Source organism: Chiroxiphia lanceolata, chromosome 20, assembly GCF_009829145.1.
Source record: "Chiroxiphia lanceolata isolate bChiLan1 chromosome 20, bChiLan1.pri, whole genome shotgun sequence".
Classification (NCBI taxonomy): Eukaryota; Metazoa; Chordata; class Aves; order Passeriformes; family Pipridae; genus Chiroxiphia; species Chiroxiphia lanceolata.
The window spans coordinates 10,531,448-10,817,253 of NC_045656.1; the positions used below are offsets into that span (position 1 = coordinate 10,531,448).

General features: G+C 48.8%; 2 protein-coding genes and 1 long non-coding RNA gene across 18 annotated transcripts; all 3 read right to left on the reverse strand.

Moving 5' to 3' along the window:
* Positions 1-18,221: 18,221 nt before the first annotated feature.
* Positions 18,222-242,905, reverse strand: MSI2 (musashi RNA binding protein 2). 16 transcript variants are annotated; one of them, XR_004360398.1, is made up of 16 exons: positions 242,777-242,904; positions 242,575-242,615; positions 242,367-242,448; positions 241,929-242,013; positions 237,804-237,845; positions 164,550-164,642; positions 107,893-107,941; positions 73,365-73,447; positions 66,092-66,206; positions 59,763-59,837; positions 45,322-45,384; positions 43,973-43,999; positions 41,525-41,616; positions 27,366-27,520; positions 25,481-25,558; positions 18,222-23,179 (listed from the first exon to the last, which is right to left on the reverse strand). XR_004360398.1 is itself a non-coding variant. In XM_032707181.1 (15 exons), exons 1-14 carry the CDS (start codon positions 242,836-242,838, stop codon positions 25,517-25,519), a joined length of 1,014 nt encoding a protein of 337 aa, XP_032563072.1. In that variant the 5' UTR covers positions 242,839-242,904; the 3' UTR covers positions 18,222-23,179; positions 25,481-25,516. The 16 variants fall into 16 exon arrangements, 11 of the variants coding, with proteins under 11 accessions (XP_032563072.1, XP_032563069.1, XP_032563071.1 ...); XR_004360397.1 differs by having other exon boundaries at positions 41,525-41,625; XR_004360400.1 differs by having other exon boundaries at positions 27,366-27,574; positions 41,525-41,625.
* LOC116796526 lies at positions 141,029-142,581 on the reverse strand. The gene is made up of 3 exons (XR_004360401.1): positions 142,466-142,581; positions 141,479-141,601; positions 141,029-141,109 (listed from the first exon to the last, which is right to left on the reverse strand). It is a non-coding gene; the product is annotated as an uncharacterized LOC116796526 (long non-coding RNA).
* Positions 242,906-260,451: 17,546 nt separating the features above from the next.
* On the reverse strand, positions 260,452-273,348 carry AKAP1 (A-kinase anchoring protein 1). Its single transcript, XM_032707770.1, is given in 20 exon segments — positions 260,452-261,608; positions 261,761-261,826; positions 262,099-262,172; positions 263,133-263,188; positions 263,190-263,198; positions 263,843-263,993; positions 264,684-264,861; positions 264,947-264,976; positions 264,978-265,030; positions 265,033-265,053; positions 265,056-265,076; positions 265,646-265,772; positions 266,282-266,414; positions 267,972-268,021; positions 268,023-268,108; positions 268,111-268,137; positions 268,140-268,445; positions 268,569-268,672; positions 268,674-269,734; positions 272,812-273,348. Coding segments are annotated over 19 exon segments (2,589 nt in total). The 5' UTR covers positions 269,711-269,734; positions 272,812-273,348; the 3' UTR covers positions 260,452-261,548.
* Positions 273,349-285,806: the final 12,458 nt, after the last annotated feature.

Below are 285,806 nucleotides of genomic sequence, written 5' to 3' on the forward strand. Positions count from 1 at the left end.
ATCAATAAAAGAGAAAAATATAAAGATATGGGAATAAAAGATCACTTAACAGGGAGTCCATCCTGCCTCCTGTGCACCGAGCATCAACTCAGCAAAACACTTTAAGTGTGTGATTAAATATAAACTCACTCTTCAGCCCCTCGCTGTTCAGTGAAGCAGTTTAGCAAGCACTGAAGTATTTGCTGAGCAGGGCTTTGCCATCTCTCTGTTTTTCCTTGGGCAGAGGAATTAAACACACGTTGGTGTCACCTATTAATAAGGCAGCAAGTAGCCACAGCAGTGCCCGTGCAGCGCAACCGAGCTCATCATTTTTCTGTATAGGAGCAATTAAGCTGCACCAGGAGGCCTGTGTCTTTATATCATCACCTAATGACAGCGCAAAAGTATTCCAGGGAAGGAGAGTGGGGAAAAATCACATCCATATTTAATTGGCAAAGTTATCACCTTCGCTTCAGAGCCCGAACTTGCAGCCCTTCTGGCCAATTTCCAAGTCAGATCTATTTCCCCAGACTGGAAAGCGAGGAAAGTGTCCTTATATTATACTTCTGCAACAAAATACCGCTTGAAAGCTCGTGAACATGCTCCCAACTGCAGTAAATAACCAATAGTCCCTGTTCTTTGCAGCAAATGAAGATGTCTTTGAGCTGTTACACTCTTTTCAGGTTTTTTTAAGGAAATTATTTGTCTTATTATTATTCTCCAGCCCCACACTTGCCTGTCAGATTAAATTTTTTATTGCACTAAACCACAGAGCCATCTGGAGCCCCTCACATCCTGCTCTCAGTACCGGAGCGTGGCAGCGTGGCCCTTCTCTCTGCAGCGTTTTGATTCCTCCCAAGGTCTTTCTTTTTTTATTTTTTTCAATATATTAAATTCCTCAGTCTGTTGTTTCCATCCCCGTGTCCCCTTGGCTGTTCCTCGGGGCTCAGCACCTCAGCCCCCTGTCCCTCGTCCCCGTGTCTCTCGGAGCGGCGGCACAGCGAGGAGCAATCGGGGCTGTCGGCTCTCATTAGGAGGGCGAGGAGATGTGCTGCTGTTCCAGGGGACTGGCTCTCTTCAGCCAAATACCTCATTCTCCAGCTTCTTCATTTCACTTTGCCAGCCCCGAGGTCTCCTGTCGGTTTGCAGAGCTTTGCTCAGGCCCCGGGGTTGAACTGAAACCGTTTATCACTTTCTCCCCTTCCCTCCTCCCTCCTGGGTGACGGAGCCCGTGGGATCCTCAGGTGTCAGGATGTGCCTCAGGACTCCTCGGCTGCCCTTAAATGTCAGCAGTGTCTGATGGCTCCTTCTCAGGGTTGTCCCTGTGGCTGCTCTGGGGCTCTGGCACTTGCCAGCAGAGAGACCCAAAGCCATGGTCTGGTTCTCGTTAGCTGGCACTGGGAGTGACCACAGAAAAACCTCACCAGGGAAGAGTGGCCTTGACCACCTACCCCTTCTGGGCTTGACCTTCCAGCCCTTCTTGGCTTTGCAGTACCCTGTGGCAGAGGGTATCGCCTCAACATGTTCTGAAGAGACAGAGAAAGAGGAAAAGAGAGAAAAAGGAGAGAAGAAATATCGATAACTTCCATCTCCTCAAGCCCAGTAACTAGCTTTTGACACTTCTCCGCCACTCCAGCTTCACAAAGCCCCAGCTCTCTGAAGATTAATTGATGTAGGCCACTCAACCTATTTTCAAATCCCTTTCAGTTACCATTTAAAACCTTCTGATTTATTTTTTTTGATAAAGTCACTGAGGCTTTTTATGGATTCTCAAATGATTGTCCAGCTTGACAAATTGGATTCTTAAAGCTGGTTCTTTCAAGAAAAGGATGTGGTTTGACAAGACAAGAAACAGCTCATCTTTGAGACAGGGGGATAAATAAAAAAAAAGGAAAAAGATCCCATTCTCCCAGTCAGGTGTTGCTCAATGGGTGTCTTGCTCGTCACTGATAATCTTATCTGGCTGTGATGGGAAGGGACCCACACAAAGGGGCCCGACCGGGCTGGAGGGCTGATATGCCGCTGATTAATCATTCTGTCCAGCGGATGCAGAGCCTCAGGAAAGGTGATTAATGCCATTTGATACGAACTCTGACCCCTCCCCTCCCCGAAACCGCGCTGGGGGCACCTCCTGCCGCTGGGATGGATTGGGATGGATTGACTCCTGCCCCCCGGGGCAGCGGGCAGGGGGTGGCAGCTGGGTTGTCACCCTGGCCTCGTGCTGAGGTTTGTGAGCTCGTGTCGCTCCCCAGGGCTGCAGTTGGTGTTTCTGATGGAGTTTCTATTGTCTGTGCTCAAGCCCTGCTGGGTGCCCAGGTATTGTGTCACCCCAGGCTCTGCAGAGTAAAACCATGTTTGTGTCTAGTGCGGGGATGGGGCAGAGCAGCTGTGGAGGTGAGAAATGTGTTCCTCATCTTTATGAACCCAAACAGGGTTCATAATCCCAAACATCCCCACTGTAAGATGCTGGATGGGGCTTGGTGGAAGGTCTGGTGGAAGGTGTCTCTGCCCACAGCAGGGGGTTGGAACAATATGATCTCTAAGGTCCCTCCCAACCCCACCCCTTCTGTGGTTCTGTGTCCTCCATAACTGCCAACAGCAAATGCAAATGTCCTCTTGGGTGTGACTGAATAAAACCTGGGTGTGCAGACGTACCCAAGGCAGTTGCAGGTCCAAGAGCAGCTGGAGCAAGGAGCAGCCCAGGCTGTGCTGAGGAGATGCTCAGCTCTGGCCATGCAGAGCCATCGTGCAGGCAGGTCCTGCAGGACCTCCGTGGGCTCTGGTGGCAGGTGAGGGGGTGGCACACTGCTGCCATTCCTGCTCAGGCTGCAGGGAGAGGGAGAGGTGAGGACAAGGGACCTCCTCAGGGCTGCAGTCCCACCAGGAGCCAGAGCACAAGGTCTTCCCAGGCAAGACAAGATGCAATCTCTCTGTTTCAGTAATGCTTTTCATTTTTTAATTGACTACTTTCACTTTGAATATTTCCCACCTGGCAGTTCCTCTGAATAATGGAAATGCATCATAACTCCTACCCGCTCCCTGCATTGAATGACTCTGGGTGATACTTTATATCTTATTATGATTATTTATTATGATGTCCACTTTGGTTCTGTAGCAGAGGGAGATCATTAACCTCTCCTGCAGTAAAGAGAACTCTCTGTGTTGTTTTCAAAGCCATTAAAGCTTTGAAAACTCCTCTTTTTTTATTTTTTTTTAAACTAAGAAACCTACAGGGCTGCATAATAAACTGCTGACACAGGTTGGTGGATGCGGGAGGAGTGCGGACCCTCCCGCTGGGCCCCACGGAATTGCAGGTGGAGTTTGGAGTAAGGAAGGAGTTATTTGCTTGTTAGAAAACACACGTGGGGTGCTGGGAACCCGGAGGCAGGTTTTGATGGTGCTGAGAGAGGAGGAATTGGTCTCAGGAGGGGTGGGAGATGCCACCTGATGTCTCCAAGGACACGTGTCCAAGGGGAGGTGGAGGCTGCGTGGCCACCCCTTTGGGCTGGTCCATGCACACAAAAGCAAATTCCCTTGCTCCTCCAAGAACACCCATAAAATCCCCCGTGATCTGTTGACATCTCAGGGTGCTGCTGTTACCTGTGCTGGTTTTGGGTGCTTCTTCCCCTGTGAGAGTGAGGAGCCTCCTGTACGGATTGCTGCTCTCAGAGGCTGCATATGGTCTCGTAATGTCTGTTTATGGTCACTTAATGTCTATTTATGGCCCCCTAAGGCCATACCCAGATGCTGCTTCTGGTTGCTGGACCTGTGTGTGGTGGGGATGGGGGGAACCACTCTGTTTTCCATGGCTGGCTGAGGTTTCAGCTTGGCTGTGGCTGATTGCTGGACACACAGCTCAGCTCACTGGGAGGTTTAATCTGTTATATGGGAATTTATCTCCAAATATGGGGAGAGATAAAAGCAGATGCTGTCTCTCCCACCTGGACAGGCAGCATTTCTCTCCTGGAGATGTGTATCCGCTCTGGAGACTGTGCTTTGCTCAGGACCAAGAGCTGATCCTGATTAAAATCCTGTCTGCAGCAGGAGGGATGCTCACGTCCTACAAAGTCACCTTGTCTCCCCATCCGTGCTGTGTTCCCTCACACTCAGCAGATCCCAAAACAAGATGTTCCCCATCTCCACGTAACCACAGGCTACTCTAACGTGATGGCTGATGGTAATAAAGCCTCTGTGGATGTCCCTGTTTTTGGAAGCACGTCGTGCAGCCCATATGGCTGGGGAACACAGAGCCTGCAGACATGATGGGATGCTAATGAATCAGTAGCTTTATCTGGCCTGTCCACGCCTCTCAGAACCAAGAAGGTGCTGTTCATTAAGTTCTTGTTGAGGTGCCATCCTAAAGAGAAAAGCACCTCTCCATAAAAAACCCAAATATCTGCAATTCCTTGCTGTTCACTTCCCGGATTTCCAGCTGAAATTGGCTCTGTTTGAAAGCTCAGAGATGATGTTCCTAATGGCTCTAAGTACATTGCTCATGTCAGGGCCACACAAACTTGCCTCTGTAGCTGTGATGCGCCTCGGGGGAGGTGAGTGTTTGCTTTTCTGCTAAGCAAACAGCATGACCTGATGGAATATTGAGAATTAGGTGCTGTTTTCACCTGCCCCAGGAAGCTGTGGCTCCATGTACCTGCTTGCAGCACCTCCATCCCCATCTCCCAGGAGCTCTCTCCCATCTCAAATGCTGCCTGAGAATGCATCTCATCACATGTGGAAGTGTTTTCATGCTATTTAAAAGGTTGAGGTGTTAAGGCCCAAAAGAAGTTGAAGGACGTGCCTGCCTGGGAATGGAGCCCCAATCTCTGGACACCCAGCTGGGACTGTGGGCACTGGAGCAGAGCATCCATCACCCCAAGGTTAAGTGGGAAGGGACCACTGAGCAGCCTGAGCAGATGAATAATAATTATGTAATATTAATATTATCCAGAGAGCATCTGTAACTGCTCCAGTGGATCCTGTGGTGTAACCTTGCTGCCTGGCCAGAAATCCCTGCTGGCTCCTGACTCGTCACAGGAGCTTTCAGCATCCCGTGTCAGCCAGGTGAGCTGGATGGAGGCCTCTGGACCTGTGAAACCCAGATTGCTGTAAGGGTGATGTGTGGAACTGCTGTGTAGCCTGCATCCCACCATGGGCATCCGTGGCTGCAGGAGTGTGTTTGTGGCTGATGCACCACGTCGGTCAGGGTGAGCAGAGATGCCATGTGGGCAGTGTGGAGGCTGAGTGACCCCTCGTTTCCCAGGAGCCTCCATCCCCGGGTTCTGGGGCAGGCTGGGGTGGTGAGTGCCACTGCAGGGGCTCACCCAGGGAAGGAACAGGAGTTGGAGATCAGAAAGGAAACTAGGCCAGAAAACGCAGCAGATAGTTTGCAAAAGGATGATCCAAGCAGCTTTGATATGGATATGTTCCCTCGCAAAGACACAGAGCTGGAGAAGCTCTTTATCAGTGTCAGGCGATGACAAACGACGGCGGGGGAAAGTCACGGGGCTGCGGCGCCTCGTGCAGCTGCAGCACCTTGGGAAGGATCCCGGCACCGCTCCGGCCCCAATTAATCACGGCAGAAAGGATTGTCTTCTCCTGCGTGCTTTTTATAGCACGGCAAATGAGGGAGGGAAGGCGAGGAGGAGGAAAAACTGCATGTGGGCACATTTTGGGGAAGATCATACCCTGTCTCTGGCTTGTACACAAAGACATCCCTGCTTGGCTGGTGGATTTGTTGGGAAAAGCAGGACCTGCCCTTGGGTCAGGTAGGGAGTGTGGCGAGGAAGGAGAGGGAAGGCAACAGCAGTCAAACACGCGTTGGCAGCTGGGATTGTCCCTGCATGTGCTGCTGAAGCCAAGGGTGGCACAAACCATCAGGGCAGGTTAAACAAGAAATTAAAAAAGGGGGGAAAAAAAATCAAACCAGAGTTTCTCACCGTTACCTCCAGTCCTTCTTTTTTTCGTCGAGTTCCCTTGAAGCCTTGTCTATATAAATGTTGAATTATATGGTTCCTTTGACTCTTTACTAGAAATTGCTCTGAATTACTTTTTTTTATATAATCTGTTCCATTTCCAGCTCTCTGCTGTATCTCGCAGAGGAATATCTGGAGCTGTCGACTGGCTCATTCTCCTGCTGCCAGGCGGCTCTGTGGCGACGTCTAATAAAGTTGCCCCCTGTTCCACTGTAGGGCAGCAATCTGTAATGAAAATTTTATGTGAGTGGTTGGGAAATGGAGTTGAAATCTGGGTTTCAAGTATGATTTTCAAAATACTCCAGTCAGATATACACACAAGTGATGTTTGGGGATCTGGAAATAAAAGGGATCGTTTTCCAAAAATTGTGGTTTTGTTAAAATCCCTCTTGATGGGATCAGTGGGAATGTTGCCAGCTCAGAACTCCCCCTTGGAGCCCCTCTGTGATGGTGTGAATTTGGGAACCAGAACACCTGCCCTGATGCTGTAACATGAATTTCTGGGCCATGTGCTCATTGATCCCATGGAGGGGGTGGAATATGTTTGGAACTGGTGTATCTAGAAGGGAAGCAACAGCTCTTGCCTCCTTCCCCCTCCCCTGTACGTATTTAAGTATTACTTACGGTTCTTTCAGCACTGTCCATCAGTGCCATTGCTGGGGATGCTTCCTCCCCTCTCTCTGTGTGTTTTTATGTGCTGGTCATCCAGGGAGGTTCCTCAGCACAGGGATTGTGTCTGTTGTCCCTGGTGGGATGGGGCAGCACCAAGACATGGCATCCTTCCCCGTGGGGATGGCACTCCCTGGTGTGGGGTGATTGCTGTGAGGGTCTCTGTGGCCTGGGGTGGGATCCAGGCAAACTTTCTGTCTCAGCCGCCGCTGTTTGAATTTGGCACATCTATGCTAAACACGCAGCGTCAGCCCTCTCTGGGGCTGATCAATATTTAATGTGGAATTTACAAAGATTGACTTGAGGATGCGTTTAAAATTGGAGCTTTAGCCGTGGGTGGCAATTTCCGAGTCGCAGCAGTGGAGTTTGATTATTTAGAGAGATGGCATTTTGCACATTTAAAACAATCCTGAGGACCGCGGGGCTGCCGCAGCCCCTCTTCCCCTAAACTGTTGACTTTTCAATTGTTTTGTTTGTTGATGTTCAATATTAATCACCCTGGCTGCTCGCTCGGCGCCGGGCTGGGCTGAGGGGCCCAGGCAGTTGGTGCTGGCAATGATGGGGTGCAGCTCCCTTTTGGGGTTTGGTGTTTTACTGGGGTCCAGGAGCCAAAGGTGTTTTGGGAAGGGAGTCCTGTGGTGTGTCTGGGGCATGCTGCCTGTTGCCAGTGTGTGTTGGACGTGCCCAGGTGCTCCAGGCTGGGGGGTCAACACCCTGTGTGTGACCCCACACCACGGGCAGTGACACACACCTGTTTAGGGACATTAATACTGGAACTGGAAGTATTCGAGGCCAGGCTGGATGGAGCTCTGAGAAACCTGGTCTAGAGAAAGGTGCCTCTGCCCCTGGTGGGGAAGTTGGAACCAGGTGATGTTTAATGTCCCCTCCAACCCAAACCATTTTTGAGTCTATGATATTTAAACTGGGTGAGCTTCCACAGCCACCCCAGGCTGGGGTGCTCTGCAGAAATCCTGGGTTGTGCCCTTTGCCTGCTTGGGGACACTGCCATTCCAGCCCTCAGGAGCTGGGCTGGGGTCTCCCTTCCCACTCCCAAACTCTGGCTGTCACTACTCATCTCCCAGCACACGGGACGGGGGTGGGATGTTCTGCACACACACAACTCACACCGATTGAATTGCTGGTTTATCCTGGTTTGCTCGTGCTGTTGCCTGTGCTAATGAGAGCTGACAGGTTTGGAATAGCTGGTCTGTGTTTGTTTGGGTGCTGAATGCAGCAATCACGAGAGGCTGGGCCATGGGATGGAGTGTGGGGACTTGTCAGTTTATGGGTTGGAGCTGTAAATGATGGATCCACTGAAAACAATTGTCCAGGGGCACAGGTGCAGCCAGAGCAACCCTGTGCTTGGCTGTGTAAAACCAATTCAGGCTTTCTTTTGAGGCAACCACAGAACTGACCCCAAATTTAGCCCATCTCTACAGTCCTTGTGAGGAGAAGGAAACTCTTGTAATTGCTCGTATGACAGGGAGAAAATATTTTTCTTCCTTCCCCCTATCTAGTTTTTCTACTAAGACTTTGCTCAATTTTGTGTAATTAAAAAGCTTGAAAGCAGCTTGTTTCATATATGGAAACAGAGCATAACATATGGTAGCGATAGAGCTGTTCATAAATGTGATTGTTTTCGTATTATAGAAAAAAGAAGTGGAATTGCATTGCTAAATCCATCAGTGAGGTGTTGGTGAGGTGAGTGGGGGGCACCCATGGGTGCAACCTCAGCACACAGCCTGACTCTGTCATGGCATCAGATGTTTTATTAAAAACTTTAATGTTGGTGATTTTCTGCTCAGTCACAGAGCCCCCCTTCCTGCCTGCACACCCCAGGCCCTGAATGCCACGGGCAGCAGTGGGGTTGCTGGGACCCAGTGGGGTCTGTGTGGGTGGGATGCTGGCTCTAATTTGCTGTGGCAGGTCCAAGCTTTCACACCAAATAGCACGTGCAAAAAAAAACCCAACAAAAACCAAGGGCTCATTTCCCTTCTCCTCCCCCTTCAAATTGAAGCACAAATATGACAAGTGTTATGATGAAGGCTGAGCGCGCCCCGAACATCTCTCCCCTTGCAGATTACTATGTAAATCAGCCACTTAATATCTCTGCTTCCCTTCTGTGTGCCAGGCTGGGGACGTGCTGGGTGACAACCCCAGCCTGTGGTGGGTCACACACCACTGGGCTGGGGGGTGGGGGACGCGTGTGCTGTGGCAGAGCAGCTCCCATGGTGAGTGTGAGGCCTGGCTGATGCAAATCTGGACAAACAAGTCATTTACCGGCCTTTTTAATAGTAACCTGGGGTGTTTTCCAGCACCTGCTGTTTGAAAATCCAAGTCTGGAGGGCTGGGAGATGAAGGCAGTGTCACTGGGGACTCTGGGGGCAGGAGCTGTGATGTCTCTGTGGGCTTAGACCACCCCTAAGTGCTGCAAAGCCTGTAACAAGCACTCAGAACACATTGCTGCTGCCCTGGAAGAGGAGGGGCTTTCCCCACTGCCCTCACTCTGTAAAACTTGGTTTTCCTTGTTAAGAGGGAGGGTGATGGCTCTGGGTGGCCAGGGGGGTGGAAAGAGGCTGGGCTCATCCTTGCCCAGCTGGCTCCTGAGCTCTCCATGTACGAATACTTCCCATTCCTAGATGTAGGGATGGAGAAGGAGGAAGGGTTTGATGGATGAGCAGAACGAAACACCGGGTTATTACACGTGTGATCTTGTTTCCTCTGGGGCTGGGACTGGAGCACAGGCTGTTGGGGCTGGGGGTGCAGCACCAGGGGTTCAGCTTTGGGGTGTTCCCAGCAGCCACTCGGCACCGTCCCATTGCACCAACGGGTGTCCAGCCCCTCCAGCAGGCTCCCACCTCAGGATTCCTCAAGTTATCTAATGTCACACCTCTAATGACTGCATTGCATGAGCCCAGCGGGCTCAGCTGGCCTGGGAGGCACAGGGGTGGCTCTGGGGCTGACAGTGCCTCTGTCAGTGTCCTGCCACAGCCACCTCGTGTCCCACCCGCACCCCTGTGCCGGGGACGGAGCCGTTAACGCGCCGTGATAACCCCCCTCAGGACCCCCATCAGCCAAAGGCCCTTTGCTTCTGTTGGGTTTTAATCTCCCTTCTTTTGCTGCTTGCTCTGTGAGGAGATTGAAGCAGCAGCGGGATGAGCTGCGTCGGGGTCGTTACTGCGGAGCCGCGATGATGGAAATGGTTTCGGAGCAAAGACATTATTAATGAGGATGATAAGCGGGGAAGGGACACCACGCTCGTGTACCTGAGCTCGCCCGGGTTGTACTTGGCCAGCACATCCATCTACTGGTTGTATCCATCCATTTTTCCAAAGGCCTCCACGGGTGATGTCAGCCTGCCTGGCAGTTCTGTGCCATTTAAAGGAATCAAAACAAATTAACTCCAAAAAGTTCACGTCTGAAATGGCTGCTGCTTCCCAGCTCCTGGCTGTGAGCGAGGGGGGGACACACCCCTGGATGGCTGCTGACCCCAGGGATCCTTACAGAATTATTCCTGGTTGATTAGCTGTGCTGGGATGGAGCTGAGCTCTCACTGTCATCCCGGGGCACAGCCCTGTGCCCACCGTGGGGGCCAGGAATGTGGGCACCAGAGCTGCTTGTCCAAGAGAAATGCAAATATGGACAATCAGCCTCTGCAGCAGCAGAGTGGGATGTGATGAAACACAATCAGCTAATAACCCTTCACAGCACTGGGAGAATTGTAGAGGAACGTGCTTTTAAATGACATTTTTTTTTCCTCACCAGAACTATTCCTCTGTGGTTTTTCCTGAAAAAAAGAGCTAATTCTGTTTTGTGTCTGGCACAAAGGGCCACTGGGTTCACAACCCAGAGCCGGGGAACCTTGGCAGAACTCTGCCATTGCATCCTCCTGCACTCTTTTGGCTCCTGAAAAGGCACCTCCTTCCTTGCAGGTGGCCCCCTGAGCCTCCAGCTGCTGGAGAGGGGTCCCGTGGGGCTCTCAGCTGGAACCCCAGGGATGCTGCCCCATGGAATGTTGCACTGAGCTACAGCTGCTGGCACGGGAATAAACACTGCAGGAGCAAAATGGCTCAACAGACAGAGCTGATGAGCACGAGGAAGAGGAGGCTGTGAGACCCGGATAGTAATCAAGGCTAATTTGTTGATTTGCCATCCGGAGTCATTTCTTACATTATTTTTTCCCCCTACACAATTTGTTCAGGGAGGGGGGGGATGTGAGCTCTCCATCCTCCGCCGAGCTCCGAGCGAGCTCCGTCTGCCTGATTAGGGGCTGTCGGGATGATTGATGTGTTCTTGCTGGGGAAGGTGAGTCCCTGCGCGGTGACAGCTGCGTTTGACAGCCCGGCAGGGACGGGTCCTTACCAGCACCCTCCTCTTCCCACACCTCCGTGTTCCCAGCTGGACAGTGCTGAGCTCTGGCTCCGATGTCCTGCCAAGGTCAAAGCCTCAGAAACGTCAGCATCCTGCCCGGCACGGCCCCTTCGATCCCCTGGATAAGGGTGGGGGAAAGGGGCATCTCCTGGGTAGGCAGTGCCCCTGCCCACGGCCCGTGGGCTTGTGTGGAGGTGCCGGATGCTTTGCTGCCTTGCAAGGGCTGGTGAGCCGTGACACTGCTGGGAGAAAATACCAAATACCGGGAAAAAATCTTACTTAAGTCTTTGCAAAGCCACAGATAATGCACTGTGAGAGTGAACAACCAGGATGAAAAATAATTGCACTCCTATTTTTCTCCAGCTTTTCTTATCAACGACTTTATCACCTTTGGTTTTATTTTACACCTTATTTAGACTTTACTGTAATCCCAGCTATTTCACCATTGACACCTCCTTAATACCTTGTCTAACACCTCTGACACCTCCTGGCTGATGCCCAGCCCCTGCTCCAGCGCAGAGCAGGAACAGAAAAGAGCTGAAATGGAGAGAGGGAAAAATTATTTACTGCCCAGGCTCTGTGAATAATAACCTCTGAGGAGGAGGTGGGGGCCAGCCCTCCCCGTGCTGCTGAACTTTGATACCTGCCACATCCGTCTCCATCTGCCCATTCCCAGCTACGGAACAACGGTGCCACCAGTGTTCCACGGGAAGGAGAAGTGAGGGGATTTATTGTTCCAGGGAAACTGCAACCCAGAAAGGCTCAACTTAGTGAACTGAAGCGAATTAATTCCTCTCACTTGGGCACCTTGTGCAAAGTTCAGCCCTATTTGAAATATTCCATTTCCATGGGTCCTGCTGCTGCTGGTGGGTCTGGTGCCAACCTTAGTGCCTTAGACTTCAGGTCTCTCCACGGTGGTGGGGCTGTGACCAGGGCTTTGTCTCTGACTGCCAGCCCTGGGAGTGCTTTTTAGGGACTAATTCTTCCTTGGCAGCTGGGGAAAGTACCCGTGGGTTTGCAGGGAAACTTCCTTTGCAATATTGAGGGAGTTTCTAAAGAGCTCTTGGCTATTCCTGGTTTTCTAGTGGAGAGGAGGCTAAATGGGATGCTGGGGCACCTGGTGGTCTTTCAGTATCATAGAACCATGGAATGGTTTGGGTTGGAAGGGACCTTAAAGACCATTTTGTTGCATTCCCTGCCATGGGTAGGGACACCTCCCACTATCCCACGTTGCTCCAAGTCCTGTCCAACCTGGCCTTGGACACTTCCAGGGATGGGGCAGCCACAGCTGCTCTGGGCAACCTGTGCCAGGGCCTCCCCACCCTCACAGGGAAGAATTTCTTCCTTATATCTGGCCCAGTGGTATCCAACGAGGCTGACTTTTCCTGACCTGACAAAAATCCCACTGAACCCCAGTGCAGGGGATAACACAGCACTACGCTGCATTGTTCCTTTCCTCTTCTCTCTGAGCCTAAAGACCATGGCTACATTACCTAGATTTAACTACCCATTACACAAACTATATCTCTAAAGCAAGGGATATGGCAGCTTTATTATAAGTTTATTACATGCTAATTCAAGCAAATAAATTTGCTCCAGCTGTGGAGCAAAGGAGATTAATAACCTCGAAGATCACTTCGCTGCTTTGATGAGTTTCTTGAACAGAGTGGAGTATATTTAGGAAGAGCAACTAGATTAGTCAAAAAACCCCTTTAATTATTAGTGACACTGTGCAAACTGCTTCCTACGAGTGGAATACCAACTACTTAACTCCCTGACCTTATTATTCAAATAAACACTCCTTATTATAGCGACATGACTTGCTCATCAACACATCAGATCAGCTGCCTGGGTGGGGGTCTGGGGGTCCCTGCTGTGTCGGCAGCCGCCAGCTGGGGCTGTGTGAGGGGTATAACGACCCAAAAGGGTTTGAAGAGCTTCACCTGCCACACAACGAGCAGGGAATGGCTTTGCTGGAATGCTCTCGGCACTCGTCCCTTCCCCTGCTCAGGGTGTTGGTACTGGGTTTTATTCCGAAGTTAATTTAGATTTTTCTGTGAGTGTTTAAGTGTGGAAGCTCTGAGCTGCCTCGGTGTTGCTGATGTTTTAACGTGTGGATTGTAGAACAGCCCTGGGGAGGGGACTGTGGGGTTGTTCTTGTCGTTGGTCCTCTCCAAGTGATTGTTGCCCACCTGTTTGATGGAATCCAGGGAAATTTGCACTTGCTGGTTTGTCTTCATTGTCTCAGGGATGCTGGTGGGATATCGGAGCAGGGTGAGGGGTTTTCTTCCCGTTTTCATAGGTAAAAAGCAGGAGAAGAGGGGCTTCCAAAGATGATTACAGATATCATGAAAACATATATGGGTGTTTGCCAAAAAGTAGATGATTGTCAGAGAGACTTCCCAGCAGAGTTTTACCCTGAAAGTTTTTCTGGGCAGCACTGAGCTCCCTGAGATGCTGCAGGATCCCGGGGATGGTGGTTTGGGAGGGCAGCAGAAAGCAGGTGCTGGCACAGTGCTGCAGCACCCACAGAGCTGTGGGGAGCTCGTGCCTGTGCTGGGAACAACCCCCCGCCTGTCTGGGGGGCAATAGTGCCGTTTTACTCTTTGCCACTTGGCAGCGAGAGAAGGGTATTTGTGACCCTGTGCCAGGGTCGGGATACGGGAGGGATCAAAAGGCACCTTCTGCCTTCTCCCAAGGGGAAACATCCCCGGCACCTCATCCCGCGCCCTTAAACCGCAGCGGCTGCCCTTGAGCCTGACGGATGGAGGCGGCGGCTCCGGCGGAGCAGAGAGGACACAGAGCAGTGATCCGCATCACCAGTTGCTTCCCTTCATTGTCTCTGGTCCCGTTTTAGCCGCCGGCCCAGCCGGACGCGGTGGATGCTCAGGGGACTGGGAGCCCGGAGGTGTCGCAGCGTGGGGAGGGGACCCAGGATTCGTCCGCCGTCTGTGGGGACAGTGTGGGTCCAACCACCCTCGGGAAAGCAGCAAATCCAGAATATTCTCCTGCCCTTGTGCTTCCCGCTCTCCCGTCTCTCCGCTGCAGAAGGCAGCCCCTCTGCCTTCAAACAGTTTCTATTCTATGTAGAGCAAGCAAAAATGATGTGTTAAATACAGCCCGGGCTGAAGCTCTGAATCAAATCAATTCCTTTTTGATTCTCCAGGCTTTTGAATCCCCAGCCCTGCCGGAGGATTGTTAGCACAAGAATGGGGCTGAAGGAGCAATCCTTTTGCAGCGCTATTGACTCAATTATTTTGCCTCTTGATTTTCTATGAGGGGCCGCGCCGATATTCTGATTGCTAATGGCAGAGCATTGTTCCGCACCTCGGGCTGGAATACCGACGGCCGGGGCTGGAGCACCGCCATCCCCCCGCGCTACGGGTGGTATCGGGACCTCCTTTTATTTTGATGGATGCAAACCGCAGCGCTCGGGGGATGTGCAGGGCGCGGCGTTTCACCGCGGGGACCCTCCGCTGGGCTCCGGGATGTTCCGCTGCAGCGAAGGGCTCCGGGATGTGCCGGTGACCTTCCCCTGTCCGCCCCGGCATCAGCCGCGCTCCTGGGATGCTCCCCCGCGCGCGGATCGATGGGGCCAGCGCGGCACAAAGCGGCGAGGTTGCATTTACACAGGGTCACGACTATCAATATTGACAGCTCGGCCGCGCGTCCTTTGGACCGGCGTGTGCTGCCAGCCGCGTTAGCGATGCCCCAGAGGCCGCCTGTGCCCCGAGCCCTGCGCGGGGGGTGGCGAGGGGATACCGGCAGCTCCAGCCCCGTGCCCAGGTGATGGTGCTGTGCCCGCTGCTCAGGACGTGATGCTGAGCCCGGTATCCGAGTGCTGTGCTGAGCCTGGCACTGGGTGCTGCACCCCTCCGGGTGTTCACCTCCCTTCAGCATCTCAGCTCAGGCGTCCTTTGCTGTGTTACCCAGCCACTGCTGCGGCAAAGCAGGACAGGGATGGGACCTGGCCTCGAATCCACCTCAAGCCAGGAAGGTTTGGAGCCCACAGCCCAGCCCGGCTCACTCTTTCAAGATAAAAGAGAGGAATTCCCCACCCATCTAAAGGTGGTGAAGGACTGATAGGAAGCACTTTGAATCTTTGGATGAAAGGGGCTGGGAGGAACAAAATGCTCCCTTGCTTTGAAGATGCAAAGCCCTGTATAATTCCTGAGCAGTTTTATTAGTGGCTCAAACACGTCGCAGGCTTAGAAAAGGCAAAAGTAGGAACTTTCACCTGCTTTTTATTCCTGCTGATGTTTATGTCACATCAGTGCCCACAAGGTGCTCCGTAGGATGTGCCCGTCATCACCAAGTGATGGACACACTGGAAGTGCTGATTCTGTACCTGCTCCCGTCTCTCCATGACTGGAGCCAGCCAGGGTCACCCGGTTAATGCACGTTTCAGTCTTCATTGCCTTTTTAACTAGTTTTTAATCAGTAATTATTAGTGAGTGGGAGCGGTGCACGGGCTCCTCTCTCCCGCTCCCACAGCGAGTGCCACTCAATATGTCACAGCAATTAGCACCCAGTGGCAGCAGCAGACTGTGGGCTGGACGCTGCCACCATCACTGGGACCTCAGCTGGTCCCCAGGCTGCCAGGAAATGCAGCAGAGAATGGGAACGTGCCTGAGCATCGCCAGCCCTGACCCCATCAGGGTCGAGTTGTTAATGTTGGAAAGGTCAAGCTGGGTGTGGAGACTTGGGGACCTGGGCTGGCTGCCAACCTGGGATACAGGGGCTTGGAGGAGTGGGTTTTTCCACTCATACCAGAAAGAGACTGATTTCACAAGGGTATGCAGTGATAGGTAAGGGGAGCACGGCTTTAAGCTGAAGGAGGGCAGATTTAGGTTGGATACTAGGGAGAAATTCTTCCCTGGGACCGTGATGAGGCCCCTGCACGGGTTGCCCAGAGCAACTGTGGCTCCCCCATCCCTGGAAGTGCTGGACATGGCTTGGAGCAACCTGGTCTAGTGGCAGGTGTCCTTGCCCACGGCAGGGGGGTGGAACGAGATGGTCTTTAAGGTTCCAACCAAATCATTCCACGGTTCTATGATGTCCTTTGTTTGCCCCTCAGAGCAGAACTGACGGAGTGGCGGCTGCGCGGGAGCCAGCGCCGGCCTGTGGGAGCCTGCTCCAGCCTGCTCCGTGCTAATTCCAGCCGTTGCCGTGGAGGTAAATAGCAGGAATCAGCCTTTGCCTGATGCACAAACGGAGTCAAGTAGCGGTGCCCTTTGCAAAGCGCTAATGAATTACAAGTGTCTCTCCACACACGGGCGCTGCCACCGCCTCGTGACCAGCTGAAAACCGCAGCCCCGGGCCCTCGACATGTGGAGCTGCTGGAATTGCTCATGCCTGATGGTATTTAAAATAATTAAATGCAGAATGGTATAAAGGGGTGGGTTTTTTTGGGGTGGGTTTCATTATCATCAGGGTTTCAGTGCTCTCAGGCTGGGTGGCACCCCGGCTCATGCTGCCGCAGGGACCAGTACCCAGCGGAACAAATGAGCTTTAAACCCCTCTATTTTATTATTCTTTATTAATAATGAGGCGGCCCTTGTAAATAGCCATGAAAGGGAGTGCTTAAGCTCATAATTAATAAGTGCTGGCTTGATTTCTGCTGCTGAACTGCAGCCTCCAGATGCAAGGCTCTGCTGAAGAGCAGAGGGTGCTCAAATTCTCAGTGCAGGTTAATAAACCTGGGAAATACCCCCTGGGACAGCCTGGACAGCCAGGACAGCCATCTCCAGTGTGGGGTATCACAGAGCTGAGCCCAGTGGGGAGGGCTGGGGGATCTTGGGGCAGGGGTGTAGGATGGGGAAGTGGGGGTACAGGATGGGGAGGGATGGAGCACAGGGATGCAGGAGCTTTCCTGCCCCGTGGGTACCACAGCAGGGACTCCCAAAGCCCAAAGCCTGGTGCCCAAAGCCCCCCACATGGGTGACACTGCACAACCCCAAGGGCCCCGTCTGCCTCCTGCAGCTCATCGGTTCAACTCGGCCATAAATGTTTATGACAGTAGGGAGAGAAAGTAAATCACATTTATCTGCCTTGTTTTCTTTATCGGGGCACTAATTTGACAGGGAAGGGAAATTTTTGCTTATTTTACAACTCTGATTTGGGCTGCAATTTGATTTCAGTAGCTGGGAGGCGAATGCAAAATCTTATTTTTATTCTGGAGCCGGTATAAAAATTTACATTTTGACACCGACCCTCACTCCCATTTCAGTGCTGCTACAGTGGGCCCGCGGGCTTCGCACAAAACACATCACCCACATATAATACACTCATAATTCACTAATGTTTGCTGAATGACAGGGTTAAGTGGCTGCTATTCCCTGCCTCCCACCACACTAATGTACTCCAGACCCGTGCTCCTTTTCTTCTGGATTGCAGTCAAATCGTTTCCTGCAGCCCTCGCAGTGGAAGCTCCTTCCAACCCCAAATAAACACGACTTCCGAAATTATTTTCATTTGTTTTTCTAATCTAATTTTCCCCTCGGTGCTCCACTAATCATCAATCCCATTAAGGGCTTGATGTGTTGACTGCTTTCCAGAGAGCCTGTCCTGCATCCTGCCGTGCTCTGACCTTCACTGGCACCGTCCCTGCTGAGCCCCCCGGCACGGCCGGACCCCGAGGTGATCCCTGGGGTGGGGGCTGCTGGGGTGGGAAGGTTTGTGGGTGCTGGTGGGGCTCCAGTGTCCCCTCCACCCCTGCCCAATTCCATGTCCCGACCTCCCCCGGGAAGGGACCTGCAGGAACTTGTGTCATCCCAGGTGGAATAATGTGAATGTTTAAGACCTAAAGGAGGACGGGAGGGGGGAGTTGGCTCCGCTCCATTCTGAGTGCCAAAGGGAAACAGCCTCTGGTGGAGTATCTGAGCTGAGAGAGGGGGTGAAGCCAGACAGTGTGTGCCACTCTAATGAGGAAAATACGCAGTAAGGATGTGTGGGAATTTATCCAACTGGATTGGGAACACATGGCCACCCGCTGCCCCTCCTGGAAATGGGATTAGTGCTGATCATGCCAGAAAAGTGCCTGGTGGGGCACAGGATGAGGGACCAGACTTGGGGCACTGTGTAGGGGGAAATGGATTTTGCTGGTTGTGCTGGGCCAGCCCTGCCAGTGGGAACAGGAGGGGCAACGGGGTGATGGGGTTTTGGGGGTGTGAGGCTGATCTCCCCTCCCAGGAATAAATACTCCTCCCCCGCCAATGAAAGGGACTCCACGGATCTGTTCAAAACAGTTTATTGTATTTTTTCGTCAGACAAACACATTGATTTCTGGACCACAGTAGAGGATGGAAACCTTTCACAAACTTATTTATTTGAAAATACAAATATAAAATTATACTTTCCACATCTGTGATGTGAGAGACCCCCATCCACATAGTATTTTACAACAGGGCTTCAGAAAGCCATACACAGAGACCTGAAAGATGCTTGATATATATAGATACATATATATATGTATATATATAAAAAAAAAGTCACTACCAAAGTTCTCATCAGTTCATACTAAAGTATAAAAGGAAGGGCTAGGCCTGCCACTGTGCCATAGTTTATTTAGGTACATTTATGACCACCTGAAATGCTCACTTGCATCCTAGTACTGATGGAGTTCAGACCTCGTACAACAGAGAATGACGGGGGGGTTTTGCTACCTACGACGCGACAGACGAGCCCACGGGTGGTGTGACGGGGACGGCCCCGCGCCGGGGCCCGCCCTGCTCGGACACGGAGCTCTCGACACAACACAGTCGGACTTTGTTTGGGGGAACCGAGAACCGACCACGAGGATTTTACTTTCTCGAACTAAAACTCCTTTTTTTTTTTTTTTTTTTTTCCCTCCGTGTGGTTGTTGTTGTGGTGGTTTTTTTTTTTTTTTTTTTTTTGGTAATTTTTATTACAGTATTAAAGTATTGCTTAGCTTACAGAATCTCCTCACGTAGTGTTCGCACGCGGCAACGGGTTTGACTGGATTCTGTACGTAGGAAACTCTACAGTGTCTGTGCGCAGACCGGGATCTGCCGGTGTGTCTTCGATGCATCCTGTCTCTTCGCCTTAACTCTAACCTCAGCTTTTCCTCTCTTTTGAACTATTTCGCTTAAAAAAACAAACCAAACCACTAAAAAAAAGAATTCAGAAGATTCCACCCAAGAGACATCGCCATAGCATAAAAGACAGCTATGAGTTAGTGTTGGTTTTCGTTTTTGTAAACAGTTTCATATGCAATATCATACAGAACCATGGCTGGCCTTCAGTAAAAATGTAGTAAACTATATTGCTTTATTATTGATTATGTTGCATTGAGTGAATGGTAGAAACGAAACAAGAAGGGACTGTGGCTGGAGTCGCTAGCCCTCATTCACACTACGGATGAAAGCAGCATCCCAGGCTGCCGAGCAGGGAAGAAAAGAAATCCCAACACCTTTCAGGTCGTTATCACCCACAATTACCTAATGGTTTAACTAAGCCTAGCAAGATGTGTGACATTCACCAGCAGATGCTGCTGTACAATGGAAAAAAATTAACTTACAGCAAAGAGAGCCATGCTACCTTAAAGTCCAAGCTACAAATTCAACTCAAAATGAACATTTAGGAAGTATAAGAAAAATTAAAAACCCCAAAGGACAGATCAGGCTTAGTTTTAATAAAGCTGATCCCAAAGGACTTGGATTACTTAACGGGGGAGGGTCCCCGAGGTTTTGTGGCTCCTGCAAAATGTCCCTGGTGTTGGGGACATGGCCCGTCCCACGGCACAGCCGGGCAGGGATGGACCCGCTGGCACTTTGGGTGCCCAGGTCCCCCAGTGGGGTGGAAATCTCTCTTTTTGGTCATTCTGGGGGCAGCGAGTCTGTGTGAGAGATTTGGAAAGCAAAGGGCAATATCCCTCGGAATGAGGGATGCCCAGAGAGGTTGTGGACTCCCCATCCCTGGAGGTGTCCAAGGCCAGGTTGGACGGGGCTTGGAGCAACCTGGTCCAGTGGAAGGTGTCCCTGCCCACAGCAGGGGGTGGAACTGGATGGTCTTTAAGGTCCCTTCAGCCCAAACCAGTTCATGATTCCATGATCCTTCACTCGCTGGGCTTGAATAAAACAAAGGTGGAGCTGAACCTTTGTGCTGAAAAAAATTACAAAAAACCCCCAAACCAATGAAGAAAAAGAAAAGAAAAAAAAAAATCCTTCAAAATGGATTTCTAGATGAGTGGGGGACTAACGTGAACCTTAGTCTAGGTAGCCACATCAAAAACATCTCGGATTCCACGACATTTGTGCTATGGGCCACTGGGACTTCTCAAAAGGTATATAAACATCTAAAACATATTCACACAGATTAGCAATTTCTTCTGAGCATTCTTAAAAAAATATGTTTTTTTTTTTTTTTTTTCTCTTAGTAAAATCGTTTTAATATACCGTGCCTCCCTCTTTTAAAAAATAAATTAAAAAAATCCAGTTTTGCATATCTAGCATTAGCATTTAAGGTAGTATGGCACATCCCCTATCCAAAGTCAAGGGTGGGGATCTACAAATGCCTTAGGAGTTTGCCAGCATTTTTAACATTGTGAGACCTTTGGTTAGTTGAAACCGCATCAGATCAGCAAAAGAAAAATAATAAACAAGAGGAAAAAAAAAAAACCAGAAAGAAAAAAGAAAAAAAAAAAGGAAAACCTTCCCAAAATTATTAGCTTTTTTTTTTTCTTAAATAAGAGAAAGTTCTATCCTTACTGGTCCTAAATCTGAATAACTACATCTAAATTTTTAACCTTAATTACGATACACCTACCAATATGTACTAGAAGAGGAAGAGAGAAAGAGGGGGGGAAGAATTCACTACACTAGCATCAGGACAGCACTCTTACAAGATAAGCCATTTTATACACTATTAACATACAACAATGATCAACAAAGAATATTCTATGAGGTGACAGGGAATGGAGAGGAAAACCAACTGGTAGTACAGTACATCATCAACATTGACAAAATAGCAATAAAAAATTCCCTGACGGCACATTGAATCACAGGGAATTTGGTTCTTCCGTGTTCTCTTTTTTTTTTTTTAACGTTTTTATTTTTTAAAGAATCGTTTTATTTCTTTTATTACTTGATCAAGTCTCAATATTTAAAAAGCGTCCAGCATTTTGCTTAAACCTGGTTGTTCTGAAATAAGAAAAAAACCTAAAATATTACATAAAAAGCATGATTTTTATTTTAAAAACAAGAAAAACAAGGTTTTCTCCTTTCGGTTAGCAGTATGGTGCCTTGTTTTTGTTAAAGATGCCTTGCTCTACCTTGTCTATTGAATGTCTACATTAGTCTACTTGTTAGTAAAATTTACAAAAATAGGAGTGCAGCAGCTCTTTTTAACAAATGTCGCATTCAGTGTCTTATACTGGCTGTACCTAAAGTACCAAATTTATAAACGTAACAATTTAAAAAAATATTAATAAAACTTGTCAATATTACGTTAAAAAAAGAAGAAATATATCCACACTACAGTATGTTCTTAATGCCACCTACCATGTTGTACTTCTAGTTTGCTGTTGCAGGCCTATTTACCAATATTAAAAAAATTAAATTAAAAAATATCCTTCATAAGTTTCCTCCCCCAACAGAGGACCATATATATAACAGCCAAATATTAAACATGTGCAAATAGGAAACTGTCAGTTTTTCCCCTACCAGTCACAGTGCAATGATGTTTTATACTTTATTTCTTTTAAATTCTGTTTACAACTACAATAAATTAAAATCTTCCGTTGCTTCTAGGGTGAAACTTGTAGCACTGAGGTATTCCCAAAAAAAAAAAAAAATAGAAATCAAAACCAACCGAAGTTGCCTTCCTAATTTGTTGATACAGAAAGTGATGGATAATAAAGGAAACCATGTGAGCTGGACACCGCTCTGCCCGCAGCGGGGACGACCCCGGGCTGTGCAGGGTGCCCAGAGCGGCTGAAATGACTGGACAGCAAGTTTGATCTAGTTTAAAACAATGACTGAAAAATAATTAAAAAAAAAACAAACAACAAACCAACAAACAAAACAAAGGTGTGCTTTGAACCGTAAATACGTTAAGTAGGAAAAATCGTAGCTTCTTGATCAGTCTTGGGAAAAAGCAGGTTTTAAATTAAAATAAAAAATACCACTAGACTGTTCCTTTGTAAGCTGTGCACGTCTGAGAGCGAAGCTGCTGGTTTGAACTGGGAGAGCTGGGAGGGTCCCACAGCATCACGACCCACCCCGGGCCAGCTCCTGCAGTCGCTCCAAAAGGCTACAACGTCCTTGTCTTTTTTTCTTCCATTTTCATAGAGAAACTGCCTTAGGCTGACTCCATCACAAAAATAGGTTTTGTATTTCTCTTTCTTAATAGTTTCTATGTAGTTAATGGAATTGTATTTACAGCATTTTATTATTTTTTCTTTTTTTTTTTTTTTTTCAGAATTCACAATTTTCAAAAAACCTTATATCACCTCTTTCAACAGAAAAAAGCACTTATAGAAAAAAAGGACGCGCAAAAAGTTTGTCGCCCTCGCCTTATTGCCGAAAATAGAGAGAATTAGAGTTAACGAAGACGCCACAAAGGAAAAGAAGGGCTAGAGAACCTGTTGCTCACCCCCCCTCGTGCCCCACCGGCCCCCCCCGTGCCGTGCCCACCGCCGGCTCCGCTCCCCCCGCGGCGGCGGCAGAGCCGGGACCGGCGGCTGAGACTCCTGTCACCATCTCAGCATCCTTTAAGCAACAACAACTGCGTAAAACAGGGAGGAAGGGGGGGGAGGTGGGAAAGAAAAACCAAAGAAACCCCTTAATATAACAGTTACACTATGGTTAGGCTTCGCTAGATACACAAAGAATTCCAACTACGTGGCTACGAGACTATGTCAAACGCTACGAAAAAATGTGGGTTTGGAGAGGTTTAAAAAGGGGGGGGGGGAACCCATCGAGAAAATAAAACGAACAAGAAATGGGTTTTATATACATACTTTTAAAAGCTGTTGTTTTTATAGTACAGCAGATTCATGAGATGATGAGAGAGATTTTAAACAACTCAAGTCCTTCGAGTGCCACCTCCAGTTTGTGTTGGCGGTGAAGATGATGATGATAATGATGTAGTGCTCAAAGTCTGATGAGATCACCCAACCGTGGGCCCCTTCAGAAACTTCGCCCCGTCTTGCCCGGACATCCAGAGAGACTCTGCGAGGGGAGAAGGTGGACATGGACATGGGGAGAGGGACAGTTAATTGAGGTCAATTAGGATTTTTAACAAAAAAGAACCCCAAAGTGTTTGCAAACGCTTTGCAAAGCCACAGCCTGCTCTGATCCATGCTGAGAGTGGATGCAGAGTGACAGGCTGGAATGCCAAGGTGTTCCCTGGACAGCCCTCCCAAGAGAGGGTATTATCTCATGTATTCCCTGCTCTCACTTTCCAGTTCCATCCCAGCTAAACGTGGACTGGGGACAGGCTGGGCTTAGCTGAGGGGTGGGCTGGTTTAGGGACAGTAAAAATGTGACTTGATACATGGGAAGGACAAAACCTTTTCCTCAGGCATCTGTTACGCCAGGAATTTACACAGCTTTGGTAAAATGAGTTCTCTCTAAAGTACTTGGAAGGTGACAACTCCTACTCGGGCACACTGCAGCAGCCAGGATTTATTTTATAACAGAGGCTTCAGCTTCCAATACTCCGTCCCTGCTGGTGCTTAACGCTGAGATATATAATGTATAAAAGAGATATAAATATTAGGGACTGGTTCTGCAGGCAGCTGCTAGCAGGACTGGCTGTGGGGAGGACACTCCCTGGTCACAGATTTGGGATGACCTCCAAAACCCATTCCCAAACAGCCGTGCTCAGGGTAAGGTCCCACTAGAACCCCACAGGGATGTGGGAACTGATCCCTGCCCTGAGGACCTGCAGCTCAGCCAAATTCACTCCCTATGGCTGATTCCTGCCCTGAGAACCCACAGCTCAGCCAAATTCAGCCCCTACAGCCCCATCTTGCTCCAGGGATGTGGGGACAGCCGGGGCAGGCGAGGGCCCGGCTGCTGCGGGAAGTGCCACAGCCACCAGGATCTCAAACTCAGTGTTCCTTGAGGAATTAATAATAAGGCTCATTTCCTCCTCTCAAAATCCATTTTAATTAGTAATGAGCAACATTAAAAGCACTTTGTTTTTAAGTCGCTAATGGTTTGAGCCTTAACACTGGGCAGTAACTGATGGCCACGGGGATGTGCCGTGGTGAGAGCCGAGTGATTGCAGCCCATCAATCTGGTGACGGCGCCGTCACCGCGCGTTATTACCCTGAGTTATGATGTTCTGCCCAGGCTCCAGTCGGCCTCGGGTACCACCTCGCTCTTCCAAGGGCTGACGGCCCAGAAAACGTGAAGGACTCTGACAAATCGATCGGCGAACAGACACCGATACGTGCAAGTAAGAGCTGGGATTAAGCAGGACTGCTTATGGTACTTTCTCCTTTCCCATAAACAGTACTCCTTGCTGGAGCAAATCAATGTCAGGTAATCTTGGGGATGTGTGTGTGGAGATGGAGAGTAAAGAGAAACCCCTTTTATCCACTAGTGTTTAGGTATGAATCTGTTTTTATGTAATTTAAAGCTTCCAACCATTCTCCAGTTCCCAGCCCCTTGACTAACTGTAATTCTGATTTTGTAGACTGATTTTTGAACGTAAAAAACGTGACAGTGATCAGGTAGTGCTGGGTAAGAGGCAGGGAAATAAAACCTGTAGTATCCATTCCATCTGCCTGCCAGGGCTCAGCACTCTGCAGGTAAACCTGTGCCATTTAACTGGGATAACTTCTGTTTCCAACTGCATTTTCTAATCTATTCCATTCCGGGTGTTAAGAGTATTTGTTTGCAAAGACGAATATGCCAAAGGCCAAATAATAATAAAAAATAAAAATTAAACATTTAATTAACTCGAGCTTAGTTCAAAGGGTAGGAAACTGGCAGCGATCCAGGGCCGCGGTGCTCAGGTAATGTCTTTAATTTAATTTGCTCAGGTTTAATTTTTTTTTAATCTTGATAATTGCTCTATGGTTACGACTTACAATGTTATCTTTTAGCTGTAATATTTGGTACAGCACTTAATTATGAATGATGGTTTCTCCATAGTAAAGCAGTGGGGCTCAGCTATTTTTAGACCAGTGCACTGGGAGCAGATCTCTGATCCCACTGGGATTGCTGGCTGCTGGCCCTGGGGTGATTCCCCACAGCTTTCTGGGTTTTCTGCAGGACTTCCTGCTTCTCAAATTATTGCACAAAGCATGATGAATATGAAAAAGTAACTTTTGGGGGGGGTAGCTCTGGATCTGTCTACCAGTTTCCAACCTGTGAGGTTGATTTGAGTAACACAAATCACAGAAAGGAATGATTAAAGGCCAAGGAAAGACGAAATGAAGATAAAAAATTGTTCACTTAAAGTAAATATAGGGGAGATGGTAGTTCAGCACAAAGTACAAATGGGATATACTGTAATACCTCCAAGTGAGATGGCAACCAACCATGTGTAACGTTTCAATGGTATCCATTTGTAAAAGCCGTTGCAATCAAAGGTCCCTAAAATTGTACAATTGTTAAGTTCATCAGTGCTCTATACATGGGAACAGCTGATTATTAATTTTGCCAAGAAATTATCAAAGGACTTGAAAGACTGTGTTGCCAGCATGAATAGGGATTTCCAAGAGCTGTTCTGGTCACCAGGTGTGCTCAACTCTATGGTTACCTTTCCAAGACCATCATCTTCTCATTCCCCCAGGTGCAAAAATAAGCTTTGGGGTCTTCCCTTCTTTATTTTTAAACCAGGGTTAGTAAATGGAGAGTGTTAAATAAATACGTATGTAAAAAAAGCTATGGGATTCTTTGCAGTTATTGGGGGAATTAAGAGGCTGCCAATCTGCAAGTTAATTATAAAATGGTTTGGGGGAGTTAGTGCAGACAAATCCAGATACCCAGCCTTGGACCTCACATCCTATCACTTGAAAAACTGGGATATTGTTGAGGCCAAAGTGCCCAAGTTTTCAAGCACAAACAGGTCTTTCTCTTTAGGTGAAAAATGGAAACAGGGGGTGTTTTAAGTGGTGAGAGGTGGCAGTTTAAACTGATGTAGCTCCTAGCAGAGCAGCAATATTCCATGTTTGGTACTAGAACTGATCCACAGGGATTGTCAAGTCCCCAGTGTGACCATGGGAGGGGCAGGATGGGAACGGAGCACAAGGGCACAAAGGGAGGCAGAGGGTTTGTTGGTCTTTTTTGGGTACCGGTTGCTTATGCAAAGGAAGTAACACAACTCCAGGAAGTTTGTCTGCACTACACTCCCACTCCCCCCCATCCAATTCCATCAGGGACTTGAGTTCTCCACCCAGTTTGAGGGAACCTCAGGGGAGCCTCTGTACTTCCTCGTTGTACAAGAGGAAAAAACAAACAAAAATCCTCATAATTATACTCCAAAAATGGCAAGAGCCTCCGATGCAGACGGAGTCTGGGCGAGTGCCAGCGGCGGCGGAGGCAGCCCCATTCATGCTCACACACAGTGCCACAGCCACGTGCAGCCTGGTTAAGCCAATCTGTGCCCTCATTAGTGCGATCGCAGACCCAACGCGGCGTTAGGAGGCACCTCCCGGTGACCCGACGGCGGAGCAGAAGCCACTTGCTCATAACCTGCAGATCTGAGGGACTGTGAGTGATGCCATGACTGGCTGGAAGTGATTCCAGAGCTCAGCAAACAGGTGAAGGGCAGCAGGACACGGCCGCTCCCTCACCAGGGTGGCTGTGGCCAACCAGGGGGTCCCACCAGCTGAATTAATGAGCTGATTTAGGTGGGAGCAAGGGACTGCTGCTCTATCTGCCAGGACGGGTGGCTGGGCTGATATAAAGCCCATATGGATAAGCAGGAATTTAAATCCCGTAATTATTAAATATTCCCCCTTTGAGACGTGTCAGGTCTGGCTGTGGAAGGCTCCAGACAAGTGTTTACATCAAGGGAGGTTCAGGTTGGATATCAGGAATAATTTCTTCACCAAAAGAGTGGTTAAGCACTGGAATGGGCTGCCCAGGGCAGTGGAGGAGTCCCCATCCCTGGAAGTGTGGCAATTTGTGACACAGCCTGGTTGACAAGGGGGCGATCGGTTGGAACTGATGACCTTGGAGGTCTTTTCCAACCTCGATGATTCTGTGACTGATGATTCCGAAGATTCCAGACTGGTAACCGGAGCGGTGGCTGGGCACAGCTCTCACAGGTTACGGCAGCAAGGCACTGCACTCACCGTCAGGTCACCACCACCAAACCCCAAGAGAACCCCCTCCCAACACCGTTTCCAGCACCCCCGGCCCGGGCAGCGCGTCCCCGCCGGCGCGCGGTACTTACGGCGATCCCGTGTCCGAAGCCGGAGCCCGGCTGCGGGCTGGCGGCGCTTATGTAGTTACCCACGCCGGAGTCCTGGCTGGCCGTGCCGTAGAGATCCGCGACGGGCCCGGGGCTGTTGGCCCCGGGGAAGCCTCCGGGTCGCGCTGGGTTGGAGCCTGCCGGGGAAGCGGGTGCGCCAAAATTCGGTTGAGCACTGTAGCTATTCAAGACTGGTGTGCAGAGAATAAAGCTGGGTATGAGGCCAGACGCCGGGCATGCACCGGTATTACAAAGCCAAACACCAGAATAAACAGCCTAGGCCCAATTCTAACACTTAACCAAGGCCATGCGAGAGGAGAGCAAGTACTGGAGAAGAGTCAGCCCGGACTACTACGAAGCTTAGAGCTCCAAAAATATATATATGGATATATATAAAAAAAAAAAAAGAACAATCATTCAACACACTACTGCAACCAGAGACTGGAGGTGCTCATTTTCACCAAATTATCACAAAATATAATAGGTATTTTTCAACATCTGACTTGATGCTCATGCAGTAGTAACAAGTTCTCTAGGTCTGGGCACGCCGAGACAGCATTCACATCCCATGCAAACTACAAAGGAACTAGTTTGAGACTACACATTGTGGTAATATTGATATTAAAATGTTGACAGCAAATAACTTCAATCACATCTAGGAAAATTGGTTTTTTTGGATCCATTCGATACTTTTGGAAAAAACCCGCCCTTTTAGATCAGTAAGCTGTAGAAATAATTCAGTAGTTGATTTTTTTTTTTTCTTTAAATGGTATGGAATGGAACAGTTTGGATTTTTTTCTTTTAAATATGACCAAGGAGAGTGTTGTTTTATTTAATTTTTTTCCTTTTGATTTGGAGAGCGAAGACCTACCTTCGTCTCCAAAACCATGCTTGGGACATCAACCAAAATTAAACAAATAAATAAAGATCAAAAGCAAAAAATAATTCCAGAGGGTGGATGACAACTCACCTCCTAATGTGGAAGTAAAAGAAAATTTTATTTTTTTCCTCCCTTTATTTATTTTTTTTTGAGAAAGAAAAACAATGTAAATAAGAATGACACTAAAGAAGAGATTTAGGTATTAAAGCATGTTAGATGATCAGGCTTCTGGCATTTCTCACGGCTGCTCTTGGATGTAGAATTTATGAACAAGAAGTTTCGATGCGAAAGAAAAGTCAGCGGACGGGGAGGAGCTGGATGGAGATGGCTGCGGGAAGCTGGAGCTACACCTGGGTGGTACCTGCAAGGTCCCTCAGGAGCACACAGAGCACGGTCCCCCCACACCCACTGGGGCCTCACGGTGTCCCCACCGTGGGCAGCCCCGAGACATGAACGGCCAACGGGGCCCAAACCACGGGGTGCCCCCACCAGGCACCCAACCCATCACCTCCATCACCAGCCTTCCAGGCTGAACCAAGACTTCTTCAGCCTTTTCCTCTGGCTGCAACTTCCCACGATCTTCATTAAGCACTACAGCGGGTCATAAAGCCTGGCAGCCTGCACTGCCCCTCGCCTGCAGGTTTTCCTGGGCATGGAAGCCAACCAAGGAGCAAGCCCTGTGCTCTGGCTTTGGCAGCACCACACATGGGCTGTGGTGGGCTCAGCCTGACCTGCTGTGGAGCCACCACCTGTCCTGCCCTGGCCCCTTCCCTTGCAAGGGGTCCCCAGTTTTCAAAAGGATGAATTAACTGGTCAAAAAAAAGGTCACCCTGCAGTTGGTGGCTCTGTGGTGACAGGAAAGTCAATTTTACAGAATAAATGATTCACTGCAGCTCTGAACTGGTAACAGGGGAGGGTAAGTAGGACATCTAAGCTAGCAAGTTAAAAGAAATAAGGCATCAGAGAGTAAACAGATTTTGGACTTTGCTGGCAAACAAAGTGCCTTTTTTATTATTAAAGATTAAATGTCAAGATAACATTTGGCCTTCTCACTCGTGAAGAAAAATATCCAGCTGAGATGTTCCAAAGCCCTTTATTACTAGAAGCCAGCACTTTTCCCTTTTTTCCTCCTTCTTGTTCAATAAAATGGATGTGAATTTTCCTGCCAAGTCACACAGAAAACCCAGTTGGCCAGTGTGAGTGACAGCAGGAGCACAACACTGGGACACGGCACAGAGAGGGGGATCCTGTTAGGAAAATACTCCTGTAAACCCCGTGGCAGCACCAGGGAAGGCCATCACCACCACCCTGGGGCATGGGCAGGGACAGACAGACATCACTGTGGCATCCAGAGGGACAGGGTTGTGCCACTAACCGGTGCACAGTGACAAGGGTACACTTGTGTGTCCTGAAACCTTGAGAACAGCAAATGGAGACTGAGGAGTCAGAGAGATGCTCTGTCCGTCCACATCCCACCCCAGGCACTCTCATTTGCATCTCTAGGATTGGAAATATGACTTTCATACCTGCAGGAAGACCTGGTACTGGTTTATTCAAAGTCCTGACTGCAGGTAGGTAATGTAAGAAAAAGGTAATTTTCCACCTACTGACCATGGGTTGAATGCTCCACACTGCTCACAGGAGTGCCCATGGAAAACAGGCATGGCAAAGGCTGTGCAGAGGCTGCCATGCCCTGGCACCGCTCCATGTGATGCCTGAAAAACTCTACAGAAAGGGCTGGAAGCTTTTCCAGAGCCAACACTTCACTCCAGATCCAATAAATGAAACAGAAAGCTCCCATAATTAGCAGGAGGTTCAGCACGCCTCAGAAAGCCACATTCTAATGATTTGCTCAGCCGTGCTTGGTTGCCAAGTATTTGTCTTCTTCCAAGAGCTCAGGTGAGCTCACATGGAGCAAGAGGCACCTTTACCATGGCTCAGAAACAACAGCAAAGGGGACCTTGAACAACTTCCCCAGCACACAAATCCTGATGCTTTCTTGTAAGAAAATACCTGGAAACAAGTTTGTTTTACACAAACCGGGAACAATCTGAGACTCAAAGGAAGAAGAAAAAATGTCTGAAATCCTCCAGACTCCAGACACTGCTTCAGCAAGAAAAGTTAAGACTTTTTGGAGACGTGTCATTATGACAAAGTTGTGAGGAGGCAGGAGCTGTGCAAGTGCCATGGCTGTCGTGGGCTGTGGAATCACAGAGCACTAACACCAACTCCCTGCAGGTTGGAAGGAATTGGAGACTTTCCCCCGGCCACTGACAACTCACAGCAAGAACAGGATTCAGGGCAGACATCTGGAAGTTCACTACTGAAGAACTGTCAGGGGACTGTGCTGCCCCAGGAGGGGAGGGAACCACTGACCATATCCTGATACCAGTCAATGTGGGCCTGACCTGCTGCCCGGTCCCAGCAGAGGCACTGCCTGAGCTGACCATGAATCTCCAGACTTTGGTTTGCTGGGAGTACCCACCAGGCTGACTCAGCATTGCCTGGGGGCTGGCAGGGGCATCTCCTCCCCTCGCAAGGACTGCCAGCACTCAGGAAATCCTGGCAAAGGACCCATTTCCAACACGCCCCAAAAGGTTCTGGTCCCATTTCCCAACCAATTGCACAGGAAGCCATCCTGCACCGGGCGACTGCACAGCTCTGAGGCTGTGGTTAAGTGCCTCCAGCTCAAAAGCTTCCTCTATGCATAATTTGCAATCCCAAGTGTCCCCTGGAAGCCCTGTGATAGATCAAGGTCAGCAGAGATGTGGAAAAGATTAGATGTGCCTGTAAGTCACAGCCAACCACCTTTTATCTTCAGCCCCAGTGATCCTCCATCCTCTGGGCTACAGAAGCTCCTTCCTACACTGATGGAGATCAAGGGCCAGCAGTCAGGAGCTGTGGCAGTGATGGGAACAGGGCAGTATAATGTCTTGCTCGCTTCACTTTGAATTTGCTGTGGTTTTCTTATAGAAAAGGCTCTGAGCCAGTGAATTTTGATCAGCAGGTGAACGTTTGCCTGCAGGCCAGAGGGACAGGCTTTGGGGAGCCTCGGGCTTATTCTGCCCAGTGTCATGGTGCCTCGGGGAGTGCTGAAAACCAGAGAGGGAAAAAGCAAGATGGGGCACAAAACATTATAAAAAATGTAGGTTCATAAATCAGCCCCAGAACAGGCGTTTTTTTAATGCGAAGTGTCGGCGCTGGTGGAGTTGGGAGCTGCTGTGCAGGGCTGGCACAGCAAGTGCTGCACCTCTTCAGGCAGCAAGGCTGCTTTATTACAGATTCCTCCTGGCGTCCTTCAGCAGAGCTGTCTTTATCCCCATCTAACATGTGTCTAAGATGATTTTCAGTGTTCAGGCAACAAGTGATTTATGTCAAGGAGCCAAGAGCTGGAACCCCAAACAGCCTGGCAGCCCAGGCTGAGGCAGGGGCAGGAGGCTCAAGGCTGGGTGCAGGGACGTGCATCCAGTGCCTGCTCCTGCAAACAGCCATGTTAACACAGACCCTGCTCACACGTTAATCCGTGTTCAACAAGAAAGGTCATCACTGAAAGATAAACTCTCTCTCGATGAACTCTTGAGAAATTGCAAAGTCAGGGTTCCTGCTGACATTTGCCTTACAAGGGCCGTGTTACACTAACGAGGATCCCAACGCCGTGGGGGCAGGGAGGGCAGCTGGGTAAAGCACAACAAGCTGGATGCTGGAATCTCACCCAAATAAACTCCGTTCAGCACCAATGATGAAGGGAAAGAGGGAGGGGAAAGGAGAAGAAACGTGAGGATTTTGACATTACTGTCCTACAAGGGGAACCCACATGGTACCAGGCTGACAGTCAGGCCTTTGGGGGCTAGTAAATGAGACCTGATGACAAATAAACAGTTTTAAGCACCACTAAAATAAGCTGTAGTTCAAAGGAAACAAACCAGGGGAGATATGGACAGAGCAGTAAGACAGACACTGCCTGGGGATCACTGTCCCCTGCACACAGTCCACCCGGAGCCTTTGGTGACACTTTCCTCTCCTACAGCACCAAAACCCAAAGATTCAAACACCATTATGGCGGGGGGGCAATAACAAATATGAGTATTTCAAAAGTTAGAAAAAAAAAAAAAAAGGTGAGGAAGGGTGCAGAATGTGGCTGGAGAAATGTGTGGCTGCCTTCCCTGCCACGGTGCACAGGCAAGGAAATCCTCACGTGTGAAAGAAACCACCACGATTTACTGGATTTCCTCTCTGAGCAGAGGCAGGATATTCAGGATGAGATATAGCACCCTGTTACCACAGTCAGAAATATGTTTTGCACTTGAGAAAGGACCTGAGAGCAGAACAGAGCCAGCTGGAACCGCCCCAGCTTCTCCCCATCCACAGGCACCCACATCCCTGCCTTCACCCTGCAGAGACATGGGGTCCGTGGGCCACACTGGGACCCCAAGCCTGCATGGGTGAGTTGGTCAGCACTAAACCAACACTCCCAGACACCTGTCTAAGGACTCCTGTTGGCTGCTGGCATCTCCTGGAGAGGGGGTTCCTTGTCCCTGGGCAGCCATGCACAGGGTCGAGTGGCTCTGCAGGTAGTGGTGGGCTTGGCAGTGTGGGGTTAAAGTTGGACTCGGTGATCTTAGAGGACTTTTCCAACCTAAATGATTGTATGATTCTATGATTCTCATCAGAAATCCATTTTTCATCTCATGTCAAGCATATTCTACACCCAGTGCTGGTCATCCCCAGCTCTTTCTCTCCTCCAAGACCATCCTCATTCCTGCCTTGTCCCACCATCTCCAGGGTGGATTCCTGTACAAACAGGCTTCTTCACAACTTGTTGATCCAGCTCTCTAATTTCTGGATGACTCTCTCATCTACCATAAACAGCCACGCACAATTTGGCAGGCATTTCTACCATCAATGTTTATGATAATAACTAAACGTGCTTGAAAGCAGCAGGAAATTTTCAATATAACTATCATTAAGACAAAATGCTTTAAATCAAAGCCATTACCCACCACCAAGACTCAAAGCTCACAAGATTAGGTTGTTTTTCTATCTTTATGAAAAATTCATAGAACATGCTGCAAACATCATCTTCCAGCTTGGAGGAGTAAATGATATAATAACATCGAAGGCTGCCGTCAGGGATGGGAGCAGGCAGGGGATGGGGGGCAGGGGACTGAGCAGCCCAGCTGGGACAGGGACTGCCTCACACTCTGGTGGCATTTAATTTCAAAGCCAGGTTGGAGTAACCTGATGTAGTGGAAAGCATCTCTGCCCATGGCAAGGGTCTTGGACTAGATGGTCTTTAAGGTCCCTTCCAATCTAACCCCTTCTAGGATTCTACAATTTTATGAATTTGAGTCACTTGGGTCCATCTACTGCTGGATTTTAAGAGAAGACTGTCACAGAAGGAATATCACCTGTTCCCAGGCATTCCAGCCTGCTGTGCTGCCTTTGAAACCATCCAAGCACGACCACAGCAGAGGACATTAGAGCAAACCCACGGCAAGTGGCACAGGGATGATCACACCTTCCTCGGGGATCCCATGTGTCCTGGAGCGTGAGCACTAATGGCCACACTGTCACATGCATGGCCAACAGACCAGCACTCCCAGCGTGATGCTGATACTTTAAATAACCAGCAGAACTTCAGCACTGCATGCAAATCTTACATCATTAGTGCTTAGAGCCTTATAAATATAATTAGCAGCACTGCACCCGTGTTACAGATCGCTTGGCCAAAGCTAATTCTTTGTGCAGTCAGGGCTGAAGTTAATGGGAGCTTGTACCTTGCTTTTCAGAGCTGCTAACAACCAGCATGTGATTTACTGGGGACTGGATGTACAAATTAATGCCAGTCTGAAATAAGATGTTGGTGCTCCTGGTTCTTGGTGGCCTATTCAGGCTGCAAGAGTGCACTGGCACAGCCCTGAGAATTTAATGCTCACATTCAAGCTCTTTTTTTCCTACACCAATCCCCTCACATACAGCTCCAAACCCCTTCACTTGTGGCCAGGTTGAGCCATTGGAAACATTGCTTTCTTGTGTCTGAGCTTTTACAGAGCACTGGTTTCTGTCGGAGGCAGCACGTGGCACACCTCAAACTCAGATCAATGCTCCAACTCACAGATGTCTCAGAAATAATGAGCTGGAAACACACAGATATTCTGGAGAATAACAAGGTACAAACAGCTCCTAACTTGCTGAAAGAGAAAGAGGGAGACAAACCAGAAAAACAAATAACCCCAGTGTCACGATGAGAGGTGCCATGTATTACATCTCTCATGGAGACCTGCGAGGCACATCCCTCTGCTCCTGCTTTTCCCAAGCAGACTTGAAAAGCAAACTCCTCTCTGTAAGAACCCTGTGGCAGACACGGCTCCTCTGCAAGTGTGAAGAGCTACAGATATTTTACTTATGACAGTTGGCTCAGTCCTGACTCTGGAAAATCAAACGCGAGCGCTGTGCCTTCCCTGTCACCCCGACACGCTCTGTAATGGGGAGCAGCCACACTGCCCCAGGTTATCCCTCCCCTGCAGCTACACTGGCCCTGCAGGGAAAAAGGGAAATAAAACAACTGTGGGGCTCATCAGCAAAATAAGTGGTGATGAGGCCGAGAGACACCAAGATCTGCCCTAACAAGGTACTATTTGTACGTTATTTTCTAGCTGCAGTCACACTTTCAAAGGTTGTTCTGCCTCTGCAGCCCCTTTGGAAACGGCTTCACACATCAAAACATGGCAGGGTAACGACAGCAAGCAGTGGGTGGTGAGCTCGCTCCTGCTCGGCAATTACCGCTGGAAGTCAGCGGGAACCGGGAGGGAGGGCTGAGTGCTGCCCACCCATCCCTCCAGCTGGGCACAGGGGGTGATAATGGCACCTGGGATCCTGTGGCAACTGCTCCTGCTGCAACCCCAGTGTCCTCCTGCCGCGGGACAGCTCCTCCAGCCCCAGCACCGGTGCCAGGCAGAGGCATGGACACACAAACCAAGCACTGAACTGCCTCAGATGAGCAGAAAGTAAGATCTGGGTGCCTTCCACAGGATTGGGCAAGCTAAAAATTCACCTGGTGCAGGTGTTTTACAAATCCACTGCTGCGCCTCCTGTGCATGGGAGACCCTGCTTCTACTAAATACTGCACTTAACCCACCCGAGGCACCAGCCAACATCTGGTGGCTGCTGATGTGCATCAATTTACAGAAGAAAAGACACAAAATTCAACTCATTCAAGCCCAGCTGTTCTAATTCCTGCAGTTATGCAGCAGGACCAATAGCTGTGCTTTGCAGCTCGGCTGTAATTTTCTGCCAACAATCAATATTTATTGCCCAATCCCATTTTCCATCCCGCGCGTTAGCGGAGTCACTCGTGCCGGGCCAAGTGCAACACGGAGGCCACACAAAGCTTCGCTTGTAGGAGCTGCAATCAGGGAGCCAGCTCTTGTCACAGCCTTACAAAAGGATTTCCTCTCAAGCGGCTCATCTTTAATCATTATAAAAGCACAGAAGTTTAATCCATTTTTGATGTAAGCGCTAATAGCTTTGTGTCCTTGAAGTTCAAAGTGGTCTTCGTGCATGTCGCTAATTAGCCGAGCAAGCAGCCATTCAGCTTCCTCTCATGTTTCTAATTAGATCCTTAACAACAAACAAATGTCGACCTTACAAAGGCTCTGCTACGATTCCCTCCATTAGTTAAACAGTTTGGGAGGGATGTGGCTCTGTGTGTCCACAGCCCCCCCAGCACAGCACTCGGGGTTCTGGGTTGGGATACTTGACCACTGGAGAGGTTCTGCCTTCCTCATGGCATTTTCCAGGGGTGCTGAGCACCTCAGGGATGCAGGGAGGGGGTGACCACCCCACAGCCCCCAAGGTCCCTGCTCTGCTCTGCTGCCTCTCCCTGCCTGCACTGAATGCTCATTGGCTGCGTTGGGACACACAAATAAACCACAGGGGCAAATAAACACTGTCAAGTCACATTTCTAACTGGTTTCTCTACCAATTTAACTGGTTTTACAGTTAATTTAAAATCTAATGTGCTTAATGTTAACATACTTGGAAGGGTTGGAAGGGACTTTAAAGATCATACAGTTCCAACCCCCTGCCATGGGCAGGGACACTTTCCACTAGCCCAGGCTGCTCCAAGCCCTGCCCAACCTGTCCTTGGACACTTCCAGGGATGGGTCAGCCACAGCTTCTCTGGGCAACCACGCTCACAGTAAAGAACTTCCTAATATCCAGTCTAAACCTACTCTCTTCCTCTTTACTTCACATCAAATGCCTGCGAGTGTTTCCTTCCACTCTTTTTTGCTTTGTTTGTAACTGTGCCGTACTGGAGTTGTTACAGTGGCACCACACTCATCTTTGCCTGTGCTTGGGTTTTTGGGTTTCTTGCTCCAGCCCTGGTATTTATCCAAGGGGATGAATGAAGAGCTGTCTGCATCAGGAACCGCTGCCGGCGCGTTCCCCTCACACCCCTGGTGCGCTGCAGGCGCTCGCTGTGTCACGGGCTCTGACCCAAACGCTGTACCTGCTGTCCCTGCCTGCACATTAAGCTTTAACACTTATTATCACCCATCCAACCGGCAAATAAGAGCTAAAGCTTGGATGCTGGGATAACACAGACCCCTCTCTAACCATTTTCCATTTCAGATGAAGGAAGAGTTGAGCCAGGCCATGCCAGCGCCTTCGCCGCCCGCCAAGGAGCAGGAAAGCTGCTGTTACTTTTACCATGGGCAACCACATCTGCATTAATTGTTTACCACAGCCCGGACAGGTCTTTTATTAATATTAATGAGTAAGAAGGAACAAAAGGCTCCTTTATTTTTAGCCTACTCTAATTGCGTAGTAATTACTCATCTACAAAACAAATGAGCCGAACTCCATTGCCATAGCAACAGCAACTCCGGCCTCCCACTGTACCACATTAACTGGCTATCACTCCTGTAATTCGAAATTGAAGCCTTTTCTACAATAACAGACAATACAGGAGGAAAATTAAACCAAAACCGGGTCTTTGTTTTGCTGCATAATTTAAGTCATGGTAGCAGGAGGGCATTGCCTGGGGGGCACCTTCCTGCTGCTGCTGGACCCTGATGGGCTGGGGGGATGCTTGGGAGCATAGAGGGGTAATCCAGGTAACAGGAGAGGAATCCAGCCTGCAAACCCCCAGTCCTGTGCAACCACCCTCTCCCTCTGGGAGAGTCTGCAATGGCACCTGGAGCAGACCTGTCCGGACAGATGGGTGCCACAGCATGTGCAGAAGGTAATAACACCCCCCTAAAGGACAACCTGAGCTCACCAATGAGGAAACACTGCAAGAAAGTGCTGCCCACCACAAGGTGCCTGAGGGAGAACTGGCAGCACCAGCTCTGCTGTCGGCAGCTGACACCCCAATCCTCAGCACGGCACAGACACCTCAGAGTCCTCCTGACACAGAGCTCTGGGCTCTTCTAACTACCAGGAAATAACCATAAAAGCCCCAGCTGTGTGAGTTTATTATTTTTAAATAGCTCAGGTTTATATACCTGCAGATCCACTTTGCATTCTCTGGCAACTCCTAACCCACTGCGCTGCTCAAGCTCACACGGAGCCAGATGCACACTAACATCTGCTGTGAGGAAAAACTCCTCTGCCCCTTTGGCAGTTTTCTATTTCAGAAAGGAGAGAGGGGAAAAAAAAATCACTGTAATTATGTATTTACTTTTAAAGCATTTGGGGAGAGAATGAGCATGAAAATAGTGACAGTAGTACGTCAGGACAATGTGTGCTGCCTCCCAGTTGTTCCACTAACAGGTAACAGCCTGCAACTGCTGCCAGAGGGGCAAGTTACCCTCAGCTCTGGCAGTATTTTACCTGTTTAGGGATTAAAATGCATGAGACATGATCCTGTGCTCGAGAATCTCATTTCACTGGAGCACTCGTGCTGAAACTCTGCAGCGACTGAAACACTTCAAACTCTGGAGCGACTCGGCTGCGTCTTGCGTGGAACAAAGTCTAATTACAACAGCCCAGAGCTCTGTCCCTCCACTTCCACTGGGAGAAAGGGTATTAAACACAGCTAATTGGCTTTGGCAGGGCTTTGGAGGCTACCAAAGCCCTGTCACCAGTGAGCAGGACTCTGCACTGGCAATCAGCCTGCCCATGGCACAAGGCAGTGGCCACGTCGTCACCACCTGACGTGTGTCAAGAGCAGCAGCTGGGACAGTGGGATCAAAGAATCAAGGAATGGTTTGGGTTGGAAGGGATCTTAAAAATCACACAGTTCCAACCCCCTGCCATGGGCAGGGACACCTTCCACTAGCCCAGGTTGCTCCAAACCTCGTCCAACCTGGCCTTGGACATTTCCAGGGATGGGGCAGCCACAGCTTCTCTGGGTAACTGTGCCAGGGCCTCCCCACCCTCACAGGGAGGAATTTCTTCCTAATTGAAACAGCTCTGGATGAGCTCTCAGCGGACCTTTTTGCCGTTGAAAATAATTCTCTCAATGGAAAGGACTGTTAAAAGTTACCCACTAAATTCATTACAGATTAACTTCAAATGCACTTCAGAGGTGGTCACTAATTGCACTGGAGATGATTCATCAAGTGCACGAGATTTTCTATTACAAAATTATTGATTAAAGCTGATGTATTTTAACCTCAACAGACTTCAGCCCGATGCCCTGTCAAACACCCATTGCTGCAGCCAAGGCCGAGCAGCAGCAGCAGCACCAAATTGTTTTAGATCTACTCAATTTTCTGTTTAGATCCACTGAGCAGGAAGCTCAGTCCCTTGTGGATCAAAAAAGATCCAGAAGTGGCATCCTACAGTAAAACAAGACACGGGGTTTCTGCCTGAGCCTGCACTCTAGAGAGGACCTGTGGGATTCCCACCCTGGACCAGCACAGCACTTCTGAACCAAACAGAAATGACTCCCCCTTCATTACTATTATTCTTTTAATTTGGGGTAGTAGTCAGAAAAGTAACTGTAGTGCTCCCAGTATTGTCAGTAATGAGGCTAAAACCACTTACAGGAATTTGGCTCCTCCTGAGTGCATTCAGCACCCGGGGCTGCTCTGGCACAGCCTGGCTGCTGGAATTCCTGTTTAAGCCAGGATTTTGTCCTTGTGCCCACTCCTCCCTGAAGGCCCTGAGGTGTGGGGCCCCTGCCTGGCCACCTGCCATGCTCCCCAGCACACACTGTCTCTGCCAGGGAGATAAGCAAAGGATAAAATCCAATGCAGGCATTAATTTCTCGATGCATCACCCGCCGGGCTCTGTCACATAATTACTGGCGGTTCCAGCAGAGTGAGAAATTCCAGCCCTTGCTGCTCCCAAGTGGTCCACTTGTTAGGTTCTGGCTTTTGAGATTACATAGCTTGGATTAAACTTTATGTACTTTTATAGAGGAGAATAAAAAAGGGAGAGCAGTTCCATCAGAGCTGCCAATGCACAAGGGAGTCCTCCCAACGGGCCGTATAAATCCCAAATTGGTTGATCGCTGGATCTTTGAAATGCTCCCCCGATATCTCTGTGAGCTGGTGGCAGCTCCTCTCCCCTGCACACACAGACCAAGCACTGCCCCCCTTCTTATGGCCGTAATTTGCTAAACTATGAGTAGATTAAATTTTAGAGCACCTTCCTTAAGTGCCAGACAAGGCTTCCTCAGCCCCATGCAATTTGTTGCTCTGCTGACTTTCAGCCAGACTCTTCATCATGTGCAGGGCACATTAAACAGTGGGTCCCCCCATTTCCCTGGAAGACTGAGATCCAAAGGGGACATTATCCCTCTCCCTTGACACACAAGTGTTGAGCTCCCTGGCAGTGCCAGGGGCGGCTCAGCTTGCCCTGCACCACGTCAGCCCCATCCCAGGGCTCTTCTATTCGAGGTAAGGAGTGGATACAAATCCTTAATTACATTTGCAAAGCCCACTCTGGGTATTTTATTTCCCTGGAAGGCCCTGGCTGCTGTAAGTGCACTAATGACCGCATGGCTCTGCTCAGCAGCAGAGCAGGAGATGCTCCCACCCACCACAACTGCTTCTGGGGACAGCTGGGGTGCAGGGAGGAGAAAAGGGGTGACCATCCTGTACAGGAGCTTTCCTACTCCCAGCAGGATGTTTTCTGACAAACAACAAACTAAACAAGTAAACCAAGGCCTAATTTGGGATCTCAATCACCATCTGCTAAATTTACTGACTGCATCATTGTCTCTGAATTTTCAAAGTTTAGCACAGAAACCCTGGGCAGGAGAAGCGAAGCCACTGCTGGCTCTTGGCAGAGAGGATGAACTTGCCTCGAACTCCTCATGCTGATATTTATGAAATGTTAAATCTTCATTTAAAAACGTTCCCTTAAGCTGGGTGACATGGCAATGAGTACGACCCATCACTAGCTCAGAGTCTCTGTTGCATAATAAGATTTAAGGTTTATGACCTACAGACAATCGCTTGGTGGCTCAGGACAGGCTGCAGGGAGCCGCCTCACACACACACGGAATTATTTGGATTCCCAAATGGAGTGATTTGCGTGTGGCACATCTGGTCTACGACTGCCAACGAATGAGTCTATGGGCTAATATGGACGAGTAACAGGCTGATGGAGAAACCATGATTGTAAAATGATTTAAAAAATATCTTAAGTTCTTTTGGATTCAAAATAAAAATAAGAGAATACAGTTATAGCCAGTGTTTTAATTCCTGGGGGGGGGGTTAATTTGAAAAAAAAAAGTAACGGCAATTTTACTATCAGCATAACAGCATGTGCGGGTTCTTGTACGGAGGGTGTAGGTTGCCTACAGCCGGCTTCAATTTATACTTCCAGATAATGGGATTTAACAAATAGGGCACTATGGATCCAAGCCTTTAGCAGCTCTCTGCTGTATTATCCCTATGCTTTCAATCAGACCAAGGCTCTGCTTTTATCTGCCACGCTCGTTCGCGTTGATGGTGCCTATAATATCAACTCGACAATGCATGTTCTACAACTACATCTACTGCTACCAGTACGACTACTACAGTGCATGCATTTAGTTCAGTCCCACAGATACATACACTCTAAGAACAGGCAAGGGGAGATGTGAAATGTTTTACGGGACGACAGGTGTTTTGTTTTTTAAGTAAGGGAAATTAATAAAAACATCAAAAGAAAGAAAGTGTACAAAAAAATAGAGACATTTCTCAAGAGTTGATATGAGTCGTTTCTTGAACCGTTTCGTCCGAACAAGCAAAAAACATGCAACCAGCTGCTACTAACAAGAAGCTGGACACTGAGAGAGGATTAATAGGTGTGGACAAACCTTCCCGCTGAGAGCGCTCAGAAGAGTGTTTGAGAGGAGGTGTGCACGTCCGAGTGTAAGAGAGGCCGGAAAGTTTGCCTCAGAGACACCCTCTCTCACAGCAGCCCCAACCAAGCAAGAGAGAAAACAACAAAACATAACTGCTCACACTCACCATCAAGGTCAGTAGCTCACGTTACGAGATTTGTTATTGCTGGCAAGTATAAAGTCCAGTAAGGGGTTGTTGGGGCGCAGGGCTCAAAGGCAGCGCTGGCAAGCCAGGACTGGGGCCCAAAATCCAGATGTGCCAGGGGTTGGGGTAGGGGATCAGCTCCTGGTGCCGTGGCACCACTGTCCCACTGCGCCGTGTGCCACTGGCCAGCTCGGCGGGCAAAGTGTGCCCAGGGGAGCTGGCACTGCTCACCTGGGACAGGGCTGGATCACAGGCGGCCTTATGGGTTTTGTCTCCAGCCCTCAGGGAGGAACAGCTGGTGGCAACGGGTTGGGAACTGGAAAAATCTCAGACTTGTTAATGAACCAAAGAGGAAGGAACAAAAAAAACCTCTCCTGCCAAATTTTCCTTGTCTCGCTCTCCTGCCAGATGAACCCCTCCCATGTCAAATGCAAGAGAAAAATGTGCCCCCCCATGACTGTATTTTAAAAAAAGCGTTTACACGACAAAAATGTTTTACACGTAAAATATGTCAGGTGGATTCAAAAGAAATGTGACACTGATAGTGAAGTTGTCTAGGAGGAGTTTGCAGCATTCAGACTTTTAACTTTGCTTGTTTTCCATGGCTCAGGTCCCAATTCATTAAAAAAATACAAGAATGGGTGAGGTTGTCAAAACCAGCAGAGGGACTGGGCAGCACAGTCCCACCTGGAGCAAATGGATGTGGCCAGACCCGTGTCTGCTCGAGGGACCTTGGCTATTGTCTCATCACTGGGACATTGACTGGGGATGTGATTTATGGAGAGCAGCATTGCTGTGCTCACCCTACTGGCACACGAGCAGCTACGTGGGATGTGAATCTATGGGTGGCACTGAGCACAAGGAGAGGGACACATCCCTTTCTGCTGGTCGTAGGACAGAACTGCTGTGACAGATAAAAGAACTTGTTTATCTAGCCAGGTCAGCTGGTGACACGGGAAAAGGAAGGAGCAAAGGCAGGGAAGACCAGGCAGCACAGAACCAGGGCCGGGCGCTGCCCCGTGCAGGTGCCTGCCCCCGGCAGGCTCCTTCTGTTGGCTGAGCAAACATGCAGGTGACCCAAGAGATGGAGCATCAACTTGGGGAGAAATCAAGGTGGTCAGTGCTCAGGGGCTTGGAGTGAGAGGGTTGCAGCTTCCCTGGGAGACCAAGATGTGCAGCTGAAGGTGGATGCTCTCTGTGGGCACTCAGTCTCTGTGCTGGCAGTGATGCCAGGAAGGTGGGGAAGAGCCGGCAGGACAGGGCCGGAGAGCAGAGAAGGTCAATTTTGGGTGAGCTGGTGAGGCTGGAGCACTGCCGAAGGAGCAGCAGTGATGGGGACACTGATGACATGGACTGTCATCAATGCTTTCCAGGAACCTCCTGGTCTGTTTGCTCTGTGACAGGGGCGGCTCCAGCAGCCCTGGGCAGAGCCCTCCCCAGCAAGGCAGGGGTGGTGGGATGCACCTGCCTGGGTGCTTTCCAGCTCTTTCCTATTTCCTGGCAGAAAGGGCCAGTTAGGGCCAGCTGTGCAGTGCTCTGTGCTTTGGATCAGGCACACGTGAAGGAGTACTGTGAGAATTTGTGAAGGAAAAAGAAAAACCCGACTGAAAAGGAAAGAAGAAAAAAACCCCAACCATTTTTCTTGTAATGAATCGGGCCCATACACTGCAGCGCAAGATCGATCGGACTCCACTGCTCCTGGATACAATTCACTACCATTGCTGATGGAGTGGAGAACCCAGGATGTCCCTTCCGAAACCGGCTTTGGATGGAGATGACTCTAAGGAAAACCCCACCGTTCCCAGAGCACAGTTTGGTGCAGATGTGAGTGGCCGTGGGGCCAGTGACGAACCCATCTTCCTCCTTGAGACCTTGGGGCTGGGGAGGGACAGGGGCTCTTTGGATTCAGTTTTGGGGTTTTGCCAGTTTTGTGCACACAGGCAATTTTGAGGCTTGAAAAGACATTTCCAAACACCATACTGCTCTTTAAACTTGCCAGAAAGGGTGTTGTTAATTTAGGGTTAGATTTAGTTTCGTATTGCAAGTTCAAATCAAAAACCAAAAGAACTGAAAAAACAAAACAGAAAACCCAACAAAAGAGAAACCAAAAAACACTCAAATTAAAGACAAATGATTTTCAGGCACAGAATTGATCAATGCTCAGTTCAGTTGTAATGGGCACCAAAAGCACTCCGATTAAAAAAAATAATCATAATAATCAGGGAAGCAACGTTAATCGAGCCAAACCCTCTGTGCCTTGCTAAGGGGCAACTCACCAGGTCTGTTTGCACATAAAACAAAACCTGAAGGGCAAAACATGAGGAAGAGGCAGAAACAATGAGGTCTGTTTTCCTGGAAGCATATGCAAAAGCAATCTTGTTTTTCATTTGGGTTTGATTTTCTCTTTGGGTTTGTTTTTCCCCCTCTGTGACGGGGCAGTAGGAGAAGCCGGGAGATGGGGGATCCCCACAACCAGGCTGGCAAGTCACCCCTTAGGCGCTCTCTACATGCCACAAGATGGAACTGGTACAGAGAGTCCTTTGTAGCCTGCAAGCAGTGCCAGTTTGCATGGAACGGAGTTCTCCTGGTGTCTTTCTTTGGCCTCCATGGCATTGGGCTCGCACTCGAGACACACCTGGGCCTGCGCCCTCCTGCTAACCCCTCACGCAGCCGTGGCTTTTCGGGGAGAGCCTCGTTAACCCACCGGCACTGCCAGAAAAGCCACTGAGAACCCCCAGCTCAGCCATGAGTGAGCTGGAAGGTGCTGCCAGCACCGTGTCCTCCAAGGAGACACCGGGGCAGAGGACACCGGGCTGGCAGCAGCTTCGTCCCGGCAGCAGCTCCATCCTGGCCTGGCTCGGGAGCCAAGCCCACAGCTCACTGATGGCTGCTCTGAACTCCTTGTCACCTGAGCAAAATGCTAATTTATGTGTTTGGCAAAATTTAAACCTAAGGCAGTAACGGTAATTGGCAACAATTTATTTATTTCCCTTAAGGGGAAAAAAACCAGAAGCTTTCGGAAGGACAGAAGAAAAGCTTTGGCATTCCTCGTGGAAGCAGTGCCAATGCCGATGGCATGAGTGACACTGTCCTCAAGGGACACAGCCCCTTGCTGGGGGGATGCTTTGTGCTGGCTGTGGCAGAGGAGGTGACAGCGGCTCCGGGCACGGCGGGAGCACCCGGAGCTGCTGCCACCACCTCAACCCAACCCCAGCTTCCCATGAGAAACCAAAACTTTTTTTCAAAAAACACAAATTAAATTTTTTTTTGGGGGGGGGGTGTCTTTTAGAACCTCAAATTTAAACCAAAGAAATAAAGAAACCAACACAATAAAGGAATAAAGAAAGAAACAAATTGGAATATCTACCCTGGTTTTGGCAGTTCTCATGCCAATCTCCTGCAGGTGCTCCAGCCCCCGTGGCCTCTGCTTGTAGTTTGGGTTTGGGTCGGGACTGATTACTTAATTTTTATATAATTTTTTTTTTTGATCTTTCGTTTTCAGGTCCCCAGGATAAGTGTGAGGAAAATCAGAGAAATGATGGAGAGCTGCAGCCACACAGAATACCGACAGAGCTTTTACCTGACCCTGCACTCTGAGGGTTTGCTCTTCCACGGGCCCCCCTACCTGATCCTCTTGCTGCTGCCACGGCCGCCGCTGCTACTGGTCCATAAGCCGCTGCCGGAAAACCTGGCCATGGAGAAAAGGAGAAGGGTAAAGAAAGAAGCTAGTGGGTACCACGAGTCTCTGTGGGGCCCAGGGTGGCCACCGAGGGCATGGTGTTCCCAGAGCTCGCCATCCCGGCTCTCCATGCCACCAACAGGCACTGTTGTCGGGAAGAGCCGAGGTGCCCGCTGCCAGAGGGCCCTGCTGGTACAAACTCCTTTGGCAGAGGAGGAATGGGGCCCCTGGCCACGGCACATCGTGGAGCCGAGGTGGACAGGCTGGTGGGCAGAGCCCGCAGCACTCAGCTCATGTCCCTGCACTCCCAAACAAACGGGGTCATCCCGCTCCACAACCAACCAGGGAATTCTCTTCCAGGCTTATTTGCAAGTGATAATAACGTGCTGGTCTATAGACAGAGCAGTAATGGAAAATATGAGGAGGTCCTCGTGTCAAGATCACAGATTTGCTGGGATCAAGCAGAAAAAATTCAATGGAATGCAGTTTAAAAAAGAAAGAAAGAAAGAAAGAAAGAAAGAAAAAAGCTCTTGAAAGCAAAACAGCCGCAGATCAAGGAGCTCAGCGACATACCCCCTGCTCCAGGGGAGCCAGCCCTCCAGAGGAATGGAATGCTGCCAGCAAGATCGCAGATTTAATGTCTTTACTTAATTAACATTCACAAGATCTGTCAGAGACTCTGACTTTCAATATATGTATTTAAAGAGGGCAATGGCAAAGTCCAGGTGATCAGCAAGAACCCCAAACCTCAAAGTCAACAACTCCTGAGAGGTTCCTGGTTTCTGGGAGCTCCGACTGCTCCCGCTGCCCAACAGGACAACCCTGGGGGTGGCTGCCACGATGGGACCTGCCACTTGAGTGGGCCCAGGACTCTGATCACAGCTGCTTTGCAAGGCTGAGGAACCACAGAAAAACAACTGAGGCACAGAGAAAGAGAAGAGTGAGCCAGAGGAGCGAGCAAACCCCAGAGAGACCAGCAGACTACAGCCTCTACCTCTACGCTATTGGCTCAGCTACAGCTCATCTATCAGGGCAAAGGAGCAGAGAACTAGACTAGAGTGACTTGAAACTACTTAATACATCAATTAAAAAAAGACATACTTGCATTTAAATATGGTAATAGGGCTGTTGGGGGAAAAAAAAAAAATCACAGGTAAATGTATGCAGAAGTTCCCCGGGCTGCTGCTCCCTGTGCACTGAGCCCAGCACCAACCCCGGCCCTCAGGGCTGAGGTGAACCTGTTTGCTTGCAATTGCTACAGCCTCTGTGGGATGTGGGAAGCACATCCAGACTGGGGAATGTTATAATCTCTGTTAAACCTGAGTGTTAAATTCCCTCTTGCTGGGGATGGAGCCATCGACCCTGGTCGGGCCCCCCCGACATACGATTAGGGTGGGAGCTGGGATATCCTGGACTAGGGAGACTTTGGAGTCAAACCAAGCTCCAAAGAGCAAGGAAAGCATCTGCAGGACAAGGGCTGAGGCTCTGGGGCTTCATTCTCATGCAGAGCCACGGCTGGGCCAAGCTCCGAGCCCTCCCACTGTGGCTCAGGCAGGAGCAGAGCTGGCACCATTCCCCACCTCTCCCCCTCTGTTCCCTGCCCACCACGGCGCACGGCCCAAGAGCAGAGTCCTCAGCGTTCCCATGGCACCTCCACGACCAGCTGGCCACCCGCAAATCTCTCATTTGGAGGCTCCAGGGGCTCCCTAAACCATCCGCAAGGGATCAAAGGAGCTGTGGATTTTCCATGGAATAAAATGCCTCTGCCAAAACCAATCAAATACCCTTCAAATCACCAAGCATCCCCTGAGAACAGCACAAACAATGGGGTTGGAAAGTTTGTTTCTCTTGTTCAGCTGCCAGGGACGCTCAAGATCTATTTGAAATGCAGGACAAAAAGTTTTGCCATGCAAAAGAAGAGTGAAATAACAAGGGTGGAGAAGGCGCTCCACGGAAAGAGCCCGAACAAAGGCTTCGTTATTGCATTCCAGTGGACAGATGTGTGAAAAATTAATCCCTCTGCCCCCAAAGAAAGCTTTTATCCCAATACTGAGATAAAAGCATCTCTGCAACATGGCACTCCAAACAACTCAAGTGTGATCGGCTGCTCGCGCTCCGTGCGGGAACGCTGCAGGCGGCCGGAGGCGGAACAGCCACAGCTCTAGGAGCGAGAGATGGAAATGGGGATTGATTATCAAGATTGGCAAAACCCTGCTCACTGATACACTCACAGGCTGGTTCCATCACTGGAGGATCCCCAAATCAATCCAACGTACTGAAAGCAATCGATCCCCCCCCTAAAACACCCTTTGCCAGGCACTGCATCCATCGCTCAGCTGGGAACAGATTCCCTGGCACTGCTGCCGAGCCACTAATGCTGTGTGAGCTCTCACCACTGTGCCAACTCCCTGTGGTAACATGTGGCTCTTTGCTCCTGACCCTCCCAGCAGTTATAGGCAGCTGACCCCGTTCCACTCTGCCTGACAGGGATCCCAGCACGGGGCACTGGGAACACTTTCAAGAGGTGGAGCAGGGGACAAAGAGAAGCTGCAGCCAGCAGAGCCCAGAGCTGAAAACAGTGGCCCAGTGTCACTGGCTTGGAGGGGATGGGGTGCCAGCAACGGGTGTCTGGGCAAGAGTACCTTGCAGCCAGTGGGAGCACTGATGGCAGTGTGCTCCAGATCCCACCCTGGCCTGGCCAGGCAGGGAGCATGGCCAGCACCAGCCCCGCTCCCTCCGAGCCCTCTTGAGTCCACTGGAAAATCAAAAGGGTGGAGGGAGAGATCAATTCATTCCTCGTGTTTAAGGCACTGATTCCTGCCAGCACCATCCCTGTCCTTTGTGTACCCACTGCTCCCAAATGCCCAGAGGAAACAAGCTCCCAGCGGTGCCCACTTCAGGCGCTGCAATTAGAAGGTATTTTACAATAAATGTTTTGCACTGGGCTCACACACTGTCCAGGAAAGCCCTGAGGATTCACAGCAATTTCACGCTCTCTCATTGCTCAGAACAAGCCAAACCCAGCGTTCCAAGTGCAATTTTTCACAGATAAATTTTCCCACTTCCTGCATCAATAGTTTCACTTTAAATAGTGAAGCAGGGAGGGGAGATGGTCACATCTGGGTTAAAGGCTTTGCCCTGAGGTCCCAGATTCGGTCCACGGCTGGGTGCAGGCACAGGTGAGTTTGGGAGAAAGGGGATCCTGGGGCAGCACAGCCCTGGCTCACAGGCCTGGGCTGCAGCACACGGCCCCAGTGTCTGGTGCTTGGCATGGCACTGAGAGCCCGGGATTTAGTGGATTTTCCAGGGACTTTGTGAACAAATCTGGTGAGAACAATGCTGCCTAAGCAAGGCCAGTCTCCACGGGGGCTTGAGGGGCTCAACAGGCCCTGCTCCATCTCCCACTCCAGTGGAATTGCTCCTTCTCAAATCACTGAGTTCTCTTTCCTCCAGCCTGGACGTGGCTACAAGGTAACCACGAGCGAGGGAATTTACACAGGAACCATATTCCACCCCTTCCTCCACTCTGTCAGGACCCCCTTCCTTGCAGCCCTGGCTGTAAGCGAAATCACTGACTCCTTCAGCCCTGCTCTGCTCAGCCCCTGAAGATCCCAAGTATTTTGCATTCCCAAAGCACACACGACCTCGTCCTCTAAAACAACCAAACAATAGGAATCATCCCCAAAAGAAGTCACAAAGATCATGAATTTAGATCTTAAATAAAAAAATACCATGCAAAGAATCCCCTCTGCTTCTGATTTCTAAAGGACTTGGGCACCTGAGGTCGCATGTTCAGACTTCAGCAATGAGCACAGGGATTTAAAATAACAATAAAAATGGAAGCTGAGATGCTCAAATCATCACCTGACTTCAGAAAATAACCAAAATCCTGGGACACACATAAGGAATAAAATAAAAGCCACCATAAAACTACGACGAGGAAGCAACTCCCTCCCTCTGTGTTTATGAGGTGTTTGGAGTATTCACACACAAGGGCAGAGGAGCTGCAGACTGCTCTGTGTGGGGCATTTTGGGGGTCCCTGTGCACGAGGGGATCGAGCTCTGAGGCTCCATCACCCCAACAGTTCACCTCTTACGCTCTGGTCCCCAGAGCACTGATCCGAACACCAGCCATTCAGGAGGGTCACTTGATCTACCAGGAAAAAAGTGAGAAGGCTGGAATATGAAATCACGTGCAGGTTGAGCGGGAAGAGGAGCAGGGGAGCTGATCCCCCCTTTTCAAACAGCGTTCCCAGCAGCTTTGATCAGCCCGAAAAGCTGTGTGAGGCTCAGAGCTGTCATTTCAGATGGGTTCTCGCTCCCATTATTCTTTCCATTAGGCACTGTTATCCTCTTTGGAGGATCTTTAGGCTTCATTTCAAAAGTATCAGAGACTCAAAACCATGAAGCAGAAGAGCCTGGTAGTTTTTTTTGAAGGCAGGCAGGCGTGGGTCCAATTTACCGCACAAAAACGTCGTCTTTAATGGTGAGCACACACAGGGGAAAGCTCCATCCCAAAACAATCCCTTTATGTTCAAAACCTTCATCTTCCAGGCTCTCTGTCTCACACTCTCCTTCCCCTTCTATAAGGAAACACAGATCAGAAAGAAAAAAACTGCTACTACTCCAAGTATTAGATGAACAACTCAATGCTTAATATTTAGAGAAGAACATACCCCCAGAGAAATCAAATATTCCCTAGAACTAATCAAAGATTGGGGTTCTACCAAATAATTCACAACTTGTTACTGTGGTTTAGTAGCAATTAACTCTTTTGGATTTGACTGCAGACTCTGTGAAGCTCTTCCAAAGTCTGTAGAACGTGGAAGCAGCGACAAGCCCTGCTTGGAACGTCATGTGCTTCCCACCAGACAGGTCTGTCTTTGGAGAAGGGGGATGGCACCATCCACACCACAGTCAATGCCAGGCACCAAGCATGGAGCAGGGCAGACTCCCAGGGAAACAGGGAAGTTCTTTCCTAAGGTTTTGATCAATTCTATCAACACTTGCAGCATCTCAAAACCCACTCCAGCTCCTCTGTTGTGACAGCCTCATTAAGTGGTTCCCCTTGTCTTTTTCCACTGTGTTACATTGAGCTGATTAAAATCTACTTCACCAGGTCAGAAAATTAGGAGACTTCAGCTAGAGCACACGATGCACCATGGAACCTCATCCTGCAGCCCCCGAGTCACCCAGGGCACAGCCACACGTGGGAGGGTCTGTCCCAGGCCTGACATCCCCCCTATGCCATGCACCCTATGTCTGTCATGATGGATGTTATGATGAGCAAATATTTCTGCTCTGGAATTTCAAAACAACAGTAAACCCCAAATATAGTTAATTTAAAATTTGCCACTTCCACTTTATGTACAGTAAATGACCCATTTTTCAGCTGTAGCCACTCTCAGGCTGTGGGTTTTAGGATGAGAATGGTGCACTTCTGCCCAGTAATTACTTTATGCACCAGTGAGACAAAGCCGTATTTGTCTCCAAATTATCATCCTGTGGTGTTTCAAGTGCAATAACCCTTTTGCAGTTATTCCACCGTACTGAAAACTGGGAAACTTCTCAAAGGCAAACAGTTTGTTCTAAAAAAACTATTTATTCAAAAAACCACAAACCAAAAAGCAAAAGCTGGCAGCTGATTTAGGTTATTTGCTCCACTTAAAACCTGTTTCTACCCTACAGCAGCTTCAAGGCTCCATCCCTCAAATATGCCCTATGGAAGTTCCCACCATCCAGCACTCAAACCTAGCATGTAACTGGGATTGTCCCTAATTAGCAACTGGTGAAACACAGAGAATCACAAGCTTCAAGTGAATAGATGACGGAGAATTTCAACCGAATCGCTTCCTAAAAGCAAGTAATTCTGTTCAATATGAAGTTGGTGGCTTCAATGAAAGCATTTAATAGAACCATGAAGTCATAGAATAGGACCTTAAAGATCATCTCGTTCCACCCCCCCATTTACCATCAATTTTTAATCAACAAGGTAAGTATAAAGGAAATGAGCGCTGCAGAGGAGGAAATACCTGTGAGCTCACTGGCCCCAAGCTGCCTCACAGCACGGCAGCTCTGAATTCCTGCATTTCAGTCACCTGCTGCTGGATGAACAAGGGCAGGCTAGATGGAACCACATTAAGGCACCTATTTAAAGTTCAGCAACGTGGCACTGATTTGCTTCAAGCCTCATTTCAGTTGCTCCGATGGTAAGGAAAATGAGCTATTTGGTTAAGCTGCTTGCTTCAATTTTTATGAATGACCTAAACTATCTGGGGAAGTATTATTTAAAGACAAGGTCCTTGATGATGAACAAAGGCATAAAAAGAATTTGTGTCTGGAGGCTGAAGCTAGAAAAATTCAACACAAAGAGGCAACGTAAAAGAGAAGGCAGTAAATCACAGGACAAGGTTACCAGAGGGTGGGAAACTCTTCCCCACCCACCCACGCGGAAGTGCTGAGCCCCTCTCAGAGATGCTGCAGCTCACCCAGCATGGTCATCACTGGCAGACAGGGCCCCTCCCAGTGCCCCACTGGAGGAAATGCTACTGGGCATCCCACAACCCACGCTGTAAGAACAGAGGAGAGGATTAGGATGCTGAGCCCAGAAACCTTCAGGGCATCACTGCAGTGACTACGTGTCACCGCTCCTGGGCAAGGCAGGACCTGAAAGCTCCTCAATGGTCAGCTGGAAATCCTACTACTAAACGTGATGGAAAAACATTCACATTTGAATGTTTCTGGGCTATAAGGAGACTGATCTCTTCAGGTTCTTTGCAACCCCAGCTCCAATTTTTAACAGCTTTACAGTTAAAAACTGTCTCTACTGAGGCATAAGGCATGAAGGCAGGTGAGCTGTTGTGCTCTGGCTTGCTCGGACACAGAGAATTCCTCACAGCAGGATGGGCATTACCAGATCATGTTCCTCCTTCTGTAGGGTTATCCACGTTTTCCTCCACACACGAGTGTTTGTGTTATGCCTCTTTACTCTTGTGAATAATTATTCTCATTACACCTCCCGGTCGCTGCAGCTGTGGCCTCTTCACAGCTGAAACCACTGCTCTGGATCTGCAGCATCACCCCAAAACACAAAGCCCTCCAGACACACTGGCAGGTTTGGAGGTTTTTTTTTCCTTTTCTCGATTCTCTGGCCCTCCAGGATCACTCATTTCCAAGGCAATGACCCCGAAGTTTTAAAGCCTCCAACTCCAGGCATGGATCAGTGAGCAGCTGAGAAAAGGACGATCAGCATTCAAGTTCAATGTTCAAGGTGTTCTTATTGCTCAGTTATTAAAGTTATCAGTACAGAAAAACCTAACGAAGGCTCTGGGCACTTCTGGTCCTCTGCCAGACATAGTGTTTGAGGAAACCTCAAGATGAGCCTCACTCACATCGAGGAGATGGAGCAGCAAAGGGAGACAGGCACCATTTTCAATAGTCACACTCTGCTGCCATCAGCAGTGGTGGCAAGCTGGACCACCAACTCAGATCAGCAGCTTTCTCTGGAAAACCTCATCTTAAATTCAATGATCAGATTATTTTAAGGGGTGGGGAAAATAGGAGGTGTAAAAGGCATTTTACACAAACCTCTGCAACTTTAAAAAACCACAACTCTTCTCAGAAAAACTGTGCTAAGAGGCAAAGGTGCTTCAGCTCTGCTCAGTCTCAGGGAACACCTCTAGAGACCCTTTTTTCCTGCATCAAAACACAAGCTACCGTCATCTAAGCAGAACTTGAAGGAGAACCTTCTAGCTGGAGATTTACGGGCTCTGCTACATTAATTTCTCAGCTTGCTGCCTGCAGTTCCAGCTGCTCCTCCCTCCAGGGATGCACCTGCAATGGGAACGGTCCCTCCTCAGCAAAAGAACACCCAAAATCCTAATTTTAAACCAGGTCCAGTCTACAGTCTTTGTTTTCAGTGATGGAGGCTGAAACGGAGAGGTGGGAAGAGGTAATTCAGGTGGTTCCAGCAGATTTCAAATGCACTCTGTGAACCAGTGATGCCATGCAGATGCAGTGACGTGTTCAGGTGAAAACAAGGCATGCAGTGCAGGGGTGATCAGAGCAGACTTTAAGCAGTTAAGAAAGGGTTAGACAAAGGAGTGAGAAACATCTCCAGCTCTGTTCCACATCTCTTAACTAACTGAACAGATGATTTAAAATAGGTTTTACATTTCCTAGTCCTATTTTGCAGCTGCCACCAAGTTCCCCTTTCCCGAGTGTTACATTTGATCATTCCAGTGTCACGACCAGACAAACTCTGCTCCCATTAGTAAATGTTATACAAGCCTTACACTTGTGTAACAGTGCTTGAAGAGTGTTTCACAGAGCTGACCCCTATTAATACTGACTCCATTGCTCCCTAGGGGTACAGAAGCCATGTGTAGGCAGCACTTTTAAAATCACTTTCCATCACCAGAGCAGTTGGGTGTTTGAGTACAGGGGAATGTGGCTCAGGGTCAAGGAAGCACCACACCCCCCACATTGGGTGTTTTACACCACTGCACCATGGTACAGATGGAATTTTTGGGATGCTGGAGCTACACTCTCTTCCTCCTATCCCCACTGCACTCACCTTAGAGGTTATTAACCACAGGGGAAACCTGCAGCAGCAACAGAACTTGAATCTGGGTGTCCTGAACACCAGACACAGGAACCCCCTTCCCTCATCTTCCTCTCTCAGACACTATGACACAGAAGGCTTAAGCATTTAAAAATAATTGTGCCCTTGTCTGTTATAATTCCCCTTGTCTTTGGCACCAGTTCCTTTTCCTTACACCAAAAATAACTACTTTCTAGTTATTACCTACTAGGCAAGAGCCACAAATAACTTTCACACAAAATATCTCCCTATCCAGCACTGATGGGCAACAAGTGAACAGTTTGGGACTGGTATCAGGAAAGAAACTAAATTAAGCTCTACAGATTCACACAAAGTTGGTTTAAATGCTCTTATAATAACAAAGCCCACCAGTCTAGACTTTGAACCATCCCAGTGGTATTTCCACTGCTCCAGGCACTGCAGGAGTGTGACCCCAGGCTGGGCTCCTGCCCTCTGCAGCACCATGATTAATAAGCAAACATATTTCCCTGAGCTCTGCAAAGTTCGTGAAAATATTTGTTTTTCCCACCTCTCCCCATACACAAAGGTTTTAATAAGCTTTAACAAACATACAAGCAAACAAACCCTTAATTAAAATAAATAATTTAAATTCCTGACCTGAAGGTTTCTACGAAACTTCGAGAATGCCCAAACATTCAGGTGATGATGAGAGAAGGTATAACTGGGATAAAGACAGCGCTGGAACATCCCACCACAGTGGTGGAGCATCAGTGGGGATGCTGCAATTTTAACACAGATCACTCCTCTCCCCCCAGTTACAAGTGCATTGTTGTCTTTTTTTTGGGGGTGTAATTTTTGCTGCAAACACACCTCATATGTGACTGTTCCTCTGCAGGTTCTTCAAACACCGGGTCACACACTCTGAGTGATGGTTGTTTTATTCTTTTATTCAACTGTCATTGGTACTGGTTATTTGGGGCATCCAAACCAAAATATTAAAACTGCAAGCTAAGAGAGCAGCAACACAGCAGATCCGTTGTAAACAATTTATTATTATTTTCTACCTCAGTTACTTACAGGAAAAAAAGTCATAAAAAAGAAAAAAAAAAAAAGAAAAGCACAGATGGACTATTTACAAAAAATGAGAAAATTCACAATAGCCGAAATGTTTGCAAATCATGCACACTAAGACAAGTTCACAAAAGCAAAGCAATTCATAGCAAAAAAACCCAAACAAAATAATAAGAAGCCATACAGATTAAAAAAAGCTATTGCCTGCAGAAAAGTCAAAAGAAAACTACCCAATTATTACATCAAGCATCTTTAATGAAATGAACAGCACAGCCGTGGATTGTAGAGCCTTTGACACTGACATTTTAAACAAGTGGATTAACAAACATTAAAATGCATTACAGTTCTACTGTAAGCATGCAACGTACTTCTCACAAACTTATCAAATGGGTAGAAACACTTCAAGAGAAGCAGAATTTAAATATAATGTGTGTTTTCTACCCAAAAGTCCAGAATCCAGTCTTGTTAAAGCCAATGGCAGGAGCTTTGCAGCTCTCCTGCGATTTGGGTGGAGATGAAGAGGAGCAATGCAGCTTAAGCAGGGAAAGCTTGGCCAGAATTTAGGAGATTCCCCCATGATTTGCAAGCAAAGTTTGGAAGGAGAAGCGGGTGCAGGAGTGTGCAGGAGCATCACCGGCTGCGGGGCAGGGGCGGTCAGAGCTCGGGATCACAGAATCCCAGAACGGTTTGGGTTGGAAGGGACCTTAAAGCTCATCTTGTTCCAAGGGCAGGGACACCTTCCACTAGACCAGGTTGCTCAGAGCTCCACGGGCTCTGGGAGCGGGGCAGGAATCGCTGGGGGAGCAGGAACTGCCTCAGCCCCTCTCTTGGTGGCATCTCGCCGTGGCCTTTGTGTGATTGTGGCAGCTCTCCAAGAGCCACCGATCCAAAGGGAACGGAATGAGGACACGTGTGGTCCCTGAGAGCCATCGGGTCACCCAATCGGAATAATCACACCCTGGGCTGCCAATGATCCCAGGGACAGAAGACACCCTTCTTGCTCCACCCTGGATACGATTTGTGCTACTGCTGGATGTCCCCATGTTAAAAAGCACCAGTCGCTCTCTCTGGGGCTGTTTGTGAGACCAAATCAACCCAATCACCCTTCCTACTTCATTGATAAAACGATTTCTAAGAAGTTTGTGAGAAGTCATGCCTTCGGAACGCCCCTGACCCCATCCTTGTGAGTTACATTCCAAGTGGGCATTAAAAACTCATAACAAAGCAGAGGAAAAAAAAAATAATAAAAAAATTAAAAAGCAAACTCAAAGCAGTGAGGATATGGAGCCTTTAAAAAAATAAAAATAAAATAAAAAGTCCAGTCAATCAAACCAGCCAGTAAGAGCAGCAATTTTTCAGTGGACATTGATATTAAACATGGACCACCCAGGCTTTCTCTGTCTCTCTCTCTCATTAGCACTGTAGTAAACCCCGATTAATTTGTTATGCATCTTTAAGAACTAGTTGATAAAAATTATGTCTTGTGAAATCGGCAAATAGTCTGCAAAGTGAAATAAGAACAGAAATTAATAGATTAAACTGAAAAGATAAGTCCCAGAAATAAAAAAAAATAAAATAAAAAAGAGACACAGAAAGGGAGTGATTGCAATTAAAATAAAAGAGGCAACGTACTGCGTGAGGAATGGATGGAGGGAATAACGGGATGGGAGGGGACAGAGCAGTCGCCAAAGGGTTGCACGTGTCTTGTCAATGGAGTCAGGGGCTGTCCCGTGCCATAGGAAATGGGAGATGTGGGAGAGGATGTGGGACAGCCTGTGAGGGGACCCTGCCCACAGCTCCAGCAGTGCTGTGTCCATCACGGACATGGGAAAGGGAATGCAAACAGGTGGGGTGTGGCATTTGTAACTCATTTCACTTGGACAACAGTAAATACCATCAAGGACAGTTCAACCAGGTGGGAATTCCCTGTTTTGGTTTTCATTTATGGAAATAGTAGCTAGGCAGTGTAACCTGTGCCGGGACAGACCAACAGCCCAGTGGGACAGTGCCTGTGCCCAGCACACGGGGACGGGCACATGCAGGAGAACACAACTGTACTGTGTGACACACACTGCCAGGCCTCCTCCCAGAGGAACCCCAGGAGTGTGACTGTACATTTACTGCACATTTACATTGACCACCACCATGTTTGGGTGTCGTGGAGCCGGGAGGCAGAGGAAGCTCTCAGACCAACAGCCCAGGATGCTCCTGCAGAAACAGCTGAGAATTTCTCTCTCCAAATCACAGCACTGAGATTTTGGACCTGACAACTTACAAAAAAAGCAGATTTCGGATTCCCCTCCATCGTTTTGCACGTGCCTGTCCCACACTCCAAGCCACAGCTGTACCACCATCCCCACAGGCACGTCTGCAAGTGCCAAAACACGTGAAGGGAAGGGTCAGCACCTCAACTCTTGCCCTGCTCCCAAATGGCTCCCTGGCACCAAGCTGTACTCCCCTGGCACTGGGCTCTCTGTCCCCAAACACTTGCTCCAGCAAGGGAGACATCCCATCCTGCTGTCTGGCCCCTGACCCCTCATGTTGCACCTCTGGCCAGGAGGCTCCCATGCCCTGCGTCGCTCTGACGGGTCATATTCTTGGAGACTGGAGCCTCAAATCATCTGAGAACCCCCCAACAACTCTGATAAGGTTCTGATTGCTGCTAAGGAAGAATGGTCTGAGTGGGAGTGGAGCAGGGGCAGAGCTTTGGGACAGGGAAACCCAACAAGGTGAGACAGGACCCTGAGCATCTCCCAGCGCTGCCCGGCTCCCGCAGGCTCACCATGGCCCACAGCTGGGGCACCTTTTTAGTGCTGACAACTCACTTGGATCTTTTTCTCCATATTCCATCTCTGCAGGAGACTGAAAATAACCAGGCAGTAACGGGAAGGCCTGCTTTGGAAAAACAAGGCCCTTAACAAAAATATATCTAAGGGCTCGAGTTGAAGGGTGCCTTTGCTGCCAGGCAGCAGACACGTTCGTTTTAGACATGTTTATAATTAAACTCATCTAAGCTCTGCTGATTTCCATCATTAAACCTATCAAAGGAGTCTCTCATTCAGTGCCTTCATACGTATCAGTTGCCACATGGAATCGTGAGGGCCGGGAGGAGAGTGTGAGACAACACACCAGCGCCTGCTGAGGCCTCCTCCTCACATCCAACTCCCGGCTGCAATCCTGCAGGACTGGACTCTCCCACTGGCTCCAATGGAGCAGTGGTGGGGTCTCCAGGGGGTCACCTGCCTTGTCCCCACCAGCACCATGTCACCCACTGCTGCTGGCCCTCCCTGCCCGGCACGACACCCCAGCAGCTCCACTGACACCCTGCTTGTTTCGGGCCTGGCCCAGGAGGGTGTAGCACAGGTGGGAAGAGACAGTTGAGCTTTTGGTAGAATTCAAAAAAATAAACCCTCACAGCGCTGCTACCCTCGGTGTTATCAGTCCTGCAAAAACCAGCTGCACAAAAGCCCCATCCCAAGGACACTGCTCGTCCTACAGATGATGACAATCCGTATTCTCCTAAAGCAGGGTCTCATCCTAATGACCTAGGGCCAGACACAAGGCTCTGTGTCTGCCCCAGCCTCCATGTCCAGCCACAGGCAGAGCCAAGCATCCATCCACATCCTTACCCATCCTAGAGGACCTTCCCATGAGCATGCTGGTTTTCCTCCTGCCCTGCTGCTGCTCACTACAGGGGGTTCATTTGGTTTCCCCATTACCCCAAGCTCCCACCCTGTTGTTCTGAGCCCCAAGGAGTGTGGCAGGAGGTGGTGGGGCTGCAGCATGTGAGTCCCTGTGATGAGGGCGCTCAGGAATTTAAGGTAAGGCCCGCTGGGGTCTCACGGTGGCCAGATGGGGCTTCAGCCACAAACACAGCAGTGCTGCTGGGCTTGTTTGAGCTGCTGGGAAAACCCCAGCGTGAAAGGAAAGGGGTCCTGTCCCGTGTGGTGTCAGTCCCACTGTGGATGTGCTGGAATGGACAAGGGGTTTTGGATGGGCTTTGCTGGATGCCCCATCCCTGGATGCATTCAAGGTCAGGCTGGACACAACTCTGTGCAACCTGATCTAGTGAAAATGTCCCTGCTCATTGCAAGGGGGATGGCCTTTGAAGGTCCCTTCCAGCCCAAACCACTCTATTCTGTGATTCTCTGATTTATTTTCTCCTGACCCCAGCCAGCCCAGCCCTGGCCCACCACGGCGGCAGCTACGCCAAGGAAAGGGGGAACCAACCAACGCCAAACTCCACCATCAACACACCAAAACTACTCCTGTGAAGGACCCCCGAGACCCCGACACAGAACACAGGAAGGTTGGACCTTTCACTCCAAAGCTGAATATTCACTTACCACAGGACAGCACGGGAAGGTGTGTGCGGGTCTCTGTGTGCGTGTGCGTGTCTGTGTGTAGCTCTATAATATATATGAAAGGAAAAACCCATCAAAGGGAGGGTAACAGCTCTTCAATGATCTCTCTTGCTTTATGTTTTAATTTAAGAAGTTTGTTTTCAAATAACCAGTACCAATTTACACGCTAGGAAAAAATGTACTTAAAATATGTCTCTGTAAATATCTATTTTAAAATAGTAAAAAAAAAAAAAAATTTGCTGTGGTGTGAGATGCTCCCTGCAGACTTGCCTGTCTCAGCTTGCAGCTACGGATTTAAATAAAAAGGAAAAAAAGAAAACAAACAAACAAACAAAAAAAAAGAAGGAAAGAGGGGAAATAAAGCAAATCTGCAAATGAAATGTACATACCTGGGAACTGATAACTGTAACTTGGGGCAAATCCAGGATATCCTCGGCCATACGTTGCAACAAAATTCGGGTAACCTAGACCACAGAAATGTCAAAGAAAAGAGAAAGAGAGAGAGAGAGAGATTGAGGATTAATGAAGAGTTTTGTTTTTTTTTTTTAATACAATACACAATGACAGGAAGGATGGGTGAGACTTGATTTTACAGAAGGTATTAAAAAATCAGATTTATTCTGTTCATGCCAAACTGCAGAGAGGTTTCATCATTACCCTGAATAGAAACATCTAGAGCTGGCCCAGCTCCGAGCAGGAGCCCTGTCACTCCGGTAATTAACATGCACTTTGGTGTCTGGAGCCCAAGGACTGTGCATACTTGTTAGCTGGAAGAGTAAATGCCAAATGCTAAGGCTAAACACATAACACGGGTTTGCTCTGACATTTGGAGAGCTTACAATGAATGTACTTTGCTTCAGAGCTATTGACAGTTGGAGATTAAGGTAGTAGTAATTCTTTATCCCGGGAGTGTGAAGGACAACAGTTAACACATCAAAGAGTTGGAGGCAGCAGCAGAAACGAGCCAGGGAGTCAAAGAGCTTTTAATTTTTCAGGAAAGTAAAAGGAAGCTGCGGGAGGCGCTTCCGAAAGCCATTTCTGAGGTAGAGCAGCAACACAGCCGACCCCTGGCAGCTCTGGGAGGGTTATCAGGAGAAAAAGCCTCCTGGGATCATTCTGTTCATAAAGATGCCTCAGTAAAAGCACGAAGTGGTAACTCTGCCCACTGGAATGAGCTGTCCTCTGTGGTCCCACTGTGGCTGTCTGCTGTGACCAGGATGGCCGATGCCCAAGGTGTCCTGTACACTCAGGAGGTTTCCTAGAATTCTAACCTCCTGTTGATTCTCAACCTTTCCTTGCTCAGTTTTCTTAAAAACAGGCACCGCTCTTTACAATTCCAGTGCACTTAATGCAACATCCCTGCTGATCCTCAGCGCCAGCCCAGACCTCTCCAGATCAAGAAAAGGAAAAGTTTGCTCCCACTATCTGAAGTCAGTGGGAATCTTGGCAGCAGCTGGGCTGGAGGCTGAGAACACGTTCAGCAGGCAAATGGCTCTTCTGGGGGGCTCCTACCTCTGCTTTTATTTATCCTTTAATACTCTCATCCATCACACGACTATTTTCCTGCTGCAGCAAGTCCCTCCATTTCCGACCAGATTTATACATACATATAACGTACTATTAATCATAATCTAAAACTGGAAGATAAAAATGCTTGGATGAATTCTGATTATGGGATTAAGCAGTGCCAAGCAAAGGCAGCCTTGCGACACCTGGACAGCACATTGCGCTCTCAGCGATATGTACACACCGCTTAGCCCTTGACTATTTATTTCACAGCTCTACAGGCTGGATTCCCTTAGAAACTAATCACCTCTGTCATTAAATCAGATCTTTCAGAGTTAAGCTTTACAAACCTTTTTTCCTTTCTGGTTTTTTTTTTAAACAACCCTATTGATAAATGGATTGTTTGCTAAGTAAGTAGCGTCATTAACACCACTGCTGAAAAATCGCCCCGCGGCGTCCGAGCGCAGCCCCTCTCCTTGCCAAGTGAAAAAATCAGGTTTTATTTTGACTCAGACAGTACTGAAGCAGATCTGTCAGCTCGTGACTTTCAGGGTGCAGGGGACTGATGTGCTGGGCAGCACCTGAGGTCTGCAGGTTGGTGCCTGTGACTCTGGCTGGATTGGCATGGTGGTAGATGGCAACTGCCCATAGTGGTTTTGGATGCCACCTCTTCTGCTGCCTGCCCTAGGATGGTCCTGCCCCCAGCCCAGGACAGTCCCGCTGCAGCCCCACTCTCCCTGGTCACACATGGCCGTGCCCGATGGCTGCGGCACCAGCCGAGCTGCCCGGGGGCTCCACCGGCACCACCAGAGCTCAACAGTCCCTAAGTCAGGCAGATGAAATCATAAATTTATAATACAACATTACTTCAATTTTCCTCTTCATTTACTGCTGCAGTGCCCGGCTCTGCTCTAACGACTCGAAGCCTGATCCACACGGAGGAATTGCCTGGCTGATCAACAGCGCGTTAACGCCACGCCCACGTGGATCCTTCATCGAGCCAAATCATGGCCATGCTGACCTACCCAACATTCCCATTAGGTGCCATCCTCATCCTGCACTGGACACCGAGCAGTTGATTTGCTTTGGTAGTCCTGAGGAATGACCAATCCCTCTAACTATCCCTTGCTGGTAAATCAAAATTCCAAGTTTTGCCAGGATCACCTCCTCTGAAGCAAGACCCTCCTGTTCGTGGGAGCAGAACTCAAAGCAGCAACCAAACCACCTTCACACCACCACTTCCACTGGGCTCCTGCCCAGGCCATGGAAATGTCTTTTCATTTTAATATTTGGTGATCCGAGATGCTCAATATGTGGGAACACTGAGCACATCAGGGACCTCTGAAAAATTAAGTCAAATGCTCTAGTAAATGCAAGAAAATTACTGTCTCCAAACGTTGCTCTGAGGAACCCCAGGCCGATTGCAAGGGAAGGCAGGGTCTTCCCACCAAAGCACAGTCCCACGCTGCAACAAAAATCCTGAGGGTCTTTCCCAAAAGAAACGTGCTGTGACCTTGATATAAGCACCTGTAGCATGAAGGAAAGAAAGCCAAAAATAATCCCCTATAGACACACAGGTGGTCATATCCTGGGGAGCAGCTACAGAGAGGAAACACATCTGCTGGAGAAGCTTCTCCCTTGGCCCTGGGCTGACCTGTCTCCTACTCCACAGGACTAAGGAGTGACATGACACTCATGGCAGCTGTGCCCATGGGCAGCGGGTGCTGCTGCCAGAGCCGGCGGTGCCAGAGCACCGTGCCAGCCTCCAGGGCAGCCTGTGCTAACCAAGGGCTCCCTGTCAGAATCCTGCCTCACAGGCAGCTGCTACTGCACTCAACAGTGTCTGATGGAAAAAGGAATGACTTTCTTTGAAGGGCACAAGCTTCTTTTATGCATGAGCTCAGCCTACCTAGACTGAGCGTGTGCAGGAACATACAGCCCTGCCAGAGACCTTCCGAAACCCCGTGATCCTACCGGACATCATGCCGGCACTCCAGGGGTGTAAGCTTTGGGGGACGAGTGCTCCTGTCTCCGGAGGGATTTGCAAGTTAAAGGAGTCCAATTTTAACATTAAACACCAGAAAGATGCCCACTGCCAGGAGAAATGAGTGCTGTGGGGTGCCAGCTCAGTCACATCCAGATCTGGGTGTCACCACCGGCACCACTGCCATGGTGGCTGCACTGTCCCAGAGAGTAGCTTCAGATGGGAGGGCAGACAAAGATCACCTGCTCTTAATGCTGCTTTCTTCTTTTCTCTCTTCTTTTCAAGTTTGCAGGCACAGACCTGAACAGAGGGAAAAAAGCTGTGGGGCATCATGTGACACCATCATGTCCTTGGGTGATAGGGCTCCTGGTCTGCACACCAGGACCAGGTGACAGCGGTGAGGTTCCAGGCACAGGGTGAACTTCCTGGTCACCAAACTGCTCCCACTGAGCCACAGACGTGTGCAGGGAGGGACACAGGACCTGTTCACGAGCATCCCCAGGGCTGGGGAGCAGCTCCTCCTGACAGGGAAGATGGGCTGACAGAGAGAGGGAGATTGGTGGAACCAAAAGTGTCCCGACCGCTCTTCATGCAGAGAGGCTCATTAATGCCTCTGCTCTCCCCAAGATCGTGTGTGTCCAACGAGCAGCCCGAGCCCCAGACAGCCCAGAAGCATTCCTGGCAGAAGGTTCAGCCTGCCCGCGCTCTCCAAGTCAAAAAATCCTTTCAGAAGAACACTTTAATTTTGCTCCAATCAACCAAATCATCACAGAAGCGGCTGCCTGCGCACCTTTAGACCCCAGCTGCTGTAGGCTCCTTGGGGAGGCTGTGATTAATGAAAAAGACCAACTTCCTTAATAGCTTTGGAGGGAGTTGCTCCCTGCTCCTTCCTTTGGGTTGTCTCGTGCGTTTGTTCCTCTGATTCCTCCTCTGCCCGTGAACAGCAGCTGGAGAAGGTGACCTTGAACAAGGGCTTCTGGAAACAGGTATAAAAATCCTTCCAGAGCAGCCCCACTTGCTCTGGTTCAGGCCAGTTGGGCATGGAACAGGAGGAACGGGATAGGGCTGACCCGGCCTCCTGAGACCCCGCACAACACTTGGCTGTGGCAGACGCTGTCTCCGGCACAAGGGGATTCTGTGCCTTGTCGTTTGATGGGTTAATTACACCCCTCTTCCCACAGGGATGGGCCCTGCAGCCTTTGAAATGGGGGGTTCTGACGGCCATCCAGGCAGCTCTGCTCTCCTGCACTGCAATCTCCTTGTTTAGCACTTAATTATTTAACACAGTGCCACTGTAGCAAGCAGGAACTGGGAAGATGAAACACCATCTAGAGTGGATAATGAAGCATCTGGCTTTCACCATGGATCAATCACTAGTGCTGAGCAAGTCACCCCAATTTGAAATGCAGGGAGGGCACGGTGCGAGACCCACCGGAGCAGCACGGGATGGGTTGGCCCAGACCCACCTCTGCAGCAGGACAGGGCCTGCCAACAGGTGCATCATCTCTTCCTCTGTGCAGGTCCACTTGCTGAGGGCTTCCTCCCTTACTTCCCACAGCTGGAAACAATCACTTCCCAGAGAGGCAGCTGCATTGGGAATGACCCCCGCTGCACCTGAGGGCTCAATTTATCCCTTCAGGACACTGAGGTGAACATGGTTCCACTCACCCCCTGCCCGGCTGCAAGGAGGGCTGAGGTCACGTGGTGGGCACAAGAGGGATGATGACACTGTGGATCTTCTTGGCTTCCCAGGGTGGCGTGGCCTCCCTCCTCCTGCAGCCAGGGGGGCTGGCCAGCACGGCGGCACCCACCACCTCCACCACCCCAACCCACAGGGGCACCACAGGTGGAAAAGGAAGAGGAACAGCAGAAATTGAGTACATTTGCTCGAGCACACTGCGAACACACAGGTAACGAAATCATGGACTGACTAGAGCGAGATAAATATTTTAAGCAGAAAATGTAATTTCCCAACACTGTGGGGCAGGGTGGCGGTGGAGCGTGGGGACAGCAAAACAGATGATCAGCTGAAATAACCCAATTACACGTCCCAGAAATGGATCACTCCAGCCACACAAACAGAAGTACTATTAATTCAGAGATAAAGCAAACATGGCAGGGAGTTTTTCCTATCAAATCAAGCGGTGCCTGGAGTCAGACACCTCAGCACAACAGCCTGATCCTCACAGGAACCAAGTCCTCTGACCTGATGTCCACCTCAGGAGCTTTGGGGTCCTCCAGCATCTCAGGCAGCCCCCAGACCTGCCTGGCAGAGCTCAGGGCAACCCAGCTTCCAAGGCTGGGTTTTGTGCTCAGTTTGTGGGATCATCTAAACACAGGACAGAAAATTCAAAGCATCCCAGAGAGGCTACACACCAGGGACATGAGCCTGGGAAAGGCTCTTTGCTGCCAGGGGACACCCCCAGATGCCCCTTATTCCCACAGGTTTTATGGACACAGCACGTGACAACTGAGGGAAAGTCCAAGGATACAGAGCAGAAAGTTGAAAATATATGGGGTTTTTACAAAAGAACATCAGCAATGGATTAGCAGCATTTTGGCTGAGGAGAGAGTATCCAGAGGTTGTCACGTTATATAGAAAGAACAACTATCTAGGCAGAAACAAATGAGAACCAATTATAACTAAATAGACCTTGCACACAAATAGAATTTTGCCATTAAATATCATTTATCCCATTTAATTAGTATTTTCTGGACACAACAGTCAGGACTAAAATACCATTCCATCTCCTTGAAACTTGTAATTATTGTTGCGACCTGTCCTGTTACGCATTTCCCTGCTTCCTCCATCCATGTCATTTAAGAACCAGCAAGATTTTCAATTATCTATGCTGAACTGTCAAAGCTACCTTTAAAAGAAGGGGAATAATGTGTGACTCAATTCCTCTAAAAAAGGGGAGAGATCATTTTTAGTCAGGATGAACACACTGCATCTTTCATCATTCTATTTTTTGCGAGTAAGAGTAAAACAGGCTATTTAAAACATCCATTTAAATGCAAATTTTTTATATTCCAGGCGGGGGGGGGAGTTAATCATTTACCACAGACAGGATTATTTTCTCCACTCCACCCCTGCTAAAAGTTTCAGCCTTGCACCCACGCAGGTGCAGGGGTTGGCTCACCCCTATGGTTTTAAGGGTTTGGGAATCAGGGAGACAACACGGGAGCCGCCGGCCCCGGGAGCTGCGCGGTGGCTCCGGCACTTACCCAACATTCCCATCCCCAGCATAAAAGCGTCCATGGTGTACGGCAATCCACGTGCCCTTCCTCTCGTCCCTGGTGGAAACATCACTTCTTTAGGTTGTGCTTTCTTACATTCTACCTATTGAGCAGAAACACGTACAAATGAGATGCAAATGAATTCCATGTAAATGTCAAACGCAGAACTGATCTACTTAAGGGGGGGAGGTTTATTTTTAGCGTTTGCCTTCCCCACACCTCCTCCCCCTCAAAGGTGAACTTTCAGAACGGCGTAACCAGATTTAAAAGAGCAAACGTGCATGTCTCTTTAACCACCAGGTGCAACCCCCCCAAAGATGACAGAAATGCTGAGTTAAGAAGTTCCGTGTTCCTGAAAGGAAAACCGGCACTCGTGGGACGGGATGAATGGAGGGAGGGCTCCGGCACGGCTCCGCTGCAATCGATAACGGAAAACGACTCCCAGCGATCATTACAAAAAGCTCCTTTTAAAATAGGAATAAGGAATCAATATTTCTGCCCAGCAGAAAATTTCTGTAAACCCTATTAATAAAGGATCTGCATTCTTCCAGCTACTCCCGCTGCCTTCGGAAGTTGCTTCACGCCACTAGAACCGCACAGCGATCCCTGCGTGAGATGCTGATCCAGCTCCGCAGGCAGCGGGACATGCAGGCCATCCAGCACCCTCAGCCACCCTCTTTCTGGCCAGGAAAAGGGAGAAATAAAGCAACTTTCCACAGTTCCTAGCAGTGCCAACTCACCCCTCCAGCTGACTGCCCCCGTGGTCCCCTTAGCACCGGTAATACAGTCGCACCAGTCAGCTGGTTTGGAGCTAACTGGAGCTGGCTGAACCCATTCCTATGGCTCTACACCTCAGTCCACGCTCTGAGCAACAGGATGATGTGCAGCCCAGCCCAGAGCTGCCTGGGGTGTGGGGATGCCCCACCTGCACAGTTTGCACGATGAGCATCACTTGTCTGAGAGCTGAATCCACAGGTTTGAGCTTTGTGCCTCTAACTTTGTTTTTCAACCAGTTCCTTGATCTTCTTTGCATGTTTACACTCCCTCCAGCCCTTGCCTGGCCATTTCAGAGTGGGAGCAGGGCTGCTGCAATCCAGGACCTCACTCCCAGCAGACATGGTGGCACAGAAACGTGCAGGGGCTTGGGAAGGGGCTATTTGTTGTGGAGGGTTGGTTCCAGGTCTCCCAATCCCTCCACCCCTGGCACAAGGTGTCCCATGTGAGCAGGCAGCTGCTCCAGGCAAACCCAGGATGTGGGATAACATGGCTCACCACCCTGGTGCCCAACAGCCCGAGCAGGGACTGTGTCCATCTTCTTAGGAAAACTGCCCGCCTGTTCCTAGGCAACCCCATCAGAGACAATCCCAGGTTTATGCAATTTTCAGAAAGGTTACCTGGCTGGAACAGGAGGATTTTAAACAAACCCACCTACTCCTCTCCCCTTCCTGTTGCCAACCTCCACAGACCCCATTTGCTTTGCTTCCTTGCAACACTTCTCAAAGCTACAATGCTCACACTCTGCCTGTGCTGTCAGAACACATGCCAGGCTGCCCCAACCCAGGGACTTGTGGAGCAAAATTCTCCTGGAGCTTCTCTTTGCTGCTTTTCTGCCAAGAAGTGTTTGGGTCCTGGCAGGAGGTAGCAGGAAAAGGGCAGAGAGGGATGAGGATGCTGGAACAGAGAGGTGGGTGGGCACAGCCCGAACACTGCTGCACAAAGGAAACAGCCCTAATTGGGCTGCACCCCTCCCAAAACCTCAGTGCCCTCAGAAAGCCTCCCAGACAAAAGCCTGCCCTGCCTCTCCTCCCCATCCAGTGTGAGGTCCTGGCACAGGTTGCCCAGAGAAGCTGTGGCTGCCCCATTGTTGGAAGTGTTCAAGGCCAAGTTGGACGGGGCTTGGAGCAACTTGGGACAGTGGAAGGTGTCCCTACCCATGGCAGGAGGCTGGAACAAGATAAACTTTAAGGTCCTTTCTGACTCAAACCACTCTGTGATTCTGTGAATCACTCCCAGAACCTCATGGATACGGCGAGCTCAGAATCCTGAGCACCAGCCCCAGCCTCCCACCGCCCCCACACCAGCACTGTAACATCCTCCCAAACTCTCCCTTGCTGATTTTTAAACAGGGGATCATTACACAGGAGTCTGCCAATCTGACTCCTCCACTCAGATGATGGGGGGAGCACCAGAAGTGCCACTACATTTCACAGCCACATCTTTTGGGATGGCCACAGCTCCCACCGTCACGGCAGCATTGGTTACACCTCCCAGCCACTGGCACTGCACAGTCAGGATGACAAAACCCATCTAGTCCGGGTGGATGGACAATTAACAGGAAAATGAAGTTGGGATTAGCACTGTTAGAAACAATAACCCGGTAATTAGCTTTTGCAACCACAACCCAGTCCACTGCTGCTCTCTGCAAGCCTGGCACCGCTTCTGATTCCACAGCACACGAGGATACAAAGGGAAAGGCAGTGAGCTGCAGAGGAGTTTTAACCCGGATTTAAAGGGGAAGAAAAAGTCACCAGTAGGAAGGAAAAATAATTTCTAAGCCTCTCTAAACAAGTATACCCCATATGGAGGGTGAGAATATTCTCTGTTACCCAGCAGAGACTCTCAACTCTCTCCCCATGGGAGGGATGACAAGCGGGATACGGGACCGGGAGCCTGGCCCAGATCAGCTGTCCTGGGGAAGAGACTGCCTGACTCCAGTCCTGGCAGCTCACCTTGGGGAGACTGTTACACTCCCCTGACAGCAGTGCCAGACCAGGAGGTGCTCTGGGAAGCTGCCCACACACCAGCCCATCAGCAAACTGGGACAATATAGGAAGAGGAGGTGAAGCACCACGTGAGTGGTGGGGGGCTTGGATGGTGCCTTGTCACCAACAGCAAAAGCAGAAAAAAAAGGGGGCTTGCTGCTCTTCTGCCAGAATCCAGCCCTGTCCTTCATGGGGAAGGGATGGAGGTGGCCATAACCACCCCACAGGCACAGTTACTGCAAGGGGAAACCCCAGAGGCAGCAGGGATGTCACGTGTGCCAGGATGTGCAATGGGGCTTCTCCAAGAGGGAATGTATTTGGATTTATGAGTCAGGGCTCAGCTCCTTATCGAATCACCCCCGAGAGCTGCCTGATGAGGGTCTTTGTATATAAATCTGGACCTCACTCAGACTTTCAGTTCAATGTTTCTGGGTATCTTAATAATTTCCAGATTTTTTCCACCTTCCTGTATGAGGATGTGCTGCACTTTCAGCAGCCCAACAAAGAAAGGTTTAACTCTTAGGCTAAAAAAAAGAAGAAAAAAAGGCAGGGAAACTAAAATTCACTATTTTTGTTTAGTCTAGTTTGGAGAATTAACCTTACACTGGGGTACTCCTGGGTCAAGCAGAGCAGTCGCAGCCACGGGAACCCAGGAGGGCTGAGCTGGGGAGTGAAAAGCCTCTTATACCCGGCCAACAAAACAGGCTGTCAGCTCTCAGCCCAGGATGTCTCTCAAACCCTGGCTAACAGCTTTCCAGGGAAACCAGGGCTATTTTCAGGAAAGCAGAATGCGCAGTATCCACAATGCACAAACCCCCACTGAACCACCCAAAGACAAGGAGACTTTGTCGTGCCAGAAACGTGTGATTTGCAGCTTGTTGGGGTTTGCTCACCTTGGGGACACCATGTCACTCACACCATGGCAAGCTGCACCAGGCAGCAGCAGAGGTCATAAGCTTATTTTAGAAAATGCCTTAGACCGTGGGTCTGTTGATGAGTCAGATCATTGACCAATGGCTGGGGCTTGGAACCAGATGAACTGGAACAGGCCCTGGCACAGGTTGCCCAGAGAAGCTGTGGCTGCCCCATCCCTGCAAGTGTCCAAGGCCAGGTTGGATGGGGCTCAGAGTAACCTGGGCTAGTGGAAGGTGTCCCTGCCCATGGCTGGGGGTGGAACAAGATGAGCTTTAAGGGCCCTTCCAGCCCAAACCAGTCTGTGACTGACAAAGGTGAGGTGGGGCCAATGGTTTGGCACCTCCTCAGACTACAAGAGAAGTCACCAGCTGTGGGTGGGCAGACGAGTCTGTCCCTAAATACATCCAGAGTGGGGAAGCTTCCTCTTGTCCCATGCAGGATGGAGAACCCAGCCTTGGAGACCCCCACAAGGGAAGTCTTGTCATTCAAAGCCCACTGAAGACAACACTAAACCAATTTGCTCACAGGAATGGGGGTGAGTAGTTGGATGCAAACCCAAAGGCACGTGGTGTGTGACAGACACACCTGACAAGGCACCACACAACTCGGGGAGAAGCCTGAGGAGCACCAATGCACTAAAAAAACCCACAACAAAAGAAACACAAACACCACAAAATCCCACCCTGAGAGAGAGAAGAGCCACAGGTGCTGGGCAGTGTCAGAGCCTGTTCTAGAACAGCCCAACATTTCTGTCAGCTGTTCCAGAGCCTGACATGAGACCCTGACTCCAGGCTTGGCTCATTGCCCCTCTCACCATCGTGTGTCCCGCTGCACCCGTGAGGTGAACGACTCCAGCACAGTGGGATCTAGGGGAAAATAAATTACTCTCTCACATTTCTTTTCCAGCTACTTCTGCACCATGTTAGAAAACCAGGTGTCTTTGCAAAAGCTGCCTGCTCCTGTCAAAGGAGCAATAATCCAGGGACAGCTTGTTTGGGTTTATTGTCCCCCCTGCAATGTTTGGAGCATCTTTGGCCTCCCACGTAAATTCCGAGTTTCAGTTATTAAATACCTCCCTGGCATTTTCTTTTCACTTCCCCACTGCTCGTTTAATATTACAGTTGACATTCTAAGCTTTACGGATGGCAACAGAAGTAGAATGGATGAGCTAAAAATAGCCTGCCAGGGAGACAGGAGCTGGAAATAGGCTGGGGAGCAGCCACCCCCTGCACTTTGCTTGCCCCTGCGTTTTGGGAAATGACAGAGGTCAGCAGACGAGGAAGAGCAAGCTCAGGGTGAGTCAGTGCCCATGGAGCTGTGGATGCCCCAGTTGAGCAGCCTGGGGATGGGGATGAGGACAGGGTGTCCCAGGCCCAGGTCACAGAATGGTGCAAACCCCACCGCCTCAGGCTGAGGTGGTCTGAGAGAGCCCATCCCCTCCACAGCTCAAGGCTAGAGGGGGACGTTATCCAAGTCCATCCGTGCCCGGTGCTGCCCCTGGCCAGCCGTGTGTCACCCCAGGCACCCGGGCCAGCCTCCCCAGCTCCTGTCACACGCACACACACGAGCTCTCCTGCCCTGCGTGGGTCTGGCAATTCATGTGCAGACACATCAGCAAGACGATGACTCAGTCCCAAAACAGGATCATGTCTCATCCCCTTGCTCGTGGGCTGCTTTCAAAATTAGTGCTGAAGGAGTGACAAGAAGAGAACACTCAGAGCACGGTGGCACCTGGAGCGTGCACCGAGCAAGCAGGAGGTATTTTAATTATCCAACAACAAATACCAACAGCCCACACTGCTTCTCTGGCTCTTTGTGATGTTCCTTGAGTGTTTTCACCCTGTCCCGTCCTCCACACTCCCCGTGCTGCTGTCACGTTCCAGTGCAGCCTTTTTTGCCTGGGAAGGGATCCTCTCAACAGCTCTCCCCCCCCTCCTCCCAGGGGATACCAAGAACCAGGTGAGGCTTTTCTAGTCCATGGGTTCAGACCCAGGGATGAAGTATCAAACATTGTGCCCCGCCCTGCTGCTGGCACCAGGACACACCAGCACCTGCTGCCCCATCCATCACCCCCCCAGCACCCCAGAGAGGCAATCCTGAGCCAGGCAAAGGCTGAGCCTGACTCCAGAGAAAAGCCTATTGTGGGAATAACTAAACCCATGAAGCATGATATGACATGTGCCCACCTGCTGTGGGTAGGAAAACCCTGGAGTGTGGCGCTGGAGCTCTTCCCTCCCACCTGCCAATCCCTAAATTTACATCCCAAGTACTTCCTAATTTGTTGCTGGGTCTGTCGTCTGCGGGTGGTTGGGGTTTGCTCCTTTTTTAAACTTTAAGGCAGATTAATCAGCATTCAGTAACTATATAAAGAGGAATGAGCCTTCCCTCACCCCACAGGTAGCTCAGGTGAGCTGTAGCTGGGGCAGGCAGGAGACCCCAGTGCAGGAGGTGGGGGGCTCATGGGCAGCAAGATGCTCAAACAGGGCAGAGACAGAGCCCACAGCATCCACCTGAAGATGAGGCATCCACCTGAAGTGGAGCAAGAGGCTTCCCACAGGACCAGGAGCACTGCCCCAGACCTGCCCCACCACCCCACCCCACAGCTGGCCGAGGGGACCCTCACTTTTATTTCAGATGCATATTGCACTGAGGAACAATATGAGGAATATTATTTCAGTGCCCTGGGAAAAATTAGCAAGTCAAATATTGAATCAGGCCTCCAGCATATGCCAAGGAGATTGCTTTGATCTTATCCACACTAAAAGCTCTATTATTGAATTTAAAGTCTGTGAACACATATCAGACCAATATACAATGCATATCTGAATACACATTTGAGAAGCAAAGGATGTTTTGACAAAGGGAAAAAGAATATTTTAGCTGAAAATATCAAAGTTACTGCAGCAATTGAAATACAAATGCCCCTTTTCATCTGGCTCAGTGGCTTTACTGACAGGGCAACCCACAACCTGGGACCTGCCTGTCACTGAGGAGGAACTTCACCCAGGTCTGGCTCCTGGGTCAGGCCTGGGTGGGAAGGGATTGCGGCTCCATGGCAGAGAGCCATGACTTCCCGGGACACGGGCCAGAGGCAGCAGCCACGTCAGAGCAGGATCAGACCTGGGAGCTCAGCCAGAACTGCACTTCTGGGAGCACATGGGCTGGAACAACCACCCCAGGGCACTTCCCTCCCAAACCCCCCCTGATGCCATCGCTCGGCAGCTGCCTCCGCTCCAACCATGGGCAGGAGGAGGAGGAGGAGAAAGGCTGCTCCAGGGCTGCTCGAGAAGCTGAGCAGCTCAACTCCCACCATCCTCAGCCCTTTGCCTTCCCACACCAAAAGGTGCTCTGGGGTGGCTGCCTGAGCCTGTGCCATGGGGACAGACACCCGTCCTGCTGCGGGGGGACAGGAGTAGGGGCTGGGCCAGCCATGGGCCAGGCTCAGCACCACCCTGTTCTCAGCACCCCAGCACCCCACAAACCTCCCAGAGGGGTGTCCCAGAGGGCCACAACCCCCCCCAGGCACAGCTCATGTCTGTGACCCGAGGTGAGAACTCACTGTCACTGACACACCATCAACTTACCATTTTATTATTGATTTCGTGGAAATGAATCTCACAGACTTTTTCCACCACGTCTTCATTTTCAAAAGTTACGAAGCCAAATCCTATTTAATAAAAGATATAAAAAGGGGGAGAGGGAAGGAAAAACATTAGTTAAGCTTAACAATTTCATTTTAATAAAGCTTTACTTAGCCATTGGGACTTTGGAAAACTTCCATAACAACACGCACGTGTGACTACACCTGCTGCCTATGGAGCTGTTCCTGAGCTGATTGCAGACTAATGGAGGGAAGAGGCATTGTCTCAGGGAAAATTAATACGGTTCTGTTCCAGCTCTTCCATAGGATTTAATGGAGAATTAAAACCTCCTTATGGATTTTTTGATCCATCCTGCAAAATTTAATGGATAGTTACACCCCAGCTACATGATGGCTCAGAAACTACAATAAGGCTGTATTTTCTTTTACACCTTATAGGGTTTTAAGAGCAATCTCCACAAAACCCAATTATATTTCTATGGAACCATATTGATTTCATCTCTTGTTTAATTCCACGGGACTTCTCCATTAGAGCTGACTCATTACACGACCCAAAAAACCATAAAAATCCGGGAAGACAGAAGATGATTCCTCATTTACCCCTGGCAAGGAGAAAAAAACCCCAGTGCTTCCCAAACACACAGCAGCACTTTGTTTCCACGTGCTCTGACACACCCCACCCGGCCCCGCGGGTCAGCCCAGCTCCGGAGGTGGTTATTTGTCCCTTTCTTCCTGAATTACTTCCTCTAATACCTCATCAGGACATCCTGAGGCCTCCAGGAACCCATTACATTTAAGGCCTCTGATCTAATCGTTCCTCTCTTCTCCGCTGGTGCTTCAAAGAGCCAGGGATTGGGGCTGGTTTAGGCTGTTTGACGCCTGCTGCCTGCCTGTAGCTGTTCACTGCCTGCTCTGCTGGGGCTGCACTGAAGGGATCTGGCAGCCCACCACAGCTACACACTGTCCTGTTCCCTGCTCCTTCCTTAAGGAAAAAAAAAAAATCAAGCTAATGAACAAACCCCAGTCTCATGTGCTACATTTCTCTGGCAAAGGCTTGATGAGTCAACACCGACACAAATTAAGCTAATGAAATCTCAAAAATGTAATAACAGGATGAACTCCATTCCCCCAAACTGCACTAAAAACTACATCCTGCTGAACACACACTGAATTTGCTTCAGTGGGGCACAGTAGAAAGTGTTAAAAACATAAAGAGGCTTCCTGCAACCTCCAGGTACAGGAGACACTTTGCAGGCTACAGTACTCAACGCTGGGAAGCATTTCAGGGTGAGGTCTGAGCAGCTCCTGGACGGGTCCTTCAGGAATACACAGTATGTGTAGCAATGGGGAATGCTCCCTCCCATCCTTCTTCAGACCCTCTCACCAGGGGAAAACCCACCAGGAATGGTTTCTAGCTCTTCTCCAAGGCATAACACATCATCTGACAGCACACCAGGCTCAGAACACTGCTTTGCTTTGCACTTAGAGCAGGTAGCAGCCTGAATTTTTTTACATAACTCAAGTCTTTCATTTGCCTTCTAAATTACTCCATTTAAATCCACCTTAAACAGACCCATAGTTAAAACTAAAATTTTTGTGGTTAACTGGCTGAATTCGGCATCCCAGGAATCCTGGTGCACGCTGCACCGGGCAATTCCCAGAGCAATTCCTGGAGCTGGGAGCTGTGCGTGGCCAGGGACTGACTGCCTGGTGCCATGAGATGGCCAGGCCAGGGCTACAAGTCATTAATTGTTTGAGCACCAGCAGCATCTTCATCATTAGTAAGTCATTAGCAAGGGCTGCAGTTGAGGATTTCTCCCGCAACTTGTGTCAGGTCTCGGTGCCAGGATGGAGGGCAGAGGGAATTTAGGAGATTAGCCCTAATATGCCAAACACTGCAAGGAAATCCACTGCAGTCATTACATGTCTGGACTCGGAAACGAGTTTCCCATTCTCCTCCCACTCCATATGCCTTAAACACAGGTTTGTCAAAAAATCATTTGTCTCATTAAACCACGGAGCCAGCCAGCTCCCTGCATTTCCAGATTTTGTAACAATAAAAAAACAATCTGTAGGTGTCAGCAGGCACTTGCAGGTGTCTAAAAAGATCTGTGGCACTTGATTAGACTGGAAATGTGAAATAACCTACTACCACCTCCCATTCCATCCTCTCTGGAAGGGAAGGGGTTCGCAGGGTCAGACCCGGTGCCCACACAGGGTTCTGCATCCAGAGCTGAAGGCTCACGACATCTTATGTCTGATTCCCAACACCTCTAACTTATATAGGGGACAACCAGAGTATTTCCATCTGCAGGTAAACAGGCACTTAAATCCCACAGGATGCTATTCCAGAGATGCCATTGCTCCTCAAATGAACAACCCCCAAGAGATCACACAACCCAGAATTAAAAACTTCATAGAAGTGATGGTAACAGGTCATTTAAGAGAGACCTTAGCCCTGGCACAGGTTGCCCAGGGAAGCTGTGGCTGCCCCATCCCTGGAAATGTCCAAGGCCAGGGTGGACAGAGCTTGGAGCAACCTGGGACAGTGGAAGGTGTCCCTGCCCATGGCAGGGGGTGGAACTGGATGATCTTTAAGGTGCCTTCCAACCTAAACCATTCCATGATTCTTTTCTTGTTTCACTTCATGGATATCAGATTCCAACTTTTAATAACTGCACCCACACAAAGATCCCCCCGCACACATGACTTATTAGTTCCCATAATGAATACACGCTCATTTTTAAATTACCAAAACTCTCAGAACCCTTCCTGGACTAAATAGACAATTATTTCTTCTGAGAGGGACTAAGAGTCAACAAAAAAATCGTTCTCAGAAAGTGTATGAAAAAGATTAACCCAAAACAAAGGCGGCTGTTGAAAACGGTGACAGAAATAGGATTCCGGTTGTCAAGGAGCACACGTTTTAAAATGAAATTATACTGCATCCTTCTGAATGAAGCTATTATTGGAAGCTAACAAGCTCTATTTAAAAGATAAGCATTTAACAGAGTCAAACGGTTGGGTTTTTTATTCAAATGAATAAAACTGAATATTCATTTGAATAATCTTTTCTGTAAAAGAAAAGACAAAGAAGAGGGGAAAAAAATAAAGTAAGAGGCAAACAGATGCCCCCAAACAAGAGGCTCCAAGACAAGTGCCAGCATAAAAGGAAGCTGAGACCTTCAGGTGAAAAATCCTCCTTTGGCATCCACTGGGAAAAAGGAGTCATTCCACTCCATTCATCTGCTGGCAAAAAGGAGTCATCCCACTCCATTCATCTGCTGGTTAATGTGCACCAACAGGCACCAAAATGATGCCAGCCCAGACACCTGACATCCCATGGCACAGGACACATCCTCCAACACACCTTGGTGATACCAAAAAGAAGAATTCAGGAAGAATTCCTTCATGGAAAGGGCACTGGAAGGGGCTGCCCTGGGAGGTGGTGGAGTCACCATCCTGGAGGTGTCCAAGGAACAACTGGAGGTGGCACCCAGTGCTCTGGGCTGGGTGACAAGGTGGGGATCGGTCAAAGGTTGGACTTGATGATCTGGGAGGTCTTTTCCAACCTAAATTATTCTGTGATTTCATGAAAAACCTCCTTTGACCCCAAGTCTTGTTCAGCTGCAGAAGCTTCCCAGGTCTGTGGGCAGGCGGCTCCACAGAGCTCAGCCCAGCACATTCTGCCACGATACTCCAGCAATGAGAGCAACTCTGTTCACAGAAAGTGACTGAAAGCATAAAAAGATCAAAATACTGTAGAAGAATAGGCAGAAGCCATAAATACTGCTAAGAAGCCAGACTGCAGACATCAAATGTCAGTGCTCCCGTGTTCTGTATTTTGGCTTTTTTACCCACTCAAACAACTATATTTCATGCTTTTGCCATCACTTGAGCGGTTTTACGTCAGCCTTGGTAAAATATAGCTGAGATGACGCCACCATTGCCACGAGATCCACCTCCCTCCCCTGGCTGGCAGGGCTGTTCCCACAGCCCCGGCTCTGTGTGCACAGGGATCGGTGTCACAGCTGCGGCTGCACACGCCAGGGACGTCACTCGGCAGCAGAATTACACGAAAGCAGCTTACCCGGGCAAAGGGCTCGCTCCCTGAGCCCCTGCACGCACTGAAACAAGGAAAACAAGGTGACTGAACCCCACGCCACAGAGTTAAACCCAGGCTAATGCTGGGGTTGGACCAGCAGGGCTCTGATGGGCAGATCAGGGCCCTGCCACACTGGGGTGCCCACTCCCACACAGCCAGGGTAGTGCCACAGGTGCCACCACTCCCATCACCAGCTCACAGACTGTTCCTGAGTCAGAACCACCTTCACCAGCAGCAGGCACAGCACCGTCCGTGGCACGGGCACCGCAGCGCTGAGGGGCTCTTCAGCCACCAGAAGGATGCTCTGGTGTGTGGAGATACTGCAAGTAGAGTTGGAGGGGCCTGTTTTGACTGCCAGGCTGTCTGGGGGTCCCCTGGTGATGTGGAGCAAGTCACTTCATCTCATCAGCCACGCTCCCTCTGCCCGAGCTGTGCCCACACTGCCAGCGAGGCTGCGGGGCCTCTGCAGCCTTGTCCTGCACTCAGAGCAGCCAGAGCACCAGAGACTTCACCAACAGATTCTGGGAAGCTGGGGATCACCAGGGCTCTTTTGTCCTGCACAGCAGTGCCAAAGAACGGGAGACAAGCATGGAGAGGAGAAAGGAGGAGACTTACATGGCCCATATCACATCAATACAGCTCTGCTTAAACCTCATTCCCGCTGCTCAGCAGGAATAACCCCGAGCTACAAGTTGCTTGTTAGTGCAGGATCAGTCCCCCTACAGACACAAGGTTGGGGCTCTTGTTAGTGCAGGATCAGTCCCCCTACACACACAAAGTGCTCCCAGCCCCATCCTGCTCCCAATTCCCACACAGTCGGTGCAGTGGGAGCACAGCCGGGGGTCCGCAGGCTCCGAGATCCCACCGGCCCTGGCGCTGGAGCCGCCCGAGGCCCGGCTGAGCTGGCAGAGGGGAACATCCAGCCTGACACCCGCTGCAGCATCGGCATCGTAATGAGGAAATACCAGTTCAGGCTGCGCTCCCCCTTTGTGTCGGGGCTCGTACCCGACCCGCGCGCCCGCGTCTGCTCCGCTCCCCAGACTTAAGTTACTTAAGCCCTGAAACAGAGAAAGGTCCAGTCCTGCTGTGGTATTATTTATGCACCTGTTTTCTTGTTTATACCCACAGTTTTGGCAGCTGGTCCTGTGAACGGTAATAAAATGCCTTTCAAAAATTAAAAAAAAAAAAAAAAAAAAAAAAAAATTTAAAAATGAAGAAATGTGACCAGACAAGCCAGGCATAATAACATTAAAGCCCATGTCAATTAATTTTTCCTCTTCTTGATAAACGAGCCCCATTCCATCCATTAATAATGAGGGAAGAAACAAGAAAAGTTGACACTAGTTTAATTTATTTTCTCAACTTGCCTGGTCATATTTCTCCCTGTTGCAAAGCTTTCCGGTGCTGCTGGGAATTGCAAGTGGCTCCCACACAGTCGATGCATAGATTGGTGTGAATCAATACCATTCTACTTTATTCACACATCCCTTGTAATCAGAAGGGAAAAAGTTCCTTAGTAAGCTCCCAGCCTGCCAAGCTGCCTTATAAAAATAATAATAGTAATGATAAACCTGCAGGGGGGGGCAGAGAGGGGGGACGTGAAACCAAGTCCTGCAATCACTGTCAACGAATCTTTATAGACAAACAGAACAAACCCAGCAGAAAGGACAGGACATTTTAATTACCCAGACACTGAACCATGGATGTTTCTAACTTCTCGCTGTCTGCAAAGGTAACACAAGACATTGCCCCCAGAGCCTGGGAATGAGGACGTGGGTGTTTAATCCTGCCTCAGGGAAAAGCCATTTTTCATCAGTGCCAGACCCCAACAGCCAGGACTTGAAACCTCAGCCCTGACTTTGTCACCTTCTTAGGTTGTGTCTTTGGAAAAGTCACTTAAATATTCCCTGGTCCACATCTCATGTTTCTACCCCCTCACTTCCCAGTCCTTTTCTCCGAGTTTTCATCTGAAGTACTGCAACTCAGCTTGTTAGAGCCAAAAACTGTCTAGGACGAAAGCTGTGAGTTCTAACCTGTTATTTCCTGTTATTCCAATTTCCTGTGCTGCAAACACAGGGAAGGAGAGGTTCCAGTTTCCAAAGAAGTAATTCTCTGCATACTCACCACAGCCCTAGTCTGAGACACACGTCTCAGATTTTACCTCCTAACCTCCAAACAGGGAAGAACAATGACTGCACCTGAAGGAACCACCTGCTCCAAGGAGAACAAGATCTCACCTCATCCTTGTCATAACCAGACCAGGAGAGGGATGCACCAAAGGATGGAAAGGGAAGGAAAAGGTTAAAACCTATGGTCTAGGATGGAAAATATCATCCTCATTTAACTGTAGTGTGCGCTCTCCAGCCATGCTGCTCTGAGTGACGCTCGCCAAGACACGACCTGCCTGCACAGCCATGGGGTGCTCACCTGCACCTTGGGCTGGGCACAGAACACAGGCAGGTTCTCCTGGCAGACACAGGCAGCTGCTTAAAGTGTCAGTATATTCTCCACGACGTGAGAGTAAATTCTCAAAATTAAATCAGCAGACAAGTGCCTCAGAGCAGCCCCCTCCGAGGTGCAGGCGTTTCCATACCAGCGCGGCGGGAGCGCCGAGGTCAGTGCGCAGCTGGATAAAGGGCACCAGCAAGATACTCCTTTGCTTTTGTTCGGGAAAGCTGCAAGGCTCAGGCTCCTCGCTCCGTCCTCCCATGGCTCTGTGGCATTTGCAAAGAGAGAATGGCTCAGGAACAGAAAAAGGCACCTCGTGGCAGCCTGTCCCTGCAAATGGGCCAAAATCCACCCAAACGGGATTTTCCCCGGTGGGAGGATGAAGGGTACAGGGACTTGTCCCCCTCTCAAAAGAGCCATTCTGACCAAAGTTTTCGAGGTTCAGGAGCCACCAACTGGGACCAGGACGTGGGTCCCAGGCAAAGCCCCCTCAGTGTCAGGGAGCAGCCGGGGACCCCTGGGGAACCCGCCGTGCGTCACGGACCGAGCTCACGGCAGCAGCACCTGAACTGTTGGTAATAAATTTTTCATAACAACAAATCTTCATTAAAATTTTATTCTATTAACATTCTGAAATCAAACCAAAGCATTGAGTACATAATGACTGAGACGCACACTACGCAGAGCTTACTAAATGCCAGTTTTATCATATTGTTAATTAACAGAAACCATTAATGCGTTCACAGATCATTTAGAAGCATTAGCGGTGACCTAAGAAAAATTGCAGGTACGTGTGATACTCTTACATCTGCACTTTTCCATTGGAATTTTCTACACAGGATGCCCCTAAGTTTGTTCCCCACTCAGCTTTTCTCCGTTGGAGACATCGTGTCTCAACGGGTGCAGATTTGTCAGCAGCTGGGGAATTAAAGCATCAGGCTGAAATGTGAGAGACTGCAGGAGAAAGTTATCTCAGGCAGTGTTTGCTTTTTCCTTGGTATTTGGGAGCAGGCCCACCCTGCTCCTCACAGCCTTTCACTGCTCACTGCAGTCCAGATGCACTTCCCAGCTCTGTAAGTGGGTTGGGGGTACAGAAATGCTGGGAACACTGCTGGGTGAGAGAAGCGTGGCACAATCCAACAGGTTTCTTTTTGCTATCAAAGCAGAAAACCCCAAATGCTTGTGTAATCCAATTAATCAATCCACTAGAATGGGAGCCTCGTGCTTCTGTCTATTCATTAGTGAGACCTGCAGCAAACGGAACTGGTGCCAAACCCGAACGCTGATTCCCACCCTAAAACGTGTCCTGCTGGCCCTCATCCTGCCACAAGCCAAGGGAACTGCCACCACTGCCCCAACAACCCCTCACCACCTCTCCTGCTCCCAAAAGGGCTAGAACTGCCCGTGAAGAGCCAGTGGGGGACCCCAGTCCCCTACCCTGGTTAATGCCACATGGCAAAGGACAAGGACAAGTGGAGCACTGGTGAGTGGCCAGGAGCAGGCACATTTTGGCAGCCCTGCAGGGACAAAGGCCCCCACCCCACATGCCAGCCAGCCGGGTCAGGCTCTCCTCAGAAAAGCAAGCTCCTAATGATGCTCGGCAGCAGCCGCTGCCCGCCGAGCACCACGGCCTGCCATCTTTATCTGTTTGCCTACAGGCGTCAAATACTCTCTGCCTGTCAATTCTTCCACAGTTTATTACCAAATTTCTAAAATATTACATTTTTTATTATATCCAAATTCACTTTATTGCATTTGACAATACAGATAATCACATACCATATGCTCTAATGTTTCGAACCCAATGCATGTTGACAGCAGTTTTTATTCATGATGCATAATTCCATCCAGGGCTGACAAAGGCAGCACAGAACCCAGCCTGGTGTCAGGGTTTGGAGGGGGGGGAATCCTTTTTTCCATTTCCTTTTCTCCCTTTTAACAACAGATTTACAAAACTGGGAGGAAAGATGCTTTGCTTCCAGGAGAAATAGGAAATTGGCTGAAAAGATGGGCTTATCAAAGAGATGTCTTCAAAATATTAATAATGGTTTGGTTATTGTAATTATGTGCATTTGAAACTTGCTGCTAATGGGGTGAGGGAAGCAGGACTGCTCCTCGGGAGTAAGCAGAGGCTGGGGTGCTGTGGGGACCCCTCTCCTGCACACCCTCCTGCCTGCCTCTGGTCACTCACTGATGAGACCAGCCCCGCTCCCCAGGGGTGATGGTGGGAAGGGACACATGACACATGTCCTGGGATGGCTGGGGAAGGGCCCTCAGGTGAAGGAGATGCCTGAGCACTACTACCCTGAAAGACTCTGAAAGCCACAGTTTCTTGAAACAACACACAGAATAATGGAATGGTTTGGGTTGGAAAGGACCTTAAAGATCATTTTGTTCCAACTCCCCCTGCCTATGTGACACCTTCCACTAGCCCAGGTTGCTCCAAGCCCCATCCACCCTGGCCTTGGACACTTCCAGGGATGGGGCAGTCACAGCTTCTCTGGGCAACCTGTGCCAGGGCCTCACCATCCTCACAGTAAAAAATTTCTTCCCAATATCAAATCTAAACCCCCTCTCCTCCAGTTTAAAGCTATTCCTCCTTGTTCCACCAGTGGGGCAAAGCTCTGCAGTCTTTGTCTGAACCCCACTGATAGGAAAATGATGGAAAATTAAACACATGGTCAAGGGCTTTCCCGAGTGGGGTCAGCCATTCCCATCACCTCTTCCTGCCTTTCCTTGAACCAACACTCACGAAACCAGGAGCTGGAGGCAGAGCTGGTGTGATGTGCTGGAGCAGCCCCTGCCCTCTCCCTGCCCATCCACAACCCCAAGCCTCAGATTCCCATTGAGCTGCTGGGAGAGGAAAACCCGAGCAAACCCACATCCCAACCACCATACTCAGGCAATAGATTCAACAGCTTGAGAGATGGCCACGCTGCACAAACCAAACAGGATGCTACGTCTAAATTAAGCTGTAATGACCCGCTCCGAGCTCTTTATTAGCCAGGTAATGATCATTTAAGAGGAGGTTACTATCTTGAGCCAAGGGCACCTAATACCATTACTGAACTTGTTAAAACCTGCCAAGCAAGTCATTATTTCTAACATTATTTCTTTTTCTCCTCAGACAGCCTTCTGCCTCTCCCCTTGTGCTGCTCGGCCGTAAATCCCGGGATCACGCAGGCTTGGTCACCTTTCCCCAGGAGGCTGAATTTAGCTCCCATTCACCACAAACACACTGGACTCAAGACAAATACCCCACAAAAAACAAGCATTTAAAAACTCTGACCTTAAACAGCCATGGAGACAGGCCACAGTGTAGCAGGAGCACACAGAAGAGGCCCCCAGGCCTGAAGGCCTCAGAGACCCCGGGTTCCTCTGGAAGCCATTTGCTGCCGGCATCCCATGGGATGTCCCTTGGCACTGCATGGGACTCACATCCTGCACGGACCATTCCGGCTGTGAAGAAAGGGGCTTAAACACCCTCAAGGATTTTGGGGCTGGTGGGAAAAACAGCAGCTTCAGAGTCCACATGGGAGCACAGGGTGAGCTCCACTGGAGACAACCTGCCTGGTGAGGGGACACTGTTGGGACCCATCACATCCCCCAGGAACTGCCAGGGAGCGAGGATGCAGTGAGCCAAGGGCAGACAGATCTGCTGCTGATTTGGAGAAGGACAGAGGATGGCCTTGCCCTTGCCCTGGAAGTGTTCAAAGCCAGGCTGGACAGGGTTTGGAACAACCTGGTATAGTGGAAGGTGTCCCTGCTCATAGTGGGATGTTAGAACAAGATGAACTTTAAGGTCTCTCCCAACACATTCTGTGACTCTATGATGACAAGACACTGAGATGCTTTCCTACTCACCACAGTCATGTCCTCTCAGGAAAACAAACCCCCACCTCCTCTGCCCACCTCCAGCCCTGCAGAGGCTCATACAAGGAAGAGGAAAAAAACGGGGGAAAAAAAAAAGAGAAAGCCCAAAGCACACACACACAGCTGCTCCATGACTTTGTGAAAAATTCCACTGGGTGCTGGCTCATCTGATCTGCTCACTGAGCCACTGCCACTGCCAAGGCACTGGGTCCACTGAGGACCCATCCCTGGGGCACAGGAGGGGAGAGGATCCAGCGGCCCCAGTCCCGGCTGGGAGGGAGCAGAGGTGGCTGCATCCCACAGCATCCCAGCGTGGACAGGATTATGAATGACACCAGCAAGCTGCCAGCTCAGGAACTCATTACTGTCAAGGTAGAGCGTGGCTGGCTGCCAGGCCCCCAGCCCTCACGCTCGCTATGCCAGAACATCCACACACAATTTAATTGCATTATAATTTCAAAAGTGCTTTTCAAACTGGAAAAAGGCATTCACTGATTAACCAGCGAAGAGCAAAATTGTTTATGAAATTGAATACAAAAAGCTACAGAAATGTAATTGGGTTGTTCTAGCACCTAATTTTCAAGCCATTTTCCCACTTATTTAATCACGAGATACAAAAGGAACTAGTGAATTGACTTCATACTAATTAGATTACTCCCCGCGATACTCCAAGCCTATATTCCAACTGGTTGATAGTGCTGCTTTAAACAGAACAAAAAATGGAGCAACAGCTTGTCTGGGGCCATAACACATTTGTTTCCTATCAACCCTCTTCTACTGGAGGGTCATAAAATCCAGGCCAAATTCCCCCTAACCTGCCATCGCCAGTCACCCAGAAATCACTAACTTTCCCAGAAAGGAATGATAATCATTTGCCAAATGATCCTGGCTGCTCCCAGGTGCCAGCTCAGGGCTCTCCACCACACTGATCACCACCAGCCATCCAGGTGGGCAACCAGTAGCCCAGAGTCCCTGTGTGAGTGGTGAGGGCCCGCAGCCGAAATCAGCAGCGTGTTAAAATGTCACATTTTAACACGGACATTTAATGGAGGAGTTGCCCATCCCTGGGGATGGACACTCAGGTCCCCCAAGCAGGGAAGAGCTGATGAAGGGGAGCTCTGGTTCCCACTGGTGGGTGCAGGAAACACCAGAGCTGAGCTCTGGGTCTGACCAGAGTGGCTAAAGCCACCACAGAAGTACTGCCAGGAACACCTAGGTTGTTCTAAACATGAAGTGCAAGGTCATCTCTTGATTGAAAATATTAGTTTCTTTGCCAGCAGCAAACCAGGGAAGCTGCAGAAGCTTTGTTTAATTCTAAATCAAGTCACTAAATTAACAGAAACATTTATCAAGTCTCTGGTTTCCTGAAGAACAGTATTTGAAGATCCACCTCCTCCCATTTCTTTGCAGCATACACTTGCAGAAGTTTCTTTAAAGCTGCCCAAGACCTACTCTGCACCTGATACAATCTGCTCACAGCTTTTCCACTAATTTTAAATGTTATTAGGTGCAACATAATTGATTATATAATCAAATGTGGAATGTACATTATCAAGATATTGTAGCACTTCACAGGCCATTTAATCAGCATATCTGGGACTGTGCCAAAATGAATTAGCCTGCATTAAATTTCAAGTACATATTATTGGTTGTATTTGTCTCCATGCTTAAGCAGGCGCTTGCTCTTACAAAAGAAATCTGAAATCCTTCAATTATAGAAATAGATTATTAAAAAACTCTCCCAGAGTTGTCTCCTCTGCAACAAAGAGCTCAAAGTTGTCTCTTCTCTGACAAAGAGGGGGGATGATGGGTGCCCACCTTTGATGGGCCATTTGTGGGTGCCCTGTGGGGAGTCTGGGAGGGGCAGACCCCCAGCTTGCCCCCATCCAGGCCCATCTGTGCCACATGTCAGCAACAGTCTAATTTCAGGCTCTGTCACCAGAAAACTGCTACCAAAAGGCACCATCACTCAGTGTCCCCTGGTTGGTGATGGGGCCATGGGTCACCCCTACCCCAGAGAGCTGGTGCCTCCTGAGCCTGGTACCCCCAACTTGGCTTCTGTGTCCCTGGAACCGATCAGTCCCTCCAGACTCAAACTGGGATTTTGAAGACAGAGACTTCTGCCTGATTTCAGCAAGTGGAGGAGAAGTGTGAGGCAGCTCTGTGGTGGAGGAACGAAGCCAAAACCTGCCACAGCCACTGCTCCTCTCCAGGGCACCAGCCAAGCCCAGAACCTTCCCCCTGCTCGTGCTGCCAAAACTCAGCTCCCCCCGCTGTGGAGTTCAGGGGAGCAGCAGCTGCCAGAGGTGCCCCCGGAGAAACGACACGTCTCCAGCACTGACTTCGCAGGGGGGAATTTTTCAAGCAGCTGAACGGCTGCTCAAGGTGACTCCTGCCTACCTGGATCCTGCAGCAGCACCGTGACAGCTCAGGGCTGGGGGGCACAGACCCACCGGGGCGGGTAAGCACCTCCCCAAAACACACACGGCCCCGGGGCCACCGGCTGCCAGCCCGTGTCACAGAGTCCTCCCTGCAAACTGCAGAGGAGGGAACACACAGTAAAGGGCACTTTGCTGGGAGCGTGCAGGTGTCCTTCCTCTCATTAACACACCAGCACCAGCTCAGATTAACGGGCAGGTGAAAGGCCACACTCTACCACGGGCTCCCAAAGGGGCTCTGGTGACCCTGCTGGCAGCTGTCACCAGGCAGAGCACCCAGCCCGGGCTGTGCTCCAGCAGAGACCCCCTCCACCCTGGTGATGCACTGGGGAAGAACAGGAGAGAGAGAGACTGGTCCAGCCCCAGCATCTCCACCTGGAACCACCATGGGAGTCCCCAGCACAGAGCTCAGGTGAACACAAGGGCACATCCTACAGGCTGCACCCTCATGGGGAGACCCTCATTGTAAAACGTCCTCCATTTCCATTCATTTATTTATCCCAGCTGGATTTGCATCCCTCACCCGGGTGAAATGCTGCTGCATACAAAATGTGGTGACACCCCTTCTTACATCCCTAAATCCTCCATGTATGTCCTATCCATCCTGTCTGCATCCCAAAGTGCTGCCAGTCCTGGCTGGGAAGGAGAGCATGGAATCTCCATTGCCCTTCTGACTCCATCTATCACAATGGAAGGCAGTAACAAATCAGGCACCAAACAACAAAAAACTATTCAAGGAATTGAAATAAATACTGACAAGGGTCAAGGGAAATACCAGCAAAAATGAGCAGCTTAGCCTCAGGTTAAGCTAATCCCTTTGAGCTGTGCAGTATGACCCCTCTGGGCTAAAACTTCAGGCAGCACACAACATTCCTGGACATTATTAATATCCTTGGCCAGGGCTCCATCCCTGCTGCTCACGCACCGTGTCAGTATTTGCCTAAGCAAACAACATATACTGCTGAGAGAGAGAGTGCCTGGCTAGGACAGATGCTTTGGGTACACGCACCAGTTGTTCCTCTGGATACACAAGTAAAGAGCAAAGCATTTGCTCAGCTATTCCTGGAAACCAGCTCCCACCACCACGGAGAGGCCAACACGCTGCAGCTCCCACCACCACCGAGGGGTGTGAGGTACAGCCTCAAATATCCCTGCAAATGCTGAGACAGCCCAGCTTTCCCCTGTGTGCAAGAAGAACGTTCAAACCACTCTGGTGTGCATTCCCAGGAAATCTCTGATAAAAGAAATAGAGGAGATGAGGGAAAACATCCTTTTTAATGTAAGCTTGAAGTCTGTTTTTTGTCCAGGACCACAGCTGAAGTGAGTTAACACAGGATCACAGAATGGTCTGGGCTGGACCTTCACCTCATTTCAACTCCCTGCCAAGGGCAGGGACACCTTCCACTACACCAGGTTGCTCTGAGTCCTGCCCAACCTGGCCTTGAACACTGTCACACAGATGTCATGGTGTCTCCCTATTAACACCAGGGATGCTCCTGGCCCCAGAATCCATCTCATACTCCAGACTCCTCCCCCGAAACAGGGCAAACAGCTTTGCTTTTACAGTAACAGCTCCAGATAGTCATCACTATTTTACATATGTCCAGGGGCCAGGGCTGACAGTGGCTGCTGAAATACATATATCAAATTTTTAATACGGCATAAATTTTGTTCTATGGCAGACACGCTTATCCTGACATTTGTTCACATGGCAAACCCAAAGCCAGCACCCAGATGCCCCGGGAAGCTCTGCTCACACAGGGAGCAGGGCTGGGGCCCTGTCTCTGCCCTCCCTCCTGCTCGGCCCGGCGGGGCAGTCCCTGTGTGAGCAGCGACCACGCACGTCCAACCCGTCTGCCGTCACCCTGCAGTGACCCAGCGCCGTCAGGGCTGCCCAGCCCCAGCCCTGCTCTATTACATTGTGGATGCTTCTGCTTTTTCAGCTGCCTGTCTGCTGCAAGAGCACGGACAGGGCAGGAACACGTCGCCTCGGCCTCGCTGGAGCAGAGGAGCTAATCCATTTACTGGAGTCGTTTGTTGACATTACCAATCTCCCATTGACCAGAGTAAACCTCACGTATCTTAATCATTTTTTCCACTGTTGGAAGCCAGCAATAAAAAAAAAAAACCACGAGCGTATTTTGGGAGCACTGTTGGAGAAATCCCATTGTTCTTTGCTGCATCAATAAAAGCAGTTTTGCTGTTTGATAGCATAAAGTGTTCAAGAACCAGATGCAACAAAGGAGCAGAATCACCCTGGGAAAGGAAACTTTTAATAGGGACCACACAGAGCCAGGCAACTCTGTAAAAGGGATCTGCTGGGAAAGGAGAAGGAAAACAAGGCTTAAACAAGCACAAAACCCAGAGCCCTTTGCTAATAATCACATCTAAAATTCAAAGTATCACATCCAAAGTATGGTTCCCAGTGTTCCTCAGGTACAGCAGGTGCTTCCCTTCCTCTGCAGCCACTTTTCAAGACCATGCATGGACGAATGAGGAAAAAAAAGAGATGGACTTTCTCTGTTGAGCCATCTAAAACCCGTGATTTTGTCATCAATGAGCGCCTTAACCACGTCTTCTGACCTTCTCTGACAGCTACAGCCCAGCCATTCCCTGCTGGGGATGATTCCCCTGAAGTCTGCCGCCCTCCCAGCCCCACCCAAGCACAAGCCAAGGAATCACAGGCTGGAGGACGGGATGAATGAACAGCTATGGATGGATGGGTTCCTGCCAAAGCTCCACCAGAAGCGCAGCCACGCTGCTGTGTCACCTGCCACCTTCAGGGGTGACCTTCTCCAGAGCCTCCCTCCCGTTCGGATCCAGCCCAGCCCAGCTCCCAGGTGCACAGGCCCGGCAGAGATTTATTAAAGCTTCCCTCTCTTGCTCGTGTTTTGGTGACATTGTTTTATGGATTTCCCCCCACACCCAACCTTTGTTGGAGCCATCGGGGAAAACGCTGAAATCTTTATCCTCAGAAACAAAAGCACCCGGAGCTGCAGTCCCAGGCAGAGGGAAAGGTGAACTAATTACACACCCCCAGCATTCCCCGGGGTGTTCTCACAGCACGGGTGCCACCGGCCCAGACCTCCAGCGCCCGCCTGCTGCATCCCCCCTCCCCACGCTCGTCCCCAGCTCCCAGCTCCATTCTCACCCTCGGTGGGAGCAAGCACACAGCATCTATTAACAGCCAAACCCTGCAGAGCCAGCCTGGGGCAGCTCCTGACCTGAGGATGGGCTGGAACCGGGAAGGTGCAGTGGGGGAGGCATTCCATGAGAATCCCCTTTGCTTCCCCGCTTTCAAAGCAGACAAAGAACTTGCCGTGTTTATGCGATGACCTTTTCCTGCGGTCCCTGCAGGCACTGGAGAACAAAGCTGTGGCAGAATCTCCCTGCAACCTCTGGGCAGTGGGAAAGGGCTGTTTCATCGCTGCAGTGGAAGCCTGGCAGTTGGTTCAGGGGCTGAGGGTTTTTTTGGCATTATTTTGCTGGGATACTCAAACAGTGGTAAGGACTAGAAACCCACGGCAGAGCTCAGCCTGACGCCCCGTCCCAGACTCACACGCTGCTGCCAGTGACCGGCTCAGCGTGCATGTGGCACTCTGAGCTTTTAAGTGCCACTCACAGACTTCTTGGCTGGTTCAAATCCCATTTTGTAAAGGGTAAAGCAACCTACAGGGATCTGTGCACTCCCAGGGAGTAGAACTGCTTGTGATGCAGCTCGAGCACAGAGAAATGCCCCGACCAGGCTTCACGCAGACAATTCCCCTCAGCAGATTTACACTTGCTCAGGGATTTACTGGGTCAGAACAGGGCACTGCCAGGACAAGGGCTTCTTTGGACCAAGTCCTTGCTGTTTTCAGCTTTGGGCTGCAGCTGCCACTGAGCTCAAAGAGCCTCATGTCAAACTGTCCTCCACGAACCTACAGTCATATTTAACCTGAGAGAGAACAAGAAAACTTTTGGGGCACAGTATATACAAAAGCTGCCTGTCTTACCCTCAAAGTCAGAGTTGGCTGTTCCTAGAAGACTATTCAGTGGCACGAGATGGGGGGGAGCCCCAGAAGAGCCATCCCCATCCTGCTCCATGGTGGGGAAGGAGAGTCAAATGAGCAGAGGATGGAGCTGCCAGTCTCCCACCTTGTTCATCCATGAACCTCACACACAATCTCAGGCAAATTCCTGCTTGGCAGACCTTCACTTCCTGACCCAGAGAAGATCTATCTACCCTATTAGTAAAGCATTTGGGTGAAAGGGCCTGTGATATATATGGAGAGAGAAAAGAAAACCCAACAAACTACAAGAGCCATGCAGCTCTGCACGGCACAGCACAAAAGCCCTGCTGCCAGTCACCGGGAACAGGCTATTTATAGCTCAGGATCATTAACTGTATTAAAAAAGTTTGATGTTCTCTAACAATCCATGTCATTTTAAGGCACTGGCCTTCCCCCTGACGCCCGCTGATAACTGGAGTGGTGGTGCTGAATAGAGGTAATTATACACCAGTTCAATAGGCTGAGCCTGCGCCCAATGCGAGCGTGTCCTTTCCCCAGGGCTCTTATTTAAATATTATGCCAGCTCCCACAGCCAACCACGGCAAGAATACTGCTATGGATACTCTCATAAAACTGCATAATTACGAATAATGCCTCGGTTTTTTAACAAAATAAATCACCACACACTAAAGAAGTGCTTATTCCAACCTAGTGCTGGAAGAGATTAAAATGCCTAGTGAAGTGGAGCATCCCTCTCCTGAGAAACACCAATGCTCTCTGGTATTTTTTTTACTTCTGCTGGCCACACTGGCTAGCTGGCTGTGGAGTATGGCCAGGGCTGGCAGGATTACCACAGCACCTGGACCCCACCGCCCCTGGAGGAAGGCCCTGGACCAGAGGTGTTGAGCATCACCCAGAACAGTGGGTCCTGGGCTCCTCCACCACCAACCCCACACAGGCTATTCCAGCCCTGAGCCAGACATCACCAACGTGGCTCGCTTGGTTCTCACCCAGCTCAAAGTTTATCGGCTTGTAAGGAGTGTATGAGCACGAGCAAGCACAGATAACGCTGCCGATCGTTATCAGCAGGAACACAAAGCTCTGGTGAGATGACACATCGAACATATGGTTTTAAAGACTTCATGTTTTGATCTGCCTCATGATGTCATTGTCGTCTCAGCCTGCTGAGGCTGACACCTGCCTGACACCACATTCCATCCACCCATCCTAGGATGCACAGTTTATCCTTTGCTGGAGAGCACAGGACTCAGAACTAAAGCAGCCCCCCAGAGGTGTCCCATGGCCACCCCTCCGGCCGCACACACTCAGGGCAAGCAGCAAAATCATCTTCTCCGATGGGCTGCATGACAGAGGGAACTGCTATAACACCAGCTATTGACTGTCCCATTATTTCAGCTTTCATGCACCCCAGCTGATGTCATCACCAGCCAGCCAGACCCCACCTCATCCCAGTCTGGTCAGTCCAAGCCCAGTGAGGCTGAAGGGAGGCCAGAGACCCGTGGGCAGAGCACCAGCACGAGGGCTGGGGAGGGACAGTGCAAACATGGAGCTTCACAGCAGAAATCCCACTTGGCACGAGCACCACTCCAGCCCAGGGTTCAGGAGCTCTTTGCTGGGTGGCTCTGCGTTCTCAAGGCAAGGATGGACACGCTGCAACGCTCCTGGAGCCACACACCGACCCCGAGTCCAATCTCCCTGTCAAGCCTCGCCAAGGTTTTAAGCACCTTCCCTTTAAAATCCCTCAAGAACAAGGGCTCTCCTCCCAAACACTCCACACAGCTCTTGTTTCTCGAGTCACCATCACTACAGAGCACCAGCCGTGGTCTCCCCAGCCTGGCACAGCCTCACTAGTGCCCGGTCTCTGAGGAGAAGGAGGAGGGAGTAGGGCTGGGAAGGGACACCCCAGCTTTGGCTGCCCTGCCTGAGTTGGGAAAGCACCTTTGACACCAGCAAAGACTTCCCAAGCCCCACACCTGCTCCGAGGGAATTTTCCTGACACATTTAATGGCAGATCCTTCCACCCCTGCTCCCTGTGCAGGGCAAGTTTCCAGTGATCCATTCCCATGGCCACCCCCCTCTCTCCAGATAAACACAGTGCTTCATAAAATTATCTTGTGCCCACAAGCGAGACACGAGCCAGAGCAGCCTTTCTGCTGGTCACTGATGAGAACCTTCAATAGATCAGGAACAGAGATACTTCCACATCTCAAATCACATTTGGAAAGACAGGTGGGGAAAGAGGGGAAAACATTCAGATAATATTAAGAGGTTTTCTGGCATTCTGATAATTTCCCCATATTCAGTGAAAGAATAAAAGGTTCGGGTGTTTCTTCTAATAAATTCCAGCTTCAAACCCTGTATTTTTTTTCCTCCTAGAAAAATCTTTCCCCCAAAGAAGAACTATGTCTGTCCAGAAAATGCAACTTCTGTCCGGAAGTTGCTGTTACCTGTTTTTTGAAGGTGTACCAAATTCATCCACCCCACCACAGTGCCCAGGAGACAACCTGATGCTCAAGGCCAAGGTGAGCAATGCCTGTCCTCAACTAATCAGCAGGTAATTAGCTGAAAGAAATCAGAATGAAGCTGCTGATGAAGAGTAAACCTTCAGCCACTAAATTCTGTCCTCAAATAATGAGACTTTATTTTAATTTCACAGTAATAATATTTATTGCCCAGCATCCCCTCCTCTTATTTACCTCCAGGAAGGAACATTAGCATCAAAAACATAACAAAAAATATCCAGCAAGCAGCTTCCACCAATTCTTGTGTATCACTCATCATTAAATTTGAGAATTAAGCCCTGTTAATGGACATAAACCCTCATTTTGAACATGCAGGCAGTGTTAATATTTGAATAAGCCAACAACAACAACAAAATGTAGAGGACTAATACATGCACGGTCATTCTTTCAAGCAGGGAGGGTTCAGTTTTCATTTTCACAGAATATTAAACCAAATTTTAATTAGATTATACTAGTGCCTCCCTAATAAGTGCTTGCAAGGGGAGCTCTATTGTGCAGAAACATACTCCACAGTGGAAGAGAAGAATTTGCCAGTTAAGTGGCTTAATCACTGAAGAGCTTTGAGGTGGCTCCTTGTTTTTTCTTCACTGTGGCCACCTCACACTTTGCCAAGAGGCTGTCAGAGTGTTTAGTCATAACCTCTGGAAAACGAAGAAGTGAGCTTGACAAACAGGAGTGAGATCAGGAAAGAAAAGAGAAGAAATAAAACCCTGTCAATATGTGAAAGACATCCTGTTCCTTCCCAGTGACCCAAAACGCCAAGGTTTGCTACTTCAGAACAGCACAAAGGGAACGCTCCCGAGGAGCAGCTCGTGGGCGGTGGGACCGGCACGGCCCCGGCTCCATCCCTCCGGAACGCCCAGGGAACTGGGGTTGGAACCCTCCTGAAGCACAGACAGCCCCCCCAGAGGAGGGACACCTGGAAGAGCCAGGTCCTGAACTGGGCAGAGCAGGAAAACTGACATCCCATCCACCCTCCTTCCTCCATCATACAAGATAATTGGGAAACCAGTTCGAAAATCATGGCTATTTTTAAGTGTTCTAATTGTAATTAACAAATCTCACCAGGACTGGGGGGGAAAGGCAATTATACCAGATCCTGTGTTGACACAGGCCTGTGATTACAGGTGCAGAGATCCCTGTAACACAGGGAAGAGAACCCTCTCTTCTCCCACACATCCCTTTCCAGAGCAAGACCCTGAAGCTTCACAACAGTGGGAAATTGGGTCAAAAAACTAAAACTATTTTGCCAACGCAGAAGCCACAGGCTGGGCCATGGGTGACCTGCACTGTGGTCAGAGGGACCCAGACAGAACCAGGACCTGGTTTTGGCACTGCCAAAGTCGGCTGTGGGTGACACAGCACAACACCAGTTCCAGCTCTGTGAGCTGAGTACAGGCTGCCCTAAATAAAGCACATCCCCCCCTCCATCATCCACACTTGTGACCAGTGGCCTTTTTAATATATTTTTCCTTCTTTTTTTTTTTTCTTTCCACTTTTTACTCAACTGGCCCCCGTGTTTACAGCTCGCTACAGCACAAATCCTTATTTCATGTCACCCACTGGCCCAAGCTGTCCCCACTCACTGTTTCTCCCAGACAAGTTAATAAGATGGAAGGCTCCCCGGAGGCCTCGAGCCAGCGAACATTATCACTTGGAAGCAAGGCAGAAATACTGACACATCGGAAATGACTTCAAGCCTATTAATTACCCTTTCTTCTCTGGCAGATCTTTGAGAGAGAGCTTGACAAATTGAAAGGCAGAAGAGAGCATCCTCCCTGCCCCAGGAGCCCCCGCCCACGCCAACGACAGCAAAACACCCCACCACCCCCCCAAAAAATAATTATTTGCTTTGTTATCAGTTCATCAAAAATTAGCTGAGACAGAGGCTGCCTGTTAGTGACAGGTCTCCCCTTCCCCTCTGTATTCCCATTTCCAGAGGCAGGATGCTCTGTCCTGATGCAGCCCCACGGAACACAGGCACACAGAGCATGGGCACAACTCTCTCACCCATCAGGGGACACAGAAAATGCTTCTGCACTGGGAAAGTGGAGGCTCAGTTTGGAGCTTCCTGTTACCCAATGTCAATAATCTCCAGTAATACGATCCAAGCTGGTGCTCCAGACACACTGTAAAACCCCTGTGAATACCCCTTAGCCCCTTCTGCCCCTCCCTCAAAATGTATTTTCAAATCCTTGCTGGCATGATTGATCCTAATTATTATAAGCATTAGATATTAAATGCATTCCTACATGCAACGTGGCTTCAACTGCGGGCTTTCAGCAAAGTCTATTGTATAAATAAATGACTGGATTTCTTATTCAAGAGCTTCAGATGTGACAGTATTAATTCTGATGCAAAGTAGCCACGCAAGTTGAGATAAAGTCACTACCTGCCACTACAGCTTTATTTTTAAGGTGATTTTCATAATTTCTCATTTAAAAAAAAAAACAACTTCCAAAATAACTTGAACAAAAAATCTTCAAGCCATTACCTAGAAAACTATCATTAAATCAATTGTTCATTTTTTATTAGTATCATTGTAATTAAAGGGAATCATATTTCAAAAACATCTCTTCAACAGCACTTATCAAACCCCATCCCTGCAGCCTATCAATTAGGATTACAATAACCTCGCTCCCTTGTTGCCTTTGCCATTAGCATTTTGATTGAATGGCTGTTGAGAAGTGACTGGTACCAGAAGATTGTGTTCACAAAGTAACGTTTCTTTATTCGCTTCCATTGAAGCTTGTCTCGTTGTCTCCAGTTCCTACTCAAAAGAGACAAGACAGTTCCAAAAGCAGTAATTTTGATGCAGGATTATTTTTTTTCCCCTCTCAGCGAGGTGAGATAGATTGGGTTAGGCTGGACACAAATGCTATTAAATCACTTGACAGCAGATTTGGGGGCTGCTCTCGGCTCTGACCCCGACACACTCCAACACCACAAACTCCCGGGGAGGTGTCACGGCAGCGACGGCCCGATAACCACAACCCCAACACCCGATAACCACAACCCCAACACCCGATAACCACAACCCCAACACCCGATAACCACAACCCCAACACCCGATAACCACAACCCCAACACCCGGGGACACCCAAACAGGGTTCTGCAAACAGCCTTTTGAGAGAGTCGATAATAATAATAATAATAATTAATATTGCATTAACTACTTGGGGAAGTTCCTGGCTATGTTTACTGCTAATAGTCTTGGATGCAAAAGGCAACGATTTATTGGCCAACATTTGCACTGGGGGAGGCAGCGGAGGCAGCGGAGCTCTCCAGCCGCAGTCGCCGCTAACGAAGGGCAGATCGGTAACGAACATCATTATGGAGGGGAAATGGATGCATTTGGCCAGTGCCATGAATTATAACAACGAGAGTTCATTAAATCTACTACATTAAAATAAAAACGACCTGCCATGTCAGACAGTTCTATTTACTGATATTTCCCCCTGCTGATGCCTCCCCCGATAAATCACATTCTGCAGCACAACCAACAGTTACCCAAAAACATTTCAATTACTTGGACGTGCTGGAAACTCAAGCAATGTTTGGTCAGACTACAAAAACATCACAATCCCAAGGTTCACTTTGACAGCTTCAAGGGGAAAACAAAGCAACCCAGCACTGAGACACCCTCCAGCCTCCCCTCAATGGGCTCCCTCCCGGCACGGCAGCGAGGACTGTCACTGGATTAAGACAGAATTTAGCAGGGAACAAAGACAGGGAAACATTCAGTGACCATTGGCATCGCTGGAACGGGGCTGGTACCGAAGCCTGTTAACAAACCCACCCCTGCAAAGGTGTCACCACAGGGGTGACAGGGCTGGGGGGTCCCTACTGACTCAAAGGCTGTCGCTGAGTGAGGAGAGGACCCAGCTGTGGAGGGCAGAGGCTGGTCCTGGTGTGCTTCCTGCCCTTCCTCAGCCTCCTCCATCCCAGCCCAGCTCCTGCACTCCTCGGGAAGGCTCTCCAAAGCCCCTCTCCTCTCCTCTCTCCTCCAGCAGCTCCATCTCCTGGCAGGCAGCCAGGAGCATGCAATGGTGCCAGGTAGCAATTTCATTTTTTAAAATGCTCTTATCAGAGATTTAAGGTGAAAGATAAGAAGAGCACACTACATCATCATAAAGGAAACATTGTATAAGGCATAGTATTTTCCAAATCAAAACAGTTATCAAAATGAAAAGGTATGAATATAAAAACAAATGGAGCCCGTGCTGAAGAGAGGAGGGAGCGCCAGGTTCGGGGGAACTGATCAAATTTCAGGTTTTCTTGACAAGTCTCAAAGCCAGTGAAGAATGGGAGCAGCAACACTTCCACTGTCATTTTAAACCAGAAATAAAATGTCAGGTACGTTTACAGTGAGCATGTACACACAGAGCTATACACACACACACTTATTTATATGCCTTTTCATATAAATAGATCTATAAATATAGATACATATTTTTCATACCATTACCCATGGCTGTTGGGTGCTTTTATCAAAGTCATCTGACCTGGAAAGCATCTGTTGTTAATACCACTGTTTTATTATTTATCAAATCCATTTCTTCATAGAATGACTAATTTCATACCCACAGCTGCTCCCATCTTCCCTCTGCAGCTGCTCCTTCCCTGGGCAGCCAGGCAGGTTTGCAGCCCACCTCCACCTCCCAGCAGCCTCCTGCTGCTCCCAAACCCTCCCAAAACACGGGGCCGGGTATGGAGCCAGTGCTCTGTGCTCCTGCCCTGCCAGGGACGGAGCAGAACGAAGCCAAACAGGCAGGAGAAAACTTGTGGGATATCACTGGGAGCTGGGGAATAGGCTGCTTATCTGCAAGGAAACAAGTCCCACACTTCTGCAAGCTCTCCTGCTCCTGAGGGAAGCAAGCACTCCACTCCTGGGATGGGATGGCACCGACAGCAGAGAGAGAGCCAGAGGGAATCCAGCTCACAGAAACAGAAATGGCAAAACCCAAGCCCCCTCCAATACTTTACAGTGATTTTAGCTCATGTGAGCTTTCTGTGAGCTCACAAGGGAGTATTTGTTGCCACAACACAGTGTATTCTCCTGCCAGGCTTCTCCCTGTGGATCCTGCCCTCATTTCCAGCGTGCTGCTGAACACGTGTGTTCACGTGTGACTCGTGCAACAGAAAAGGAGGGAGACTTCCATCACCAGGGCACTGCTGAGACTGAAGTCAACCTCACAACTCCCAAATTACTTATACTGGGGCCAGCAATGGTCCCACTGAGAGTAAATACGGAGAGGTGGTTCTGTGGTCAAAGGGTGAGGCATGGACCCAGACCTGGATCCATGCTCAGTGTTCCCATCCTCACATCTGACCTGGGATTCACTGGGACAACAAAGGGCTCCATTCCCTACACAACTGAAAAGGGTTTGGAATCACTCACAGGAGGGCTCAGGAGGGTTAGTGATACTGGATTTGTTCGCTCCTGGTCTCCTTCCACAGTGGACAATTCAGGAAGCCATTAGTACAGGAAGGTGTTTCAAAATGGGGAACAATCTGTGAATTATTACTCTACTTGAAGGTACCTTTCTGGTCCAGAAAACACTCAATAAATTAGAAAGATAAACCCCACAATCCAAATGTGCCGACCTGCAGTTTTCTGAAAGAAGCTGTTTTTCAACTTATTCTATCGGATCTGGCGGAAAAAAGTGCCAGATGTTCTTACTTCAGCTTATATATACCAAAAACATACAGAATAAGCAAAATCACGCCTTACCAGGGCATATTAATCAAACTAATTAAAGAAATCTTTCATTTCCACCCCCCTGACAAGCCCTCCTTCAGCAGCAGTCGCTCAGAGATTCTGCCTCACAAAAAGGGCCCTGGGAGCAATTCCTGCTCCCCAGAGCGGGGCCGGGTCAGACACACACTCGAGCACATGCTCGTGCACCTGCAGAGGTGCACCTACAGCTCGGATCAGCATCCCCACCTGAACTACCAACACTTCAAAATAAATGCCCGGAAACCAGAATCCCAGCCAGGGATGTGAGGACGGAGAGACGGCGCAGCAGAGCCAAGGGAGGCTCAGGGGTAAGAGCTTCGTTACCAGCATTATTTGTGTAACCTACATTTCTGCTGAATCTCCAAGATTTTGGGGACAGGGGATGTGTTATCTGTTTAAACAGATCACCAGGAGGCTTTACATATGGCAATGACCTTGTAAAATGAAGGGATTCAGCAGCATCCGGGGCCCCTGCACAGTGAGGTGGGAGCTGACAGAAGTGACTCACTCCTGGGTGACAAACCAGCCCCTTTTGTGCAGCATCCTCCTCACCTTCACTACAAGTGCTCCAAAAGCTCTATTAGCAAACCCCACCGACAGAAAGCATAGACCTATGAAAAACAAAAGCTCCCCCGTGCACATTGGAGAGGACTCACCCAGTCTGCTCCCAGAGATCCACTGGGAGAAGGAACCAACACACCAGGGAGTGACAGCGACAGCGTTTCTCTGTTTTCATATCACATTTTTGGGCTGCCTGCGAGGAGCTGCCTGTTTTTTCAAGGTCACCACGCTGATTTTAATTCTGCCTGTTGTATGCAGACTGCTTGGCTATGGAAATGTTGCATTTTGTTCTCCCGTTTCTGCCTTTCCTCAATTAACATTTCCAAACAGTCCCACAAGACTTGGAGCACTCCCTGCTAATCACTTCGTTCTTGCATTGGGGAAGCAAAAGGGGTTTGGTTTCATCAGCTAAATAGATTCATAAGCAAGAACTTATTCAAGGCTTTTAGGGTTTCTTTCTGTTCAGAGATCATCAGGATTTGTGCTAATTTATCTGTCACTCAAGCTGGCTGTCGGCAGTGACAGTGAGATGGCAAACTGAGCTCGTATTAAAATGACCTCACTCTCCTCAGCACAGCTTCAGCCAGGCAGACGACGTGGTGTCTCTAATACAAGCTCATCCCAGCAGAGCTCACACCCCCCCAACTTCTGCAAGTGTAACAGAACTATTATAATCATTTAGAAAAAGTCCTTAAATATTTGCACACTTTAATATTTGCACACTCTCCCTTTATGTTTCCTGAAGAACCTTGCAATGATCAGAGTGGCTCTGCTGATTTCCTCTGCCCTCTCCAGTACTGCTGTGGTTTAATTGCATTGTTATTGATGCTCTTCAGGACTAAGTGAATGGGAAGATTTTTCTTTTTAAGACAGAGACCATTAACTGCAGTTCCACAGGAAGGAAATACCCCATTCCTGCTTGTAGTCCTGCCCTGGACGCCACACAGACACCTGTGAGATCAGCACTGCCCTCTTCCATCTCTGTGTCTCTGCTTTCCCACCCAAGGCACCGGGATATCAGTCTCTGTGATCTGCAAAATCATCCTTTACTGTGCCCCAGAAAGCTCAGCTGGTATTTGTAAAGCTACTTAATACCCCCTGTGTACAGGTGCCACAGAAAACACGTGGGACTGAGCCCTTCAGTCAACGTCTCCTCTTGTTACAACCTGTCCCAGGGCTAATCGAAAGGAGGCTGGAGAAATCCAGGGCAGAGAGGTCTGGCTGTGCAGGGCTCTCCCTCTGGGCACAGGGAATTAAGTGATTTCTTTACACATGTTGGCGATGAAGACAAGATACAAATGAGTTTACAAACAGACTGTCCTTTGCAACGCACTTTTAAGTTGATATTTCATGTAAAGTCTGTGTAACTAGAGATTCCAAACTAATTGCTGTGCTGTGTTTGCAGCCCTTACTGGAGGTTGGAGGAATTTTTTTTCCTAATTAGTATTCTTATTGAAATTTGTTTGTAAAACAGGAAAGTAAAAATGCCAATCCCTCTCCTGAGTGCTGCTGCAAGCTGAGCCTCTCCCCTTCTTCAGAGAAAGCATTCACAGACATCTCTTCCTTGGGTGCATCCCATCCAGGGCAGCTGCTCCCTCCGTCTCCTGCTCTGGATGCAATTTTCATTACGGGTATAAAATTAAGCAATAAGGTCTGACAGACAGTACAGAGCTGGGCAATTATTCCAAGCCTCAGGTGGCATTATCCAGCGTGAGGCCGGGGGCAGGATGACTGTAACCACCCGAGACGTTCCATAATCGCCTGGAAAAGCGTGGCCAGGAGCCTGATTTGCTATTCCGGCCCGGAGCCCGCTGGGACACGGGGCTCACACCGGCCTGGCCACCTTTATTTTACACTTCACGTCAGGTGCCCGCGCGGTAGCGACAGGCGCCGGCCAGGAAATTAAAAGACAAGGGAGATGGATCCAAGAATTGGCAGCTTTTCCTTTTCGTTTGGTGTTTATTAACACCAGGGCAAGGAGTGGCACGGAGCTGGGAGAGCCTGGGGCCATGGGCACGGCACCCTGGGAAAGCCACAGCCCCGGAACGGTGTCACCCTGTCCCAGGGGACACACGGTCCCCATCACCTGGAGAGAGCCTAAGGGGGAAAAACTGGTGCCAAACGGGAAACTGGTGAGAAGTGGCCACCCAGCCCCAAAAGCAGCTCTTCCCGTGCTCCAGTTCATCAGCCACAGTGATCCCAACTCTCCCTTTGGTTCCATCGGGATGGAGGAGAGCGGGTGACACGGTGCAGAGATGTCAATGTTTCTCTGCAGCGTTGCAGCCATTAATGTGTTTAGGACATGAATATTTATAAGCAGGGATGTAATATTAAAAACACACACATATAAAATATTAACATGGCACATGTCATCGCTGCAATCCAAACAGACAGGTGTGACTGATGGCGTGCACTGATAGGTCTGTAAATGGTAAATAATATTAACTAATGAATCTTTGCAGCCCTCACGTGAAGTTTAGAAGCAAATATTTGCTTAAAAATTGCTCTAAACCTCTTTTGTGCAGCTACTGCTCCCCCCCAATACTCTGGAGAAAATAAACACTCTGTCATCAAGGGTTAAATCTCTCCTCCTTGCCAAGCCTGGGTCCCTGGGAGGAATTTCACGGTGAGGGAACGGTGTGGAGCCGGCGCTTCCCGCAAAACAACTGCACTCTCTGGAGTCCCATTTATGAAGTGATACAGCTGACAGGGGAATAAAAGCCCGTCTCATCTCGGAAAGCAATAACAATAACACTGCCTCCATTTATAGCTTATGTCACATTTTCCATCCAAAGCCCTTAAAGCACTTTATGCTCTAAAAAAAACATCAACACCGTGTCTGTGGATGCTTCCCCAAAATCTACGGGTCAAACCTGCTGGAGCAGCTCTCCCTTACCCCATCCTCCTAAAAGCACAACTCTGTGAGCAGAGGGAAGGCTCCCTCTGAGCTGTTCTAACGATGTTCAGAGTGATCACCAGGCTGCTGCCAAGAAAAGCTACATTCAAAATGACCAAATCAGGCAATTATTTTTATATATTTTAACTACTCTTTACTCAAAACTGCCTGGGGATGTATTTTTAAATGCACATGACCTTGCCTGGCTTGAGGAAGATGGTGATAAACAAATAATTGCAGCTACTTAATTATATTTATATCTCATCTATAAAAATGTCAATTATAACTTCAGAGATCAGCTCCAGAACTGAGGTTTTGGCAGCTGGACAAAACACAAAAGGCTATTTTTCTCCTCAGAAAAGCCTCCTCCTTTGCCAAGGCACAGCCAATATCTCACTAACAGCATCACTCCTGTCTCTTCCAATAAACACAACCATTATGCCAACTGCTTCCACCTGGACAATTACTTTCATGCACTGAAATCTGCTACATGGACACAGAGCAGACATGAAGCTCAACCCTCACCGTCCTCCTCGAGAGTGGAGTCGGTGGGAAGGATGGGAGAGCCCTTGTGCTCCTGGGTTTGGTGGGATGGGGGACACAAAACTTTCAGTCAGAGTTCTGCAGATTCAGATCAAACCCCAGCCTTGGGCACACCAGTGTCTGCGATGCCACGTGAGGGTGCCAGCAGCCTCCTGGTGTCCTACTCGAGGGCATGGTGGGCACCCCTTGGAAGAGGCTGGTTAGAGACCCAAAGGGGACCCACCATCCAGCCCCTGCCCGGGGCACCCTCCTCAGAGGCACAGGGAAACAACGACAACTCTGCAACAACTGTGAAAACTGAGCAATCCCAAAGCTCTGCCACCACCAGAGCCCGTCCTCGGGAGATGCTTCAACCCCCAACATGGAGGATGATGCCTGTATCCTGCAGACAGCCTGCTGTTCCTTAATTCTGTTTAGTTTTAAGATTAAAGAAGTCCAAATCACACGCTGTCACTTCCCTCCTCTCTCTGCTGCCATCCCGAGCCGTGCAAGAGGGTTAATTGATATGAAAATAACTCTGGGGGTTGGACAGCTTTGAAAAACATATAGTATTACACTCAATACCTGCAATTACAGCTTGGGGGATTCAATCACTCAAAATCTTGGGCTTTTTGCAAGTCTAAGACATGGGGCTGTGGTGATGCAGGTCCTGGACAGCTTCTGGGGTGGCTGATGGCTGCAGGCACACACCAACAACAGACACTGGTGGCGAGCAGCCAGGGCTGGGACCGAGAGCATCCCACTGAGACGTGGAACCAAGCCCCTTCCAGTGCCTAAAGGGGCTCCAAGAGAGTTGGAGAGGGACTCTGGACAAGGGGGAATGGCTTCCCACTGCCAGAGGGCAGTGTTAGATGGGATATTAGGAAGAAATTTTCCCCTGTGGGTGAGGACCTGGCACAGGTTGCCTGGAGAAGCTGCCCCATCCCTGGAAGTGTTCAAAAGTCAGGTTGGATGGAGCTCCGAGCAACTTGGTCTATGGAAGGTGTCCCTGCCTATGGAAGGGGCTTGGAACATGATTATCTTTGAAGTCTCTTCCAACCCACACCATTCTACACTTAACAGTGGCAGAAAGGGGAGGAAGGAGAGCTGCTGAACTGATTTATCAGGGGATACTCCACTCCATTTTCCTTTCCACAAAACAAACAGCCTGGAAGGGCTGAGCCCACTCCTTCACCCCTCCAGTTCACAGACTTTGATCTAACCCTCCTTTCCTCCCTCTTTCTCCTCAAGCAGCCCACTGTGTCCTGCTTTGCTGGAAACAACCACCCAGGCCCTGCCAGGCCCAAGGGCACAGCACCCGCCCCGGCTCCACGGCACATTGATATGCTCCCTGGAGCTCCCCTCCATAATGAAGTTAGAAGGACATCATCATCCTGCCAGGCTCCCTCCACCCCCAAAGATCAATAACTAATGCTGAACTCCAGATTTTATCTGCACTTTGCAAGGGTAACAAAATAACACCACCCTCTTTTTTTTTTTTTCTCCTTTCCAATTACTGAATCCTTTCAAGATTGACCAGTAATTTTCAGCTCTATGAAATTTTAGGCAGTGAAGAAAGTGATGAAAGTGATCTGCCAGAATGCTGTGAGAACTTTTGTGTGTGGTTTTCAGAAAAGTGCAGAAGTACAGTACAGGGTACAGAAACAGAGGATCATCAGCACTTTCTTTCCAAGAAGAAATGGTATCTTTACTAAACTGACTCAGGGATACTTGTCTTCCAAGTGCAGGTTCTTTGCATTCCCACTGTCACAGCTCAGTGGCCAAGCCAGGAGAACCCTTGGAAGGAGATATCCCAGTGATTCTAGGCACTGCTTTGCCTACAATACTACAAAAATTAACCACCCCTTCAGTTAAATACTCCCAGATTTTACACCCTGCCTTTAATATGGCTGAACAGATTGGCACGAAACACAACAGTTCTTAATTTTCCTTGTTTTCTTATTTTCCTTTGAGAACGTCCAGGAACAGACACTAAAAAAGATGGCAGCAGAGTCACAGCCCAGCCAGCCTGAAAGCATCTTTAAGGTTATAGAATCATAGAATCGTCAAGGTTGGAAAAGATCATCAAGTCCATCGCAGAGGCAAAGTGCTCCATCCAAGGTATGGAATTTTATTTTGGGTAGGGTTTTCAAGCAAGGGTGAGCAGTGATGAAAACCCCTCTGCCTGGTTCAACCCCTGCATTTCCACCCACCAGTGCTGGTCCTGCGTGTGCAGGCAAGTTACACACTCCCCAAATACATACCAGGAGCAACACACACGTGCCAGAATTATGTCAACAAACCCTCTCAATTTGCTTGCAAGGAAATCTCTCTCGCCTTCTAGCAGTGAATTTTAATCCTTTTCCCCTCCCATGCCCAGGATGATTATTCCAGGCATAGACTAACGACAGCAAACCACAGCGGATATTTTATCTGCCATTTCTCTTTCCCGTGGCTAATTTGAAGATACAGATTGCAACCCACAAGTGGTTTTAAGAATTGCCATTAACACTGTTGCTGCACAGTACAGCATTTTAAACGTGCTTCCAACACAATCAGAACGCCACAATTTGTAAAATCTGGGGTGATTTTATCGAAGATCGAGGCGGCAGAACTCGCTTCATCACCACAGCCCTGAGCCAGTTCATTAGCCTGATTAGCTGTAGCTACCTGTGCAGAGCAGGAAAAAATGCCAGAAAAGACTGGATAAATTCAAGTGTGAAGATCAAGAGGACTCTTACTCTGCCTTTTACATTCAATTCCTCCTTCTACCTGTACTTGGCAGAGGTAAAGACTCAGAGCTCAGACCTTTCTGCCCCTCAGCACTGTCCAGGTTTCACCCACTCACAGGAATTCTGGCTAATCCCAGCAAATAAGCAGCATTGTCCTTCAACCAGCAACGGGGTAAGCCTGTTCCCTGGGATACAGCCTCCCAAACAGAGCTGAGATTCCTGGGTGCCAGAGAACTCCCTTCTTTGCCAGGAGTGGGGAGGGAGGCTCAAGCAAGTGGGACAGACCCAGGTATGGAGTCTAACTCTGGTGGAGCATGGGGGGTGGGTAACATTACCTCCACCCAAGGGCATTCTGGAGCCTGCTTTTGGTCTTTTGGGGCTCTTAGTTCCTCCCCCCCTAGTTCTCATGCAGGAGCTTATACCAGGATGCCAGCGTGGATCAAAATGTCACGGCTTTCATGCAGGAAAAACAGACTATAAAAAAAAATTAGCCAACAAAATAAATCCACAGAATTTCTGGGGGGAAAGAAAAGATGATGTTGCCTCTCATTTTCAATACACAGTGGGGAGAAAAAGCCCTTTGTGGAAAAACCAAAAGGTTTCATGGCAAGCAAGGTGCCCCCCCACACCTGCAGCCCTCAACTTCAGCAGTTACAGACCCTTTCTCCAGGTAAGTCAGTGAAAAGGTGCTTCTGGAAGAGGAATCCGTCCTCTGGGGCTCATTACCCAGGTTCACACCTGATCACAGGGTCCCTGGCACACTGCTCCAGCCTCCCCTCCGAGCACAGAAACGCTGAACCAGGGCTGTCAGAGCAGAGCTCAGCACCAGCAGAGCACAGACACCAACATTCCCGGTGCCCTCCCGCCTCGGGAAGCGCTTACGGCAGCACAGAGCAACTGGCTGGGGACAGAGCAAGGGTCACCTTGAGGAAGGTGGGAGAGACAAACATCCTGCCTGCAGGAAGCACAGGGGGGACTCACACACCACTGCTCCGCTTTGATGTCCCTGCAGAGTCTCCTGCTCACCCCAGCACTGGAGCCTGGTCAGGGCAGGCACAAGGTGTTAAGAGAACACCAGTGGGCTGGAACAGGGCTTGGGTAGGCACAGCCAAGTGGGAACCAAACTCCAGGACTTGGGACATTTCAGCAAATGGAGACTGTGCCTGTCTGTCTCAGGACAAACCTGCTGAGTGTGTCCCTGGCTGGGACCAGAGCCCTCCCCGACCAAAACTCCACATCAGGCAGCTTTTAAATGCAATAAACAAGGTGCCAAGATCCTGAATGGAGAAAGGTATTTATGGCCTGGTTAAGGGTGGTTTTGCACAGATGGGTGGAAAATTCCTGGATAGAAAAGGAAGTTGCCATGGGTTGAACTTTCCAAACTATATAAAAGTTTTGAACAGATCCCTTTTACACAGATGGGCACTGGCTGTTCACAACACCTTCCCTGGCTCGAATGAGCTTATCTTCCTAAGCAAGTCTTTTGCTCGCTGTGGCTGCATTTTCCAGGGTATTACAGTCCCTGACTTCAGAGAGGGATCAGTGCCTGGGAGGGAGGGAATGCTATCCCGGAGGCTTGCCTGGCTCACTCAGCCATCCACACAAACTGAGTTTCTTGTTACAGCAAATCTCAGAGCTGTGAGTGGTTCAGACAGCGCCGGGAGGTCAGTCAGGTCTCATGACCCTGTGCCGACACAAAGGTGAGGCAACTCCCTGGGCTGCCCCTGTCTCCCCTTCCCAGGGCTCCCATTCTGACCAGGTACAGGCTCCTTCCCACCCTCTGGCAGCCTCCCCAAACCACTCAAAGCAGCCAACACATCCGTGCCTCAGAGAGCCACCAGATCAATCCAGAGCCCCCCAAAGAGGTCGGAGCGTGAGAGGCCACGGGCAGAGCTGGCGCTGCCGTCAGCGCCGTCGCACAGGGGCAGGAGCCAAACACACCATGCTGAAAATCAACCTCGGTCACAGAGGGGGGAACAGGGTCCTGGAGCCTGTCCCCAGAGCAGCTCCTGGTGCCGCTGTGAGAGCCCAGGCACATTCCCTGCTCCCAGGGGGATGCAGTGCTGCCAGTGCTGGCTGCCGGGAGCTCCGCGGCTGCTGCGGCGGGAACGCGAACGGCTCCCAGAGAGATGGAGCAGAGTCATTTATTTCCACTGAAAGGAATGGCCATAACAGTGAAAATAACCCTCAGCTCGTTTTCACAGAACTGTACAAGTGATGATGAAACCTCATTTCTCTCGTGAAATATGTGGAGGGAAATTCCTGGAGATCCTGCTTGTTCTGAGCTACACCGCCGGAGGACGAGCAGTCCTCACTCAGCTCCAGGACTCCAGCACGCCTGAAACCCCAGCAGAGGGGTTATCACCTTAATTTCCTGGTGTTTCAGCTTAACTGGCCTTATGCCCAGCTTAACTAATGCCAGCCACCTCAGAACAAACCCACTGCTTCCCAGCAGCCTCAGCACAACCAGCTCCATGGGCTTTACTCTCTCCAGGGAGCCTGACAATGGTCCTCCCAAAGAGAAGTCATTGGACTGAGCAGAAAAGCCATTTCTAACAAGAAAATCCTTCCTCTGCAACCTCCAGGACAGAGGAATTTAGCACCATGGATTTAGCCACCAAATCACCACGCTGACACTGATTTTTGGCTGTTCTCTCTTACCTCTATGCCTGTTGGTCGTCTTGTCAAACATTAGCATGGCGTCCTCTACCTGCAAGACAAAGAGGGGAGATTTGTGCTTTAACACACTGCTGAGGGTTGGAACACACGACACACACACCAGGACGGGGGACACGGGCAGGAGCAGCCTCCATGGAGCAGATCTCCTTGATTTCAGCCAGTCAGTTCCTCGTTTTGGAAACCTGGTGCTTTCATCCCCCATCCTGGCTGACACCTGATCTTAAAGCAGAAAAGCGAACACTAAAAGTGTCCACCCTAAAAAGCCAAATATCTGAGCAGTTCTTCCATCTCACACCAATCCCTGGCTGTGCCTCATTTCCCTTTTGTAGGGAGATAAGGAAGGGTCAAGAGAGGAACCGTGGATACAAATCAAGCCCATGACTTCTCCAAAACAGAGTCACTGTCCTGGCTGAGAGTTACGAGGTTAGAAAGAGGTACGAACAGGGTAAAATCTGGTCAGCCAAGGAAGGTATTCAGAGGTTTTCAAAAGGACTTTTGAAAAGCTGGAGGAAAGAGGGGAGAGGGAGGAGGGAGAAAGTTTAATTCGCATCAGGCTCGGCATTTCCACTTCAGAAGAGAGATGACTGATGAAACGTATTGAAGTGCAACCAAATTGCTTTCAACTTTCATTAGGATTTGCATGATTTATTCCACCTCCATTTAATCTGTGCAGCCACACCTAAAATTTTACACTTATTGCAGGAGGATGTTGTGCTGGGGTTGATTTCCCAGCATTATCACACTTTGAGCTGTTGCTCTGAGGCCGCAGGAGCGGGGGCAGGTGGGTCCCACGCACCACCAGACACGTCCTGGGCAAGCTCTGAGAAGAAATTACAGACTTGCAATTCCCTGTTGTAAACTCAAGGCTGATGAAAACCTGTAACCACTCAACTGCAGAAGGTGTTGCAGGAAGGGAGATCTTTAAGGAAAAAGTTTTATCCTTTACAAGACTCCAATCCTTGCCTGGGGGACGGGCAAGGAGTGGAGTTTGAGGTTTTTTGATTTCCCCCCCCCCAGTAATTTTTATGTACTTACTTGTGTTTATATTCTGGCTTTCTATAAATCATTTGTTTTAGCTAAGTGAATTACAATGCAGTTACACACTCTGCTCACCTCACACAGTGCCACCAAAGGGTCCTCCTGTCCCCCCAACCATCCTCTTAGGCAGGGGACAAACATTCAGCCTACGACTGTGTAAAATTACCATCTCAGCCTTGGCTGGGCAGAGAGAGTTTGGGAAGGTGGTAAAAACAAAGTCTGAACTTCTCTTAACTACAGGACAAATATTTTCCAGGAAACAGTGAAAAGATACAGCACAGCAAAACCTTACGTGATGCCTAAAATTCATCTGAAAACCTGTCTCTGGTTAACTTGTTCTTAACTTTTCGATCAGAATGACTTTCAAAGAGTGTTAGTGATGGACTGAGGGGGTGCAGAACAGCAGATCTCCAGATCCCCATCATGACTGAGACCTAAAGATGCTGATGCACTGAAAAATCCAAAGCGCATTAAGCACGGAGCCCCTTGTCCCTCTGTCTGTCTTCCCTCTGAGGAGGAAAACTCACCAGGATGAGCAATCCCAGGAGGGAGATAAGGACTGTGCTGCCCTTCACCCTGCCACTGCTGCTTATCTCTGCTTCACGGCTACATTTGCTCAGCAATCTTTATTTTTCATTCTCACAGGTCCTGGCCTCACTGGAACCAAAAATTACATGTTGCACCTCCTGCTGTTTCCTGGGGCATCGCAGCAGCAGCGCCTGGACCCGGCGTGTGCCACCCACCCCCTGTCCCCACTCCATCACTGCTGCAAAAGGTTTAACCTGGGACTCTTCCCGTGTAACTTTTCTGCCTCAAATCCCATCCCAGAGCCCACAGAGCTCCTGGATGACCGGGAGCAGAGACCCAGCAGCCAAGGGAGGTCCCATGTCCCCTGACCAAGAGGCTGATGCTGTGTGTAGGATCTCCAGGCTGGACCCACACTGAAAGGGCTGTCCTGCCAAAACGACACCTCCTCCTGAGAGGACATTACTGAGGACTTCCAAAAAGGCTGCTGTGTTGGTGTCAGGGGGAGAAGACTTGTCAGATGAGGCTGTGACTCTGCCCTCACTGCAGCATGGCCGTGTCTCAGCCCAAGGTCTCCCAACCCCTTGGGCTCAGCTGCAGCAGCACGACTTGAACCTCTTGTGCAGCCACATCCTGCTCCTCCAAGGGCTGCCAGGGCAGAGGAGGGACTGGTCCTGGCACCAGGACTGAGCACTGAAGGGTGAGGAGCTCTGGGTGCAGCTCCTGGCCCCAATGGGATCTGCAGTTCCATTCCCTTCTCCCACCTGTCGAACGCTCCCCATGGACACACGTCCTCTGGGCAGACACCACTTTGTGCCATGTGTACCAAGGCCCCCTTCACTGGAATGATGATCTTGGCAGAGATCTTCTTTATGCAAATAAATCCCTATTACTGCATGGGCTAACCTGGCAGGTTTCCAGCGTGCTGGCTGGGACCCTGAGGAGCACAGGAATCCCGGAGCAGGAGCTTCACCCCTCCAGCACTGACCCCTACTCCTGGGATCAGGCCCGGGCAGCAGCCCCCTGCAAAAGGGTCAGCCCTGCCAGTCCACAGATCAAACCTGCACGGGGGAAGCGGCTCTGCAGCCGAGTTCAGCCGTGGCCCGTGTGTGCCTTGAAGAAAAAATAATCAGTGGGGTGTTCTTTGAGCCAGCTGGTGCCCTTTCAACAATGTCTAATTGGTTATCTTTTCTCTTTCCTAAGGTCAGAACATTTTATCTCCGTCTCTGCCCTTTCTGAGCTTACCCCACCCTGCGTTATTTTTTAGGGCAGCCATTGTAGCAGAAGAATAGCCTCTTTCCTCCATAGTCCAGTGACACAATGAGACTTCTTGAAACCTCCTGAATAGATAAAGTGCAGCGGCAAAAGGAAAATTCTATTAACGCTTTGCAAAATAAAACATCTAAGAGCTGGTTAGACAAGCAGGAGAAGAAAAATCAATATGGAGAGGGCGGCGTGCTTAGAAAAACTTTTCACCAGTCGCAAAAAGGTGGCGAGGGTATGGGAGGGAGGGGGGGGGAAGAAACTTATTAATGCAGAAAAAAACCATCAATGGTATGGAAATCTGGCAGAACAGCAAGAACTCAAACTAGAAGAATTTGAATATACAAAGGGCTGAATAGAATGAGCAAACCACACTGCCTCACACACACAGCCCGTTTCTCACGGTTCTCTGTGAAGCAAACACAAGCGGCTTGTTCAAGTTTTCATCAAGGAGAAATAAGGGACACAGTCAAGGTAACCGGCAGTAAACCCTGTAGTAAGCAAATTGATCCCTGTTTCAGGGGAAGGGAAAAAAAACAACCCACAGCCGAAACTCAAGTGCATTCAGGAGCTGTGGCTGCACAAGTTAACCCCCTCCTCCAACCCGACGCTCCCGCGCTCGCCCAGAATTTTAAAGATGCTCAACTGCAAGTTTTCCGGGTCTCAGCTCAAAACACCCAGCCCACATCTTGCTTACAAAAGAAAAGGAAGGTTCTTCCAGGGATAGAAGCGAGACTGGAAGACAGAACTGCCGCCTGCAAAGCTTGGCCTTTACCCCACGTGCTGCCAGCCAGACCCTCAATCAGCCCATTCCCAGGGCACAGCAGAACCAGCCCCCAGCCAAGCCCTGGATTCCCCAGTGCAGGTGTGGGAGGCTGAGCCACCTCCACCCAGCACACTCGGGAACCAGCTGGCAACCCAAAACCTCAATCTGTTTTAGATGTAGTATGGCTTGACATGGAGGCTTTAAAGGAGCTGCTTAATCTGGACTAATTCTGGCCATGAAGTGAGAGTGTGCTACAAAATGAACAGTCTTAGCACTCGTGGTAAATAAAAAGAAGAAAACAAAGCCTTTCCAGAGAACACCGGTTACAAATGGACACTTCAGCCCCACAGACTCCCCTGTCCCAGCACAGCCCATACATACAGCCAATGCAGACCCAGTTTCTTACATAAAGCCCAACTAATGGGCTTCAGTTTATTTAACTTCTTTTTTTTTCCAATCCACTTGGGGCTCTGAGAAAAGGAAGGGCTCTACCACTTCATTACTCACTGCCTGGAAGGAGGAACAGGGGAGAATAGGAGGACAGAAAAGAAACCTGGAGGAGCCAAAGGCTTTAATAATCCTAACAGTTCTCAGGGTTATTTAAAATATGCCCAACCACTTCACAAAAGGCTCCACGGAGATAAATGTATTTGATTTTCTTCCACTTTAATGGAGGCATACATTTAAAGCAACAAAACCAGAGTGACCTAAATAAAATGACTATTAATTGTGCTCAGAAAGGCTCTGAATTTAATGCAAGTGATCTAGCCCAGCACAGGAACACACAGCATTCTCCAGTCACAGCTCCCACTTTCCTCTTTGGGATTTTCAACTCCTCTGTTCCACGGGGCAGCAGGAGCTGATCAGACCCAGCACAGTCCGTGGCTGCTCTCACTGTAATGAACAGGCTGAGTCTCCTGCAGAGCCCAGCAGTGGTTCCAGAACATTCTGGAGGATGGTGCTGCCACCAAAAGCGCGGGTGACCAAAGCAGGATGTTTCCTGGAAAACTTTACACCTCATCTTGTATTTCTCCAACTGCAGGACGCCCACATGGACCCAGCAGACCCAAAAGATGTTCCATGAACACGCACCTTGTGAACCCAATGCTCATGTACAAGGGGCCTCTGTGCACAGGAGCAACACCAGCCACCATTCCACATCTCCACGTTCTGTTTTTTCCATTTGAATCAAGGAGGAAAACCTCCACAAAATGAACTACCATAACTACACCAAGGGGACACCCAGCAGTCTTTATGCCTCACACTCCTCATCCAGCCCAGGGAGGTTTTTCCTGATCCAAACCCTGAGTTTCTGACACATCCGTAAGAGGCCAAGATGCTCCTGCACTCTCCCCGAGTGTCCCCCCAGGATGGAGGGGTTGTTTCCAACGCTCCCAAGCAGATTTGGCACTCTGTTCTCCATCCCTCCAATGTAAAGAAGAATTAGGGCAGAGAAATGGAATTACACAGGTAATGGAACACGGGCAATTCCAGTCGGGTCCAGGGAGGGAAGGAATTACCAAAGGATGACATTCAACCCCACACAGTTGGGCTGTGCCTCCACTCCCTCGATCCCCGACTTGTGAACTTTACAGATCTATCGCTTCTTCTGGTCTCCCAAGAAAATTGTGCTGGATATTCTGGTCTAATTCCTCAAATTATTTATCCACACTGCACAACTCCTCCAATATTTTGCTTTCTGAAGCAGAAAAACCTCTTAGCTGCTAGTAAACTGTCAGGTGCTGTTATTTTAAATGCGCGTGTGAAATCTAAGCGCTGGCAACGCGCTCCTGCAGATTTACAGCCTCCCCCCACATAAATTAAGACAAATGCCTATTGCACGCCAGACAGTTTGAAATGGCTCTCCTACACCAGGCCTCTGGGCTTGACTACAACAGAATTAAACAGAGAAACAAACACTTGAACCTCTTCCCCTCTTTCTGTGATGCCCACCTCCCTCCTCCCCACACGGCTCTGTCCCCTGCCCAAAGGCACCCCCAGGTACCCCGATCATCACCCAGGTGTCTCCAGCACCGTGTCCCACCACACCAGAGCACAGCACTCCAACCCAGGGCATGGCTGCTCCCTGTTCCACCACCCCACCACGCTCATCCCATCCTGGCCAACGCTCCAGGGAGCACAGAGGGGACCTCCAGGCTGGAAGCACTACTCCAGCCCGGCGAGGTAGCCCTGGCTCCCAGCTGCCTGCTGAGGGATTCACCTCCTCTGCGGACCAGGCAGGATTTGGGTCGTGCTCCCAGGGGGGCTGCAGGCACAGGGAGGGCTCCCTGGCTGAGCAGTTCCCAATGTGCCGTGGTGGCTGACACACTGTGCACCGTGATAACAATCAATGCCACACTGTGCAAGCACAAATTCCAGTGCTAGCAATTTTTCCCCCCCAGCAGTCAAGGCTTTAAAAAGTCTTCTTCAGCAATTATAGCTAATAAAACTACAATTTTATTCAACACACACATATCATTGTAACTAATTTTGCTCCGTCAGGGCTGAAATTAAAACAGTCATTCAATCACATTAATCTCAGGGCTTGCTCACCAGCCGTGACATGGCAAAGAGCATCCCCAACACTTGCCAAAAAGCACTGTGGCTACTGCTGGACTTCAAAATGCTCCTGCAAAACACGAACGTGTTACTCAACACTTACTCTACCAAGGGGGATGTAAGAATGACTAATGCTCCCCAGAAAAAACAGCTTTCCACAGCAGGACAAATTAAACATGACTCCATAGACGATTCCTCATTAATTCCTTCTCTGGTATTAATAATATGAAGTATTGATGAAAGCAAAGCTCTGCCACGCTCACATCAGGTTATAAACCATGTGAGGACTCTAGGAGTGCTCCTTTACCTGCTGCCTTGGCTGAGAGCTTCCCTGGTCCCCACCAGATTTCCAGTACGCATTACCCACCACCAACAGGGAAGACAAGGTTCTTGCAAAAAAATACCAAACCAAACCCCGACCAACAAATGAACAACTCAGAAACACAAAGACAGTTTTTTCTTCAGCATCAGGGGCTGCTATGCCACTACAGGACTTGCAGCAGAGAAAGGGATGAGAAGAGGAAAGGAAAGAAGGCAGACCAGTGCCATTAAGTAACGACCTTCTACAGCAGAGTGGCTGGCATTGGATAAACTCCCAGGGACATTTCTCCCAAATGGATAATACACCCACACAGCCAGGACCAGAACCAGGGAGAGGCACTGGGGTCCCTACAAGAAAATGGGACACAGACCAAACCACTCCGGGAGGCAGCTCATCGCTCTGGGCAGGAGCAGCTCCTCTCCTGCAAGGTCTCCCTCATCTCCCAGTTCCCTGCAACACCAGGTACTGCAGGGCTGCCTTTCACTATGGAAATCAGCTGAAGACAGCAGTGACACAGAGAGCCAAGCAGCCATAGGAGCTGCCCTGTCCTGGCCGCAGGGCACGTGCTGCTCACTGCGCTTTTAGGGGACAGAAAAGCTGCCTCGTCAGAGCAGAGCAGAGCAGAGCGAGCCCCGGGCCGGGTGATCTCTGCAATCAAGTTCTGCAGTAGCTCTAATTGCCCAGAACAATCTGTGCCCGCCAGCACATGGGCAGTTGTCCCCTGGGTCTCCTTAGCTTGACGGGAAAATAGGTTCCAGGGCTGCATTTCTGGAATGGAACAGGAGAGTGAGAGGAGCCGACACAAGGCCACGGCTCGGAGAGCGTGCGGGAGCCAGAGAGACACCCCTGGTCCTCCAGCCCTTCTCCCAGGTTGTGCTGCAGCTAAAGAACCTCCAGCTGCACTTCAGTGCTCTGAGATCACGAGGGAAGAGGGTACAGGGTGTACACACCCTGCAGCAAGAACCTGAGACTCGACTCCATGAGGTCCCTACAACACACAAACCCCAAGGAAGGGGCTAAGAACAACTCTCCAGATGCTGGGCTGTTACAGCCCTGTGTCCATGGAGAACTGCACCAACAAACTTCAAATCTCACTGCAGAGGAGCAGAGTCTCGCTGGAATGGGCAGAGACGTGGCACTGCCCAAAGGTTCATGGCCTCGGTGTCACTGGGAACAAAATGCCACTATCCAGGACCTCCCATGTACCTGAAATAGCTCTGGCTGGTGACAGAGATGACAAATGTCAAATAAGCAAAGCAAGGACTGCCACAATGACCCATTTTGTACCACTGACCTGGCTAAAAACAGATGTGCCACACCAGCTAAAATCAGTCATTCAATCTGAAACTGGGGTTAAATCAAGGAGCTCCTGCTGCCACCCTTTGCCAGAGAGGCAAGAACAGAATCCAGTTCCAAACATCTGCTGGAAAGCATCCAGACTCCCTTACAAACATTTAATTCACCCTGCCTCAAAACATCCTTGTGTTTTACCCATCTAATAGACAAGGAAGAGGGTGGGACTACAAGGGAAATTGAGTTACAGGCATTTTAGTGACCCACGCGTGGCCCCAGAGCCAAGCACCATCCTGGAACTCTGCCTTCCCTTCCCTGCTGGCACCAGGAGATCCACCTCCCACACTCAGCCTTCTCCATCCGTTTATTTGAGTCCCCCATCTCCCTGTACCTGTGCACAGGCACATATCATGCATCCTTTTCTACAAACTTCCCCAACAACTGAGTAACTCTGGAACAAGGTTTTCTTGTGGGATCCACAACTGAATGAAAACCTGAGCCCCATGGTCCTGCTCCAGCCCTGTCCCCTCACTGCCTGCCTGAAGGAGTCACCACCAGATAAAAACCCAAGGCAAACCCACACAAACTACTTTTTAAATGCACACACCATAACCTTAAGCTATTCTTTTGGTGCTCACATGGGAGCTGTGGGGCTTTACAGCTTTAAGCTTCCGATGCTGAAAGGCAGGAAAACTTCTGCTCTTTGGAAAGCAAACGCTGAGAGTTCCAGGTAACCACATCACTCAGCTGGAGCTTAAATATATCAAATATCACAGGAGTCAACAACACTAAAGCTCGAGGGAGCTCAGCTCCTTTACTCCCTCAGGTGCTCTCAGGCCACGTCTCCCCACCCAGGTAAATGCCCAGAGGGGGTGTGGGCAGGGAGAGGAGCCCTCTCCTCCTGCCAGCAGGGCAATGCCGTGGTGGGGGCACAGGGGAACGCTGCTCCTTCAGCACTGCAGCCAGGCAGGTGCGAGGCGCTCGGCGATTTTACTTTCACGGAACATTAGCCGCCGTCAGCAGAAATAATTCTTCCTCCCTTCACGGTGCTCGTTTGCATATTAGCGCCGCAAAGTTGCAATCTGTTTTCTTTTCCAAACAATACTTCAGAGGTGCTGCCCAAACAATACTTCAGAGGTGCTGCCCAAACAATACTTCAGAGGTGCTGCCCACCAGGCCCAGCCAGCACCGGTTTTGGAAATGCTGAGGCTGTGTCAGCCCCAGACAGAGAAGAGGTAGCTTCCTCTCCTGATGGGTTTTAGCCACACCAAAAAATACCACCACCTGAAAAGCCAAATTTAAACACAGGTCCTCCTGTCTGGCTGCAGCAAGAGGGACGTTGTCATTTCATTTAATTACAGCAGCCCTTCAGGCTCTGCCTCTCTCCTTGCTTTGCCACAGTTTTAGATTGGATATTAGGAAAAAAATCCTTCCCTGGGAGGGTGGGGAGGCCCTGGCACAGGTTGCCCAGAGAAGCTGTGGCTGCCCCATCCCTGGGAGTGTCCAAGGCCAGGTTGGACGAGGTTTGGAGCAACCTGGGCTAGTGGAAGGTGTCCCTGCCCATGGCAGTGGGGTGGGACTGGATGATCTTTAAGGGTCCCTTCCAACCCAGGCCATTCTGGGATTCTATGAATAACCTGTAGGTTTTCACTGAGTGCCCTAAAGCCATACAGTGAAATCCAGCTCAGAGCCTCCAGTGCTATCGAGAACACTGAGAAAAACTCTATTCACAGGAAACCCAGGGTGTTTTCACAGATGCCTTTGCAGCAGAGTCCCAGGGCAGGCTGGACTCAAGGATACAGATCTGATTAAGAGACATCCTGAGCACAGTAACAGGATCGGGTTTAAAGAGCTTCCTGCTGCCCTTTCGTAAATACCTGCTGAATAAGTGTGAAGATAAGACAAGGATTGCATTACGAGGCTTCCTGATGCATGAAGGGCTTTTTTATTGCCCAGAGTTTAAAAAAAAGGATGAACAATTGCCACAGCCAGCTAAAGGCTCAGCTGCAGAATCAAACTGCAGTTTATTAGCAAAGGAAAACTCATCTAAGTTCCCTTTGACTGTAATGAAAAAAGTTTCATTTTATTTCCTGCTGGATCCTTTTCCCTTTTATTGTTCTTTTCATATACTGACTTGCATATTAAGGAATATTTTTCCAGGGTTGTTTGGTCTAAACAGAACTCTCCTCCCTTGTATTTCAACTCCAAATCAAGCACAGTTTTCCTCTCTATATTTAGGGATTTTTTTTAATTTATGAAAAAAACCACTGCCAACTCTTGCTGTGACAGGTGTTGCATTTTGCTGGACTCAAGAAGATGCCAAATTGTTGGCCTGGGGGTTGAAGCCCACCCTCCACCCTCCACCCCCCCCCCCCCAGCAGACAGAGGACGGCGGCTGGACCAGCTCTGCCAGTGCAGCTCAGTCCAAGCCCTGTACCCCATGCAGCCTGATGGCAAGCTGGGTGGTCAGAGAACTGTACTCACACCAAACTCATCACACTGATGACATCACTTTTAAAAAGCTATTTTTAGGCTGTTGGAGCAGAGCCCCATCCCTCCTTGCACACACAGAGACATGCTGACCCCACTCTGGCAGCTCCCAGCGCACTGGAGGCAAAAGTCATTTTCCCATTGCCACAAATTAATGATAAAACCAGGAGAAGACCAATCCCTGACTTTGCTTTCACAACCTGCTTGGAAAGACGAGAGCTTTGCTCTGGCACTGAACACCCAGAGCTGGGAATGGGGATTTCCCTGGGCTTACAGCCCCTGCACATCCCTGCATCACCTGCACTACAGCGCGTTCAAGAGAGGAGAAATAACCTACACGAAGCACTTGCTCTGATTTCTGCTGTTCAGGGGTTTGGACTCTTCTTTACCTCTTAAAATACACCAGCTGGTCGTGATGAGAGAGCAGGAGCCCAAAGCCACTTGATGGAATGAGTTTTTTAAGGCTGCTCACGGCAGAAATCATCATTACAGTAACTGGCAGCAATTGGCGCCGCTGCCCCGGCACCCGCGGGCCTGGGGCTCCCAAACGAGGAGCACAGGACATGAACTGCCACTGTGACCACTCAGGACCTGGGACACTCACTGTGTCAGCCTGGCCCCTCCATCTGAGCTCAATCAGGGCCCTCAGACAGGTTCCCAGGATGGGATTTTAATGTACCCCCTCCTTTCTATTCCCTGCAGCTCCACCCCTTCCCACTCTCCTCCGGTCAGGCTCCTGAGCGTGCCATAATAAATGCTGGGAAAGGCAATCCTCCAGGAGAGCAGGCTATTAAGGCTGAATACAATATTAAAAAGAAAGCAATTAGCAGTGCTGCTGTGCTGGGCACAGCTCCTCTCCCACCCCGGCCCTCCCTGAGCTCTCGGATGCTGGTCCCGCTCTGCCCCGGTGTCATCCTGTTTGGAGAGGGACTGAATGCCCAGGAACGATGGGTATGGGTGGGTAAATTGAGTTTTACGCGTGTCAACAATGCAAAATCTCATCAGCTTGACAGAGTCTCACCCAGGCATCTGCAACCAAGGTTCAGCTGCAGTTTTTAATTACCCCTGGACGGCACAGGGATTACAGGCGTAATCACCGTACCCGGGATCCTGGAAGCAACATTACTACTCTTTGAAAGTCTACTGCAGAAAAAACAAGGTTTTCTGTTGTGAGGGGTTATTTTTTGTTGAAGTCATTCAACCTCCAGCAACTACTGACACCATCGAAGTGATTTCTGTGAGAAAGAAGTAATTTTCTTTAGTTTATAAATGAAAATTAAAGAAAGAATCCTACTCCCCTACGCTTATTATCTGTGCAACAGGGATTCAAGGCACAGGCAGAGGGATAACTGTCCAAACAAATGCAAGATGGTTGAATAACGCTTTACACATGAAAATGGCCCAAAGTTTCCCAAAGTTGCCATTTCCATCTGCCTCAGACCTGTGCCCATGGCGGGCACATGCACACATGCATGGCACGTGTGTCTTTTCTCCTGTCTACCCCAGGCTCCCCAGTGCCCAGATCCTGCCTCCCTGCAAACCCTTCCCGAGGGAAGCTCCCACCTTTTCACTCCTTTTTCTCTCCAGGCTCTGAAGAACAATCCCGCCCTCCCTCCTCCCCCTCCACAGGGCCCAACAGCTGCCTTTGAACGGTTTGTTTGAAACCTCTTGGCTTCAAACACTTTTTATTTCTTGCCCAAAAGCTATTTGAATGGATTATGTCCCAGTGATGAATCTCTCCTAGAAACGCGACAAGAGCCTCTTGAATCATGGCAAACAGGCCCGGTAAATCAAACAAACGGCAAAAACGGGCAAAGAGAGGATTTGGGTGTTAAGAGTGAGGTGACAGGTCCACACATCAATCCCTCCTGACTGACAAGATGTCCTTCCGAGATGGAAGACGAATATTTTTTAACTTTGCTTCCCTGACTCCACATTATTACACCAAAACAGCGCCAGATACAATAATTAAGCTGCGATCTCGGCGGATTGTTCACAGTGATAATTCCACCTTTGTAATTCAGCTTCAAATAAACCCCCTTTGTTCTGTCTTATTACACAGATTCTGGTATCATTCAAGTATATTAACTGTAGCCTATTACTGTCACACAAAAATGCTCCCTGAGCCATAGCAAAAGGCTCCCCAGACAAAACTTTATGTCATGTTAATCCAAGCTTTAATAACGATGAGGATATATAACTGTATTCTAATTGTGCTTTGTTTCTGCATACAAAAACCAAAAAATATCAAAAGTGACAGAGGCTGCCTTCTTCCAACCCAGCACCAGCTCCTCGCTGGGATGGCTCTGCCTCCCTCCCTTCCCACTAAAAACAGTGGTGAGAAATTCCAGCCAAATCCCAGCTCGTGCCAAACCCGAGCCTAAGGCACAGAGGGAAAACTGGGCTGGTGGTGCTAAGTGCTGTGGCTGCTACTGAAACAGAAATTAATACCCTCTAAAATAGCACTTAAACAGGGATAATCAGTATTATGGAAATTGTACATGTTTAATTCTTGAGTGTCTGCTGAAAACATTGCGTGATGAAGGACTGTGGGAAGCAGAATGTTCATTTTGGAGCCAAGGCTTAAAATAGCCAAAAGGGATAAAAAAATGGGGAAAGAAAAGGAAAGAAAGAAAAATAACCTGGAAACAAGCAACGAAAAGACTCACAAATTTATAATTGGGCACTTCCCAAGTGCCAGCTGCAAGCTGGGAAACAGATTTGAGAGAAAGTGGAAGGGTCTGTCCCACCCAACAAGGTTGAGGCAAATGTTCTCTACAGGGTTTTGCTTGTGCTTTTGCTAACCCAGTTTTAAGTGCACTAGAAATTAAGATTTATCCCCTCCCATAAGTAAGGTTACAGTGCTGGTCTCGCAACCAGATCCACAGTGGGCTGGAGCCACCAGATTTTAACCTTGCTGTTCAACTGGAGGACATGGGCCCTCTGGACTCCTCCTTGTCCTCATACTTTGCTCATTTTCTACTGCAATCCTCCCCATTTTCTTCCTGTAAAATTTGCTTCAGTGTAGTAAATTCAAAGCTAACTCAACAAGAAGTAAAAATAAATAGGATCAAAATAAGCAGGGAGGAGGAAAGAGGAAGCAGTGACTTCTTCCAGGTCAGAAGGTGACAAATCAGGGACAGAAGTAAAACCAACACAGACCCTTGTGCAGGACTTTTCCTCTTCCCCAGCACTTTAAGGCCAGGAGAATATGGGGAATGGAAACAAGTATTTGTTCCAAACAAACGTTATTTGTTCCTGACTTTGAACACTTAACTCCCATAAAGGGTCATTTTGTAATGTCATAAAAATGTTACATTAAACTCACAACCTAGGTGAGATTTTACAGCTCTCCTCATCAGGAGCTCTGCAAAACGCTGTATATCCCAGGACCCAAAGCTGCTGTCCAACAGGATGCAGCCCCTGCAGCTCCTCTCCAGCCCCAAAACCTGGGGAAGCACTATTTCCCATTACTGAGGAAAAAAGAAAAGGCTGATTTCAGGAGCTGATGTATAGAGTTACTACGAATGGCTCCATCTGTCAGGTTTGGTGCTCCCTGGTCCCAGACAGTTTGTTTTACAGAGTCAGGTCCACTTCATCACTCCAAAGGTCAGATGAACCAGGAGAGTCAGAGTTTAAAGTTAGTGTTACCAGCACACACAGAGCTCGGTGACTGGTGTTACTGGGATGTCAGAAGCAGCATGTGAAAGCAGGGAAGCTCAAAGGAAACGGGAGAACAAGTCAGATGGATGTACCTTGGAAAATAAAAGAACACACTCAATACCCTGAGAAGTTACCTCCTCCCAGTTCCCTCCTTCACTGGGACCCTGATGTTCCACAACTCACCATCTCCACATCACAGGAGGCACTAAAAAATTCACCAGATCTTCAGTATAATACAGCAAAGGATTCATTAACCTGCTGACACTGCAGCTTCCTGGTTCCATATTTTGAGGCTGTTTTCTACAACATGTTTCAAAAATGAAAATGAACAGTCTTGTGTAAATCACAAGACTCCAGAAACTGGAGTATTCCAACAGGAAAAAAAAATAAAAAATGACTGAACAGCCTGAAACTCTTGATAAATTGTGAAATTTGGCAGCACCCATCTGACAATGTTTATTTTTTCCCCCCAAAGTTGTACTATGCTCAACATTAGATCAAAACAGTTTTCTTTGGCAGACACAGGTTCTGCTCTGCACTCCCCTTCTCCCTAACACACCATATGGACCGTTCTTAATGAAATATATTTAGAAAGGGATAGTGAACCAGCTCAGCACTGGTTCTCTGCAAGTCAGGGACTAAAAAACATCATGCATTTTTGGAACTATCACTTTTGATTTATAAGTCCTTAAAAGTGCAGTCAGTAAGCCCAGATTAAAATACCAAATAAAGCTTTAGTGATAGAAAATACACCCCCCCACACACACATAAATATATAAAGTAAAATTGCTGCTATTTTTACAAGCTGCCTTTACTAAGTAGCACAATATAAAGAGCCCAGTGAAATGAGAAAAACTGTCTTGGACAGCTTCAATACAGAAGAGATAACAAGACAAGCATTCATGAAAAAGTGAGAGGTGTTTTCTTCTGCAGTGAGACAGGAAGGGCATTTCCAAGATTTCTAATATGCTCAGAGTAGGGGCACAATGCAAGGGTGTATCAAGCTGCAAAGGAAAACTGCACAGGGACAGAGGGGGGTTATTTGGGGAGTGAACTGACGGGACATTTACTGGTGGATGTTCAAGGGGAGCTGGGGTCAAACCCCAGGGCAGGTCAGCTCAGCCTCCAGGAAGGCACTGGGCACCCAAACACAGAAGGGCAAAGGAGAGGTTTTTTTTAGAATGACCAAATTATCCTCCCAGAGCCCAGCAACTCCCTTGGGATTTCTATTGACTTAAAGGAAATCTGCCAGTAATCCCATCAGCAGCAAAAAGGCAGGAGCCTCCGCAGCACAACAGATCTTTTAAAGAGCAAAGTGCTTTTATTTTGGGAGAAAGATCAGTGTCAAGTCACTTTTAGTTTTGCATTGCCTCTCTCCCTCTGCTTTCCTCCTCCTGGAGCAAGAGGCAGGATGGACAGGCATTATCTAAAAAAAATCTTGCAGCGTAATGTCAAGATCGATATGTTGACCTAACAAGTAATGCCAGCTTTAGTAGTGTCTTAATGATGTGATCATTATCTCCTTACCTGAGTGCAGCAGCACTTAGCACGTGGGCCAGCAGGAAGGCTGAGGACGACCCAATGCAAAAGACCACAAACACTTCCATATACACACAGATTCCCTGCATTTGGTGTCTCCAGGGGAAAAAAATAGCTTCCCATGCTCCTGAACATCCACAGTGGGCTCAATTAACCAGGCAGTGCAGAACAGATACCACTGTCATGGAAGAGTTGTTGTGTCCCTCTGGGAAGTGCAGCCTTACAGGTCATTTGTTCCAAAGTCTCCCAGATTTGCTCCAGTGGCTTAGAGATGCCTGGAACTGGCACAGAGCACGGAGGCAGCAGGGAGAAGGAGGATGCCAGCCTGGAGCCCTCGCTCTCTGACTGAACAGACCTGAACTGTATGACCTGGTGGGTTTGCTCTCCTTCATCCCATTTTCCTGGGAAATACTCAGTATTTCTGCTAAGACACAATCACAGTATAAACCCTGTCTTGCCTGGTTGCTGTACCCAAGACAGCTTGGAAGACTCACACCTTCCAAAAACATTGGGTTTGCAATGAAATGGAGTCTTGGTCACATTTTAAAGTGTTTTACTTTGCCCTCACAATCATTACAGATCAGTCAGGCCACCCATCACTCCTGGTGCCAGCCCTCTGCCCCAGCACAGCAACACCGGCCACTGGCACCACCAGTCTGAGGGCCTTGGAAATTCCCAAGGAGTGAGGCTGCAATTGTCCAACAATGCCAGAATTACACAGAAAGCCCTGAGAACAGCCCCTTGCAGCTCTGCAAAGAGTCAACAGAGAGAATAGCCATCCCCTGACCACGGGAGAATCCTGCCTCTGGCAGCGGCTGCCGAACACAGAACAAAGGGCACAACCAGCATCAGAACAGTTCCTGTCCTGTCACCACCCTACAGCCCCCACCAGTCCTGCTGGTTTGCCTGCAAGTTTAATGTGCCCGAAAGGCTGAAATTTGTATCTGACACTGGAGCATCCATCCTGCCCTCTGGAGCATCCATCCATTCAGCACCGGCACTGCCGCACACAGGAGGGTAAGAAGGCAGTGTGGGTAAACACCTACAGCCTAGCAGGAACACAGGGGGGTTTCTATCCATTAATATGTGATTTCAGAGCACTCCAAAACCCCAGAGAAAACAATGTTCCCTCCTTGAAAACAGGAACTGGAAGAAAATCTGTTTTCCACAGGTAGCTCCTGCTGGCCCCAGCAATAGCAAAGGCAGGACCACGTAAGCAGGAATCACAGAATCATGGAATCACAGAACTGTTTGGGTTGGAAGGTACCTTAAAGATCATCTCGTTCCAACCTTCCACTAGATCGGGGAGGCAGCCCTGAAGTTGGCATTGAGATGTTGTGATTTGTCTATCTCCAGGGACAGACCAGGCAGAGATGCCACTAAGACAAAGCACACATAAACAGATTTCGAGACTGAAATGTGTGATTTTTGGTCTAATTCCAAAAAACATACCTGGTGTGAAACACCTCTTTCAGTTGCCTGCTCTGGCTCTCCCTGGACAAGAGCAGATAAAGAGGCAATTTATCATCCAGCTGAAGGCTGTGCCACACACTGTCTGTCCTCCCCAAAGCTCCGTGAGCCCCACGGTTCCCAGGCTGACCTCCCTCCTGCACCCCGAGGTACCATAGCAACATGAAATTAGCACACACACAACTGCTAAATGAATAATTTACTGATTTCATAAGAACCTGACTTGCAATTTATACTTCTATTATCTTTCATATCCATGTCTTTACTCCTTTTGTAAAAAGGCTGCAATCAAGCTAAATAACATTTGAAAATCTAATAAGCACATCCAGACTCTGTGCTCCGGGGCAAGGACACAGAGCCTCGTGTGCCACCTCCCGTGGTCACTGTGGGCTGGTCCCCTGGTCCCCTGCACCAGGGGCACGGGGAGGTGGCAGGGCCAGCACCCCTTCCCCTCCCTCACAGGTGAACGTTCCTCCCTTCCCAGCAATTCAGACCCAATCAAGGAAGCTCCAAGCAGCATCCAGAAGTATCTCCATCTTCAATCTACCACCTGTCATTTCAGAGCCTGCAGCCAGTGAAGGGCAGCGTGGTACATACGGCTGCAATGACAACCGGGTACAAAACACATCCAGAAAGGCTCCTCCACCACTATCAGAGATGCCCTTCCAGTGACTCAACCACTTCTTGTCACTCATCCTCAATTTAAAAGATATTTATAAAGACAGTATGACAAGAGATTTATTTACAGACTTATTCATTTGGGTGGAACAGGTTAGGTTACTGTTGTTGCAGCTCCCCAGCAGGACGGGTGTCCCCACTGGAGACACGCTGCACACACGGAGGGGCCGGAGATGCTGCAGATGCACCTTCCCAGCCCCTCACCCTGCGGAGAGGCAGCGGCTCAGAGAACTGACTGAACGTCCCCCGAGACGCCGCTAACCAAACATGCCCAGAGAGCAGGACAGCTTTCCTTTGATTGCTTTGTTTTCCAGGCTCTATTCCTACCGGAGAGCTGCTCCCGGGGTTTCGAAATTACGAGCAGCGCAGCTATTAAAAACAGCCCTGCTGAAGGAGGTGGAGATTTTCAAAGATAACTTCCCATGAGGAGGGTGGGTACGAAGCCCAGAGAGGATGGGGGAGGCAAATGCACTTCCCTTGGAGCCTGGCCTCACCTGCACCTCCCAAAAACTCATCCCAAGTGCCTGGGAGCCGGGAGCACAGGACGGCACAGGCGCGGTGCCGGCACAGCCCAACACAAACCCAGCACAAACACCTTCTCCTGTGAGCCCACAGGCATCCAACAGGCAAATCACTTGGAGATTACATTTTAAAAAAAGATGAAAGAAAGGGATAGCACAATATTACTTACTCAGTATTTATGATCTGAAACAAAAACAGGGAGGAAATTCTCTTTATCGTTACACAGGAGCCCTGGGCTTTTTAATGTGAGCTGGGGTAAGACCCAGCAGCTGCAATCCCTGACCACTCACACTGCAATCCCCAGGGATGCTCCCGAGTGCTCAGAGGAGCAAAACAAGAGACTAAAGCTTGAATGGAAAAGGGTTGAAGTGGAAGAGCACAATATGGAAAAGACTAAAAGCTGTCTTGTATAACAGAACTGTCCAAACAACGCTGCTCTCTGCCAGGTTCCTTCATTTCCTGAACAACTGTGTAAATTAGTCACCTGCCAGAGGGAAAAGAACAGGGTTGGAGCAGGGACTGAGAAACCAGCCCACAAGAACATGGAAGACCAAATGACAAAAACTAAGGGGAAAAAATTCACAACAGTGACCTGAGACAGTGAAGTCTTCTGCAGACATCCTTACAAATAACATCAAGTCAATAAACCAACCTGCAAACCTCTCACACCAGGTTGAACACAGGTTTAACCAGTGGCAAGAACACTTTGGCTTTCGCTGCATGACCTGGAGATCGGATTTTCAACAAAGGGATGCAGCTTCCCAAAGAGCTGCAAGTGAACAGAGTGAGGATAAAACAGACATGAAGAAACTGAGGTGATAAATTTGGTGAGATCCTGGCCATCACAGAAGCAAAGTGCCAAACAAGCTCTCCACAGAACTAGAGAGGGTAAGAAAAGCCAACATCACCTCTCAGTACTCCAGGGGTTGTGGAAAGGCCACATGGTGAGGCTGCCTGAGGTGGGAAGAAGCTCAGCTCTGAAGCTCCTTCCAGCATGGTGATCCCAAAAGCCCAGGATAATTCCCATGGCCCAAGGGACCACAGGGGATTACGTGGTAAACACATCGACACGAGGCAGGATAATCATTAAATGTAATTACTTCTTTTTCAGCACCCTCAGAACACACAGACACCCCCATCAAACACAAATAGATGGAGAAAAATGCATAAAAAACTAAGCAACAGCCAAAAAAAATCACAACTGTGCCGAGCTGCACTGAACACACCTTGCTGGTGTGTTATTTTTACTAATACAGTTGGGACTAAAATGCAAAATGTGTCAGATTCCAGGAACACAGGAATAGGAAGAAACAGTTCTGTTTAAAATCTCTCCTTCCTCTCCCTGTTTATTGTTCCTATCTCTGTTGCTGTCTCAAGCCCAGCTGGACAATAGCAAACAAAGGCTGGTTAAACCCTGTTCTTAGTGTTTTATTCCCCAAATGCCCATCACCTACCAGAGAGCAGAGATAAAAGTGAGGAGTTTGACCTGACCACACTCACAATGCAACTGCTTTCCCCATCTTCTAAACAACATAAAAAGGATGTCAGGAGAGCAGATGGATTGGAAGGGAATTTGGAAAACAACAGTAACAACAACGAAATGAAACCCAAGACCTAAAAGCTTTCTCCATCCAAACAAAGCTCTGATCCCCCTGGATTGCAGGGTGGGCATCACAGCGCTCCTGGCATCAGGGCTCAGGCTGTCAGAAACACCCTCCTGCCAGCCAAAAAAACACTCAGAGGAATTCAGTGGCATGACAAGAGCAGAGCATTCGCCACAGACACTTCTGAGCACTTCACAAACATTAGGGCAGGGTGACATTAAATATTGGGAAAAAATTCTTCCCTGTGAAGGTGGTGAGGCCCTGGCACAGGTTTGCCCAGAGAAGCCATGGATGCCCCATCCCTGGAAGTGTCCAAGGTCAGGTTGTGAAGGGCTGGGGGCTGCAGGAGGGGCTGCCTGAAGTCTGTGGTGCCAGTTACCCACCCAGCCCTGTGCTGGCAGCATCGCTCCAATGAGGCTCCCAGCACGCCCGGTGCTCCTCCGGCCACCAGGGAAAAGGAATCCCAGGAAAATGGAGAATCCCTCGGCAATCCCTCTGAAAAGAACCGGTGTGCACATCCAGCACATCCAGGAGGAGAGCAGGCTGCCAGGAGGAGAGCAGGCTGCCATGGAGTGGCCACTCCAGCACAGCCCCTCTTCACCTCCGCCCTGTCCCCACTCCACTGCATGCCTTGGCTTCTCCCTCCTGCCCCACACCCACTCTGCTGTCCTGACCTGCACAGAATAACAGCACTTCCCTCTCCTCTTGGGCTTCTCCTAAATCAGGAGTGCCACAAAAGGGATTAGAACAAAAGGTTAAATGAACAATGTGCAGAACACTGCCTCGGTTTCTGACGGGGTTTAACCAGCATTTACAATGAACTCGTGCAGTCCCCCCAGGCCTGGGCTGGTATTTGCACCATCACCCCAACAGTGCTGCTCAGACTGCAGAGGCCCCAGCACCTCCCTCCTCTCTGGAGGAGACAGGAAGCCCATTCCACAGTGTCCTTCTGCCCCCCCTGAGAGCTCAGTCCACTCCTGGAGGAGAAACCTCCTACAGCTGCTGCACAAGGTTTCTTAGTGTTCTCTTCTCTGAACAAATAAACAGAATTTTAAAAAGGGTTTCCAGTTTAATTACTTGTGTATTTGATCACAGCAGGCACAAAGCACACCACACATGAAAGCAGCTCCACTCCTGACCAGCAGTGCCGAGAATGGTGGGGCAGAGGCTCCTGGAGCACCCAGAGACCCACCAGCAGCCAGTCCCACCTGGGAGAACCTACACACCTCTGGTCCATCCAGGGCTGCCTGTCTGCATCCTTCACCCTGCAAACACCAACAACATTTGCCCTTCTCAATACCACTGAACCCTGCCAGTGTCTGCAGCACGGGACGGTACCGGCTCTCCCACCAGGAGAAAGAACCCCAGAAAACACCCAAAAAGCAGAAAACAATGTTAATGAAACATACTCCAGTAACAGTCCAAATCACTATGTTATACAAGAGATACACAGCAGAATTTAAAGGAATTACTGTGTGGATTTAAAAAAAAAATAAATTACATAATGAAATTCTTTCATTTAAGAAGCTTCTTTGCAAAAACCAATTTCTTGCTGCTTTGATTCAATTCAAGATGTTCCAGAACATCCGCATGCTGATCAAAACAAGATGTGGGGGTTTATAATCTTCAGAGATGCAGGGGATGGGGAAAGGGAAGGACATGCCACAGGCCTGGGCTGTGTTAACATGGAGCACGTTCCAGGGATGGATGGCTCATCCCATCCCTGCTCCATGGAACACCTCCCTGCCAAGTCAGCTCCTTCCCCTGGCACCTCATGCAGCCACAACACACAGCGTGTAGAACCTGCCTTCTCCAGCCCAGAAATTAGATTTCTGACAAGAAATCCACCTCTTGCAGGGCCAGCACAGGGATGGAGAGGTGTCCTCATTAGATGCTCTTGTCATGCCAATGAAGTAACTTCCCACACTATGTAATGCTGGGGAAGAAGATGCAAATCACAACCTACAGCTCAGTGTGTTTCCAAGTGGCAAACAATTCCAGCTTGTTTGACAACTCTTCCTTAAGATGAAGCTAACTGCCCTTTTGTGCCAATTAAAGGCTCACCAGAACACAGTCTGAACCTGCATTATTGTTTAATAAAAAAGGGAAGAAACAATTTTCTTCCCTTTTAAAAAAAGAGAAGCATCTTGCTAAGGACTCTTGTGACAGGAGGTTTTTTAGTTCATTAAGACTCTCCAGCTATAACGATGATAAAAGACAGTTACTTTTCTAGGCAGATCAGAAAATGATCCTCCTTCCAAGGGCCCCACATCTGAGTTCCAGAGGTGCCACTATTCTGGAAATCAAAACAAGACAAAGCCACCAATGCAGCCCAGTTCTTCCAACTATTCAGTGAAGAAAAACATCTACCAATAGTGAGGTGGGGGGGTTGGTGTGGGGTTTGGGGTTTTAATTAATGCTTCTTTACACCCAGCACTTTAAGAGGATGGATCAGAAGTCTGACAGATCTGAAGCAATTATAAAATCCCAACTAGAACAACCTTGGAAAAAACAAAACCAAACCCAAGAGTCACCACAGCCTCTCTGTACCCCACCAGCAGTGGATGCACTGCAGTGCTGCCTCCACACTAGGCTTCTCAGAGGAAGCAGATTTAAGTGTCTTTGACACGTTGAGATGGTTTGTGCCTTGCCGTGTGCACAGCTGATGATGCCAAGAGTGGTTTTTCTCTGCCACTTTATATGAGGTTATTTCCATGCCTTTATTTTTTAAAATTGTTTCATTATGTTTGTCTAAAACACGCTCAGCACTCTGGAAAAACAAAAGCAAGAAGAGAAACAAATCAAACCCCTCAATATGCTGTTTTGAAATTAAAAAAAAAAAGGTGGGAGAGAGGAGAGCAGCAGCAGCAGAAAGCAGCTGTCCAGAGCTGAGTTTTGGCAGATCTGCAGGTCACAAACCAGAGGAGATTCTCCTCAGCCTTCCCTTACTTCTTGTCACCCCTCAGGCACACCAGTCCTGCCCACAGGACCAGCTCCTCTCCCTGGAGCAGCATCCTCCCTGCAGGGCCATGGCAGAGCAGAGCCCACGGGGCTGCCAGGGCACAGATCTGAGCTGGGCTCTTCCTCGGCAGCACCTGCCTTTGGTCAAGGTCAGTGAGAGCACAAAACAACATCTGGCAGATGAAAGAAGGACTGTTCAGTTCTTTCCCCTTCTCTGGTACAGGGTGCTGAGAGCAAAGGCAGCAGTTCAGGCACTGCCGAGGGAGGAGCAGGACAGGGAAGCTGGATCAAGCTCTTCCCAGGCCCAGTGGGAAGGGAAAAGAGAGAAAAACAGGTTTGCATGAGAAGGACACGACTACCCATGAGATTCCTGTTTGACTCAAACTGTGCTCCCTTGAGCTGAGACAGCTGAAGAAACAAACACACCAAAACCCCACATCACCAAAAATCCGACAAACCCACTTCCCAAACCGCCCGGTCCCTCGAAGCTCAGCAGCTTCCCCGACCAAACCACACCATCAGAGAGGAAGGGAGGGATTCCTCCCCTTCTGGAACTGCAAGCCACAGCCACCCAAAACCCATTCTCCCATTTTCCAGCACAGGTACCTCCCCAGTTCCCTGCACCCAGCTGGGTTTTACATGACCTCCCCAGGCCGGTGCTGGCACACGGAGCCACGGCCCCTGGGCACAGCCTGGAATGTCTGGGTGTGCTGTGGACACACATCTATTACAGAGACACATAAATATGTAAGAATTCCTCTCCTATACAGAAAAGTGCCCCATCCTGGGGAATGTTTGTTTTGATTTCTTTCTGCTGTCAATGAATTTTGCTCATGGCAATGGTTTAAAGCTGGACAGATTCCACACAGAAGCTAACCAGAAGCATTTGTTTCTCAATAAAAGCCTCAATTGGGAACAGGCTATATAAAAAATAGTTTTAAAAGCGAGGGGAAAAAAAAAAAAGAGAAAGAAAAAAGTCTTTACTCAGTCATGCAAGTCAAACGCTGTAAAAGAGGAATGAAATATAAGTGTGAAAGTCCTGGAACATGTCAATGGAAGGGCTATCCTGTGTCTTACAGATATTCAGTGTCTTAAGCAACAGTCTATGCTATTCCTTTCACTTAGTGATAGTCTGAAACTTAATTTCAACCTCCAGGCTAAATCTATTCATCTTCCTTCCTTTGGTTCCCTTGTTGACTCTGCTCCTCAGTCAAATAATCCTCTGCAGGTGCTGAACCCTAAGACACTGGGGAGAGGCATCACCCCGTTCTTCTGCCAGCCTAAACCACTCTTTCAGCTTCCTCCCTTTTCCCTCAACCATCTTAAAAGCTCTAACTTCCCAATTAGGATCCATCTCTCCTAATGATCGTTGTGTAAAAGCACCAGCACCTCCCTTTCTTTCCCAGAAACAGCCCGTTCCCCTTCACACTCCAGTCCTCCTCACAGCTTCTCCTAAAGCTATTTCTTTTAACGAGTCCCTTACGGTGTTTTAGTCCATTAATTTATCACACTTTCCTATTTCAGCCTTCACTGTCATTTCCAGCTGGTCCTGTGAGACCGTCGGATCCTCCTCCTCTGCACCAGCTCCGCAGCTCCGAGTCACCAGAGCCCCCAGCACTGGTGCCCAGCTGGTGCCCCAGACACCCACGGTCACTGCCCAGCCCTGCAGAGCTGCCAAAGACACTGCTTCCACTAAAAAATGTATTTAAAGAGAGATATCATGAAACAAACAGCAGTTTCTGGGTTTGTACCATGCCCCTCCCCTCCAAAAGCTCCAACGCCATCACTGCTCCCCAGCACCGACCTCTGAGCTGGGAAACAAAAACCCAGCAGTGAAATGTGAATGAAATGCAGAACATAAACAAACAGACTCAATGACATAAAATAAAATTATCGAGGTTTTGGATGTGATCCAAACTTAATAGCACAGAAGGAAGTTTACATTGAACTTGGGGATTTTTAACCTCAAGTGTCTGTTTAATTTAAAAAAAGCAGCTGCTGGCTACATACTTGTGCAGCACACTTTCACACAACACACACCCGTTTGCAAAAATCTCCTGAATTTAAATAAAAGTCAGACAATCATCATGAAAATGAAAAATCACCTTCCCAATCCCTAACTGCTCCCACACCAGCCAGGGAAGCCCTCCCAGGGGACATGGGCATCATGCACACACTGCCTCCATCCCCTCCTGAAGTGTTCTGACCCTGGCCACTGAAGAACTGTGCCAGGGGAGGTTTAGGTTGGATACTGGGAAAAATTTCTTCACCAAAAAGATTGTCAAGCATTGGAACAGGCTGCCCAGGGCAGTGGTGGCCTTGGCAGTGCTGGGGGAACGGCTGGACTTGGAGAGCTTTCCCAGTCTGAACAATTCTATGATTCTAAGGGGAGGGGGAACAGCAGCCCCTGCCTGTGGCATCTCCCACCGATGGAGACAACACCAGGAGACAATCAGCCAAGGCAACAGCTCCCTCTGGACATCCAGCTCCTCACTAGGAGACATCTGTGGACTTGGAGGGTGTGGGTTCAACCACTGTGCTGCTGCTGACTCCTCGAGTTTGCCTTCATAGAAGAGCTCAAAAGGACCTGGACCAAATCTAGACCTGGAGGCTGCTCCAGCCTGAGCACGGGCAGCGTGATCCGTGCAGGATCTGTGCCCCCAGCTCCAGCCCAGCAACTCCATGGGGATCACCCTCACCCTCCCTGCAGCCCCTTCCCCTGGGCACAAGCCTGGCAGAGTGGGGAGGAGCCCAGCCATGCAAAGCCCAGGAATGCCTTAACCCTTCCTCACCCTCCTTCAGGGACAGGAGCACCACAGAGAAAAATCTGCTCCAAAACGGGTCATTTATTCCATACCCTTGTTATTTGCAGCTAAGTATAATGGAAAAAATTGACTGTTTGCTTGGTGCAATAGGGCATGACTCTTTACACAGAAATAATAGCTAAACAGTGATGGATTCTAAATCTCCATTACAGTGAAAGATTTGAAGGAGTAAAGCAGTTAGAAAAATAATTGGTTTTCTTGTTTAGCTTTAAAAAGCCTTTACACACTGCCAAATGGAGAGGACTTCTCACTTTGTTTTTTTCCTTTGGGGGGGTGTTCTATTAACAGAGGGAATAAAAACAACTCCAACCTACTTAGGGAAAAAGGGAGGCCTTTGACCTTCACTGGGAATCCTGAAGGTCAAGGGCAGGGAAGCCCAGGAGATGCAAGACCTCAGCCCACACCTCCCATCCCAGACGTGCCAGGCACAGGAAGATGAACATGGCTTAGCACTCAGGTTTGGGCTTTTGGTCTTCTGGGAGTTTTTTGGATGAAACAAGTCATTACTACAGCAAACTGGGAATTTTTTAGGTTTTCAAGGAAAAGACTTAAGCACTCTCAGCCAGGCACCAAACCTGGCCAGGGAAACAAGTGTCCCTGTCCTGGTGGAAGAGATGGAGTCCAAGACCCTAGGAGACAGAACAGGATGACAGATGACTTATACAGCCAGGTCCAACCCAAAAATTAAGCCTTCCAGAAACTCTCATCCTAAAGTCAGGCTGGAAGACAAGCACCAGCTAACTGGAAATTGCACAGTACTAACAATAACAACAGTGATGAGAACCACACAGGACTTCTCTCTAATGACAAAAAAGCAGGTCTTTATGGGTTCTGAGCCCTCCAGGATCCTTTTGACTATTTCAAACACCAAAATGAGAGGCTTTGTTTTCTGAAGGCAGAGACCTTCCCCCTGAGCCCAGCTCCTCTGAGGCAGCTCTTTCAATTATTCAGCAGCCTGGTGATGAGGTCTGGTGCTGGAGGTGGCACCCACGGAGCAGGATGGGGATACAGCTGCCACTGACATTTGCAGCATCTCAGTGGAGCATCTCTGAGACTGGAGCCCATGGTTGGGGTGACCAAGGGGGTCCCCACCCTGCTTTAGGTCAGATTTACATGCAAAAGAGCAGCTGCTGGGAGCTATTCTGCTGCAGACTGCTCAGTAGTGACCCACTGTGGGTGCAGAGAGGGGGGAGCAGCGGGTGCAAAGCATCTATTGAGGCCCCATTAATTTTTCAGGGATTCTCAGGCTTTGGCCTTTACAAAACACGGCAGGAGGAGGGAAGGGGAGAAAGAGACTCCAGGCAAGAGCAGAGTCTCCCCCCAGCAGCCCTCTCCCCATCAAACAGCTCTGTCAAAGCAGAGAAATGAATAGAAGCCGGTCTGAACTCCTCGTGCTCCCTAATTAGAAGGGAAAAATCCCGGGTGGTGCTGGGAGGGAGCGGCAGCCCCTCGCTGGGGCACGGGCTCACCACACCACACACACACACACAAGTTTCTCTCCGTGGTCCAATTGCTGGAAATTTATTCCAGTTGTAAACCATTAGGTGCCAATTTTTCAAATCAGCCTTACTATTCCATAGCACTGGCTGCCTAATAGACTCTGAAAAATCTTTTGCCGTCTCGCAGCTGAGCAAACGTTATCTAAAAACATCTTAATAAGGCTCTTGCTATTCTTTCACCTCGCTGCTCACAAAAGGGGAGACAGTGAAAGGCAGCCAAGGGGAGCAGCAATGCCAGGGAGGAGGGACAGGCTCTGCAGAGGAGCAGGGGTGACACAGGGTGACACAGGGTGACACAGGGTGGCCGTGGGTCCGGCCCAGGGGGCATGGTGGGGGCTGGGGGCTGGCTGGGACCAGCCCCTGTTGGGCTCTCAGGACACTCACGTGGTCACTGCTCAGCTGCGAGTTACAGCCAGAAATTATGGTCCAGTGAGTTACAGAAAACCAAAATCAGCATCAGTTCAATCTTAATATTCCCGGATTTCAGCAGCTTAAGGTCACACTGGGAGGGAGCAGAGTGGGGCTGTGAGGCTCAGCTCCAGCCACGGGACATCCCCCTCCCCAGTGCTCTGCTTTGAGGGGCAGCTTGGCCAAAAGGTCTCCAAAGTTTTCACTGGAGCTGTTGTTTAGGAAAGTTTTAGATCTGCTACACAAAAAAAGCCACATTATGCAGGCGGGAAAGCTGGCCAGCAATAACCTTGGCTAACTCAAAGGCCTGTGCTCAGGATGGAGGAAAGAGATCCAATATCCTATCTCCAGCTATCTGAAAATTCAGATTATATGTCTAATGCACCTCAGCATTTTCTCTAGTTATCCCTGAGGCAACCGATAGCCTGCATCTTCTCTATTTGTATTTAAATAAAAGCAAATATTCCTACTGAATTCCTTTACAAATTCCTGCACACAAGTTAAGGAAATAAACGTCTCATTCCAAAGCCCACTCCCAGGCTCAGCCTATCCTCCCTGCTTTGCGTGCCCTTCATATTTAATTGCCTCGGAAAACAATGCCAGGTGGGTCAGGGAAGGGGTTCAACCTTCCTTTGTGGCAAGTTTTTGTGGCTGTACAGAGCAGCACACACACAGAGCTGCAGAACCCGAGCAGGAGTTCCCAAATGTGCTCCTGCACCAGCGCCACGGCTGAATGCTCTTTGAAGAATGCACGGAGAGCAGGAAGCACTCAGCTCTGATCCAACTTTTATAACCAGGATTCAAAGCCCCAAATGGAGGGGGGGGTGGGGGGAAATTAGGCTTATAATGTTAATGCTGCCAGATTTACGTTCTGTGTTAATAGAACATCTCTGTGCTCAGGAGGAGCCGGAGCCGCGCGCGATAATCAACACTTGCACAATATCCACTTGACTGTGTGAATATCCCAACTCCGCTCCTGTGAGCAGCTTACAGGAATTACAAAGGCTGAGCTACTGAGGAGAGAAAGGATTACGGAGGGCCACAGTTCACTCCACTTCTGCATAAACAAAATATGACCTTGATTAAATTAATAATCAAACTTTAACGCTCCCACTGAAGCGCTGCCGGAGAGCGGCGCGGGCCGCAGAGATAACCGCCCGCGCAGCTCCAGCCCCAGTGGACAAATGGACACCCTCCTCAAGGCCTTCCATCTCCAAAGAGCCTAAACAACCGCTTAGCAGGATTAATTTTTAATAACTCAGCACTTTGTTTTTTATGTACTTATTAAAATTTAAGACACCGAGCCAGTGACCCCTGTAATTTTTCAATTGTTCCAACCACGAAGCCTGGGCTGGGTAATTACGCCGGAACAGCTGTTGGAGACGACCTTGCGATCAGTGGGGAAAAGTGATGCAACACCATCAGTTTACTGAGCTCCACAACGCTCTCTCCTCCTCCCTACCCCCTTATCATTTTAAATAAGTTCATGAGTTAATTACACAGAATAATTCAGAGGGTTATTTGGGAAAACAAACCCTCTTGATAGACTAATAAATGACAGCCGCAGCTACACGCACATGGGGTACTTGCAAACTTCACCTTCACCATGAAACAACCGTTATTCCTGTGCCAGCCCTCCCCTCCAAGAACCCTGGAGATCCAAATGCTGCCACAAGGAAAAGCAGCAGAACTGTGGCTATTGGGACCAGCTCCCAGCACTTGGGGAGGGACCTGCAGAATTTTGTCAGGGTGAAAATAAAAGCTGGGCCTGTGCAGACCCAGCAGGAACCAAAGAACTGTGCAGCAACTGCTGCAGTTACTGAAGCATCTGGAAACAGCCACATGTTCTCCAGAGGTATCGACCTCCAGCAGCTTCTGCACTGTCATCAGGAAGAGAGAGAAAACAATTCCTAGAAAAACAGCTAAGAGGAATTCTCATCTCCAGGCAAAGAGAACAAACCACTGAAACACAGCAGAAGCTGAGAGATGGAAAGGCAAAAGAACAGGTAATTACTGAATTCATAAATAACATGCTGTGTGTCTATTTACCATGGTCACCTGAGGACAAGGAACAGAGACGTGGGAACCCTTAATGGAGCTGCTCCCACCCAGCCCTGGCCAGCCTGGTGAAAGCCCTTTCTCTGCCTGCCAGCCTAACTCCAGTCACCACCACCACTGCTCATAAAAGGATTTACACACATTTTCTTTCCTATCAGATGCACCAAGGCCTTAGACACCTTATGGAGGAGTCGCTGGATTTTAAGATGCCCCCTTAAATTGTTTATGCCACCTCACTGCTGAGCCTGACATAGACTTTCCCTTCCCCACTGTGTCCTGTCACCCTCACCCCACCAGTCCAACCCTCTCAGCCCAGCTGCTGGGTACCAAGCCAAATAAAAATTATTTGGTCTCCAAAAATATTTCTTTATTGGGTTTTGGTCCATACACTTGCAGTGGCTGACAGCACATCACCCCTGTCCTCCTCCAACAGCTGCACCCCAGCCGTGTGCCACCAGCCCACACCACACTCCTGGGAAAGGTAAAAATACCTCTGAATCCATAAATACCACTGAGAAAGGTGCTACAAACACAGGAGGCAATGGGAACAGGCAGCTCTGTGTACCTGAGAGCAAAGAGGAGCACAAGGCAATACCCAGCCTCTGGTATCAACACACTCCAATCACATTGGTTTCTTCTCTCCACAAACAAGCCTCATAAAAACCAAAAGTCCCCCATCAAGAGCTTGAAAGTGATGATTTCCAAAGCAGTTAACAGCTGGGCTAATGATGAGGACCAGCCATGTGGGAAAGTGCTGGGAAAAGGCAGGTCTTGCTCGGACCTAGGACATGGAGGCATCCAGCCTGCCTCATTCCCAGCTTCCCACATCCCCAGCTTCCTGCACCACCAGCACGGGCAGCCACCAACAAGAAAATAAACTGCACCTGATGGAAATATGCACAAAACAATTAAAGGTAAACTGAGCTTCCTTTGAAAAACCAAACAAAACACAGTGCTCACAATCCCCAGAGCATTCCTGGACACATTCCGAGACCAGTATTTTCACAGTGGAACTTTTGCTGGAGCAAGCACCCAAAAACAGGGGGGGTGGTCTCTCCCTAAATTGCTCCCTCCCCAGTATCTGTGCACTTAGGAGTCAAATATACTTAAAAGATGAGGAGAACAAAATGAACTTAATAGCCAAGTGCTGCAATCACTAGACTGAACATCCGACCTTGAAGTCTTCCATTAAATCAGAAAGAAGAATCCCTTTTCTGATGGAGCTGCTGCAAACCCCACTTCCCCTCTGCAGACAGCAGAGCACAAACACACAGCAGCACAGCAAAGGCCTCAGGGTTTGCTTCCACCAAAAATAGCAATTGTCAACAGACACAGCAAATTTCAGCATCACGAGCTGTTACGGATTTCTATTAAAAATTAATCTGTATTTGCCATTATTACATAGAAATTATCACCACGTGTAAAGCCCAACATGCAGAGGCACAGCCAGGCCGGGGTGGGAGGGAGTGCTCCCCACGCCCGCCCGCGGCTCCGGCGCCTTCCCTGAACTTCCCACCGAGTTCAGCGGCAGCGAAGCGAGTGGCCTTTCCTCTGCAGCTTTTTTCTTTTTGAGCTATGCATTAGCAGATGTTCTTTTCTCTTTCCTTTTTTTTTTGTTATTTTTGGGGGTAGGGGTGGTAATAAAGCAGAACTAAGTACTTCCAGCACGCAGCACACAGCAGCTCAGCCCAGCTCCTCGTCTGCCCTCACTGCAGCCCCACAGAGGAACACGTGTGTTTATACTGGAACAAATGTACACAAATGTTAGTGTATTTTTTTTTTCAAATGTGATTTGTTTAAAAAATTATATCCTTCCAGGAGGGTGGGTTCTCCTTTTCTTCACTGTCCTGCATACAAATACACCAAACAGCAAAAACTCTCATTCATCTGCTTCACCCAGGTTCATATGATGCCGAGCACTCAACGTCCATCGGGGCTACTTACAGCTGGGGTCTCGCAAGAACTCACTGATATATGATGTGTATTTAAATTTTAGGGTGCTGAACCCAAAAGCAAGGTTGTGTGAGGTATGAAGGGAGCTGAGGTGAAGCTACATTCAGTTATTTTCAAGCACTTCCAAGTAACTCTCCTGCAATTTGCAGTGGGACACACATTACCAGTAAACATGTGCTCAGCGTCCCCCCACAGCTCAAGTGCTTGTTAAAGAGGAGATGAGAGAGAAAAAAAGGCCTTTTGAAAATGCAGCTGTAAAATCCAAAGCAGACAGGCTGAAGGGTGAGCTCTGAGCAAACGAGGTTGATCCCAGAGCAAGGGGAGTTCCTTCATCGTGGGCAGCACTGACCCACCAGTTCCAGGTCCTGCTCTCAGCCCACGGCCAGAGAGGTCCGGGCAGGGCCAAAGCTCCTCTCCAGAACCTGGGTATGTCACTGCAGCAATGCCAGAGGGAGCGTGGATGCCCCGGTCACCTCTGCTGCCCCTCAGCCCTGCCACTGCTGTCAGAGGACAGGCTTGGGCTGCACGAGGCTCTGACTGTTGACAACCAGACAAAATCCCAACTGGGAGATAAGCAGAAAGCACCTAAAACCACTTAAACCCAGCCCCCAACAGGGGGCCGAGTGACAGGGCAGTGCAAGGTGGGGACTGAGCCACAGTCGCGCTGCCGGATGCATGGACAGGATCAGGAATTCGTTCAAGTGCACTAAACAGACAATTATCAACTCAAAACAGCTCTAATGAGGAGGAAGGGTCATATTTAAGAGGTCTTGTTGTGTCCCACCTTGCATCAAGGTTTTCCCACAGAACTGACTGAAGGCAGGATATTGTTGGAAACATTCAGTCTTTGTCTCCCCAGCATCCCACCTCCCTGGCACACAAACCCTTGGCCGGCACCGCTCCAGCGCGGCGGGAGCCCGGCAGGAACCAGCCCTGAGCACGGCGCTTGGCTCTGCAGCACCGAGAGAGCAGGAGAGCTTCTCTGTTTGCTTTAGGAAGAGCAGACAGATGTGACTCAGAGGAAACAGTAGCCAAACCCTGGCTGGTGGCTCGCCCCACACACGCCAGCAGATCTGCAGCCAGGAGCGGTGAGCGCGGCCCAGCCACTGGCTGCCCTCCAGGGAAATTCATGGAAAGGCAGAGAGGGGACATGGGGACACTTCAACACGAGTCCTTGGAAGGGGGAAAAAAGGTCCCCACCCTTCCTGTACCTGTGTTACTCAGGCAAGGCACATCACCTGGGTACTGTGAGGGATAATCTGCTGGGGTGCTTCGAGCCGGGCCCAACTGCTCCTGGTGCCACACTGTGACAGCCCCGTGCAGAGCTGGGCTGACCTCACCAGCCTGCTCAGCCTGGCCCTCCAGAGCATGAGTCCCCTCTGGAGACACTGCACTTGTTAAAAGAGAGGACAGCAAAGAACAGGGGAAGCCAGAAAGCATCACTCATCTCCTCTGCCGACTCAAAGTATGTTAGCACGAGATGAAAAGCCCTCTTCTCAGCAAATCCACGAATAACAAAGGGTGCTCAGGTGACAGAAAGAACAACAAAAAGGCCTAGGATGTCACTGCTGAGGAATCTGGAATGCCTACTCCAGGCTTGCACACATCAAACCCTCGAGATCCATTTGAAAACAGTATTTTACAGGAAAACAGTGCCATGTCTAACAAAGGCAATTTATTTGGGGAGTTTTTCAGACACCTCTAGGCTGGTACATTCAAGATGCTGCTTGGTACCCTTTGTCACAGGGTCTGGATGCAGCTGCCTGGAAGAGGAGACATCATTACCCACCTCTGGAAATTGGGGCTTCACCACTTACACTCAACACCTCTCTGTCTCAAAATACATGTCAACACTCTCTCTACCCAGAGTTAATATTCACATCCAAATACTTCATCACCTCCAATGCTTTGCTACAGTTAAGGTAGTGACCCTTCAACCAGATTCCACAGGTGGGAAACTGAGGCAGAGAAGAAATAAATGACTTGCTCCAAGTCCCAGAGAAAAATCTGTAACAGTGTTGGGACTTGAATCCAAATATTTTTTCTAACTGCCAAGCACTTCCAAGCTCTCAGCTGGCCCTTGGAACCATTCCTCTTACCATCTGCACAAGTGAGGACAAACAAGCAAGTACCTTTTTTGCTTTGAGGCCGTGTAACAATGATGCATCGCTCCCCAAAGAATGCTTCCCAACCTTGAAATGACCAGAAAGCTCCTCACCAGCTGCCTCACATACTTATTCTTGCCTCCATTTATTCTGCAAAAAAAAGCTGTATTTAAAAGAGGTTTATTTTTTCCAAATGCACTTGGAGACAACAGCTTAACTGTCAAAGGAATCAAGAGCAAAAGCTCCTGTACCTCCATTAAACTGCAACTCCTCAACAATTCTGGCAATCTGCTCTGAGGGCTCCTGACAAGGGGCACACATAAAACACTCAATCCCATATGCTTTTAAATCACCCAGAAGCAGCATGTTTCTGTGACACTGCTCCTCCTCCTCCACTAACCAGATTTAAGTGGTAATTCCATAGGAAGGGTGATTATCACTAAAGTTTTAATGAGTTGCCATCTGCACCTTGCACTTCATAAAGAGAGAGCGTTTCCACTACCATGCTGTCCAGGAACATAAAATGTAGCAACAAAGCATTACAAGGTGATCTGAAGTAATACTTCCCTTCTCTCAAAATTAATGGCTTGAACTTGGCAAAGCAATAGGCAGCAGAGAAGGAAACGAGGACCACATGTGGAGTCCCAGGAAACCTATGAGAAGGCTTTATTTAGCATCATCAAGACTCATAGCCCTTATTTGGCTGACACTAAACTTCAAAATAAAATTATTAAGCATTAACAAACACAATAAATCTTGTATGCCATCGGAGATGGAAACTGTACTGAGTTATCAGAACATGCTCAGCAGACTGGCTACAAAAAAATGCAATAAACCCACGGAAAAGAGCCTCGCTCGGGTTTGTGGCCAACAAAAGCTGGGCCTTTTGTCCCCTCAAAGTTCACCAAGTCATACATCACCCAGCCTGGCACGTTTGCTCCTGAAGTATCTCGACTGTTGCAGCTGTCTCAAAGGATTTAGAGAACTAGGAGCCAACAAGGAATTTTTCATTACCAACGTGGAGAGCAGAAATCAATGGTCCCCCGCAGCCATGTCATTGCAATGGGGGAAGGGAGGGAAAGAACTCCTGACAATCCAGTGATTGCAGGCAGGCTGCCAAGCCATGGCACACACCAACTTCTCCTGCTCCTGCAGCTCACAAATGATGTGCAGGGTAACAGTTCCCAATAAATCCCCCACCTGGAATGGAGCATCACAACAGCTTTGCCTACTCGGACTCTTGCACGTGCACACCAACAGGAGCCACAAGGGAGAAGAACAGCAGTGGTGACATGTTCTTTTCAGGAGAGCTGGAAATCACCTGGATTGTCCCAAGGGCACGTCCATCTGAATGGTGACAGGTTCCCCACCAGCCACGGGCAGCAGAGCAGCCAAAGGCACAGCTCTTCACAGCCCAACTGATAGAAAACTGTCAATTATTACAAGTAATTCCTGCTTTCAAGGAAAAGCAGAGACAGGATTGTTTCCACTTGCCCGCCAGGAGGAAAAGAAGGAAGAGAGGGGAGCACTGAGCTTGGAGAAAAAATACTGGAGCAGCCCAAACTCATCCAAGTGAGTAAGAGTCAATCCTCTGTTAGGATTACATAAAACCTGTTGCATGTTAATATATGCTGCCTCCATTCTCCAAACAGTTTATGAACACTGTAATTTTCCTTACTAAAACACTGTCTAATAGCACCAATCCCCCCTTCTAATTATAGATGTCTCTTTATGCATGATAATCTTTATACAATTAAGCCCACTTAAAAGAATAAATGATTAAATAAAAAAGTGTTTAAAGAACACATAAGGTTGTGATAAAAAAATGACAAAAGCACAACAGATTGAAAACTAAAGCAGAAATTCCACCCCTAAGTGTGTACTACTGAGGGAAACAGCAGCTTCAGCTTTCAAACCCAAACTGGGAGCCCAAAGTTGAAACATTAAAATAAAATCACCGTTCCATTAAAATAAAACCAAAACCAGAAAGAATCCACAACTGCCCTCACAGTAACTCTCTGTGGAAAGACATAAATCTCCCCTCAATATGCTCTTTGGATTAAAACCAGTTGGTTTCACTACAAGTGCAAGAAGCACCCTCACAAAATGTTACTAAACTTCATTTCTAATTTAGGCAAAAGGGCCTTTAGGTGTAAATACATTTAGGCAGAGTCAGCATTTGTGGGGAGGCTGGAACTCCACAATGAACCTGCACTCTGGAGCACACCACTGTGACCTCCCAGCCCAGTGACAGCAACAGGACTCACCCTCCAACACAGCTTCTCCTGCCCTCTCTGCAACAGCAAAACTCGAGCTTACCCCAGTGCTGGGTCATCCTCTCTATTTGAATCCCTCCTAAAATCCACTGTTATTCCCACAGGTGCTGGCTTTTATGGTTAAAAGTGCCATCCATCAAATGGCACTGTTCTCTACTACTCTGCTGATTATTTCCATTGCAGAAATACCACTTATAGGTCAGGCCTGAATATGCAAGTGACTGTGGAAGTAAAAACCAAAACCATCAGCCCTGCCTGATAGGTCCTAGAATTAAATTGATTATAAGCATCCAGATAATGGACAGTGTAGCCCTCAGTGCTGGACACACAATCCCAAAGGAAACAGTCCCCAGACATGCTGCTTCTTTTTTCTTTGCTTTTTAAATGTATATTAAAAAAAAAAATCACAACCTTGTCCCGCAGGGAGAGCTGCCCCTGCCCTGCCCCAGCAGGGAGTGGGTTTAAGCACACACATCACCTTCTCTGCCCACAGATACATGTGTATATATGTGTGTGTGTGTATATACATATGAGACACTGCAGACAGGCCGTACCACTCGGGGGGGCAGTGGCTGCCAATGCTATAAATAGACGGGTCTATTTTTAAGTTGACCATCGCTTAGCACAGCCCGACTTCCTCCCCTTCTGCTCCCACTGTCATTGCTCTGGTTCACGTCCTTACTCAGCTCCAGAGCAGAGCAGGCAGTAAACACCTCCGAGTTAACTGCCTGGATCCTGAGTTTCTTTCCCTCTGGAATCTCCTGCTGCCTCCCCGAGCAGCTCCCTCCACCACAAGCCTTTCACTGAACACCAGCTCACAAAAGCCCAGCTCAGAGAAGGGCTGGAGCCGTTTGTGGAGGTCCCACGGCCTCCCACAGCAGCAGGGAGACTGTGAGGAACACGAGAGCTCCCTCTCCCCTGTAAGCACACTGCTGTCCTGCTGCACAGCCCCTGAACAAAAGAGAAGTTCGGGTTTATTGTTTGGTAGAACCACTCATAAGAGGGATTCCCCCCTCCATCCATATTGCTGCGAATATTATATAAAACTTGAAAGAAATTCAACTCCAGCTTTTATTTACCACTGTGCATACGGGCCAATGGCTGTGGCAGGCGACCAAGTTTGCTGTCAGGCTGGCCAAGTTTGCTTTCATTGCTTCACCACTGCTGTGTGTCTCGCCCGAGAACAGCGGCTGCTCCCGGGCGATGGCAGCAGTTGGATGAGGGCTGTGCTGCTCTGCCTGTCCAGCTGGATGGCACCTCGGGAGGCCCCGGCAGGGAGGCAGTTCCCTGCCAAGGCATCGCCGAGCTCCCCATGGCCACCAAAGGGGTGACAGTGACAGTCCCACCCACGGCCCGCTGCACCAGCCAGGGAAGGGCTGGGGGAGAAATGGTAAAAGAACCTTCTGAAATGCTGCCCGGGGCTGGGACTCGGGTTGATGCACCTGGGGTTTCTCTTGGGATGGCTGGATGCTTGTAAAAGATGAATCCAATGTCAACAGCTCACCTGGGTGAAACCTGGGGACCTCTTCACAGGAGTTTAACCTCCTGGCATCGCTGAAATTGCCATAGTGCCCAAAAGCACCAGGCGTGGGACTGTACAGACACCTGCACAGCCTGTGCTCCACAGAGCCAACTCCCCCGGAAAAGGCACCACAAGAGCACTGCCAACACACCCTTCAGGCTTCGTATGGAAGGGGTACACACAGTGTAACTGCCAGGGCCCTCTACTGCAAGGAGACTCACAGACTGCTCCACTTCCAATTGAATCCTGCTGGAGTCTCCCAGAGAGCCCTGGCACCATCCTGGCACCCCACAGCTCAGCGCCCGCCGCGGCAGCAGAGATGCTCTGAAGCAAACGCACGCGAGGCCGAACGCTCAGACACCACGTGCCATTCCAGACACTCACAGCCCAACGAGAGGCCTCTTCCAGCGGCTCCCTCGGAAAAAAAGAGTGGGGAGCATCAACATTCCTCCCTGACAGGAGGCGGTCCCAGAGCTCTGTGGCAGCGCCAGCACTTCAGACCTCACACACCAACAGATGACCTCTCCCACCTTGCACAGCACAGTGTTCTCCACTTCCTAAGGCTGTCATATTTCTTGGCCTGGGCAGGTTTAGGAAAAAACAACAACAAAAAAAACCCACCCCAAAAAATCCAAGACCAACCTATTGGTTACATTTTTAAGCCAAGCTGTTGTTTGCTAAATTGTTATGACCTTCCTCCTCCCCTCTCTCCCCTCCCAGTCATGAGCAATAGGAATTAAATTGATTCAGTCTATCAGTGTTCTGCATCTAAGTGATTAAATTCAGCCACTAGAAAAATCTGTTTTGTGCTGCATCCGAGGAGAAGCAGCACTGCCATTGGATCCAGCCCGGCCACGGGAGGAGGGAGGGAGGCGGCGGCGTGCGGAGGAAAGCACAGAAGGTAAGACAGACTTGGTCACTGTGCTGATATCATTGGCATAATCTTCCCCCCCGCCCCCTTTTTAAGCTGGATCAGTTATTAGATGTGCCATTAAAAGTGGCTTCGCAGTCAGAGGTTCCCAGAGCAGCCCTGGGCAGCGGGACAGGCGGCAGCACCTCCACCCCCGTGTTCTGCCCTGCCGTGTCCACGAGCTGCGAGTTATCGATTCCCTGGCACGTGTCAGAGGACTGGAGTAACCACCCTCACTGACATCCAGGGCAGCTCCCCATCCCCAGCAGTCTGTCTCTCTCACACACACAGACCAGTACTAGTCCTAATTTATCCAGCCTGATGACCAGGCAGCATTCCTGGGAGACAGATGCCATGCTCTCCAGGCTAGTTCCAGCCCTCGCAACCAGCTGACCATCTATTTTAAGCTGCTCAGCTGGGATTTTACTTTGGGACAACCAAGCTGAGAGGAGAATTCTTCCTCCTTCCTTTTTCTTCCACATGGCAATCAAAGGAATTAAAGGGGCTGGAGGATTTCACCCCTCGGCACAGCCCTCGCTCAGAAGGCTGCGAGGACGAGAGCCCCGGTGGGGCTGGGGAGGAGGAGCTGGGGAGGCAGGGTTGCAATTAGCATCTGCTAAGCACCGAGTGAGAGCAGAAAGAATCCAGCTCGGGTCTGTGCCTTCCCTGGTGTCCACACCTGGCCCTTCCCGGCCTGGAGGGGACCGTCCTGCCCGCGAGTGCAGCAGGATCACAGCTGCTCCCTGTGCTGCAGAGGGACCCGTCCCTCTCTGTTTCTGGAATTTAGTGAGAGAACAAACGCACAGGCAGAGAGGGAACGTACTGAAACAACTGCCTGTTCAACCCGCATCCTCCAGAAGTTCCTGGCTTCCTGCATCTGTGGGATTTCTGGCACGGCCAGCACTCTGACCTCACCTGACCTCCCCAACTGCATCAAAGGGCCTCATCTAAATAGGTCACTCCTCGCAGAGGGAGTAAAGTTCAGAGGAAGCTAAGAGACTTACCGGCTGCCTTAATCATCACACCCCCCTCTCCACCACCTCTGCTGGGAAAGAGAAAAAAAAAAGTAGAAAAAAAAAAAATTATATCCACGGTGGCAGAGACAAAATGCTACGGAAGAGAAAATTGGGATCTACGTAGCTGAATTTTAAGTAGCATCAAGTCTAAGAATACATCTGGAAACACACATGCAAATTCTTCACAGCTAAAAATAAACCTCTCTGCTGTATATTACTCTCCAGAGTGAAAGTGCTAATATTAATTGAGGGGTTTTGTTTCATTTGGTTTATTTTATTTTTATTCAAGATCAGACCGCACAAATAATTTCTTTAAAATCGCACAGATTAAATTATCCAGATAATTTAAAGCATTATACACTTAAATTAATATTACTTATTGCAAACTACCAATTTGCCCCAGGCAAACTACATTACCAACAGTTTTCCTTTGTTTTTGTAGTTGATATCCTTTGCTTTGGAATCAAGTGTCCTTCACGTCACCTCTGCAGAACACCACAGCCTCTTTCCCCATGTGTTTTCCAGGTGTAGGACTAGCAATTATCAGATGAGCCACACTCACAGGCTGGAGCTCTTCAGCAACGGGCTCGATGCTGATTTACATCAGCAGAAGCCGCTGCTGTGTTTTCCCCAGCAGTTCCTTAGAGGAAAGCTTACAAACTTAATTCCCTCTTTACATTTGCTTATTCAAGTTCCAGCTGCATCTCCCCCTAACGTCCCATTAGGGCTTTCCTTTTAATTACTTTTTCATGTCATCTGCACGTTCCTTGCAAGGTCCTCTTTCGAGGAACTTGGCTCTCTCCCTGGCCCTTCTCACTACAGATATTTTCCTTCCTCTGCTCTCCCACGAGCCGCCGCCCAGCCCCTGTGCCTCCACACTGCACCTCCTGCAGCCCAGCCCCTGGCTCTGCTCCGGCCCCACATTCCAGGCTCCCGCCTGCCAGAGGCCAGCAGCACAGGTGACACCAAGGAGGGGAAGCAGGGCTGGGTGTGGAGCACTTCACCCACCAGCATCACACGCACTCGGCCCATCAACAACTCCACGTGGTGCAGACTGGCCCTGGGACAGTCATAAAAGGTGAAGGAGAACAAAAACAAACCCCTCTATTGCAGGCAAGTGTGCAAACCTGCTCCCTCTGCCCGCACCTAACACTCCTTGGAAACAGCTCTAAAGGAAGCCCTTGGAGATATGACATAAGGGATGCAATGGCCACCCATGAGCCAGGCAGGGACGGGCAGTCAGGGCACAGCACAGTGACAGCCAGGGCATTAAGGAGGTCATTCCACAGGGAAAATTGCTCCAAAGCTGTGCTCATCTTTTTGGTAGTGCAATAGGCAGAAAACCATCCTTCTTCTCCGCTCTGCTTAAAAGATCATCTCTACTACCAAGATGAAAGACTGGAATTAATGTCAAGATACGCAGGAGAAATGAGTTTACTCACACAGTGCAAACCAGCAGAAAAGTAAATTCACCCACAGACGTGGCTGATAAACAGCTACAAATTCAGGCCAATGTGCTTAAAGTTTAACTACACATTGCTGCAAAAGACAGATCAGCTACTTGGACAGCACTTGGAAAATGTAAAGTGCCATGTAAGTATTATTATTACTACCAGGCTGCCGAGGAAGTCTCCCAGATTTACCACCTGGGAAAAATAACTGCTTTGAACAGCCTGTCTGAAGAAGTCTCAAGAGCAGTTCACTTTTTCCAAATACCCTCCCAATCACTCACAGATGACGGAAAGTAGCGACGCTCCTTTTCTCATTTCACCCCAGCTCCCAGGAGCCCGGGGAAGGATTAAAAACCAAAACTTTCACCACTTAAGAGGACCAGGCTACTCCAGATCCTCCTGCCCACCTGGCACAGGGCACTCTGCCAGGAGGATCCGGTGGCAGCAGAGGCACATTTCCCTGTACAAACCACGGTGAGCATCACACACCACTGCTGATGTTCAGTTTAAACCAGATGATTTGTTCTGCATCAATATTTCAGCAGCACTCTGGGCAAGTGAAGGGATTCCTGCCCAGGCTGTAAAGCAAACTGGCACCCACACCCAGAGGCTCCACACGCCAACACTGACACTCCAACCCCTGCTTGTGGAGGCCACAGGATGCAGAGGAGCACAGGATGCAGAGGAGCACAGGTAGAACCTTCACTCACTGGGGACAGAATCACGGAATGGTTTGGGCTGGAAGGAACCTCAGAGCTCATCTCATTCCATCCCCTGCCATGAGCAGGGACATCTTCCACTAGACCAGGCTGCTCCACGCCCCATCCAACCTGGCCTTGGACACATCTCTGGGCAACCAGTGCCACTGTCTCACCAACCTCACAGTAAAGAATTTCTCCCTGAAGATGCCTTTCCCAGCCCACACTGTTCAAAACCAAGTGTCCAACTCGCAGCTCGTGTGGACCAGCCCAGATGATGCCTGGACCACGTTCACTCACACCCTGTGTGTGCAAACCAGCACAGCTCCTCTCATCTCCAGGAGTTCTGCCAGCTCACATCCACAAATAATCTGGCTGAAGTCATCAGTTACCTCTAATTCTTTTATTTTTAGAGCCCTTCCCTGATGCCCACAGGCCATGGCACAACCACACTTGCACTGGTGTTTTTATCCAGCACTGCCCCCATGACAGGGCTGCATGAGCTGCCCCAGCCTGCTCACACAACTCCACTCCAGTTTGATTTACATCATGTAAACAGAGAGCAGGAGCAAGCCTGCAGTCCCAAAAGATGCATTATCTCAGCCTGCACCTCCTGTACCTTTTACAGAGCAAATTTTCAGGTCAAGGAATAGCACATAAACCTCTCCACTTAAACAGAAAAGAAATGGAAAACATGACCTACGAGTCAACCAAGCACAAAGCTTACTTCCCACTAGGAACCTGGATCCTAATTATTGATGAACGAAGTGCAGTTCTGGTATTACAGAGGTTTTCATTTATCCTCTTCATCCCTTTTGGGGGTGGGAAACAGCTAATATTTGGGCTTCTTTACTTCAAAAACAAGACCACAAACTGCTAGAGATGCATCTGCTGATGCCACCAAGGTATTTAAGCCAACGGCACCCAAGAGGCTCATTTGCCAACTAATCCCAGCCACGAAGCCTCGTGCCCGGCCTTGGCCAGCTGCCAGCAGCTGTGGGGTCAGAGAAGAGCCTGCAGCCACCCAAGCAGACTCGAGTCATCCCAGCACTCCCACGTCAGCAGACTCATATGCACACTCCTGAGCTCCATCCCAGCACAGGAAATGGTTACAGGGAATGTTATGGCCACTGCTCCTGGGAATCCTTGCAGGGCAACATCAGCCTCCCCGACTCACCATATGCACCACATGATGTGCTCTGAAACATCAAACAGCAGCAAAGGAGAGGCCATCTTTCCTTCACCTGTGACTCTAATTGCTCATTTCTGCTTTACTAGTACGGATCCAAGACACAGCCTTACTCACCCTACAGGCAGCAGCAGAACTCCTCACCGAAGGAAACACTCGAGCCCCTGCCCCTCGCCCCAAAAAGCTGCTCCCACAGCTACGGCCCCAGGGCAGGCAGCTCTCAGCGAGGGGGGCAGCAGTGGCACACTCGTCCCTGCACACCCACCCTGGCTGGCACTGGGGACCCACAGCTCTGACAGCCAAGGTCACCCTCGGGGAGGCAGAGCAGGAAGGCGGGAGACGCTCGTGTCGATTCACTCGCTTTTGCCATCGCTGGGTATTTAATCTCTGCAGCTCCTCTCTTTTGACACGATGGGCTCCTCTGGAGTCAGCACAGCCTGAGGAGTCCATCAAGTAAATTAATCCAGATTCCATCGCCAGCCAGCACAGCTCACTTCCACATCACCCACCACTGAGAGCTCACTTCCATTCTGACAGCCGGGCTCTCCGAGTTCCAAACAGGAATAAGACATTTCAAGTGGCCAGAGAGTAAATAAATACAACATAAGCTCGATGAACTCAGCAGCACACCTGAAGTGCAGGATGGGGAGCTGGCAGGGGCACGGGCACAGCATGTGGGGGAGCCACTAGGAACCCTTTGGCAGCTGGCAGGGGGTTCTCTCTTTCTCACTCCTTTTCTTTATCCCAGTTTCAGAATCTGTTGCTGGGCTCAGAACTGATGCAACCTGGTCTTTACCAGGCACTTTTACTTTCTTAAAGTCAAAATACAGTCAGAAGGTCAAATGAAGCACTGTTTTTCCAGCACACCTGACTGACTTTGGGAACTCTGGAGCATAAATCTGACTGAAGAAGATGGTGGGGAGGCAACAAAAAAAAAAAACTTAAAAAAAAAAAATCAATAGATGTTAATTCCAGAATTTCCTGGAACTGCAGTTCCCTTTTTTGACTGTTTTCTGAAAGTATAGGAGAGAGAGGAGGAGAGTCTCAAACCATCCAAAAATGGTAGAATTTGTGTTACGCTTAAACAAACCTCTGGCTCGAGTAGCCTGGAACTCAAAATCAGGATCTGCTCTGTATAATTGGACAACATCTGATTTTTGTTCCTTCTCTTTTGTTTTCCTTTTCAGAGGTTTATTTTTGAAAGAGGACTATGTACCAGGGCCTCTTCCATTTCAGGGAAAGTAAACAAAGCCCTTCGCAGGGAGGATCGGGGATGAAGGAACAAAGCCAGCCAGACTAAACGAGTGAAGGTGAATTTATTTGTCATCATTTGGTATCGTGGCAGCACCGTGACTTTGACCAAGGTCACAGCAAGGTGCTGCTCACAGACACGTTTGCTCCCCCTCGGAACCGCCCGTGGCCACGGCAGCAAGAGGGAAGCCACACTATTAGTCCCAGATTTTGGGCAGAGACCTGAATAAGACCAAAATAAAACAGCAAATCAGTGCCACGTCCGCAGAGCTCAACTCCTAAACCGTGGTCCCTGCACAAGCATAACTCCATCCTGCTCTTTATCCCTGGGCTCATCTGACGGCTCCACCAGCTCACAGCATCATCCACCAGGCACCAGCTGGGCTGGACTCAGCTAAACCTCGCACAGGCAGCAGTGTAAACCCCTGAAAGAGCCTCTCCAGGGCAAAAAGCAACCAAATCACCACAGAGAATCCATCAAGTCCTCAGAAGTTTCAGCACTAATACCCAAGTGCAAAGAAACCACAGCAGCTACAAAGGATTTGGTAAGATCTCTAGGACTCGGGGGGATAATCTGCCTTTCTTATTTGGGATAGCTGAGGGTTGTGTGTTGCTGCTACGACCAAGGTCCCTGCAAGAGTTCATGTGCTATACCAAGACTAAACTCTGGGTGCAGACAATGCTCTTAAACACAAGAAATACCAGGGACGACTCTTAAAACCAGAGCAGGGAAAACTAAGGGAAGCCCCCTCAGCCAGAGGACTGGCTGCTGCCGGAGCTGTGCTCGCCCAGAGCATTCAGGAATAGGGAATTTAAGGGGCACGAGAGAGGCCAACCACTTCTTCAGCCTGGTGGGGACAGAAGGCAAGCATGATAAATACCAGAGTTCCTGCTTATTAGGAAATGCTTGGCAAAACCCAAGAAGCCTGAAGGGGGTGTTCAAGAGAAGTGTATTCGGTGTTATGGGGAAGTTAATGAGATGCTGCAACCACTATATATGTATCATATACAGGAAACTAGGTGAGGCCCCTATGGGCCATTATATACTGCAGGAAACTTCTTGGACACTGTGACGCACTATTTTTCACGATTCCCTTGCCTCCTTCAGGCCCTGGACACCAAGAAGAGCTTGCCTGGCTTCCTGGTGGTGTTTCAGCAATGACACCTTGCTTGTTGCTACGTTTCTGGGTTACTTTAATGAGAAATAATGGGGTTACTTCCCGAGATTCCACAAAGCCCATACACAATGAACCAACACAGAGAAAGTCACTGCTGTGTTGCAGTCTTTTCACACCCTCTGCCTTGCTGAGAGCTACCTCCCCTGCTTAACCATTTATCTACAAATATGCCTGCAAAAACACTGGCACTTGTGCTACTTCAAGTCTGCACTGTCATCATCCATCTCCAGGGAGAGGCAGGCCACAGAAATAACCAGCTGCAACATCACAACGATTGCCCCTGCAGGAGATGTATATAATGAAAATTGAAAGCTGCAGGATGAACTTCTTACATACTTGTCCTTTTGGTTTATTCATCAGAAATAATTACTCATGCTCGCATTCACAGGAGCACATACTTTATGATGTACATCAAAATTTAATGGATTTTTAATAATACTGTAACTACAGCAGAAGCAGAAAAAAAAGATAGCCATTAAACCATATGTGCTGTGTTGGTGGGTAAACGGTGTTGAGCAAACATCAACAACATGGAACCAGTTCAGCATCAGCAACAGAAAAAAGGAACCACTACTTCCAGGATTTGAAAATGGGAGTGAGCTCTAATCCTGAGCATTTAGCTTAAATCTATTCAGCAACAGAAGTGAATGAGCAAACCCATTTGCTGAGTTTCAGGACCCTGTAAGTGATGGCCTTGGCCTTTGACAAGCACCCAAGGACCCCAAAACTCAGTTTTCCCACCTCTGCAATGAGAGAAGAAACACGAGGACACCCCATGAGGGTGGCATGGAAATGTGCCTCAGTTCGGATTTCTGTTGTGCCAATTAAAGTACTCCCAGGATTTCACAAATCTATTGATGTCTTTTCCATAAGCATCAGCAGAAATTGTTGCTCCAGCAGGAGAGACTGACACTCTAAACACTCTCCTCAGCAGCCAGGCTGCAGCTAACGAGTCAGTGCAAAGCATCACCATGTCACCAGGACTTGGACTGACAACTATTTATAGCCTAAGAAATTATATACATGGTGTCCCCACCAACAGTGACACATCTTCATTCAGGCATGAGTCACCTATTCACAAGCATGTTTCCAAAAATAAATCCTATTTACCAGAATTAAATTCCACGCGTTCGGAAGAAAACGTCTCCTTAAGAAAAACAGGCATGTTAGAAAAGCAAACAAGAGCAAACAAGCACTGAGGCCCTCAGCCTGCAGGTCTCCATGTTTTGTATGCTCATGCAGAGGCTGCAAACGTTTAAGATCCAACAATGAAGACGGTTGTACGTTGTCAGTACAAACCCCTGCCAAGGTCACCGGAGCGCCGCTGTCCAAACGGAATATCCAGAACATTCCTGGCGCCTCGCACTTTGCAGGAATAGTGAGTATACTGCAGTTATTAGAGGGAACAGACAGAGTGAGCGCCAAGTAATCCCAGAAAATGTAGTGTTAAATAGAGGGTTCAAACCACAAAGCTGTTGATGGGGAACGTTAAAAACGTCAGCGTGGCTGAAAGACATTTGCCAGCGGTGGGAGTCAAGTAGCGAGCTACTGTTCAGCAGATGCAATAAAAATCGTGAGGGCAGTTGGGTAATGGGACCAACAGTACAGTTGTTGATACAAATTATATCCAGAAAGCAGAGAAATAAATGGCTAAATAAATAAATAATGCAAAAATGGAACAAGTTCAAACTTCTTTTATAGTAATAGTCTCCAGTTGAGCATAATCACCAAAGCTATAGTGATAAGATTGCCAAAACTAGACAAACATCTGTGAGATGAATTCATCTCAGAGGGGAAGCCAACAGCTTGTTATCATTAAAGAGGCAATGCTCTCTCTGCGTTTGAACTGCAGGCGCCTTGTTACTGCGTTTGCCGAGGCAATTGCACCAGATGTTGGCAGCTTTCTTCAGATGGATGACAAGCACCTGCTGCTGGGGAAATTAAATGCTCGTCGGCCTCCTCTCCTTCAGGGGAGGGTGGGCCAGCAGGGGAAGGGGGGAGCAGTGACGGCTGACCCTCTGAAATAAACCTATTTATGCAAAGTGACAGTAAGTGCTGGTTTGCCAAGCGGTGAAACGGAGTGGAAATTCATTGGATCCCTTCCATTGCCCCCGGTGAAATCTGCTCCCACCCTCCCAGTCCTGACAATTAACATGGCACCGATCTGAACTCGCTAAACCACTCATCAGAGTAATAGAGTCAACACAGGCACCTCCTCCTGGAGAGTCCCCGCTCGCACAGCGACTTCCCCACCAGCGGGGCACTGCCACGGCAGGGGCTGTTCACCCTCCCAAACCCCCTCCCCAGCACACACCCGGGCCAGCCACAGCCCCACACCTTCAGACATCACACCCCCACGACACCCTGTCAGGCCAGCACTGAAATAAACGGATGCTCCAAGTGGATCCTGCTCGTGTACGCTGGGCTTTAAAATCACAGTCCTGAGACAGGGGTGCGAACGTGATCTCCCTTCCCCATCACCTGCATGTGCATGGGCCTCACTGGGTCCATTCAGATCAGCCTCAGTGCTGGGAGCAGCAGCAAAGGCCACGGTGGACACTGCAACTCATTTTTTAAGAGAAAACACACGGCAGCTTCTTCCCTGACCCACTTGTGAGCGCTCCCAACTTTCTGGAAAATTAGAAACGGCAGAATATGAACTTCTTCTACATGAGTCATCATTTAGTCACAACCCTTCCTCCTTCACACTTCCATGGCAATGACACTGCAGCAGAGAGGTTCATTCTGTGACACACACTGCCAGCAGGACCCATCAGAACCCGGGTCACTATTCCAAGCACACCGTGCCCTGGACAGCAGGAGGAACACACCGTGTTCATTCCCGCTCATCCCAAACCCCTCACGCGTGTCCTTGCCACAGACAACACTTGTTTGATCTAAACTGGCCACATGCATTTTGGGTACCCTTCAGATTAACAGGCAGTTAATCCTCATTCTGCTTAGATTATCTTAATTGGCTCTTCATTTGAGCTACTTTGCCCTTGTCCCCGTTTCTGGAGTTATATTTATAAATACATATACTGTACCACACACACCTCTCTGGGCTGGCAGGTACCACCAGGACTGATGATTATTGATAGGTCTGATGCTGAGTCACGCTTGGCTGCCACTCCACTTCTACCCAAATATGCTCAGGTGCATTTTTTTCCCAAGAAAATAAAATATTAAGTGTTCCTGACAGAGACAGACGTGTATGATGGACATCAAATGAATTCCACGTTCTACCTCTGCAGAATAAACATAAATTTAATTAAACTGGTCTCACCTCGATATTCCATGTGTGAACAAACCTCAGGTATTTCACCTCCAGGACTGACCAATATGTCCATCTATTTCCACGTAGAAAAAGCATTATTACACCTGCTTCCAGTAATTTGTGCTCTTTTCCACATTTGGAACAAATTCTATGAACTTCCTCCTGGGTACTTTTAATAGCCCTTTTCTTCATGGCCCAGACTCAGAGCTGCATTTAAAACACCCTCACGTCTCACATCCCATCACTCACTGCCAGTGTATCCATTGTTTAGGATGATGCCAATGATCCAACGCTGACTCTCCAATCAATTATGTTTTAACCAGCTCACTTCAGCCGGGAGCCTTCCCCAAATCTGTGAGCAGGAGAGTGCAGCTTTCAATTACACCACACAAAGTTTTAAATAACTGCTGCTGATTTTTCATTAGAGAATCAATGTTAAAGCATGGGTTCTCCCAAGGCCAAGCTCTGGCCCCCCTCAGCTGTAGCTCCTCAAACACCAGCAGTGCTCTGAGTGCAGGTTATCACTCGATGGATGGCAGGAGCAGCACCTACACTTATAAATAACTTCTGGAGCGTCCAGGAGGCTGCACTTCCAGACAAGTGCCAAAGTGGAATCTGATGCAATTTCACAGCAGATATTGAAAATATCCATCAGAGCATTTTACCTGGTTCCTACTGCTGTGGTTTAACACCACCATCTTCTGCTTTCGATGCAGCTTTGCTGGGGCAGAGCTCCTCTTGCAGCCAGACCCACAGGCCCAGAGATGCCACCACAGCATTGCAAAACCAACTCATCTCCTTCCAGGGAAGTTCTATGCCTACAATCCCACTCACCCACACTGGGGCTGAACCCAAGAATGCTCCGGGGATAATGTAAAGATGTTATCAAACACAATTAACTCAATTTTTCAGGGATTTTATATAGCCTGTTGCATTTGTATAAAGTAAAAGCAGGGCTGAAAAACACACTTGACTTTCTCGGGGTCCCAGAAAGGATATAGATAATTTCCATGGGTTTGGCTCAGTGCTAAAACTGACACAAAGACACACAAAAAACATTTACACTCATGCTGCAGGAGGAACCATGAACACTTTCATGTAACTTTTCTCTCCCCAAACACGGCCCCTGATTAATGCCTGATTTCACTCAGGCTCTTGGCACAATCATGAGTAGTCAATGGTGTATCACACCCTGCAAGCTCAGGATCAACACTGCTCCCCTGCTATTACTGGAGAACATAAGACAGAAGGTAGGGCACTGGCCATAAGCGAAGGCCAAAAAAAAAAAAAACAAACAATAAAAGGATTTAAGAAGTATTTTAAAATAACTCTGTTCTAACCCACAGATGCAGGCCCTGCTCCCCAGAGCTGGGATCCCAGAGCTGCACCTACAGGTGCTGCAGCACAACTTCACCTCAGCACATCTACCTGCAGTGAGCCCTCCCCACCCAGCCCACCCTGCTGGGGCTGCAGAGGACACGAGGGTGGGATATTTACATTCCCTGTGCCCCTCAGAGCTCACGAGGTCAGGAAGGCAAGGGAATGTGCAGGGAGGGAAAACCCCTGCCCACAGTCAGCCAGCGAGCAGGAGCAGGACAGAAGTGTCCAGGGCTGACACTTCTCCCCACCACCATCACCCCACCTCACATGGTGCTGAGGCTTCCTCACCATTTCATCAACCAGAGGACAAAAGGAAATCAAACTGTATTTCAGACTTCTGCTGAGCTCTGATACTGCCTTCGTGCCCACAAATCCTGTCTTAACATTTCCTCTTCTCATAAAACCCAGGTAAGAAGCCAACATCTAATTTATAACAAAACCACTTCCACAAAGCGTGTGGCTTATTACAGACCACCTAAAAACTGACTTCCTGTGTACAAGCTTCTCACTGGCAGGATGAAAACAGTGGCTGTTTTTTAAGCAACGATCGAGTTTCTCAGTTTGTTCAAAAAAAAAAAAAAGAAAGAGAAAGAAAAAGCCTGCGTGGGAAGGAGAAGAAGTAATAAAAAGTGCTTTAGGCCATGAGGGACCCCTATATCCTAGATCCCTCGTCTCATGCCAAAGCTAGAATTTAAAGGAATATTCATTATCCTTTGGCATATCACGGATATAACATGGAAATGAGGAAATGCAGAAAAGCACAAGCATAGGGCAGAGGCATTAAGAAGGGGGAATTCTGGTCCCTGCTCCTGTAACAGAATAGCCCCCCAAAAACTCTGGTTTTTGTTGTCCCAAACTTATCAGGAGCTGCAAACAATGAAGTGTTTGTTCACTGCTCGTTCTGTTTTAAGGAGATGAGATGATTCAAATTAAGCAACTTCTGCCAAGGTGCACCCAGGTAACAGAAAAAAAGGACAGGATGAGCTCCAAGCTTTTCCACACCAAGCCTAGAGCTCAGAATCGCTCTGGAAGGGAATAGGGAGGGCAGCAGCAGCTAAAAAATACCATCACGTTCTCTGCCTTACCACACATTGCAAATGTTTTGGGAACTCCAGCTATTACAGACTAGAATGTAAATCAGAGTCCAAATTTGTCCCTTCATTTCATGAAACATAACCAATTCCCAAGTGTTGAATTGGGAGGTACAGTGCTGAAAAATGTGAAAAACTAACAACCTGTCAAACCAAAAAAATGACTTTTCTGCAAAGCAAGTACTCTTAGGACAGCCCATCCATGTCTCCTATTGACCGTTAAATCTACATATCAATGTCCAACTGGGCTGACAATACAATTCAAGCTCTCTGCCAAGGCTAAATTAACTAAGCTTTCACTTTCATACAGGCAGAATTCCTTGCACCTCCTGACTCTGGCCTTAGCCCCAGCTCCACACAGACTTCCAAATCCCCCCAAAATGAACCCACGGCGAGAGAGCCACCTTTTCTCATGCTAACAACTCTATTGTAATAACATCTTCAGAGGCCATACTCGAGGTCTCCGGGAAAAGTAAACCACTGGAGTGCTTAATACCACAGCAGCACATTAACTCGTTCACACCCAGACAGTCCAGCCAAACGAGGAGGAGTTTTCTCTCCTGTTTCCCTGGTTTGTATTTTCACAGCTGTCAGCGAGGACAGCACGTAGGAAGCGATTCCTGCAAACCACCCGATCGGGCTGAAATCCTCGCTCTGGATCCCACCTCCTTCCCCCTCGACACACTTACACGGAGAGAGCAGAGGGACTTTATTACAGAGATTATTTCCATCAAAGGCTGAACTGGTCATTATTTGCACTGAGGTCTGTGTTACAACGCAGGGCATGGTACAACCAATGCAGAAAATTCTCATTCTCACGTTTTGCTGTTCCCAGCCCCGCTGCTTCCAGCTCTAGTTCCTTTGTGAGGCAGCACCATGGATCTGTGGAGGTGTGCCTGGAGCCAGGACAGGTGTGAGAAGGTACCTCCTCTCACTTGCTTAACTGTCTCTAGACACTAAGTCAGGCCACAGGAGGAAGAGACAAGAAAATTACACATTTTCAAAAGCTCAACAGTTTCGCCGAAAAAAACCAACCTCAGAATCCAGTTTTTATTATTCCACTGGTCTGTTCTGCATCTCACAGGAAATAACAAGTGACTGTACAAAACGTTTCAGATCCAGAGAGGTAATTCAGAAATCCTGTCTTGTCTCAAAATTTCCAAATCTTAAAAGTCATTCTTGAGGAAACAACATATTCCAAGTGGAGCTGGAACATGCCTACGATCAGTCTGAGAGACCTCACGGCAAGCCAGGACAGAAAACAAATTTAATGCATATTGCTGGTTCAACTTCATCTGGAAATTTAAAATAAAAAACAAGTGCCACAGCCCCCTTCCCCAAAAGTCACTTTAGGATTTCTGTGAAAGGAAAAATGAAGAGCCTAATGATCCCAAGCCGAGAGTTTTAGAAGCAGTAAAACATCTGGGGCCACCAACTGCTCTTCCAGCAGTCTGAAATAACAATTTGTAAAAGTATTGTTTGTCCACAAAACTATTTCACACATCTCCTTCAAAAATCACCATTCCGGTCCAAAAAAGGATAACTTTAAATGTGTTCTCTCCCACACAAGAAAACATGATTTTTCTACAAGAACAGTCCTACATGGGCTGATCTAAGAGCTCAGGACAACGGAAACGCACCTTTACCAGAACTGTTCCCACCATGCTGGAAGGACACAGTGGCCTTTTCATTCCAAAGACTGTTCCCACAGTGACTCATTACAGTAAGAAGATTTTTAATCAGAATTCTGTTTCAATAATTGGGCCCAAAAGCGTTACCTGGAGCCCGAGCACATTAACGTGTCAATTAACGGCCTCACGCAATCATTAGGATCCATGAGCTCATCAGGGGTCCCTGCCAGCCCCATCTCCAGCCTGGCTCAGCCCCACCGAGGGGGGACCAGCAGCTAGGGCAGCCAAAGGGTTAAAATCCCATGTCAAACAGCAAGTCCTGGCTCTGGACCAGAAGGGACATGGGAACCAGGGCAGCTGAGTTATAAAGGCCTTATTGTAGCAGCCCACTGGATTGGAAATGACTTGTAGGCCTAATGAAACAAAACTTTGGCAGTAAAACAGAATGAAAGGAATGAGACAATAAAAGAGAGGAACAAAGGGAGCAGAGTTGTTTCAGCTTAGGAAAATAAGCTCACTTTGTTGTTGGGAAAAGCCAAAGCCGATTAGGATAAACCAATGACTAGGCATAAGTCTTCCAAACTAATTACACAGTTTGCCATGTGAAGTATAATTGCAAGTAGCAAACGAAGGACTGTGCTGCTTTCACAGGAGCTCTGTGAAGGGAGCAGCACCTGGGAAAACGAACCCTCCAAACCCTCCTCATCAGTGCCTGCAGCTCGGAAGGTACAGAACATGAGGTCCTGAGAAGTGCAGCTCATTAGCGCTCAAGGCTTTCTCCTGCTGGTCACAGTCCTCTGGGTAAGGCTTGAGGAGGCTGTTGTGCTTTCTTTTTTTAAATGACACCTGAAGTCTTAAATGCTCCAACGTGTCCCAAACTCAGAGCTCCACACTGCTTACACTCCCAGAAAACCACAAACCAGGCAGACCTGCAGCCCCAGCCCTGCTGATGGCTCAGGGCAGCACTGTGGCCTCTCAGGGGAGGAATGAGAGCCCTGCAGAGTTTCCCCTTGGATCTCCTCACCTCTAACACTTCTCATTTAAATTCTTTTAAAGCCTGGTCTCAGCAGCTTTTCCCACCCAGCACAAGGGTGATGCTACAGAGCCTAGGCAGGTCAACATGGCCAGTGAATTTATTTTGCTTGTAAGAATGTTTTAAACATCTCTGACTGAAACAGCAGAGGATCCCACAAACAACTGCATTAGACTGTCAGGATCAGGGATTAACACAATGGCTTGTTTTTCTTCTGATTGTAAGCATAATGGCTTAGCCTCCTTGTGTCGTCTGTGGATCCTGCTCCCTGAAACCACTGGAAGGACAAGTCTTTCCTTTCGCAGCACCCTGACCCCCCTCCTGGCACAAAGACCCCACCAAGCCTCTCCAGGGAGCCCCCCAGCAACTGCAGGTGCACAAGTTCAGCCTCACCAGCTCTAAGCAATCACAAAGCTGTTCACTACACTGCTCTGTGTTCACTCTGTGAAGCCTTTTGGCTTCACTCAGGTAATCTTTCCCTGTTTTCCTCCACAGATTACAGCAGCTAGGAATACTAACCTTCCCAAAAGGATCCTACAGATCCTGGGCTTTACAGAAAGAAAAATAATCACTATGAGAAATCTCACTGTCCAAGTCTCAGCATTATTGTTACCACGTACTTCGGTGCTGTAACGTCCGGCACTTTCACTGAAGTCAGGAAGAGTGTTCGCTAAAGCTTTTCTTTTTCTTGGAGACAAAGGCTCTGGCATTGACTTTTCAAAAAGCTGCAGTTTCAAATTCAACACTTTATCCCTTCCCTGCCAACTCCAGTTACATGAGCGAGCCCGCCTGGCCCCAGAGCTGGGGGCTGCTCTGCTCACATTGTGTGTTTGGAGAGAGCTACCTCCAGTTACCAAAACAGCCTCCCTTGGCTGCCAAGCTCCTCTCCACAGCAAGTACAAACAGGATTTCAGGAATCACAGTAAGCAATTTTTTCCAGGCCGATAAATAAGCTCAGCATTTCAAAGAGCAACTCACCTGAGATGCTCTTATCAAACACGGGCGGCTCCTCGCACGTTAATCATGTCATGCAGTTTGCTTTATTTCAAGAAAGCTCTGAGCAAAGGCAGGGCTCACCTATCCATGGGGATCACTGTTTGCATGGTAATGGCCTGACTGGAGCTCTGAGCAGGGCACAGGCCCTGCCCAAAGGGCTGGAGAGCTGAGCAAGGGAGTCATGGAGCGGCAGAGGAGTGGGATGGAGAAGGACAGGGCTCCTGAAGGTCCCACAGGGCCAGTCCTGGGTCACTGAATGCAGCATCCCACCATCCACAGCACATTAACAAGTCTTCTAACTGAGCTGGAGCACAAGTTCCCATTTCCAAGGGTCATTAACCAGCTCTGCATCTCCTGACAACCTGAGCCTTGGGGAGGATCACCTCAAAACACCCCGAAACCAGACTGTCCCAGCTGCCAAAGAGCACAGCGCCGTGGGGAGAACCCCAACGCCCACACCAAGGTCCAGTGAGGGTGACACAGCCCAGCACCTCTGCTCCCAACACTATCAGCTGCACCAAACTCTTCACGAGCTGCAAGAGGGAAGTGTCAAACAGGGATGCACCTGGAAAAGGTCACCTGGAATAACAGGGACCAAGCCCTGCACGAGCTGAGCTCTACTGCCTGGATCACACAGCCTCAGCAGGACATCTTAGCTGTGGTGTCACAGGAATGGGTTCCTGCCTTGATCCCAACTCATGCAATTTAAAGCTCCTTAATTTTTTTAGCCTGCAAATTAAGACACCTGAAAAAAAATATTTGATTTTCCCCAAGTACTGCCTCTGGAGAGGCAAACCTCTGCTAAGCTGTCTCAAGGAAGGCAGAGCACGAAAGCAGAACCGAAGCGTCCCGAATCCCCAGTCACTCCTGAGACACAGCCTGGCTGTCTGCATTCTCAGGGACTGTAAAATTGCAAGCATGAAACTACCAGATGGTGAAATTAAAAAGACTATATTAAGACAACATCCAGACAATATGCAAAGCGCTTATACTGAAACTATTATTAACTTCAAAAATACAGGTTAGTGGAGTTCTGCAATTAGAAGTAACTACAGAAGAAACATCCAAAAGCTCGTGTAATCCTTTAATAAAAGGCTCAGCAGGCTGTAAACATCCTGCCGGAATCGAAGATTATTATTGAAAATAAAATGACTGGTTTGCAAAACAACTATCAATCCAGCACAGGAACCATTTATAAACTCGCCTCCTCAGCCCTCGACAAAATCCTGCCTGGCTCAGGCTTTTCAGGGCAGATAAAAGAAACATAAACTAACTACAAGGAATGGGAGCTGCTTTGCTCTGGGATACCCCGCTGGGTCCTCGTGCAATCTCGCATCTAAACCATCGATGGCTGCACTCCAGAGGACAGGAACAGAGTGCTCAGCTGGAATCCATGGAGCTGGAGTCCATGGAGCCCCACGGACAGCGGGGCTGGCACGAGTCCCCATGGAAGGTGGCACCACCAACTGCCCTCAGAGCAGGCAGCTCTGCAAGCTCTTCACCCATCAGACTCCTGAACAAGTGTCCAAAAGCCTTGGGTACCCAGGGAACTCCAGGGAATCACGGGCACTAAGCTCCAGCCCCAGCCTGGACTGTGGGGTTTGAGTCGTTACATCACAGCAAAGACTATTCTGGCAAGGTCCAGGGCTCCTTCTGTGCATAAACTTGTTTGGGTTTTTGGTTGGTTTGGGGTTTTTTTTAATGATGTCAGGATTCTACATGCATTTGCAGAATCTTGCATAAGGATTTTCCACTAAGAAATTAAGTGGATATTCCAGTGACTTCCACATTACTCTCTGCTTTTCACGTGGTTCCTTCAGGCATTTTCACAACTTAATGAGCTCTCCCATACATCTATCTGCCCCTTTTGCCACTGCAATCAAGGTAAACAGAAGGCTGATTTTATGGAGAAGACAGCTGTATAATCATTCAGCTGAGGGTCAAATTCTTCCTGAACAGACACAGATCCACCTCTCAATGATGCCTTTTTAACTTTACTGGAAGTAAACAGTGCTGGCAATGCTGTGCACAAACACACACAATGAACAGAGGAGGAATTCCAGAGGCTTCGAGAAATGACACGGAAAGGCAAAAACTGTGGCCCTCCTCTGAGCCCAGCCCTGATTGTACTTTTTTGAAACACACTTTAAAAAGAAAGGAAAGAAAGAACTGTGTAGTGCTCACTTGGGCAGAACTTACCTTGCCAAACTGTTCGAAGTATTGCTTCACGTCTTCCACTACCGTATTAGCCGATAATCCACCTACAAATATTTTCTTTGTTCTTGTGACCATCTGTAAGAAATTATAAGACAAGCACACGGTTTAACCAGATTATTTCAAACAATATGTGGAAAAAAGAAATATTCTTCAGATCCCATCCCTAACCCAGATAATGAGAATATTTCTCTACAAAAGCAATTTCGATTCGATTTGATTAGATACTTCTTTCTCTTTGTCTTGTTTTGTTTTTATTTGAGAGATGGCTGAGTAAAGGCTCTCAATAACAACTCTAGCCCCCGGATATTTTTTTTTAATAAATGATTTTTATTGTGTTTCTTAATGCAAATATAAGTGAAAAAGGAGTCCAAGTATCATATCTTCATAGCTACTGTCTCAAAAGCAACGCACCTTTCCCCCTCCTCTTCCTACAGACAGGGTGAATTCTCTTTGGCAGACAAAAGGCAATTACATCAAATCGAAGGGATGCGTTATTAAGTTTCCATGGGTCAGTTTAAAAGGAACTTGCACAGTTACTTTAAAAATAATCAAATGATGAAAGGCAGCCAGAGCTGCCGATGCAGCATCCTCCAGCTGCCACAACCCACATTCCAGCTGACAGCATCACCACCCAGCAGGGCTGGATCAGCTCCTGCAGAAATCCACCTGTGCCCCCCAGCTGAGCACCCAGCTCTTCTGCTGACCCACATGCACCCAACTTTGGTCCACACAGGGCAAAGGGATGGTGCTGGATTCCCTGCGGAGAACACACCACCCCACAATCCCCATCATCCACAACCTGCAGCCCTCCAAGATGGGCAGGATCAGCCCGTGGACACAAACCCCAACGATGGCAGGGGAAGCTGGTGTCTTTGGTGGGCTGATCCCAAACCCCCTGACCCTTGTGGGCCCCCCAAAGTCAGGGCAGATCCAGGGCAATGCTCCCAAGGGCCCATCATCCTGGCACAGTTGGGCAGAGGGGAAACACCCCAGCTTGGATCAGACCATGGCCTCAGAGCTGGAGACAGCCCAGCAGCAGCCAACCCACCATACAAAGGTGTCTGAGTCAACACCGCACGTTAACTCAGGAAACCGAACGCGCCAATATAAAATTCATGCATTGAAATGCTTAAATTTGTTTGCTCTGGAAACTGGGTGAAGCAGCCAACTTCCTGAGACTGAAGGGAAAAATGCTGCATGACTCTCATTAACCAGATATTCCCTTCCATCAGCCTTACAGAAGTCCACTTTATTTTTTTTTTCCTCTTTTTCAAGTTAGGAAGAAAAAGAAAGAGAAAAAAAAACCTGTGTAAAAATTCAATTATTTTTTCCTGGCTGCAATCTAGGGCTCCGAAATTGAAGCCCAAGCATATATTTTTCTGTAGAAAATTGTCATTTACAAATAAAGAATTGGCGAAAGCCGACTTGTAACTAAAGGATTTTGCAGGGCTGTCAAGAGCCCTCTGCCTGCCAGCATCTGATTTAAGATCAGGCCAAGCTTCTGTTGTCATACAAAAGAGGGAGGAAAGCAATTATTCTAAAGCAGTATTTGAAATTATCATCATTTTTATATTTGACCAAGAAAGAAAGAAAACGAGAGCTACTGCTTTTAGAAGCAAGATTGAAGGTTAAAGAAAAAAAAAAGAAAAAGACCACTTTGTTTCAATAGCTTCAGTCAAAGAAAATATTGGTAATGACAAGCAAATTCACAACATTTTAATGCCTAGAGATGTGTTGCGAGCTGGGAAATGGTTTCAGAAATCAGCTCTTTGGTACCAAAGTGAAGCACAAAATTAAGTCTGCTTTTACAATCTACGTTTCCCTGAAGAGACAGTTCAATTGCTTTGTTACCACATTCCCCCCAGCACCAGAACAGAAAACGTGTAGCCTGAGCGATTCCTCTGATCCCGACGTGCCTGAGCAGCAGGATTCCCTGCATGCCCTGCCTGCCTCCCACCTGTGGCACAGGCACCCAGGTGCCCCCAGACCCGCCCTGGGCTCAGCCAGCGGCCACCGCTCAGCTCCCCCTCACCCAACCCGGGATCCCCGGAGACAGGGCAGGTTTGGACACAGCTCTGCCCTGCCCAGGGATGGACGTGCCCAGCAGAGGGGAGGGGGTGACCAGCCCTCACCACAGAGCCATGGCAGCCGCCCGTGCCCAGCTCGGGTCCTCGTGGGACCCCAGCAGGGAGGAGCTGCCGTGGTGCTGACACTGGTGCCAGGGGAGCTGCTCTCCACACGTGTCTGTGCTGGTACAGCCTCCCCAGTTTCCAGCCTTTGGATAACTGCGGGACTCGGACAAAGCCCCCCACTCTGCTCTGACCTGCACATCCTCCCTCAGCAGCCCAGCAGACACCACACGAGGAGAGGTTTCCTCAGGGAAAGCACCGAGCCCAGGTCCTGCTGGGCCCAAGGTTCCCCAGGGCAGGGCACTGCACACACAGCCCGGGCACTGGGAGCACACCCTGCCAGCCTGAGGGTCACAGCCAAAGGCTGCCAAACACACTGGCCAAACACGATGCACCAAGAAAACCCACATTAACCAGAAAGGCCCCAAATGTCCCATTGCCAATGGCTGTGAGGGCAGCTTGTTCCTCACCGAGTACCCTCTGCAGGAAACAGGGCTACAGTAAAGCCTTCTGGTTCACCCCAGGGAGTGATGGTCTCACCACCCAACGTGATATTCTCTCCACCACAGATCTGTGCTTGTTTTCAGGAGGAAAACCAAAGGGTTAAAGTACATTTAATGAAGTACCCTTGGTGTAAACACTACAGATGACAAAGAGTCAGAGGCACCAATGATCACAGGCACTGGTAACTTTAGCTGCTCTCTAAAATTAAAGGCTTTTTTAAATCAAAACACTCTTTTGGCTCAGAAAATAAATCAGCATATATTTAGCAAAAAACCCCTACAATTCTATAAAAGCATTTATGTATATATTGAAGAAAAACACTCATTATCATTATTTTCTTATTATTGTAACAAAAAGCCCCAACCAAAATCCCCAGTCTGAAGTTCCTCCAGTGAAAGTCACTGAGGATCTTTATCTTTTCCTGTGAATAAATTCAGAATCTGCTTTCTGGAGATTACTCACAATAGGGACATACACACACCCCCCCAAACAGCGAGGGAGTCACTGTAGCATTGGTGGGTTCAGACCCTCCGCCAGCAGCTCCATCTGCCCCTTCCAGGGATGGAACAGTAGGGTTTGGGTAATAGGACGTGATTTGTGAGAATCAATCACAAATCCATGATTTCTGAATGACTCCAAGAGGTCTGGGTCACTCCAAAACCACAACACTTCCAGTTTCATGCCTTGGGTTTTCCTCTGCAGTGCCCTGTATCCATCACTGGCTCCTGCAGGGCTCTGCAGACCGTGGGCTCGGGATGGGTTTGTGCACTGAAGGTGTCTCTCTCTGGCTGCAGAAGGAATCGCCAGGAGAGGCAGCTCCGAGGCCCGTTAATTGTGAGCGCAGCAGAATTGCTGTTTGTATACGGCGTCAGTGTGGAGTTAATCAAAACACATGTGACTACTCCTGCGAGGAGGCATTCAAGGTTACACTCCATTTATTGGCTTGGCTTTGAAAAATATAATCGCCTTTGTGTTCTGAAACTGAGCAAACACTTCAGGTGGTGCAGGAGCAGGAAAAAACCTTCCATGCTTTAGCCAGGCAGGTCTGCCGAGTTTATGCCATTTTCGCAAGGTTAAGGTTGTAATTAGATCAGTTTGGGGTGTATCAGGTAAATCTCCTCTAAACAACAGGCTGAAGATGCAGTCCCTGGGAACAAAAGTCCTGTTCCACTCGAACACATCAATACCCATGAGCTAAACCTCACAAACTGGTGAAACAAAGGAATGGGGTTTTTCAGAGCCAGAGCCTCCAGCTCTGTCCATGAACATCCCTCACACACCAATGCTGCTCTTCGTCTTCCTGTGGTTTTTCTTTCCTCACCGAAACTCTTACCATCACTACTATCAACAATGAACAAAGGGGATTTTAGGCTCATTAAATATTTTGCACAATTCCCAGAATTTCAAAATCTGAAGCAACAAGCACCCACTACTCCGTCTAGATGAGTCAAGGCCCTGTCTATGTTTAACAAAGAAGTTACATATTTGACTTCAGGGTAATGGTTTTAAGTGTCATTTCCCAATCATTCCTTATGCAGCCTTTTTTTGCTGCATCCCCCCTGCCAGTTTTAATTCAGAGCTCCTGCTCAGGAGGCTGGAAAGGATGAGTGCTGACACCCAGCTAGCGCAGAGCGTGTCTTGTCGCAAAGTAAACGCCATGTAAAATCCCAAAATCCATGTGAAATCCCAAAGCAGGAGGCAGCGACACAGGGTTAAAGCAAACCAGCGCACAGGGCTCAAAGAGCACCCTGGAAACCTGTGCCTGAACTGAGCTCGAGCACACTCTGGTGAGGAATTCATCAAGACTTAGCATCCTCAATTTCTCAATGTGGTGGAAGTGGACTAGAGTACTAATAGTGAATCTGCATCACAAATTGCTGAAATTAGCATTAATTTCAGATTAAACTAATTATGCATCTATAACTGTTTTCCAGAGCACTCTCCTCTCTCTCCTCTGACAGTGTGGGTGCGTGGGTGCATGCGTATTCCAGCCTGCTCACCTCATCTGCAGCTTGGCATTTCATCATTTCTAGTGTACCCACCTTCTAAATAGGTTTATAATTAGAAAAATCATCTTTCGTATCTGTGCTGAACTGCATTTTATACCCCATTGTGCTGTACATCCAAACTACAGCATTACTTCTAATTAAAAACAACAATAATTCATGTAACAGGGGAAGTGATCTTGTTAACTGAATTGCCAGGCTTCTTTTGGTGGAGCACAGACCTTAAGAATTCTCCAGGTTTGTGGGGTTTTTTGCCTCTGGGATCCTCATAGGAAGTTCCAAAAAGCTATTAGAAACTCAACTGAAATGTGAAGACATGACGAAGGAGCCATTGTTTAGTGGAAGCTTCCAACCCTTCTCAGTTCACCTATTAGGAGAACACCCCAGAACCATCCCCTGGCCCGGTATTTCTGAGAGGTTCACAAGTGATGGAGGTGCATGTGAGCACCGTGTTCCCTCAGGGAGCAAACACTGCACTCTCAAGCTCCACAACAGCAAGAGCAACTCAATCTCGTGCAAAGGCAGCGCGGCTTTACGTGCCACGTACAACACGCTTAAGTATTCAGAACAGGATTTCAGCAAGACTTAAACGGTGCAAATACCTTGTGCCTGACCCCTGGGTAAGCTCATGTCATCCTGTGAGAGCTGCTCCAGCTATAGAAGGTATGTGGGAATGAAAGAGCTCTTTAATCCAAACAACCGGTACGGATTCCTGGGGGGGTAAAGCAGTTTCCCCAATTCCTGGGAAAATACAGATGGGTTGTATTCTCCCAGCCCATTCAAAAACCAAACTGTTAACTTAGTCCCTGCTGTATTCCCAGTTTTTTGCTGTCTGGGGTTCTGCTGTTAACGTTGGGAGGGTCGGGTTTTGGCGGGTGGTTTATTTCTCTCCCCCAGTGACTGTGGCATCAGCAGGAGGCAGAACACACAAAGTGATTTTTACAAGACAGACTGAACTGCCAAAGCCATCCCTGGAGCGTCACAAGCAAACCTGGCCAGGGGCCAGCAGGGCCCCTCCTGGTCACCTTCCAGCTGTGACTGGATTTAACTCCATGTGCCCCCTCACCTCCCCACCACAGGGGCAGCTGAGCAATGGCAGCCTGTCACAGCCACAGCCAAACCCCAGCAAGGGGCCCTCCCCAAAAGAAGAGTTTGCTGTCCAGGCAGCAGCATCCCATACACCTCCTCCAAGCCATGCTCAGCTCTCCAGGCACAGCCACACCTTTACCTGCCCCACCACTCAGAGCTCCCTGCACGGGAGATCCAATCTCCTGAAAATTAGCCCCAGCTGTGAGAGCTCAGCAGTTTTTTGGAGCAAAATCTGGCTTCAAGCTTCATATCAAAGGACATAGTAAAATTCACCAGAGCCAGCATTCCCCCCTCCAGAGCCCAGGAATAGCTCCTGGCCCCACAGCCTCACTAGAACAAGTTATATCACATCCCTGAGGGCTGCTCCTGTACCCCATGCTCCAGTTAACTCTTTTACAGGTTACAGAAGCATGGGCAAGGGGAGGGCAGCAGAGAAAATCTATTTAAATCCCCCTGGTTGCTTCAGCTCCTCGTGCACGGTGCAGAAGGAAGGTAACTCTAAATCTTCACTGAGCACAGACAACTTACCCAATGTGCCTGCCTGACTGCTGTTCAGCAGTGCTTAAAAACTGCATTAATAAGTTTAAATTAAGATAATTATTTTTAAATTAATACATCTCAGGGCCACAAATGGAGAGCACTGCCCAATGTGACTGGGGGGGGGGATTTTTGCAATGCCCATGTAATGAGGGACAAAGGTCCCAGTGGGAAGCAATTAAGCTTCTGGTCCTAAATCTACAGGCTACTGGCAACACTTCACCTTGTATAAGCAGAGAGAGAGAAAAGGAGAGGGAGGGAGAGAGGGAAGGAGGAAGAGATGGCATTCTGCCCAGGGACCTCACTTTCAAAGCCATGGCAGCAATGTTTGATGGGAACACACATTAACTGACCATTACCATGTTCATCAATTCCTCATCTGTGCTATACCACCTTCTGGAAAGAAACATCACATCCCATATCCAAAATACAACCAGAAAACTTGTGCCCTCCAACAAGACACACAGTTGTGCCAGACCAGGTTTCCAAGGGCATATTCAAGGTCCATTTGCAGTACAGCTCTACAGGTGAAGCAGGGTGGAATAAAGTGGGTCAAAGTGGGGAACCAAGCTAAACAGCTTCCCAAAATACATCCCAAGTCCCTGTTTTTTTAACCTGGAACAATACAAGGAGAAGGCACCCAGCTGTCCCTGCTTTCCTAAGCCCGGGGGGGTCGTGCAGGACAGCAGTGACTGGCACTGTCCCCTGTGGAAGGGCCTGGCCAGGACAGGCTGCACACCCACCCAAAGCCTCCAGCCCACCCTGAGGGCGAGTGCCAAAAGGCTCAGGGAAGCTCAGGCAAAGTCCTCCTCATCCAAGAGCTGCTGCTTGCTAACCAGAGGGCTGCCCAAGCCCATCAAGTGCCACTCACTGCCCCATCAGGGCTGTCAGCCAGCAGCCAGAACACAGGTCCTGCCCAGGCCTCTTCCATCCGTGGGTGCTGCTGCTGAACAGACTGTGCAGGGCAGGGCAGCAATGGCTGTGCTCCTATCCCATGGGCACAAACGAGCCCCTTCCTTCCCTGGCTGCTCCACAACTACCTCCCTACTGCTGTCATACCTGGCAGCATCAGGTGTGACAGCTTGCTCTGTCACCGTGCCCAAAAGCACACGGGTCTGCAGCCAGAATGGCTTTATGGTGTGGTCAATGAACCCTGACTTGAGCGTGCACCCACCAAAAGGAGAAGGAAGAAATGCATTTGGAGGTTTAAGTCAGTGTACAGCAAAATCCAACAGCACAGTCCAACCCAGAGATGAAGAGGAGTGCACATTCTGCAAGAGTTTATAAATTCTTCCAGCTCCAAACACTGAGGTCAGTCCAAAGAAAAGTTTATTGCCTCTACATTGCAGAAAGCACGACATAATGTAAATGCTTCTAAGTCAGTATCAACTAATTTTTCACAATGACCCTGTCAAATCAGTGATGAGAGCTCTCTGTTAAGATTCTAGATAATGTTCTGCTAAAACAAGAAAAATTCACGGGAAGGGATAAGAAATGTGTAAAGCAATTTACCTCCCTCCCAACATACTCCAGATGATTTCTCTGAAAAGAACAAATGGAAACTTTAACCCTTAGCCTTGATTAATTCCATCTCCATAATGCACACGCACATGGCAATCAGTTACTGAGGAGCAGCTTTTCCTTCATCTGCTGAGTCAAGCCAGTATGGATTCAACGCCTGGCTCCTCAGGAGGGTGAGCTCTTCCTCTGGTGTGAGACCACTGAAACCTTGCAAAATGCCCAGATTTGCCTGTTACTGCTGTTGAAACACTTTCCCAGTTTTATGGAATGCTGTGTTCGCTTTTATCCTCTCCCCCCCTCGCAAACGGGCCAGTGAATTACAGGAATTGCAGCGCTCCCACCTTCAGCTCACCCAGGGGAGATGTGTCTCCCTTGCCAAGGAGGGAACCCACCAGCCATTATTAAAGCAACATCGGTGTCGCTCTAAAGCAGATCAAATAACCCCTGACTAGGAATAAAAGGGCCCCTGAGGAGCTGCACCGAGAACGAAGAGTGGAAGCGAGGCAAGAGAAAACATCCATACTTTTTCCAAAGGAAGGCAGCACCTCACAGCTACAAGAGCTTGTCTCCCTCGTGTGATGTTTACTCACTTATTGACCACAGGGCAAGTCATTTGAGTCTCCACAGGACTGATGTATCAAACAGTCTTGGGAGAAGCTCAGCTGGAGACTGCAGGGCTCAGCATTTACGCGCACATTTGAACTCGCAGCATTTGGGGAAGCCTCATTAGGCTGAGTACGTTGCACAATCGAGTGCTATGTGCCTTGATTTCCACAAAAAGAACAAAAACGTATCCCCACAGCTCAATGGAGCCTGTGAGGTTTCACTCATTAAATGCCTAACCCGCTGAAAGTCTGATTTGAAAATGCTGGAATAGTGCAAGACATTGTTACTGACATTATTGTTATTAAAGGAAGAATGAAAAAATATTGTTCCTAGTCAGGAAGGTCATATCAAACTACCAAGTAAGAGATAAATCAGCCAAGGTCTCCAAAAAAAGACATTATTTCTCCTTTACTCCAACATCTTAATGTGCATGACTTTTTTTGTGCTAGAAATACATTTCTATAAATCCTCCTCTACAGAAAGCTTTGCTTTCAGGAGGGGAAAAGTAGCAGATAAAATACTACCCATCAAAATGAACTCAAGTCTCCAGTAACATAACTAAATGTGTAATGTTACAGATGTTTTATAGCCAGGATGTCGGATCCATTTAGATCATTTTTACAAACCCGGCAAGAAATATCTCCCCAGTGCTGGAAACCACGCCAACAGGTCTGGGAACAATTGTTTATTCAAACAAAGATGCCACCAGGGAACAACAGTATCTACTGACCAAAACTTGGAGGGCTCGTTTCTCAGCCACGTACCATCAGACTGAGAGCCAGAAAGGGACACCAGGCTGAAAGAGGAGCTGGATCACGACACAGGGGCCCTTCTACTGCTCTCCAAAGCAGACAAATCACTGGTTTCTGCACCTCTATGTCCTGCCCAGGCCAAGGTGTGCAGACACACCGTGAAACCACCATGTGCAGCACAGCCCAACGTGCTGCCCACTCACACAGCAACAGCAGCCACAGGGCAAGGAGGGACGATGGCACAGCTGCCTCCTGCCAAACTCAAACCCATCCTCCACCTCCACCACACACCTGGGGACACAAACGGGATCACTAGCGTGTCACGTGACATTCAGGGACATCATCACAGATGCCACCAGCCCAGGCTGAAGACACACTTTGACTGACAGGGAGTTTTACTCTCCGAGCCCATCAGCCAGTGGTACCCACCACTGACAGATTTATTACCCACAATGATAACTGCCTCACGCTGCTTTGTTTGTTAATTGTGACTAGCTTTGCCTTCAGAAGGGTAGGAGCCTAATAAATCAGTTATCTCCAGGAAGAATTTATTTCAAGCTGTTAACACTGTAAACCCCAGCACTTGGCAAGGCTGGGGTTGTGTGAGAACGGGTGTGCTCATACATCGCGCTCGGTGGCAGAACACGCCGCGTGACTCGGCAGCCAGGCTAAGGAAACCAGCTCTGAGCAAGACCCTGACGGGCTCAGTTGGACTTCTGTCCACCACAACAGGCCAGCTCTCGTGCTCCTTTCCCATTTCCCATACAGGGCTGTGCCGGGGCAACCAGCACTGCACACCACCAGGCTCGGGCTGACAGCAGCTGCTCCCTGCAGCAGCTCAGGGAGGAACCAGAGCAAGAGGAAACCTCAGCCTGTCCCAACCTGAGGCACATGTTGGGGGCCCACCCTCAGCCCCCCAGCAGGCACAGCAAGGTCAGTGCCAAGCTCTGTGCTACCAACCAGGCTGCAAACATAGTACAACTCATTCTCTGGATGCCCCATTACAGCTCCTTGTTCAAAGTGAGCCTGTGGGGGAAAAGAAACGCATGAATGGAAGTGGAGGCTCCAGGACAAGTGGCAGAGCCAGCACAGCACAGCAGAGCTCAGACTCCCTGCTCCCTCTTGGCCAAGAGTGCCAGTGACCTGAGCCCCTCACCAGGCAGTAACTCTGGCTCTGAGCCTGCCTGACCCCAGCAGGTCTCACTTCAGAGATGTCCTCTCCCACTCTCTGGTAAGATCAGGAACTCCCTGCAAATCACAACATCAAAACTCCAGGTATTTCTGCACTTCTTCTCAAATGCAAGATTCCCCTTGTTCCAGCATTCACAAAATTTGGTACAGATAGTGGAGTAACAGAAAATCGGTGTCAGGTTGACAGTCCTATAATTTCTTTTTCTCCCTAGGGCTGCAAGACCCACAGAGTTCAAAGGAATCACTGAACTGTGGCATTTTGGTCACTGGCTTCGCCTCCTATGACTGAAGGATGAGCAGAGGGGCTGAGGTTTCCTCTTTCCAGTTGTGCTGTGCAGGTGCTGTACTGGCTCACAGGGCAGTGCCAGCTACAATGAAGGGACTCACTCTTACCTGATTCTGTGGAATACCAACAGGTCTCTAATAATAATGATGTTACTGAAAATAACATTTGGCTGGAAATACACTCCTTCCCGATCCTCCCCAGCACAAGAACCTTGCCAGTATCAAAGCCTATCACAGCCCAATACACTCACAGACTTTAAAGTACCTACATCATTACAACACTGCCAAAAATGTCACATAAAAAGGCCAAGTCACTGAGATGACTGAATTTCCAGGTCTGGCAGGACATGAAAAGCTGGGACAACTTCCCACAAACAGCCAAGCCACTTGTGTAGTGTGACTCAAGCCAAATGTGAAGGCCCTCAACATCTGCCTCCTACCTGATACCGGGGCTGGAGCTCCCACCATTGGAGTTCCCCCTCTGTCCCGGGAGCAGCCAGTGGGTGCAGTGCCCGCAGGAAAGCAGCAGCACCTGCCAGCAGGTCACCTGGCAAGAGGCAGAGGTGCTGCTGGCTCTGGAGAAACCCACCTCAGCTCGACGGCCCCAGCTGCCCCCAAACTGAACAGCACTGCCTGCCTGTCTGCAGGGTGGGGGAGATTCTGTTCCTCTCAAGAATCACAAGGTCTGTAACTACACCGGAAACTTGAATTTAAGACTAGATATGAGGCCAAAGACCACTGAAATATTTGTAATAAATAACCTACAAACCACAGGAGCATCTCCAAGCCACACACACGGTGTCGTGCATCAGAACAGCTCACACAGGTTAACAACCCACCCCACTTCCTCAGCCTCGTCCCTCTAACAGGATATAGAGTGTGGAAGTGAGCTGGCCAGACTGAATTACACACAGGAAATGTTTTCCTTTTCCATGAAGACTGACCTCAGCAAAACAAGAAGGCTGCCACAAGCTGCACCTGCAGCCACGTGACAACAGCTGCAAGCCAGGACCAAATCCCAATTCCCAAGAGCTGTATGGCCACTGAACACGCTTCCTGCCTCTTTTGGGGAGTGATTTGCTACCCATTCTTATGAACCACACTCTGCCAGTCTTCCCAGCTCTAAAGTTCTGCCCTGAAGGCAAACACGCTGCCAGCCATGGCAAAGGTTTTCAAGGATCCTCTCCCGGAAGGAGGAGGAAGCCAAGGGGTTGCAGGTTGGAAAATTTGAGGTTCTCCATTCAGCTGCAGTTCAGCAATCCTTCATCCACTGATAAATCACAGACCACACACTGAGAGTTAAAGACTTATACAGGACTCCAGGGACTAATTGAGGAATGATTTCAGCTTCTAACTGTGCTCTAACCAGGCACTTAGGATGCAAAGCACAAGTTTGTGATACTATTGTGCACTGCATCAAAATGACTTTTTGATACATTTTTGCAAATAACTAATAAGGAAAGAAGAAAAAAAACACATCACTCTGGTATTTAACATAATTCTTACCCTCAGTTCCCCATCCTTATATTCACATTCGTGACAAACAGCCTCTGTCTTCAATTAGGCCTGTCTCACACATGCATGAAGCCCCAAAATATGAAAGAGCTTTTATGCAACACCAGATTATCTAATGTGCACATATTTTGCAAAAGAGCACTTTTTAAACACCTAGTCACAGAGAAGGGAAAAAAAAAAACACATTCCTTTCAGGAAGAGAGAAAGGGAGGGAAAAAAATCACATAAAAGCTGCAAAAAAAGAAAGTGAATGCATTTGTATATTAAGCAATCAAGTGCTGTCACACACTGAAAACGCAAAGCACTGAAGTTTAAGTGGGCACACACCAAGGGCCTTACCATGGAACACACTTTTCAGCACTACAGAAAGCACTCCCTTATCAACCCAGCACAGTACGAAGCAGGATCTCTGCCTATTTTAAAAAAAAAACCCAGAGAAATAACTTCTCTTGACAGTCTGACAGCTGACATTCTTAACTGAAAAAGCTATGTGCCAAGAATTATCAGGCCTGGCTTTTCTCTCCCTGATAGATGACAGAGCAAAAAACAACAACGGCCACACACATCTCATAAATCACAACTTTTATTGAATGCCTCGCCACATAATAGCAACAGTCAAACTGAATAAAGACGCTTTTCAGGGCGCATTGTAAAATACTGGGGGAGCACTGGGATCATTCCCAGCACCAACAGCCTCTCCCAGGTGGAACAGGGATCGGTGTCAGCATCGCTCTGTTTCTTACGGAGCTACCTGGAGAGTTCAGGGGGGTTTTCATCTCTCATTGTTTCATTAAGAAGCAGAAAAGAACGCCGAGAAGAAAAGCAGAAATTAAGTGCACAAGAGACAGAGGTAGAAGGAAAGGCCAAAATCTCTGAACAGGCGAGCAGAGAAATCCTCCTGCTGGCAGCAGGGTCTGAGCTGAGACACAAAACCTGGCCTTGGGGATGAGTCAGCCCACAGAGACACAACCACCTGCTGCTACCACGTGCCAGGGGTTTCTCTCTGAAGCACAAGGAATCTGCCTGCAGACTTTTAGGAACTAAAGAGACAAGTGAGCAGAAAGTACATGAATATTAGGCCAGGAGAAAGCAAAGGTGGGAGCCCCAGTCATGGAAAATTCACATGATCTCCCATGACCACAGTGACACAGCACAGTCTGATCAGTCTGGATATACAGCACCAATGCTCCTTTCTTCACTTTTCAGCAGTCACTGACTGGTTCCATTAAGATAATAATAAAAATAACAAAAATAATAATGATATCATCTACTTTTATCTGAAATAGTAAAATATCAATAGTACTTTTCATCTAAATAGTTTAGAGGCACTTTACTTTTTGATTTCAAGAAACTCCTAAAAATGCATTTAAATCTCGCCTGTATTAGGAAAATTTCTAATACAATCTTTCCAGCACATAAACCAAAGAAAGCAGAAGGGCATTTATATACTAAATCAATTACCAGAACTTCTCTTCCCTTCACCCAAGCTAATTAAAATTTCATGTGCTCCATACCAGTAACTGTATAGAGAATCACAGCTGGTGTTTTCGAAGTCAAATAAAATAAAAATACAAGGGGATCTTGGTCTGCAACCCTACTGCTGTAGGACAAAAATAGACACCCAGCTCCTACTGAAATCCAAGTAGTGCAAGTTTGACACCGAACTCCTTTGAAACTTTAAACTCCAGCCTAATTTCAGAGTGCCTCAGCCCTCTAGAGCAGAGCCTACAATTCCCACCACAACAAGGAGTCTCTCAGGAGACTTGGCCAGGTTTAGGCAAGTCATCTGGGCTCCAGGGCTCTCACAGTCTTTCCTATATCAGCACCGAAGCGGCTGCAGCACACACAAATACAACATATTTTTTAAGTGCAAGTCTGAGAGGAGAGTCAGCTTGAGGCTTTGCAGAGAACACAAGAGTCAGCTCGGGCAGATCTCTGGGGTTCACCTGCCTTCACATTCCCTGGCACACTGGCCAAACCCTGAGCACTTGTACTGCAGTACCAGGAGATCAACCAGGCTCATAGAGCAGTGACAAGGTTATGGCAACAGGAGGAGGATCCACAAGGTGGCCGTGACCAGGGACCGGTGAGTTTGGGGTTCTCCTGCATCAACCCTTTATTTGGTGCATGTCCACTGCTGCAACCTGCCCAGAGAGTCTTCAGCTGGGACACTGAACCAGTTCTGTGCTCTTCAAACCAGAGGCCCTGACCTCAAATCTTACTTACTTGCTGAGTACAAAACCCTTTCTGCATCTGTTTCCAATATTGTCTTTTTTTTTGGGAAAACAGACCGAGCATATGTTCCTGAGGCTGTTGCCCACACGGTGGGTGGGTGTTACAATCAACTTCTGTGCACGATGGCTCCCAAATGTATCTGATTACCCACGGTGAGGGCTGGTTGGTTTGTTCTGTTCAGTTCAGGATTAACTGAACAAAGCTTCTACCAAAGTTAATGGAACAACTTCCAAGCTAAACCTGAGCCCGTGTTCCCAAGCGGGCTCATTTTCCCTGCATCAGTCCCCAGGTCACAAAAAAGCCCAGCATTGCCCTCAGTGCCTCAGTCCAGCCCCCGACACTGCCCAGGCAGTGCTGCCACCAGCACGGGGACCCTGTGGCACCCCAGCACCCCCTCCCTGCTCCCACTGCAGAGCACACCCAGCCCATGGAAGTTACAGGGGAAGAGCCACAAAGGGCCATGGTGAGAAGGGCTGTTATTGCTCTGAGAAGGGCTGTTATTGCTCTGAGAAGGGTTGTTATTGCTCTGAGAAGGGCTGTTATTGCTCTCGGAAGAAGTGCAAGGAGGCAAAGGGAGGGGGTGGGGATTTTGTTTCCAATATCCATCTGCTCCTGCTGCTGTTCTGAATGTAAAATCACACTTGTGAATCTGTGACATCCTGCCTGGTTGCTGTGGCAATGGCTATGCCGTCACCAAAGGCCTGGCCCTTCGCTCGGGGAAGGAGCAGCAACAAAGATAATGTGTTCACTTACTTAAGTGTTGCTCTCAAACAACCAACCAGCCAACGAGCCCAGATAAGGGGAAAAAAATTAAGAGAGAAAATGCCAACCAGAGATCTGCCTCTAAACCAAATGTTGTCTAAGTTTCCCGGGAAGGCATTAGCATTTCTTTGATTCCCAGTGTTTTTTCTTTGTTCCATTAAAAACTACAAATCCACCATTAATGAAAATTCAAAAATGTCTGTGTTCACTGAGCGTGCAGCCATAAACACCAGTGTGGATTGTATTACTGCTAATCTGCTTCATGGGAAGGAGACATAGATTTGTCTGAAGTGCTGCATCATTCTTTCCATACAAGGGCCCCATTACCAGACTGTACTTATTTGCAAGTCAAATGACGATGCCACTATTTGAATACATTTCCAAGCCCAAAAACCCAAGCCAGTAGCTCTGGCTCTCCACAGCTAACTCGATCTGACAGCCACAGCACTGATGCCTGCCAGTGCTGATTGACTGGTGGGATATATTTAGGCACAGGAGGGGAGAAAGGGGGAAGGGAGCAGGCGAGTTCCTGAATTCAAGTACACTGTTAGTAACCAAAAATAACAAGCACTGATTCAGCTCCATCGCTCAGAACGGCCTCAGCTCCATCACACAGAATCCAGCTCATGGAGAATTTACTACCACAAGGGCAATGCCAAAAAAGTCACACAAAAAACTCAAAAGAGCAATTAGGGCATCTGTGCCCTGGCTTCACAACATGTACAATGAAACAGTCATTTCCCTCTTGCATCCATCTTCTAAAATTGCTTAAATAAAGAAGAAAATATGAAATTGGAAGGTTAACAATTTTCTTCCTTTTTTAGCAAGGGACAAACACGTATTGTGCACACAGGTGTGTGTATATCTCTGTACTCCATATAACTATTATGTACTCTGATGCCCTTTCAACTTCCATCCTTGTTCAAAGCACTACTCTGGGAGGGAAAGTGCCACTCTCTTAGGGAAAAGGCCCTCTCCAGCGTTAGAGGACAACATGCCAAGTGTATTTGAAGAGCTGGATTCAATCTTTCCTGCCCCTTCTCTGAAGTGCTATGCTAAACCCTGGGAAATGAACTGTATTTACACATGGAAATCAAAAACACACAGAGATAAAATATCCCTGATATACCTTCAGTTCAAAAAGAGGGAAAACAGGGCCTGTTTGTTTGTTATACTAAACTCTACAGACACACAGAACATCACCTGAAGCTGCTCCAGGACCCAGAAGATGTGCTCTGGGTCCCCTCACACCAACACAAAGCAGTGGGGAGCTCCCAGCAACACCCAAGCGAGGGGGAAACAGAAAACCAGCCTAGAACCCCCTTCAAAAAGATATCCAATGTGACCAAAGCAATGGGACATGAGTTGCTGTCCTGCCAGGCCTGGCTCCCCAGGCTGACCAGGGGAGGGCTTGCCAGGCAGGGTATAGAGCTCTGGAGGATTGGCAGATGCTGATAATGATGCCCAAAAATCAACAGACAGCTTGAAGGGGCAGACAGGAAAACTGAAAAGTTTGTGAAAGCTGCGAGAGATTACTTGACTACCTGTCCCAGCACAAAGGGGAGGTCTAAATACCCTGAGATCCCAGGTAACCACCTTACCAGCAACACAAACCTCTTCTCTGGAACGAAAGAAAGACAAAGAAAATAGAAGCCAGCACCTTCTCCATTTAACACAAAGCGTTCATTTCTCAATCCAAGAAACCCAGCCCAGCTTGTTATGTTTTCAGAACACCGACGCAGCCTTAAAATTTTAAGGTTTTGTTTAAGAAAAGAGAACCTTTAAGTGTAAGCGGAATCAGGCACCAGAACCTTAATTTATCAATTAGACGCCATCTGTGGATTGTGTTCCTCGGAATAATTGTTGGATTTGACAATGCACTGCTGCTTTACAAAGTTTCTGCCAGCCTTGCTACCATTTAATTAAATTTCTGCACTTAACTTTGATTGCACTGAAAGCACTGCTGGTTTCTGCCGATCGAGTCCCTTAGCCACCTGCTGTGTTAGAACTAACCATGTTTCCACAGTTGTATCAAAAATTATGGGTTCTATTTTTAGTCTTTGTCTTTTCTCAGTCTTCACCAAAAGGAAAAATAATAATAATAAAACCCCCAATGATTCTGGCACGCTGAAGCCATAATACCCAACATGGAAAGCAGCAGCAACTTTCATGTCTCCCAACAAAAGCCCGACGCTTCCCTTTTTGTCTCCCCCGCGGAACAAGTGTCAGGGCATGACGGCTTAATGTGCTGCGTTTTGCTTAAACAAAACGAGCTTCCTGTGCCTCCTCATTATATTTGTATACATCTCTTGTATTTATATCAAGGGATAAAGGCAAACACACCAGTCATTTACATACATAAATATTGCACACACAAATAACGAGCAAGCTGTCATTCTCGCTTTAGCCCACAGCACAGTTGGGGAAATAGAACTTCAATAATGTCAAATTAGCAGAATGAAGAGCCCTAAAAGCCTACAAATACCATCAAGCATCCAGCTCGCTGCTGTGAGCAACCCCAACGTGAAGAGGAGCTGGGCTGTGAGATCCACCCAAGTACTTCAGTCAGCACCTCACCCACCATGCAGGACCAGAGGTGCCAAGAGGTGCCAGCAGCACTCCCCACAAACACCCTCCTTCCCAGGCTGTGCCCCAGTGCTGCCAGGAACACACGACTCCTGCAGCTGCTCAGGGGGGGTTCAGTCCTAGGGGCAGCCCCACCAGGGCACAGCGGGGTCAGGCAGCCCTTAGCACCCTTTTTCCAGAGGTAACACATCATTTAAGTAAATTTAATTGGTGTAGGTTCACAAAACAAAAAGACTGTAGGAAATCTGTGGTATGTACGCCCACTTTCTCAGCTGTGACTGCTGTTTCAGCCTCTCTCTCTCTTTTCTTGTCTAATTTCTTATTTGTTGTACGGGCCAGATAAAAATCTCAACAATCAAGGCAGGCAGAAACACAGTTTCTCCTCCCACCATTCTGACTGTGAAAAAGGCAAAAGCAGTTCCTCAACCCTGATGAAGTTCATGCCAAATCCATGCATGTGAGGTATTTCTGGGTCCTTCACTCTAAGTGGAAGTGCAAAAATATATTTTACCCACTAGTGTTAAAAAAAAAAAATCAAATTTAATGGCAGAAGAAATTCCAAGCCAATCAGAACAAGACAGTGTTTATGTAGGGTCTACCATTTTGGGCATTCTAATGGCATGCCAAGAGAGGTCAGAGAAATGAATCAAAGCCTGCTTCTGGACACTGCTTGGGCCAGGGAGAACCAGTCATTTAGATATTCAAATTATTTTCATAATCCTTCATGGAAGGTTATGAAATATTTATTAGAAACCTGTGGGGCTGACTAGCACTGCTCCAAGAAAAATATAGATTTAGGCAATTTCCTAAAGTGGGCATTCTACAACCAGCAGGGCTGGAATAACTCCTCCAAGCCAATATAAGGCATGAACAGGTTTTATGATGCATTTTATGGAAGATTACAACTGCATAATTAAGTGTCGGAAGCAACTCTCAGTTGCTACCTCTGGTGAAGTCCACACAGCTCATTCAGTGCTGAGGGACACAGCCCAGAGAGATGGAGAATGCCTGTGGCTCCTTCAGCCCAGGGCTTAAAAAGACTTGAGAGAGGTTCCAGTTAATCCATAGTTGTATTCTTCCAAAAGGCTGTGGCCAACCTGATCTTTCCCACCTGTATGTTTACACAAACCTGTTCCCCTCTCAAGAGTAGAACATAGCAAAGGCTTTTCTCAATCACAGTCGTGACAAGAGCTGTCCCAGGGAAAACCTTGTTTCTATGACCACAATCTGAATTAACTTGTCATTTTTAATCATCTCCAATGCCCAAAGTCAGCATGAGACCAAAGCACTCCTGTACACAGATCAACTTGGGGCTCAGACGTGTCCCTGGCCCAGGGGAACCTGCACCACCAGGCACAGCAGTGCCTCAGCTCCCAGCACCAAAGGTCGTGGTTTGCATTCGGGCCCAGTGTCCTGCAGGTTCGTTGGGTCCTCACAGCCTGGTGCCCGTTTCCATCACGACTTACTGAGGTCAAACCTGGAATCTGGATGTGGCCAGAGCTGAACTCTCCCCTCTGGACCTGCACAGCTTTCTGCTCTGCCCTCCCAGGTAACCCACATCACCTCCCTGCTGCCCAAACCTGGCACCATAACCTTTGCTTTGGACAAGAACATGCTGTAAAAGACCTGCTTCAAACCCCTCAAATATCACAAATTTTATCCCAGTTGGGCAAATTCCTCCCACTGTGTTTGGTCTGTGCCCTTGGGCAGCTGGTTCCCTTTGCCTGAGTGTCAGATCTTGCAGAGGTATTAGGGGTCAATTACATTACAAGGAGGTATAGGAAAAGAAAAGACACTTTTCTTGGTCTCTAGTTCTGCCCTAAATTAACTTTTAATATGGAACAGAATGTCACATTTGCTTCTCCCCATAATCTAAAAATTCCTCCTTATGCAGCAGCAATAAGGAGGGCTTTTAAAAATTAAAAAGACCTGAAAACTACACAAGGGTATATTTCATGGCTATAAAATAGCATTTAAAACGTACAGTTAAAAAGGTGTTTCAAGTATCTTCATCAAAGGAAGGCAAAAATGGAAGGAAAATAGGATTTTAAAAATGCCCATTTTCTTTAAAATCAGCTTCATGAGCTGGAGCATGCAGAAACCTTTTTACTGCTCTGAGGATCCTGAATGTCAATCCAGCCAGCACTGCAGCCTGTTTGTTTATTGAGACTATCAAGGCAATTATCAGTGACATGCACAGCCTTTTCTGCTCTATTTTGTGTATATTTGTTGTATTCTGTGATCCCTGCCAGCTCTCCCCTCCCAAGGCAGGCAGTCCCTGCTGAGAGCCAGTGCACACGTGGACACCCCTTTCATCCCACAGCAAACACGACACCAATGCAGAACCAAAACCCTAAAACTCAATCCAGTTACCAAGCACATGTTCAGCTCATCACAAAAACCCTCCTCATCCAAACCGTTGGGGTTTGGATCCATCACAGCAGAGGGTTTGATGATGTAACAGCTGCAGAGAGCCTTGGATTCAGCTGGCCACCCTCACATGCCACAAAGGCTGAGGGTAAGGAACTTGCTCCTTGTGTTGGGAGCAGAGATCAGCCTCCAGGGAGCACCTGCTGGGAACTTCTCACTCACCAGCACCAATAACAACAACAACAACAAACACTAAGTGTTTTGGTAAAGGAACCTCTCTTAAGCTCTCAGGGTGGGGGGCATCAGCAGGACCCAACTGCTGCTCTGCACCATCATCACCTGCAGCCCTCACTGCACAGTCAAAATTTAATCTGATGTCCCTTTGCAGCCACATTTTATTTCTAGGTCCGTTTCCTAACAGCACAAATTAAGAGTGTTTCAAACCACAGAGTATTTGCTGTTACCAAAGTTAGGACACAGCCATGTATGAGCCACCGAGAGCGCCGGGGAAGGACACTGAGGGCGGCACCCGGAGCCTCATCAGGACTGTTGGGAGGTTTGCTTTGTTCCATCATGAGGTTCCTTTCTGCCATTAAGCCACACTGTAGCTACAAAACACATGGAGAACAGCAACTAGGACATCCCACCAGCTCTAGGAGGGGAAGTCCAAATGCAAAGGGAACCAGGGAACACTTTTTAAGGGGAGGCTTCAGAACCAATCACATTGAACACAACCACGGGTCAGGAGCAGAGACTTCGAACCTGGGCTGGCTGATCGGGCAGGTCTCCATCTCACAGTTCCCAGAACCTTCCACAACTGCTGCTAAAGAACTTTATACTGGTACTGCCTGGCCACTGCCTCAGTGGGTTCCCCTGCTTGCAAGTTTTCTTACGCACACTGGCCCACGACAAGGGGCAGTCACATCAGTGCAGCTCTACTGCAAATATGACTGAAAACCCTCCAAGTTCAGCCAGGACTCCACTGTCTCCCAACCAGCAGCTGGGAAAGAGCAGACTGGAATTTATAGATCTCTCCTCCCAATATATTCCTGCCTCCGATCTTGATTTTGTTAAAAAACACTGAAGACTAACGAACACGATCGGATACCTGGGGACTTGCACCTTTTCACCAAACCAAACCTCTGGCTCCATGCAGCGAGTGCTGGAGGTGTCACAATGTTTGCTGAAGGCTGAAGCATCAAATGACACATCATGCTGCTACCCAGCAGTGCCCTGGAGTGCTTCTTCCCTTCCTTTATTACTCCCTGTTAGCAAACCACAAAGTTTGTTTTACTAAGTTTTTGCAACAGCCCTTCAGTCACACCCTTCAGCTCCCTGATTTCTGATCACATCCATCTCAGGCCTTGACCACCAAACCTCAAACCAAGACTCCAGCAGCAAATCAAGCAGAACAAGCTCTGATTTACCTCTCACCTTAAACCAACAGGATATTAAACCAAAAATATCCTGGTTTGGTTGCCTGAAGGAAGCAAGGCATCCACGTTGCAATTAGCATATGTAAATCAGCATATGCTACTGCCCGGCCCTTCCCTCCCTCAAACTGAGCAAAGTGCAACTGAGCAGTGCTGAAATGCAAATTACCCAGAAGAGAGTTTGGGGACGTGGTGGAAACATAAGGACTTGGCGTCTGGATGCATTCCAATGTGAGTAGTTGCAAACTAAAACAACACTCAAGAATGCATATGAGGAAGCTTTTATTAAAAAAAATCTGCTCTCTTTAGTTAATAGTGGGAATGATGTAATTATGAGAGAGAGCCAGGATACCCTCAGGCCCCAAATTCTATTCTAACTACAGAGAAGGGAAGAAACAGAACTGTTCTGATCATTTCTGGAGCACCACGTGGACCAAGGCCAGGAGCTGCTTGGCCTTTTGGCAGGGAAGGGAATGATGCTGGCACAGGCTGAAGGTGTTCTGCACACAGGAGAGCTCAGCTGTGCTCTTTGATCACCAAGAATCTCCACCAGACAACAGCCACCAGCCCACACACATCTGCACAGCTCAGCCCAACACTCAGAGCTGATGCACTAATGTAATTCCAAATGCCCCCATCACCAGATAATTGATTAAACAGAGACTTATCTATGGCTTCAAGAGGTTCCACAGCCCAGATTTCATCATTAGCAAGTGGTTCCCAAAATGCCATGGAGGGATGGATTAAGAACAGGAGAGACTATGATGAACTCTGCTGCTTTTGAAAGGAATCAGGTAAGATTTGCAGCAGAAGGGCTGTCCCAGGAATTGGTGAATCCAGGATACTTCATGCATTAAATATAACAGTAACCATAATTTCTGACCTACACTGAAATGAACCTGCAATGACTAGTAACACACAAAATGGAAAGAGAGGGCCTTGACTGACTGCTAATCCTCACTAAATAATGCCATTTACATATCAGTGTAAACATACGTACAAACCTACATCAATAAAAAGCTTTTAATGATACAACTGTAAAGCTCTGTCACTTATTTTAAAAAATGAAGTCCAATTCCATGTTAAAAGAAAGACTGAATGCTGTAGGATATGTAATACAAACAGTGCACAGAGTATCACTCATTCAAGATTAACACATACCTTCTTTTCCCCTTATAAATCATTTGTGTATTGAGACATGAAGCTAAATCAGCTAAAGCACAGATCTAATTAAAGAACCTGGAAACTGATTACTGCACTGTGTAACACATCAAGGGGGTTTTCTTTTTTTTTTTCTTTAAAGAAATCTGGTCTGAAATCTTATCAGCCCCACACATGCCAGAATTAGTCCCTGCCTTTGTGTCAGATGGAAACTATATCTACAAATCAAGTAGAACTCATGGTTGAGATGAACAGAATGCAGCTGTCTTAATCTGTCAGATTATATTCTGTGCTCTCCACTATCAGCAGACAAACTGCAGGTGTAGTGCTCTTCAAAGCCAGACACTGAGAACTAAAATAGAAATACAAGTGGTTAAACTGAAATAAGTTACAAGCCCGTTTCCCCAGGGCAGGTGTGAGGACGTGGAGCCTCTCTGATGGCGTGGCAGGAGCACAGGGGGCCGTGGCTGTGAGGCCCAGAGGTGGGCACTCTGCTCTCCCTCCCTGCCCTCAGCCTCTCCAGGTGTCCCTCAGCTTCTGTCCCAGGCCAGCCTGTGACAGCTCCCACGCCAGGGAAGGGCTGCATGAAGTTCCATTCACACCTGCCTCACCTGAGAAGACTTTTTTTTTTTTGACCTTAACTGCCCAACTTCAAGGACCTTGACCCTCCCACGTGCCCAGGGAGGGACTTGAGCAGGAATGAGGATGCACAAGCCCCCCAGCTGGTGCCATGGCCGGGGGCCAAGGCCAGCAGAGCAGATGCTGGAGGAGCACAGTGACAGGAGTTCACACTTCAGCTGCAGTCGTCAACAGCTTATGAAACGGGGGATCAGGATGGTGATCCACAGCCCCAGCCCTCCCCACAGAGCACTGCAGAGCTCTTTCCATGTGAGGCACCTTCCCCTGCTCCTGGAGGGCTCTAACTGGGCCACAGCTCCTCGCTGGAGCTGGGGCAGAGCCTGGAGCCCACGTCCCGCTGTCACCCCCTGTCACCCACTTCACAGAGTGAATCACCAAGTGCTGGTAACTTTTCAGCACCATCACACAGCTCCCAGCCTGCACCAAGACAGGCAATTTTCTGTCTCATCCCCGGGAGCCAAAGAGCAGCTCAGCCTCTCTCACACATGAGGAATGGTGGTTTATCTGCCAAGAAGTCTCAGCAACTCCCCCAGAAGCCCAGCAGCACTGCAGGCTCTGTCATTTCAGCCAGTGTAGTGTCAGCTCATCCCACAAAGATGTGGCTCACCCAGGTACCAACTACCCCATTTACCTCTCAGTAAAGACACACTCCCGAGGGGAAAACTCCCAGAACTGCTGTGGATGCTTAAGGACTGGAGCGAAAGGCACTGGGACGCTTTTGCTTTACGAGTATTAACTGCTGAACAATAAATCTATTTGCCACAGCATCAATTTGTTCTGAAGGACTGGAAATAAATATTAAAGAAATGCTTCTCTCACAGCTACACAGAGCCTGTTTCCAGCCTCCCCTGTGTCGGTGCTGGGACCAACCCCTGGTGAGGGATGAGGTGCAGCAGCAGCATTTGCAAGCCCAGCACCAGAGACCAGTGGGATCCAAAGCCCTGCCAGATAAAACCCCTCCCTGATCCTGCCACTGCTCTTACCTACAGTACTGGGGCAAAGTACCTGTTTGCTCCTGATCAAGGGGAAAAAATTACTGGGTTACAGGCCCCTCATTGCTCAGTCAGACACTTGTGACTCACCCATCCCTATGGGCCTCCACAGCAGCTGATGATGGTGATGGCCATCAGGTCAGACACACTTTAACACCATCCACTGCTATTTTAGAACATGTTGATGTTGCTCTGAAATAACATTTTACTCTTACACCCTAATCATCATTATGGCCTCTGACAGGTTTTAAATACAATAGTATTAACTGCAATTAATTCATTTGGAATTAATGTGGATATTGCAGGCACTTCAGCAGGATCTCTGCTGCAATTCACCACTCATTATTGCACCATTATTTTTAAGTGTTATCCATAAAGCTGGCTGCCAGGGCATTTGCATTTAGGTGACAGAAGTAGGAATAGAGAGGAGCAATAAATTAGCACAAAAATTAAGCAGAAGGAGCAGGAGAATTACCACAGCCCATTGTCTGAAGTTTTAATGTTCTTAATGACTTTATGATTCCCAGCCTGGCAGACCCACGGGAGCACCAGAGGCTGTGCACCCCCTCCCTCCACAGCATCCAGAGCCCAATTTGCACACTCATATACCACTTTTTACACACTCACAAGACTGTCTCTGTGTCCTGCGTCCCCCACACTGCTCCTCCCAGCTGGCTGCAAGATCAATCCTTAGCAGAGAGAAAATAAACAGGTTTTTTCCAACACAGCCATTAAAACCAGCCAGCATGTCCGGAAGGCAGGGCAGAAATAAAGCATTATTAAGCATTAAAGGTGGTGCCCAGCAGCACTCCTCCCTGGGCGGGAAAAACCTCTCTGGTGCAGTTAACAGCCGGGTTTAGAGCATTAATGACCTCAGGTGAAAACAAACTGGTCATTAAAACCACGCTTTAAGGGGATTAGCTAACACCAGAACATACAAGTTACTTAAACTGAAGTAGTTCCATATGGTTAATTTATAATTTCCAAGGTATTAATCAGCGGAATTCTGATGGTTCCCAGATAAAGTGTGCAAGGGGGAGGGAGATCCACCCAGCTCCCTCGGAGCAACCCGAGCTGGAAGCAGCTCTGGCAGAACAGTTTCATTTCTCAATTTGCTGGCTAAACTGAAAACAAAACAGAACCCAAAAACCAGAAGGATGAATTCGCCTATGATTAAACAAACATGTTTTCGGTTTGTTGGCAAAACTTTAAAGGAGATAAAAAAAAGAAAAATTTCATTTTGAGTCAATCCACAACATCTTGTTTCAGCTCTGAGCGGAAATACACTGTGGGTTTTTCAGTTTATTTAACCCCTTTTAAACCTTTTGCCTTTTAGGGTAATTTTTAAATATGGAGAACACGGAAGAAGAAAAAAAGGCAAGTTTGCTGTAGAAGATATCAGCAGTGTGGCCTCCAAATTATGCCTGTTTTTACAAGTTTCTCTTCCTACCCTTCTCCTCCAAGCTCCATCTTTTGCAGATATTTAAGAAAAAAATGTACCCAGGTCCACTTGCAGGTGTTGTGGGGTGGCCCAGCCCCCAGGAACAGGATTTTGGTGCCACCATGGATATCCAGACTTCAGCCCATGAAGCACAGCAAACCACACTGAGCCACCAATGTATTGTATAACTGCAAAAAATGAGTGTTTCTGTACAACCTAGCGAGATAAAATACTCCATCTTGCTTGGGTTTGTGCTGAACGTCGCCAGGGGAGGTTCAGTTTGGACATCAGGCAGAATTTCTTCATGGCAAGGCCTGCCAGGCAGTTCAGTGTCACTTACTGCTATCTACAGATAAGATATCTAAGACATCTACATACCTACAGTATCTGAAGATAAAGCCTTACGGGCAGTGACGCTGCAGTACAACAAACACAAACAAATCTTACAGCAGGACCAAAACTTTAACACTGACTCTCATACCCTGGTGAGCAGCCAAACAAAACCACCGAGAAAAAAGACAGGCCTGAAAAGTAAGGAAAAGCAAGCTGTTGCTCATTGCAAGACTGAATCCATTTAAATTACAAATATACTGCTAAATATGTACTCCCCGGAACCTACAGTCATTTTAAAAACTGTTCTTTTTATCACTGAAACCTTGGGGGAAATTTTAGAAGTTCATTTCATCCTCATAACATAACCACAGTGTGATACTTTATTAAGATGGTTGTATAGGGCTCTGCATAGAACCAATAACAGGCTTGAGACTCCAATCTGTACCACAAAACTACAGCATTAGCAAATAAAACACCCTTAAGTTCTGTACAGCTGAACCTTCACAGTTAAATTTATCTCCCAGCCTAAGAAATGCATGTTCCTCCTCTGATTTCCCTGGTACTCCACCCACCCCAAACCCAGTGTCCACACAGGGGATACAAATCCAAAGGCTTGTCCAGAGCAAGGCCCCTTCTGGAACTCAAGAGATCCAAAAAATGTTCCTGAGTTTAAGTTTTCAGCCTAAAGCAACCCCATTTCAGAATCCAAAGGAAGGATCTATGGAGGTAATCACTGTCCCCCTGAAGTGTTCACCACCAGAGATGGGGCTGATGATGACCACAAACACTGACCAAAGAAAGCCTCCTGCTCAATTCCAGACCTGTATTATTCCAGTTTGCTCAAGAACAACATTTGTTTTAATCTTTCTGTCAAAACAAAAATGAAACAAAAACCCAACCAAACAAGCAACAACAACAAAACCTTTCCAAGAATGCAGAAGGGCAGAAATCCAAACCCAGTTTAGCTCAACTCTCTGCTTTACTAAGGGCTGAACCACGCACTTATTTGGGAAAAGAGGGGCTAAGCTCCTTCCAAGGTCATTTCAAGGTTTTCATACCAGCGAGAGAAGAATTATTTACATCTGACAATGCTTCCTGTGTATTCAGTTGGAAAGGTAAATATGGGCTTAATAAATAAAATAAAAAAACCCCAAAGCAGAAGACAAACCCCTGCCTCAAAGTGCCTATTTCTGCAGCGAAATGGGAGTACAGGATGTCCCTGTCCCAAGAAGGTGTTGTGCCAACATCCCTTAGAGCTACATCAAATATAATTTTCAAACCAATTAGCTCAAAAAGCATCAACACCAAAGCAATGCCTTCCACATTCTAATTACTAGGCCATCCTATTCAATTCTTAATGAGAGGAGAGACAAAGGCAGTATATGTATTAGGGTCTACTTCAAGAATTCTTTTTCTTTTAGCAAACAGATCCTCTTTTGTTCTGGTTAAACACCAATTACTCCGTTCTCTCTAACATGCAAATCAGCTGAAAATAGGGCATGATGTATCTCGATCCTGCACCACTACAAGTTTGAATGAAGGGGGAAAATAAAGCAACCCTCTAGGGGCTTTCAATTCCAAGTACTTTGTACTCTGATAAAGCTCCTTTCAAAGAGCTTTTTGTATTATCTACGGCGGTTCCCATAAGCAGTGATTTCGCCATTATGCCAAAAGAAATAGCACATTTAAGGTGTACAATATAAGCAAGGAGAGGAAAAGTAGCCAACAAAGCTGTTTACATGTAGCTTTGAGTTGTCAGGTCCCCGCTGCAAACAGCAAAACTCGGGAGCGTTATGAGCATCACTACACCCGGGGAAAGTTATGGCAGGAAGGGAGGGTGAAGAGTTGGAGCATTTGAGTCACTCTGTACAACTCAGAGACCATGGAAGACATAGTTTTAAAACTGGGAATGTGTAGATCTCTGTAAGATGACACGAGACCTAAGTGTGCAGCTGTGTTCAGGAGTGCGAACTCTGCCAGACAGTGTCTCTGATGGGACCAGGGAATGACGGTCCAAAGCTCTTCCCTGAAAAACTGCACAGTCTCTATTTAGGGAAAAAAAGGGGATCTGTTCCATGTAACAGTTGTGCCATGGGGCAGTGGTGGTACCAGATTCCCAGCCCAGGAGAACGGGCTGGAGGAACCTGTGGCTTGAAACAACCTCCCTGGATTAAAAGCCAACCAGCACAGCCCCGAGGGTGACTGTCCCTGCTTAAAACGTCAGAAACATCCTCGAAATCAGCGGCACGGGGCCAAGCATCAGGGGAGGAAGCAGTGGCTTTAACTGCTCATCCCACTCCGTGCCCTCTGCGGTGCAACTCGGTTACACAGAACACAACCACAGAGCTAAACTTAAAAATGCATTAAAAGGGGAAGAAACACGTCGTAAAAACTTTACTGAAGAGCAAACGCACACGAAGCCAAGGCATTCAGACCCGCTGGGCCTGACTGCTCCCACCAGGCTGCTCCAAGGCTCCAGGGGAAGCCTCAGCCACTGGAGCCCCCAGAGCACCTCACCAAGCATCAGGTGCAGGTATCAGGAAAAGGCTGAGCACACACAGTAAAACACTTGCTGTGAAGTGTATCTCAGGTATGGACAGATATATGGATCCGAGAGAAATGAATCTACATGAAAAATTATGTACTGCCAGCCCTGCAGTCAGCAAGGATATGGGATTTGTTGGCTAAAATCGAGGTCTCTAGTGAGTGTTTGCACTAGAAAAATTATTTTGTAATGAAATATTCTGTATCAAATTGTAATTGAATTTACATAATGCATTATATATACTTAATACAAGTTACACACATGCTAATACTTACATTATACACACACACAACCACCTCTGCTGCTGTTTTAATATATAGACAGAGATAAACTACATAAAAATAGCTCATTTCAAGGAGATGGACCCTAGAGTATTTCACATTTCTAATTTCGGCCAAAAACCACAGCACATTAGTCTCTTCTGCCAAACATTATAGACAATCTTCCAAAAAAGTTTTCATCTGGTTTGTTGGCCTTTAATATATTTTTGATTTATGACATTTTGAAATATTTTTCCCTTCTGTAGCTCAAGAGAAAAAAAGCATTCTTCTGATTCCAGTTCAGGACTTCTTTAAAGAGAAACCAAAAGTAATAAATCTGAAGTGTCACGCTGCTACTGTATCACACAAGCTAGAAGTATTACAGCATGTGTTGACTGTAACCTCCAAGCAAAAACTGTATTAAGTAACAGTGGTTTCTTACATTGCACATTCTTTTTCTTGCCCAAAGCGTGTATTTCTTCAAGTTTTCACACAGATGTTCTCCATACACCAACATTATACACGTGCAGCAAGTTGCTGTAGCTCAGGGTCTCTCCCCTCTCCTTCTCTCCACACAACAATGTGCTAAAGCTTCAGGGCCAGACATGGGAGCCTTGATTTGGGAAGCACTGCCAGCCACATCTGTGGCTGTGCCACATGTGTCCAGCCAAACCAACCTCACCAGTGTGCTCTGCTTTATGTGATTTCTGCCCCAGACTCGCTGCAAGTTCCAGAGTCCAAACCAATGTGTGTTGGGAGCAGCAGGGCACAACCAGGACCTTTCTAGTGGGAAAGAAGCTAACCTGGCACCAATGCTTGGACTTCTTACCTGTGCAAAGTCTTCAGTCTCTCACTGAAGACTTTTATGCCAGTCCAAACCTGAACATGTACACAGTGGTATCCCAGAACCAGCTCACCTCTCTGGACAGGGCACTGCTAAACCCAGGTTTGTTTGTCCAGTGTCACAAATACATCAGGATCAACCCTCAACTTCCACAGCGTGATAAACCCGACCCAGTGCAGGAGCAGCTCCAACACAGTTCATAGACCCACCCTGAGCTTAAAGCAGGGCAGGCACTCGGACATTTCTGAGCCAGGGAGTTCTCTGCCAACCCCACATTTTCCCCTTTTTCCTCCCCAAGGGAACAGCTCTCTGAGCCACCTCCAATCCTGGCACAGAGTAACATGGTCAAATGTCCACCATGTGTGAGTATCTGAGCTCAAGTGTGTCAAAAATCAGCTGCACTAACTATAATATTCCTCTTTGGGGGTCACTATTAAGGGGAAGGAGGGTAGCCCAAGAGAAGCCTGAAAATGGAAGAAAAAACGAGCAATAATCCATGTAATGTAATAAAAATGGCAGTTAGTTTAGCGAGCCCACAGACACCAGGCTTCTTTCAGTTTACCACTGAGTACTAAGGATAACTGCAGGGCACTGTAAATGTTCATTCCTTTGCGTTAATTGCTGTTAGAGTCATGGTTTAGTATATTACACCAGCCTCAGCTTGCTCTAATTCCTTATCCTATTTGCTTTGGCCAGGATACTTAAAAAAAAAGAGGTGGGGGAAAGGAGAAAATGCTTTCAATGATTATTCAAGGGAGTATGTGAAAAGGCATTACTAAATGTTCTGCAAGGCACAAGGACACTCCTAAAGGCATCCTACTGTCACTCTGCAAGACACAGCCCCAGCCCAGCGTTGGAGCCAGGGAGATCCATCCATCCATCTCCCCCAGCCCAACAGCTCCCACTGTGGAGCCAGGATCCACACACCAGCTCTCCTGGAGACACAGGCAGGCACTCGTTCCACGGCAGTGCCAGGGGAGCACTGTGCCCCTGGGACACACTTCCACAGCTTCCACTGCCCCTGGAAATGTGCCTGGGCTTGTACTCACGTCCCTACGAACACGGCCAACGCCAAGGGGGGAGCACGGGAGGCAGCCGAGGGTTTGCCACCCTGCCAGGAGCAAGGAAGGCTGTGGCTCCCCAGGAGCAGGGCACACTGCAACCCTCGCTGCCTCCCTACCCCTCTGCTGCCCCGGGTGCCGGGGAGAGGAGCACTGCAGAGCTTGGAAAGGAAAGGCTCTGCAGAGCCACCAAACTCCCTGACACACATCCAGAATGCAGAAAGGAACAATGGCAATTAGGCCCCAAAACGAGCACTTGGATTTAAAAACAACAAACAAACAGAAGAGCCCACACAACAGCAAACCACACACAAAAAACCATCCAGAAAATCAGATACAGGCAGAGCAGATCGTATCAGCCCTGGCTTCATACAGGATTGACACCAATCAAGTCTCGCCATGTTCCTGGAGAGGAAGTACATGACCTCCAGGAGAGAAAAGCTTGGCACACAAATGCTAAGGAGCCTGTTTTAAGAGAGAGAAAAGGAGAAGAAAGCAGAGGCAAAAGCCAGCTCCATTCCAGCCACGAGCCACGAACACCAGTGCAATACATCAGGGCTGCCGTGGCTGCGCCAAACCCGCGTGCCAAACGCCAGCAAGATCCTCATTACCAAATAATTGAAAAGCAAAGCTCTGCCACCTTCTCCTCTTTCTTGGAGGTTGGCCCCTGGCACTTGCACACCTGCCTCCCCGGAGGGTTTGGGGCATGGCTTTATTTGCATCAGTTTTCAGCAGAACAGGAACCTGTGACCACAGGTCAGGGCGGGCACGTGGCACGGTGCCAGCAGGTAGCAGTGCAGGGCAAGAGGAATAACTGACGTTTTCAATACACTTCATACCTATATCAATGTACATAATTACACAGATTACTTAATAACTGCATTATAAATATATTTACCTGCACGCAAATCATTAAGAGTCAGAAAAGCGCTAAATAAAGGCAAGTAAAAGCTTTTACAAAGCCATAAGTTAAGTCACAACTCCACAGAGAAGTTTGCTACCTCGAGACTAGAATTACAATGCACATTCATTTTGTATCCTTTTATATGAATGATATCTCTAACCACTTTATGATGTTAAATAACACACAGCTGCAGGATTTAATGAGCTGCAGCAACAGGGAAAAGCTGTATAAGGAAGTAAAAAGAAAAGATAGGGAAGCATCTGATTTTCAAGTGAAAGTTAGTGAAATGAAACAGCAATGAAGCAAGCATTACACAGGGAAATTGTTCAAGATGGCAGGGTCTTCTGAGGTAAAAGCTCTGGGAAAACAGAGCCACAAAGGAAGCAGATTCACTCACTGGGTGGTTAAAACCAAGAGGGTTTCTGAACTTCCAGTAAAGGATGATATCTCGGTTAAAGGACTGATAAAGAAGTTTCAGACCCCAGCTTCATCGCTGACCTCCTGGGGGACATTAGGCCAATTTCTTCACCCTTTCCTAAATTTCATCTCTCCCTTTTCCAGGGAAAGATGGTCTTGTTGATCCCTTTCCCCAAAACATTTCCTGCCCTTTCTATTTACCCTCAAAATCTCTTCCACTCTAAAAGCAGACCTATGGACAGCAAAGTCCCATGCCTGGCAGCTGGTCATACCAGGTAAACAAGGGAATGAAAAGGCAACATCTCCTAAGGGTAAAAGAAATCCTCAGGTTTCATCTCAAGGAGCTTTTATGACAAACAGACTATCAACAGAATATTCTACAAATAAATCAACAGGTGTGTCAATGCTCAGCAGTATGACTGGCCTGAGTCCTCATTAATGGTCTCATTTACAGTATCTCACTCCTGCACTGCTTAGGCCCTGCAAGGAGCTGGAAACCCCAGCATCCACCCTCTAAAGTCATTATTCAACAACAAACGAGTGCTATATTTAGAACTTTTTCCATGAAGCAGCAGTATCCAAGGGCCATTGAGCCAAGAGGCACTCAAAGGTTAAACAAGCCGAGCAGGCTCTGCTCCCACCCCGAGCCCCTGCGTGCAGGTTACACTCCACTTCTCTCTCACACATCCATCAAGCTCTGATAAAGTATCTTTGGTCCAAGGAGCGAGATACTGCACCAAAAATTATCCTCCCTGCTGCCTGCACCTGAGTAGTGACCTGACAATTACAGAAGTACATATACACAATTACTTTGACTTAATTTAAAAGGCTTGCTAGCAAAGATTAATTTAATGCATTAAGCAATCTAGAAAAACCCCATAAACCCCCTACTTTGTTTTCTCTCAGCAACTTCAGAGAGTATTTCAGCTTCTCAAGCTGCTCTGAACAACACACATTCTTCATTCTTTGATTTTGTTCATATTTTAGGAAACAACTGTTAGGTCATGTAGAGATTTAGATTTCATTCTCTGCAAGAAAGTGTGGCCTAGCTACAGAAACAAGCAGAGAATAACTCGTAGCTCCACTGGAGTTATATGTAGCCCTCAGGAAATTAAAATTAGTTCCAGCACCAATCATCAGCAGGGTCTGAGAACTGGGACTTGCAGCTCCTTAACACAATACTCCATCACTGCAGCTGAAAGAGCAGCGTGGCTGTGTCACTGTGGGAGGACACTGCTGTCCTGTACAGCACCACGTGGGAGGAAGGGGTAGAACACAACACGCTTCCCGAGTGTGCTGCAAGGACAATTTCCCTGTGCATCATTCCTCTGCCTCCCCCTGCCTTCACAGGGATCAGGCCTCGTTACTTTTCTGCCAGAGATGACACAGGGCTTGAACTGTGCATGTAAAGCTCTTCTGCATCCTGCAATAACCAGCACAAAGACATCTAAAAGCTCGAGATAAATGCACACAAGTGCCACAACAGCTGTGGCCTGCTCAAGAGAAGTGACAGACAAACCAGTCCGAGCACATTAACAGAAAAATATCCACCTTGCAAGGCAGCCCAGGCTAGAAAGGCAGCCTGGACGAGCACTCACGTCAGTGCCTTGCACTGCTGAGCTTCCTCCCCAGCTCTTACGAAACACGGCCAGCGGGGCTGCAAGGCTCTGCTTCCAAGGACAAAGAATCAGCAGGCATGGAAGCACCAATATTTATGTAATGTATGTCATGTTCACAGCCACAATGAAATCATTGTCTTCCAAGGGGGTTGGTATGTTTGGAGCATTTGTTTGTTATTTCTGAAGATGCAGGAGGCAAAGCAGTTAAAAATAAAGAGGTCACTGCATGCAAAATTAATCTTTAACTGCCTACACTGCTTTAAATGACTTGTAAGGATTATGGTGCACTCCCCAAGCTGTGAGTACCTTTGTTAACAAACAACTCCTGGAGAGGAGGTGGAGGGCAGACCAGTAACACAAGTTAGTTGGCAAGTTTTATCCATTCTCTTTACTGCCAGTGGCTACTCTTTCACTGGCTTCCTTTGCTGGGAACTCTGCCCCCACACTGCAAAGAGCTCAAGGACAGGTGGGCTCTGGGACACCCTCTCAATGCTGGCACAAGAAGCAGACAAAGCAAAGTCCTACCCAGTCTCAGCCTTACCTAAGCCCATACTTAATAAGGAAGGAACAGCTTTAAATTAATCTTATTCCTCCTGTGAGGAGGTAGCAGAAGATTGTTTTAAAATACAACCTATGGCAACTACAGTTGTTCAATGCTTGACATGATGTTATGTGCAACCTGACTTTAATGCTACACACATAATCCAGCCCTGAAGAAGACAAGAGGCACACAGCAGAGATGTAGTTCCTTACCCTTGCTGGAAGGGATGGTTGTTTAGTACTCGGTTACTGGCAAAGAAGAAACTTCAGCCTTAGTTACCAAGAGGCATCATGAAACTCAGAGAATTAAAAAACCCCAAAGAGCAGTCACCCAGCCCAGATTCATGACCTGCAGTATAAATCCACAGTGGACAGCCTGAGTACCTTCCCATCTCCCACAGCCTTTTGAAGATTCATGTTTCTAAAAGCACTTCTAAATCAGGGCATCCCTCTTCATGTCACCATTTTGAGAAGAAAAGAGACAAAGCAGACAAGTGCTGCCAGATTCACCAGTTCAAAGCAGCCTCATCACAGATGCAACAGTTGGAACCTGGTTTATCTGAGAGACAAGAAGGACCATGGATAGATACAGCCACCCATTTTGTTCACTAAGAAGTGCCTAAACCACGTCAGCTGTATGTGGAGTGGCTTGCTGCACTCCAGGCAACTGGCAGGGTAACAAACTGTCACCTAGGTGACAAAATACCGACCCTTCTGGGAAGCTCTTGCAGCGTCTCCCCGCTGCAACTGGGCACTGTTGCTCAAAACACTCAGTGTGGGAGGGGACACAATGGGCCCAGCATGGGTTTGGGAGGGCTGCGAGCCCACCTCTGGCTTCAGCAGGCTCAAGGGGGTCACTGGACCATGCTGTGCTTCCAAAGACCATGACAAGGGTGGCAGAGAGACCAGCAGGTTTGCAAGGTGCCAGGCAGAATCAGATGGCACAAACGGGGCAGGGCTCACCTCTGCCAATTTTCAGTCACCAGCTCAGCCTCCTGCTACACCAAAGGTAATGACACCATCAACACAGACTGAAAGACATCAAATGCAATAAATGTGAGACACCATTAAGTATTTTTCCCACTCTGTAAAACACTCTCCATGTATTTAGCATCTTGTAAGCATTATATCCACCTGGGAATGACCTACAGGAGTTCCACAACAACAGGAATGTTGTTCTGCAAGATCTCAGCAGCTCTACAGGACTATCTCTAAACATAACATCACCAATGAGGAGGTTAGAGAATTTGAAGAAAGCAACAGAAGCCTTTTAACTGCAGAGATTTTCAATTTTCCAGCACACAGTGCTCTAGTAACAGCATAGCTTTAGCTGGCATGACATTAACTGCATTGATTTCCACCTAAAGAATGAGGGTTCAGCAACAGCCTGAAGCTGCCACTGCAAGGAACAGGAGAGAAAGTATTCCCTAAGTGATGCTGCCTAGGGCAAGCAGGGTGTATCCATATCCACAGCTTGAACAAAATAATTAAGAACTTGCAGGAAGACTACTCAAGGAAGCAGAGACAGGCACAACACAGGTGACATGCACGTTAAAAGCCCACTCTGTGTGTCACACAGTGTCCCACCTCAGTCCCCAGAGGCACAAATCAACGAGACAGAAGAAAGCTGGCTCAAAGTGATGGGTTCTAATTCACAGTAAAACAACAGCAGTGAGACCTCACGGGTTTTGTTACCAAGTGAGCCTTGCACACACACCCCAATTTCCCCAGGAATAACCAAATTCAATCAGGAAATCAAGAGGCATCACTGTCCTCTGAAGGAGAGGCCACGGACTGCCAAAGCCAAGGAATGAGGCCACCAGGTCTTGCACAGGTAACATTTTGCAGACAGAAGGTCATTCCAAACATGTCTGGCCTCACTGCTGTCTGAGGCTGCACAGAACCACCTCACCAGCCCCCTGCAACCTCCTGATGCCAGGAGAGGAGGAACATACAGGGTACAGTTCACCCACCTGACAGAGTCAGGTTTAGTTACAGGTTTGCTGTAGCAGCAGATTTGCTATAATTTCATATCGAGTGTGTCTTCCCCGTCAGGTCCCTTAGACTGGCTGTAAAGTTGTAAAGAGCTGAGATACATTTGCTGAAGTCAGGTAACACACACGCCTGAACCCCACTCTGTGCAGACCCGGCTCCCTTCCAGCAGCCAAAGCCTGAACTCGCCAGCCTGTCACACCTCATTAGAGTCACCCTAATGAGATCAGCAACCTGGCTGCAACCACCACAGCCTGGTCAAGCAGGCTGGCATGCTGTCCTCCTCCCAGGAAGAGCCAGCTCTGGATGAGACACAAAATGGAAGCCTGAGAATCCAAGCAGAGGCTCATTAAGCTGGAATGCAGCGGAGCAGCCGTGGCACCAGGCACAGCCCTGCCCCAGCCAGCCCAGGAGAGGCAGCTTTGCTCCTGACCCTGCAGTACACCCTGGCCTGGAGCTGCTGGTGGTCAACAGCCATGCCAGCTATGGAGGGTAGTGAAAAGCAATAAAATAATACCAGGTGATAAACTATTTTAGAATAAAAATACCATTTCCTTTGGCTCCACAAGAAGGAGGGCCATTGCTTTTCCCTTGTTGCACATCACAAATCCCTGGCAAGTATGAGACACAAGCAAAGAAGAAGAGTTTGCTTAGCAGAAACACACTGCAGTTCAGGATCAGGAGAAGTCTCATGGAGTGTACTCAGTTCACTTTTTCTTCTCATTCTGTTCCTCTTGGCTTACCCCTGTACATCAGCTTCTAAACAGCCAGGAATAGTTTCCATTGTATTTCCCCATAAATTCTGTTTTGATCATTCAGATAAACGTTTGTTGACTTCCTCCTGAAACAAGCATAAACTTTTCCATTCCTGCTCATACCAGACCCAAACATCTGACAAATGAAGGCAAAAAATAGAAAATATTTATATACCCAGGAGTAGGTATGGCTCCTCACAGCCACGGGCAATGCAGCAACAGGGGTTACATCAGAAGTTTAAGGAGGCAAGCTATAGCTTGAAATGAGCATGGAAGCCCAACATAACTCAAGATGAAATGGAAATCACCCTCTGACTAAGAGGTTTAACCAAGATTAAAATGGCAAAATACAAAAAAAAAAAAAAAAAAAAAAAGCACTGCTCAGCTAATCTGGCAGCTCTCTTCAAGTCCCATCACATCTGCACTGGCACATCTGCGCACGCCACTCGAGCCAGGGGAGCCAAGGCAAGACAAAAGCGGACGCAGGTGGGGAAAAAAAGCCCATATCTATGAAGACTTGCTGTGCTCAGGTCAAGTGCAGATCCTACACACAGTGCTGGGAGGACCACTTTTCATTCTGTAAAAGGGGCATTTCCATAACTAGTGTTTGACAAGAGTGCTTTGCTTGTTGGCAGACGACAAAAGGTTGGCTCCTTTTGATCCTTCCCTTCATCCTCCTCAACAGGATTTCTAAGTAATTTTCTTTGGTGAGCCGTAGATCCGGCTGTGAATCACATTCCTAGATATTTTAGCACATGGACTCATATCCTCAACACCATTCTGTAAGGCCTCAGGTGGGTAGGAGGAGAAGGACACTGTAGGATACAAAGTGTTTCTCACCAAGGTTGTAGGTAAGATAACAATGGATGCCTTGTGTTTCCTGCCTCCTTCAAGCAACATTTCCTATGGCTACTGGCAAGTTTAATAGTTTTGTTCTTCTGTGATTACCCAGAAGTCCTCCTTCCAACAGGCTGAGCTGGAGCCTGTAATCACTTACATCTAATCCAACAGCCCACCTAATGAGATAATGGGAAAAACCACCTAAGAGAAGGCAGGTAAGGAGACAGCAGCATAGGGCAGGGCAAGTCTCCAGAACACGAGCTCAAGAAAGCTCCAGAGTAAACTCTGAACTAATGGGTATCACTGGGCACCTCTAATGCATGACATGCTACTAAATGAAGGGTGAGAGACATGTCCATACACATTTCCTGCCTCTGACAATTCAATAAACATCAGAAAATTCGCATTTTACAAATCAACGTCCAAATGTGAACCGGAACAGGTGTTCCAGCCCGTAAGCACCCTCTCCAAGCCTTGCCCAAGCCTTAATCCCTCGTGTCGTGCTCTCCTGAGGTGATGAGACAAGTGTGTGGACTCAGGATTTGGAAGGTGTGGCCGCAGCCAGGTTGGTTAAACAACCCCAGCCGTGTGAGTGCATGTGTGCACCACCACAGGGATGTGCTGCACCAGGTTCAAGGCACCTCCTCGCTGCCAGTAATTTATTCACATGACCTAACTCCTAATTTCTAAAGAGGCATCTTTCACAAAAATTTAGCAATGCCTCAGTTATTTTGAGGCCCCAAAAAGGAGACTCACTCCCGATAAGCCTATTCTGTTTATTTTTAAAAAGCTGTTTTCTCAATCTTGGATTTGAATGGAAGGTTTGAGTTCTGGAAAGTCTATGAAAGGAACAAACACACATCCCACCCCAGTGTTACAACCAACTTAGGAGAGCAACAGCTACAACCAGGCCACCTTTGGATGGAAAGCCACAGCTTCTGAGTCATTCAATCCTGCAAACCCCTGCAGTTAACTACTGAAATACAGACATCATCATTGTCTCTGGATTCCTGACAGCATCAAAGACAAGTCCTCTGAGCCCTAGAAATCTAATTAGCTAGACTGAAAATCAAAAAAAGCCTCAAAATGCTCTAGCAAAAGAATTTTAGAAGAACTGCAGTGAAATAAATGCTGCATAACCTTTTGGAGCCAAACTGTATATCCAAAACTGGATTTATTTTTTCTTTTTAACAGTCTCCCATTAGAAAGCCAACATCCAAGGGCAGGTAGCTGAAAACATTTCAGAATGCTGCGAGAGTAAAAACGTTTATTGCACATCTAATGAAGAACCTTCAATTTATGAGGGTGCTAATAAAAGCCAGTGGGATGCATCCCTATAAAATCCCATTTAAGTGCAACATTCACAGCAAGCTGCAGACTTGATATTTGAAATATCAAAATATTTCTACTCTCTGCCTTTTGGACAAACACTCAGGTTCTAGAGCCACAGAGGAACAATTCCATGTCCGGTCCTTATTGACAGCTTGGTGGTCAGAGGACGAGGTTTCCCAGAAGCTGTTCCACCAGCCCAGCACTGCCAAGGTCCCCTCACCATCCCCACACCCCATGGGAGTTTTAAACTCCTCCTGACCCCAGGTTTTCTGCTCTTGTCCTGTGGAAGGAAACACAGTGGGGAAGAATCCCCCAAGCCTGGGGACACAGGGCAGAGGGGTCCATGCCTGATCCTGCTGTGGGCTGCTTTGTTTCTTCACAGCCACTGAAGAGCTGAGCCTTATCCCAAATTCAGTCACTCCTCACAAATTACTGACCAGGAGCCACATCAGAGCTAACTGGTACTGGAAACGCGCCGGTGCAGTGCCTGAAGAGACCAGTTTAAAAGGTTTTATTATCTTTGTTAAGCTAACACAGAAGTTTCCATTTCTCTGGAGAGCCCAACAACCTCCTTAGGAGACAGAAAATTGTCTCCTACGCCTCCTCACCCATCCTTCATTCACTCACACCAGCATGGGTTTTATCTCCCCTGCATTTTGGGCAGGAACCAAGCCAACAGGGTTTCCATGTGCTCCCACCCGCCGTTCCAGGGCCTCCCAAGGAGAGCTGAGCACACAGCAGGGCTGCTCCTGGGGGCCTGGGCTCTGTCCTCACAGGGGTTTATCACCACCCAGCACAGTTCACAGAGGCTGCTGAAGGATTCCCTCAGATGTTCGTTACTTTACAGCCAATTAATGAACCAGGATTTACAGGAACATAAAAATTCACACAAGGAAACTTAACAAATCTCAGATAGTGTTTAAATTTACATCCAATATGTTTGGAACATGTCAATAAAATATTTACCATTACATTGTGCCTCTCCCAACTGTTGTGTTTTCCTCTTGGCAGAGGTTAAAATGCCTCCCCCTCACCATCCTGTGTGTGTGTTATAGATACGCTCTCAGAGCTGACTGTCAGTGGAGAGCAGCAAATTTGGATCAGGAGCACACTATTTAAATTAAGCTTTCACAGAACAATTCAGATTAGGAGAGCAAGACTAAGTGTTTAATCTTCCCCTGCAATTCTTGAAAATGTTCCTTTAGGGGAAAGAGAAATGCACAGCAAATCACTTTTTCTAGTAAGTGTTTCCATCACCAAAACCAATTCAGGACATGGAAACGCGACTGCTGAAATCAGAATCCAGCTTAAGAGTAATGGAAATACGTATCGATACAAACCACCTGCACCTCTGAGCAGCATTCCAGGTTTGGCTGGTAACACTCATCCACAACAGCTTGCTGCTGGAATGCTAAACACCCCTGAGAGCAGGAAGAGACACAGACCTGCAGCACCCTCCTAACATCAGCCTGTAACGTGCCCCTTCAAAAGGCTTGAAACCATCATGTATGCATGGTAATAAAAAAAGGTACAAAAATAGACCCAGAGTAACACACACAAGTTAACACACGTGCAAAACCAGGAAATCCCATTCATTCATGTGGACCTTTAATCCTAAAGGATCCCAGTTGCTTTCCAAAGTGAATAAACGTATCGGATGCAGCACGACCAGAGACACACAATCACCTCCAAAGCAAACACAACCACTGCTTTAATGAGAAACCAAACAACCAGAAAGAAAAGACAACGAGGAAGAATTTCAGGGAGGTAGATTATTTTACTGGAAAAGTCAAACAAGAGGCAGCCTGACTTTTCAGCACCAGGGCCCCCTCACATCTTAGTCTTGCACCTCAGTGGCACCCAAATTATTATTCCTCACTTATGTCCTCTGGCTAATGTCACCAGAAGACGTGCAAAAGGAAAAGGAGGACGAGTATCAGCCTCTTGCACCATCACATCTCCCAGCCTCAGTCTGCTGTGGGAGGAGAGAGATCTCCTGACTGACTTCTCTTAAATAAGGCTTCTGCCTCTTTCCTTCCCCACAAGGGCCCGTTCAGAAGGAATTCCCCTCACAGGCTTAAAAAAACCCCTCTGCCTGATACGACTTGAACTTCATTTTCTTCAGGCAATTTTCCTGAAAGACAATAATAATAATATGGGAGTGTCCTACTGAGGTTAACCACTAATGTGGGGAAATATGACGGAAGGCAAATGGTGCAAACCCACTTTGAATTCCAATCAGAAGCTGGGGGAGTATTGGCTGTCACACAGCCCGTGGCTCCCACACTGCTCCCTCCCTTTTTTAACGGCTACCAGAAGAGAGCTACAAGCTTTTACTACTCTACATACGGCTTCAAATACATATGTAACAGAGCCTGAAAAATGAGAGGCAGATGAGATGTCTTAGCCCAAAGGCAGGAGGTTAAAATGACCTCAAATCATAAAGTCTAGTACAATATTTAATCTTTGAAACTAGGAATGTTTAAAAAAAGTCAGTATCGATCAGTTCTCGCTGCCAGCTGCCCTCCTGCTGCAACGGAGGCACTTTGCTGAGAAGCAAAGCCAATGATCAAAGGCTTATCTATGGTAGAGGAGGAGACCGCTGCTCGTGGAGATGTGATTTATAGAAGCCAACACAAGAGAAACATCACCCAGGTTCCCATGACAGAAAATACTCGCTTCATGGGGCTGGGAGAAAGATGTGATTCAGTCTCTTCCGTTTCACACTGGTTAGGGCTGGATCTCCTCTTCATTAGCAACGTTCTGGCAGTGCACCAGCTCTGCTGGTGAGACTGTGGTGCTGTGCAAACAAAGTTGGAGCAAGAACAGCACAATCACACACTACTGAGGTGGCCAAAGATGGGAAGGAACAAGAGAGAGGGAGATGCTTTGCACTAAGGCCTCAAACTATGTTCTCCCTGGTCCTGCCACCCAGCCCTCGCGCTGTCACCAGCTCTCCCAGCTGAAGAAGGCACTCAATCGCTCCTCACATTTCATTAAAAGAAGATCAAGAGATTCCTTCCAGTAAGAACTTCCCTTCAAATTTCATTAACAAGAGATGGCCTTTAGGCTGCAACATGTTCAACAACATTCCCCTCCAGATCCAGGAGGCAAACTTCCCTCCTTTGGAGTACAGAGTCTGTGCACCAAGGAACATCCTTAAGCAGTTCAGCAGGATCCCAAGGCTCCTGTGACACACAGCTCTGGCAGAGCTTGCCTGCTGCACACTCTGCTATGCACAGTCACAGGCAACATCTCAGCAGAGATCTTGTCCTTCCTGGATCCTTGCATAAGGGCTCCAAATCCCAAGGTCACTCATGTTTAGATTTTGGCAAACATTCAGATCTCCCAGCAAAACAGCATTTCAGTAAACATGTAGTGCAAGCATCCATTCTTAAACAAGGGAAAAGCCATAAAAAACAGCAAGCAGAGGAGAAGTTGTTTGCTTAACACCATACACAGAACCCAGCAGATCCCTGCAGGCCTGTGTCCCCCAGTGCTCCCCTCTGGGCACTGCCCAGCCACGCTCCCACCTCTGGGAGATGCAATTCAGAGCCTCTGAACCTTCTCAACATCAGGGCACATTTGAAATTTCACAGGCTGAGCTTCCAAAATTCAGCCACTTGATTAAACCTGCTGACATTCTTCAGCAGCTCAGAAATGAGGGACTACCAGGTACCCCCAGCCCCAAGAGCAGCCAGGAAAGCCCCCCACCCTGCACCACCAGCATTCCTCCCTGGAATTCCTCCATCTTCCCCCTCACTGAGGGACTCATCATTTGCTCTTTTTCTACAGTTTGTTCTCAATAGTCAGCACTTGCCCCTACTCTTCCCAACACATGCCTCTTACACGGAATGCTTGGCCCTGCTGTGACACAAGCACAAACAGAACCACAATCCCCACCTTGCAGGGGACCCAAAGGGTCCCTGGACTTCAGCCACAGGGAAAGAGGATTTCTCAGTGCCTGGAAAAGGGAATGCATCATATTTTCCAAGAGCACTCCTGCTGGCTCAGGAAACACATTTTTATCTGTAGGATGGCAGCTGCAAGCTACACTTTGAGACGTGAAGGAATGACAGTGATGGCATTAAAGCTGCTTTGTCCCACAAACTTTATGCTCTGTCAGGGAGGAGACTGGAAGGACAGAAAACAAAATTAACATGCACTTCAGATTCATTTTTCAGGGAAAGCAAGCTTCCTCTCCCCTCAGTATCACCCAAATACATCAAAGTGATGGAAATTGTATTATGATAGATAGATCAGTCACTATGATATATATGTTTATCGTGAAAGTAGCTAATTGCAAACATTCCCTTCTCTACCCTTAACTTCCACTCCTGGATCAACAACACTCTGCTAAACCTGAAATGACATCAGATATCCTAAACAACCCCCAAAATAAACAAACAAACCCCAAACAAACAAAAAATATGTGAATCAAACTACATACAACTTCTCTCAATTCCAACCTCTCCATACGCCACTGGCTCTTCACTGCAATGTTTTAAAACTCCCTGCTATTTTCCTGCATTATGGATTAAATTGCCTACAATATTTTCCTTTGAGATAAGTGGAATGTGAGTTGTGTGCATGCCAAATGGCATTTAAGGACACTTGCATCAGCAGTGTTACTCTCCTCATGTTATGCCAGCACCCACAGAGGTCCAGAGGAGCTCAGGGCCCTACCCTGGAAGGGCACTACACAGACACAGAACAGGACTCCCTGCTCCAGGAAGCTCGAGGGAGAGCAGACAAGATAAACAGAGACAGGAAAGCACCAGAGTCACCAAGAGGACACCCAACAAGCCCTAACTCCAGCAGAAGGAGCTGGGCAGAGGGTGGATGCCCAGCACAGCAGGTTGACCACTGACTCTGGTTGTGCGTGTTGCTTAGGCCCAGCTTTGGTAGTTCTGCCTCCTTTGCAAAGTAGTCTGAAATTCCCAGAATCTGTGTACACAGGAAAGGAAAAACTTCAAAGTGAAAAGGTGTGACTATTACAGAATCACAGAATATCCTGAGCTGGAAGGGACTCACAAGGATCATCAGTCTGACCCTGCACAGACACCCCAACAATCCCACCCTGCCCATGAGAGTGTTGTTCAAATGTTCCCTGAGCTCTGTCAGCCTTAGAGCTGTGCCCACTGCCCTGGGGAGCCTGTTCAGTGCCCAACCACCCTCTGAGGGAAGAACCTTTTCCTAAATTCCAGCCTGACCCAGCTTCACAAATGAGCACACGCTGAGCACCACAGCAGCACTCGGGGTGCGAGGCAGAACACGCCGCGTGGCTCCTTCACTAGCAGAGCTTCAGCACAACCCAAAGCTGTCACTACACTGCATTACCCCACACAGCTGTCACAGCCAAGTCTTCCCAAGGATATAAAAATACCTACCAAAAATACAGAACTGCACAAACATACTCCCATGGCCAATTTTTCCCTCCTGCACAGCAAGTTGCATTCGGACGATATAAAATGTTGAATCTGGGCAGCTGAAGGTAACGGGAGGCAGGACACAAGTGGTTTTTATTGTCTAAAATCCTGCTTTGGTCAGTAGAAGCTTAAAATAACCCCTGTCTTCTGCCCTGCTCAGTGCCCTTGCAAATGGAGGCTGAATGACCTCATGTTTTCTCCCAAGGGATGGGTGAGGCTGGCCAGAAACACCAGCTGGATCCTTCAAAGACAGCAAAGACAAAATAGTTTGCAAAACATAATTTCTGCATCGACTTCAAGGCTCAGCCATTCCCTCAGCTATCAAGCAGCCAGGAAAGTAAGGTCAAACTGGGGATGCCCAAGCCACTCTGCCGTGGATTGGAACATTTCAGCTTCAACTACCCATGTCAGAATTTTAGCAAATAATGTTACAGAACATGAATTTATAGGTGAGAGGGAAGGAGAGAAGGTGGTTTGCTTGAATTCAGCCGTAACACTGGTCTCAAGCTCAGCAGCAGTGACTCCCAGCCAGTCCCTCTCTGAGCAGAGAGCAGCTCTTTGGTTTCAATTGGACTATTACTGAACTTCAGAGTATTGTGCTACTGTCATAGTCAGTTCAGAGCTGAAAAGAAAATCAGAGACCCCTGAATAGTTTGCAGCAGGCCCATCACAGCTTTGATTAGCACAAGTCAGCGATCCTGATGAAGTCAAGACCATGCACTCATTTAAATATGGCTCTGGCACCGACTGCCAGGCTCTGCCACCCACCTGGCCACTTCTGCCCCTTAGTTTTCTACATCTGTGGAACAGGTAATGATCCTTCCCAGTGGAGGGTTAAATGACTGCACATTGCTTTGGAAATTTAACACACTACAGGCACACCCACCATCGTTTAATTCGACCTCTGATTATTCCAGTCTTCCCAGCAGCCACCTCAGCAGTGATCACCTTCTACTGGAAGGTGTCCCAGCCCATGGCAGAGGGTTTGGAACTAGATGGTCTTTAAGGTCCCTTCCACCCCAAACCATTCTGTGATTCTATGAACAATCCCAGCTCTGACTTCCCAACCTGTGCAGTGCCTCTGCAGCAAGGTCCACACAATCCTTGTCTCCTGAGATAAAGCTTCTGACTCCAAACATTCATTTCCTTCTGTAATGACTCCAGGAGGTTGAGGCAGGGACCATCAGTGCACCAACATCCCTGTGTTCCCTGCCACTTATTCTTCAGCAGCTTAATCACCACTGTCATATGTAAATGGATGCGACTCTGGCCTAGAAACTTCTTGTCAGAGCTGCCTTCCTTCATCCTCTGTGAGCACAGGGTTTAATCTGAGGAAAAGCTGGAGCAGACACTCCGCACCACGGAGCACCAACCTCTGAAAGTGTGACAGGCACCTGAAGGTAAAACAAATCGGCTCACACACCACCAATTAATTGTTTCCCTGGGCCGAGGTGACATCAGCCAGGCTACAGGGACACCACAAGAACCTGACCACATCTGCCCAGCAGGACATCTCCCAGCAGATTAATTTACCAAATCTTCCAGGCCCTTAGAGGCCTCAAACCACCTCCAGGTGAGTCTGTTGCTAAGGAAAACCACACAGCACCTGTATTTACCTGACAATAAGTGTTATTCATGCCTTTCCCAGGGAAGGTAATAACAGCCCAAAAGCAAGAAAGTAAGACTGGAGCATTCCTTGGAAACGAGAGGCAACACCAAGAGTAGGAGTGGAAAGAGAGCGAGTGACAGAGCAAGCTTAAAGCACCCAAACCTCTCACTGTAGCAACCGGGTAAAAAAAAAATTCAATGAAATATTCAGACATTTTTAGAAGCAGAATTCATTTAATCAAGATTAAAAAAACCCAAAAACAAAAACAAACCACCATGAGATCAAAACTTTTGTACTTCCTCAACCTCCTAATTTTACTTTGCAAATAGCCAGTCATTACTCAGACCTAGAACACGTAAACTATTTTTTAAACAGAAAAACAGCGAGAACAAAAAATATGTGGATTATTTGTACAGTTTTTTCCCCCTCTTTCAACTGCAGTCTTCCTCTCTCTTGTCCCCCATCCTCTCAAATCAGCTGGAAAAATTAAAATCATGGCTTTGCATAACACTGCTCCCTCCCTAAGCAGGGCTGGCAGCACTTCCCTCAGGAGCCTGCAAAGAGAATTCGGGTTTTAAGGAGCCGAGACTGTTCCCGGCGTGTCCCTGCCATACACCCTCCCTAAAACCAACCCTGCAGCAGCACAGGGGCCAAGCCCCGGGCAGGCCAGGCCGGGCCAGCCGTGCCCACGTCACAGCCTGGCAGCGGCGGGCGCGAGCCGGTGACGCGGTGCCCGCTGAGCCCGGGCCATCCACGGCAGGAGCCGCCGGCAGGGCCGGAGCCGCCTCGCTGGCTCCCTCTCCCCAGCCCAGCCTGGCTGCCCACCCCGGGAGCGTGGCCAGCGCCAGGGAGGCTGCCCGAGCCCACGGAGCTGCCCGCAGGCTCTGGGCTCCCAGGAGGTGACGGGCACGGAGCCGGCTGCCAGCCAAGCTCCACGGAGCCCTCTGGCACAACCCCCACGCTTCCCTGCTTTTCTTGTCTTAATTTTTATTTTAAGAAGAAACATTTATGGTAAGTATAATGCTCTCAATCACAATGGGAACAGACTCCAGCTGGCAGGAAAGCAAAGCTGTGACGCTAAACACCCTCACTGCCACTACAGCTCTGGCAGCTCCGCACACCCACACCGCGGGCTCCGGGACAGGAGTGTCTGACCAGGACTCGTAATGCCTCCCTCAGACTGGGGCAGCCTTAGGAGAGCCACCTCGCCCTCCATGCCCTCACCTGCAGCGTGGCCAAAGAGCAGAGCAGGACAGGCTCCAGCAGCACACAGGACGGCAAGAGCCCCCACAGCTCCTGCCCGTGGGGCTGTGCACCAGGACCTGGCACACCGGCTCTTCCCACCACCAGGAATGCCACCAGCACCACCACACACACGGGACACTGCCCAGGCTCACACGCTGTGCTCCTTGCAGCTGAAAAGCCACCCCTCCTCTGACACAAACCAAGATGAATTGAACAGCTGTCCAACAAAGTCTGCTCAGAATAATACAGATGGATGCTTGTGCAGATGATAAATTAAGAATAATAATCTATCCCTCTGTGGTGTGCACAGAAGAGGTAAAAGCACCTTTTCTTCTCACCCCTCTGCATGTCTGTGCACACACCTCAGCCCAGCTCCCAGCAACAGGCCCTTACTTGACAGGGAAGCAGTAAAATCTGACTCTTGGTAGTCAGAATTCAATAGGCAGCCTTGAAGAAAGGCACGTCACTCAGGTGGATCTGCCCCAAATGGCCATTTTTAAGCTATGGAAATAAGAGACATCTAGAAGAGCTGGTAATTGTCCCCAGAACTCAAAGCAGCACTACAGCTGAGAGAAATTCAACCACAGCCACTGAATAATCACCAGCCCCAAGTCAAATTGCTATTCTCCTCCCCCACAACACGCAGGCTAAGTGCCCCCACAAGAGCATTTACCAGAGGCTTGTATTTGGCAAGTCAGCAAGCAGCTCTGCTCCAGCTCGTTAGCTCTGCTCTCCAGACACGTTCCAAAGGTTCTCTTACTCATCCTGGCACGTGTGACCCTCCCGGCCAACCCCAGAGCTCCAGCAGGGAGAAGCCCCCTCTTCCATGGTGTGCTTCCCCACCCTGACCTCACCAGCACATGTCATGGAGAAGGATTTGCAGAACTTGCAAACAGCCATTTTGCACGTTGTTCCCCTTTGGAGAAAAAGTAAGAATTGGAAAGGGTGGAAAGAGAACAGATCCTCATTCCAAACTGCTGTAATTCCATTTCCAAGCCTGCCATCACCTCCCCCTGGGAGGCACAGAGCACATCTGCAGGATTCCTTCCAACAAGGGCTGTGCACACCCAACACCTCCCAGGGCACGGCTCCCGCTCCCCGTGTGACAGCCCGCTCCCATTCCAGGGCACAGGCACTACACTGGGGGCTGGAACAGTCCTGGCAGGAGCTGAACCAACTCCTGTCACCAGTGCTGGACAAGACAGACACAGCAGAGAATGTCTGTGGCAAAGGTCCCAACCCACCAGAGCAACACCAGTTTAAGCACAGGGTTGGAGTGACTCCTGGAACAGCTCAAGAGCTTCCCCCCACACAGATCCTGGCAAAAATGGGAACTGTTTGATATTTAGGGGTGGGAGGGTGTACCAGCAGCTCCCATCTCACTCCTAACAGAAGTTTTATTACTTCTGTCAATGTCATCAGATTTGAGTCAAACATCCAAAGGCATATTTACATGAAATGAATGGACTGGAAGAAGAATAATTCAAATTCTGTTTTAAATAAGCATGAGAAGTACCTGTGTAAAGATTTCAAGGCTCCATCACGCCACTATCCAACAGAGACAAGGGAACAAATGTTAATCTAACACAAGATGTATGCACAGCATAAATCTCCACATTCATTGTGCAGAGACAATAACATCTTCCCACAGCTTATAACTGTATTTAAAATTCATTTATGTAAATTACAATAGCACACATATGATAAAATTGTTAAAGTAGAATGTGCCCTTTGCTCAAAACAGAAAGACTGACAAAAAAGGTGTTTTTAGTAGTAATAAAAAAATCTCTATTTCTAGTTCATCTTATTTTAAAGTACATGCTCTCAATCATACACTATTAATTTCCCCAATTTATGATGAAGCCACAGGCAACAAAATGCTGTTACAGGAGCAACGACCAAAATCATCAAGTTAGAGAAAAAAAAAAAGGAAAAGACATTAAGCAGGCAGTCAAGTTTGATGAACAACGGGGATGAAGGAAAAGCCTGTGATTATGTGAACTGGGAAGTGAGAGCTCCAGCACTGAAGACAGAGAGCAGAAGAAAGAGCATTTAGAGCCTTCCCATAAGGACAGACACTGTCAGAGAGCATTTGGGTTCAGGGGAAAAAAAAAATCATTTTAAAACTAATGTATGGCTCACCTTGTGGTTAGAGCACAGGGCAGCAGAGCCTTGACATGAACCAGAGAGGGAAGAATGGACTTTATTGTGGGAGACTTCATTCAACTGTGTTTAAAATGGAAAATGCACAAAGCTCTGGAGATAATGCCAAGTTGTATCAGGTTCCAGAGAATCTCTGAACTCTAAAGTCAGGTATTAACTTACACCACACTTACACACAACAGTGAAAATAGCAGCATTACATAATTAGTACAGGGTCGCATTGGCCAACAGGCAGGACACAGATTCCAGCCCCTGGAGCCATTAACCCTTCCTCTGGAGCCAGGGGAGCTGGCTCGAGCTGAGCAGAGCTAGTCATCAGCTGTACCTTCACCCACGTGCTGGAGCTGGGTACCACTGACAGGCTTCTACAAAACTAAGCAGCTTTTAGGAAAACCCAGTGGGAGCCAGCAAAGCTCATCCCAGTTTCTGAAGGGACAATGTGCACGTGCAACGCTCACACCAGAATGGCCCCTTCAGCCCAGACCAGCACCAGCAGACATCAGAAACAACTCCTACAACGTTCCATCCAGAGCTGCTTCCCTCCAGACTCTCACTTCAACTGTTCTGCACAGAGCCAGGCCACACACCCCATCTAAACCCAGCAAACCAACAACGTCCATCAAGCACCAGCTGCTCATTTCTGATGGTTCTGGAAGCAGTGACAGGAAGAGAAAGAACATCAGCCAAACCCAGGCTCTCTCTAACCTTCCTCCCAAGTCCCATCTCTGCAGAACACACCCAGTCATGCAGCACCTTCCCTTCCTCCCACCGCTGCTCCGAGGACAGACTGGCACGGGGCAGATTAATAATGACAATTACGCTCACCAGATGCCACGGAGACGCGTCTGAGTCACCAGACATGCTCAAAGACAAACACGTTTCCTGGAGTACCAGCTGAGGGAACATAATCAGAACTACAAGTACAAGAAGAATTAGTACAGCACAGAAGGGCAAATACTGGACCTAGTCAGAACACAGCGCTGTTTTTTCCAAGAGAAATTAAAACATGAAGTTAGTATTCTCACTCCGAGGGAAATGTTCAGACAATTCTCCTCCTTCTGCCCAAATCATAAAATAAAGTATAGGTTTCAAAAAATGCTCCAGTTTTGGCTCAAAGGTCTCAGCTCCCTTCCACATCCTAACACATAATGTGAGCACAGAGAGGGAAGCAATCTGTTTCACAATATTTTATCATCAAACATAATTTGGATTAAAAGTACTTTTTATGGAAGCTCTCAAGCAGCCTTATCAAATGTGACATTTCAGGCCAGATTTCTCAAAAGCACTTCACAACAGAGTCCTTGAGAAGTGAGATTAATTGTTACTCTATCCATTAAATAGATAAGAAACTGAGGCATGGAGATCCTCGTCCAGAAAGAGCACACAGACAGACCAGACTACACAGAAAAAGAATTTTAAAAGAAGGAAAAAAAGGAATTCAAAATTTCGACAGAGCCATCACATCAACCAACACAGCAGCTGCTTTCATTTTCGTTTCCTTTTGCTTAGGAATCCTACTTATTTTGGAAAAGTATTTAAAATAACTCATTTTGCCAAACTGCAAAACAGTATTTTCTTCCTCCTACACCTTAATTTACAGACAACTCACTCTCTGCCATCACTCTACACCAAGCCAGGTGGCTGCAGACACTCAGGTTACGTGGAACCACATCTCCCGTTCCTCTCCCAAGCTCAGCTCACACACTGGTGATCCCGCATCCCTCCACCAGCTTCTGACAACAAACACCTTTCAGACCTAAAACCGGAAGCCTCAACTGCGACTAACTAAGTGTTGGACCAAAGCAAACGGACTGGAAAGATTTACAGCAGAGCTGCTGGCCCTCCTCCCAGTGGCGAGGGATAAAAAGGTCAAGTAGACATTTGATTTGTGCCGGGAGATACCAAGCTTTGCACGCACCCGCCCCCATGGACGCTCCTCACACTCCTGGAACAGCAACTGCTCCAGCACTGAGGGAGAAAACCACACCAAACTCACTCCTCTGCCTCCAGAAGCGCTGAAGAGATTTGTTTAGCACAGCATGCAGCGGGATACATGTGCCCACATGAATGCCTGAATTAGAAAAAATTAAGCATTCATATGCATACCCATCTATTCATAATGCATCTTCCTTCCCTGATTACATGTTCCAAATGAAGGCAACAGAGGGAAGAAAAACTTAGAGAAAAATTAATCAATCAGCTACTTGAGCCTTTTACGCCTTCACAAATAATCAAGTAATGGTGGCAAAGTATCGTGGAGCATCTTCCCCATTATCTGCAGGAGAGGATTCGGCTCCGCATCGTGATGAGCTGGGGAAGGCAGCACTGCAGGGCAGGCTCAGCAGCCCTGCTCCAGGGAAATCACACCAGCAGGGAGCAGAGGGAAGAGCTTCCAGCCAGGCTAAAGGTGGATTTCTATGCACACACACAGGCAGATACCCACTGCAACTTCTCTGATTTGAAAAAAAGAAGTAGAAGGGGATGATAAAAGAGAAAAGCAAAGATACAGACGAGGTAACACCGAGCGCTGCCTGTGTGAGGGAGAGAGACTTTCTGTATGGGCACAGAGGGACAGGGCAAGGGGAAATGGCTTTAAACTGCCAGAGGGCAGGGTTAGATTAGAAGTCAGAAAGAAATTTTCCTTGTGGAGGGTGGGGAGGCCCTGGCACAGGCTGCCCAGAGCAGCTGTGGCTGCCCCACCCTGGAAGTGTCCAAGGCCAGGCTGGACGGGGCTTGGAGCAACCTGGGCTAGTGGAAGGTGTCCCTGCCCATGGCAGGGGGTGGGAATGAGATGGGCTTTAAGATCCCTTCCAACCCAAACCATTTCAGGATTCTGGATTGTACAAGCTCTTCTACATAAGCTCCTTTCACCACAGTCCCCCTTTTCCATCTCAGATGAGGGATGAATAGAATACAAGCCACTTGCAAGCAGAGAGGCTCCAGGGAACCACGACTTCTTGTTTGTTATTTGTTCCCATCCCCAGGGTGAGATCCCACACCATGGGAGCTCCAAGCCTCTGTCCCTGGCAGCTGAGCCACCCCCAGCACAGCACCATTCAGTTGACCAAGAAAATAACAAGCTACATCTGCTGGTTCATGGGAGCTGCTGTTCCATGATGAGGCAGAAACGGGGCAACTTGCATCAGTATATTAAATTCGACTTTGTTATGGCATGAGTTGACTTAAAGCGGTATTAATGGTTATGGAAAAATACTCCCTCCCCCAAATACACGGGAGGCTGATCAGACCAATAGAGCTGTGCTTGTAATGCTGCTTATTTCACTTAAAGCCTTATTACAGCACCACAGTGCTGATTGGCTTTAGAGAGGGCTGTCTTTACAGCATTAAAAAGGTCTTGTGTTTAATTAAATTAGCTGCACCTGTATATATTATGTGCAATAAATCAACTATAATTTGCTACCATAGACAGCTATTACTCTTCCCTGTGTTATTTATTGCTGAGCATCATTAGGACGAAGGCTCTTCCAGGACACACCAAGAAATGCCAGTTTAGGTACCAAAAGCTCTAACTGATTTCAACTGCCCTCTCCCTTTTCAGTGGTGTCAATCACATTTCTTGTACACTTGAGCAAACACAAATATGTAAGATGTTCTGGCACCTTTTATATGTGTTCATACATGCATTTATACATAAATTAAAATTAATGCTCCCCACACATCTTGATCCTGACTTTCATTTGCACATATCTACTAGCAAAATAACACAGCCCAAAATGGTTAAGTTCATCAATAAAATAAATAAAATTAAACAAAATAAAACAACAGTCCTGGATTCTTGCTCCTTGATGCTACACAGCCAAGTGATGCTGTGGTACTCCAGCTATGCCATACACCATCTCTGAATACAATTGAGAGACTTACTCACCCAGGGATCACAGACTGCAATCCACCCCTGTGGCAAACAGCAGCAGTGACTGTATTACCAGCACTTTGTGATTTATTTTGGGCCTTTTTAGGCATTCAGACACACTACAGGATTTTGCAGTTTGGCTCACAGTCAAGATCATGATGGTGTTATCAGGTTTGCCTCATGATTTACTCACAGTATGAGTTTAGGAAGTACCAGCTACTGGTGTGTTAGGCAGCCAGGGCAATGCTGGCTTAGGTTTGCAAAAGGAACTAAAGAGATCCATCCTGCTCCCCTTCCTACCTTCCCCTGCCACCATCCCACCTAAGACATCATCTGAAGTAGCAAAAATAAATCAAAGGAGGAGATTAAAACACCCCAAAAGCTCAGAATCCTCTGCGTTGGTCCAGCACCCTCCCAAAGCATCCACACAAAGCAGTCTGGGTACCACACTCTGCTCTTTGGGGTCTTATTGTTTATTTTTTAAACAGCTGCTACAACACACTGGCGTTCACAAGGCATTAAATACTTCCCCTGCAATATTTTTTTATTTAACTTCTTTAACTGACACAAAGTCACACAAGAGCTAATGTAAGAGAAGCTGTCTCAGGGAATACAGGAGTATTCCAAGGGCTTCAGGTTGCTGCTAAACCACGTCTGCTCTAACCACATCTATTTTTTTGATTTCTATTTGATTCCTAGACTCAGATCTGAAATAACATCTCAGTTCCTCCTCCCCTCTGCATATATGTGTGCACTTTTTAAAATTATGTTATTCCTTTAAATAATAAATAAACAATCAGTGCTAGGGCTTTCAGAGGAAGATCAGCCATCAGGACACATATGTGGAATTAGCACCAATCCTAGCAGGAGTGGAGAATAACTGCAGAGGCACCTATTTATGGAGTAAGGGATGAGGAAAAAACCACTGGCATTCTGGATCACACAGCTGTTCAGCATCCAAAATCACTGCTGCCCTATCTCCACAGAACTGCTGGTCTTTATTACATCCAAGTAATCAGAGAAAAACAGTGAAGAGCTTGAACTTTGTTTATGAAAAATAACACTCAATACAGAAACAAACCAGCTCTTTCAGACATGAGCAAGGTAAATTTTAAAGAAAGTTAGTCCAGCTGACAGATCTGTGCTTGCAAAGAGCAGGAGTTCACCCAGGTGGAGCCAGAGCTCGTGATCTCTCCTGTATCACCTTCACCACCACTGCCCCGGTCTTCCTTGACCAGTTCTGTCCTCCCACATGGGCTCACGAGCTTCATTCATGAACAGGAACAGTCAAATCCACGCAGGCTCCATCCCTGGCCAGCCTTCATCCCCAGCCAGCCTTCCTGTTTCCCTCCCCACAACAATTTTTAAAAAATGCCTCTGGAAATAGCAGAGAAAACACCTGGCAATGGCTCCAGGCTGGTGGAGGAGCAGGAAGCACAGGCAGGGGAGCCCTCGGAGAGCGGAGCAATGAACTCCTAGGCACGCACAGCACACAGAGCCAGGCAGAGAGTACACTACAGTAAGAGAACTATTAATAAAGACAAAAATTAAAAGGACATTCAGGAGTATTACGAGCCAGATTGGAAGCTGGCACTGGATGGGGCTCAGGGAGGCCTGACATTAAACCCAAAAGAGATTATGTAACCTAAGCTGTCCAGTGATCATCTGTTCCTCTGGTGTGGCTTTAAAGCGGCAGCGGGGACAGCACCGGCTCCAGCAGGGACCGGGCTGGGGCCACTCGCTCGGTGTCCCTGTGCACTGCCAGACTCAGGGAACTGCCATCCCCCTCTGTGCACCACCACACTCCACGTCAGCCCCTTCTCCACCACCAGACCTGCTCACACGCTCCGTGCAGACAGTGACCCCAGAGCACACGTGCGGGGCTGACGTCGGCTCTGCTCTGCCATTCCAACGCGACCCGCTGCTGCAAATCCCTGCAGCAAGCACTGGGAAAAGCAAACCTGTCCCTCCATCTCTGAGGGATGTGCTGTCCTGCACACAGCCCAGCTCCCAGCCAGATGGACAAAATGAAAAACCCTCGTTATTTTTGCAAAATGCTTCAGCCTAAGCAATATGTTTAGGATCTTCAAAGCCAAGCGAGGGGAGCTTCAGAGGATTTGCCCTGCTCTCCTTGACCCAGAGCACCAGCACCAACAGAAAAAAAAATGCCCACCAGCTAATGGGATCTTCCCCTCAGAAAGGCTCTTACTTCCTCCTGTTTTTTCATGGTCTGGGATCAACTGCTGCTCTACATAAGGTCATCAGAAAAGCTCACCAGCTGTTACCACCTTTTGCCACATCCTTCAGCGAGACCTGATCCACCAAGAGAATGAAAAAGGCCTAATGGGGACAGGGTTGTTGGCTCAAGTGGACATGGAAAGAGCACAGAGCAGAGCATCCAAGCACAATGTGCCATGCCATGGGTTGGGACACTCGGGAGAAACCATTGCAGAGCAGCAGCCTCCTGTCCCCACCTCTCCTGACTGCACTAACTGCAGGACACGGACATTTTCATCAGCCCTGCTTCATTTTAAACATAATCTGCAAAATCTACAGCCCACGGAGACATCCCCCCTAGCTGAACACAGAGGGGAAAGAAACACATCTTAAAAAAGTGAAGTAAGAAGTAACTACCACACGTGTTCAGAATAATTCCGGCAGGCTGGCGCCGGCAGACACTGCTCAGGACTGTACTACCCGAGGCTGTGCCCCTGCAGCTCTCCAAACATCTCCCTTTCCCCCAACTCAGCCCCCAGCTTTGACCTTCGCAGCTCATTTTGGCCAGAAAGGTCAGTGGTATCACAGCTCCTCGTTTATCAAGCCTGAATACCAACAACTTTGTCACCTCCGAGAATCAACAACGTGAGCGCTCCAAACCCGCTCTGCTGGTTACGTCAAAGGCTGGAAGATGCTGCCCGAATCCTGGCGGAATGGCAGGAAACAAAAGTGGTCTCAGCATGAGCAGGGAGCAGGGACTTGATTATCTGCAATTAGCAAATCGATGATTCTCCAAGACGCTGATTTAGGCCAGCACTTCTTATTAGCAACAGTCAAGGAAAACACAAGGGCAAATTGCATCAGAGCCGAGCCCGGCTCCCAAATACCATCTTGTTTAAAAATTAATATGTAATCCTGCAGGAACTCAGATCCATATGCACAACAACATTGCTTCGATCAGCCTGCCAGGTACAAGCTGAAGCCAACCATCAGACCGGTGGTCACCACCAGCATGGAAACAAGTGATTTTATTATTTCGCTCCGAATCCATCGGGCAGTCAGATGTTAACAGCCCACCCTGGAGGGCACACACACCTTGCAGTAACTTCACTGGGGTTTTGGGTCCACACCCTCAGAGTGGGGTGGAAAAGCTCAGTGAAGGCCCCGGGAACACACCCGCTGGGTTTGGATGAGGCCCTTCTGTTTTTAATACTTGATCTAATTTTGTCTTGTAACATTACACAAGAACACAGCTGTATATTTAGTCTCGGAGTTAAACCATCAATTTGCAAATTGCAATTTAGTAATACTACCCATTAATAATGCCATTACACCGGTTATGTTCACTTTCTATCTGGAACTTTAAACACAACAGGTCTTGCTCAAACAGCTTAAAATTAAACCACCACGTCCCATTTGAGATCAGGCACCAAGACAGGTATGGTGTAAAATATACAAGAGCAGACAGCTTCAATATACATTTTACTTTCATTTGTCTGAGATGTCTGTGCCAAGAATCCACTTGTGCCTGCTCTTCACTCAATTAGGGAGAAAAATTTGTTTTTAAAATGATTAAAAGCATAACACTGCCCAGTGTCACGTCCCCTCCAATAATCTTCAATTTGTGGGACTGTCTTTGAAACTGCAGCAGAGCAGTTTTACCACTCGCAGCATATTTTTGGCTTAGTAATCCCTACACTTCCACAGTGGAAGGAAAAACAAAAAATTAACCCATTAATTTTAAAGGAAAAACAAACCAAAAAAGTCCCCAACATTTAGTTATTTTAAGTAAGAATCAGACAGGTTTGAACCCTAAAGAGAAGTTTTGGTATGACTAACAGGACAAAATTAAAAAGGCTGAGTGGGATTCCAACAGCATTCCTTCAGTAGATTTGTGCAGGAGCCCCTCAGGAACACTGTGGTGATGCTCAGCCCCTTGGAGCAGCTCTGGAGCAGACCCTATGGACACTGCTGTGCCCAAAGGTGCTTAGTTATGCTTTTATGGAGACAAAAGGACGGGTGCCTTCGTTCCTTCCCTTCACGAGCCCACGTGAATTCCAGCCCCGAAGTACAGGAAATTAAAACAGAATAATAAACTCAGAAAAATGCTTCCACCAGGGAATGAAATCCCGACCCAGTGCTCGTGCCCTGCAAAGAGTTAAAGTCTCAGCCCCTGCAGTCCTTCCCAGCCCGGCCCTTCGATCTCAGTGCAGCTGCTACCTGCAGCCACGGCCCCTCAGCAGCAACACACAAGGGGAAAGTGCAATTTTGAGCTTCTCTTTTCATCTCTATGGTGACAAAAAGCTCCGCAGAGGGAAATCAGGGTGCCTTCCACTCAAAAGGTTTCTCATTTTCAATGACTGCCTTTCACAATATTTTAATTAAATCTCTGGTGGGGAAGCTTTAAAGAGGAAAGAAAAAAAAAATCAGATGGTGGGGCTCATTTACAACAACAGAGTAAAAGGCGGGGAAAAAGGTATTTTAAGCATTTTTAAAATAGAAATATTCTCTCATTGAAGATTTAAAAATACATCTACCAGTTGCAAAGTTTTAAAAAACCAGCATGTAGAGGGGCCCAGAAGTCTTTCAGTAACAGAAGTGTTTTCTTGCATGTAGTGTGTCTCTGGAATTTTAGGAAAGGCTGAAGAATCACACAGCAAAGGACCCCTTCCCACGGGGGGGTCAGCACAAGCCAGTCATGAGAGGCACCACAGGAGGGCAGATTCTGGAGAAGCCCCTTTGCTCCCCTGAAACAGAACCACCATCACACCCTGCCTGGCCAGCCCAGCAGGCAGCAGCACATGGAGCTGATGCCACTCGAAGACTGCAGGGTAAAAGCACGGCTGTGCCATTTGTCTTTGGTTTTAGAGGTCTCGGTTCACTGCTACCAAAAAAAAACCCAGCGACATCCACGAGCCCAAGGAAGGGGCAGGTCCATCCCACAACCCCACGGCCGAAGGATGGTGTGCACAGAGTGTTTTAGTGCTTCCCACCAAACACACTCAGCAGCAGGACAGTCCAGAGAGCACAGTGTGCCCAGGGGTGCCCATCCTGCCTCCAGGCACCGAGACCAGACACACACCACAGCTGCCAGGAGCTCGGCACACCGGGCACACCTGCAGTCCCTGCCCACCCAAAGGTGCAGCAGGTGAGTGCTCCTCAGGTCCACAGTACCAGCTTTCTGACAGAGATGGAAGAGCCCATCCAATGCAAAAGGGACGGAACCGCCAAAGAAGCATTAGGAAGTTTGAATAAAAATAACTGAACACCTCTGGAAAAATCAGAAAGTGGTAGAACACCAGGAAATCAGCTGGGAGAGGGTGGTTGTGGAGGTGAGCCCTCCCTAAGGTCACCGAAAGCCTCCCAGACACAGCCCTGGCCCCAGGATGCCCGTTCACTCCGAGCAGCAGCCCTGGGCACGCGGGAGAGGCAGCGAAACGATGACGCTGCAATTAAAGCTCCGCACGGCGCCAAGAGACTCGAGTGTGTTAATAAACGTAAAGCTCTGGACAAAGCACTTCGCCTCTCATCCAAGCTCTCTTGTATAACATGGGAATAATACCACCTCTTCATCTAATATAATTGCTAAAAGAACATATTCCTACTGCAAGGTGTGCTGAACTCCTTCGAAAGCAGCGCTGAGACAGCGCAAAGTTTTCAAGTACCTTGAAAGACACAACAAGTGCATAGTTAATTTAATTTCTTTAAAGTTTAACAGGCTACTGAAGTAAAAAGTAAAGCCTAAGCAGACGCGGGAAAAGAAATGTTCTCATCATCTTTTCAAAATAAAAAATTGGGGTGCAGGGAGATGCCACAACACCCCAGCCTGGATCCCCGACTCCCAGACCGGTGCCTTTGTCACCGCGCTCAACAAAGAACACGAGGGATCCAGCCAGGCTGGCCACTTATCCAGCATCCCCCTCGCTGGCTGGAAATTGCTGCTCTAGGAGCTATCCAGTCTTTAACGACTGCTGGACTAGTCTGCATTTGATTTCAGGGCAAAGGCCATGCCAACAGGGAGACCCCGCAAGGAACTCCTCCCTCCAGCTCTCAGGTCATTTTTAAGGCTGTCTGAAAGAAGAAAACAGAATGGTTTAGTGCTCACACAGGCTAAATATTGAGAGCTCTGAAATGAAATACAACCTCTTTTCAAAGCCACCGACAGGCAAAAAGTATATTCTTGAAAATAAAACACTGGGGGCAGGGGTGAACCATTCAGGACCAAAGGTTTCTCTTAAACTGACGCAAACAGAACTCCCTATTTTTCATGTAATTATTAATTTTTCTAAAATCATAATCACTGCTGCAAGTCCAGCTACCTCTGTACGTAAAACCCTTTCCACATACATATTTTCCTGGGGGAAAAAAGGCTTATCCCCACAAAGGAGTATGAAATAAATTGCTTTACTGAAGGTTAATAATATCCTGTCGCCGTGGTAAAAGACTCAATTACAAAACCTTCAGAAGAGCTCCCAAGGAACTCATCTGCCTGCAGTGACAGAGGCTTAAATAGCCAAAATACACAGAAAGGCTAAGCACTTCCCAAAAGAGAGGAAAAGGGGAAAAAAGATGGGGGGGGTTAAGTAAAAAACCTGGAAATTGGACACTCAAGGTTATAAAAAAAAGCCAAACACACAGAACCACAGTTCCTCTCTGCACACACAATTCTCTATAATCTCAGCAAGAATTATGGCCTGGGGAGACCAGCACTAATTTTAGTATCAGATTTATTATGCAGCAGGGAGCAGAAATCAGTCAGGCCCGTCTCTCAGTCCTAATGGGCAGAACTGGCTCATGCTCTGGGAAGGCTCTGCTGAAGAATAGCTCAGGCCTGGTGAAAAACAAAGCCCCTGGGGCTCCCCGAAGCACAAACACGCTGCGTTCTTAGAAGCCACAATAAAACACAATGATACTCGTCATTTCTGCAGCGCTGCTGCCAGAGGATCCCAAAGCACACGGGCTGGAGCTTCCAGCCCACAGCGGCCAGGGAGGACACGAGGGCTGCAGGGCGGCAGCCTGGACCCAGAAACCAGGGCTGCAATTGTTCCTCCTCTCCAGCCAGGCCATGGGCACAGCCTCTGCGTGGGGAAGGGCAGAGATGTGCCAGGGGCTGAGGGCTCAGAGCTGCAGCACAGCATTTCACAGCCCCGGGAGCAGGTACCGGCACGGAGCGCTCACTCCCAGGCTCCATGACTCCCACGGCTCCAGCCGTCCCCACCATGCACACAGCACAACTCCAGCTCTCCAGCACACCTGGTGCACAGAGCCCTGGGCCCCAGCACTGCTGCACACTCCCACACACAGCTTCCTTCCCCCAGAAAGCAGCCAGACCCTGGCAGGGAGCAGCTCTCTAGTCCCTGCTTCCCTTTGTTGCCCCACACTACAGGAGCCGACTGTAGGTTTGGAAGCACCAGGCAGATGTCAGATGGGCACCGTGTTCAGTCTGTTCTTCCGGACACTCACCTCTCCATCTTAAATATTCCACAGCCCTCCCCTGCGTCTGTCTGTGCCCCGCTCAGACTCGTACCACTGCCAGCACCATTCTTGAGATGCTTCAAATGCCCAGCAAAGCCAGGCCTATTCTCAACAACTGCTTCTCGTAAGCCAGTTCTAGGTACAAAAGCCTTCTGCAGAGGGTTTCCTGACTAACTCACACCCATCTCCAATGGTGCAACATCCAGGCAATCTCCACACACTAGTCCACCGCCTCAGGGACTGCAATCCTTCCCCAAGCACTGACCATGGCACAGCCAGACCTGAGCTCCCCAAACCCCCCTTCTCCTGTCTCCTCCAACACCTGGGAACACATGGCACAGCAGGTGCAGCCCCAGCACACACCAGGTTTGGGATAACCCTTTCCCAAGGCACCAGCAATTCCCACTGTTGAGCACTGCAGAACACGTGAGCAGCACTTCTGTTTTCCACATCCATAAAACAAGGGTGATGACAATCACTTACCTCATCTCCCTGTGATAAGAACAAGGGTCACATTTAAACTAGTTTAAGTCTTTTCAGCACACAAGTCTTTCGTGAAAGTAGGATGCTGATGTCTCCAGAATGTACATCCCACAGACCTTCAACCACATTTTGAATAAAACTTTTCCAAGAACCAGTTTTTCACTGGCAACTCACTCAGCTGAAGACCAGAAACTTTCAAAACATCACTATCTCATTCTGCTTTCACACAGGACCAGCAGGCAAGGCAGGCACATGTCTCCAAAAACTGCATTCCCTCTTCTTTGTGTATCTAGGCACTTTGCTAGCAGACTTCTGGGTTTGTTTTTAAAATGCCCTTGAGTGTATTAGGCAGTTTAGGGGCTGTGCTTTGAGCTGCTTTAACAAGTTAGTGGATACCTCTTGCTAACTCCAATAAAAGCAAAGATAATAATCACTAAGAAATTAAGAAAATTCCACTAAAAACATACATCATCAGGTCTGGTTTTTACTTGGTCCTAATTTAGGGCAAGAGTAAATAAAAAACAGATTTAGAACCTATTCCTCTGCTTCTATTTTCCTCCTTTAAAACAGCTGTCCTTTGCCTCCAAATTTCAGGAAAAATGAAAAAAAGCACAACCAGTCTCACATCCAGCAAATGCCTCCCCTACCCAAAAAACATACTCAAAATAGTTACCTTTTTATTGCCCAAACATAGCCCTGGACGATCCATACACTGTTCGTGAAGAGACCACAGGACTTCTGGCTCTTATCTCACCTCCTCCACTGACTCTCCCCACCCAGAGCAGGTGATGGCAATGAAAATTAGGGGCCAGAGAAATTGGCCTCCCAACACTGGCCTGGATCACATGAACTCAAACCACCTGTGCCTATCCTGGCATCATCAACCCCAGTGCAAAATGCCAGAGCTCTGCACACCCTGCTCCTTCCACTGCTCCAGCTGCCCAACCACCAAATCACCTCTTCCTGCCTCTGCCTCCTCACAGCCCAGAGCACATTTTCACCTTCATAACCAGCACCATAACCAATAATCAGGACAGCAATTCAGGACTTGCCCTCTGGTCTCTGTTCCACCTCAAGAAGTGCTTGGCAGCACCCCTTTGTCTGCCTTGATCCAACAATCTCCAGCTCTCAGGAATGCAAGACAAACAGGTGCTGCTGCCCTTCTCCCAGCTGAAGCAAATTCAGAACATTTCAAGGAAACACAGAGGGACTCTCCAACGACCAAGGGTTGCACCTGCCCAAGACCTCTAAGAATATTAACAAACAGCAAAATTTCTTCTGACCACATCCATATAAGAAGCTTACCCTGTCCCTTCATGCCTTCAGCTGCAACCGGGATGAAATAATGTGTTCTGCAACAACACTTGTCCTCTCTCACCTTCTTCTCTCCCCTTCACTTTCAAATGAATTGACACTTTATGTTACTTTTCACATACTGCAAGAGATCAGGATTACACAGCACCAGCTGAATAATGTTCTGCTCACACTCTCATCAGCTTCATGTGTTCAGATGACAGTGATGGGAACCATAAAGGCACGAAGACAGATAATCACTGCTTATGTCTGCAATTATAGTTCCAATAAAGCTTCTTCATGGCTCTTTAGCATTAAGGCCTTTGGACTGGTAACTGAATTGCTTTATCTTTTTTTCTATTCCATATTTTGCTCTTTTCCCACTGCATACACATGCTTATTCGAGACAGAAGACAAATGCCCCTACTAAAATATCCACTGGAGATACTTATGAACAGAGGTCCAGAACCCTAAACTGACTTCTCATGACTACAATAAAATCAAAGCTACACTCACAAAACTTTGGGGGAATTATAACTACAGAAGACTTTCAACTATCATTGTATTTGATCTGGAAGATTAACGACAAAGTAGATGTGACCAGATGAAAAAGAGAGGTGAAAAAAACAAAAATCACACAAGATGATGACAACTCCCTCTTCACACATGAATGCCCAGGCAGCACACACAGAACCTGAAGCTTCAATCCCAGTTCACGGGATTCGGTGAGGCTGGAGTTTAAAGCACAAAAGGTGCTGTAGGAGGAGACTCTCTCCAGGTGCTTTTCACCACCAGCCACCCACCCCTGGGATCCCAGGCTGGCTGGGGCAGCAAACACCCACTTGGCAGGCAGAGGGGAAACAGGCTCACAATTCCAGGGCAGCCCATCTCCGGTGCCACGCTCCGCACTGGAAGCACGTCAGGACACACTCCCCATCCACACAGGACCAAGGAACCACTGCAGCCATCCCCTCCAGCTCCAGCGGGAGGAATGAGGGCCACACAGCACAGCCAGCTTCCAGGACTGGGAGGAAGGAGGGCCACACAGCACAGCCAGCTTCCAGGACTGGGAGGAACAAGGGCCACACAGCACAGCCAGCTTCCAGGACCAGTTTCCAGGGCCGGAGCACGGGGGCGGAGGAGTGCCCGGCATGGCTGAGTGCCCAGCGCTGGGGGGAGCAGGAGCCAACGCTCCTCTGGAGGCAGAGGCCTCCAGGACACCTGCAGTTCAGCGGGCTTCCTCATGCTTCCTCCTCTCCTCCCATTACTGAGGGCACCAGGACCAGCCCTGCATCACAACACACTGCTGAGCCCATTTCAGTCCCCTGCCAGGCTCCCCCCTGCCTCCGAGCACTCCAGCACTGCGCCCCAGCCCCCGTGCTGGTTTGTGACCACCACGAGACCTGCACCAGCCATAATTCACACCACAAACCACCTTTCACATGCTGCGGCCTCACGTCCTTATCTCGCTTCCCCCTCTGCGCAGCCTGGCCACGGGAACCTCAGCAGTTACATCCTCCGGAGCGCTGGCACTCCAGTCAGGGCCTCTCTTATTTTCCCTTACAGTCAAAAGTCGTTAAAAACAAAAAAACTTCAGTTTAACCCCTCGAAGACAAGTCCCATGAAGAGCTGGCAGTCTGTGACACTGCTCTGCTTCCCACACTTCCTTCCCAACATCCCCTTCAGACAGAGGCGGCCGTTTACTGTGGTATCAAACCTGGGTGTCAGGAAGCTGCTCTGTTCTCTGCCACACTGAGATGCTTTGGATAATCCCCTGTTGCCCTTTTTTCTCTGTCTCCAGGCTCAAAGGCAGCACCAGTATCAGGCTCATCAGGGCCTTATTTGGGTTCCTACACATTATGCCAAGACCAGACTTGACTGACAGCGACTCTGTGCTTTCTCAGTGGTCAAACCCAGCTAACAGTGGGTCAAAACCAGCCCAGGACTTCTTCACAGTGGGTTTTACAAGGTTTATTTCACCAGGTAATATTTGAAGAGGGCAGAGTTCAAACTTTTGGTGAGTATTCTGCAGGCCACCCATCCAGAGATGGAATCACAGAAAGCAACTGGGGAGCAAGGCAATCTGTCTAGTGCAAATACATCAATCAAAAAACCCCAAACACCTTATACTGGAGACTTTCTGAGGCGAGGGAGCTCCAGCCACAAGAAGCTGACAGTTTCCACTCTAGTTGTCTCAGCAGGGCTTGTTCAGGACTCACAGGAAAGATCTCCCAGGGATCCTGAGGACATGGCAGAGATCAAGAGTTGACACCACCCAACACAATGGTTGGTAGCAGCCCCAGACCAAAAGGCGGGGCAACACCCTCCATCCTCAGAAAATTTCTATCATATTTCCCATCTCAGTAGTAACTTCAGATTTCTTTTCAATGTTTTCTGTTCCCTTTCACAAGTCACTGAGCACACAGTGCTGCTATAGGCTCTGTAGGTCTGCCAAATACAACAGCAGAAGTAGGCGAATTTCACCAGCAAATGAACATCTTTACACTCATTTGCAACACTTTGCAAACCCTTGGCAAAAGGATAAATGCTCAGTGTATGTCTCGGGCCCTGCACACAGCTCGGCTCAGAGCAGGGAATTGCACCGACGCGTCTCTGAACATTAATGATTGATAATGCGGCCAAAAGGAAAACTAAACAGGAGTTTCACTCGCTCAGCAAGCACTGCAGAAGAATCCCTGGCAATATCTCCTTCAGCAACACCTTTCTGCAGCAGTGCAAACACCAAACCTTCTGCCAGTGCTGAGCTGACAAGCTTTTGCCACAAACCAAGCCTCCAACTTGAGCAGTACCTCCCCCATCCAGTGGGATTTACGGATACTTGGGACGAATGCTCAGCTCCTTGCAACCTCTTTACACACCACACCACAGTACTCTCAGCATTTGTTACAAAAACCTCCACGGAGTTTCTATCCAGCAGTCATTCTCTTTCCACCAGCATTCCAGACTCCAAAAGTCTTGCCGGCGCTTCGCAGTCCCTATTTTAAATAAATCGAAATTTCAAAACAGTTCTTCACCCTGTGCTCCTCACCTTCTCTTTGATGCACAGCTGACCCACAGAACAATGTAAAGATGAACTCAGAGTCAGGAATACTAAAAGACCGATTAAAGCAACACAGTGCGGGTTTGGGGACACTACAGAAGAATTCTGAACCTGCTGGGCCACACCAGCACTCCCAGTGACCCAGTCCCAAACCACAAGGACTGGAGCTGCACCAGGACCCACGTCCTCAGCCAAGGAGCCCTGCTCAGCCACATCTCATACTTGTACGGCACACACAGAGGAAAATAAAACCAAGAGGACTTAACGACTTCAAACCCTGGGAACTACTTAATTCACCAGATATTAGTTTCTTTCCCCCACCCCACCATTTTTCCCTCCCACCTGCCAGGCCACCTCATTACTGTCACTCTGCATCAGTTCTTGCTACAGTAGTTTTCTTGGACCTTTGCCCCTTCAGTCAGCTTGAAACCTCTTCCCTATTGTACATCAGAGTCAATGGGAAATTAATGCAAGTCTTTGCTGGGGGAGGGCAGGGCCGAGGCAGCGACGCTTTCTGCTGCTGTCAATACTTCTTTTCCTTCACCCTTCCTGCCATGTACACTTCACCAACATATTAAGAAGCCTTGTCTGCATTTATCCGTGCTCGCTGAGGTCTCTGGAACTATTCCTCATGTGCAGAATTGCATAAGCCTTAGCAGGATAGGGTCCTTCTTTATAATAGAAAGTTCCCGAAGTACAATCTTAATTTAAGCCTCCTCAGTCACAACAATACATCCAGCTGCAGATGTTCCCGCACAGGGAATGACCGAGCAGGGCAAAAGAACTTCCCAACATTCTTTGGATTTTCTCTGCACTCAAAAATTAAAATACTTCCACCAGGAGAGCAGTAAAATGCCAAAGTTTAGAAGTAACTTATTAATACCGCATGCTGATCTGACTACAGAGATTCACATTAACTTTCAAATTACTCAGCAAACCACAATTTCTACAGCAATAATATCACAGAAACCCAAGCCACACTGAACACTGCTCACATAGTTTTTCAGAATTATTCCAGTGACTAAGGCAAATAGAAAGTGTGATTTCAGGGCTAGAAGACTAAATTAAGCTTAAACAATGATTTATTTTTTTTTTAAAGTCTGATGCTACACTGACCTTGCAATCACTTTTTTGAGGAAACAGCAGATTAGTATCTTCTTGTGAGTGAGATCCTCTGGTGAGGGCAGGGAAATGAGAGATACAACAGCCTGTCTTCGAAAGAGAAGCGATGGGACTGACCATATACAAAGTACTCTCAAATACACAAAGTAATCTTTTAATCTTTTTCTGCTGCAAGCTTCACAGTTCAACAAAGCATTTAATAATGTGTTTTTAGTCCATCCTGATTCAGCAAAGCACTTACCCACATGCTTATGCCAACTTAAGTATATGCTTAAGTGCTTTCACACAATAGGGGCAGAGAAGATCCAGGCCCTGCAGATGAACCATTTTCTGAAACAAGCCATTTTTCCCTAAGATGACTGACTCTATTTACAGGTTCTCCTTCCTTTATAGCATGATCCAAAACATGTCTAAAGAGAACACTACAATACAACTGAAAAAATCAAGTAACTATTAGGGACAGCATAGAGAGCTGTGTATGGCTAATGAACTAGGAGCTGCTCTTTTTCCTTCTCAACACAACACACACCTTGACATACACACACCACCTTACCCTGTTTCAATAGCTCTCCTCTAAAAATAAGTTACAAGTTCTCTTAATGCTTTAGATTTCACAACATTTATGAGACTATCACCAGAGTCAACAGGCTAAAAAAAGAATCCATTAGCATTAACTGGCCTGTCACTGGCAGTGACAAATAAATGAATTTGATGGTTTTAGATCAGTCATTAGTAGACCTACCCCCGGGCTGATAAAGGCTCAGCACTTTGCAGAGGAGATGTACTCAATCTGGAAGCAGAGGGGAACACAAGGGTGTTACCATGCTGCTCCTCTTCCATTTCCCTGACCTCCCTCACTTTGGAACCTTTCCTGGCATATGCAAGTGCAGAAAAGTCACCTGGTAGATGCCATTAAAAATAATCCAACAATACAGAAAAACACAGGGAATGCAGAATCACCTATTAAAAAAAAAACCATGTTAGCTAGTGTTCAATTTTAATTTTTAGTTAGCAGCATGTCAAAGGGACATTAGGACTATTCTAAACATGAGAGATGTCCTTAGGCAATGAGAATGGAAATACAGACATTCTAACAAGTACAAGACACCCTGTGGGGATTCAGGACAACGTGAGCAATCTACCTGAGTGACTGGGGAGAAGAAATAAATGTTTACATCTCCAAAAAACGACAGAATTACAAAAATCCAGCTCAGCTCTTGTTTCTGACAGAACTCACTGCACTCCACAGAAGGCCTTGCACAGCCCCTTTGTCATCTGGCTGTAGCATCCAAGGACAGACCACACTGCCCCATCCAGATCACATCACAAACCCAAGCCCAAGAATAAGGGGTTTCAAAACCCTGATCCTCCCCTGCCCGAGAAGACCTGGGTTGATCAGCCAAGATTCAGACTCTGCAACTTGTCCATTTGACCATCTAATGCCAGAGGGAAGCAAATTCTAGGAGCAGTTTACACTGGACAAGGTTGGATGAACGAGATGCCCAAAGAGTGGCTGCAGACCATAAAAAGAAATCCCTCACACCATCTGTAAGGACTTCACACAACTCTGCACACAGACAATACCAGATCACACTACGCAGCTACGCCTGATGCCACGAGCAGGAAATACTTCCTCTCTTAACTCTACCCAGACCTGCAAATGCAGGGGAATCCAAAAAGAAAAACAAAACAAGCAAACAAACAAACAAAAAAAAATCATAGGGAAAAGGTCTGACCTTGCTGCTCTTTACAGCCCAGTGGGGAAGGAAGGGTGACAGGAAAGGAAGAATCCTGAGTTCTGCCAGTGTGTCCAGTTCACATTCTTTTGGAAAAAACCCCCAACTTCAAAGTCTACCCAATACTTAAGATGGGAAGTAGTGGGACTAACCTGGAGTTTACAGGCAGAAGGAGAGGAGGGAACAAACAAACCCCTGATTTTCAAGGTCCATCATTTGCTTTGGAACAAGATCTCTCCCTGTTACTCTGGCTCAGGCTTATCAGCCAAGGGATGCAGACACCCCACCCACAGTTAACTTAATTGGAATCAGACACACAAATCCACTGGTTAGCTCAAAAAAAAAAAAAAATCCCAGGTTGGCCTGGGTGTTATTCCAAAAGGGCATGCCCTCCATTTGCTGCTCTGGAACACCAGCTTCGCATGGCTTTAACCAGCAGCAACTCCCATGAAAGGGGAGTTGTTGACACTGTTTCTTCCCTAGAAGAAGGACCAGATGTGCAGAACTGCACCACTTACAGCCCACGTGCCCAGCCAGACAGGAAACCAGCCAGGCCACAGACAAGGTCCACACAGTGTGCACAGCCCCTGCCTGACTGACTGGGGCACTGAGGGGCCAGGACTGTGCTCAGCTCTGCACCCACCTCTGGGAGAACACAACACGTCTAGGAGTTCAGCATCACCAGCCCATCACCAGACAAAAGGCTTCCCTCACCAAATAAAGTTCTTTTGATGTTTTGTGACCAAACTGTCACCAGCATTCTGTACCCAACCCACAGACTAGATCCCAAATTAAAATATGCAACAACCACCTCTCCTCTGGGCCATCAGCAGACAGGACAGCAGACATCCAGCACCCAGTGCCAGCCCATGCCAGTGAGCCACAGCAGCAGCTCCAGCAGCAGCAGTTACCCTGCCCTTTCTATTCCTCTTATTCCTGAAGAGGAAGGATACGTGCCACAGCCAGCAGGGCACGTACTCAGTGCCCTTGGACACCATCAGTGTCACCACAAGTAGCTCCAGCTCGTTGAACTGGGAGCAATTCCCAACCATGTGCTTTCTGCCCCTGCAATAAGTGCTGGAAGAACAAGCGGCTCCATCCCACCCTGGAGGAACCTGAGCACAAAACACAACTCGGCGGGCAGCCTCACTAACTGCAAACTTTGACTGAAGTTTTACCTGCTCCTGTTTCATACAGGGCTCTGCACGACAAAGCATCTAAATTTCTGCACCAGTAAGTCACACAAAGATATTTTCATGGCCAAGGTGCTTCTCTGTGGACTGAGGCTGCTGTCCTTTTGCTCTTCAGGTTTGTTTGGGTTTTTAAATAAATCCCTAAGGCAGAGGGGCGAGGGAGGAAATTGCTTACATGTGAAAATATCTAATGAACATGCTAAGTCAGACAAAGATTCTCCAACCTAATAGAGCAGGTAATATCAGAACTGGCAGGCTATGTATAGTAAAAAGACAAATTATTAATAGTCTTCAGTATTCAAAAGGGGGTACAAAACTAGTGCCACCCCATCAGTGCTGCTTTTTAAGGATTTTTTAAGTCAGCAGAGTTATAAATGATCTACTGTTACAGAGTGCCTTCCAGCACTTGGAAACAAGACAGATTTTTATCAAGGAACAGCAGCCGCAGGAGTACACTCTTTTCATCTCGCTGCTAGCCATACACCAGAGCCCCAATGAGTTAAACCCTGCAGCAAATTTCCTAAAACAATGGCTTCAAGTCGTCCTGGACTTCCCAAGGAGAGCAGGATTACACATCATGGCATAATCCACTGGAGGCAATCAGCAGGATTTTCCGAGAGGGTCATTCTAAGAAAATCAGGGAAGAATGCTCGGCTGTTACAACCTGCCACTGCTTGCTCAGGAACCAATTTGCATCACCAGAGAGGTGTCAAACCATGGAGATGCAGTTTAAAAAGCCCAAAAGAAAGCGTTTTACTGGGCTGTGGTTTGAAAGGGGCAAGGAGCAATTCCCGTGGATGAGGAGGGGGAAGGAACACTCACAAGTGGGTGAGTGTGACCCCGCAGACCACCACGGGCACGGACCTGGCAAGGGCAGAGCCAGCACACATGAGCCCACTGAAGAGTTAATCGTGCTGAGGAGGGTCAAAAGGGCTCCTGAAGGAAGGAGATGGAGGGAGGGAGGGAGGGAGGAAGGGAGGGAAGCAGAACAGGGAATGCACCCCCAGCCCTGCTCCCACCTCAGCACCCATCACTGCCAGGAAAGTCACAAAAAAACAAATCCCCATTTTGCTAAAAGGAAGATTACTTGGTGTGGGGGGAAAAAAAACCCAAACAAATTCTCCCCTTGCACCTAGAGAGAGACAGAGACATTTCATTAAATGCCATTAATCTCCACAGACCCAAGCATTAGCTAGTTAATTAGACTAAAGTACAGTCACATTTTAACGCTGAGCATTTGCTATTCAACTGGGATAAATGAATAGCTAAAGTCCAAAACCTTAATTCAGTATCTAATTAAAAAACAAAAAACAAAATATCCAGATTATGAAATGTTGGCCAGAATGACACGTCATAATAGATCTAAAATCTGTTCTTTATTGCATCTGCTTTTCTCCAGTTTCCAAATAGGGTTGTTTTCAATCTTCAGATTTTTTTCAAATGCCCAATAGACATCCCAATACTTAGAAAGGACAAGTGTGTAAAAAGCAGCAACAGACACTGCTGACCTCTCCAGAGAGAGCAAGATCCTGCCAGGAGTGGCATCCAGCCTACGTTCCAGCATTTGCCCCACACTCGAAAGATGTCTGTTACCAAAAACCAAGGGAAAAAAACCCCACCCTATACGGAGGAAAACAAAAACCCCTCTGTAAAAACAACCTGATTTCACGTTCTTTAACCCGAAAATTTAACTCACTAATATCTTCCACGTAAGACATGCCCTGGTTTTTTTAATTGTTAGAGAAGAATCACATGGGACAGCTTAACAGCTCTGTTGTAAGCTTTATAAACTTCTCCAAATAACACTGTAGAAACAGATAACTGGTAATTGAAGACAGTTTAAAATGTAAATAAGCCTTTAAAAGGTATTGGGAGGGGGGAGAGGAACATCAGTCACTGCACAAGACCAAAATTCTGGTAACTTTACATCGCATCTTACAGACAGAATCAATCCAACAACATAATCCAGAAGCCACGAGCCCCACACACTATAAACTCTTTGCTCAGTGCAGAAACAAGCCAGGCACATCATTATTTACCAGTTAGTTATTAGATATGTCCTAGGAAGAAAAGAACCTCTAAACATCTCCCTACATTAGTCTGGTTTAAAATTCCGAGAGTAGGCTGTTGGAGTTTGCTCTCTTTTTTTTTTCCTTTCCAAGAACTCATTCCCACCAGCTTTAGACCACTTTTCCTTGCTGACTTGCATCCACAAATCTGCAGCCTTGCCTTTCCATTTTTTTAATCAGAGGACTGAAGTAACCCAAGATGACTAGAGCATATACAAGTGCCATAGACCAGCTGAATTGAGTTTTCCCAACAGACTCTCAAAAACAAAGACAACGACAAAAGTTTTCTTTCAGCCCCTGGTTTTCAAAATTCACACACTGCACGTTTGGCTTTGGAACTGCTTTGTTTTCATTGGGCACAGCCTAAAGGGCAGCAACCACTCCTACTGCACAGGCAGTGCCTCCAGGAGCGATGGCACACTGGGTTTGGAGGCAGCACACAGGCAGAAGTGTCTCTGCCTGGCCCTGTCCCTTCGTGGAGACTGGTCACACCATGGCCAGGTCACTGCTCCAGCCTGACCAGCTGGACACTCAGACCTCATTGTCCCTCTGCTCTTGGAAAAGAATACTCTGTGGCCCCAAGAGCTCAGGGCCTCATCAGAAACTTGCTATCCAGCCTCACTGGTCTCCACACACATCTCAAGTCATACAAAAGAAAATTCCCAAACAATGAAGGCAGAGATATATTCCCATCCACTACAACCATTACAACCACAGAACTGAAAGCTCAGCTCAAAACAAGCCTGAAGTCTGCACTTAATCCGAACACTCTCCACAAACACCCCGCAGAACAGGCTGTGTGGAACAGCCCCACGGACGCGGGGCCGCGGATCCCGACGGATCCAGGACCGGCTCTGCCCTCCGGCCGCCCCGACCACCCCGCTCTGCACGGACACGGTCAAACACGGCAGCACAGAGCTCTCCCCTGTGCCACAGCCACTCGCTGATCCCCTCAGACGCCGAGCACTCGGGCTTTAAAAGCTTTCATTGCCAATTCCCCGGCTGAAACCCGAACTGCCTGGCAACAATGACTCTCTGTGTGCCTAAAATCCTATTATCGATCCTCCTACTTACCTTGGGCTGTGCTCGTCGGGGAAACGCAACTTTAGGGTCAATCTGAGGAAAAAGAAAGGGGAAATCAACAAGATAGCTTTGGTTGTCATTGCAGAGTATTTTGGTTTTAAATCACTGAATTATTAATCCCTCATTTCTCAGGCTTGTAGTTCAGCACACCGGGTCATCCAGAACCACTCTGGAACTGATGGGTCACAGACTGGGTTTTTCTGGGGAGGGAGATGGGAAGAGAGGAAGAAAGCATCTCTTCTGCACACCTCTGTCATCTTCTGGGAAACAATCCCCACTGGTGCTCGGGGAGCTCTGGATTAGTCTCTGGGTGCTGCCTCTACCACCAAAACTGCGTGTTAGGGATTATCTGCATGCTCTGGAGGTTGCACAGGAAGAGGGCCAGCATTCCTGACCAACATCTTAACTTGCTGGGTTTGACACCTGCACCTTCCCACGGTTGGGTTTGGGGTTACAGGGCTTTTTTCTGCTTTGTTTTGTCAACTGATGAGCAACACCACACTAAAAAAGGAAAGTCAAAACCAAAGTCAAACTATTCACATTTCAATTATTAAAACTAAAGTATCAGAAGAATTAGATGCTCCTTCTTAACTACATGCCAAATTGATCTGGTTTGCCAGCTCTCCAAGAATATAAGTGAGCAATGGAGAACCAAAAAGGGGCATTTATGGGATAGGGTGGGAAGAGAGCAGAGGAAGACACAAACACGTGCAGGTTTTGTGCATGTGACACAAACAGGCACTTATACCAGAAGAAAACACGTTCCTAGAAAAGGTTTTCCATGAAGGAGTTACGTCACCACAGACACAAAAAGGAAGGGGGGGAAAAAAAATCCTTGCTCTACCCCACACTCCCTTAAGATGCAGTCGACCCCATTGTGCTGCATCCACTACAGAGTGTGCCCACTCTGCAATTCCCAAACGCTCCTTCTGCACTTTTACACACAACTTCCACACGGGTCATCTTTAAAAGGGGACTCCTCTCTCCCATGACAAAATGACTTAAAACCAAAAAGACACCACCACAGATGCATGGCTGGATGTAAATAAACACGTTAACAACTGCCCAGTTTAAACTGCAATAAAATGCCTCCGTGCTGCTGGTTTCACCTCTGGCTCTCAGCAGCACCTGCATGCAGACACGTTCTACAGAATCTGGGAAGGATGTTTGGAAGTACTAAATCCTACCTGAACTGTGCAACCTGGGACTGCTTTCAGTGTTGTCTGTGTAACTAACTGATGACACTAATATGTTAAGCATATTCAGAAATAGAGGCTTTCTTTCAGAGTTTGGGTTTGGCTTTTGTTGGGTTTCCTCCCCTCGAGCTAACCTTGACAAGGAAAAGGGAGACATTTCCCTTTGGTACTGTTATTCTGTGGTGATAAATATTCCTGGCACTGCTAAATAACCATGGGCCTCTCCTAAAAAGCAGTTTTACTCAATTAATTTGTCCAAATGGGAAATATCGCAAACATTTCATGTGCATCTGATAAACTGATTTGTCTCCATCAGATACAAACGTAGCATCTGTTTTAAGACACACCTGAGAAATGAGTGATTACATGCCACTTTATTGTTCAAAAAGCATAAAAAGTAAAATTATTTATCTAGAAAGCTAACCTTTTCATAGAGATTAACATTATCTACAAATATATTCAGCACTGACTAGGCATTTGTCTACTGGGGAAATACAACAGGTACGGATTTTCCACAGCGGTACCCAAAGGTGAAGGCAAATATGCACATTGCTGTTTGTTTCAAGAGTACAGGTTTTCTCACCAAAGTATAACAGACCCACCAGAAGGACATCACTGCAAAGTCCCTCTGGTTAAAAGCAGGGAGAGCCATTAAACTCCAAAGCAACACATTCATTTTGAAGGTCAGTTCAAAGAGCATGAAGTCCTTTGCACCACAGCGACAGATTTTCTTAAAGAACTGAATTTTCCTTCCCCAAACCTTTCAAATAAACACCATCAGCCTTTGAAGACAAATACTAGCAATGAATGTGGCAAATCCATACCTTTTGCATAACCCTGTCAACTATTTAAACAACAACCAAAAAGAAAAAATTAAAAAAGAAAAAAAAAGAAAACAAAAAACAAAGTTCTACCAAAAAAAAAATTAGTTAGTTAGGTACAATTCTACTTACTGTATCTACAAGTCCTCTAGGAAATGACTATAATACTATTTCTGATATGAATGGCCATTACCTAAACAAAGCTTTAAACGTAACTGTAAACAAGAGCGACGTTTCCATGCCAATACCCAACCGATCTGCCTCCTGTGCTGAACGTTGAAACAGAGTCAAATGCCTTGTTATACTGCACAACAGTTACTACAATACTCTACAAATACACGCCTGAAAGGACCTGCCTGGCTCTCTGTTTGTTTCTGATTCTAAGGGCAATTTCATATTTGGATTGATTCAATCATTATCACACAACCAAACTGAGGGAATTTGTCCTGGTGAAGCTCTTTACCCCTCCCCCAGAGAAGAGCAAATTAATACATTGCAGGGACTAGACTATGATACAGGAAAAAAGCTGGGGGAGGACCTAATTATAGTCAGAAATATGACAGGGTGTCCTCTCATGATTTATTTTTTTAAAAAACCCTTGCTGAAGATACTGTTTGCCTTTGTTCTTCTTATCTAAATTTATCTTTAAAAACACATAGAGCATATAGCTGTACATGAAAAGTCTGGTGAGTTTAATCTCAGGAGCACGGTTGAATCAGTTATCTTACCATATCTGATTAAACCTAAAATCAAATTATTAAGGCATGTGAAAGCATGGGCTTCGTGCTCGGACAAGCCCAGCAGAATCTGTAGGTCGAATTAAAACACTAGATTCCACCTGCTTCTATGAGAGCTTTGGGCTTTTTGTTTCCATATAAATTGCATTTTTTAAAAATCATGCACTCATGTTTGCTCCCTGCTCCTCCTATTCTTCATTTAACTGTAATCTTGCACACACAGGCACCCACGAGATGTTGCAGCACCGAGACAGGATTCCTCCTAACACCATGCTCAGGTTAAAATAAAACCTTTAAGCCCCAGAACACAGCCTATAAAACCCAGTCACAGTAAGGAACACGCTCGATCCGTCCAGCAGAACCTCTGCAGTTCCACCAGCACGAGCCTTCCCTTCCCAAAACACAACCCCCTCCGGAGCCAGCAGCACCAGAGCAGTGATGACCTCTACCAGTGTCCTTCCCCCCTCCCCTCCCAGGTCTGCCGAGGCTGAAACTACAACAAAGTAGGAGGCACAAAACTTCATCTTTTTGCATGGCCTCGATCACAGGGAGAAAACAGGGCCCGGAGCACCACTCTCTCCATACCTTTTGTTTGACCCAATACGGAAAATGCCCTACTGGGGCAAGGGGAAACTCAGGGGTGGAATTTTTTTTTATTTTTTTTTTTTAAAAAGCAAATGTGATGTTCAGTTAAAGAAAAAAAAAAAATAGATCAGCCGAATCTCATGAGCATTTTTTTCCTTATGTTATGCACTGGAGATTGAGCACAGCAAAAAGCTCTGGAGAAACAACAACCCATTAGGACTCGTGCTTCTCTATCACAGCCACTCTCCACCTCTCGCAGAGCTTCCCATAAATTAACGCGTGCGTTTCGTAAGGGCCCTGCCATCACAGGTGAGGGGACCTCTCCAAAAAATGACTTTGGGAAATGACACGAGCAGCAGCTTTCACGGTTTGACAGTAAGTCACTCCCACCTTGAAACGCGTGCACCAATATATAAATAATCAATCAAAAGAAGCACAAAGTTCCCTGCAGAAAGCATTCTGCAGCCCAACACCGAAAAAAAAAAAAGTTGGATTTTACTCCTCAGCTTTTTCAATGTCACCGCTCAATAAAATATAAGGCCGGGGGAGGAGCCAGCGGTCGGTATGGGGGAATTCGGGCTTAGAAAAAAAAAAAAGAAAGTTGCCGCTTTTTGCAAGTTAAAGGCAGAGCCTAGAAAAAAATAAAAGGGAAAACCCCCAGCCATGCAAGGTCCCGGTTCAATGACAGCCTGACAGCGGCCCGAGCGGGGCTCGGTGCGCCCGGGTCGCGTCCCCGCCGTGCCGGGAAGGGCGGGCGGGAGCCCCACCACGACCTACCGTCTTGGAGTCCAGCTCGTGGTGCGGCTGAGCCAGGACTTTGTCTACACTCGCCGGATCCGCGAACGTAACGAACCCGAAGCCTCTGCGAGAGACAAAGAGCGAGGGGATGGGGGGGGAGGTGATGAGAATTAGAGGCGAGGGGAGAAGTCACAAAAATAAACCGCGGTGTCGTCCCCCCCACTCCCCTTCCCGAAGCCCCCGGGGGCGGGCGGCGGCGGCCGCGACCCCCGGCCCCGCTCCGGCTCCACCGGCCGCTTTGTTTCCTGCTCCGGACCGGAGGGATGCGGGCGGGGAGAGCCCTCCCGCAGCGCCCCGCGCGCGGGGTGGGATGCGGGGCTGGGATTTCGGGGTGGGATTTTGGGGGGTGCGGGTCCACCCGCCCCGACGGCAACTCGCGAAGTTTGTCAACCCGAGCGGGGTGGGCGGCGGTTTTACCTGGAGCGCTTGGTGGTGGGGTCCCGCATGACCATACACTCCCTAATTTCTCCGAATTTGCTAAAATAGTCTCTAAGGCTGTCTGCGGAGAAAGAGCAGAGAGGGAGAGGAGGGTCAGGGCTGGGGGGGCGCGGGCAGGGCCCGGCGCGGCGGGACGCGGCCCACGCGGGGCGGGACGCGCGTGGGGAAGGGGCGGCGGGGGGGTTACCTGGTGAGGTTTGCCAGCTGAGGCCGCCGATGAACATCTTGCTGGAGGGAGAGAGCAGAGCGGAGTTGAGCGCCGGTGCGGGATCGGCCATTTTGACGGGGCAGCTCCCGGCGGGGCGGAGGGGCGCGGAGCGGAGCGGGGCGGGCCCGCCTCACCGCCCCCCGCCGCCCCGCTCCGCGCCCCCGCCGCCCCGCCGACTTACCCGGGGTCGTGCTGCGCCTCTCCGGGGCTCCCCGAGGTAGCCTGGCTCCCGTCCGCCTCCATGGCCGCGCCGAGCGAGAGCCCCTGAGAGAACCCCCCCCGCCCGCCCAACCCGCCCCCCCCGGCCCGGCTCCGGCTCGGTTCGCTCCGCTTGCTGTGCCCCTTTTTTCCCTTCCCCCCTCCTCCTCCTCCTCCTCCTCCTCCCTCCGCTACCGGAGGATCTCACTGGAGAGGCGCTGGGGCAGCAGCCAGATCCGTCACACGTGGGATCGGCTTAGCTCAGCGCCGCGCCGGCGCTCCCTCCCCCCCCCCGCCGCCATCCTCCCCTCCCTCCATCCCGCCCCTCCCTCCCCTCCCTCCTCCCTCCCGGGGGCGGGGCCGCCGCCGGCGCGTGGCCCTGTGTGACGTCACCGTGACGTCACCGCGCCCTCTCCGCGCACCGCCCGCCTGCGCCTCGCGCGTGTCCGGGACCCGCCGGTCCCTCACAGCCCGCCCGGCTCCCCTGGGGCTGCCCCGCTCCCTCACACCCTGCTCCCTCACAGCCCGCCCGGCTCCCCTGGGGCTGCTCCGGGTCCCCGCGACCCCCGGGCTGTACCGAGGGGTGGCTCTCGCACTGAAAGTGGTGCCTCCCCGCCGTCCCCCGCTGCTCTGCTCCCCAGGCGGGTTGTTGGACAATAATTCCAGGGGCTGTTGGGAAGTGCCCGTTGGGTGCCCAGGAAAGGGAAATTAAGTTTTAAGTGCTCGGGAGAAATTCGGGCACTACTGAGAGGTGTCGTTTATCCTGTCACCAAGCGTGGATGTTGCACCCACTGCACCCGCACCCTGCGAACACTCCAAGTTTAACCTACAGCTTTGTGGTGCTGCTCAAAGAGAACAGCTGGTGCCCGGCACTCCTATGGCCTGGGGCTCCAGTGACCCCATGTCCCTGTGTCCCCACACCCCTGCATCATGGGCCTCCAGCATCCCTGTGCCTTCATGTCCGGAGGCTCCTCCACATCCCAGAGCCCCTACATCCCAGCATCCCTGTGCCCTCTTCCCCTATGTCCCTGCATCCTGGTGCCACCATGCCCTTATGTCCCACATCCTGGTGCCCCCCTTCCCAAGACTCCGGCAGCAGCACACCTTGAGCCCTGGCAGGCACCGCCCAGCCAGGTGTCAGCGTGTGCCTTCAGCTCCTGCATTTCACACTCAGCATTCGACCGACACTTTGCAGTGTGGGGCAAGAGCAGTGATGGGGCTGCCAGGTATTGGTGTAATTATCTAAGGTAAAAGCAATCAGCTTCCCATAAATTAAGGAGCACTGCGCAGGAGCGAGGGCTGCCCACCCGAAGGGATTGAGCCACATTGCCCTACATTTTCAGAAACATCCATGGATCTTGAGTACCTCTGCTCACCCGGGACCGAGTGCCTCCCAGCCGAAGCCCTCCTGGCTCAGCAGCCGTGCCTGCAAGAGCTATTTTGGGGTGGCCAACTATTTCCAGCTCAGGGATTATATTTTTATTGAGGGGTGGGGGCAGCATGTGCATGTTCTTTCCAGCAGGGACTAATGAACAAGGTGGGAACGACCAGATGTGTGCAGGGCTGGGAGGTCAGGCCCAATGGAGAAATGCTCCCCTTCATGCTCTGCTGCCAACCCCTGTAAAATGGGACATAATCCCCTTTACTGTGTTTGCTTTGCCATGAAATGCTGAACTCTGGTTCAGCAGCAGGGCAGGCTCTGCTCCTCCAAGCGGGCAGGGAACACCCCAACTGCTCCAGCCAGGAGAGGGGCTGACCTGGCCCTGCCCCAGCAGGTTGAGCGGCACTGACCTGCAAAGGAAATGGAGGGGGGGATTAAAGAGCAGTCTATTTCTCACCCCTCTGAGCTTCCTTTAGATTTTAGCTATTTCTCGTAATAATCACCGGGAAATTACTAGTCAGGAGTGCAGTTCCTGCCCTTTAATCTCTCTGGCTGCAGTGCAGAATTTTAAAGGGGTTCCAGAATGAACAGGCACAAGACAGATATTGCTGACGGACAGAGGGAACTTCAGTGCAGCTGCTTATGGCTCACAAAGAAATTAGGATTTCTAAACATTAAAAGGAAATCTCCGCTGTTATCCCTTCAATCAGTGAACATTACAGCTCAAATGGCTTTGGGAAGACTTTATCTGTACATTCTCTTTCTGGCCTCTCCCAGAGCCAAGGCTGGGTCCAGGCAGGTGCCCAGTTTTGCTGTTTCTCTGCACCCGCTGCTGTCAGGGAGCAAAAGCCATACCCATGGCACCAGGGATGCACCAGGGGCACGTTCAGCACCCATGCCCATGGGTGACAAACCAGGACCCCCTTTCCTGCTCTGTGGCTGGCACGTGACAGCACCCATCCCCAAAGGTGCCGTCCCAGCCCTGATCCCAGACTTTTCTCCACCCCAAGGAGAGTTTGCAGGCTTGCCCTCTGCTCTCCTTCTCTCCGACCTCTAATGTTCATGCTAATAATCCAAACTCCCAGTGGACTTTGGGAAGCAGCTAATGAACTGAGAAGCTGACATCTGTAACTGCCGGTCAGGGGTAACGTTCTCCCAGGCTGCACAATTAAAAGTTGGAGCATTTATTCCAATAACAAGGAAAGTTACTAATATTGGTACAAACCAGCCCAAATTCTCCACAGTGGCTCTGTAGACAGACCACGTCTGTCCATGTACTCACATGGCACCGCCTCTTATTAGCAGGTTTCAGCCTCACCCATTGCCTTTCAATTTTGGCAACTCTTGTTTCAGATCAGACACTGAGATGCAGAGTTTGTTAAGATCAGCATTTTTAAGGTCAAGGTGACGTGAGACCCCCAATCCCCATGAAGACACATGGCTCCTGAGAGCCTGATTTCTGAAATGGAGAGATCTTGGGCTCCTAAACCAGCTAGGGGGGTTTGGGAATGCTATGGCAGGTAAGCAGGCTGGCAGCCGAGCTCAGGGCAGGTCCTAATTGCCCAGGCTGCAGCCCAGTGCTCTGGCTGTTTGCACATCCCATCTCTGCCGTGCAGCGATGCCAAGGGGCTGCATCCACCTTGCACTGCCTGGAGAACAAGTTCAGCTCCCTGGTGCTGGAGAAATCTGCATTTATGTTTTGTATGCTCTATAAATTCAATGTCATAATAAAAAAGGATCTAAATCTGTACTGAATAATTCATTTTCACACATAGGGAAGAAATAATGACCTATATTACGTTCCATCTATCATTCAGTGAGTTGTGGAGATTGATTGGCCGGTGGGTTTTGGAAGTCCCTGGTGAGGAGCAGTGCTCTGTGGACTGGTCTGTCTGCTGCCCAGATGTGGCTTCACCTGACAAACATTATTTAGACAGAATTACAGGGGGTGATACACTGGGGAGCTGCCAGGAAATCAAAGATCATTTAAAATGCAGAATATGTCATTGCAAACAATTGGTCTTCCTGATGCATCTGTGCCTTTGGTGTTACCCCAGTGTCTGTAGCACAGTGCAGAGACACTGGGAGATGGGCTGTGGCAACCCTGTCTTGGAGAAGATACAGCACGGAGGAGGAAAGAGATGTCTTTGGAGTCTGTGGTTTCAGACCAGTCAGGAGGGTCAGGGCTGTCCAGATACCCTCCACATCTCCAGAAAGCTGGGCAAAGACTTTCTATGTGTGTCTGGGATTCATAGTGGAGGACAGCCCTTAAAGTGCTCAGCACCCAACAGCTTCATTGTGACGTTTGTAGACAAAATTTCAACAGAGCACAGACTTGGTGGGTTGGATATTTTTGTTCTAGTTTAGGCTGTCTGTCCACTAACATCCCCCTGCATTTCCTCATGGTGAGCTCTACACCTCTTCCCAGGTTGCCAGTCCCTCCCTTTGTTTCTAGCTGCTCCATCATCTGAAAGGAAACCACCAAACCCAACACCAAGCCCTGCCCACCCCCAGCGTTCACAGAGCCCAGGGCCAGGCACTGTCCCAGGAAAACAAACAAAAACCACTCGAGTTTGGGAGTTACTTAAAAACACAGCAGCCAGCCCCTAAACTGGAATAGATTATCCCAGAACCAGTAATTTTAGGGAAGCAGCACTGGTTCACACCTGTTGCAAATGTGCCTCTCTATTTTGGGTAGACACTGAAGTTTTTCCTGGTCAAGTTCCAGATCTGCATTTTCATTTCAGCATTTGCTAATGAAGATGTTACACTGACCTTATTAAAAACGTCAGGATTTTCATCTTAGCTGAGAAAACAACATTTTTTTCAACTGTTTCAAAAGAAGAATAAAACCCAATATTATCAAGCCCATCTTTCATATGATAAGGGAGGAGGGGGAAGCTCTGCGAGAAAAGATTTCAAAGCCTGCTTTGTTTTCATCAGCTTTGAAATCAACAGACAGCCCTGAGAATTTTGTTTTTCAGAACCACAGTGTTTAATTCTATTTACTACTTCCAGGCAATTCTATATATACACACACCGAAAAACCCAAGCAGCTCACTTTAAACAAATCCTCCTGCTTTTTTCAGATGTGTCATTCCTCCTGCGGGTAGGATTGCAGGATACAGATCAATTAAGCTAAAACCAAAAACAAACCGGGGAGGAGAGGCAGGGGAGGAGGAGGGTTAGTGCTGTCCCCGGGCAGTTCTCCCTGCTGGATCTGGCTTGGGTGACTGTCCTGGGGACACCTTGGCTTCATCTGAAGGAGGGCTTTAGGGGGGACTTTTCCAAGGACCTTTCCCCAGCTGCATCGGCTGATAGAGCAGCTGGAAATCCATTCTCCCACTCCTGTGCTTGGACATATCCAAGCACCCCAAGTTACCCCTTGCACTGTCTCTCGCTCTGGGGTAGACAGAGTTATGCCAGGAATCCCATTTTCTTCCCTCTCCCAAAACCAGGCTGTCTAACTTATTTCTCTACCTGATTAATTTTTACCAAAGGCCTTTAAGAGCCACTGATAAACTGCTCCCAAAGTCCAAACTAATATTATTAACTATGAATCTTCTCCTATAAATAATTCCCAGAAGTAGATCAATGCTACCACTGAGTCAATGGATTCACTGGAATCATTTCTTCCTGTTACTCCTGGATTTTTTTTCTCTGTTGCCACTAATCAATTATGATGATAAAACTACCCTGGAACACCCCCAAAATAAAGATAAACAGTGTGTATTATCAGAGGCTGGGGCTGTGCGTGGTGTTGAAGATGTGTTACCTTCTCTGCGGCACATTTGTTTTCCTCTACAGACAGTAAAGGAGGCCCAGTAAATGAATGGTCTGGTGTAACACAGCATTAATTCCCTGACCTTCCGCATTGAGTGACTAAGAATCTCAATCTCAATTATTCCTTTCATGATGGAATCTAAAAGAGACACGGCACGTCTTCACATTCTTGCTCAGAACCAGGAGAGGTGGAATGAGACAAGCCAGCCCGATCACACTGAAACCACATCCATTATCAGCTCCATGTCATTCAAAAAAATCGACTGTGGGAGAGAGCAAGAGCATCCAAGGAGAATTATTGCAAAACATGCACTGGCAGGATCTGTATAAATCCAGACACTCATTTATATGTGCACATGCACTTAAAATTCACAAGTGTGGAGCTGAATCAGGGGTAGGAAAAACAAGTTACTCCCCAGAGGACACGATCGCTCTAAACTAACTACAGACAGATCAGAACTGATGAAAACACCCTGAGAGGTTGATAGGCAAAGCTTCCTCTCTGTAGATGGTGGGGAACCCTCACATTTTGAAGTTTGGGCATTCCTGCACCTCTGGCACAATGGAAATGGCAAACGCATCATTTCCTGGTGTTTCCTGTCTGACTTTAGAGTTAACTTCTTTATTTGCTTCTCTGGTTAATCAAATGATTCTTATTGCTGACACAGCAAATTCCATGACCATTAGGTTCACATCAAAGGAGAGGAGCAAGAAAGTTTACATGAAGTTTTAGACCATGCCAGCACAGATCTTCAATGGGCATAAAAATCTCATAGTCACCTTAACATGTATATTGGCTAAAGATCAACTGTTCATCTGTGCACCTTCAAAGGTATTTTCCTGCAGCTGGAAAACAAGGATAAACCCAGGCCCAACTGTAGGACCCTCTCTGTGCAAGGGGCTGTTCTCCAGCCACTCTTCTCCCTGCTACAGCATCGTGCAGTGCACACAGGGCTGTCACCAAGGCTCCCTGGTTCCCCCACCCTGGAGTTACCTTTAATGTAATTCACTGGCTTTCCACATAATTCACTGCTTTTCCAGCAGCAGATGTGAACTGAGCTCCTAAGTTTGCCTTTCCGGCCAGGGCCTGGCACAGCACGTGGCAAGGCTGCAGCAAGCCTGGGAGACAAGAAGTCATCCACAGCCTGTGGCCAGATCCTGAATTCCAGCATTGTACGTCAGGAAGAAATGTGCCTGGGAAATGTAGCTGTAACTACGTTAAAGCCCCATAATTCAATTCTAACCACATCATTACGGAGGTGCAGATCAGACAAGCATGAGGAGCTCAGGGGAGAGGAAGCCGGGCCCTGCCTGCTGTGGGAGCCGTGTCCCGCCTGCTCCCGTGCCCCCGCAGGGCCGAGCAGATTCCGGGCTGGGAGAGCCTCAGGCCTCCTCCTCGGGGGATGTCACACCATTCAAACTGCAAACCCACCTCTCCAAGAGGCATCCTGTGCTCCCTCCCTCTGCTCCATCCGGGTGCACCCCAAAGGGGCAGGCACTGCACCCCTTACCCGGGAGGGGATTTTGATCCCCGTTGATCCTCACCCTGACCATACACAGACCCTCTCACATCCAAGAGGCCTCCCCAGCATGGCCACACTGGAGTGGGTGAGGGCTGTGCTGGCTGGGCAGGGGGAGCACTGCAGCCCATCACTGAGCTGAGGCCCTGACACCCCCCCCCAGGCTCCAGACCTTTTCCGTGCTGCCCAGAGATCTCCAGTCTTCCCTGGTGAGGGGATGTGAGTGAGGAGGAGCCACTGGGCCCCCACAGCAGCCTCCTCTGGACTTGTCCATCTGCCTATGCTGCCGCCCTCATCCTCCCTCAGGGCATCAGTGTCTTGGTCAAAACCACACCAGACCATGGACCAAACCCCAGTCTTTGAGTTATTACCTCCTACCAGGGAGCATGCTTTTCCCATATTTAAGCAATTCCTCAGCTTTAAGCACCCTCTCCCCTTGGATTTAAAGCACTGATGTGCCCACTGTCAAGGTCCTGGATTCTTGGTCTGACTTTTGGGCAGCAATAACATTAACTCTTATGTTCCAAATCATCTTAAGAGAGGTTAATGCTGAATTTGTGCTTCTGCCTTTGCTGAATCAGGGCTTTGCCAACTTCCTGCCTTATTTATTTGGCTTTCTGTGATTGCTGAGCCAGGATGGCAAGGATCCTACCTTGAACCTCCCCCGGGACCTCTTCTGATGAAAAGCAAAGCCTGCAAACACTGTGGAGTCTCTGCTGCATTAGGAGAGGAGTTTCATGAAGATTCATGTCTTTCATATTGTTCTATGAAATTAAAGAGCAGAAGGAAAATCACTTTCAAGGAAGTGAAGATCTACTGCAGCAATTTAGATGTAAACGTAATTAAGCAACTGGCCCTGACATACCTTCTTGGCCAAAGTTCAGCTGGAGTTTCCACTGATGTCAAGATCAAGCTATGCAAATAATTAGAACAGGCTTGGTCAGGAGAGAGAGTTCCAAAAGAGATTTTAGGTGACAAGATCTATAACAATGCTCCCCTTGCCCCTTCTGGGATCCAGACCTTTGAGTCCTTCATTTCCCTTCCAACATCACCCACCTGCCACGTGGTGGTTGATGTTCACACTGAAACACGTATGAGAGCTGTGTGAGCCCAGCTGATGGCCCAGCAAACCTGCCTGCCAGGCTCCAGCTCCTGCAGGACGAGGTGCTGCCATCCCCTGCGGAGCTCTGCACTGTGATGAACTCACTCTGCCACTTCACCCTCATTCAAATCACACTGATGGGTTAATTTGTACTGAAGGTTCTCGGCTGGGTCGGGCATCGCCTCTCTCCCCTCTAACTCATTGCCATCGTGTGTTCCCCTGGAGGGGGCACAGAGGAGGTTAAACTGGCATCGGTGCCTGCCTGAGCTCAGTCTGAACAGACTGAGGTGACAGCCCCCATCCCACCCAGAGGGTTTGTGGTCCAATGGGATGCTGGAGTGATGCAGAACCTGGAGCTGGGGTGAGCCAGAACCAAACATTTTACTGACTGAAACAAGAACTGGGCATTTAACACTCGTTTTTCAAAACTTGTCTATGAACAGGCACAACTACAAATGTGCAATTTGTAAGAATAAATACACTTATGAACTGGTTATAGTTAAGCAAAATCAAACTGCTCTTAAAGCCGAGCTGGGAGCACTGAGCTTTCGTGATGATGTTTAGAGCTTTCCCAAGTCCCTCTGTGTGAAATGGTTTTCTAAAATTGCTGGGATTTAAATTTTTGTTTAAAGTAGATGTATAGTCTTTGATACTCCAAGGAAAGAACTTGAAAAATGTGACCTTTAGAGCTTTGAAACTGGATGACAAAGAGAAAGAATCCAAAGGACAACCCATTAAAAAATATACATGGCTATTGCTTAGCGAGCAGAGAAAGGAAATAAGGGTGATGTGTTTTGCGTGGAGGCCAGGATTGACAGCACCCTCTTCTGTTACCCTTAAAATATTATTGGGATAATGTGGTACTGGCAAATGCCTCCTGTAGGCATCATTGCTTGGCCAATTTTGCAGGACCAGGTGCTGAGCTGGGGCTGCCTGGGCTGAGCCTCCAGCTGTGCCCAGGCCCAGCGGCGCAGGCGCGAGGCTGAGGTGACACACTCCAGGAGGGGACATTTGCCTTCCTGCCACTTGAGAGCACTTCAGCTTCACCTTTCCAAACAAAACTCTCCACATCATTGGGGAACCACACCTGGAGGCCCACAGGAGCCCAGCAGACACTCCTTCTACTATTTCTTATTAGGATGCTGTTTAAAGGAAAAGAAAATCTAAGGGACAGCGCAATACTGAGCTGGAGTGCACAGAGGCTGCTGCACTTCTTCCTGACTGAGGCCATTTTAGAGGGACACACCATTAGAACTCTGTTGCTCTCGTGATGCTCTCGTGTGATGCCTCAGCAGAGCAGTTTTGCTCCAGTACAGATGGAACACGTCCTGTTACTTATGCCATGTGTAACTTTTCCCAGTCACTCCCCTTCCCCTCTTTTCTCACCTCCTTGTGCTGCTGAGGTTCACCACAGATGTAACTCTGCTGGTCTGAATCAACCCAGGGACAGTGTTTTGTTGTTCTGTATCAACAACAAGAAAAAAATTAAATTCAAACCAACACAAACTTAGCTGAGAAAGTAATAAGAAGGCAAACTCAATTACTGTTTCATCTGGCATTATTGTAGCTTTGCTGCTCTTTGTCAGGGACTTCTTCCAGGCAAAATTGGAGAGATTATCTTGTCTGGATGTTATGAAGTAGCTAATCCCTTCCGCAAGTGGAGGAGAGCCAAACGCTTCACGTTGGGCCAGTGGAAGTGTAAATACGGTGACAAAGTGCTGCCATCAGCTCCCTGGCTCCAGCCTTTTCCCAGGGCTTTGCATACTCCACCTCTGTATGAGACACCAAGATTTCTCCAAGATCACCCAAAAGATTCCCCCTTTCCCAGTCCAGAAGGTGTTGAAGTTGGTGCATTTGGCACAGTCCCCTTGGCTGCTGTGGGGAGCAAGAGGGAACAGGTAGGGAAGAGAAAGGTCTGGTGAGCTTGCTCTGTCCCAGCCCTGCAGACATCCCTCTGGGCAGTGAGCATGGCTGGGGGAGGCAAGGACTCCCCTCCAAAGGCACCCAGGAGTCAACAGCCCTGCAGACAGATCTTCCCAGTGCAGGGCAGAGGTCTGATCCTGCTGTGAGGGAAACAGAGGCAGAAGCCCCACATTGTTGCCCCCACAAACCCAACCTGGCAGACCCGTCCCTACTGCCTTCCCCCAGCATCACCCCATCCCAGCCTGGACTGCACCACTGCCCCTGGCTCCTCCCTGGGACACCCTCAGGCTGTGTGGGGCACACCATGTGTGGGGCTCACTGTGTGTGGGGCTGAGGGGTGGCCCCAGAGCTCCACTGCTGCCCCAGGCACCACCACAGCTCCTCGAGAAGAGGTGAGGATGAGGATGTTCCTGCCTCCCTCCAGCCAGCAGCTACAGGTCACCCTGCCACAGGGTGTAGAGTAAGGACCTCAGAAAGCAACCTCAGGACAGAAACTACCCACCTACCTTGTATTCACTAGATTTTGTACGGCACATACAAAAAACTCCAGGGCAGTTATCTCAGTGAAGACAAAGTCTTGTCTTCACATAAGGCAGGATGTTTTCTGGTCCACCTCATACTTTAAGGTAAGCAGGGTAAACAGAAATCCACAAAGGTCTCATCTTTAATCACACTGTACATTCAACCTAGAGCAACACACTCCTGTAAACAGCCCTGGCCCAGCCAACACCTCTGGGCCCCAGTGACATCCCTGTCACAGCCCTGGGAACACAGACACCACCAGCCCTCGTGGAGCAGCATCTCCAGGAGGAATCCTGCTCGCCTCCCTCCTCCATAACCATAACAGAGAGACAACACAACACCCCACCTGCCCGTCACCCCCACTTCCCCAAAACCCAGCAGCTCAGGTAAAATGTGTTTGCAAAGCCAGGAAAATGCTGGGCTGGGACCAGGAGCAGCCGCGGCCCTTGCGGGTGTGTCTGTGTACAGCCAGCCCTCCACACATTTAATGATAATTACCTCTTTTCAGCAGCAAGCAAAGTGCCTGTTACAACCCAAAATGATTCTGCTATTTTGACGCTGGGAAATCTGCAAGTCAAAGGTGAGGGAACGACTGCGCAGAGCAACCAACATTAAAAATCACAATCTGGCGGCGGCGCTGGCAGAGCCGGATTGCCAATCATTTTTATACCTCGGCGCTTTAAATAGCAATAATGTGCTGAATGTGAAATTGCCTGTGCTGATGGGGGTTGCTGCACGTTATTAAAATCCAAGCGTTGGGACACGTGTTACACGTTTGTGATTCTTCAGAGACATTGTTGGGGGAAAAATACAAACTCCGGGAGAAATTTGAGGGAGGGGGGACCCAGGAGGTAAAGGGAGAGGGAGAGGTGGGCAGTCAGGTCTCTGAAAGATCACTACTGTACAAAAGGCAACAGGGAGAACACTTCAGCTCATCTGGATGTGCCCAGGAAACAGCCAATTATTCTAGAGTCATTGAAGCATCAAGTGATAGAGATTATTCCCTATAATGCTTATTCCCTATGCAATTCCCATTTGGTTTGGCCCATTCCAGATCGACACTTGGCCCAACACCTGAGCCCCTGTTTTGGAGCCAGGGCTTGCTGTGCTTTCCTGTGCCTTTCCCCCTTTCCAGGGACAAAAGCCCAGTGGAAAGTGCCCCCACACCCAGGTCTGCTCCCACAGCTCTGCCTGGGTGAGGACACAGAGCTGAGTCCTCACCAAACCTGCTGCCTCACATCTCACAGGAGCATCTCTCCTCCCAAATCAGGTAGCTCTTATCCACCGACAGCCACACAACTCCCTTTGGATGACTAGAACCCTTAATCCATGATTTCACAGCCCTACTTAGGTACAAGCACCCACATGCAATGCAGATCTGTGTAAAACCCATCTCTGCATAAACACACTCCAGAAAGAGGAAAAGTGATGATGCAAACACGGTGTGATTTCCATCCATCTAGAAAGCTATTGCACGATTCCTTAATCTCCACCAGCTCCCTACCTGCTCCCTCCTTCTCTGTCTCACTTTCTGGGTGCCAAACTTCTGCAAAGCCCCTCAAGAACAGGACAGTCCTAGCTCAGATCTACACAGACCGTGAGTTGATGGTAACTAAAATGACAAAAATCCACGTGCCTTTAACAGTCTCAGGATTAGTTTTGCTGCAGCATCATCGAGTGCCCTGGGCCAGGCTGGGCCTGGAGCTGCATGGAGGGGCAGAGCCAGGGTCAGGCATGGGCATGGGAGGTGGAGAAATGGGATGCATGCTTTACAGACGGGGACAAAGCAGAGATTTAAGGTCCTGTCATATCCCAGAGTTTTATTAGTCCATCTGCAGCAGCTATAGGACTGATTTTTTAATTAATATTTTTAAGAGGATAGGCATACTGGTAAAGACTTAGTAATAAGAGGTGCCAGAATGGAATAAAACCTGAAATACCTCCGTTCATCACACTCATGGACCTCCTGCTCTTTAACAAGGTCACACAGAAACAGCAGTTGAGCCCATATTTCTCCAACCTTTTCACCACCTCAGCCCCACACCCAGCACAGCTTCTCTCCTTGCCATGCTCCAGCTTGGCCGCAGTTTGTCACGAGCAGTGACTTCACCTTGAGGGACAACGTCCTCCATCCATCCCTCCACACACCCACCCCACGGCACATCAGGAGGAGCCGTGGCACCGACGGACCTCAGACCCAGACAGCCAAAGAGTACAGCACACTCCAAATAAAAAGCCCAAGAAAATAGACTTTCAAGTGTGAAATGAGAAGAGCAAAGCCTTTAGATGGAGCTGGGGGTGCACTGTGCTCAGAGAACAGGCAGGGGGCAAAGGTCCCGTGTTCACAGAGGTGACAGCCAGTGAGATATTGGTTTGATAACCAGATGAGCTGAAATTTGGGATGCGTTGGAGATGCTGATAGGAAAAAAGAGGTAAATGGAAAGACAGGGGACTGCAAGAGAAACAGCTGTGTACACTGAGATGCATGAGATGTTATGGAAAATAGAAGGTCATCAGGATCCATGAAATTCTCAAAAGAAATAGAAGTGGGAAGTGGAGATCACAGGGACAGCAGATGTTATCGTGCCAAGACAATGATGGAACCATAATTACAGTGAGATAGAGCATCCTGCACAGTCCCAGCAACACAGAAACAAAACAAACCCCAAACCAGACATGTTTGATTGGCAACTGGAAAAGGCTACAAAAAAGTAATAAGCATTTAGCCCTTCCATTACAGAAGAGTCAGGCAAGAGGAAGAACGTGGGCAGCTCTTTGCTGCAGAGCCAGAACTGTGCCCGAGAGGTCAAGCTGCTGACAAAAATCCATGGATTTGTATGGGTCTCACACATGAGAGAGCTGGGCACTCACAAGTGGGTTTTTTCTCCCCATTCTCAACAACAGGGGAGTCCAGCACACACAGCCAAGGGCTGGGGTGCTCAGCAGACACCATTCAAGTGTTTCCACCCCATTCCTGGGCAAACCCAGCCCAGATGCCCTGTCATGATAAAGGGCAAAACCCAGGTGAGCAGAGCCTGACACAGGCTGTGGCACCTCAGGGGGCTTGTCCCATCTCAGCTGCCAGAGGGAAGTCTCCCAGGGGTCCAGAGGAGAATGAGCATGGTCTGAATTCGGGGTCAGGGCTCATATGCTTGGAAGCTCAGCTGTCCCTGCAAACAGCCCTGCAGTGCAGTGACAGCCCTGCAAGGAGCAGCAACAGCGCTGGGACACTGAGGGGACCATCCCCTGTGAGATGAGAGGAGCCAAAGCTCCTCATCCAGGGGATCTCTCTGCATGCCCAGCACACACCACAACCACCTCAACAGGACCATTTTTCCCTGACTCATTCATACATGTCCAGCTGTTGTCTCTGTAACAAACACACTGAACTTTGCTTTTCAATCTCCGCACCAAGTCTCTTTTCAGTGGGAGCACAATGAGCTCACTTCATTTTGGCTGCGGGGGAGGAAATGATCTGATTCAAGAAAAAGAAAAATCTTGTTTCAGTGCTCTGGAGCAGCTCTGGGGAAAATGCACGTCACAATCCCAGAAAATATCCAAGCAAATTAGGGGTCGGTCTCTGCGAGTGAAAAGTAACGCTTTCCCTTTATCATCTCACGTCCAGACACTGTGTAAGGACAAACCTGCACAAGCAGAGATACAGTCTGGACCTGTGAGCAGAGAGGAACATCCCAAGCATGTAAATCAAGATTCTATAGATGCAGCTTATAGCCCAAGATTACCCCTCTCCCTCCAAGGACTGGAGCCCGAGCGGCCGCGCTCCCCTCGCCCGGCTCAGCCCAAAGCGATCCCAGCGCTCACACTGCAGAGCTGGGCTGGTGCTCGAGTGCCATCTGCTGCTCTCCCCTCGCTCCTGCCTCCTTTCCATGCTTGGCATCGGCACCAGTGGTCTCCTGGGGAAGGGACGGGACCTGGGGCTGCAAGGAGGGGACAGGGCAGATACAAACCCACCCAAACCAACCTCTGCTCATTACAACTCTTTCCTTGTGATTTGTGGTGTCCCTGCGGCCTCAGCGTCTGGGGGCAGGGCTGGGCACCTGCAGTGCTTCAAAGCTGCCATCCCTTACCCCACACCTGCATGTGACACACTGGTTTGTGCCCCAGAAGCGCAGCCACATCACCTGCCCAGAGACACAGCAGGAGAATCAGAGCTACGGACTCGACAAGGAAGTCAAACATTTCTGTCCTGCTCCGATAAAACAACCTTTTCAGTGGTGAACAAGTGCCTCCTGAGGAAGGACCGGGTTCCCTGGCATCCCTCTTGAGCATCCCCTCCACACTAAGGACAGGAAAGCAGAGGGAGAACAGGAGGCTGGAGGCAGCAGGACGCACCAGCAGCGATGCTGGGCCATCGTGGGGCAGCTGTGCCAGGCAGAGCTCAGCAAGGGAATGTGACACAACCAAGAGATGCTCATGCTGCTACCTGAGGCTACAAATGAGAGAGCACTACTTGAGGGCCAGAGAAGTGCTTCAGGTGCACTTGTAGAGCGACAGACACTCTAGACCCACACTAGACAACACACACGAGGGAAACCCAGATCCAGGAATTACTTTGAAAGTGCTGTTATCCAGAAATGAGGGCACCTCACTTGAAACAGCCTGAAATGTCTCTTCAGTGTTCTTGAATCCAAACTGCAGAGGTTGGGTACAAAAAAGAATAACATCCCCCAGGCAACACGAAGGGTTTTGAAGCTGGGACACGAAGTGCACAAACCAGTGAGTCACTTTGATCCATCTCCCCACTCCCAGGGGAAAGCTGAAACCTCAGTGCAGTCACAGCCATAGCACAACTCCCATCACCTCCTCCTGTTCCCCACAAGGATGGGGAATGCCATCAGAAACATCCCACCCTACTTTCAGACTACAAAACACTCACCTGGGCATGTGCAGCAGCATTTTTGTGGTCTTGATTCAGCAAGAGGAGAAAACACTTGCAGCACGTGCTCACCTCAGCAAAGGCTCCACAGGGCTGGAAAGGGTCCAGGGCTGAGTGTCTGGGGTGATGTCAACACCCACCTGCTCCCACCTGTGGGGTCAAACACACCCCAGCAGCTCGAGCCTGAACAGGGACAGGTGACAGGAGAGGAGTCCATGAGCTCACTGGCAGTGTGGACAAGCCAAAGCAGGGGCCATCACTCACCTTCCTGTGGCACTGGATGACAGATGAGCCATGGGGGCTTTCAGGCAATTTGGAAAGCAAACAGGAAGCACTTCTTTCACTCACATGGAATTAAGTCGTGGGACACATTGCCACAGGGTGCTGTGAAGGTCAGAAGGACAAATGGCCCCAAAGGCTGTTACACCAACTCCAGGGGGGTTCTGTGTGTGACACCAGGCTCAGCAGGCCCTGCACTAGGGCAAAACTGCCCTGACATTTCCCTTAGCAGAGACCCCCAAAGTCTCTCCTCCAAGTGCCATCCTCTCCCCTTGTTGCCCATCCTCTCCCCTGTTTCTTCCAGCGTTGCTGGTTTTCTTTTTGAAGGCGGTGGGGAATGAAGGGGAGAGGAAGCAGAGGTGACTGAAGCCAAAACACAGCCTCTGAGGCAAGGAAGTAAATGCAAGACACATGTTCTGTAATTCTTGCTCAGCAGCCTCCAAGAGGGACAGCACTGAGGCGGGACCGGATGGATGTGTGATGCAGTACAGTGAAAATTCAGCTTGCATCTGATTTTTCTTTCTTTTTAGGAAAACCCACTGCCAGTGGAGTTCCCACCAGGGAACCCCTGAGGCAGGTTCCCAGCTGCACACGTGGCTGTGGGGGGTTAGGAGCTGAGCTGCTCCTCGTGTCTCCATCTGCTCCAAAAGCTCTTCCCTCCTCCCCACTGAGGAGCTCTGGAGCCAGTGTGTCAAAGGGGAATCACTCCTGGGCTCTGCCAAAGGACCAGGCCTGGTGTTCCAGAGGGTCTGGCAGGAAGGTGCCACGTGCCCAGGGCTGAGCTCCCAGGGCAGGAGGACAAGGGGTAGCAGCCACAACAAGGAGCATCATAGGAAAAGCCTCTCATCCGTGGAGGAGCCAGGAGAGGGGAGCTGTGCTTGCAGGGGCTGCTCTGCAGGGAGCACCAGAGCACAGCACACGGCCCTCCAGGCACAGGTTATAAATCAGGCATCTCCGGAGACCTCATTCATTTTACCCATAATAAAATCACCACTTTCCAAAGGGGAAAGCCCCTTTGAAGGGCTTCAGTTAAAGCAGCCCGTGGGATAGCTCAGCTCCATGTGTGTGTGCCCAGGTCTGAGCCAAGGATTAGGGAGCTGCTTTGGGGATGCTGATGGATTTATGAGTAGCACAACCCCCTCCAAACCCCCCACAGCCCCATCCCCGAGGTCTGATGGGGCACAAAACACCACTGCCCCACCTCAGAGAGGGGGAAACAAACACAATCCCCTTGTTTTAACCTCCCCTGGTCCATTTTTGACCTGTGTATTTTCCCCTGCTCTTTTCCAAGCAATCCATATTCAACTCCCCCCCATCTCCACAAACCCATTTGCTTTTGTTCACAATGCAAAAAAACCCCAAACCTAAAATATCCCCCCCCCATTAATGTGTCTGTATAGGCTGAGAGTTTTGACCTTAAGGAGAGATCTCTATTACCTGCCAACACCTCCTTATTTCGGTTCATCTCTCCCTACAACGTTCTGTCTCACTAAGGCTGAAAAACCAGGCAGCTCACGACAAAATAGGGAACAGGATGTTCTTCCATATTGCAGAGCCAGAAGAAAGCAGGGGACATGGAGCCAACACCAGGAGAGCTGCAGATTCCCAACTTTGACAACTCTCAAAGCAAGGGAAAGCACCAAAATTAAGACAAGTTAAAACTTTTTCCATGAAAAATAAGAAGCAACAAATCCATCCCCACGGGTGCAGCCCAAGGACTCCAGGGCTGCTCTAATGGAGGCAGGAAATGAAGGCTCTTAAGTCATCACAGTTTGATTAAGACGGCTTAAAATTCGAGCTTTAATTGAAATGGAAAGAAACATTCCAAAAGGATATATTTTTTTATAGATCTGAGTTACCAAATTTAGTTTTCATTGGATGTTCCTGCAAACATGAACATTAAATCAGAAGTGCCAAAGAGGGGAGAACTCCAAGAAAGGATATAACCCTTCCATATCAGCGGGGATTGGACCAAAGGCTTGAGTGGGCAACTGTCCAAATGTGTGATGCACTGGCATGTTAACTCACAGGATGTCAGCACATCCTTGACTCACCTGAAACAACTTCTGAGGCCTGACTACACCAACATTTTTCTGGCAAGTATCTTCTCTACCAGCAATAAATCCCAGCTCAATTCATATCTAAAATGATACACATTAGAGGGCATGTCTTTAAGAGCATTAAGTCAGCTTAAATTACTTGAGCAAAATTTTAAATATATAATAGAAATCTAAAAAGGAGCAACAAAAAAAAAAAATTGAGAGAGAACACCACTGCAAGAGTAATGCCAAAGTTGTTACTTTTTTTTTTTTTTTAAACAGATCTGTACAGCAACATAGCAAAGGATGCAGCGATCACAATTCCAACCAGACAGCAACCTAAGGGGGGACACTAATCCTGATACAGCAGAGCTGAAACACTCTCAACATTTGGATGCTCCAAATTATTTGGCTACCCTAATGCACTCCAAACCAGTTCTACCTATATAGGACATTTTGGTGTGAAAAAGTTTCTGTAAAGTTCCCTTTGTTTCCAGTGTTTTTTTCTTGTACAAAATATTACAATGATTTTTTTTTTTATATATATTTACAGACTTGCACAGCTAGAAAAATATAAACTACAATTGGGCTTGGCAAGCACTTCTTTTCTTTAAATACGTGACGTTTCAGAGCAAAAAAAACTGTAGTGGTAACACATCCTGCACTCCAAGCCCCTGCAGGGAGAGCAGGTCAAGCCTAAAATCCATGATTGCAGTGGGACACGGGAAGTGCAGCGACCGCCACTCATCCACCTCCCGGCGCCAGGAAGACACAAGATGAATGCTGTTTGTGCGGGCTAGTGGCACCATGTAGAAAAATCCATAACTGAACATTAAATTCCTTAATCACAATCATTAATTACAGAGGCAGAGCCCATTTAAAAAAAAGGACAACCGATGTAACTTTTAAGAAAAAGCAGACACCGAGTTCGCGGGGCACAACCGAGCGGGAGCCCAACCGCGGGGATGACTCGGGGGGCTTTGCCTCGAGCCAGCACCAAGGTTGGAAGGGGTTTTTTTTTTCCATTCAACTTTTGAGCAGAGGCCAGGGAGGACTTTTTGCTTTAAAGCTACAGTATCTGTCGTTATGGCTTTGGACACCCCCTGTCAGGAGATGAGGTATCTGTTCTACTGAAATGGTAACAGTTGAGTAAAACATGTTTCAATGGACCACAAAACTCCACAGGCAGGGCAGGTGTAAACGGGTCTTCTCAGGGGAAGTTGCCAAACCAAATTGTAACAGTGCAAAACAAGATTTTTGTCTTTTGTTTTTCTCGGCAGAGAGAGTTGTCAAGGCATCTGGGACATCTTTAGTAGTCAAGCCACCGAGCAAACCCTCTTTCCACCAGAGTCCTGTTTATTGATACTACCTAAAGGGAGGGGAAAAAAAAAAACCAAAAAAGAGTAGATAAGTGAACAAACCACTGCAAGAAACATCAGCAAGTTCATAGTGATTAACTTGTTATCCCTGATTAGAGAGTTTTCAACAGTACTGAAAAAATAGCTATATTAGTAAACCCACCTCATCCCCCATCAGGTTCCACAGCTGGATCAGCGGCAGCCCCGTGACACTGTCATAATTTGTGACCTGGAAACAGAAAAACATAAGTGTGCAGCAATTCTGGTCCTAATTCACCTACATGGACACCCACAGCCACTGCCAGAAGCACCTCAGCACCCAGTCCTGAGCAGTGCTGCTGGGAGTTTTCAGCCCCAGGGTTTCCCAGGAGCCTTGCCCAGCAGCCAGGCTGATGGGGCCTGGATTTGGGTTTAATTACAACACAAAGAGTGTGCCAGGGGCAGAGAGGACACCGCCAGCAGTCCCACCAGCAATAAGACTTGCCCAGACACCTCCTGTACCTGTGCCACGAGGACGGCGCCTCTGGTCATCTCACTGACAGCGGCGTCGGCTTCCGAGGAGAAGTGATCCTCGTCTGTGGAGAGAGGAGAGCAGGAGAGGACAGATGAGACCTTCCACAGGCTTTAAAGGCCAGCAGAGACTGTTGAGCCAATCTCCTCTTGCCCCTAAAGACCCCGGGCCAGAGAACCCCCACCCCTGGCTGAAGCCGTCGGTGCTGCAGAGAAAGGATGAGAAGCTTCCTGCAGCCACCAGCTGGGACAGTGTGAACAGAAGTGGTTGATGAATTAGGAGGCTTTAAAGACAGCAAAGCACATTTCTGCAGTATCTTGGAGCTGCCATTAATGTTTTGAACCTCAATAAACTAAGCTCGGGTCCCTCAGACCCTGCACTGGGAACTCAGAAGTGTTTGTACCTCCTGGATCCTGCCAGCCACAGACCCCACAGGGAAACCTGGCCCGACCCCCACTCCTACAGCCACCCCTTCCCTCCAAGAAGGGCAGCTCTCACACACCAATACAGCACCCACCTCCAACATCAGTAGAAAAAAAAAAAAAAAGCAAATCAAAATGTTCCTAGGCAGTGGCTGACGTTCTCCCAGGGCTTGCAGGCTTGGCTTTTGAACACAGAACTATACAAATCAGTCATTTCAGGAGGAAAATGTCAGGTATTTGTCTGCAGATTAAAAACTAAGTTTGCATTTAGAGTGACTCTGTGACAGAAGAATTAGAGTAGTTACAGTTACTGCACCTACACCTGCCAGTCCTGCCAACTTCCTGCTTACGACAGTAATTCATTCTCCCCTCCAAGCAGGAAAAGCCTGGACATTTATCATCTTCCCCTGCACTCTGACAGGTTATGCCATGCTAGCACACTTAGAAGAATACCATACAATTTTTCCAATCCTTCCTCTGTCACATCCAATTGCAGTGGCAATAGGAGGGGGAAGGTTTTGACAAAATCATGGCTTGGACACAGCTGGCATCCATGGAAACCTGCAGGAGAAGTGCCAGTGGTACATCGAGAGCTCCATTACCTGAAAGTGGCACCACATTGTCTAGTAAAACTTCTGCTCCTTGGAAGGTAGTGTTAAAAGTCAGACCTTAAAGAAAAGAGGATCAATCAGTAAGAACATGGCTTTAAGTTACTTCTGCATTCTTTGAGGTGACATTGATTAATCAATTGCTCTGACAGGAATTCAGTTTTAAATTAACGACAGTCAAATAAAAAGAAAAAAAAAAATCAGACTGTTCTCCCAGCAATCTCAGAGCAGCAATAAATTGTTGATTAACATGCCAAGTTGGATCAGGCTCCAAGCAAAACCACGTCCACCATGGAGGCTGTGCTGCTTGTCTCCCACCTCTGGGGCACAATCAAGTATTTAATGGGCTTGTGTAAGAAAACTCTGATCCAACACAGCTCTCCCACCAACCGGGTGGGGCACTGAGAATTGGGAGCTTATTCCTAACTCATCACTCAACTACATTCTGGGACCTCCTGGGGACATCCTTTTACTCAGCTTCTATACTGAAGTGGCAGAAGCTGCCATTTTCTCTCCCTCCCTCTCAAAAAGCCTTACAGGAGCTTGCTGTGCTCCCAGTAACCCACACCCACTGCTGAGATAAACCTTTCCACCATTTCCCAGTTCAGCTGTGGAATAACCTATCAGAATTCAAATGATACGGATGCCTGTGATGAGGACTTGAGCCAGATGTGGCCTCAGGTCGTGGGAGAGGAGCTACAGACCTGATCTGCCTGAGTGTGTCGACCTTCACTTTGTCGTATCCTCCATAGTCCACGTATTTGAGCTCCACTTCATCAGTCTCTTCAAAGTAGTTGATGACTTGAGCCCGGAGCCATGCCCCATCCAGGCCTGGAGCTGCACAGATAATACCAACTGCAAAACCCCAGAGCACAGAGAAAAAAGGCTCAGGATAAGGAGATTTCCAGAAATCAGCACTTCAGGCATGAGCAGTGCTGCACAGTTATCCACAGAGAATCAACAGCATTTCTTGGGCTGCTCCCACCTTCCTCCAACACCACCCACCCCCCAGACCAGCCCTGCAGCTGGGACACAGGACTAGGGGATTTTATGTCAGGTCTCTTTTGCCACTACCAAGCTGCTCTGCCCAGGCACCCACTTCCCTTCCAGCCTGTGGACATTAAGAGCAAGGTCTGTCTCCACAAAGGAATAAATAACCCCCTTCTATGTGATGCTTCCTTCACTGCACGCCATGTGCAGACGTGGTGACAGACATGGACACTCCAAAGGTCTGGGAGTAGTTCCACACTTTGTCAGCAGAAATACCCAGGTGCCAGGTTGACTGGAAATAACCTGAGACAGGCTTGATCTCACTCTGAATTTCAACACGCAGCCAAGTGGCTCAGGAGGTACTCCAGGGACGAGCAGGGTAAGGGAGAGCAGAGCAACATCTGTATTCTGGCAACAGCTTAAAGATGAGATGACAAGTGCACTATCACATTCTCATCCACTGGGAAACTTCCCATGACTAATTCAGGGACAAAAGGCTTTGGCATGACCCTTGAAGTTTCTCAACTGAACAATTTGTGAGCATCCATTACTTGCCTTCTACCGGAGTGGGCAGGGTTGGAATTTCGGGTTGGGAATAGCAGGCAAACATCTGCTGGTCGAGGCTCCGCAGGACGTGGAAGGTGGGGTGCGTGTGCTGCTGCAGGAACATGTGCCCTGCATCGACCTGGTGTGCCACCACCACCTCCACAGTGACCCCATCGGGGAGGAACAGCTGCCAGGGGGAGGAAAGGAATTGTCAGGAGTGTTGATGGGAAGCCAGGCTGCAGTCAGAGCACAGCCAGCACGCCGGGACTCACCCAGGCAGAGACGAGGAGGAATGGAGCCGGACACCGGCATGGGCGGAGGGAGGGTGTAGATGTTGGTGAGACACAGCTCTTTAACTTCTTGCCAATCCGGCTCAGGGCTTTTCTACTTGATGCGAGGTCCCTGGAAGGCAAAAATCCCACAAAAAGTCTGTGCAAGGACATGCTGAGGACACCCCCAGCCCGTCATATGAAAAAACACATCTACCAGGAGCCTCTTGTGCTACATCAACAGTGTTGTAATTTTAACAGACTGGTGTGTAACCTGGTACCAGACCAGCACTTGCAACTCGGACTGCCAGGTCTCAGTTCCAACAGCTTTAGCCTCCAGGATAAATCCAATTCACTGGCAGATATTTTTCAGGCACAATTAATCTAACATCTTCCCAGTGCAGGTTGCATTTGCTGATGCCCATCCACAGCTCCTCCTGCAAGCCTGAAGGGATCCTGCAAGAGGGGTCAGTAAACTGCAGTAGCCAAAGATGCTAAATGCATTCCCAGCTCTAGGATTGAGGGTTCGTGTGCACAGCACAGCTGACCTGGCACATCCCTCCTGCTGCAACAGCACTGAGCAGAGAAGTTTTGTAAAGCACTAGACTCACAAAGCCACTAAACCCACTCAAATTCCTTACTCATTTAATCAAAGCCCCCAAGCTACACATTAGACCATGAAGAGACCCACACTGCACTCACCTTCGATGTGACAGACTTGGGAGTCACGGAAGTAAGGTAGTGTCGAGACGTAAATTTTGGCACCGGACATTTGCCTCAAGTAGCTCATAAATCTCCCTTGTTTGCCAATCAAACGGCCAACTAATTCCTTTGGGAAAGGGACAAGAAAGCAACAGTCAGGAAGAGAAATGTAGATCAAACATCACTGTTCTCCCTGGCGTGTCTCACCACATTCCCAATTCCTGTAGCCTAGGCAGGATAAATACAAGGCAGTGCTAGACCAGTGCAGAGTTCAGCTGGTCTGAATCCACGTAGATACAGACCAGTAAGCACAGCTCATCTGGACAGATCCCCTACTTTTAATACCTGTGTACCCTCACAGCCTCCTGAATGCTTCAGAGCATGGACTCATGGACTGGGTGGAAGATGATGGGAAATAAGGAGTCAACCACCACCATTCCCCTGGGGATAGCCCTGGAATGCTGCACCTTACAGTTGTGTACTGGCTCTTCACTCCCAAAGGGAGCTAAATGCTTCATCTCCTGCATTTGTTGCTGATCTCCCTGGGATGGCACCAAGCCAGTACCAGAGGGGGAGCACCAGGAGGTGGCTGGGCAGGGCAGGGCAGGATGCACAAGCAGGCCAGCAGCCAGTTACCTTTGGGACCTCGATCTCCCAGATAACGAAGTCGGGCTTGCTGGATCCTCCTTCCAGCTTGGCGTTCTGGCGAGCCACTGTCTTCCTCATGGCACAGCCACTGTCCACGAAATCCACGCTGTTGCATCCGAACCTACAAGGCAGCACACGTGTCAGCACTCAGACAGCCTGGTTGCCCACACTGACACTGACACTGCCACCCCACAGCAGGGCTGCACAGCGACCCCCAGTGCCAGGAGTGCCCACTACTAGGGGGCCCAAATTCGTCATATGCTTGAAGAAACAGGTGCAAGAGCTGAACTATTTTGTTCCTAAACCACCAGCCAATAGCAGGAACACTTCTAGTTGGGAAAGGGTCCAAACCAACAGCCTCCTCCTGGTCAGATCCCAGATACAGTCAAGTGTCACACGAGCTTGAAGCAGAAGCATGAAGATCCTCACCTGTTTGCAAGTATTCAGATCATCCAGTTAGAGACCAAAGAGAAAAATAAACCCAGCAGCTGCTTCACATTTGCCACATCTTAAAGGGTAACACAGCAGCAAGGCTAAGAAAGGCAAAGGGTGCAGTTGTTGGTCATTGACATCCTGGGCAGGGGGGAGGATTTCAGTCTCACAGCCTGGGTGTGAAGGTCAGCTGGATGACCTGTTATCCAACACTGTCACCTTATCAGTTTTACCTGCTCTATCCCCTCTCCCCACCCTTCAGTGTCTCAGTGCAGAGCTTTCAGCCACTGCCATCACCAGGCTCCACAACTCACTCTAGGACCTTCCTGTCACACCTGCATTCACAACGAGGCAGCACCATTCTCCTCCTGGAGTAACTCTCACTAGTGAAAATGTTCTGTGGGTTCAACCTTTAATTGTTGGCAAACTCAATCCCCACTCTTGAAACGAGCAGCATTCCAACTGCTTTGTAGCAATTACCAGAAACATCCCCTGTCATTAAGGGCTGTTGGCACCACAGGGTTCTACAAAGGATTTTAACATCCATCCCCAAGGTCACACAGGTTAACGTTTGCTCAGACAGCTTTGCAAGTGCTCTGCCAGGCACACACCATCCAGGATCTACAAGGCAAAAGCCACACAGACAGATGGGAGAACTCCATGAACATTGCCCCCTGTTGGGATTTCTTGGCATGCACCTACCCTTCTGAGCAAAAGGCTTCAGGGTAATTGCTCTGCAACCAGATGATTTTATCACAATTCATCAGAGCTCTGCCCTGGTTCATCCAGCAGCACCTCAGAACCTGCTTCACAGCTTCCTGTCAGCAGCAGCAGCCCATAAACACAGGTAAGCACCCAGGGCTTACCAGAGGCCACCCAAGCTGAAGTAGAACCATTTGTCTTGAGCAGGTCTCACAGCAGCAAGGTTGCTCCCAGCCTGGCCCACATCCACACACGCTCCATTTCACTGGGCTACCCCAGCACAGGCTCAGCCTCAGACAGTAAGTGTTGTGCTGAAAGGGGCCCAGCCTGCTCACCACCCTGCAGTGTCCTCCTGAACATCACCCAGCTAACACTGGACCTACAGATGTGGGAATCAGGAGGAGCAAACACCTGCCCATGAGGGCTCAGCATTCATCTACAGTCTAAGTTAAACATGAAGAGGATTTATCTGAAGGTGCTCCAAAGCAGAGGGGTTACAGCACATAAAATGCTTGTTCACGTGTGTTTTGTAGGATTTTCAAACCCCTTACCTTCTGAGTGATCTCCATCCATCCCTGCCGCACTGCTACACTCCTAGGCTCGAGTCTGGCCCATCCTCCTTCAGGATCCCATTGCGGTATGGCACCTGAGCTGTCTCCAGGCAGCCCTAGGCAGGAGGCTTTCCCTTGGCACCAAGCTCTGCTCAGCAGTGTGTCTTGGGCTGCAGAAGTGCTCAGTGAGTCTGACAGCTGGTCTGACGTGACAGACAGCACGTGTTCTGCAGCGGGTCCTCTACCTCGATCCCTGTTCGGAGTGCGTGTGCTGTACCCAGAGTCCTCCAGGCCAAAGGTGACTTTTTCAGTGGCCCTCTGTGGTTTTTCCACACGAGTCCGATCACCTCCCTGGGACTCCCTGCCCTCACAGCTCTTCACCCCACAGTCTCCTGTATCTCCCTGGCCAGGGCTGGGCGGCACAGCATGTGCAGGACCAGTGGAGCCTGTGGCACCCTGGCCTGCTCCTCTGCCCGTGGGGGTGTGGGCAGTGGGGTCCTGTCAGCTGCCGCTCCCTCCACGAGCCCCCGGCCCAGGCAGCACCACTCCCTGCCCCAGAGCAGCACCACTCCCTGCCCCCAGAGCAGCACCACTCCCTGCCCCCAGAGCAGCACCACTCCCTGCCCCCGAGCAGCACCACTCCCTGCCCCAAGCAGCACCACTCCTTGCCCCCAGAGCTGCCTCAGCCCGACCACGTGGCCTGGCACGTCCGAGGGGACATCTCGCCTGCAGAACCCGACAGCACTTCCTCAGTTGCTGCAAAAATTGACCTTGGAAATGAACTGTATTGCTACTGCTCAATTTTCTCAACTTCCTTGTCCAAACTCACTCCTCCAATCTTCTCTCTTTCCAACTCGTCTCCTTTTGGCTGTGTGTCCTCCCGACCCACTGGCACACTGACAACGGACTCGGGTATCTCCTCGTCCCTGGACTGCTTCAAACAGGCAGGTTCCAAATGCCCTGGTAACATCCTCACTACAGAATCGTCGTGACTTGAGACAACTTCAGCTTCCTTACTGACAAAGGCTTGTGGGGCATTGGCTTCTTTCTCCAATCCCAAGCAATGGGTTGTCACAGAGCCAGTATCCGACTGCACAATTTCTGGCATCTGCTTTTCCTCAGGGGGCTTAAACGCAGACTCATCTGACTGCTCTGCATTGCTGATCTCCACCTTGGCTCCCAAAGACTCTTGTGCCAGGGGTGCTGATGGCTGCTGATCCCGGTCTACACTGGAGCTTGACCCCTGTGCCTGGCTCAGCTCCGCGCTCTCCGGGACCCGAGGGAGGGGAGCACGAGCAGGGGCACCACTTCCCTCTTGGGATCCTATCCTTTCTAGTTTTTCACTGTCGTCCTCGTGGGTGCTGGGCTGAACTGTCGTTCCCGACAGGTCTGGAAGGTCCTGTGAGAGATCCGGCCTCTCTTGAGTTTGGCACAGAGGAGAGGGCGTCGTCGGGCCCGCGGGCAGCAGGGGGGTCAGCAGGGGGGTCGGGGGTCTGTTCTCCGGGCATTCCTCCGGCGACGAGTGAGGTCGCCTGCGAGGAGCACACGCTTCTGGTTTGGGGGCTGAACCACTCTCTGACACTTCTTCCTTCTTTTCCCTTCCAATGGCTATTGCTTGTTTGTCGCGATAGCTCGCGTACTTTTTCCTCCAGGAATATATCCACCAGCAGCCGAGAAGGGCCAGCACCCCGGGAATGGCGTACGGGACGAAATTGCGGAAGCGCAAAGCCATCTTACAGAGCTTCAGCAACTACACCTAGAAGGAGAAAGAAAGCATGTTAAAATAGTCACAGAGAAGGTAACAGGAAGGCTGAAGTCTCCTAAGTGCCTTGAGGTGTTGCCATTAGCATGAACAGGCTCGTTTTCCAGCCACTCTCAAAATTCCTGTCTCTGCTCTGGCAGCAGGTCACAGAACAAGATCCTGACCCAAGACGAGGGATATCTGGCCATTTCTCACCATTACACTCCATGATTTCACCTCACCTCACCTTTGCACTTAATTTCCCCTTGTTTCTCCTGCCTCTCCCCTGCAGGTCAGTCCTGCCCCCAGCACAGCAGGTTTCTCCAGCACTGGGCTGGGCTCACAGCCCAGCTGCACCACAGCATTCCATGACACAGGCCTGACACATGGCAGCTCTCCCCTTGAAAGGCAGCATCCCATTCCCCAGAGTTCCAGAGTCTGACAAAACACACTTCTCTAAAACCTTAGGAACCCAGCTCCAAAGTCTGTTCTCAAAATTCACTGCCCTGACTCCCCACAGCCAACAGCTGTCCCCTTTCCTCTAGAAAGTCTGCAACTCCTTTTCCACCTGGACACCATGGAGACTCCTGACCCAGTCCTGCTCCTCCACTTCCAAGCCTCACCTGGGTCACATGAGACAGGGCTACCAGACCGTTCATTTTCCTTAAGGAAAGTCTGCAGTTGGAATGCAAAGCTTAACAGTTACCACATCCCAAACAGCCTTGTTGCAAAGTATTTAGAGTTTATATTTTCACTGCACAGGAATTAAAGCAAAACACCATGTTCGAGGATGCTTATATAGGCAGACTTGAAGCCAAATAGCCCTCGAGACTCCTGTCAATGAGCAACAAAAATAAAGATTGTTTTCAGGAGATAGTGAAGTCCTAGAAATGGGAACCACGCACTGGAAAAGAGCATTATCTGGTTCCTCTTTAGAAGCATGATACTTCTATGAAAAGAGAGGACAATCAAGGCAGTTGGCCCAATGCTTAGTCTGTCTCCACTGTAAAAACCCCTTCTGTTATCAGAGCAAGTGTCCCAGCCCAGCTCCCAGCGCTCCTTCGGCCCCGATCTTCACCAGGAGCTGATTACATTCCAGTTGAGGAACAAAACCTCCCTCGGGCTCAAACTGAGTGTCAGAGCTCAGATAATTTAATATTCCCTCTGGATTTCCCACCTCCATCCCACAGGAGCACCCACACAGCTTCATCCACGCTACCTCAGACCCTGCCTTGCCTCCACTCTGCTTCCTGCAGAGCCCGGACACTGAGGCACATGAATGAGGGACTAGAAACTTGCTTGTTCAATCCCAAATTAAAGGTCTGCTGCAGATATGATTTAAGGAGTTCAGTAATATCCCAGTACATCACAGATGAGGCATTTATGTTGTTCTACACAGGAAACTTGAGCGTGTTCATCAGACACTGGTGTGTGATTAAATAAACTGGATAACTAAGAAGTAACTAAATCCCAGTTGTTCCCAGTCAGCTGCGTGCAGCCAGGGAGCAGCACTCACTGCTCAGGGCAAGCCTTCTGTTAATGGTAACATCTGGGATTTGTAATTAAAAACCTAGTAAACCTATGTATTAGTGTGGATGTTTGGTTTTTGGAAGTGGAAAGGGTGAAGCCTGTACATCCCCGAGACAAAAGGTCCCCGTTCACGCTGCCCAGCACAATGGCACATTGTGAGCCCCCACAAGGGCTCATCTGCTGCATGCTGAAGTTGTTGTAATTAATGCAGAACTACCCTACAAGCTGTCTCACAGGCACACCACAAACCCAAATTAAAGTAGCTCACATAAGTCCATTCCCAGCAAGCATTCCCGATTAAACAGACAGCCCTATTATTATCTGGTTCCCTACTAAGTTGCACCAACTGTTCAAACAATAGTCCCACACAGCTCTGTAGCACAGGGAGACAGACACAGGATGCCCCACAGAGGGACAGGTCTGTCCCAAAGTCTGGCAGACAAAACAGTTCTAAGAGTCATTTTGAACATTATCATTTAGGATAAAGATCTTCACTCCTCTGTGATATCTGGATGAGTGGGGACTGCTGCATTAGCTGACGGCTCCTCGCGACGCTCATTTAATTCCACGTTTTTAATTTACTATTTTAGCCAGAGCTGTATCACTACCAGTGATGGTGTTAAATGAGAATTCCACATCCTCCCATCAGCTAGAGCAGGATGAAAGGCAGTGCCCTGTGTGAGGTGCCAGCAGACATCCTGGAGTGCTGGGTTGGCTGGGGAACAGCTGACACCAACAAACATCTCCTTGCACAGACGTGCCAGAAGACTCCAGTAGCTGGCTCTTGCCATGCTGGTCACGATGCCTGAGGATGGCTGACTGAACCTGCCCAGCCCTCCAGCCAGGACACGGCTTCTCCTTCGCCTGCTCCCCAGGAGAGCTCCCAGAGCCCCACAGTCACTTCCCAACTCATTCAGGAGCGACCAAGCCATCTCTCTGCTGCCAATCTGACAGCCAGTTCAGGGCTGCAGGGGCAACGAGATCACTGGAACACATGGGTGGAAGAAAGGCTGGGATTTTCCTGCCAGCAGCAGAACAGAAAATGGCAACTTGTCAAATCACATGCCCTCAAGCACTGCCAAGTGGGAGGGAGCCTGGCCCAGCAGGCCCTGCACTCTGGGCAGGAGGAGCCAGCTGGGAAGCACAGCAGCTCCAGAGGCTTTGGACAGGAGATGAGCAGCTTTGTAGGAAGCAGAATCAACAGGAAGCATTGAATCCCCAGTACTATTCCCAACAAGCACGGTCCCATCAGTCCTGCACCAAAAATAGTGGAGCTCACACACTGTATGCACTCACCCCACCACCAGCCACTTCCCTCTGGCACGCCAGGAATCCAGCCTAAATGTCACACCTTGGATCATGGCACGGCTGGAGAGCTGCAGCCAGCACATGAGACTTCAACCTGCTAAATAATCCCCACAGAGGGTCAGGATGGGATTAAGACACCAAGGAGAGAGTAGGGGTCAGTCAGCTCTCCAAATCTGTGTCCTGACTTGATTTATGGAAAACTCCTGGTAAAGAGCAGGGAGATGAGGATGAGAAAGAATGCACACATTACCTACCTTAGAAAAAAAGCCAAGGACAGTCAACGTACTCTACTTGTTCACATTAGAGCAGTTCTAAGCCACCTTGTTTCCTGGCCAGGACACAGAGCCCTTCAGCACACGCAGCCTTATAAGGTTAGAAATGTTCGCAGCACGAGGTTCCCAGGGAAGTCAGATAATTCATTCTCAGGGTCCGAGAGGAGTTCAGCGAGCACTCGCTCCAGAATTTCAGGGCTTTCCACGCCCAAGGAGGTCTGTTCTGAGGGCGAGCAGCTTCGAGTCTCTACCAAGAGAGAGGCCAGGATGACTCCCAAGTGACTGAGCCCCCATTCTCTGCAGAGACCCCTCAGCGCTGCCGGTCCCGGCTCCTCCGCTTCCCTCTGCCCCAGCACTTGAGAGGCTATGCTTCCAAACCCTGAAAGCAGTGGAAATCAAGACTGGAATTAAAGCCCGTCCTGAAGGATCACAGAGCAAAGGAGCAGGCAGCTAAATTGGAAATGCAGCTTCAACAGCAAGGCCAGGACACCTCCCAGCAAACCCTATAGTTAGCGATGCAGCGCTTGGGAAATAAATACTATCTGGGTGAAAGAGAACTGGACAGGCTGGCACGGTTCAAACTAAATGGGACCACGTGGGCTTTTAAAATTTTCCATGCTAAAAATAACCGATAGCACATGCTCTGCCTTATAGGAGGCATAAGAACAGGAGTTGACAAAAACCTAAAGAACCGGAGGCCCTACTGTTAAGATTAAAATAAGAAAAGCTCCTGCACAGAAGCAGACGTAAAGCCTTACATAACCTCCCCCTGGCATGAGGCATGTTTTCATCGAAAGTTGAACTGCATGTGGCACTGCCTTATCTAACTGCAGCTTCCCCAGGTTTCATACAAGACGAGGGAGGCAGAACTTGCACAATGGAGGGACCTTCTGCCAGGTCCTGCTGGAGAGCACAGGGGCTTTCTCCATGCAGGGCAGCACCCCCAGGGCTGACCTTACAGGAGGGAGCTGTGAAGCCACAGCAGTCTGCCAGCCCTTGCATCACACACTGCAGATCAGGGTGTCCCCTGGCCACCAGACTTTACAGCCTTTCCACCTCTCTCCTGCCCAGCCTGGTGTACCACCATCAAACCAAACATCACCCAGAGCCAGGAGCTCACACGACATGACTCAGGAACTACAAACACCCAGAGACAGGCAGGAGCCAGACCTCCAAGATCTCAAACTGTGGGACACCTATTTTAAAAAGAAGCCAACAGGGAAGTCTCTGTATACTTAACTAATTAAAGGTAAGAGTTCTGCAGCAATTTCTGCTTTGAACACCAGCACTGAAAGACTAGAACAGCAAGAGATACCCCTTAAGCAACACCACCTTTTCACAGGTCAGTGAACATGGGCTAAGAGCTCAAGAAACAGGCTGCTCTGCAAATGAAAAGCCACTAATGAAGCCACTCCACAACCTTAAAACACTTAAGAACCAGCAGTCTCCTATTTGCAAAAGCATAAATTGTGACTTAAGTAAAAGGCTGAAAAAGTTGGTTGATGTAGAGCTAAACTACTGCTCTGGAGCAAGAAACACCACCACCACCAGGCTGCCTTTTATCTCCAACATAAAAACTGCCTTCAGTGTAGTCAGCCCCAGTGATGTTCCTGCAAGAGCTCACTGCCCCCTCACAGCTGGAGTTGCCACGTTCATTGATGGTTCTGTGTGTTTTCCTAACTCAGGAGCCAAACCCTGGTCCCACACAGCTCCAGCAGCATTAAGGCCAACACAGGACTCAGAACAGTTCCTATTTATTTACACACTCAAGGTAGAAGTTTACAATAAAAGCATCAGTGTAGGCCAACCTGTGGAGCTTTTTTAATAGATCTTTTGGAAATCACCAAGAAGTTCACGGAGACACAGACTCTGACCCCCAGCAGCCCTCACCACACTCTGCCTCACAGAGTCAGCCAAGGCCCTGAGTGCTCCTCCTGCTCTGCAATAATGAACAGTTTGTAATTAACATTAACCCTATCAGGTTATCAAGCTCTTTACTGCACTTTCTATCTTATTACCTCCCTGCTCCAGTTGTTTCATTATTTATGGTTTCCTCACCCAAGGTAGTGTCTCCCTGTGAATCCTCTACTGCAGAGGGAGGCACGAGAGCTTTTTCCCCATTTTCCCAGGAGGGCCTCTCAGGTACTTCAGCAAACTTCAGAAATGGTTTCTGTACCACTTCACCACTACCCCCACAGTCAAGGCAAAGCAGCTGTTATTACCTTTATAACCTACCAACACATTACAAAAATCTGGGCTCAGGAAAAATTTCATCATCTTTCCTTCTTTCTGCATCGTCACACAGGTTGGAGAACATAACAAATTATTTTCCAGAATTTCAGAAAAAATACATTCAATACTTTTTGTGTTTGCTTCTACACCAAAGAAGCCAATGTAGCCCTTGCTCTGGGCAACATAAGTGCAGTGGCCACTCCAGGTACAGCTTATAAATCAAAACTTCAAAGCAACCGTCCAAGTCAAACACCTGGCATCTCTATCAACTTCCACAAAACAGAGACTAAACTAACCAAAGGCTTCCAATTTTCTCTGCACACAAGACAAAAAACAGACCTGCATTTTCAAGGAGACGGGACGGTGAGGTTTACATCACAACACTGATAGTGCTGCAGGACACAGCGAGCAGAGAGCAGCACCAAGACCAAACAGGTCCCCAGGTACGTGGGGGCAGCAGTGCCCTGCTCCCAGCAAGGAGACCTTGGCAAACAGCTTCCCAAAACAAAGCTGGACCGGACTCAGACAGAAAAGCAAAACACAGTGGAGTTTGCTTGGAAGTTGTAGAAGTTTGTATCCTTCGCAGAGAGGAAGGACAGCAAACATCAGTGAGGGAGGTGCCCTGTGTTTGTCTGTGCTGGGCAGGAACTGCAAAGGGTTCACTGGGAGGCACTCAGACTGAACAGCAGGGAGATCACTTGTGTGCATGAACAAGTGCTACAAGGAGTGACTCCAGACCTAATCACAGAGACACGTTCATTCTGATCCCAGCAGTGTCCCCAGGCCCCAGCCCAGATCACATCAGGGGCAGCTCTCACACACAACAGCCTCCCCTGCACTGCAAGCTGCCCCCTCTCCTCAGCTTCGGCAGCCCTTTTTAAAAAGCAAAGCCAAGACACAGATCAAACGACCTTCCTACAGTCACATAGAGCTGGAGGAAACACAAGGAATGGAAAAAAGGGATTCCAGCTGGAGAGAGGGGAGCCCACCTTCTCCAGCAGGCAGCAAGCACTCCATTCATCTTGAAATACTTTAGGGAAGGGATGTGCTAATTTCTTTCCTGCACCCACGAACACCAAAGAATTCTTCCTACCCCTGCATTTCCACAAGAAAACTAAATACAAGTCCAAGTTCGTAACAAAAAGAAGCTCCTCTTTAAGGAAGGGGAAACCACAGGATCACAGCCCTGAGATTTAGGAGGATACACACTGCAGTCCTTGTTCCAGACACTTCCAGTTCCCAATTGCCAGGGTTACCCCCATGCAAAGCTAAGGCCCCCAATACCAGAGGCTCATGCAAATCACAAGCTAACTGCTGCTATTTATACCCAGAGTCAAAAATCAGCCCCAGCACATGGCAGGTTTCTCATCTGCAGTGCCAGGTGGCAGCAGAGGTCAAAAGCAAGCAGGTCTGCAGCAGGGATTCGTTTGCTCAAGAATGATTTTAAGTGATCTTCTATGAAATATTCAGCTCTGCTAACAGTAAAGTACAGGGCCCATAAATTCAGAGTCACCTTCCAGCTGACAAAGTGCAGGGACAGCAAAGCTGAACAGAATCCACGTAGGGGACAACAAAAAACCCACAGTAAAACAGCTGAAGACAGAACGCTTGAAAAAGCAGTGAGGGACATGCAAATATGTCCCCTTCTAGCAATCCCCACAAGAAACAAATGCAAAAGCTTTAATTTCCAGGAAATATTAAACACCTGCTGAATAAAATAGCTTTTTCGGAGTATCTGAGCATGGTTGCCTGAAGTTAATCATCACTTCATGAAGTCTAACCAGCTATTTGCATTAAGAGCTCCACAGAAGCACTGCAGTTAGAAATCAGGATTTTAAAAAGGCTAATCATTAGATCTGAAACATGAAACAATTATAAGTAATTAATGCTGTACTTAATGTTTTTTATTAGTTCTAGATGTTGCTAAGGGCAACTGGGATATCAGCCTTGATCCTATTACAGTCTCCTTGGACACTAGAAATACCTTAAATCATTTTTTCACATCAGTTAAGTGCACATGAACGGTGAGAAGCACGGATAAGTGGGGTATGTTGCTTTTAAAGCATTATGCTCTTCAGATAACTGCTACTGCAGAAGTGCACTTGCTCTGCAATCCCCCCACAGCCAGCCTGTGATGTTTTCAAAATGAACACAAGAGTCTCAACATCATAAATTAACTGTTGCTGGCTCGGAGAGCTTTGGCTGCAATCCTCCAGCAAATTCCTGTCACAGTTAACTCCCCAGGGAATCTGCAGGAGCTGGGGACTGATACACCATGGTGGGTCTGAGCTGCAGGTACCCTCAGCTCCCACCCTGGGCAGCGAGGGCAATTCCTGTTGTCTCACTTCAGGCACTGTGAAATGTCTAGGTTAAAGCCAAGGCTTTCTAGGCAGCTGATGATTTTCAGTGTTAGCATCTCAGAGCATGTCTAGAGATCTCTAAAAAGGAATATGGTTCTTAGACAGGTTTCTAAACCCAGTGTGAATAAGGAGAGCACTCCTGAGTAAGAAACAGCTACTAACACACATAAGAACTGGGTTCCTGCTGTGCCATCCACACAGACCCTCCACCCTAATATCACTTTTCATGTCTGAGAGCAAACAGCCTGTTGTAGAAGACACTGGTGAGAGACTGACCTTTATAAACCTCACGAGAGCTCTTAAAAGTCCTTCAAGAGCTCAGTAAAACACTGAAGCAGAAGCTGGGGGCCTGTCAGGTGAGAGGGACCAGGACAGTGAATGTTGCAGTAAGAAGGTAGATTCCATCACACCTCAAGCACAGCTCAAGCTCTACACAATTCTCACCCCTTTTAACTTCCCTCCAGCACACTGTGCAGCACGTGCAGGCAAACCAGTGAATGAGAATGAGATGCACAGACTGGAGCCGTGCTGCCCCTTTCCAGAATCACAGCTCCAGGGGCACTACTGGAGGACAGGCAGGGTAGCTCAGTAGATGCCTGGACAGTCCTTCACCCTTTACACAAGCAGCTCATTAAAGACTGAGGAGGCTGTGACCTGAACTGGGTCACACAGTGACCCTGGCCGAGGAGGGAGCTCGGCCCAGCTGCTCCCTCAGCTCTGGTCCAAGTGCTCCCAGGGAAGGGCCGTGGCCCCTCGGGAGCTGTGCTGCTCTCCCACACCCCTGCTCCCCCAGGGCTGTGCTGGTAGATCATTCACAGCCACAACCCCAACGGGAGGAAAGCAGAGTTACACCAGTGCAACACCTTCCCAGCAACCACCTTCCCCCACCTGAGCCAAAGTCCACGGGCCGATAACGCTCGGCAGGTGCAGCACAGAAAGGCCCCATCTCTGCCATTCCACAGCCCCCGACTTATTTCCTACACAGACTGTGGGCAGATGCAGCTTTTGGTGCCGTTTCCTGCTGTTCTGGATCAATCCCATGAAGAGGATACCTCTGTTCTGTGATTGCTGCTTTATGGATTACTATGATAAAGAATGTGGCCAAGCACAGAGCACACTGCCCAGTTCTGGAACAGGAGTAACTTAGATTTCACCTGCTTCCAGGAAAAAGGAAAAATAAAAGAACAAAACAAGTCAAACAACAAGGATTCTCCCAGGAAAGCAAGGCTCTCCAAACATCACTTCCTCAGTAGCAACACAATTTAATTCCTTTGCTCCTGACTGTGTTCCACGCTGGCTTACAAACAAAAGGAGTCACTGCAATGCATTAGAAGTTTGCTAATAACAGTTTTTATGGCCATTACCATAACACAGGCGAGGCTCGCCGGACCAGACACGCGGCAAACACAGGGCGCTTCAACACGCACCGCCCGAGCCAGCTCCGGCCTTGCAGGGCAGCCACGGAGGGGCCGGGCCGGGGGAGCCGCGGGGGTGAAACGCATAAACCACGGACCGGCTCGGCAGTACCGCTCGCCCCCCGCGCCCCGCCCCGCACAGCCCCGGGACCCGCCGGGCCCCGAGCGGCGGCACCGGCAGAGCCCGCGGCACGACCCGCCCGGCCCACGGCCCCCGCCGGGCCGGGGCACCGCCGAGCACCGCGCAGGGCCGCGGCGCTGACCTTGGGCCGTGCGGGGCCGCTCCCGCCGCGGTGCCCGCGGGGAGCACGGGCAGGGCAGCACCGGCGGGGGGAGCGCGGCGCGGTCGCTCCCCCGCGAGGCCCCGGAGCCCCGCGGGACGCGCGGCGCGGCACTGACAGGCGGGCGGCGGGTGCCGCGGCGGTACTCACGGGCGGCCGGTGCGGTGCTCGGGCGGTCCCGGTGCGGTGTCGCGGCGGTCCCGGCGCTGGCCCTGCCCCACGTGCCGCCCGGCCGGGCCGCCGGCTCGGACATGCAGCGCCGCCGCCCCGCCCCCCCCGCCCCTCTCGCGAGAGCGCCGCGTCCCGCGAGAGCCACCGCGCGCGCGCGGCCCCGCCCAGCCCTGAGGGAGCGGCGCCGGGAGCGGGACCGTTCCCGGGGTTGGGACCGTTCCCGGGTTGGAATCATTCCTGGCGTTGGGATCGTTCCTGGGGTTGGGATCGTTCCTGTGGCCGCGACTCGGGGCGGGTCCCTCCGTCCCGCGGTGCTCGCGGGGAGCCGGCGCTGAGGGCCCTGGTCCATCCCGGTCCCTCCGTGTCCCCCAGCCCGGGCCTCTCCCGCCACTGCCCTGAGGAGGGTTTGTGTCCCACAGCCCCGCTCCCTGCCCGGTGCCCCGGCCGGGCCGTGGGGGTCGCAGCTGCCTCCCCAAAGCGCTGGAATGGCTGGCTGGGGGCAAACCTGCCACTTGTTTATTTACACGTGTCTGCAGCAGGCGGTTGGCACGTGAGACTGTAAATGAGTAACTTGGAGAAATCACAGTTGTGTTTCAGTGGGATTGTCCTTCCTAAATCACTGATTTGTGCAAGTGTTTTTCTCTGAAAAGTTTCTGATTCGCCTCAGTCTTTTTGTTTAGAGCAGTCATGAATTAATAATAAATATCCTCTTAAAGACTACAAATTGCACCACACACGAGGTGGAAAAATCCATCGGTGCTGAGACTTTGCCCTTTTAATGCCATTAATTAGTTTGTCCGTTAAGAATTCCCAACTGACAGACGTCCTTGGCCGTTGCCATTGGGCACTTCCAGCGTTTATGATGCCTGGTGGTGAGATATTCAGATCTGTTCAAAGTCACAACCACAGCCTGGGTCTGTCACACACGGGGACCACAAATGGTGAAGCTCCTGGGACAGATGCATGTCCTGAGCTGTGGCAGTGCCTGGCTGAGCTCTTACAGCAGCCAGAGGCCGTGAGCTTCACTGCAGTGAGCAGAGAAACTTCTGTGGAGTAAAGATCAAATCACGCTGCTTGTAAATAAACCAAACCCTGCTAACAGAATAACTGCTTCCCTGTGCGACAGGTCACCTTCCCCTTAGAGAACCAGTTCATATCTCTGGAGTTTTCATGAGTGGGGAACAGCTTTCCAGCCTGCCCATTCCATTTTCATGAGGATTGAACAAGCAAGTGTTCCCAGCAAGAAGAAGTGGCACCACACAAAGTAAAAGGAGAAAGGAAGAGGTGAGGCCTGTCAGCATCTCGAGGGCAGCGTGTTCTTTGGTGGGGATTCCAGGTGTAGGTACAGCTGTGCCCATTCACATCCAAATGGAATGGGACAATCCAGGCCAGGCGAGGGATCCTTGCAGAGCCTGCAGGGAGCTGGAGCAGCTCTGAGGTGCAGCCTGGGCCGTGTCTGTACCTGCTCTCGTGCTGCTTTGGCAGGAGCACGGGGGGTGTGTGGTGCCGAGCGCTGCAGAGCCGCCTCGTCCTGTTGGAGCAGAGCCCTGCTGCCCCTGCTGCCCCTGCTGCCCCTGCTGGCCCCAGCAGGCAGGGAGCCCTGGCCTGCCCTGCACGCCTCTCCTCTGCTGCACAGGGGGGCTGGCAGCTGCTCAGGGAGGAGCAGTAATTTTCCCCTCTTTCAGGAGCTGTGCGAGACCAGGGTTAGAAACAAGGACAGGCCTAACTGGAGGGAGAGCAGAGGAGCACCAGTCCTGTGCAGCCTTTGCAAGGACGGCGCACACAGCGCTGGGATGGTCCCTTCTCCCCATTCTGGGAGCATCTCTTCAGGTGAGTGATCCAACAGCTGGCAGGATCCAGCAGCATGGAGCAGCCTTTGCCCTGTGACCCCTGCTGCACCGGGCAAATGCAGGAATTCCTTCCCTTGGTTGGTTGTGCTGCCTCAACCACCCCAGTGGGTCCCTGTGTTTGTGTTGTGGGACGGTTTTCCATGTTTTGCCTCGCTCTGACCCAGCCTGTTCTCCCGGCAATGCCTGGTCCTGTGCATCCCTGCCCGTGGTCAGTCCTGCCTGTCCATGGCCCCTTGGGTGGGTCTTGCTCACCCCAGCAGAACTCTCCACTGCACCCTGTGCACAGAGAGCTGGAAACCTCCACCTTCACCCGCCTCATGCTGCACTAACTGCACCCCAGGCCTCTCTGAAATGAGAGCAGCTGTCTCACGGGCAGCTCCAGGGATAGGGCAGTTAGACCAGGGAAAGGGAATCACCAGGAAACGGGAAAAACCCATGGCTGACAGTGCAGGAGCTGGGGAGCACAAACAGCAAGTGGAGGAACTTCATGGAAACAAGTCAGGGGAATGGAGCCAAGAGCAGGTGAGACAGAGGCACCCACTGCCCCCCTGCCTGACATCTTACACCTTGAACGGGAAGCAGAGTTGGTAACTAGAGCTTGGAAAACTCGCTCCCAGTCAGGTCTGTCCCTGACCTACCTCTCCTGGACCTGGCCATTGTGTGTTACCTGTGTCCTCACAGCCCGAGGAGGAGGAGGAGGGGGCTGGAGCAGCAGTTCTTCAGTGTATGTGCCGTGTCCTCTGCACACCCGGCTCTCCCGGGCAGACCTCGCTCTCCCAGTCCCTGCCTGGGATGGGCAGCAGAACAGATATTTCTAGTTTCTCTGAAGGACAGTATGCTATGAGAAAAAAGTAAAATATGATTTAATAGTTCAGTGGGATTTTCTTGAGCATATAGTCACTTCTGGCTATTTATAGTGCTGTCATTTGAATATCCCAAAATGCCGTCGTCAGAGGCTTTTCATGATTCTTTTGAAGAACAAACCCATACTTGTTTGAACAAGTCACATCATGGGAGATGTTATTCTACACTCTCCACCCACACAACCCTGGGAGTGATTTTCATTTGAGAGCTTGTTAAACATAGGAGCAGTCAACTGGAGCCCCTGTTCCAAGGCACAAAGGATTCACACCTGGCAATCTGGAAATCCTAACTCCAGTAGTGGGAAAGGCTGTGGCTGCTCTGCAAGGGACTGTTGGTAGCACTGCCCAACTGCAGGAGGTTGGCTCCTGAAATGGAACAGTTCCCAAACTGCTGCTCTTCCACTCGTGCAGCCCCAGCTGGCACCAGGAGCACGGCAGGAATCACCTGGCCAGGTGTCTGCAGGTCTGTCTGTCCACTCACTGTGCAGGAACAATAAGATGTCTCAGAAAAAGTCAATGCAGTCACACTTTAATGTGTCTTTACATCCTTTTACGATTCACAAAGCCAGACATAAGTACTTATACATTTTTAATGGGAAAGTAATGTATCCCCCTAAAAGAAAAATAGGTGTGATTAATCATTTGTCATAGAAGTTGCCTGACAGCTGAAACCTCAAGCTTCTAAGCTAGAAAAGCTCAAATAGACAAATTATACTGAATTGTTCTTTAAAGACCAAGCAGCTGTTTTATTACAATATTAAATTTACATTTTAAAAAGAAATATTCTGATTTATTATTCAGTTATGATAATCTTATTGAAGTGACATGAAACTCATGACAATGGGCTTTATTCTGTCCTCAGTCACCACAGGCAATTGGGTTTGCCATTACTTAGATCTGTGCAAGTTCCCACACCCAGAGCAGCACCAGTCTGGGAAGACAAACCCCAGACACTGGATTTCAACTTGGTTCTAATTTTCCCCAGAAAAAGTGGGGTTTGGGTCTGGGACTGGGCTGGATCCCTTGGTTCAGCCCCAAAGAACCCACCCAAACTCACTGTCCCAACAGAGCAAGGATGTCAACGTCCACCACCTTCACCCCACAGCCCCCGGGAATGACCTTCAAACAACTGGGAGCAGGTTCAATTTACATTTTCTTCAAAAAAAAGGGAAAGTACATACATGAGGGGAGAGTGGGGTGAACAATAATTATCTGAAACCAGGGTTCCACCACTGTGACCCACAGCTCCCCCGGGCCGGGGCTCTCGCCGGGTCACACACTCAGCGCTGGGGCAGCAAGGACAGGACTGGGGAGAGGAAACCCCCGAGCTGGGGGTGCAGTGAGAGCACACACGGGGTGAGTGTGTCAGACACAGCTTCTGGTTTAAATGACAGAACCAGCAGGGAGGAGGAGGAGTTAACAGTTACTAACACTAGAATAATCAAATTTATATGTTATACATATACAGTAACTAACTGCTTTACAAAAAAAGCAAAATAATACAATATATTGTCACATGTATTTACAGTGTAGTAAATATACTTTTCTGTCAAATTTTACACAAAAATTATTTACAGGTGAATATACTGCATAAAAAAAAAAGGTGGGACCAACACTCCGAGTGACTGTCTGTGGTTTGTTGCATAACAGTAGGACGTGCTTCATGACACTGATAAAAATTAACCTTAGAATGAAACAGAAAAAGCCTTAAAACCTACAACCCGGGTCGGAGCGAGCCCTGGCACAGGCCGGGGCTCGGCCCACGAGACTTGGTGAAATGTTCCCTGTCTGGGGAACCTCATGCACGGTAAAGCAGAAACATCGGCATCATTACAGGTAGGTTATGCACTATTCAAATACTACTGAGTTAAGTCAGGGAAAATATCAACCAAACAATGTTATTGTCTTTACAGTACTGAGCTGTGGTCAGTGTGGGGCGGGGAACGGGCTCTGAGCCAGGGGTGTCACACACGGTCCCCACGAGGGTGTTCCATGGTCCACGTGTTCCTGTTGGGATTTTTCTGAATCTCAAGTTTTCATATCAAAGCACAGGGACTCCGGGGCTGCAGCTCCAGCCCTGCAGCAGGGACTGGAGCTGCAGCCACTGCCGGTGCCCGCGGGCTGCCCAGAGTGCGGCCGGCACTGGGGACCCTGGGACGGGGCTCAGACCCACAGTGGCACCAGCAACAACTGCCCGAGCAGCCTGGGGCACGGGGTGGAGCAGCCCGGGCTGGAACGGGGCAGGAGGAGAGTGCTCAAACAGGGAAAGAACAAAGGAAGGAGGATGTGAGAAAGAAAAAGAGGCAAAGTCCCAGCAGTGGCTGCTGGGGGGAGCGGAGAGCGATGGAGAGACAGTAAGGCACTCGACAACTAATTACTGATTGGAGTTTAATCATTACACAAAGGCTGTGCTTCCCTGTGAGCCAAGCACGAGCTTCCCAGCAACCAGTACAAGACAAGGTTGCTGCATATCGGGGCACACAGGATGCAAATTAAACCTTGGCCATCAGCTGTCCTCACACCCCAATTCCACCCCCACTACTGACACCCCTGCTCGGCCAGAGTCCAGGCCCTCTCACTGAACCCCTCACACAGGGGAACCTCCAACCAACTCCCTCCTTCCAGGAAAGAGGAAATTAAATTTTGTTCACTGACTTTATGAGGAGATCAGATTTTTAGCTGGGAGTGAGAGCCTGGAGTAGTTCCCCAGGAAGGTGATTTTCATCACCATCCCCTCTGCTCTCACATCCTCTGTGCTGCAGAAAATGCAGCAGTTCTGAAGGAAGGACACTTTTGATGTGGGTAATGCAGAACAGTGAAGGGTTTCCTCTCTGCCCAAGCAAAACCGGTTGGGCAGTTCCTCTGGAATTCCTATTCCTCTTTACAGGAAACCTGCTCGTAGGAGAAACAACTGAAAACAGCAAATCACCTTTATAAGAGATTCTTGTTTTCCTCCTACCTACAAATCCTCAGGCTTCTACAATTCCTTGTCTTCAGCAAAACGGGAAGGGCTGGAACCTGCTCGATTGGATACAACCCCGTGCAAACCACAGCGACACCAGGGTGGCTCCTCACAATCTGAGGTGTGAGATGACAACAGTTCCTAACCTGGGGACCCCAAGGCTCAGCCTCAGGCCCCGCTCACACCCCGCTCCGTGTCCCCAGTGACCACGTTCCTGCCGCAGCACCTGCACCACCCCCAGTGAAGGGTTAATTGCACCACTTCATTTTTCTAATGTGTTTATTCCAAGACTGCTAATCCTAAATTTTCCTCTTGTTTTGGCAAACTATTTGCATATGAAGTTTGTGTTCATAGCTTTTCCAGGACTGTAAACAAATTAAAGAAATTGTTATTTTATGAATCAATACAATAAAGGTATTTTTATTTACATAAATGTTACATTGTTACTGTGTGGATACATGGGAATTGTGCTATAGCAATAAAATCGGAACCCTTAATTGTACCATTCTCTAATAATTTAGCTGTGGAGTTTGATTTACTGAAAGCCATCACTGATTGCACTGGAGGATTGGCTTTTACCTAGTGGATAGTTTTTTTTTCCTTTAAAGCCACCAAAGATTGTTGATTCCTACCACAGCACAGGATCTGCAACTGGGAAGCGGAATTGTTCCTGAGCAGGAGCTGTGTGAGCCCCCAGGACACGGCCCCTGCCCCCGCTCCTGCCTCCTCCCTCCCCAGCACAGCAGCATCCCCAGCGCTGTCACCAGAGCCCTGGCAGTGACCAGTGACAGCACCTTCAGTTCTTGGAACCCCTGCAGGACAGAGAGAAGGGGTCGGAGCAGA

What these genes read in the sequence shown, in the direction of transcription:
- MSI2 (XM_032707177.1), bottom strand. Translation starts at nt 242,838, where the DNA reads ATGGAGGCGGACGGGAGCCAGGCTACCTCGGGGAGCCCCGGAGAGGCG. An exon ending in ACGAAATCAATAATAAAATG is followed by an intron (nt 66,207 to 73,364) that starts GTAAGTTGATGG and finishes TCTGCTCAATAG; the next exon opens with GTAGAATGTAAGAAAGCACA. An exon ending in GCTGGGGATGGGAATGTTGG is followed by an intron (nt 59,838 to 66,091) that starts GTAAGTGCCGGA and finishes TCTGTGGTCTAG; the next exon opens with GTTACCCGAATTTTGTTGCA.